The sequence below is a fragment of the Panthera tigris genome, chromosome A1, assembly GCF_018350195.1.
Source record: "Panthera tigris isolate Pti1 chromosome A1, P.tigris_Pti1_mat1.1, whole genome shotgun sequence".
In the NCBI taxonomy this organism is placed as follows: domain Eukaryota; kingdom Metazoa; phylum Chordata; class Mammalia; order Carnivora; family Felidae; genus Panthera; species Panthera tigris.
Window position 1 is genome coordinate 130,800,252 of NC_056660.1, and position 288,358 is coordinate 131,088,609.

At 36.6% G+C, this 288,358-nt stretch overlaps 1 protein-coding gene across 3 annotated transcripts; it reads left to right on the plus strand.

Annotated features, from left to right (window-relative positions):
• Positions 1-12,681: 12,681 nt before the first annotated feature.
• Positions 12,682-221,858, plus strand: RNF180 (ring finger protein 180). Of its 3 annotated transcripts, none has more exons than XM_042987623.1 (7): positions 12,682-12,732; positions 39,702-39,836; positions 61,283-61,378; positions 63,005-63,964; positions 151,755-151,980; positions 161,366-161,491; positions 220,679-221,858. In XM_042987623.1, the coding sequence occupies exons 2-7, from the start codon at positions 39,702-39,704 to the stop codon at positions 220,876-220,878; spliced, it is 1,743 nt and encodes a 580-aa protein (XP_042843557.1). In that variant the 5' UTR covers positions 12,682-12,732; the 3' UTR covers positions 220,879-221,858. The 3 variants fall into 3 exon arrangements, with proteins under 3 accessions (XP_042843557.1, XP_042843565.1, XP_042843563.1); XM_042987631.1 differs by having other exon boundaries at positions 63,617-63,964; XM_042987629.1 differs by lacking the exon at positions 12,682-12,732 and adding an exon at positions 12,799-13,011.
• The last annotated feature ends 66,500 nt before the right edge of the window (positions 221,859-288,358 follow it).

The following is a 288,358-nucleotide window of genomic DNA, read 5'->3' on the forward strand; positions in this document are numbered from 1 at the left end:
GCCACATACCTGCTGAATTCTGTGGTTCAGGTTGTGCACATTGTTTTGTTAATCCTCCAATCAGTTTTCTAGGTGTGTAGGATGGTTTAGTGTTGGTCTGGCTGTATTTCATGGACGCAAGACACACAAAAAGCTTCCATGCTGTTCTGCCATCTTGGCTCCTCCCTAATTTCCCAGCTTTCTTATTTTCCCCTGCAGGCTGATCTTTAAGTGTTTTAGTGAAGAGCCTCTATATTAAACCCAGTCTTATGTTCCTCCCCATACTATTCTCTCCCCTGCAGTGGCACTGAGACACTGAGAAAAGAGCCTGATTTTCCTTCTTTGTGGGAGAAATAAGAAAATGTTGTAAATAGCTCATGTAAAAGTATTCATTATAATTTACAATATCCCAATGTCCTAGGAGAATGTGCCCTAGTACTTGGAGGGTCCTTTGTTGTCGAGTTCTGTAAGATGTGAAAGGTTAGAGCTAGAACTAAATTGCTCTGTAGAAGAAAAATCGAGAAGCAGAGACAAATTCCTGAGGAAGACAGGGCTAGCAGGGGCACCTGGGTGGCTCAGTTGGTTAACTCTCTGACTTCCACTCAGGTCATGATCTCACACTTCATGAGTTCGAGCCCCACAGCTCTGTGCTGACAGCTCAGAGCCAGGAGCCTGCTTGGATTCTGTGTCTCCCTCTCTCTGCCCCTCCCCTGTTCACACTTTGTCTCTCTCAATTAAAAATTAAAAAAAATAAGGGGGGGGCTAGAAGCACAGAAGCCAGGGTTTCTAACCTAAGCCCAGTGAGATGTGAGGGCAGTAAGAGGAGTCCAGTGACAGTGTGGCCAGAAGCAGAGAATTAGGAATGTACAGCAAAGTGAGATTTTGAAAGAGATGTGGGGGTTGGGGGGGCCGTGTGATCCTGTTGGGATCCACAAAACTACAAGGATTGCAATGTGCTTGGTGAGGTTGGATTTCTTGTGGAAAAAGAGAAAAGAGCTGACTAAGAAGAAGATGGACAGCTGACCCCTGGGTTATGTAAAGATGCATAAGATGCCTTAGAATTCAGCTCTTTGTCTGAAGGATTGGGATTTGTAACATCATGTAGGACTATGGAAAAGATAGAGCCATGTTTGCATATACCAGGGATAATGCAATCCCTGATACCTTCATACTAAGTACAGGAGCAGACACACAATGAATCAATAACAGGAGGAGTCTAGATTTACCAAAAAGCAGTAAACACACATGGTTGCTACATAACATTCTTCCCTTAGTCATTTTTTCAAGTAAACATTTAAAAGCATTTGGTACCTTAAAAATGTATTCCGTTTTTTGTAGTTTTCTTTTGCTCCCCAATTCTGTCTTTTCAGTCTATCATACCAAAAGTACACAGCAGAAATAGGGAAGAAACATACCAAGAACAAAGAAAATAAGAAGACACGAGGGCGGCCAAAAATGTCAAATACATGCTAATAGCCAGGAGAACAGTCACAGCTTGGAGAGTGTTGTTTCAAATCACAGTCAGTACCCACTTATGATTCAAGATTTCCAAACTGAGCTCTTGATTAGTATTTAGCACTACCTGATTTAATAGTCACCAAATTGGAGGGATACATGGAAAGCACATTACCAAATTTCACAGGGCTCAGAAATAAAAACATATAATAGAATCAAGATTTTTGAGATTTTGGTGCAGGTGCATCACAAAACAAAAGCAGTATGATGATCACAAGCTCCGGTGATGTGGAGTCCTGTCTTGTGAGCTTGAGAACCACATTTCCATCTGCCTGCTTGCCCGTACTTCTTGGACATCTTTAGGGGCAATCTTAGGTTTCATATATCCAAAGTGATCCTCTTTCTTTGTAAAACATGTTTCTCTTACAGTATTCTACATTTATTTTGAATACAACTACCATCTAGCCAGTTATGCCAATAAGAACTATAGTGCAGTCATCATAGGCACCAACTTGGCTTTTTGTGACAATTTCACCTCAAGATCGCTCAGATAGGAAAGTTACTCTATTTCTTCCATAATGCCAACACTTCTTCCCAAGGTTAGCACAATAGCCCCTATTGGTCTTATTGAATCTGTTCCTAACTCCCTCCAATTCATTCTCTACACTGTTGACAGAATGATACTTTCAAAACATGGGTCTGACACATTCATGCAGCTGCTTGAACACTTTAACGGATTCTCACTGCTTTGGAAGTAAAGAACAAAATATTTACCGTAGCCAGTGAGGCTCTGCAAGATCTAGCCATTTTTTATCTTGTTAGCTGCATTTTATATTACACTTTTACTCTGGCTCTGTGTCAGCCCCCAAGGGCTTCTTTCCAGTTTCTTGAACTGACAATTCATGGTTCATCTACAGAGCCTTTATATACTCTTTCCTTCCTCCAGAATGCTTTTAATTTCCCATTTCACCAAATTGCCCACTATTATTTTTTTCACATTTACTTTAATCATCATTTTCTCAAAGGAGCCTCCCTGAGCTCCCAGAGTTGGTCAAATCCTTCAGGTATATTCTCTCCTACTACCTTATCCATGCCTCATGTAGCATTTATCTTTTTAATTTCCTTTTACTCGTGTGATTGTTTCCTAAACTAGGCCGAAACTTTCAGAAGAGTAGAAACCATTCTTGTCACATTGACCGTTGGAGTCCCGTAGTATTTGACATTGTAGATGCCTATTAAATACCTATTTAATGAAAAGATAAAAGTTGATAGTGGTAAATGTGCAATTGTACATTCTGTTCCAAAATCTTAATGCATCAAAAGAATTGGATTTGAGTTTACGACAAACCTCTTATTAACAAAGAAGATGGCCATAACCTTTGACTACCCTGAAGAGCATTCACTGTACTCCCACACTATGTCTGCAGCAACATGCCTTTGTACTGGCTGCTCCCGGAGTGCTCGTGTCCTCAGGTAGACACATGGCTTACCTTTTTCTCTTTCATACCTGCTCAGATAGCACTGCCTCAGTCAGAGTCCCAACAGGAAGCTGGGAAGTACTTCCTTGGAAGTACATACATGGAAACAGGGTACTTCAAGGGAAGTTTATGAATTGTAACCTCACCACCACCCTCAGAAACGTTTTGTTTCTTTCACTGCTTTACTTTTCTCCCTAGCACGTTTGGCTTTGTAACATACTGTGGACTTTATTTATTTGTTGTCTTGCCTTAGGCGAATGTAAGCTCCACAGGAGAAGGACTTCGTTTTGTTCACTGCTTTATCTTCCCAATATAAATGGACACATGAAAGATTATCAGAAAAAATCTCCTGAATGAATGAATGCACTAAGTCCTGGGTTCTATATTTTTAAGAAGGGCATCAAATATTAGAGGAGAGCCCCAGGATGGTGAAGTATCTGGCCTGCGTGTACCATAAATAGCTGAAGAGCTTGATCATGCTTAACCTAAAAGTGAAATGGTAATGTATTGCCTTCAGATCTGTAAAGGGCTAACCTTTAAAGGTTAAAACAGACATTCTATTAATATGTTCCATCAGAGGACAGAATTAAGGGCAGTGGACAAAATGTTTTTAAGCAAGAAGCTTTCAGGATAATATAATAAAGAATATTTGATTAGTTAGATCTGCCCACTAATAAGACAAGGAAAATTTTGCTTTGTTCAAAAGTAAATTGCTCATCATTGGAAAAGTCCTAACAGAACGAAATGGCTATCTTCCAGAATATTATGGAAGAAATTGCTGAATTGAATGGAAAGTTTAACTAAATTTCCCATTGCAATGCACCAAATACACATTTTGGTTGAACGACAAAAGTTTATGTCAATATTTGGCCAAAGTCAAGGCCAAAACTGAAAATTACCATCATAGATTGAGTTCTTGAGGGCCTGAATAAAGCTGAAATTTTATTTCAAAATATTACTGTGGGGAGCCTGGATGGCTCAGTCAGTTGAGTGTCCAACTTTGGCTCAGGTCATGGTCGCATGGTACTTGGGTCCAAGCCCTGCATCGAGCTCTGAGCCTCACGCCTGCTTTGGGATCTGTGTCTCCTTCCCTCTCTGCCCCTCCCCTGTTGGTGCTCTGTCTCTGTCTCTCAAAAATAAATAAACATTAAAAAAAAATAAAATTGAACTGCAATGTTGGAATTAAATTTTATCATTTAAAAAGCCTCATATTATAGTCATGAATCATCACTTAGCACCACAGCTGCTAGGTGCTCATTACCCTTGTGATTCTGAATGCTCACCTTCACATGAGCTTGGTGGCAATGCAAGATAGATCTCAGCTAGCTCTGTCAGTGCAAGATGCTGACTTTTGTTATTAATCTTTCCTTCCTCTCTGACAGGAACCAACCAAGGTTATCCATTCTTAAGTCTCTTATGCCTTGTTAATACTCTGGACCCAGAGATTCTTGGATGCACTTTCACCGACAACCCCAACAATGAAGTCTCATTCCCTGACTGAATAAAATGTTTCCTGAGGGCAATTGTGTTAACCTTTTGTTTGCTTTCTTGCATGTATTTGTTGCTTTACAGGATCACTTAGGAGAATTTTTTTTTATTTCATTGAACTTTGGATATAGTAACATATCAAAATAGAAGGTAATTGGTTTTCAAAATAAAGAAGATGTCTTTGTCACCAGAAATGACCCTCGAGTCAGCGTTTGGCTTTGTGGCCGTCCAAAGACCAAGGCTGAAGCTAAGGCCAGGGAGGAGTTTGTGCCATAGCTAACCACTCTCTATAGGTGGATAGACACCTTAGAAGTAGAATCTGCCTTATGACTCTGATAGGATAAGGCAGGGCTAAACGAGCATCGGTATTCAGGGGGTCTTCTGGTCCTAAAATTCTACAATTTTGTTATTTTATAGATCAGGAAACTGAGGTTCATGCAGATTAAGTGGTTTGGCCTGAAGCAACACAGATAGTGAATGAACCAGGCTTGGGTCTTGCATCACAGTGGCATTCATTCTGTTCCATGGTGCATATTCCAAAGGATAAAACTGTTAAATATCTAATTAAATTGCCCAATTTCATGTAGGCACTGTGTGTAGAATGCTGCTCTCTAGGTAATACTCTAAGAGTAAGTCTCTAACCATAACCTTTTAAAAAAATATATTTTTTAACGTGTATTTGTCTTTGAGAGAGAGACAGAGCATGAGCAGGGGAGTGGCAGAGAGAGAAGGAGACACAGAGTCTGAAGCAGGCTCCAGGGTCCGAGCTGTCAGTTCAGAGCTCACCATGGGGCTCAAATCCACAAACTGTGAGATCATGACCTGAGCCGACAGTTGGACACTTAACTCAGAGGAGCTGGATACTTAACCAACTGAGCCACCCAGGCACCCCACCTCCTTTTTTTTTTTTTTTTTTAAGAATTACTGACTTGGGCATCTTTCCTTCAAATGAAACTTGTGAAAAGAGTACAGACTTGTCCGTCCTTCATTAAAAGATAGAAGTGACAGCCACTCTGAATACTAACAGTTTATGAGACCGATAGGTATATGACACGATATGCACCAGTGTAAATGATGCTCTTTTGTAAATTTGTGAATTTCATGTCCTCACTGTCTAAGACCATAAACTTAAATATCAGGATCGACTCAGGGTTGGGCCTTTTTCAGGGAAAGCAATAGTAGACTGTCTGGTCCATTCAGACCCACTGCTGCCAGATTGAGCTAGAATAAAGACTGTCATAATGTTTAAATGGTTATATTTACTTAAGTTACTTTGGCAAGGCAGCACGTATGAATCACAATTCTTTTTTTTTCTTTTTCTCTCCTCTCCCTTTTTCTTACTCTCTGATAAATAACCATTGTTTTTGCAAACCAGTTTCATTTAAATTCTGAAACCAAATGACTAACATTTGAAATGGGTCCCCTAACAACATTTGAAGATGGAAGGGATGTGTAACCTTTTTGAAACTAGTAATATTCTCAATTTTGATCAATGAATTGGTTTCAATAAATGTACTGATGGAAAGACTACTTTGAGATATTCCCTTAGAAAAGACAATGCAGGTGAGGGGCAGACTGATTAGGAAGTTATCTCAATAACCTGGAAGGAGCCACCTAAGAGTTAGTGTTTAAAACATGTACCCTGGACAGGTAGGCTAGCAATTACTGCTCAGTCCACCTAATGATTATTGTAGTAGCCCACTAAAGAATAAATTGTTCCTACTGAAAAATTACCTATTCAAATGCTTTTGTTGTTTACAAGACCCTGTCACATTTGATAATGACAACTGGACTAAGATATAGCATTTAAGAGAAATCAGTTGAATAGTTAAGTAATCTTGGAAATAAAGTTATGTGATTTGCACAAGATCATGTAGCTCATAAATCAAGAACCCAAGTTTTTTTTTGGTATTTTCACAACATCATATTTTCCTTTGAGAGAAAGTTTTTCCCATTAGGTGTTTAAAAAATTCGGGACTGAACATAATTTATTCATTCTATATTGTAAATATATATCGCATATTTTAATTGGTATATACAACTATGTTATATACAATTATAACTTATTATAATAATGTTAATAAGCTCCTGATTTAGTGTCATTGGAGTGTTTTCAATAGAATCACATTTCATTCCAATAGTAATAAAATCCATTTTTTAAAAGTATCTACTCTTGAGAGAGAGAGAGAGAATGCAGGTGGTATAGGGGTAGAGAGAGAGGGGGTCAGAGGATCCGAAGCAAGATCCAGGCACCGTGCTGACAGCAGGGAGCCCCCAATGCTGGGCTTAGACTCCCAAACTGTGAGTTCATGACCTGAACTGAAGTCGGACACTCAACCAACTGAGCCACCCACGCACTCCATAGTAAAATACAAATTAGTGTGTATTTAGTAATGGCAAATAAAAATCAGATTTATTCAGCTTTTTCAGATTTCATTTGGCCTCAGTTCCATTTTCAATGGGTCCATTTAGTCTTACATGTCCTGAAGAGAGAGAGTTAAAAGTAAAAATGCATAACCACTTTTCCTGAGGGTTTTTCCTTCTCCATGTGTGTTATCTACAAATCTCTAGGAGCTTTGCCCTCTTTAATAATTTTGGTCTTAGTTGCTTAACTTTTCTTCTGCAGGTACAATGCAGATACTTAGGGATTACTTTGCCATTGTCTTTCTGGCCTCGTTGTATCCTTGTCCAATCTGGGACCCATGTATTCACCAGCAGTTCTTTTATGAAACATTAATTCCTTTGACCTTTGTCTTTGGGCCCTGCTCACTTTCCAAGTCTAGGCCTCCTATGAATCATATCATTGTACTGTCTTTGTTTTTCTTCCTGAGATGCTGAACATTTTGAAGGGAGTCTAAAAACCTGCATATAGACTTTTACCAACATTCCAGCTTCAGCCTGTGTCTTTTTCTGATGTCCAGTAATCTTTTATTCTGTGCTCCATTAATGACACAGTCACCACTTAAAACAGACACTTTTTTTTTTTTGAGAATTTGCCCACCTAAATATCTGTTTCTATATTCTGATAACAGTACCCAATATTCCTTTGGCGGATTATGCCTCTTCCACTTTCAACTTTTGTGATCTGAGTAAGGAGGCTAATTCCTCTCAAAACTCCTATCCCAACACATCCACACATGAGTTTTATGGGTGAGAAAATAACATCCAATTGGTAAAGTTGTTGGTTACGTCCTTCTAGTCACAGTGATTGATGGGAATGGGCATGCTGTCCAAGTCTGTATACTGAGTATCAGTTCTAGAAGTTTGCTGCAACTATTGAGAAAGAGACATTCTTCCACTGCACTTGCTAAACTGCTTGAATTTCAGCCTGGAACTACTGGTGGCCAATTGTGCCACCACATAGACTGATCCTGCCTAAAATAAAGTCAACACAGAGAAAAATAAGGTCGAAAGATTGAGATATCCTGCTGATGGCATCATTTGAGCACTTAGATCCAAATATGCATAAAACTATCGTAGACTTATTCCTATGAAGTAATGACTGTTCTCCTTGAGTCACCTTGAATTTGCTTTCATGTCATTTCACTGAAATGAGTTCTAACTAGAGTATTGTTCCACAGAAACTGTTTTCTTGAAAATTGTCAATAATAATAACAGCTGGTATTTGTTGAATCCTTACTATGTTAGGTGTCATTTTAAGCTCTTGACATAGACAAAATCATTAACACTTCATAATAACTCCGAATTATTTCCTACTTACAGACTAAGAAATTAAGGCAAAGAGAGATGAAGAAACTTGCCCTAAGGTTTTATAAATGTAAGTGGGATTCAAACCCAGGCATTATGGTCTTACAGTCCAACACCTAAACTCTATTGCCTTGTGAGTCATCAAACCCAGTTACGTTTTCTTATCCTCCTTAACCTCTTTGCTGTATTCAGCACTATCCACTTGTTCTTCATACTCTCATGGAAAGCCTTTGCTTTCCACAACATGGTTTTCTTATGGCTTTTTCCAGTCCTTCTAACAGGAACTTCTTTAATTCTTTTTCTGCCATGCCTCCTAAATGTAGAATTTTCCTAAGGCCTCTCTATTCTTCCCTTGGTGGTCTTACGACTTCTAGTATCATTTCCATGAAAATGATGCCATTAACTCAAGCTTTTATTTCTAACTGCCTACTGTCTCCACATCACCTAAATGTCTGCTCAGATCTCAAGTGTCATGAGTTGCAGCATGCATTATTGGGTTTCTAGGAATAATTTATAATAATTTAATCTTGGTTGGAAATTATAACTGAAGCCAGATGTTAGAAAGCTCAACTCTCAGATAATGCAAAGCCTATTGACACAGATACTTTGAGATGGCTTCCTACTCAGCTAGCCATTCTATCTGGTTGGATGACAGGAACTGTTAGTAAATTTTGAGATACCAATTATCTAATAGTTAAAATAAATTAGCACTTATCTGGGTCTTACATCATGACATTGTTATCTGTCATTTTACAAAAAAAAATGAAAGATCTTCTATGAAGTATTGACAATCATACTCTTCGTTTGTAACTTGGAGATGATGAATACTTGTTAAGATGTTTATTGTAGAAAGTTTCACCTCAGGTTGTAAACTGGTAGAGAGGTTGTTTTTAGTTCACCAAATTGGTACACATTAACTCCTCTCTAGGGTTCTGGTTTTCAACCTTGGTCATACATTGGAGTCACTGGAGGTCTCTTCCCAGGAAATTCTGATTGAATTGTACCAGGGTGACAACTGACATGGGTAGTTTGACCAGTTCTTCAAGAGATTCCAAGGTGCTGTCACGGTTGAGAACCATTGTTTTGAGGGTTCACTTTTTAGGTTGCTATGGATCACCAGTCGAATTTTAACTTCTAACATAATAGGTTTTAGTGTTAAAATTTTAACTGGGCATCCTGGTTTTATTTGCCAAATTTGTCAACCCTGTCATTTCTCTGACTATATTCTGTGGCTTCATCGGAAATAAGAGGCTAAATTACATGCTTTATTCAGTGTTAAGACTTTGTGTCTTGTCTTTCTTTTTTCAGTACTGTTGGCAATAAACTTAATCCTTCTAAAAAATTTATTTCTATAAAAAAAAAAAAAAGAACACTGGCTCTGCTTCCATGAGCTGCCTACATTTTTCTTTGTGGTTTCCATATTGTTTTCTCTAGCCCCACAAGACTCTGACTACAGCTGGAGAAGGTTTTCTGCTTCAAAAGGATCATGTGATTAGCTTGGGCCTACCTGGAAAATCTAGGATAATCTCTTTATTGGAATTTGTAACTCTAATTACATCTGCAAAGTCCATTTTGCTATGCAATGTAGCATATTCAGAGGTTCCAGGGATTAGGATGTGGACATCTTTTGGGGGCCACTGTGCCTACCACGGTTGTCTTGGGTGTAATTTTCACTTTTCTAGCACACCCCCTCCTCACTCCTTTTTTTGTAATAGAGCACACCCTCCAGCTGTTTTCTGAGAAAGAATGAAAAGAATATTTAAAATTTCGCATAACTGAAATCTCTTTTTCATCCTGTTATTGATCTCTAGGTTAGAAATAATTTTCCCTCAGAATTTATCATTTATGTTTCTGTCAAAAAGTCCAATGTCATTTAATTTCTGAATCATAATAAATGATCGATTTTTTTTTCCTCCCTGGAACCCATTAAATTCTTCTCTCTGACACATGTGCTTTGAAATTTCACAAGAACACACCTTTATATAGATTATTTTTATCCACTGAGCTGAAAGCTTGTGTCCTATTGCCCTTCAGTTATGAGGACTGTTGTCTTGGATTTCCTCAACAATTCTTTTTCTTCTATTTATTGTATTCACTCTTAGGTATTTGACCTTGCCTAGTCTAATGGCCCTGGATAAAATGTGCAGTACAAAGTTGAAAAGAAGTAGCAAGAGAGGACCTATTTGTCTTATTCCTGATCTTAGGTATAAGTATCAAGTCTCTCACCATTAAGTATGATCTTAACTTTGGTTTTTTTATAGATGTCTTTTATCAGGTTGAAGAACTTCAGTTAGTTGAATGTTTTTATCATGAAAAAGCATTAGATTTTATCATGTGCTTTTTCTTCATCTATTGAGATGATCCTGTGGTCTTGACCTTCTATTCTATCTAAGAGTACAACTTCAGGAAACCAACTTTGCATTCCTTAGATAAATCCTTGTTGGTCACGTCATAAAATGTTTTTTCTTTCTTTTTTTTTTTTGTATGAAAAAAAAGTTTATGGTCCCAATGAATAAATTATTTTGACTATATAAAACAGACAAATCAACATACCGAAAATGCCTTCTGAGGTACCTTTTGAAATTTGTACCTTTGTGTACAATACCTATTCAAAATATAAATTAAGAAAACTCTAAATCTAATGTAAGTTTTCTGTTTTTAATTATTTAATTTATTTTTTTGAATTTACATCCAAGTTAGCATATAGTGCAATGATTTCAGGAGTAGATTCCTTAATGCCCCTTAGCCATTTAGCCCATCCCCCCCCACACTCCCTCCAGTAACCCTGTTTGTTCTCCATATTTAAGAGTCTCTTATGTTTTTGTCCCCCTCCTTGTTTTTATATTCTTCTTGCTTCCCTTCCCTCATGTTCATCTGTTTTGTATCTTAAAGTCCTCATAAGAGTGAAATCATATGATACTTGTCTTTCTCTAATTTTGCTTAGCATAATACCCTCTAGTTCCATCCATGTAGTTGCAAATGGCAAGATTTCATTCTTTTTGATTGCCGAGTAATACTCCATTTTGTGTGTGTGTGTGTGTGTGTGTGTGTGTGTGTGTGTGTGTGTGTGTATCACTTCTTCTTTATTTATGAATCCATTGATGGACATTTGGGCTCTTACCATACTTTGGCTATTGTTGATAGTGCTGCTATAAACATTGGTGCATGTGTCCCTTTGAAACAACACACCTGTATCCCTGGGATATCTCTGTATCTCCTGCCACTTTGCTGAATTCATGGATCAGTTCTAGCAGTTTTTTGGTGGAATCTTTTGGGTTTTCCGTATAGAGTATCATGTCATTTGTGAAGAGTGAATGTTTGACCTCCTCCTGGATGATTTGGATGCCTTTTATTTCTTTGTGTTGTCTGATTGCAGAGGCTAAGACTTCCAATTCTATGTTGGAATAGACAGAGTGGTGAGAGTGGACATCCCTGTCTTGTTCCTGACCTTAAGGGGAAAGCTCTTAGTTTTTGCCCAGTGAGGATGATATTAGCGTTTGGTCTTTCACATATGACTTTTATGATCTGGAGATTTTTATCAAGAAAGGATGCTGTATTTTGTCCAATGCTTTCTCTGCATCTATTGAGAGGATCATGTGGTTCTTGTCCTTTCTTTCACTGATGTGATGTAAAATGTTTCTTCTGTATTGCATTTGGTTTGCCCGTTTTTGGTTGTGGATTTTCTATTAATATTCATAAGGTATATTGGTCTGTAGTTTTCTATACTCCTTGATGTCTTTGGTTTTTGTTAATGGTTTCTTTGGATTCTCAGGTGGGAAATCATTACAATGTAACCGTAGTCTTGGACAAGAATCCATCTCAGCCGCTTCAAGCAAATGGAAATTTCTGCATCTAGCAGAGAAAGCTATATAGTTTTTAGACGTTCCGCTCCTTAAAGCTTCCTTTCCCTTCCTCAAACCAACTAATAAAACTTGGCCTTTTATGTTCCGAAACTTAGGTATCATCTTCTGATGATCTGTTCTCATTGTTCTGATGTACTGCTGAAAAGTCAACATTTACTGCAAGAGACCCCCCCTCTCTGAATAAGCACTTTTGATATACCTCTGGTTATCCACTCACTTATACCAACTGTGATTGGTCAAGAGCGAAGTCAAGAACACTTCAGTGATTAATCTCAATTGAACAAAAGTGGAACCGAAGGCACAAGAAGTAATAGGCCCTGCAGGTGGGATCAGAACTCAGACCTCCAGGAGGGACAGGGTGAGGCCAAGATTGAACAAGGCACGGGAAACTTCAGTTGCTCTGGTAGGGGATGGCGAGAGAGAGTAAGTTCGCCCCGGTGTCCCCTAGCGGGGCATTGCTGGCACGGCTCCGGTCTGCACGTGGTCAGGTCAGGGTGGGGCTCAGCCCACACTCGGCCTGCGGGGGCGGGACCCACGGAGGTAAGGGAGCGGGGCGATCCGCGGTGCGGAGCGCCTGGGCGCCGAGACCGAGGCGAGCTCGAGCGTTTTCCGCGGGGTTTGGCTCCTGTCGCTTCCCGTCTCCCAGACCCGGCTTCGCGGCCGCCGGAGCCGCCGGGCGGCGAGTGCTCAGAGCCGGGCTGCGAGTGGCCGGGCGCGCCGGGAGGGGGCGCGGAGCGGGCGGCTCCCGGAAGCGGACGCAGGTAAGGGCCGGCGGCTCCGGGCCCCGCAGGGCACGCCTCGCCGAGAGGGTCTGGCCTTCACCGGCCCTGAGCGGCCGCGGCTGCTCGGGCGGCTGCTCTTCCCCGAGCTAGGACTGCTGGAGGGCTGGCCTGGCCTGGCCGCGCCGCCCCCCACCCCGGGCCTCAGGTGATGTGGCCACGGTGGTTTAACTTTCGCACTTGAGGCTCTCCGTGGAGTCCTCGGGGCGCGACCGGAGGCGGGGTGGAATTACACCGGGTCTGGAAACGTCAGCCAGGGCGGTGAGCATCGGGGCCGGGGTAGTTGGGGGGGGGGGGGGGGAGCAGGGATCCGGCGGAGGGCAGGGAGTGGGGGGTGGGCGACTGGGTGGACTGTTGGCTGCTCTCCAGGTCGGAGTTGAGGAACTGAGTCCAACTGGGGAGAGTCGGCACACACCCCCTTCCGTGGCCCGTTGCCTCTGCACAGAGCCACTTTCTTTTGTCTGGTCCTTTTTGGTATTGGCCTTTCAGCTGCTTTTGTTGCAGTCTTGGATCCAGAGTGTACAGAATTTGCTCGGCAGAGGTTAGAAGGAAGCTTTGTGCAGCAGCGGGGCGAGGTGGGCAGAGGGTTGTTGGGGGGATGTTGTTATTAGTGCCTTAATTAGCGTGCATTAACACGTATTTATCACCGTGACCTTTTCCAGATAGTACTCAATACTTCTGTAGCATCTAATAGTTTGGCTGGACCCAAGACAATATTCATTAGCTAACTTCAAAGGAACATTGTGTGGACAGGTTACTATTAAATTGCCCCATTTTATAGGCCAGGCACCTCAGGCACCCACGCCCAAACCTGATGATAAAACTAAGCAGTCAGCCCTTGAGGAAGAACTTGTCTGAGAGTTATCCTCGGTCCAGTCAGTCACTCAACCTCGCACAAAATGTAGGGCCCACAGTGCCCATCTGACACATTGTATTTTTGTTAAGTCATTAATTACTGAAACCTTTTGTTAAAAATAGAACTGAGCCCTTTTCTGACTCTGGGAATAGCACCCATAAAAAATCGTTTTAGTACATCAGAATCATTTTGTTACCAGAGCCCAAGTTCAGGGCCACCTGGGTGCCTTCGGACTTCAGCTCAGGTCGTGATCTCCTGTCTGTGAGTTCAAGCCCCCGCATCAGGCTCTGTGCTGACATCTTGCACTCTGTCTCTCTAAATAAATAAACATTAAAAAAATAAAATAAAAACCCACCCAAGTTCAGCTTCCTGTTGCTGGGAAGGCTTAAGAGATGAGTTTTCAGTGGAAAAGAATATGAGCTTTGTTCATGAGGCTGGCCACCTGGGGAGAAGGCGGACTCTTGCCCAAAGGCCAACTATGAGATTTGTCTTGCCCTGATATTTTTAAAGTATGTTGATCAGTTAAGGGAATACAGTCGTCTGTGATGTTTCTTGATTAGGTGCAGACTCCACGATGCCAGATACAGAGTTAGCTTTGTACTCAGAGGTTGTGCAGAGAAGTTCCTTGGTGCCCTGGGTTGATTGTGCAAAAAGAGTTGATTCCTTGGTACCCAGGGGTGGTTGTACAGGAATACTCTGTTGTTTCTGCAAAGGAGGGCAAGGTCTATAGATGCACAAAGGGAGGTCAGTAAAGTCATTCGTGTGACCTTAAAAAGAAAAAAAAAAAAACATTTCGCTAAAAGAGGGCTGGTCTAATCAGCAAGCTGAGGGGCCTTCAGGTGGACTTCCTGGCCTCTGTGGCCTGGGAAAGTTCTGGTCCCATATTCCCCAGGGCCAATGGTCTGCAAATCTTGAAGAAAGCCAGTTCTGTTACAGATCAAGGGCCTTAAGTCAGCAGGCAAGGAGTGTGTTAACTTGAAGCAAGTTAACCCTTAAGACCAGCTGGAGTGCTGTTACATGTTCAGTTGGATCGGGAGAGTAGTAGTAAGGACTAAGGTTTTTTTGTTTTGTTTTGTTTTTGTTTTTGTTTTTTTTGGTCTTTGGTCTGTCAAATTTTTAATCTCCTATATAAATACTGTGCCACTGGGAGCCCTAAATATTTATTTAATGAATAAGTGGAATAGAAGAAGTGAGCTCCTAGGTATCCTAGAACAATGTGCAGAAAGCTTTCCCAAACAGAAGAATTAAGCATTTAGGAGAATAGCCATTTTAATAATTTCAATGACATTTAACTTGTAATCGGGCACATTTATGTTGTTGTACTTTTTTAACTCTCAGAACCATCGACAGTTCACGAGTTTTCCTAGGGTTTTCTTTTATGTGAATTTGCCAATAGATCTTTTACTGTCCATTTTTCTTCCTCCCTTTCATTTATGTATTTGGTTTTTCACAGTGAAGGTATTTTTTCTTCTAAAATCAAGTATTTAAAAAACAAGCATTCTTTCTTGGTAAAATAGACTCAAGTAGGACTTTTATGAGTGTATTTTAGGTTAGACACTAGCCTCTCTAATAAGTAGCTGTCAAACATCAAGCAAGAATTCTTTCAGACAAGTATGCAGTGAATCTTTAATCATTTTAATGGAGCTCTGTAATATTTTATGACACATCTATTTCATATAATGCCTTTTTATCAAGCAGCATAAAGCTAAACATTTCATTAAAATTTTGCCAACGACGAGATCCTTAGACTTAATTATTGACTCATGAAATAAACACAATTCTTTGCCTTACACCACCTTCATTCATCCACTTGGGAAAAAAAAAAAAAAGAATGATAATCTGGCCTTTCTGTCATTAGTGATATTTGGAGAGTTAATGAAGTAAATATTTTTAACCACATGGAAGAAAGATGCTCTGTGACTTCAAAGTGTGACTATAGAGTCATGAAACCCTGCCCTTATCCAAACATGCTGTTATTTATTTTTTAAGGGAGAGTGTTCATTCCAAGTGGTCACTTTAGGACACTACATGCTTCCAAAAGTTGCTATTCACAATTATTTTGAATCTTTTGAAATGTCTAGTCAATTTACAAGTAACAGAAACATGCTTTCAGGATCGCTTTTATACGTACTTGTTTTTGTTTGTATTTTTTAATCAAAAAACTATTAACTCCATTAGAACACCATTTTCATTTGCTAAATTTGAAAAATGATTTCTGCATGACTGTGAAACTCTTTTCTACCTTCCAGATTTTGCCACTATTAAGGATATTAAAAGATTATTTGAAAGGCTATGAAAACAATTTCAAACCAGTGGTTTAAAAATAGTTTTAAACAATGGCAACGTTGTTACAATAACTTTGCATCCTTCCCAGAGTGACTACTCTAAAGGGGACAATACTTACTTGAAGGCTAAAGTTCTATGTCTATATGTGTATAGGCATAGATATACTTATTTTTATATGTACATTTGCATGTTTGTTAAATAATTTGAATTGTAACCTAACAATTTATAGTAGTCCACAATAAAATGGGGACATAAAAATGCCCACATTAAAATATCTTGTTTTGGCTCTAGTATTCGATAAAGTGCATAAAAAAGGAATCATATTGATGAAAACTAAGTATTCTTGTTTCTTTAAACATCATCCACTTAATTAACAAGGTGTTTTTTTGCTTTCTTAGATTTTGAAAATATTGGAGGAAATGACTTGAATGGCAAATCTCTTAGAAAAGCTAGCTAAGGAAATTAAATCTGTTGCATTTTTTTATCTTTATAATTTTCTCTGTAGCAAGCAGAAATATTATAAATGGTTATATTAATAATAGAACTGACCTCATTCTATAATCTCTTTACTTGCTTATTTCACTGGTTTGATGGCTGGAAAAATTTAGAAACAATCAGTAGATCATTAGCACACATATTTAAAGCAGTTTCAAAACATCCTTCATAAAATTGCTGAGATAAGTATGAGAGTTATTCTGAATTAGATTTGCCTGACCTATTTAGAAGCCTGTTGAAAAAATTTATCCAAGGCACCAGAATTGAAGTGTGAACACCAATTCAGGCTGCTTTTAACAAATAGTATAGGCAGGTTGGCCAATGATGTGACGAGTAATTTGAGGACTATTTACTTAATTAATTAATGGAGCTAGAAATTAAAACTGAAGTGTATTTTTCTGGCCATATTCTCAAAATTTTGGGTTTAAGGTAGAGACTGTTCTTTCTCAGACAACTTGTCTCCTGGAGAATATATAAATTGTGTAATAAATATTTATATGGCTGCACTTGGCTGATTTAAAACCAACTAAGGCTTTATGGTCCTAAATAAAACCTTCTCTCTTCTAGTCAGGCATTATTCTTTTTGCTCACCAACCATATTCTTTCCCAGCTTAGTGTTTTGCCTTATATTATTTTCCTTGCTCAAGATACCTATTTCTCTGCACTCTCCTTAACTAATGCTGTCTACATCCTTTCTATCCTTAAGACCCAGCTGTAATACCACTGTTTTCCATAAAGCTTTCCCTGACCCTAGTTCTTGTTTTCAGTTTACCAGGCAGTTGTAGTTGTTGGTTACTATCTATGTTTTTTAATATTTAATTAACCGCATCCTTGAACTTGTTCTCCACCTAGATTTTTTTTCCTTGAAGGCACAAGTCATACCTTAAATATATATATTTTTTTCTGAATGCTATACAGCAGCTAGAACACTGGATAATAGCAGGACATATCAGCTTATAAGGTTAGATCTATAAGATGAATTTATTAATCAGGTACCGAGGTAAAATTTCTTAATGCTTCATAATTGTATCAGTCATTGTTCTAGTAGAAAACAGATTGCAGGCTCAGATGGGGTAATGGAGAAGAGTTTAACTTAAAAGGTGTGCCTGGATTAAAATACACCACCAGTGGATGGTGAAGTATCTCACGACTATCTGTAGTGGGAGCCATTATCATCCCTAGGCCTGAAGGGTAAGAGAAGAGAACCATTACTGAAACCCAAAGACAGTAGCTATGTGGAGGGAAAGGCTATGTGACTATAGCTCTGGTCTTTCTGTGATCAAGCAGGGGAGCAAGCAGCTGCAGGAATAAATACCCCAGCTTCACTTTCGTCCAGTCCTCTGATGTCCTGTTTCATTCTCGTTTAATTCAGTTACTAACATGCAAGAACACTTTATTTATGAATGATGTATTTCATTTGAACCACCATCCTTTTTCCCCCCTTGTGATGTTAGTTGGTATGGTATTGGTATACATGCCATCTCCGTGATTTGTTTCATCATATGTTGTCTTTTGCTTATACAGTGCACAGGTGGAGACCTAGAACTATGTGCATGGTCATTGGTAAATCTCCCTTCACCATTCCAACCATTTGATTTGGCTGAATCAATCAAGGGTGCTCATTTTTGTCTTTGTGCCATTTTCATAGATCATTGATTTTCAGTCTTGGTGTATGTGGTTCTGAGTGTCGTCATTCTGATTCAGGCAGGTTTAGGATAAGGCTTGAGCATCTGTTCTTTTACAAAACATTCACATATTTCAGATACACAATACATGAGAACCACTAGCAAAAATAGTCACTTTGACCCAAAGGTTATGGCTGTTGCCCCCTTTCTCCTCATTGTATACGTAGCGTCATCAAGGCTCAAATGCAAATTTGATTGTTCTTTATGTACTCTTGAAAGCAAAATAACTGTCTTAGATTTTTCATTTTGTGAAATGCTTATGTTATAGGATGCAAAACATGTGGCTTCCATGTTAACAAATTTCAAGTTTAGAAAAATCAAAACATTTCAAATAAACAATATAGAAAATAATATAATGAACACTCATGTTCTCATCCCTTAGTCTTCTAAAAAATAACATATTACTATTATTAATGATTTTTTTAAAAGCCCCTTTAAATCCCTTCTTAGAAGTTACTATTATCTTAAGCTTGGTGTCTGTTACTCCCTTTAGTATTTTTAAACTCATGCTACAGAAACATCAGTAAACAAAACATAACATTGTTGCACATGCCTTAAATTTTTTTTGTGACTGTTACTAAGCTCTGTGTGTCGTTCTTTAATGAGCATATTTCTGCAGCATTTTTTCCTTGTTTGACATAATGTAGAGTTTTTTCTAGATACATGTAGCTTTAGTTTACTTTTATTATACAGTATTACATTGTATCCACGATCAGAAATTTGTCACATCTATTGATGACCATTTGGTATGTTTCTAGTGTTTTGCTACTGCAAAGTGTTGCTAAAATGAACATTCCTATATGATATATTTTTTAGTTTTTTTTGTGTACATAAACACTTAGATGTATAACTGTAAATCAGTAGATGCACGTTCTCTCTTACCAGAGTTTGCCAAATTCCTTTCCAATATGTTTGTGCCTCGTTGTGCTTTATGAGTCTCTTGATGCTGCTTCCTACCATTTTAATGTGATATTATCAGACATTTATATTTTCCCCAATGTAATGGTTATGAAATGGTGTCTTATTTTAATTTTAACTTTCCCAATTTCTGGTAGAATTGAGCACTTTTCATATGACTGCTAGCCATTTGGTTTTCCTCTTCTAAAAAGGTGTTTCTCAAAGTTTTGCAGCTTTTTACCTTACTGACCTAAATTGTTCCAAGATAAGATGAGTTATAAATAATATGAAGAAATGTGGCATCCAGTTTGTCATTGGAATGTCTATAAAATTATTAATCTTTTAACCAATTGTGTAAAAGAATTTCCCAGTTCAAAAGTGATACCTGAATAGCAGCATCCAGTGTAGTTTTTTCGCATTTTTCTTTAAGTTCCTCTGAAGATGCAGAGTAACATGAAAACTCAACATAAAACCAGAAAAAAAAAAAAAAAAAAGAAAACACACACACACACACACACACACACACACACACACCACGTAAAACACAAAAACCAGAGAAGTGACCTCAAGAAGCAGATTGTCCTCTGGTGAGAACTTCCCCACATCAGCACCTTCCTTCCCTATGCTACTCTTGCCTGTTGATGCAGACTGCCTGGTGAATATAAACTCGGAGGCTTCTTTCTGCTCCCTCAGTCACTTCCCTCAAGTATGCAGGTCTTCTGCCAACTAGCAAACTGGGAAGACATCCCTCCCACCCTCTGAGATACTGCTCAGTGAGGCAGGGACTCGTGGATATTCCTTTACTTTCTGTGTTCCATGCAAATTGCAGGACGTGCATAGGCGGAATGTAGGGGGTTTGTGGTGGGTGCCACAGAGCATTCGGAGACCTGCAGCCCAAAGAACCCTGTTGACAGTGTATGGAAGCAGTTGTACTCGGACCTGTCTTCGTGGGTCCTGTCAGTTCTCTCCCAGGGAAATGGATAGGCCATAAAAGCTGGTGCATGACATCCCCTCTGAAGAACACAATAGAGAACAGAGAAACAGGTGGCTGACACCCTGCTAGAGATAGCGAAACCATGTGGAGCACTTTGTGTTTATTAGCAAGCTCTGCCACCATAGACCCGAGCAGGTGGCCAGAAGAGTGACCGTGGTAATTTTTTCACCTTGTCTGTATAACACCAAGCCTAGGCAGATCTCCCTGGGATTAAAGGGTATAGGGAGAAAAAGAAATAAAACAAACCTGAAATACTGTGGAACAAAGGAAGGGGTTATTAAAGGGGTTGTGATGTAACAATAATTTCAAGGTCTTGATAGGGAGTAGCACCATGTTTTTCCATATTTTTATATTTTATGCCCATATATTTTGTAGCCTTAGCCCTTGATTTGTGCCTCAAGGATTCTACAAATAGTGAAGTATCTAGCCCCTTCATTTATTTTGTCAAGTTGAAATTTTGGAAATCCTTATAAGATTTCGTAGGAGGGGAAAAGGGCAACTGCTGGTATTCTCAAAATACTGAACTTAAAAGCAATTTCGCAAGTTGAATCAATTTCATTAGGCTGTCTTACTAATCACCATTAAAATTGTTGTGTGTGAAATTATTGATGTTGGATTTAATCATGAGTAACTGTTCAGAATGTAGGATAAGTTAGTACATCACATGTGCAGAAACATTTGAAGAAGGCAAGGGGAACCATACATCCAGTAGCCTCTGGGGGCCTCACTGAAGGGGAAGACGGAAGAAACAACCAGTACACCATGGCTGTTTCAGGATTATTCTTAAGTCACACCTTCTTAGTACACCATATAAGAGCATCACTGAGTTTCAGAGAGATCCATGCTGAAGGCCTGTCTATGCAGAACACCTGTCTGTAGAAGCATCTGTTGCCACATAGTGAGAAACTGGAGAATGATAACCCATTACCTGTGTCCTGATGTGGATTCCATAATTCTAAAGAAGGGCAGGGGATGGGGGGTGGGGGGTGGGGAGGAGTACACAAAGGCAGCGCAAACTTTAAAAGTGAAAAAGTACCACTCCCCATATGGTAAGTGGTACTTACCATAAGTGGTAAGTGGTAAAAATACCACTCCCCATACCACACACAGGAGTGTGTGTAGTTTTTGTGGACTCTGTTAACTCATTGGAGCCTGTTTTATTTTTAGAAGAGTTAAAGGGGAGTACTTCTGGAGTACTTCTGATGTCACCCAAAAGCTGCTCAGGACTGAAAGGAGATCTCGAAGCTTGGAACTAGTTACTACTTCCCTGTCTTACCTCTGCTTTTCTTACTGTAGTCCTCCTGGATGCCAGCAAAAGGGGTGTGTGTGTGGGGGGGGTGATGTTTTTGCCTCCTTTGTTCCAATAAATGGCTTAAGAGAGAGCACTTTCCCCAACTTTGAACTGTCTGTAAGGACTTCAATCTGCTTCACTCCTCATATCCTTACAAATCTTAAGACTCTAGAAAATAAGAACCTTTTCCTCACAAAGTGGTGAGAACAGTTTAGGAAGCTACTTGACTTCTCTAGGCCTCAGTTTCTTTATCCATAAAATGATCTTAACAATCCTTACCTCATGGGAATGTTCTGATGATTAAAGGAGCTAATGCCACTTTATAAGTACTGTGCTCAAAATAGTATCTAGTATTTAAAATCATACTAACCTTTGACTTCATGTTGTATGATTAGAGATTTTAGTTTAAAAATAACAAAGTATATCTCTTTATGGCCCTTTGCTAAACAGAAAGATGGGGCGCCTGGGTGGCTCAGATGGTTGGACATCCGACTTTGACTCAGGTCATGATCTCATGGTTTGTGAGTTTGAGCCCCGCATTGGGTTCTGCACTGGTGATGTGGAGCCTGCTTGGTATTCTCTGTCTCTTCCTCTCTCTCTGTCCCTTCCTCACTTGTGCTCTTTCTCTCAAAATAAATAAAGAAAACTTAAAAAAAAATTAAAAGAAAAAGAGCAAGGTTTTCTGATAGATTCCTTCATAGATGTTTATAAATAATTTGAATACATCCAGTAATCTATAGTTGTCAAACTACATCTGATGTCCTGAATCTCAGACTGTGTTCTAAGATGGAGTCTCTAAAAAGTGTATCTTTGTAAGCTTTATGAGGTGGGGACCAGCTTCCTTCGGTGGTGTTTGCTAAACTACCCTGGTGATGCCAGTAAATTGTGCCTTGACTTTAAGCAGAGTGAGGAAGTAATTTATTTATTTTTTTGTCTTACCTCTGCTTACTTGCTTATTCACTCAACTGATTGGTGCCCAACACTGTGTCAGCACCACAATAAATTACACTGTCAAGGAGCTTGCAACTCAGCAGCGAAGACAGACATGGAACAAGTAATGAAAAGTGTGATGAATGTTCTGAAGGAGAACTAGAAAGGTATTTAGTGGAAAATAATCGTTTAAGGATGATCCCCACCTGCACCCCCTTCGGAAAGGGGTATTTATGCTGACTTGAGGGATATGGAGGTACTCTCTAGAGGGCGGAGGTAAACTTTCTAGTGATCCAGCAGTAGGAGGCAGAGGAGGGAGCCAGTGGAGTGGAGGATATGAAAAAAGGCTGGACTGCTGGACTATAGAGCCTTGTGGGGCGGAGTGTAGACAGCAGTCTGGTCAGCAGAGCACAAGGAAGCCTCTCAAAGAAGCAGCAGAATAATGATTTGTTTTGCATTAACATCTTCAGTATGGAGAATAAAATGTTTCAGGTTTTCATGGAGTAAAATTTTGGTGACTAGAACCATCATTTCTGGCCTGGAGTTTTTGAAGGCATACATTCGCTTATTGTTTAGAGAGTACATGGGATGAAATATCTTTCTTTCCCCACATTTCTTCCTTGGTCTATTAGACAGATTCTGTTCGACTCTCCCTTTTCGAAGGAACTGGCGAGGAAGCTTCTTCAGTCCACCTTAATCGTCTTCCCTCCCATTGCCACTCCCTTTTGGACTGCGAAGTTCTCCAAACATATTCTAAGAATCATGACTTGAACTCTCAGTGACCTTACCAAATGACAGGAATAAGTTTTTCTTGCAGTAGTTAACAGAATGGGAAGCTTTCAGTTATAACCTGAAAACCTCTGCTACAAATAGCTTGAACTTGTCTAGAAACGTTTGATTATGTATCATGTACATTCATGAATGACATTGTAACAAAGTAAACGAAAGCTTTGGAGCCAGAAAGAACAAAGGTGGGCAGAGCTTGGAAAGTAGACACACAGAAACTATCCTTGCTGTTAGAGTGAGGTCACCTAGGTTCACTAAAGGAGGGGCTTCTTGTTTTGTTTTGGTTTTGGTTTTGGTTTTTTCCCCCAGGGGCTTGGGTTTTAATACTCAGACTCATGCAGGAGGCCAGAATCCTCAGGTATACATGAGGGCAGGCAGTTGGCAACTGAAACTTCCCACAAAGCCAGGATTTTGAAAGGCCACCACTCTCAGTGTAACAAGAGATTAGAAACAAAAAAATAAAACAAAAAAATAAAACAAACAAACAAACAAAAAACAACGTCCACAGACACGGAGAGATTATACAGAAGTCTGTATCCGTCTAGTCTGAGCAGATGATGGAGAAAAGTCTCATCTGAAAATTTGTTTTATGAAATTTTTTAAATCTGAAAAATTTGAAACATACTCAGAAATAGAATTGTATAATGAATCCTCATGTATCCATCAGCTTCAATAGTTATTATTCTTTCATTCTTTTTTCTACATTATGAAATTTGTTTCTATATTATATAGTTGGACCTGTGAATGATCAAAGCTACAATATTGATCTCTAGCTCAGGACCTTTAAAAAAGATAACAGCATTATATAACACATCCACATTGAACTTAGTTCATGTATAATTTTACTCATTTGTCTCAGAAATCTGTATTTTTAAAGTTGATTTCTTGGATTTAAGATTTAGTGACTGTCTACACATTGCTTTTCATTGATATCTGATATCTCTTAAGTTTTTCCTTCCTCTTAAAAATTCATTTATTTGTTGAAAAAACCCAAGTCATTTGTTCTGTAGAATTTTTCATATTTTGTATTTGGCCAGTCATATCCTTATGGTGTTATTTAACATGTTCCTTTATTCTTCATTTAGTAATTAAAATGGCTCTTAGATTTAGATGCTTGCTTGATTCAATTTAGGTTGTTTTTTTTATTTTTTTTATTTTTTTTTTATTTTTTATTTTTTTATTTAAAAAATTTTTTTTTTTTTTAACGTTTATTTATTTTTGAGACAGAGAGAGACAGAGCATGAACGGGGAGGGTCAGAGAGAGGGAGACACAGAATCTGAAACAGGCTCTAGGTTCTGAGCTGTCAGCAGAGAGCCCGACGCGGGGCTTGAACTCACGGACCGCAAGATCATGACCTGAGCCGAAGTCGGCTGCTTAACCGACTGAGCCACCCAGGCGCCCCATAGGTTGTTTTTTTTAAAGAATACTTTATAGATGGTGCTGACTACTTTTATTTAAAAAAATTTTTTCTTTAACATTTTTATTTATTTTTGAGAGATAGAGCTTGAGGAGAGGAGGGACAGAGAGAGAGGGAGACACAGAATCCAAAGCAGGCTCCAGGCTCTGAGCTGTCAGCACAGATCCCAACATGGGGCTCGAACCCACAAACTGAGATCATGACCTGGGTGGAAGTTGGATGCTCAACTGACTGAGCCACCCAGGCACCCTGGTGCTGACTATTTTTAATTGCACTGCATCAGGAGGCACTTGATGTTTGGTTGTTGTTATGGGCTGAATTGTGTCCTTGCAAATTCATTTTTTTTTAACACTTATTTATTTAATTCAAGAGGGGAGGGAGGGGCACAGAGAGAGAGGAAGAGAGAGAATCCCGAGTAGGCTCTGTGCTGTCCGTCCTACTATGGGGCTCATTTCCACAAACGGTGAGATCATGACCTGAGCTGAAATCAGGATTTGGACCCTCAACCAATTGAGCTACACAGGTGCCCCACAAATTTGTATATTGAAGGGTTAATTCTCAGTACCTCAGGATGTGACTATTTTTGGAGATAAAGCCTTTACAGTTACAATGAGGCTGTTTGGGTGAGCCCTAATCCAATCTGACTGGTGTCCTTATAAGCAGAGAAATTTTGGATTCACACAGAGACATCAGGATGGGTGCCTACAGAGGAAAGACCATGTGAGGATACATGAGAAGGCAGCCATTTAAAACCCAAGCAGAGAGACATCAGAAGAAACAGTCGTGATGGTCCCTTGATCTTAGACTTCTACCTTCCAGAACTATGAGAAAAAACTTCTTTTGTTAAAGCCCCCCAGTGCCACAGGGCACTTTGTTATGGTAGCCCTAGCAAGCTAATACAGTTGTTCTCTATTTAGTTATGATTGCTTAGTTAAGATATTAGGCTTGATCTTTGAGTTCATGTGGTACAGACTTGTACCTACATTATAAAATGCTCCATCCTTTTTTTTTTTCCCTAGTGTTTTTAGTATCTACTGATGGTGTTTTTTTCCTAAATCTATCATTTTATTAAGGGGTGAAAAATGGTTATTATATTGATTATCCTACATTTATGTAGGATCATTTGAGCATGATGTCTCAAAATAGCATGATGTCTCATGAGTTTTTCCCTATCAACTATTTAGTTACTGTAAAAATAGTATGTATAGCAAAGGTAGACTTGATTCTTTTTATAATTTATCTGTTTTCAGATTAAGACATCCTTTAAATCACATGAGAATCCTTAACTTCAGATTTTAGGGCTTGAATTTATACTACCAGGGTGACCCAAGGATCCCCAAACTGAGAAACTTAACTACAAAGCATTCTTTCGTTGGTGATACCTCTTTAGCACCTGGCAGATAGAAGGTGAAACTTTTTCCTGGAGGAACAGGTCCTCTAACAAGGCCCCACACTTGTCTCATGGTAAAGATGAGTTTATATTCTCAGATTATGAAACCAGAGAGGAAGTGAGTGAGAATTAATAGACATAACTGAAAAAAATTTAGATCCCCAGAAAATTTAAGTGGGCCCAGGGCTTATTATTTTGTTCTTTTCTGTTTCCATACTCACAGCCTTGTAGATCTCCTCTGTTTTGTGGCTTTAGAGAACCATCCTCATTTAAATCTCCTCCTCAGATACTGTAATTTACAAGTCCAGATTCTGGAATCCAGCTGTGTCCTTAATAGTGATACTTGAAAGTCAGATAGACACCTCAGATTTCATACATCCAAAACTGAGCTCCTGACCTGCCCCTCCTTTGTGTCTGCATCCTTGCCCATATCAGTTGATAGCAATTCCATCTTTAAAGTCGCTCATTCTAAAAAATTTCGAGCTATCTTTGATTCTTCTCTTAGACCGCACATGCAGTCTCTCTGGAGACCTTGTTTCCTCTATTTACACTGTATGTCCAGAAGTTGACCATTACTTATCATCACCACTGCTACCACCGTGATCTGAGTCCTGTCTTTTGGGTGGATTATTGCAGCAGTGTTTTCCCATTCAAACAGAGTTTATCTGGTAATTGATAGTTTTAGTAACTGTATTTCTACTTTATACTTAGAATTTTTATTTACAACTAAATCTTGGGGCACCTGGATGGCTCAGTCTTTTGAGCATCTGACTCTTGATTTTGGCTCAGGTCATGATCTCAGGGTCATGGGATTGAGCAACACCCCCCCACCCCCACCCCGCCGCCATCAGGTGCCTGCTTGGGATTCTCTCTCCATCTACCCCTCTCCCCTCCTTGCTCGCACGCTCTCTCTCTCTCTCTCTCTCTCTCTCTCAAAAAAACAACAAGGAAACACACACAAAATATAAAATAAAACAAAATCTTATGCCCTGTCTCTGGGAGCTTACAATTTATAGGAAGAAACAGATGTACCCATTAGTATAATACCTGGTGGTACAGTGACATGAGTACTGATCAGAGGCTTATGTAACATGTGAACTACTCAAAGGTAAAGGCTGCTCAGGAAAGATAAAGCAAACAGTAATAGCACCAGGAGCTTTAAACCCTTTTGGAGGGAAAATGATAGGATAATTAACTAAATAAACAGGCTCAGGGATTTTGACTCTTCTAGGTCAGTGCTTTCTCCACTGGCACATACCCTTTTCTTTTTCTTTCTTTCTTTCTTTCTTTCTTTTTTTTTTTTTTTTTTTGTCTCTGCTATCAGTCTTTTGCAGTAAGCTAGTATGGCTGCCTCCATAGTCAACAAAAAGCCATTCTGTGTAACTGTTCTTTTGGCCCGAAAGAAAAATGGATTTTGAAGCCAAATCAGTGTGCTTTTCTGTGGTGCCACTTTCTCCTCTGAATCCTTTCTTGATAGTTGATACTTGACCCATCAAAAAGAATATAGCTGTCCAGTAAAAGCATGGCAAATTAGCTACTTATTATCACCTTTCAGTTAAGACCATGTGTCGTATCATGTTAATGTATTTCACATAAAGTAAAGATGTTTCAGCCCATTTTTACCTTTCTGAGAAATCAGCATGCGAAGCATCTGGGGAAGTAAGACTCTGTTTAATCTCAGGACCAATTGGTTATTGGGATGTTTCCCTCCACAAATCATGTGAATTTTGTGTCTTCTCTCTCACCCAATTGGTTTAGAATCCCTGTCACCCTCCCATACGTTTTCACAGTCCATGTATTTGTTATTCATTGTGTTCTCTCACAAAATAGTAGTAGAGCCTTGGCAAATACTTACTGAATGAACATCTGTAGCTTCAAAGCACAATTTAAAATGCATTTTAAAGTATCACCTGATTTTATTTTCTTCTTGCTACTGTCTCTTCTTGGTCCAATCAGGAATATTGGTGGTACTTTTATTTAAAATATGGTAGGCCTACTTTAGATTGCTCAAAAATCTCCAAAATGACTAAACCTATTCCTTGGAACAAAAAATTGCAGACATCATCTGGTGGTTTCTGGTCTTTACATATGAATACAAATATACACCCAGCATTTTTGTAAAGTGTATTTTGCTTTCCTCACAATTCTGTTAATTCTGTATGAAATTTCTACCCTTTCTTAAATTTTCCCCCTAAGAAAGTAGTGTCTGAGGAATAAGTATATGTATGGGTACTCCACACTCTTACTTTGATTCATCTTTAGAATTTATTCCTTCTTTTACCAAAGAATGGTAGCCGTTAAAATGGGTGACATTAATCAAATACAGAAGTTAGAAAATGTGCCTCTTCAGTATCTTTTTTTTTTTTTTTTACAATTCTTAAAAGTGTCACTTGTATTGAAAAACTGCAGTGAGCGTTTAAGACTGAACATCTGACGTAGGTTTGGGAGAGAAAGAAAAGGAAAAAGGAAAAATTTAAAAGAATAAAGAGGTGGTGTTGCTTTATAGTATGTAGCTTAAGAAGTTCCTGGAGAAGGTAGGAAATAACTGGTAGATACTACAACATCAAATGCATATTATCTTTTCTCCTTAAAGTTGAATATGCACTGCATCCTGCCTGAGAGTTCAGCAGTTCCAGGGCAAATAGGGGAGAAGGGAGAAGAGGGGTGAAAGGTAACTAGATGGGGATTATGTAGTTGGAATTATTCAGTACTTAGTTATCATCAGAAGTTGGGTGCTTTTCAAGAAAATGGTTTCTGGATATGAATACCAAAGTGTATGCAGAACCATTTAAGCAGTTCAAGTTGTTGAAGTTGACTTCATCATGTTTGAATCCTGAAGTGTATAACATAAGCAGTTATTGAAGAAGATTGAGCTCTCTCTCTGTAATTTATGACAGTTTTAGAAATAATAATTTGCTGACTTTAACTACCATTTTAAACACCCTAGCCACCAAGTCTAGATTGGGAGAATTGACAGTTTAGAAATCACCCGATTCAGTCTCTTACTTGTTTTCATAAAGCATCTCATACATACCCTTGAGAAATTCTGAAAACTAATGGAAAAGGAATCTTTTTTTTAAAATTTTTTAACATTTATTTATTTTTGAGACAGAGACAGAGCATGAACAGGGGAGGGTCAGAGAGAGGGAGACACAGAATCTGAAACAGGCTCCAGGCTCTGAGCTGTCAGCACAGAGCCCGACGCGGGGCTTGAACTCACGGACTGCGAAATCATGACCTGAGCCAAAGTCGGCTGCCTAACCGAGCCACCCAGGCGCCCCTGGAAAAGGAATCTTGAATTGTAAGCCAGCTTTCACTAAATTATATGTGTTCTAGAGATATCTATTGAACCACAGAAGGCATGCACATTCCACTGGAATCTGGTCATATCTGGAAGACCCCTTTTTAATTTCTGCTTAAGTTAAGATTACTTTTTGGGTCCTGTCGTGTTCTTACGTAGGTCACAAACAATTGTAATGACTATTAGTTTAAAAACTCATTTATATTTTTGCAACTTTTCATTGACAATTGATTGCAGTATTTATTAGTACTTCTTTTCTTTGGCCTACTTGGGTTTGGCACATTTTATTCTTCTGTGTTCACAACACATCAAGAGTCACTATCAGCAAGGGGAAGTGGCATGGCCTCAGTTTACGAAATAACATCTGTGCCGCTAACTCTCCTTAGAGTTATCACATATAATGTTGTACTCGTGTGAACAGTCATGGTTCCAAAGCCCACTTTGGAACATTGGTGGATTACTTCCAGGGTAACTGTGTCCTATGTAAAAATGAGAATTCTCTTTCATTAAGAACATTCTGGTTTTTTTTTTTAATATTATAAAATACATATATTCTCATTTCATGAAATATATATCACAATATACTATATATATGTATATACACACGCATATATATACATATACATTATATAGTTATATAAAACTATATAAAATGTTCTCATTTCATGGAGACAGAATTCCAGTATACAATTCCTGTATACAACTTTTAGATGATGAGTTACGCCTTAGTCTACTGTCTCAAAATAGACCATGATGCTTTTAAGCCAGAAAATCATATACACATTTGTAATTTAAGCCCCCATAGGGTATGGCGAGTGTATTTCTCAATCAGTAATGGAATATTTTCTTTCTGATTTTTGTAGTCATTATCTAAAAAACTAATATCCTGTCTCATCAGCATCAAATATGCTCCCATGGGCGTATTTATCTGTAGACCTGCTTCTGAGCCAATATTCAGCAGATACAGGAGGTATAGATGCTTCCTCATTTAGGTAACATGATAGCAACATGATACTGAGTTAACATGGTATTGAGTATTGAGGTTAATATCACCTCTTACTCTAGTGTGGTTTGATTAGATTTTTCTTAATGTTTTTAACTTTTTTAATTTGCTCTGAGATGGTCTAAATTGGCTAAAACAGTTTAGTGTTTTATTTTCTAATTTGGTATGCATTACTCATTCCACATTTTTATCAATTTCACCTCCTTTGGTTCTAATTTTTAAGAAATTCATAGATAATTGATAAGGGACCTCTAAATTCTTTGTCCATTTTACTCTTTGGTATTTCTTCCTTATTCACTAACAGATGACTTTTAGACCAAGGAAAGTATTATTGAGTCTTAATATCTAATGAAATTTGACTTGCTAGGTTTGGACTTGCTTGGGACCTCTCTCTCCTTTTCTGTAAGATTTCTCTTTATATTGATTTTTTTTTAAGTTTAACACATCAGACAATAAAAGACATTTTGTATTTCATGCATAGAACCATGTCTGTCCTCAGCCTTTCCCACCATTTTATTTTAGAAACACATAATTTCTCCGATTTCACAGGTTCACAGCTATAGAGAAATTTTGCCTCAGGAATAATTAAAGGGTCACCCATACTTGACTTAGATGCTAGTTGGGAATTAGAGCTGATTCGTGAATGGGTTAAGATTTGGGAGCTATTAGGATAGGGTGGATGTATTTTGCATCTGAAAGGACATGTAATTTGGGGGACCAGAGGAAGAAATGTTAAGGACTGAACTCTGTCTCCCATCCGCCCCCACCAATTCCATGTGTTGAAGTCCTAACCCCAGTATGATGGTATTTGGAGATATGGCCTTTAAAGATGTCATTATGCTTAAATGAGGTCATAAGGGTAAGTCCCTAATCCAATAGGACTGTTATCCTTATAAGAATGGGAAGAGGCACCAGAAAAGTACACGCACGGAAGAAAGGTCATGTGAGGATAGAGCAGCTGTCTGGAAGCTAGAAAGAGACACCCCAATTCCTGGCGCCCTGATACTGGATTTCTGGTCTCCAGAACTGTGAGAAAAGAAATTTGTATTGTTTAAGCCACCCAGTCTATGGTCTTCTGTTATGGCATCCCAAGTAACAGGGAACATATTGACAAGGTAGACATTTTTCCTATATTTAGAAAACCAATGTTGATATCAAGTTTCAGAGGAAAAGCTATTTTGAATTGCATAACTACCAGGGAAGTAAATGAACCCTACTTTGTTAATGAATAATAACTCTGAGTTAATAGAGCTATGTTACATCAAAATAATTATATACTTTTTTTTAAGAGAGTGAGCACTAGCAGGAGAGAGGGGCAGGGAGGGTGGGGGACGGGTGAGAGAGAGAATATCTCAAGTAGGCTGCACACTGTGCTTGATCCCATGACCTTGGGATCATGACCTGAGCTGAAATCAAGTTAGATGCTCAACTGACTGAGCCACCCAAGTGCCCCTTGATATATTATTTTTAGCTAAAGTCTGTTGTTTACATTGGGGTTCACTCTTTGTGTTGTATATATTTCTATAGGTTTTAGACAAAAATAGTACCTTGTATCCTCTGTTATAGCATCCTACACCATGGTTTCACTGCCCTCAAATCCTCCTGTGTACCACCTACTTATCCCTCCCTCTCTCTGCCCAAATATTAGATGATAATATAAAAAGATGATGAAATTGCTTGAAATCACTAATTTACAATTGTCTTTCTTTACTGTTCTGATAGAAAAGTTAGAATTCTTTTCTAATGAAATACAAAAATGCTTTTATTGATGTTGTTGTCTGACTGATGTGTTGAACTTGAAAGTTGTCCCTGTGTGAGAGTTCTTTGCATTAGTTTTTTCTGTCTTGACCCATTCCCAATTGTTCGGGATTTGGATTACAAAAGGCTCCTTTAGCATTTAAACTATTCTTTGGTGATGAAAGGGATCAGGACTCTTTATCTGCTCCCTTATAAACTGATTTTTGACACATCAGTATTCTAATGAGCAAGCCCCAGGGGCACATTGCTACATATTCCCCTGTTTTCTCCCATTTTTCCTTGGTGATAGGTAAGTAACCGCTCTCTAGGCAGAGGTAGGAATATACATCTCTGACTCCTTGTCCCATTGGAATTCCCTGACTTCCACCTGTCATAAAAACTGGCCTTGTATCCAGGACTAGATGATAAAAGTTGCCACTGTAGACATGGCACCATATTGAGCATTATTTATCTACTGTTTTCAATCAGAGGCAAGCATGGGGTCATATGGTGGTAGGAACAGAAGCAAGGACTGACTTTGAAGTCACTGCAAGTTTTTAAAGTAGTTCCTATATTGAAATATGATACAGTATGAATATGAAAAGTAAATGGATCACAAGTGTATAGCAATGAATCTCCACACTGAGAAACTAATATTCCATTAGAATTACTATATTACTAGTTCTGCATCACCTTAGTTTTTAATTTCGCATTGTGTCCCAGCAGATTTCTTTGAGCAGCACACTCTTTGAATAAGGAAAACAGTGTGGGAAAATATTTTCCAGGATCTTATTCTCACCATGTAAACTGGTGAGAAATGTTCTTATGGGATGGGGGAGGTGTCTTTCCGCTCATTAGTAATACTGGAAGTATTGAATATAAATCTAAAAGTTGAATTTAAACATTTAGACTGCATATATATATGAATACATGAAAAATTTAAATATAGTACCAAGTAAATGAAAGTGGTGCAGTTGAGATGAAAATCAAGAGAATGAACGTTGTGGTAATGGAACAAAGAAACGTGCATGTGTGTGCACGACAGAAGTATTGTTTATACGTGTTTTCTCCTCAGTTATCAAGGAACAAACCTGCTAACCAGTGTGATTTATATAGTTCTAAGAAGGTGGAAACATCTTCAGCCCCAAAGAAGAAAAATGATGCCATGTGTTATAACAGGAATTTAGTTTCCTTTTAACTTATTCCTTTCAATCCTCGAACCTTTAATTTACTTTCCTTTTGTGTTTGCTAGTAGTTCTGCTACAAAGTTGAATAGTGTGGCGAATATGAGTATCGTCTTTTTTCCCTGATTTTCAGGGAGTGCTTTTAAAGTTTCATGATCAAGTATTAAACTGCTAAAGATTTCAGTAAACTCTTCGTTTTGCCAGGTTGAGGAAATTTTCTTCTATGATGCAGAGGATTTTCATGTTTTAATTATGACTAAGTATTGAATTTCACCAGAAGTTTTTATTTTGCATCTTTTAAAATGGTCATGTGTTTTTTTTTCTTAAAATCCTTTAGTTTGTTGAATATATTGGATAGATTTTTTTTTCCCCATTTTGTACCTTCTTTGAATTTCTGAAAATAATCCTGTATGGTCAAAATGTTTTTTTTTTTTTCTTTTAATTGATGGATTCTGTTGGCTAATATTTTATTTAGGATTTTAGCATTTATGTTCATAAATAAATTGGTATATATTTTTCTATACTCTCCTTGTCTGGTTTATGTATCCTTACAGATGTAAGGATATCCTTATGTATCCTTGGTATGTCAAGGTTATATTATTTTTTTGAAGCTAGTCTTCCTTTTATATGTTACATAGTTATAAAGTTATGTAAGTTACAAAGATTACCCATTTCTGAAAGTTTTGGATAATTTTCCAACTAGATCATTTTTGTCTGGACCTCCCTCCCTTTTTTATATCGGTTTTTGAGTTATATTTTAATTTTTAAAGTTGTGGTTTATTCATGTTTTCTAATTTAGGTTAATTTTCAAAATTGATACATGTCCAGTTTAAATTCATGAGTAACAAAGAAGGTGAGCAAACCTTAGAGACCCAGGAGTGTGGAATTAGTCCTGTGCAAAATGCTGATATTTTACCATGAAAAAGTTGCAAAGGTAGACGAAGGAATGAAACTTCTTTATGGAGGTTATAATTCAGTTGTTAGCTTTAGAGAAAATTTCAACTTAATTAATTATAAATATGTTTCTGCATAGGGACTCATAAATCCTTCTTAAATATTTTAAAGGATATGGTGAGAAATAAGACTTTCATAGGCAACGTTTTGGGGATCACTGTTTTGCATAAAGTAGCAATTCTCAGAACGTGGTCCACAGTCCCTTATGTCTCTAAGACCTTTGAGAAAATCACATCAAACTGTTTTCTTGGTAATATTAAGATATCATTTGACTTTTTATTTTACAATTTTTTAGAGTGTGCGAGTCGGGGAGAGGGCCAGAGGGAGAGAGAGAATTTTAAGCAGGCTCCATGCTGCTCAGCACAGAGCCCAACGCAAGGTTGGATCCCACAACCCTAGCCGAAATCAAGAGTCAGATGCTCAACTGACTGAGCCACCCACGTGCCCCTTATTTGCCTTTTTTAAATGTGTTAACATGTTCATTAATAATGCGAAAGCAGTAGTGAGTATAACTGCTGATCCCTTAGTAGAATCAAGGCATTGGCGACAAACTGTGCTAGTACTCATGTTATTCTTCACTGCCCTCACATGCGGTTAATGTTGATTGAAGCAGTACATATTATTGATTTTATTAAATCTTTCCTCTGAAATCCATACTCTTTAAATATTCTGCATGAATAAAAAAAGAAAGACTGCATAAAGCATTTCTGCAGTACACTGAAAGCTGATGGCAGTCCAGAGGAAAAGCCCTTTCACATGTTTTAGTTGAGAGCTGCTCGGTATACCTTTCCCTACTACACTGTGTTTCCTTGAATGATTGACAGAATGTAGTTGTTCCCACTTGGGTATCTTGTATTTGTTGCAAGTGATCGAATTTTAACTTTAAACAAAAATTAGTGCTTTGGAAAAGTTCTATCCAACACTGTGAGCTTCACTACGGTGCCATAATTAAATAACTTTTTTGCTGATGTTTATGGTGATATTAACACGCATGGCCTTTTTGAAATTCTGTAATGAAATGTGTTGATATTTGAGAGATATGCATAACTTAGGAAACCTTTATTTCCCAAATCCCCAGTGCATTGAGGAAATGTCACAAAGTGTCAAGAGTATCGGGATGGATAATGAAGTACGGCAAAGGGAAACCTATGAACAGGCAATGTGGAGATTAAGTAGATATTACGAGCTAGCTTGGTCCAAGAGACAAGTGTGGGACAGGAGACAAGGTCAACATGACCAAGACTGTGACAGGTAGGAAGAACTAGGGTCCAAGGAGAGCACTCCATGTTAGAAAAATGTATATATCTGATCTGATCAGAACTGGAATAAGAGATGAGGAATAGGATTTGTGAGAAAAGCAGCCAAAGACTACTCTAACTGAATTCCTTAGGCCCTACCCACTTGTAAGTTGCATGGCAATTCTATGAACAGTTAATATCAGGATTCTACACATTGTTATCCGCATCTGTTGACTCAGAACCCAGCCCCTCTGCACAGTCACTGCATGTATTTCTGAGCATTATGAGATGGCCCCTATGTACTCAGGAATGAGTTCATTTTTGTGTTGGACCATTTCCCAAGATCACCTGTCTCTGTTGCTTTTCTCTTTGTTTCGATAGTACTCTCTATTCGTTACCTCCAAGTCCTCACAGTGTTAAAGCCATGTGGCGTTAGGTGTGTGCTGCCCCAAATTTAGACTCGAGTGTATCACAGAGTTCAGAAAACAGTTTCCAGTAGTTTACTTCTACATTCCCCTCTTCCTGTTACCATTACTAGTATCCAGGGTGCTGAGGTGAGGATGAATTTGAGTTAGCAGCCAACAACTATGCTGTGTTCAGATTTATTCAGAGATCACCATTTTGGTAGTAAGTTCATTTACCGTATTTGGCTGTTTCCTTGAGCATAGATTCTTTGACCGAAGCCACCTCAGCTCTCTTAGAAATACATCACTGTTGGGTAGCTTCCACTTCTCCTTTTAAGCTTAGGTACGTGTAAACATAGCTTTATTTCTTGGGCTCCTCACATCACTGGCAAAAGGATTTCTGTCCACTCTGCCCCACTAATAGTTGTCTAGACATATTTAACACTTGGTATTGGAAAAAGACAATTTGTAAGCTGAGCTGTCTCCCAGATCTTGTTCATCTGATTTCAGCAAATGTTTGTTGGGTGTCTTTTTTGGTACCAGGTACCATGTTTGATTGTAAGACTATGGAGTTGAAAAGAATACTGTGCTCTTTAGGAGTAAGTTGATAGGACACACGTACACAGAGATAAGTGTAATGCAGCGTGACTAGTGCTGCTGTAGAGGTTTGTGCAAAGTACATTGGGAACATGGAAGAGGGAATGGTTGTATTTTCCTGGGGGCGCTTCTGTAAAAGAACGCTTTGAGCTCAGCCTTAAAGGGTGAAAAGCATTTCTTAATGTAAAGTCAGCGGTAAGAGAAATGACATTACAGAAGAGAGAACAGCAAATTTCAAAGTATGAAAGCAGAAAAAGTAATTTTGGGGAACTGCACAAAGATAAGCATTAGTGTTGATGTGGAGTATTCATGGAGGGGATACCAAGCTTGACAAACATCTTTGAGTCCAATTTTAAAGGGTGTAAAAAGGCTTTGTTTTTTGTTTTGAAGAGGAAAAACTAAATGATATTCCTATTCTCCTTGAAGAAAATAGTCTTAGTCATATGAAGAGGCAATCAAAAAGTATGCAAAAATATAGAGAAAAGGCATTATAGAGGATTATACAAATATGTTAGGACATTGAATTGGTGAAAATACTATGAAGTTTTAAAATTTGGACTTTTTACTGTATGTGGTAAACATTGTTTAACTTTTTACTCCGTGATAGTTGTAGATTCAAGTGTGAATTGTTAATTATAGATTCACGGAGAGATCCTGAATATCCTTCACACCATTTACTTAATTGACATCTCACCAGTTACATGCATTCTGTTGTGTGTATTTAGTTCTGTGCACTTTTATTGCGTGTATAGATTCATGTGAGCACCATTGCAGTCAGATTGAGAGCACTTCCCCCACAGAGATCCCTTGTGCTACCTAAAGGGCCTTTTTTGACACAATAGGGAGCTTTGACTGCATTCTGTAGGTTGGTGTCTCTCAAACTGTGGCCTTTGGGTCACTCTAACAATAACCTAGTGTTCTTTTTAAATATACCAATTCCTACCATAGAAACAGTTTTCTACCCACATTGTCTGGGAATGTGGCCCTGTGACCTACATTTAAATAACACCCCCAGGTGCTCCTTGTGATGAGAACATGATGCAAACACCTGCAAGGAGGAGGTCTGGACCAGTGTCATCTAACTGGAGCATGACACAAGGCATACATGCAATTTAAAAATTCTGGTAGCCAAATCAAAGTAAAAAGAAACAAGTGAAATGAATTGTTACAAACATGAAATTAATCTAAAACGATTGGTATTTAATGATTGGTATTAGCTTTTTTTTTCCTTCGAAGTATTCCAAATCCAGTGTGTACTTTGTATTTCACATCTCAGTTGAAATTAGCCGTATTTGAAGTGCTCAGTAATACACCTGATTAGTGGCTACCGTATAGGGTAGCGCAGACCTAGACAACAAACAGTCACTACAAAGGCCGTGAGAGAGATTCATACAGAGATGTGCAGTTGACATCTGGAAATTGAAGTTACTGCTCTAGAGCTTTGGAATAAGATAAAAATTAGATATATAGATTTATAAATCATTGATGGAAGAGTTGTCACACTGTAATTTTCAGTAATTCTCAACAAAGACTTATTAGACTCACCTACAGGGTTTTTTCTAACTGCATACTTGCACCCCAAGAAAGCATGGAAAATCTTGACACTTGGAGAAAAGGATGGAAAAATAGGGAGGCATGTGCATCTCAAGGAGAGGAGGAACATAGACAGATAGGGAGTTTCTCCATCGTTGATTTTGATAGGACCCCTCCCTGCTGTCTCCACTCCTGGCTGAGAACCACTGGTGTTTAAAAAGGGAGATGAGGATTTAAGACACTTAGAAGGACTTAGAAGGATCTAGAGCGAAGAAAGGAGTGCCAAAGAAGTAAAGGAGAGGGTTTCAACAACGAAAAAGGCAGGAGGAGATGAGACATTTGCAAATACCGTATTATTAAGATTGTTGAGGACCTAGAGTAGTCAACTGGACTAAGATGGTCTGTGCGGTTGTTGGTGGAGACAGAACTGGATCTAGCTACCTGAAGGTTGGAGGAGCAAGATTGGCTGTAAGAGGGTCGTGCTGTGCCCTCCCAGGCAGTTCCTTAAATCCTTTAAGTTTGGTGAAAGTGTATCAGAATTCTCCCTTTTATAGTTCTTAAGTCTTGCAGTTTAGTTGATTGTTTGTATAATACGTGTCTGTCTTCACCCTGACCATAGGATCTGACCATAGGACCACCCTGACTGTAGGATCCCTTGAGGAACTTTACCCACTCCTAACTCCCTCCCCATGTCCTAATAAGTCAAAATTTCTATGACTGGGCCCTAGGCATCATTTTTTAAAGTTTCCCAAGTGATTATAATGAGCTATAGTAGAAAACTGTTCATTACTTTGATCAGTTTTCTACCCAGTGAGTACATTTGTGACAGAAAATAAGTTTTACTCAACTTCTTGTCCCCAGAGTTTGTGTGGCATTTGGTTAGCTGTCAGGAAATGTTGAAGAATGAATGAAAAATGAAAGAGCTAACAAATGAGGAAATGTGGCCAGGGAACTAGTCAGTCCCTTGTGGATACCTTAATAAATAACATTTCCTTTCTTTCTAATGAATAGTTACGAGGCCCATTATTAAATATACTGCACATATTTTGGAATTATTAGTGTGAAATTGTTCTGCCAAATTGCTCTAATTTACAGTATTTACATAAAATCTCAGGTATAAAAATAAGACTACAAAGTTGGTAGGATGATTCTCCAAGTTTTTTTGTTTGACTACATATACCACAAGATGCAGTATAATAACTGTTCCACTGAGTACAATATTTAAGAGAAATTACTGCATTTAGGATAAAGAATTTTTGCCATCAATTTAAAGAAAGTACTTACTATTATCATATAATTAACTACAACTCAAATTCTATTATGTTTAAAATTTGGGGCGCCTGGGTGTCTCAGTCGGTTAAGCGGCCGACTTCGGCTCAGGTCATGATCTTGCGGTCCGTGAGTTCAAGCCCCGCGTCGGGCTCTGTGCTGACAGCTCAGAGCCTGGAGCCTGTTTCAGATTCTGTGTCTCCCTCTCTCTGACCCTCCCCCATTCATGCTCTGTCTCCCTCTGTCTCAAAAATAAATAAACGTTAAAAAAAAAAAATTAAAAAAAAATAAAAAGAAATAAAATTTAATGCTGTGTTTATTTAAACTTCCTATTTAGAAGAATATTTGTAGTTCTTTGTTATAGCTCTTCTAAGGCCACTGCAGTAACTTATTTAATTGACCCTTTAGCAGTTGCTTTTGATGACTTTTAGTGAGAGAAAGATGGAAAAAGACATAAAATGTTCTGCAAAAATAAAATAAGCTGGTAGTCACTAACAAAATTCATCATCATCATAATTGAATTTTCTATCCAGAACATAGTTTATAGAGTGTCCCTAGCCCAAGACCTGGTAGTAGGTACCTCAGTAAATAAGAATTATTTTTCTTCTGCTCCACATGTAGCTGATGTGGTGGTAAGGGTTTAGAAACTCAAGTTTATTCTGACACAGTTCAGCATTGAAAAGATGCATTCATTTTCCCACAGATGAAAAGAAATGAAGAATTGATAACTAAAAATCACAATCAAGAAGACATAAGTATTCTTCGTTGTTGGAAATGTAGAAAATGTATAGCAAGTTCTGGTTGTTTAATGAGATATCTTGAGAATCAAGTGATTACGGTGAGTACTCCAAACTTCAAACTATTTCCTAGTATACAAATGCCGCGAGCACGCCCACAGGTGCACACCTATCCCTTAACACCTGGCTTAACTTCTTTTATATTCTTTTACCTCACCACTGAAAACATTTTCAAAGTGCTATTCAGAAGGCTTCCCATCTTCCACAGTTAAAATTAATTTTATTTTTAGCTGCTGACATTAACATGCCCTTAAAATTTTAAGTGCAGTATCATAGATGAAGATAATAGTCAGTGTTTTTCTTATTCCCACTATGAATGAACCTTACTCATCATCACAAAATTAAATTCAAGATCCTAGTGAGAAATGGAAAACTTATTTTATTGTGTGTGTATATATATAGTGTGTATATAAAATAAAATAAGTTTTATATATATATATATAACTGTGTATATAGTGTATATATATGTACACACATACACACACGCATACACACACACGTGTGTGTGTGTGTGTGTGTGTATGTGTGTATGCGTGTGTGTATGTGTTTAATATTCAGTATGGGCCTAGGAAGTTCATGTATAATTCAGAGTCAGTAGGAAAACCTGAATAATATTTAAAAGCATTTAACTGGTCATCCTGGCAAAAATAAAGGCTTTTTAAGCAACAAAACTAAAAGCCCTAAACTTCTCTAAGAGCATTATGAAAGAGGCAGTATGAAAGAGGTGCAAACTAGATCATAATCCATAGACTTTATAGGAAGTTCTCCTTTCAACAAAGAGAGTGGCTGTAATCACCTGTCATTATTCACTTCTCCTTCTTCAAGAGATACTCAGGTTTTGGTTTTTGTTAGTTTGTTTTCTTTTTTCTTTCTTTCTTTCTTTCTTTTTTTTTTTTTTTTTGCCTCAGCCATGTGTAATTATGATTATTTCCTCATAAGTCTAACAAATTAGCCAACTGGAACTGATAATAGTAGATCATTTTGGTTTACATACTTAACTACATAACAGATACTTTTTAAAAACTGACAAAGCATTTTAATTGGGAAAGAAAAACTGGTCATGCTGAGTATTTTGTTGGGTATAATTTACCTAGAGTAAAAAAAGTTAAGTATGCAACTTCATAAATTTTTTCACTCCTGCCATGAATCAGATCAAGGTCTACATTTCCATCATTCCAGAAAGTTCTCTTGCCCTTTTCTAGCCAATTCTCTCCTCTCCTTCTCACAGTACAATTACTATTTTGATGTTTATCACCATAGATAGTTTTGCTTGTTCTTAACCTTGATTCATTCACATAGAATCAGACAATATGTATTCTTTTGTACCTGACTTATTTTGTTCGGCATAATGTTTTAGACATTCATTCGTGTTTTGTGTTTGTAGTTTGTTGTTATTGTTTTTTACTGAGTATATGCTATTGATGAATATACCACAATTTATTATTTTTTTCTGTGAATGGGCATTTGAATTTTTAGTTTTGGGTTATGAATAAAACTGTCAGTATTTTTGTAAAAAACTTTCTGTGCTTGTGTTTGATATGTAGGAATGAATTCTGGGGGGCACAGATGAGGTATTTTTTTTTTAAATCTATTTAACAAACACTAGTATAACATGCTATGTCAGGTATTGTTTCCAAATGCTTTACAAATATTAATTCACTTTACAGGCTTACAGATCTCAACTGTAATCCTAAAAGGCAGTAACTAGGCCTTCTCATTCCTGCTTTTTTTCATCATTCAGAATCTAAATTAGGGAGTTTTCCAGGGTTCTGCTGGAAAGTTAGTTACAGCTCCCTTCACTCATGTTCCAGGCTGCATCTTCCCTAACTTCATTGGTCAGTATTCCTTCCTGAATCATTAGAGTGGGTATGTTTTAATATTTTTTTTTTAGAAACTGCTACTAGTTTTCTAGGGTGAATATTAATTTCCAACAACAATGATGACAATTCCAGTTCTACATCTTTGACAACACTTGGTATTTTCAGATTGTAATTTTAGCCATTCTGCTAGATGTATATTGGTATATCATTATAATTTTAATTTGCATTTTTGCATTTCCTTACTGATTACTGATGTCAAGTACCTTTTTTGTGTTTATTGGTCAGGCATTGTTATAAATGTTTTGTATTATTTATTATTTATAGTTTATAAGAATAGATTGTCTTGAAGATAATTTCCATTTCATAGATAAGGAAACTGAGGCACAGACAATTAAATAATTTGCTCCAGTTTGTACTTTTTCTAAGCAGTGCAGCTACACTTGGACCTGACATTGAGGGTCCAAAGGGAGTACTCTAAACTCCACACTCACTTTGCTGCTTTGGCTCCTCCCTCAGGGTATCATGCAGTCTTACACTTTGTCAATAGAGTGGCTGCTACTTCCATTTACCTGCAGAACTCCCAGTCATTAATTCCTTTAACAGTTATTTAATGAGCGAGAAAATTCTAGATGCTACTTTAGGATGTATTGGGATGGGTTGTGGAAGAAACTGGTACGGAATACAAAAAATATTCTTGTCCTCTAGGAGCTTTGTTTCATTTTATTATTATTTTTTAGGAGCTTTAAACTCTAGTTCAAAACAGGTCAAGTGGTGTAGACTGATTTGATAAGTACAGTAACAGAGAGATGTGAACAAACTGCTGCCTGGGCTAGTCATGGAAGGCTTCCCAGAAGGAGAAAAAAACTACACCCACACATGCTTGTAAACCATAAAGTTCACCCATTGTAAGAATATGATTAAATGATTTTCAGTAAATATTTGTGTTGGGCAACCACCAACTACAGTACAGTTTTAAAACCTTGCCATTACCCTGGAAAGTTTCCTCAGGCCTATTTGCCTGCACCCATGCCCAGCCCCAGGCAACTACTGATCTGTTGTTCGTCTCTGTAGCTTTATATTTAAAATAAAATGTATATGTATACATATATATGTACACACACACACATATATGTATATATAAATACATATACACACACATAAAACTATTGAAACTGTCATATATTTATATAAAATAATTTATATTCAATACATATTTATAAAAATATATATTCATTGTTTATGTAAAATAAAATATATTAAAATATCTAATATGCATGTAAAATAACACCTACATATGTAACATCTATTAAAAGCTGGGCTGGGGCGCCTGGGTGGCGCAGTCGGTTAAGCGTCCGACTTCAGCCAGGTCACGATCTCGCGGTCCATGAGTTCGAGCCCCGCGTCAGGCTCTGGGCTGATGGCTCGGAGCCTGGAGCCTGTTTCCGATTCTGTGTCTCCCTCTCTCTCTGCCCCTCCCCCGTTCATGCTCTGTCTCTCTCTGTCCCAAAAATAAATGAATACATAAATAAATAAATAAATAAATAAATAAATAAATAAAAAATAAAAGCTAGGCTTAGGAATAAGTCAGTATCATTGTTAAGTCTGGAGAAAGGAGGAGTATGTAATCATTAAGTCCTGATGGGGCTTCTAAGGTGGTAATCATGTTTGTCTTTACTAAACTGGGTAGTGGGTATATTGGTATTAACTTCTTTTTCAGTCTTTCTTTAAATTATAGAAACACTTTACATTTTTAAATGGAAACATTTCATAAAAATATTGAAGGTGAATAAAAGATCTGTTTTAATTAAAGTAAATTATAAAATAAAATACTGGAATCTGAACATAATTTTCTCAGATGCTATGCTGAAAGAATGCTAAATTTGTTACCTATTATCTTTATTGCCTATTACACTACAATTAAAAACATGGGTATAAAATAAATTGTGTTTATTTCTGGAAGTATTGTGTTGTTTTAATTTCTGTAAATGAAATCACACTGTAAGTAGGTATTCTTCCAGAAATTGTTGCTTTTACTTAAATTATCATGTTCTGTATAACTACCACTTATTTTCACTTTTGTGTAATGCAGTATTCTGGTGTAATTCATTCCACCTTTGATAATTTGAGTTTTATCTTGTTTTGTTTTTAAAAACAGTGCTGTTATGAGCTTTCTTCTACATGCTTGACACAGATATTTTCTGTTGTAAATATCTTTTGCCAATTTGCAGGAGTGTATTTCTAAGAATAAAGTCACAGCATCCTAGGGTACGTGCATATTCCAACCTCACTGGGAGGCGCTAAACTTTTTTCAGATGACAGTGCCATGAGCAATGGTTTAGCATTGCTGTCACTCCACATCCTTGCCAGCATTTAACATGTCATCTCTGAGGCCATTTGTCTTTTCTGTAAAATGTCTTCTTTTCTGCCTGTTTTTAGGTGGTTTTGCTTTGGTTTTTGGAAGTTCTATGTGTATTCTAAATACGAATACTCTGTTTTTTTATTCTAAATATCTTTTGCCAGTTTGTAGAAGTTGTATTTCACTCCTTGTGGTATCTTTTCATGAACAGAAATTCATAATATACTGTAGTTGAACTCACTAATCATGTCCTTTATGTTTTGTACTTTTTGTTTAAGAAATACTTCTGTGCCCTCAGGGGAAGATTTTTTTTTCCCTTTCCTTTCACGTTGACATTAGCAAGTTTTCTTCTGTGTTCCTCTGAGCACCAGATTTATTGCTTGTTCACTCTTAAACTGAGGTTATAGCCCAACTTTATGTAGGCGTTCCCCTTTAGAATCTCCTCACCCTGAGCAAACCTCAGATTCTGTCTCCTGTCTTCATCACCCCACACAGATGTGAAATGGCCTTCAGAACAACCTAGAAGATTAAGAACCTAGGGAGACAGAACCTAAAGTCCATAGCTTTTGGCTTGAGAACCACACTTCTTTAGCCCTGTCCAATGCCAGGAAATGGAGGTTACGCTCTGCCTCTCAGCCCCCACAAACTAAAAACTGGATACTGGGATCACAGTAACTTGTGCTGCAGAATAGTCAAATACCTTCAAAACAAAGCACAAATGCAGTCATCATGTAGCTTTCCTAATAGTGAGTGGGTATGTCAGCTTGGTGGAAGCTAGCTGTATATGTGGAACTTGAGCTGTAAGGGAATCTGGGACATTTGAACTTCAGTTTCCAGCCACCAGCACGTAGGAAGGCATGCACCAGGGAATTTAGAGTGGAATTTCGAGGCAGTCTGCAATGCCCACATGGGGAAAAGGGGCTCCTGCCCTACCCTTTAGGGCTGCAGCACATGAAATATAAGTAAGAACCAAAAGCAAAATAACAAAAACCCTAAAAACATAAAAATAAAATGACAGAAATGCCCTCCATTTGTGAAGTCTTTGCCAGTGGCTAGGGATGGTGTCCTCAGTTTTAGTTTTTTAGTCAGCTTTGATGATACAGTTTGGACATGTTGAGTTTATATGGTCTATAGAACATTCCAATAGAGATGTCTAAGAGGCTACTGATTCTGAGGATGTGGGATTGAGAACATCTGCATAAAAATGTGGATTTGGGAGTCATTAGCATACAAGTGGAGAGTGCAGCTATGACAGTAGGTGAGCTCACCATGCTGAGTGTGAATGGAGTAAGAAAGAAGAGGGTCTAAGGGTATTTAAAGGATGGATGGAAAAAATGAAGCTCACAGAGTAGAAAAAAAGAGTAGCAAGAAAGGTAGGACTGAAAATCAGGATATAGTGTTAACAGAATTCAAAGGATGGATGTTTTCTAGGAAGAGAGATTGGCTAATAGCACTGGGTATTGTGGGGAGATATTGAAGAACAGACACTGGCTTCAAAGTACAGGTTGTACACTGCACAATTCCAGAGGGTGCTGGTCTGTAAAAGGTGCCCCCAAGGTTTGTGTAGAGGTGGCAGACAAACTGGTCATATGTAGAGACCCTGCATGACAATTAACAGTGTACATTGGCTTTAGCAAAGAGGAGATCATTGGTCAGTGTTCATTATAGTTGAGAGAGTTGTAGCGACAAGTACCAGCTTCTAGTGAGTTGAGGAAAATGGGGACTGAGGAATAATCCAACACTTAAAAGCATTATAACTGAAAAAGTCTGACTCTTTTTGAGTTACATTCTGTGAAGTGTTTCAGCTTTAAAACACCATTGCCAGCACCAAGGTGGCAATAATGTAATCACTGAGTGTTGAATTGATTATTGGATTACACAACTCTTCCACCTTTTTTTGGCTACATATTTTGCTCATTTTCCCTCTGACTTTATTAATCTTAGGATATCTTTCCTTCAATGGCTATCATACTGAAATAAATCATATTTATATTGTTTATTACATTTTAAATATTTTTATGTTCCCTTAGTGGCAGCAGATATTTCATACTCAGTTTCCCCATGCTACAGACTTCATGGAGTCCTCTGTACAAGTTCATTTTGAAGTCTTATTACCCAGTGTGACTATCTGGAGATACGTCTTCAGGAGATAATTAGGATTTAAATGAGATCTTAAGGATGGGGCCCTGGCCTGAAAAGACTGTGGCCTTATAAGAAGAGGAGACAGATGTCTCTTTATGTCCACCATGTGAGGCCACAGTTAGAAGGCAGTCATCTACAAGCTGAGAAGAGAGTTCTTACTCCTATATGAGCATGCTGCCTGCCAGTTTGATCTCAGATTTCTAGCCGCCAGAAGTGTGAGGAATAAATGTCTTCTGTCTCATGTCTTCATACATGAGCTGTATGGTATTTTGTTGTGGCAACTCAAACCGAGTAAGACACAACAAATAGTTCATGTAATAGACACTGGAAATTCAAACAAGAAGAGAGAGAGGCCTTGTCCTTGTGAAGCTTTCAGGATAGTGGTCAATCATAAATATCTATTGGCCATGTAAGTGGCAAGAAGAAAAAGTATTGGGAACCATAAGAACAGTATGTAGACAGAATTGAAACTGCTTGTAACAGGAAGGTAGAACATTCTAAACTTTGAGACCAGCATGTTCAAAGACCTATGTTGGAGAGAATGTGGCGTATCCATGAAACTAGAAGATTTCCATGATTGGAGTTGAGAGAGCAAGAGGAAGTTTTGGCAAGATTTGAGGCAAGAAAAAAAAGTTACCAGTTAGATCATTTATGGTCTTGTAAGCCAAATTAAGGACTTTGATTTTTATTGTAAGAGCTGGAAAGTTACTGAAAAGAAGTGATATGACCACTGAATTTTAAAAAGATCATTTTGGCTATTGTGTGAAGAGTGAATTTTTAGAAAGTTAGGCAACAACAGATGTGGGGAGACTGCCCTTAAGTGAGTCTTTTAATATTTTTTTTTCATTCATTCCGACCTTTTGAGTTAAAAAAAAATGTTTTTTTCACCCTGAAGTATCTTCTCAGAGTCCAAATAAGAAACAAAGGGCAGTGTGATAGAATTTGGTTCTTTTACTTTTGTGACACTTTAAATATTCAGTTAATAATGTTAATGTAAGTGACATGTTTGTTACTCTGTCTTTTCCTTGTGTTTATAGCAGTAATAGTTAAGTGTATAGTTGGCTCACTTTTGGTAAATTAGCTGAGGGAATATTACTGCTAACATTGGAAATGCCAAATGTTGAACATTTTTCAAAACATCTTGGAATATTAAATTGTCTGTGTCAACTTTTTACATTTAACCTGTTCTGCTTGATTAGCATCGTAAAGATCATTAAATGATAAAAAGATAACACATAAAATTTATAATTTTAAAATTAAATGAAGTTCTCTGTATATACAGCAACAAGAAACATTCCCTACCCTTAAAGCACAAATTAACAATGCCTTAGCTCCCCCTGCTGCTTGAAACTAATTATTTCATTTATGAAATACTTTGTCAACATTTTTCTGACAGCATTAAGTGAAATTAGCTGTTAACTTTTCATTCTTCCCTCACGTATAAATTTGAGACATGAGAAAACTGTCTAGTAAGGTTTTATTAAGTCCTAGTAATACAGTTTTTCTAATATTCAGTTTGATTTTTTTCTAGGAGATAACATCTCATGCCATTACTTGAAAGGCATTAAATTCCTGAAATTGGAATCCTTCCATTTTGTCATTTGTCTTAAAATACATTCATTAGAACTTGTCTTATCATATAAACGTGTATGATTTTTAAAAAATTAGATGATTGTAGATTTATAAACTAAACATAATATTTTATGAAATGTCCTACTTTACCTATAAGTCTATATTGGAAGTAAATATCATGAATAATATATATATTTTCTAGGACTGTGTGTATAAGTACAGGTGAAGTAGTTGGCAGTCTCATTATTTATAATTGAGGCTTCTTTGTTTACACTGGCTTTCTTGGTCCTTTCTAAGTTTTCTGAAGAGGAAACAGAACACTATATAGTCTTTATCCGGCCTTTACATTCCTCTCACCTGTATCAGTTGCTGTAACCAATTTTCCTTTTGTTTGTCTTGGCATAAAACTGTGGTTTAACTCAACTATTTAGAGAAAAATGTGTGCTTGGTTTATACTAATAGTTCTCAAATAAAGGTCAGGTTGGGGGGGGTCCCATATCAGAAGAAACTGTAGAATTTTTTTCTAAATCTACCTTTCCTCTTATATAAGTTAGTGTAATGGTTTTGGTTAACTTAAAAATAAATTATGCCTCAGGTTTTTTGTTTTTGTTTTGCTTTTTTTCTAAGGCTCAGAAAAAGTAGTATCACCTTAGAACATACTTATGCTAAAGATAACGGAGAGTTGATTGCCCTGAAAACAGTAGTATTTATTACATGCAGGAAGTAACAATGGAAACTTAGTGACTCAGGACAGGAGTATTGAAGCCTGACTGCCTGATGGAAATCCTTGCTTTACTACTTAATATGTGACCTTGGACAAGTTACATAAAAGTCACTTAATTTCTCTTGTCTCAATTTCCTTATCTGTAAAGTAGTAAAAATCCTTAAAACAATGCCTGGGCATAGTAAACACAGTATAAATGTTAGTGAGCCAGTAAACATAAGTACCTTTTAAAATATCTTTTACCTACCTAGAATTATGACTCCCAATTTATTCTCACAAAAATATTCATAAAGCATCTCTATAGTTTGTAGTTGATGGTGGTTTCTTAGTTATCGTGGTCAATCTTAGGGGATTAAATATCATAATCACTTTATGATTAAATTAATGGAATACTCACAATGAAATAAACAAGACAATAAATTTAAAGTACCTAGCATAGTCCCTGGCATGCATTCATATATATAAAAATATTTATATATGTATATATATGCATTTATATATTACATATAAATTTTTACTCCCTTTTTATGGTCAACACTGGGTCTAGTAATCATGAAATAAATATTCATAGGTTGATTGCCATTTCTTACTTTGACATTAATATCCTACTGTTTATTGTACCAATGTAGAATTATTTACTTAGTTCATATATAGACAGAAGCTTGAAAAGTCAGAAGTAGTTCTGGATGTAATAACAAAGTAAAGATGACTTTGTCTATTCGAATTTGTATTCTTGATAACAGCTTTTTAAAGAATTCATTGCATTTAGACTACTCTGAAAAACTCTCAGCTCCTAATGTAAGGGGCTAATGTGTTTGAGTATGGATGTTTGTGAGATTAATTATATTCTACAAAAATGTCATCCTTAATTTCATTTTGTTTCTAAGGCAAAATATTTAGGTAAAGCTAGACTGCTTATTTTTATGGAGTCACTTCCAAATAGTTTCCCAAAGTTCTTTGATAAACAGATTTGTATAGTCCACTTAAATTTGTTATGATGAGCCTTGGCTCATATATGATCAAATTGTTAAGAATTCAGGTTCTTAAATGTATTTAAGAATACAGAAAGGGAAAACGGGCACACTATCTTTGCACATTTGTGTCAGTCTTCAGTAGTTTGAAGGAACTACTTTAATTTTTTTTTTTAACGTTTATTTATTTTTGAGACAGAGAGAGACAGAGCATGAACGGGGGAGGGGCAGAGAGAGAGGGAGACACAGAATCTGAAACAGGCTCCAGGCTCTGAGCCATCAGCCCAGAGCCCGACGCGGGGCTTGAACTCACGGACCGCGAGATCGTGACCTGAGCCGAAATCAGACGCTTAACCGACTGAGCCACCCAGGCGCCCCTTGAAGGAACTACTTTAAAAACTATAGGGCTCAGAAAGGTAAAGGTAATAACAGCAGTGAAAATTCTAAAAAATTGAGCACAGAATAGGCTTTCTTTCATTCATCAAGCATTTAGTAAGTGCCTGTTGTATTTCAGGGGCTGTCTTTTTATCTGAAGATACAGAGAGGACTAGGGTAGTATATGTCCTATGAAGCTTACCAACAAAATTGTATGATTCACAAGTGTTTCTTAATAACTTTTCTTAAGGATACTTTCATATTTTTTAAAATCAGTTTTATTTGGGTGTAACTTACTTGTAATGAAATGCACACTTGAATGAGTTTTGACAAATGTATACGTATTCATGTACCTGCAGCCAATGTGTACAGTATTCAGTCTTTTCCAGAGTTTCTATATATAGAAACTATATATGTAGAGAGAAACTATATATATAATATACATATATATTATATATATATATATATTATACACACACACACACACAGAAGCTATATGTGTAGAAAATACACATATATACACATACACAAATACATATGTATATATATTTAGAGAGAGAATATAAGTGTATTCTTTCATATATAGTTTTTTTATGCTCAGGATAAGTTTTTGAGGTTGATTTATGTTACCACATCTATCAGTAGTTGATTTCTTTTTATTACTGAATATTCTCTGTTATATGGATCCTATAGTTGTTTATTGTAGGGATGCCATAGTTGTTTTGGGACGTTTAGGAGGTTTGCAGTTTTGAGCTATAATAAAGTTGCTATGAACATCTGTATGCAAATCTTTACGTAGACATATATTTTCATATCTCTTGATTATTGCTAGGAATTGCTAGGTCTTGTGGTAAGTGTAGGCATAGCTTTTTAAGAAACTGACAAATGGTTTTCTAAAATAACTTTGCCATTTGCCATTCCCACTGGCAATGTATAAGATTTTCATTTGCTCTTTGTCAGTACTGATATTGCTGGTTCCTTTTTTCCTTCTCCTCTTCTTCATCCTCCTCCTCTTTTTCTTCTTTTTTAGCTTTTTTAATAAATGTGCAGTGGTATCATTGTGCTTTGAATTTGCATTTCTCCAGGGGCTAATGATGTTCTGCCTTTTTCATGTGGTTTTGAGCACTAGTATATCTCCCTCTGTGAAGTGTCTGTTAAAATCTGCACTCATTTATTTTTTAATTATGTTTTCTTCTTACTTGGTTGTAAGAGGTTTTTTTTTACATATATATTCTGGCTAAAAAGTTCTTGTCAGGTATAGGTTTGTGTTTTCATTTTCTTAGTGACACCTTCAAACAGTAGATTGTTTTCATTTTGATGAAATCCAGTTTATCATATCCTCTTCTCTATGGTTTGTGTTTTTGTGTTCTCAGAATCCTTTTCCTATCACAGGGTTTCAAAGGTTTTCTTCTCTGTTTTCTTCTAGACACTTTACAGTTACAGCTTTTACTTTTTAGAACTCTGATCCATTTTGAGTTATTTTTGTGTGTGGTGTATCGTAAGCATCAAGGCTTTTTGTTTTGGTTTTTTGGTTTTCTTTTAACCTCAGTTGTTCCATCACCAATTATTGAAAAATAGATCTTTTCTCATTACATTGAAATATTTACCAAAAATTAAGTGACTCTATATACAGGTCTATTTTTGGACTCTATTCCATTGATCTAATAACTGGTGAGATTAGATAGTGTATGGCCTTTACCTTTCTTCTTCTGTTGCAGAATTTGTTGGGGTGTTTTAGGTCAATTTTCATTTTCACATAAATTTTGTAATCCATCAATTTTAATAAATAGATCTTCTGGGATTTTGAGTATGATTGTGGTGAATCTGTGGATTAATCTGGGAAGAATTGAGATCTTGAAAACATTGAGCCTTCATGGTACATTCCTTAGTTTAATTAGGTCTTCTTTAATTTCTTTGTATAGTATTTTGTAGTTTTCAGTGGACAGGTCTTAATTATGTTGTATCAAATTTATACTTACGTAGTTCATGTTTTTTTATGCTATTGTAAGTGATACTTTAAACATTTTCACTTTTTATTTGTTGTCAATATACAGAAATGTGATATACAGAAATTTGTATGTTGATGTTGTATACTGAAATTATGCAAATTTTTAGGCAGCTTTTTTGGTGAATTCCTTAGTATTTTTCATAGTATACTGACTGTGAATAAAAAAGTTACTATGTTCTTTTTTAGAAATTGTACTAAAATATACATAACATAAAATTTACCACTAGGGATATTTAGTACATTTGCAGTGTTGTGCATCCATCATCACTGTCTAATTCTAGAACATTTTCATCCTCCCAAGAGGAAAGCCCATACTCATTAAGCTGTCACTCTCCATTTCCCCTTCCCCCAAAGCCCAGGCAACTACTAATCTGATTTATGTCTGTAGATATGAATATTACATGCAAATGGAATCAGACACTATGTAGCTTTTTGTGTCTGGCTTCTTTTACCAGCATTATGTTATCAAGATTTATCCACGTAATAGCATGTATAACTATTTTATTTCTGTTGAAGCTGAACAATATTTCATTTTATGGATATACCTCATTTTGCTTATACATTAATCAGTTGATGGATACATGGGTTGCGTCCACCTTTTGATTATTGTTATTCTGGTAAGAACATGTGTACAAGTTTTTGTTTAAACATCTATTTTCAGTTATTGTGGGTATACACCCAGGAGTAGACTCGATAAGTAAATTGGTAATTCTGTTTAACCTACTGAGAAACAACAAGGTTTGTTTACACAGTGGCTGCACCATTTTACATTCCCACTGCAAATGTTTGAGGGTTCCATTTTTCCATGTCCTCACCTATGCTTATGTACTTTTTATTTTAATATTTTTTATTAGCCATCCTAGTGGGTGTGAAGTTGTATTTTGTTATTTTGTTAATTTTTATCTGTGTGTCTCTTTTCTTTTTCCTGCCATATTCTACTAACTTGGAACATCAATACAATGTGGCATAGAAAAGAGTGAATTGTATATGTACACCACATCTTTATCCAGTCATCTATCATTCAACACTTAGATGGCTTCCATATCTTGGCTATTGTAAATAAGGCTGCAATAAACATAAATGTGCATCTGTCTGCTCAGATTAGTGTTTTCATTGTTTTTGGAGGGGGGGAAGGGGAAAATATTCGTTAGTGGAATTATTGGATATATGGTATTTCTATTTTTAATTTTTTGAAGAACCTCCATACTGTTTTTCACAGTGGCTGTTCTAATTTACATTCCCACCAGCAGTGCACCAGAGTTCTTTTTTCTGCAACATCTTTGTCAACACCTGTTATTTCTTGAGTTTCTGATTTTAGCCATTCTGACAGGTGTAAGGTGATATCTCATTGTGGTTTTGATTTGCATTATTGATAGATGTCAAGCATCTTTTCATGTGTCTGTTGGCCATCTGGGTGTCTTCTTTGGAAAAATGTCCATTTGTCCTCTGCCCATTTTTTAATTGGATCATTTTGGAGGTTTTTGGTGTTGAGTTATATAAGTTTTTTATATATTTTGGATACTAGCTCCTCATTGGATATATCATTTGAAAATCTCTTCTCCCATTCAGTAGGTTGCCTTTGGGTTTCATTGATGGTTTCCTTCACTGTGCAAAATATTTTTATTTTGATGCAGTCTCAATAGTTTTTTGTTTGTTTGTTTGTTAATGTTTGTTTTTTGCTTTTGTTTCCCTTACCTTGGTAGACACGTCTAGAAAAAAGTTGCTGTGGCCAATGTCAAATTATTACCTGTGTTCTTTTCTAGGATTTTTAGGGTTTTAGGTGTCATATTTAGGTCTTCCATCCATTTTGGGCTTATTTTTGTGTATGGTGTTACAATGTGGTCAAGTTTCATTCTTTTGCATGTAGTGTCCAGTTTTCCCAGCACCATTTATTGAAGTGACTGATGAGATCTTGCCATTTGCCATAGCATGAATGGACCTAAAGGGTATTATGCTAAGTAAAATCAGTCAGACTGATAAAGGCTAATACCATATGATTTCTCTCATATGTGCAATTAAAAAAAATGAATAAAAGGCAGAATCAGACCCATAAATACACAGAACAAACTAATGGTTGCCAGAGGGAAGGGTTAGTGGGACAGCAAAATGGGTGAAGGGGAGTGGAAGATACAGGCTTCCAATTATGAAATGAATAAGTCACAGGGATAAAAAGGTACAACATAAGGAATATAATCAATGATATTGTAATAGTGTACCAGTGACACATGGTAGCTACACTTTTGGTAGCATAGCATAATGCATTTTGAATCTCTGTGTTGTACGCCTGAAATTAGTATAGCATTATGTGTTGTCTATACTGAAATGAAAACATAAAAAATGCTAGGCCCAGAACTGTAACTAGAAGGAACAGGAGCACTGAGATAGCTAAACCCCTAAGACACCGGGACATAGTGTGTGCTAAGACTGACAGAGCTAGGAAAGGAAGATAAATGTGAAGTAGGGTATAGCAAGGAAAAGCTGGCAACCTAGAAGATCAATAGAAACCTAAGCCGCTTTCATTATCTCTGTTCTTGATATTGTGAATATGTGTCAGAAACTATACCCCTTCATCAAAGAGTTAGATACACGTCTGTCTGGTCGAAGAGGTGGAGAAGCTGAACTGGGATTCAGGGGAAGATGGGGAAGTTTTAGGTTTGTTGAACTGACTATCCCACTTGAACAGGGTGAGCCAGCATGATAAAATCATGGGAATGGAGAACAGATTGGGAAGTGGGGAGGAAAGTATTGACTATGAAGGGCCAGCATGAAAGAATTTGAGGAAGATAGTGGAACTGTTTTTGTATCTTGATCATAGTTATGTATAATCTACCCTATGCATTTCACAAAATCCAGGGGACTGTATACTACAGAGTAATTTTACAGTACATAAAATGTTTCAAATGAAGGTGAAATGAAAACTTTTTCATAGAAACATGTCCTCAAAGTACTCATCACCAGTAAATTTGAACTATCAGAGGAAGTTCTTCAGGTATTAGGAAAATGTCATCAAATGGGATTTATATCAATACAACTGAATAGGGTGATCTTGAAATGGTAAATGTGTTGGTAAATGTACATTTCCTTTTAATTTTCCTTAAAGGACAATTGTTAAAGCAGAATGTTAACAGTTTATCGTGTAATTGATAAATGCAAAAATAAAATGTGTGAAAACAATAATACAAAGAATAGGAAGCAAAAAATCAAAGTATACTGCATAAGTTTCCAATCTGCACATACTGTCATATATTATAATTTAAAGGAAGACTATGATAAATTAAAGATGCATATTGTAAACAAAAGAACAACCACTGAGGAGGAGAGGAGAAATAATTAGCTCTAAAGAGCCAGCAGTAAAAGACAGTAAAAGAAGAAAAACAGAAGAGGGATCATGAGACAAATAGGAAATAAGATACTGAATTTAAACTTGAACATATTGGTATTAACATTAAATGTAAGTGATATACATGCTTCAATTACAAATTTCAAACTGTATGTTTTTATAAGAAATTCACTGAAATATAAAATGAAATAATAACACATTTTTATCATCCCAACATAAATCAAAGGAGAACTGGAATTGCTATATTAATATCAGGCAAAGTAGATTTCAAAACTACAAATACTATTAAAAATAAAGAGATAATTTTCATAATTATGAAGTAATACGCCAGAAATGCATAACAATTTGAAGTATGTATGTAACTAATAGCAGAACTTGAAGCAAAAGCTGACAGAATTTAAAGAGCAAATGTATAAACCCATAATTATAACTGGAAATTTCAGGGTTTGTTTCATAAACAAATATTCTTCATATTCTGTAGAGTAAGAATATTCTACATATTCTGTAGAATAAGAAGACAGAAATTCAGTAAGAAAACATTACATTTAGACAACACAACTGACATTTATGAAACATATCCAACAACAGCAGAACAGGTATTTGTTTAAAGTGCAAATGTAGTATTCTTCAAGATATACCATTTGTTGGACCATTATTTAGATTTTAAAGAAAGAAAGTAATACCACATATGTTCTCTGAGGTACAATGAAATTAAATCAGAAAACAATAGCAGAAAGTTATCTGAAACATCCTCAAATATTTGCGCATTAAAAAACGTACTTTAAAACTTAAAGTCAAAGAAGAAATCACAAGAAAAATTAGGAAATACTTGAAATTGAGTGGAAAGGAAAATGCATAAGCCATATATTGTAGGATGCAGATAAGGCAGTGGTCACAGGAAACTTTAGAGTGTAAGTACTTCTATTTGAAGAAAGGTCTAAAATCAATAATGTAAGCTTCCAGCTTGGTAAGAAAGCAAGAAGAGCATATTAAATCTTAAGTAAGCAACAGGAGGGGTGTCTGGGTGGCTCAGTCAGTTAAGTGTCTGACTTCAGCTCAGGTTGTGATCTGGTGGTTCATGAGTTCAAGTCCTGCTTCGGGCTGCGTGCTCACAGCTCGGAGCCTGGAGCCTGCTTTGGATTCTGTGTCTCCCTCTCTCTTTGCTCCTCCCCTGCTTGCACTCTGTCTCTCTCTCAAAAATAAATAAACATTAAAAGAAAAAAACCCGAAAAAAATTTTTTAAAAAAGTAAGCAACAGGAAGAAACTAACACCTGTCAGAAGTTAATAAAAAGGAAAATAGAATGAAATCAAAAGATATATTTTTAGACAATGAAATTAATATGTCACTAACTAGAGTGAACAAGAAAATACAGATAAAACACAAATGACTAATATTAGGGAAGAAGAGAGACATCATTATAGAGGCACTGACCTTAAAAGAATAATAACAATGTAGTGAAAAATTTTATGAAAAATTTGATAACCTAGATGGAATAAAACTTGAAAGAGATACAAATTATTTAAATGAATCAAGAGAAAATAGACTTTACGCACAGACCTACATCAATTAAAGGAGATGAATATGAGATGAAAACCTGTACCCTCCAAAAACAAACAAGTATTCTTTTTTTTCCCCATTCTTATTTATTTTTGAGAGAGAGAGAAGCAGGGAAGGGGCAGAGAGAGAGGGGGACAGAGGGAAAAAATAGATACTATTAGAAAAGATACCCACACATCAACACCTCTTATGAAGATAGTGTCAAAAATATTTGATAAAACATTAGTACAATTTAGTAATATATTATCATATATATAGTAAATGCTAAGGAATTTACAAAAAACCAGCAAGGAGTGAGTTTAGTACGTTTGTAGACTATAAGGTCAGTATGGTAATTCAACTATTTAAACTAGCCACAGAAGACTGCAGTAAGCAACTGGTAAAACACCAGTTATGGCAGCATCAAAAAACATGAACAATTTAGGAATAAATTTACACATTATGTAATAAAAATTAGTTTAGCATTCATAAATCAATCAATATTATTCAGTGTATCAATAGAATAGAGAAGAAAAAAATGAACATTTTGATACATGTGGCAAAATTATTTGATAAAACTCAATACCCATTCATGATAGAAACTCTCAGAAAATGAAGAAGGAAAATTTCTCAACTTGATAAAAGGCATCTGTGAAAAACCTACAGCTAAACTCAGTCATTGGTCAAAGAGACTTACTTTACTCTCTGATTGCGAACTACAGGGCTTCATTCTCACTGGTTTTTTTTTTTTTATTTTAAAAATTATTAAAATTTTTAAATTTACTTTTTCAGTTTTTATTTGAGTATAGTTGACACACAGTGTTACATTTTTAATTTAGATAGAATTTTTATCTCTAGACATACCATTTGTTTGTTGTTACTTTAAGACTTTTCTGTTTTTGTTTTATTCATGTTTTACTTTTAATGCTTGAACATATTTATAATAGCTGGTTTAATGTCTTTATCTGCTTATGCAGTCATTTCCACCTTTTTCTGGGTTTATTTCTGTTGCCCGATTTTTTCTGTTGGCTATGGGTCATTTTTGCTTTGCACGTATCTGGTAATTTTTTTTTGTAAGTTGGACATTTAGTTTTAATATTATTGAGTGTCTGAATATTATTATCTTCCTTTAAAGAGGTTTTTAGCAGGCATATAAATTACTAGTGATTGACTTTGATTCTTTGCAGGCCTAGTTTTAAATTTTTGTAGGTTGATTTCTAATAGGCTTTATTCTAGGGCTAATTTAGCTCTGCTCTTATGGCAGGACTCTTTAGAATCTACTAAATACCCAAGCTGTTCATTGAGATCTTGCTACTCTGGCTAATTGGAGCATGAATATCTTCCCAGCTTGCTGTGATCCGTGTGTGAATAGTTAAATTTACAGTTTACTAGCAGATGTCTTTTCCGTGGTAAATTTTCTTTATCTGGTTCTCTGGTATTTCACCCAACATGTGTTCATATTGGCATTCAACCAAAGATTTAAAGGAATCTCTGCAGTTCTCTGGAATTTTTTTCTATTTGTAGGCTTCTCCTTGCCAGTACCTTGTCTATAAACTCTAGCTATTTAGCCTCTGTACACTTAGATCTTCACTTTATCAGCAAGGCTTCTTCTATGTTGTTGGCTTCCTCCTCCACATAAAGATTCTAGAATTTCCCCAGGGCAGAAATCAAGGGTGATTTTTAGTCTCCCCTCATTTATGTTTCTCTTCTCAGTGTTCACAGTCCTGCCATTTATTTTGTCCAAGGTCTTATACAATTTTTTTTAAAAATATATTTCCCTAGTATTATCTATTATAATGCTGAGAGCATATCTAATTCCACTTACTTTAGGATTGCCAGAATCAGAAATAATCAATTTATTTCCTTTTCACTTGAGCCAATTTTTAAATAAAATTGTAATCATGTAAGTGTAATTTAATATATTCTCCCATTAAAACAATTATGAGAAAGTTAAAGTCTCCTTTTAGTAACTCCTACCCTTGGTCTTTCTTCCTTAAAATCTAACCAATGTTGGGGCACCTGGGTGGCTCAGTCAGTTAAGCGGCCGACTTCAGCTCAGGTCATGATCTCGCAGTCTGTGAGTTCGAGCCCCGCGTCGGGCTCTGTGCTGACAGCTCAGAGCCTGGAGCCTGTTTCTCCCTCTCTCTGACCCTCCCCTGTTCATGCTCTGTCTCTGTCTGTCTCAAAAATAAATAAATGTTTAAAAAAAATTAAAAAAAAAAATCTAACCAATGTTAGCAACTTACTACATGGCCTTTTAGGGACTTTTTCTATCCATTTTTGTTTGTTTCCATAGAAAAGCCATAATACTGCTCATCTAATTTTAGGTTATATATGCTTTTAATATCATAGTTCAGAGTGCATTTATTTCTTTCACCTGACTTTTTTTAAAAGAACAAAGAGTATGTAGCAGCGATGCATGTTATTAGTACAAACAAATCTAGTTCACATTCTTTATATGCTGTAGTACTATTTTTAGCAAGAATAGACATTGGTCCTCAGTAGCTCATCTTCTACACTTGCTACAAATGCTTTCCATCTTTTTTAGGCATCTCTAGCTACCCTGGAATGTTGCCCCATTTTTCTCTTGTCCAAGTACTCCTCTTGCCTGGAGACAGACAGACTTACTCACCGCCTGTGATAGTTACCCAGGACCTTTTCTGTTTCTGGTTTTCACCTGTTTGACATGGACCATTCTTTGTGTTGTTCTCATCTATTATGTACTTGGAACTTAGATACATTGTGCTTTTATTTCTTCGCTAATCTTTCACAGGTTCCTCATAATTTCTGATTCATTGAAATCTCCCCATCTGTATTTCCTAATTCAGCGGTTGGGTTCTTTTTGTAAATGTCTTGTATTGGTTTTTTGTTTTGAGAGAGAGGATCAACTGGAATATGTACTCACTTTACCACCTTGAAACCAGTAATTTCTTCGCTCTGCCTGAATTTTTCCATCTTCTGTTTTATGAGAATCTAGAATAAAATAAACCTTTGTGTGTCGTAGTATCTCCTCCTCTCTTCCTCACTTTGTTTCCATTCAGTAATATGTTCTTCATTTTGGCCTGGGCCTGCCTGGCTATTTCTCATTATTCTCACTGTTGACATGGTAAGTTGCATTTTGTTAGCCAGAATTAAAGTTCAGGCATCATTAATAGAACTGTAAAGTAACTCTTTGGCCCACTATAAATCCTTTTCAACAGACTTTGTATTGGTCAGTGAAGTATTTTCTACTTGTGTTGTAGATTTTTAAAATATTAGAATTAGAAAATTTTGAAACCTTTTAACAAGAGTATTTTTTCTCCATTATAAATAAATAAATATATATAAAATACAATTGTGTACAGTGTACAAAATAGTGAAATGTGGTCTAACATACAACAATATCTCCTGTCCTTTCCTCTTTTAATTTACTTCATGATTTTTTAAGAGCCTGACAGAAATTAGATTAAGATGGCTTCTTTATAGATCTTTCTGATATATAAATACATCATCCTGAAACTTTTCTTGTATATGGGGCCACCATTTAGTATCTTAATATGTATGAATGGAAGAGAAAAGTGATATAGGGCCCAGAGGAACCAGCTTGGGAGATTAAACCTAGAAATTCAGGGTGATCTTGGTTCCAAGTCACAATGTAAATTATTCATTGAAAGGTTCTTAAAGACATTCAGTCTTCTTTCATTCGTGTCACTATGAATACAAACTTAGAAAGGATGTTTAGTAATTTCCTTGTTTATTTTGTTAATCCAATTATGGTATCTAGTTGTGTAACTGCTTGGGAAATTTAAAAAGAATTGTGCAACTTGGAAACACTATATCTATGTAAAATCTCACCTTGGACATGGGTCCGTGGGCAGAAGCCTTATTTTTCCCTGTTATTCTCAAGCAACTCTTTTTTGCCATCATAGAATGTCATTCTGTATACTCAGAAGGGACCTTAGCAACTATCTAGAAGTATTTTACAGGTGAAGACACTGAAACCCAGAGGGGTAAAATAATTGGCCTAAGGTTCACTAAGGTCATAAACAGTCATACATCTCCATGCTGCTCTGTCCTGCATTTTTTTGATACGTGTATCGCTTCACCTATATATCATAGTTATTTTTACATATCTATTTCAGAAAGCCAAAAGTATCTCTCTTTGAAATATTTTTTGTTCTAACACAGCTGAAATATAGTTGGGGCTCTTCCAGCTGCCTACACAATTCTTCTTCTCCCTCATCCTCTTGTACTTTTCTTGAGCATCTTGATAGATTATATAGCAACTCCTTTATTCTGTCATTAGTAGAGTACAGATGGAATAAGAGATGAAAGGCCCAGGAAAGTTGTCATGAATGGCGCTGTTTTTTCTTACACCCAGGAAAAAAGAAGAGGGTGCCAGATTTTTCTATTGAGTGTCTTATTGCTAAATTTTAAATTTAATTTGATGCTTTTTTTTTTTTAATTCCCAAGTGGTTATTCCCTGAAAAAAAATTTTTTTTGTCTTTGTGGGTTTAAGGAGGGAGTGAGGAGAGGAGAGCAGTGTATATTTTCTTCCTGGCTAAAACTAGATGTGTATTTTTGTGTTTTACTCAAACATGAAATTCGTTAAATAAATCCAGAACCTGGTAATGATTAATATCATGCATTTTTATACAACAGGATAGACATGATTCAGCTGATGATCAAAATATTTGTCATGTGTGGCACATGGATATAGAAGCTCTTCCAGAATGGATAAACTGCCTAATACAAAAAGTAAGTTCCTTAGTTTCTGAGTACAATTAAGAATGTAATCCTTTCAAGTTTTTTTATCCTCATTCTAGAGCTATTTTTTATTGAATACATGGTTTCAAGAGATAAGAAAGGGTGTATAACACTTGATTGCATTTACTGGCTTCATTATTACTGGAGTGTTATAGGTACTTTTCACCCTCAGACTTTGAACTTGGTATTTCCCCTTCCTTGATTGCTCTTGCCACAATTAATCCCCTCTTCCTTCATTTCCATATGTCTTAATCACAATGAGGCATTGCCTGTGCAAACTATCAATTGCCCTTCCCCACTATTACCACTCTTCACACTTCCTTTCTCCCTTTTCTGTTTTATATACCTATTTATATTTTACATATGCACACACACACAATAAGTAATATATAGTACTGGTAAATATGCATACGTGTATATGACATGTATAAATATAAACATTACTGCACGCGTGCACACACACACACACACACACACACACACATACACTTTCCCACATACATATATGGCTTACTGATCCTGTTAATTGCCTAGCTCCCCTATTAGAATATAAGTTCCATGAAGTCAGAAGTTTTTCTCTGTGGTTTATTAGTGTATCTTTTAGATACACCTAGAATAGTGCCCAATGACTGAATGAAATATCCTGCATCATTCGTGTATCTACACACATATAAAATAAACTAGATAAGTAATGACCGTCAGTGGTACAATCAAAATCAAATTACCACATTTTTAAGTCTCCTTGATGAAATATTATAAGAGCAGGAACTCATTTTGTTGACATTATAGTATCATTATTTCTCGCAATTCAAAACACCTATGTATTAGAAAACTATAAGTAATATGATTTTGGAAAAGTATAGCTGCCATTCTCCAATGACTTTCTTTGTTGTTGTTAAAAAATAACATCTGATAGGTATCCCTTGCATTCATTCTCACATTGTAATGATTTCCTGGGAACATGCCAATACGCTGGTTTTAAGTGTCCTGAACTTTACAAAATGTATCAGGATGCTACAGATGTTCCACTACCTCTGCTGAAAAAATAATTTTTAGCTAGTTTATTATTAATTTCCCATTTGAATATAGAAACTGTACTCTGATGTACGCAACCAATATCTTTTGGTTGTATGTAAAAAGGCAGGAAGAGCTTTATTCTGTTGGTTGGGTAAAGTTCCCTCCCACAGTGTTTGGTATGCAAGAAGTGTATCAAAACAGACACTTTTCTGTGAGATTTTACTTGCAAATTAAGCTCTGTAGACTGATTTGCTTCCTGGTTCCATAGTGTATTTTTCTTTTCATTAATTCACACTGCATCCATATTCAACCTATTGTTTGAGAGAGTCTTTTAGAATTCTTAGGAGTATTGTTGAGATGGGCATAATGTATAATATGTTATTCTAGAACTTTGGAGTTGCTTATCTCTGTTTATTAAAAGGCTTATTTCCATTTATTGGTCTGTCTACTAATCAGAAAACAGGAAGCTAGCCTTTTCTGTGGCATAGAAAACTTTCATGTGGTTGGCTTAAAAAAAAACAAAACAAAACAAAACAACTCACATTCTCTTTGGTTACTTTACAATGAAAGCATTGTCTTATTTTCCTTTATTACCTGTAGGCCCAGTGGACAGTTGGAAAACTGAATTGCCCTTTCTGTGGGGCCCGTTTAGGGGGCTTTAATTTTGTCAGCACTCCAAAATGTTCCTGTGGCCAGCTTGCAGCTGTACATCTCTCTAAGAGCCGGACTGATTATCAGCCAACACAGGCAGGCCGACTAATGAGACCATCGCTGAAATACTTGTCACATCCTAGAGTTCAGTCAGGTTGTGACAAGGAAACTCTGCTCACAGGTGGCACCTCCAAAAACAGAAATCACAGGCTTTTAAATATGGCCCAAAATAATAATGGCCCTGGAAGATTAACAGAAGCACTCTGCCTGGAGGTACGGTCAACATATTTTCAGATGAAGAATGAAAAACTGCTCTTCAAAGCATCAGATCCAAAATACCAGCTTTTTGTTCCTCAGCTTGTGACGGGCAGATGCACTACAAGAGCTTTTCATAGGAAATCACATAGTTTGGATCTGAACATCAGTGAGAAACTGACATTATTACCCACTTTATATAAAATACATAGTAAGACTGCTGCCTGTCCCAGGCTAAATGAAACACAGCCTATTCACCTTTCAGGCTTGCCTTTAGAATCTAGTAAAAATAACTGTTCCTTTCAGATTTCATCCAATTTTGATCCTAATATGCTGCTGCAAAGATTTTCAGTGACTCCCCGTGAGACCCAGACACAAAGAGGAGGAGAATTTCAGTGTGGTCTAGAAGCTTCCGCAGTGTACACTGACCATGCTAGTTCTAACAACCTGACTTTCCTGATGGACCTGCCCTCAGCTGGTCGGAACATGATAGAGGCCTCGGACCAGGAAGAACACCTCTCTCCACTGGACTTCCTGCGCTCGGGCACTTTCTCATTGGGTGCCATTAATCAGAGGCTCAATAAAAGAGAAAGGAGCAAGTTGAAAAATCGGAGAAGGAAACAACGAAGGCATGAAAGATGGCTACAGAAGCAGGTAATTTTTTTGAGAGTTTACTAGAAATTCTGTATTACTAATACTGTGCTCTGGAGAAAGGAGCTAACTTTGGATACCTATATTATAAAAACATGGTTTTAATGAGTATTGGAAGGACATTTCTGTCTAGGTAAACTTAATAATCATGTACCTCTCTTATGATTGACAGATATAAGCCTGTCTCTGTGCTCACCTATGTTTAGAAAATGTCCTTTTGTGAGATTTTCCCAATTCTAATATTTTACGCAAATATTAATCATGATATTGAGATGAGATTGTCATATTATTTTAAATTTATTCATGTTAGGATTGTTTACGGCAATTTTATTTCAGGTTAAGTTGAAACAAAACAGTTTTTCTAATTAAATCCAATCTAGTGCCAAATTCATTGACTTTCATCACTTTTAGCTTAAATGGATATTTTCAAGGAGCCTTATGTAATTATATGCTCACATGATCCAGATATAGTTTACTGTGCTAAGTTATGAAATTCGTCTTGGTAATAATTGACCCTTACTCTAATTTTATAGGAAAGTGTGCTTCTCTATGGTTTAAACTTCTGTCCCTATAATGATTTGTTCAAAAGCCATTATGTGAAGGCACTGAATAATAAATTGCAGGTGCTGAGGAGACCAGTGGAAGCCAATGGATGAGGTGCTCATGAAAATTTGAAAGTTTGAGGACCGGTATTTTCTATGTAAACTTTTTTCAAAAATTGCCTTTGTTATTTACTTGTTCATAATAAATAGCAATCCTTATTAATCAGTATGTTGAATATCAACAATGTCCTTAGAGCTTAAATATAGAAAGCTGCAACTGTGCATAATAATTCATTATTTTAAACAAGCGAACTTATTTGTGATTCTAGTCATAGATTGAATACAATAAAATTACTGTGAGTGCTTCAATCAGGTTAATTATTTTTCATTGTCAGGTTGGATAGTATAATTATAGGTCATTACTACATTTTTGAGTGGATGCTGACAAGAGGATTGCAGTTTGATTTATTTGCAAGTGATGGCGTAATGTGGCATCAAGGCATATATTGTAGATTGTAAAAAAATGAATATATTTTAGCATCATTATAATATACTTCACAGCTTAATTTATCGAAGCTGTAAAATACAATATTTTTAATTGAAAATTTGACTTAAACCCATAGATACATTGGAGATGATCATATATTATGTTAATATTCAGAAATAATACCTGAAAAATAAGGTAGAGAGCTCTAAAATAATTTAACAAATAGAAATTTAAAAGAAATATACTTGCTCTGTTCTGTAAATATATGCGGACAACATCCTTGCAATTTAAAAAATGTGTTTAGTTTTTAGGCTGGGTACTTCTGAAAAGTTCATCTATATTACCAATTCCTTTCAGCATAGGAACACTGTACTTCATACAGTTTAGAGCAAAGCAAGACCAACATCAGTGGGTTTTTGTTTGTTCGTTTGTTTGTTTTTATGAAGTTACTTTTATTCATTCACATACGTGTATTTTAGCCAGCCTGCCTGGCTAATGGATCAGAATGAATGAATTCTAGTCAGATCTGTGACACTTCAGGATAGGGGGTAATATGGCAGGACCCTAAGAGGTTTGGTTGGTTGCACAGGAGATATAGGCAAACAAATGCCGATAGATCGTCCGCTTAGCTGTAGCAGCGTGGAAAGGACAGTTAGTGATGCGAGCACACACCATGGTTAGAGCCAGAAAGAAGAAAAATTTTCAACTGTTTTGCTAAGTGAAACAAAAGGATAAATCCTAGAAAGATTTAGTATTTGAGATAAATTAATGGTTTAGCTATTCAGTTCATTCCGTGTTTAGTAAAGAGTAGTTAATTCTGTAAACATTTATCAAATATGTGTTTCATATACCATGCCTTTGAGTAATGACTTCATCATAGATCCTGCCCTTTTTTAAATAAGGAAGATAAGCATACAAGATATAAAGGCAAAGTTATCCATTAATGATAAATTTTTTTAAGTTTAAAATAATTTCGTTGGGAAATCTAGATTTCTGACTTTCATTTGATATTTTTAATGATTTTTTTCACAAGCTAGACATCTTTATGTGGCATTTACCTAGTGTTATTGACACTAGAAAAAGTTATTTAAATTTTTGAAGCTTTGGGGTATAAATGAGACTAACATTGAAACAGAAACTATAGCCAACTTTCAGTGTTTTATTCAACAGATGTTAATTAAACATCTACTTTGGGGGAAGATAGTGCTGAGCGAACTTGGTTTTTTTATTCATCATAGTCTTTTTGAGTGTTTTGTTTTAGTTTTTGTAATTATTATGCAATAAAATTGATTTATTCTTGGCATATAGCTCTATGATCTAAATACACAGGTTCATATAACAGCCACCATGATGGGGATACAGGATAGTTTCATCAACCTCAGAATCTCCCTTCTGCCTCTGTAATTGTGCCTTGATTATGTCTTTATAATCATATCTTTGCCCTACCTCTAATCTCTGAAAAACACTGATTTGTTCTCTATTACTTTAGCTTGTCTCTTTGATGATGTTATAAATAATAATGTAATGTTATAAAATTAGAATCATATATAACTTCTAGAGACTGGCTTCTTTTACTCAGTACAGTTGCCTGTGAGAACTGTCTAAGTTATTTCATATATCTACTGTTTGTTCTTTTTTATTGTTCAGTAATATTCCATCATATTAATAAACCAGTTTGTTCACCTGTGATGGCAGGTGAGTAGTTCCAGTTGTTTTGGCAATTATGAGTAGAGCTGTTAGAAGCATTTCTGTTCTTTTTGTGTGTGTGTGTGAACCTAAGTTTTTTCATTTCTCTAGGGTAAATAGTAAGATTACTGGATCATATGGTAAGCATATATTTAACTTTATTGGAAACTGTCAAATTGTTTTCCAGTTTGGAAATGGCTATACTCTTTTGTATTCCAAGACAGGATGTATGGGAATTTGCTTTGCTGTCACTCCTCACTAACACCTGGTAGTCTCAGTATTTTTTATATTGTCATAAGTAGATAGGTAGTTGTATCACATTGTGGTTTCAGCTTGCAATTTCCTAATGGCATTTTCCTTATGATGTTGAACATTTTTCATGTGCTTATTTGTCCATTTGTATATATTGTTTAGTGAAGTGTCTGTTTAAATCTTTTAGTTATCTTTAATTGGGTTGTGTTCTTTGTGTTGAGTTGTAAAAGTTCTTTGTATAGTTTGGATGTGAGTTTTTCATTGCTTGTGTGATGTGTAAAGATTTTCTCTGAGTTTGTAGCTTGTCTTTTCATTCTCTTAACATTTTTTTCCTATAAAAACATATTTAATTTTGATGAAATCTGATTTCTCATTTTTTAAAATCAGTTATGCTGTTGGTGTCATATCTAAGATCTCTTTTGCTTAACTCTAGGTTACAAAGATTTTCTCCTGTGGTTTTGTCTAAAAGTTCTATAATTTTAAGTTCCCCATTAAGAACTAGGATTCATTTTGAGTGTATTTTCTCAATACGGTGTAAGGTTAGGTCAAGATTTCTTGTTTTGCATAGAGATGCTCGATTGCTCCAGCACCATTTGTTGAAGACACTGTCCTTTGTCCATTGAAATGTTTCTGCAGCTTTATCGAAGATCATTCAGCTGTGTGTGCGTGGGTCTATTTCTGGATTCTCTTACCTTCAGTTCATTTTGGGGTCTCTCTCATTGCCAGTAGTTCTTTGTCTTAGTTATCATAGCTTTATAATACGGCATAAAATAGGATTCTAGAATTCCTCTAACTTGTTATTTTTCAAACTTGTTTTACTTATTATATAGTTCCTTTGACTTCACATATAAAATTTAGAATTGGCCTGTTTATGTTTACAAAAAAACCTTGTTGGTATTTTAATTGTATTATATGAAATCTACAGATCAACTTCGGAAAACTGAAATCATTACTATGTTGATTTTCTTAATCCTTGAACGTGGTATGTCTCTCCTTTTATTTAGGTCTTTGATTTCTCTCATCCACATTTTTGCACTTTTTATCATTCAGAACTTGTGCATGTTTTGTCAGATTTATACCTACTTACTTTTTGGTGTTATTCATTTTAAAAAATTGTTGAAAATTGTGTATTACTAGTGTACACAAACACAATTGTTTTGACTTTGTGTCTTCTTATGTTGAAGGTACAGATCTCTGACATCTTTTATCAGATTTATCTCTCAGTATTCATATTTTTTATACTGTTGTTAAATGATATTGTTTTCTTAAATTTCAATTTCCAGTTGTTCATTGATAATATGTAGAAATAAAATTGAGTTTATATGTTGATCTTGTGTCTTAGAACTTTTCTAATCTTACCTATCTGGATCCCATTGTGTTTTCTACTTAAATGATCATATCTGTAAAGAAAGACAACATTACTTCTTCCTTTCCAATCTGGAATTTGTTTCTGTTTTTTGTGTTACTAAAGTAGCTAGAACATCCAGCACAATACTGAGTAAAGATGAGGAGAACAGACATCCTTGTCTTTTTCCTGGTATTAGGATGAAAGCATTCAGTCTCTCGTCATTAAGTAACATGTCAGTTTTAGGTGTTGTGTAGATGCGCTTTATAAGGTGGAGGAAGTTTCCTTATATTCCAAGTTTGCTAAAAGTTGTAAATGGATGTTGAATTTTGTCAGGTGTTTTTTCTGCATCGATTGATACGATTATGCATTTTCAGTATTAGTACCGATTAATCAATCAGTCCCACAGTAAGCACCACTTTATTATGTTGTATTCTATTCCTGTATATAGCTGGATACTACTTGCAATATTTATTTGTGAGATTTTTTTTTTTTTTAACCTCTGTACAGGAAGGATATTGACCTGAAGTTTTCTCTCTTTTTGTACTGTCTTTGTGTGTTTTGGTATCATGACAGTACTAGCCATGTAAAAAGAGTTAGGAGATAATCTTTCCTCTTCTATTTCCTAGAAAATATTATGAAGAATTGATGTCATTTTTTCTTAAATATTTGGCAAGGAAACTTTCTGGGCCTGAAGATTTCTTTTTTGGAAGATTTTTGACTAGTAATTCAATTTCTTCAGTAGTTGTAGGACAATTTATGTTACCTGTTTCATTTTGAGTACATTTCAGTAGTTTTCAATTAATTATCTAAGTTTGTATTGTTGAAATTATGTGTTTAGTATTGTTCATAATATTCCTTTATAATTATTTTAATGTCTCTTGGGTCTGTAATGACATCTTCTTTTTAATCCTTACCATGCCAGTTTGTTTCTTTTTCTTTTTCCTTTTTTTAAATTTTATTTTAGTTTTGCTAGAGGTTTATCGATTTTATTGATCTTTTCAAAGAACCAGCCTTGGGTTTCAATTATTTTTTCTATTGTTTGCTATTTTTAAGTTCTTAATTTCTACTCTTACCTTTAATATTGTCTTCATTTTCCTTGCTTTGACTTCATTTTCTTTTCTCTTAGAAAAAAATACTTTGTGATAGAAACTTATCAAGTGGAAAATTTTTTTTCTCATCTAAGCATTTAATTCTATAAACTTCCCTTTAGTTACTGAATTACCTACATCCTGTGACTTTTATGTTGTATTTTTATTATAATTCAGTTCAAACCATTTTCTAATTTCCTTTGAGACTTCTTTTTTGGCCCACCTTGTTGGTCTAAGTGGTTAGTGTGATCATGAAAAGACTGAAATACTAGCATTTTGAGGAAATTAATAAAAAATTTCTTCCTGGGGAAAATAGTTCTTCCTTTCGGTTAAGGGAAGGTAAAGCTGTCTCTAGTATTGTTGCATAATATTTTTTAATTTAAGTCTATGTAATATGAATAAAAGAAAATATCTCTTAAAGAGATATCTTTAAGACCCCAGGAAGCTATTGTGAAAAGAGAATTTACCTTACCTTTCTGTGGAGTGTTGTGCATGAGAATATAAAATAATTGACCAAATATCATGGTTTGTAATAAATCATTGCACTTCTACAATGACTATGATATATTGTAGTCATAAAACATAATTATTTTAAATGAGTTCAGACTCATTTAATAGAATTAAATTAATTAAATGAGCTAAGACTACTTGTATTATTACAAAGGTATGATTTAGACACTTGGGAGAATAGAAGCCAAGAAATTATATTAAGGACCCGCTTATAGTTTATCTAGAAAAGATATTTTCCACAAGGCACTAAATTTCATTTTCATGGATTTGTCACAGTGATCATTTTGAACTTTGCATAAATTTCAAAGGAGTTCATTTAATCATTTACACTTGATTTGTCATCTTCAAATTATGCACAAATCATATTCCAAATACATATTTGGTTGTCTCTTTAAAAGAGGAATTTTTGCATATCTGAATTATAATAGTAATCCACCTATTGAACAATTATTCCCAATTTTTTCTCTTTTCCCAGCAGAAAATTAATGGTTTATTGACAGAAAAAGCCTTAGTAATGAAAATCTGACATTTAGAATTACATGCCACAGATCTTACTGGTTTCATTAAACATAGAAACATAGTCACGAAATGGTCTTTTAGGAAAGAACATCATGACTTTTAGTTATAGGGAGACAAAGTATTATTTATTTCTCTGTCTACTTTGTGTAAATTTATTTTTTCAGTTTAAGTTTGTCACTCTTCTTTTTCTTTTTTTATTGAGTTATAGTTAACATACAGTGTTATTTTAATTTCAGGTGTACAATATATGATGCAACAATTCTATACATTACTCAGTGCTCATCAAGATTAGTCTACTCTTAATCCCATTCACCTATTTCACCCATTCCCCACCTACCTCCCCTCTGGCAAACATCAGTTTGTTGTTTGCATTTAAGAGTTAGTTTTTGTTTGTCTCTTTTTTCCTTTGTTTATTCATTTGTTTTGTGTCTTAAATTTCACATATGAGTGAAATCATACAGCATTTGTCTTTCTCTGTCTGATTCATTTCACTTAGTATAATACCTTGTCCATCCATGTTGTTGCGAATGGCAAGATCTCATTCTTTTTTATGGCTGAGTAATATTCCACCGTGTCTGTCTGTGTGTCTGGATACATATACATACACACCACATTTTACTTATTTATCCACTTATGGATGGATGTATACTTGGGTTGTATCTCTGTCTTGGTTCTCATAAATAGTGCTGTAGTAAACATAAGGGTACGTATATCTTTTTAAATTAATGTTTTCATTTTCCTTGGGTAAATATCCAGTAGTGGAATTACTGAATCATATGCTAATTCTATTTTTGATTTGCTGGGGAGCATCCATAATGTTCTCCATAGTGGCGGCACCAATTTGCATTCCCAGCAACAGTACATGAGGGTGCATTTTCCTACATATTTTCGTCAGCACTTGTTATTTCTTGTCTTTTTTACTTTAGCTGTTCTGACAGATATGAAGTGATAACTCATTGCAAATTTTATTTGCATTTCCTTAATGATTAATAATATTAGACATCTTTTTTTCTTTTTTTTTTTTTTTTTACATTTATTTTTATTTTTGAGAAACAGAGTGAGACGAAGCGTGAGTGGGGGAGGGGCAGAGAGAGAAGGAGACACAGAATCTGAAGCAGGCTCCAGGCTCTGAGCAAGCGGTCAGCACGAATCCATGAACCATAAGATAATAACCTGAGCCAAAGTTGGACGCTTAACCAACTGAGCCACCCAGGCGCCCCATATTAAACATCTTTTTATGTTGCCTGTTGACCAACTCTCTTCATTTTATTAGTGTAACAACATTTAGGGCTTGCTCAATAAGTTGATACTTCTACATTTGTTCTACCTTCCAGGAAGTCACCCTCAACTGAGAAAATAAGATACAAATAAGTTGTCAAAAAGGCATAAGCAAATACCTTAACTTTGTTTTCCTGCCATTTCAATTGATTTCAAAATACAGGTAAATGAATAACTGTATATAGAGCAAAAGTATGTAGAATTGATAATTCCCTTATCTTAAGATCTAAATTTTCTAATGCTTAGCACAATACTCTATGCATAGTAGGTAATCAGGGATTTTTTTAATAAAAGCTTTTTTTTATTTTAGCATAGTTTTTGGATTTTTTATAAAAGTTGTGAAACTAGTACAGAGAGTTCCCCTATGCCAACACCTAGTTAACCCTATTATTAGTAACTTACATTGGTATGGTACATTTACAATTAATCAGTATTGATATATTATTATTAACTAAATTTTATATTTTATTCACAATTCTGTAGTTTTTATCTAAAGTTCTTTTTTTCTGTTCTAGGATCCTATCCAGGGTACCACATTTTATTACATTTAGATACTGTGTCTCATTAGGCTCCTCTTGCCTTTGCCAATTTCTCAGACTTTCCCTGTTTTTGATGACCTTGACAGTTTTGAGGAATGCTGATTAGCTATTTTGTAGAATGTCCCTCAAATAAGATTGCCTCATGGTTGTTTCATGATTAGACTGGAATTATTTTTAAACAATTTTTTTACGTTTATTTATTTATTTTGAGAGAGGCAGAGCATGAGCAGGGGAGGGGCAGGGAGAAAGGGAGAGAGGGAGAATTCCAAACAGGCTCCATGTGGTCAATGTGCAGAGCTCAACATGGAACTGGGACTCATGAAACCATGAGATCATGACCTGAGCTGAAATGAAGAGTCGGATGGTCAACCAACTGAACCACCCAGGTGCTCCTAGACTAGGATTATAGATTTTGTCATGGGTCCCCAACACTACCTCCACATTCAATGATTCACTAAAAGGACTCACAACACTCACCCTATAGTCACACCCACATCTGTGTATTATTATAGTATAAGGATACAAACCAACATCAGCAAAGGGAAAGGTGCATGGGGCAAATTCTGGAACAAACCAGATAGAGCTTCCAAGAGTCCACTGAGTTCTGTAAAATGAACTTAGTTCTTCCATCAACAAGTTGTGACAACATGTTCAATGTTGTATGCCAGGAAATCTTATTACAGAGTCAATGCCCAGGGTTTTTATTGGAGGCTGGCCATGTGGACACCTTCTGCCTGGAACATACCAAAATTCTGGACTCCAGAAAGAAAGCAGGTAATCAGCATAAACCATATGTTTTTGTTTAGACATGAAGCACAGTGAGCCAGTCTTATCAGTTAGGTTGATGAGCCCTCCAGAAATTGAAATACTCAGATGTCAATCAAGGGCCAACCTTTTAAGTGTAGATAGATATGCTACATTAGCACTTTTCTGGACATGGGTTTTGGGGAAGAAGACCACAGAGATAAAATGCTGTTTTCATGACATAAGACATCATGTCAAGGATATATACTACTGACATGACATCAGTACTGATGCTAGCCCAGGAATGGGGGAGGGGGAATAATAATAATTATCACACTTACATATCCCTTATGTATTGCTGCTGTAACAAATAACCAAAAACATAGTAGCTGTAAACAATATAGTTTTATCATCTTATAGTTCTGGAGGCCACATTCTGAAAATGGATGTTATGGGGCTAAAATCAGTATGTTGAAAGGGTTGCCTTCCCCCTAGAGGCCCTGGGGTGGAATCTGTTACTTGGCCTGTCTCTGTTTCTTGGTTTGTGTCTTCCTTCCAGCAGCAGCATCATTCCAACCTCTGTTTCTTCTGTCACTTCTTCTCTTTGACCTATTTAGGGGCCCTCGTAATTATACTGGCCCACCTGGAATATGCAAAGTAATCTCCCCATTTTAAGGCATAAGTTGATCACAACTGCAAAAGTCCCTTTTGCCATGTAAGATAACATATTCAGAAGTTCAGGGATTAGGACATGGACATCTTTCGGGAGCCATTATTTTGCCTACCTCATGAAGCTTACTATAGGCTGGGTATTTTTCCGAGCTCTTGATTTCATCTAATTTTACACCATTTTATGAGATAAGTTCTATTGTCAACATTTTATGGATGGAGTAACTAAGTATTGGAGAGGTTAAATAACTTCCCTAGGCCCACAAACCTAGTATGTGGCAGATGTAGATCCCAAACTCCATGCTGAAAAGTGACCTCTCAAGAACGATTTCCCACATGTTTTATCATTCTTAGATGATTAAGAAAACATTTTATCATATACCTTAATTTTTCTTTCATCCTTTTGTTCATTTAACTGGTATCTGTTGGGTAGATGACTCTTGGACAGAAGCTATACTAAATATTGAGGTTACAACAATGAATGAAATATGATTCTTTGACTCAGGGACCTTTGAGTGAAGGGGGAAGGCACATATGAGTATCAGTGATCTTTTTCTTAACGCATTTGCAGAAATGTCGTATCATCATGATGTTTGGACAACAGCTTTTTAAATCCAGGATTGTTTTGGATTTAACAAATGTTGGATTTAACAAACAGACCTTGAGATACACTGAGAATCCCAGAGCAGTCCCAAAGAAAGTAAGCTTGGTTGGGGAAGATTATGCAGAAGTGAGAAGATTGATGGCAAAGAAGAAAAGAGAAACGATTAACTGAGGAACAGTTATGAGGGAGTGGTAAGAAACATATGTTTGATTCTGAAGATGCCATGTGGTTGCTGAGTAATTTTAGGCTAGGTCCACAGTAAGAGCTCAGTAAGTAATTGCTGAGTACATGAATTGAACAAATAAATAATGTAGCCAACACTTTACGCGTAGAAAATAATTTAAGGGTCCTGGCTAACATTGGTTCCTTAACGCTGATTGCAAGTTGGAATCCTCTGAGGAGCTTTGAAAAACTGCCAGTGCCTGGTCTCTATCAGGTTATACTTCAGTTGGTCTAGACTGGACATCACTATGTGTGTTTTTGTATGCTAAAATGTATATACATACAGTATATTTTAATTTTCAAGTGATCGTAATGTATAGCCAGAGTTGAGAACTATTGGAAAGAAGGGAGATCAATAAAGAATTTATTAACAAGAGCAACGAGAATTTATTCTGATTGATATTGCAGAGGAGAGGCAGCTGGCTAGAACCAGACTGAGGAGGAATTAGATGAAGAAGCCTATTGGAAAGGACAAGATACTTTGATCTTATACCTTCTAACACCTAATATAGCTCCTTGCATATAGTAAAAGACAGTACATACTTATGTCCAAGTGACATTTAATATCTTCACATAGCTTTTCTTAGCCTAGTATTATGAGAATGAGAGTTCTGACTAAGAGCAACCTGAAGGGAGGGAGTGGAATGAAGAGTTTCTGGCTGTGAGAGTGATGGTAGCAGCAGTTAGAAGTTACTGAGCCTAAGTGTATGCTAGGTACATTACAAGGTGTTTTACTTGTATCCCCTCTTTCCCATGAGCTGGTAGCTTGCCGGAGCAGGAGGAAGCTCTGAGGAAGGCAGGCTTTGGACACTAGAGAGGAGCATGAAGGCACTGACTTCCCCAGGCACTGAAGGGAAAAGGCAGTGGGGTGTAAGAGAATGGCAAGGAGGCATGCTATCCTTTCCCAAATTTTGTGTAAGACCATTTGGAAAAAGGAGAAAACAGAATCATCAGTAACCTAGTCCTAAAGTGACACTTAAGGAAAATTGGAGCTTATCATGTAGGACTGAGCTTAGTCTAGGTGTGTCGGGTGAATAGATCTAGACTGTGTCTTCAGTTCTTCTGGTCTCTTGTGCTCTGGGAAGATTGTGCCTGGTTTTCATTCTAAAGCTCCACATTTGGCTTCATTTACCACATTAACCAAGGTGGTTTATACACAGTCCACCTGTTGTCCCTTATTCCATTTCTGTACTAACCTATTTTTTTTTTTTGAGATGACAATTTAAGAATTTAAGTACCAGTGTATTCATGGATATATACTGATTTTTCTTTTAATATGCCAGGACCTGGATGAGACACATGAAATGGGTGTGGGTGTGCGCACGCGCGTGCGGTCTAGGCCTTGGGTGTAAAGACTAGAACTTTTCAACTCATTATAAGGATAACTGATGGTCATTTCACAATAGAGCTCTCCATGGAGTTTGCTGGGGCTGTCGTCAGGCATTCTACCTCAAGTTTGACTTCTACCAAATCTTGCTTTCTTTCCCTCCACAAGGATATTCCCTAATAAATATCCTGCAAATTCCATCTCAGGATCTGATTCTCAGAAAACTCACTCTAGAGCAACTGGTCACACAGGTCTAGGAAGCTTACTTCTCTAAGGAAGGGGGGAAACAGGTCTTACAGTACCTTTGATTTTACACAAAGAGGAACTTGGGCTGAGACATGAGAGGAGGCTCCCCTCCATTAACAAAGCCTCAAGTAGTCAATCCATGTACTAACCTATTTTTTAAAACCATAGGGCCTTCTTGTCCTGCTCAAACTTCCTTGAAACTGCACAGTGCTGAGACATGTGTCACCCAATCTTCTCATATTTAAGAACGTCACAATGTCAGCTTCTCTTTGTCCCCAAACTGGGGATGTAGCTGGAATCCTCTCCCTGGCTCTGCATGGCCAGTTTGAACTGCTGTCACCTGGGCTTTCTTTTACAAAGTAATATTTTAAAGGTAATTTTCAGTTTCAGAAGCAGCATAACATTGTTAGAGAAAATGCAGAAAAGTAAAAATTACATTTACATATCAATCGTTTAAATATCAAATTGAATAGAGTGGTTGCCTAAGAAGGGAAGGGAGAGTATGATCCAGGGTGCTGTATAGGGGGCTCCAGCTCTATTAATTATGTTCCTAAGATGGATAGTATTTTTCACAGGTGTTATCATTTGTTTTATTTTTTTTAATGTCTCTAACATTGTGTAATACAATTGAAGCATCAATTATAAATCATAGCATTCTAATAATGTCATGCCCTTTTTATTCTTTTTTTTTTTTTTTTTTTGCCTCAAAATCTTAAACCATTCACCTTTGTTCTTGTTTTAAGGCTAGAGGCTACAACAGATAATATAGGCAAGTATCTTACCTAATAGGCTTAATTTTTTATAGTGCTTGTCTAATATTCTATCAATAAACATTGATTAATAAACCAAAAGCAAAACTGTCTGCAAAAAAATAACTCTATATCTGTATTGAATTAAAATAAGCTTTTCCACTCTAATAATTGTGCTTTTATGACCCTCTCTGGAATGCTAGTTTGTAAAGGCTATATGGATCATCTAGTTTTCCAACACCAGAGGGCACCAAATTTCCTCTTGGAGCGAAACAATCAGCCATTTCTTTCCATCAGAGAATTTCATCTACTGGGGTAGAGTATGGAATGGCATAAATTTTAGTTTCTTGTCAAATCAAAACAGTAGAGAATGTGTGCTTTGTGAGAAGGAGTTTACAAAATAATAAGAATGCTTTCTCTTTTTGCCATCAGCTAAGAACCTGTCACTGTTTGTAGTAAGCTGCTTTTCAGTGGTATTTATTATGTTTATTAGAGGGAGTAACACAGGCACTCTGCAATAATATTTAGGATAAAATATTTTGAAGGAGCTATGGATACTCCATATATTTTGGTTTAAGTTTCAGGTGGCATGTCTAGTTTTCTGGAAATGTACATGGCCCTAAATGCAGGATAAAATCAGTGGCTAATGTTGTGCTTCAGTGTGGAAGGGGATGCTGGCTGAGGGAAGTGAAATGATACAAGCTAGTAGATGACAGTGAACTGTTTACACATTAATGTTTGGCAGGGTTTTTTAAACTTGAATCTGATAAATCATCTTTCCCCTATTCTTGAATAAAAGAAAATTCAGAACAGGGCCATACTAGCCAGTGAGTTCTTTTGACTAAATTTTTTGGCCAGTTGAACATTTAAATCTATTTTGCAGTGTAAGTTAAATTACTTAAAATTACTGGATCTTTCTTTTTCCCTTGTATCTTCAGGCGCAGCAACTAATCATCTATGTTGTCTAATCACTAACAATTACAAATGAGGCAATTTCCGCCATCAAGCAGCAGCACAATTCAGTAGGAAAAATACCAAGCATGTATTTTAAGGAAATCAGGGTTTGAGCTCCTTCTGTGTACTTTGATGGTATATTAGTTTCCTAATGTTACTGTAACAAATTTCCACACATTTAGTAACTTCCAACAACACTAATTTATTGTAGCTCTGGAGATTAAAAGTCTGAAATGGATCTCACTGGGCTAGAATCAAGGTGTTGGTGGGTTTTATTACCTTCTGGAGGCTCTAGAGGAGAAACTATTTTGTTTGTTTGCCTTTTCTAGCTTCTAGAGTCCACATTTCTTTGTTCATGCCTACTTTTATCTTCAAAGCCAACAGTGGCTGGTTAAGTCTCTCTCTCTTTTTTTTTTTAAACGTTTATTTATTTTTGGGACAGAGAGAGACAGAGCATGAATGGGGGAGGGGCAGAGAGAGAGGGAGACACAGAATCGGAAGCAGGCTCCAGGCTCTGAGCCATCAGCCCAGAGCCTGACGCGGGGCTCGAACTCACGGACCGCTAGATCGTGACCTGAGCTGAAGTCGGATGCTTAACCGACTGAGCCACCCAGGCACCCCAGGTTAAGTCTCTCTTAAGATGCCATCTCTTTCCTTTTGACTCTTCTGTTGCCCTTTTCCCATTTAATGACTCTTTTAATTTACATTGGGCCCACCCAGTTAATTCAGGCTAAACTCCTTATTTTAAGGCCATCTGATGAGGAACTTTAATTCCATCTGAAGTCTGCCTTTCGCCAATTAACATAACCACAGGATCCAGGGATTAGGCTATTGGCATCTTTGGTTGGAGGAGGAGATTATTCTGCCTACCACAGATGGTTTTAGTAGAGTTTATGAGTTAAGCCAATCTTGAGAGAAAAGTGGTAGCTGCTTATAGGTCTTGAAAGCTTGGGGGGAAAATTAGTGTTTTCTCTGACCTTCCCTGGAGTTTTCCACATTACTCACTTCTGTAGTTTTCTTGTGTTTCTGAAGATTAATGTGTTTTAGTGGCATAATTAATTAGTACAGTATTAGACATTACCACCATAATTTGGCTAAAGTGATTATTAGTCCTTCAGGTCTTCCCTAAGTTGGGTGAAGGGTCATCAAGTTTAGATGGAGAAGCTGGATCAGAAAAAGTAAGAGGCGCAAGGCATTTTTAAAAAAGGTTGAGTGGCCCTGAACATGGAAAGCAGCTTGAGAGCAAGGGCTAGTTAGGTAAAAGGTATGGTACTGAAGACAGCATTGATCTACCTTACAGCATTGCCTGGAGCCAGGAACATCCAACAATAAACCAGATCTTCTTGGCACATAAATAACACCCAAGTAGTAAGAGACTATAGCAATGTCTCAGGCTACTAGAGTCCATTTCAGTCCATAGAAACATACCACAGGTGTATTGATGATAGAGACAACAGCTTTCCTGTAGGATGTCCATTTTAGTTTCTTGTACTTAGTAGCCTCCTAAGTACCCTAAAAGACCAGTTTTCCTAATGTTTTTTATACTACTTTGAAACAACTAAGTGCCATGTGAAAAGAAAGACAGTCATAATTTCTTCTCAGATAGTGTAAATCAGAAGGAGATTCCACAAACGTGCTTAGTTTGATAAGGAAGAGTGAGTTCTCTTTCAGTTAATTCATTAGTTATCTAGGTCTCTAATCATTATGCTAAATATAGAAGCTAGAACTTTGAGTTAGCCTTTAAACTAATTAGTAATAGTTTGGGGGAATAGTGCATGTTGTGATATGATCAAGAGTTTCGGCTTACTCAGAAGTGAACTGCTGAATTCTCCTCTTCTAGGAGGTTCTGAAGCATTCTCTGCAGTCCCTAACTTTCATGCAGTGCCATCATCTAACCTAGAGTAAATGAATGTGTTTACTATTGGGGTTAAACTGAAAGAGGAAAGAAAGAAAACAATGTGCCAGCTCATCCAAGAGAGCAAAAAGCCTTTGTAGCCACTATAGGTATGTGTGAGCCAAAGAGTAGTGCTAAGTGACTACTTTCAGTTTTAGAATATTTTTTCTATTTCTCAATGCTTAGATTTTATCAAAGTTCAGGGCTGCATACTTTAGAAGGAAAAAGTCTTCGTACACATTTTGTACGGCACCTGGTAGGGGATTGTTGTCATACTGAATGCCAAAACTTTCCTTTCCACTAAGGAATAATAAATATGGAGAATGTAATGGTTTCCTTTTCACAAGGATCCCAAAGCATGAATGTTTATACTTTTAGCTTTAATGTTTTTATTTTTGAGAGACAGTGAGAGAGAGAGAGAGAGAGAGAGAGAGAGAGAGAGAGAGAGAGAGAGAGAGAGAGAATGAGCAGGGAAGGGGCAGAGAGAGGGAGACACAGAATCCAAAGCAGGCTCCAGGCTCTGAGCTGTCGGCACAGAGTCTGACGCAGGGCTCGAGCTCACAAACGGCCAGATTGTGACCTGAGCTGAAGTCGGACGTTTAAATGACTGAGCCACCCAGGTGCCTTTACATTTTTAGCTTTTGATACAACTTGATCTCAGTACCATGTTTAGGGAAGAGAGAGAGATTTTAATCTCTCTAAATAGGTTTTCTTTATGCCTGAAAGAATTACAGTATTGTGGTTGTCAGATGCTCTGGACCAGCTGCATCAAAATCACTAGGGGAGCTTTTTATAATTCCCTCGACACTCTAGTGTCCTAAGTCTGGGACAGGTCCTAGACAGTTTTCTAAAAGCACCCTAGTTAATTCCAGTACACCGACTTGCTAACTCTTAGACACTTATTCTAAAGTTGACAGAAGTTGAAGTTCACACATCTCCCCTGATGTCAGTAGACTACATCTATAAAAAGTCATAAAATCGATATTGGTGGAAAAAAAGCTAACAAACTTTCTTAAATGGTATGTCACATTTAAAGGATTGATTTCAAAGGTAATATTTTTACTTTGGAGTCAAACAATGGTAATGATAATGATAAAGCAGCAACAGTGAACGCTTACATAGCACTGTCTCTGTGCCAGGCACTGCTTCATTCGCTTTAATTATATTATTCACTTAATCTTCATGGCAGCCCTCTGAGGTACTTACTTCATTATTGCTATTTCACCAGGAAAGGTTAGATATCTTGTGCAATGTCAGCCAGCTAGTAAGTGGTAGAACTGGGATTCACACCCAGGCCTTGAGGCTTAGGAATCTGTGCTCTTAATCACTGTGTTCCATCCCCTGCTCTCCATTTTATCTCATGATTCCTTTAGGCCTTGGAGCGCCTTGTGCGCAAGGCAAAGTAGTGTAGTAGGGTGGTTTAAAACCATGGGCCTGTGGGCACCCTCTACAGCACTGGCTAGGTAATCACTTAGGTGAATGCCTTACCCTTTCTGAGCCTGGATTTTCTCATGCAAAAAATAAGCTTTAAAATACGTTCTTTGTAATATATTGGTGAGACTAAATTTGGAAATATTTACCAAATATTGAACACGTGCATTTTACTTAAGGAACACCCAATAATTGGTAGCGGTCATTATCATTATTGTATTTAGTTTTGAGGTATCAAAAAGTCAAGAAGCCTAAAAAGTAAAATATTTTGGCTAATGTGACTGGAATTTATTGACCGGTTAGATTTTAGCAGTTTTAGAGCTCTATGGATAATCTAGGAAAGAGACCCAAAAAGTCTATAGTTTGTTGTGCAGAGATAATCTAGATTGACCAATATAAAGCATCACTATTTTTAAAGACTTGTGTTTTCTATATTCAGCAAAGATGGTGTGTTGTAAAAGCTAAAAACAGAGATGTAAGCACCAGGACATAGGTGATTTATCCTTAGGCACTGTCTACTTCAGGGGATCACCAAAAAACCCTGGGGGGATTCAGTGGGCGTTCCACGATTATGTCTCCTGAGAAGATTTTAGTAACCAATGCTAAGGACTCCCAAGGAGCAGAGGATGTAACTGAGAAATATAGCCTTTGGGCATTTCTTGGTATCCTTGGTGATAAGCTGCATGATTTCCTTTATGTGAAGTCATCTTGCTCCGGAGCAGTAGGGAGGGAAAAAAAGAACTGCCAGGACTTAACATCTTACTTAAAAGTTATTTTTCTGAATGCTGGTGCATCTGAGGAGTTAATACAGCATTGTCACACCACTACCTGTAGAAAGACCTAATGTCCTTAGGATTTCCCTTTGCTTTTATCCACCTTCTATACCTTTTATACCTTCTATGTCTACTTTCTCTTGTAACTCCCAGGACTACTGTTTATTACAGCAATACGTAAGTTTCTTCTTATTTGTACTATCTCACTGGCCTCCCAGCTATTCTCTCTTCTTTTTCAATTTATATTAATTTGTTTGTAGCTCCATATTTGTTGCTTTTACTGTCATATTCCCAAACCTCTTTGACTCAGACTGCCTACAGCATAAATGAATATCGGGGGTGCCATTCCCTGCCTTTGCAGATCTACCGTCAGTTGTATCTGACTTTCTGTCCATGTACCCTGTGTTCTAGCCAAGCTAGACTGCTTACTGTACTCTGAAATTTTCTTACCTCTTAGCTTTATTTTGTCGTTTTGCCTATTTAGACTGTCCTCCTGGAACCAGAGCATCCCTTTGAAATGCTAACCATCTCTTAAGGCACAATTAAAAGAACACTTTTTTTCCCCTCCTCAGTCTTTCTTAGTTATTTAGGCAGAGATGATTTTTCCTTTAGCTGGAACTCCCCAAATTTGTCTCATTCCCTCTCTTATGTCCCAGGTTCCTGAAAGTCAGTGAAAAAAATGACTAAACTAAACTTCTTTGGGTCTTCCTTGTATAACATCTAAGACTGTGCTTTGCATACAGACACTCAATAAATAATTATTGAATGAATGGATTAATCTAAGAGCCATTTAGCGAATTCTTGTGAAAAGGAAATATACCAAAAACTTGACATCATTTTGAGTAATTTCATCATTGCACCCAAATACTGTATATTTTGTGTTAGGTGACCTTCAAAAAGTTTTGAGACTTAAGAGCTTACTTATATCCACACACTTTTTAATCCTGAATGTACATGAAATGATATAAAATTATTGTTACAGTAGTTTGTTGTATGTTATAAAAAGCCTTTTCTTATATTTTGGTCTTGTATTTCAAGCTCCAACCTAAATATATGTTACTGAATTATTAACAGAGAAAACAGAAAGACTGTGTTTGCTAAATTCTGGGTTTTTTCCTTGTCTTTTTAAAACACATGAGCAAGTATTTAGAGCACATAAATACTACTTTTGGAGAAGTAGGAAATAATGTATTGCTTTGTCTTTAACATTTATTATGTTCATTAAGACTACTTTACTAGTTCTCTCTTGCTATAATGCTGCCTCAAAACTCACTGACTTAAAATCACATGTTTTTATTTGTCCCCAACTCTGTTGGCTCGCAGTTTAGGCTAGGATCAGCTGGTCTCTACTGACACCAGTTTTGCCCATAGCATTTGGCACTTAACTTGGCCTAAAAGGACCAAGATGGCCTAATATGTATCAGGAGGTTGAAGGTTTTTGAGGTTTTCCTCTTTGTCCATGTCATCTTTTATCCTTAAGGATTTTGATATGGCAGCATCACCTTCCACGATGGCTAAAGTGAAAGCTGTAGACCACTTGAAATCTAGGCTTGGAAGTCACAGAATATCACTTGTATATACTATCGGTCAAAGCAGATCATGAGGGTAGATCAGATTCATAGGTGGACAGATTCTTCCTCTTGATAAGAGGAGCAAAAAAGTAATATTGAGAAGGAACATAGGGCCATGAAAGCAGTTATTAGGGCCACCTTTGTGGACAATCTGTATTAGATGTATTGTGCACTTCAGAATGTTGAAAGTTAATCCACAATTGTCTTTTGTTTCCTTCAGAAGACTCCACTGAAAACTGGTTGCATCCTAAGTATGTACCCTCTGATGACTTTTGCCTTTTGGCTTACATGGATTTTTCTAGGGAGATTTTGAAATAGTACTTATATTCAACTCCCCTTCCCCAGAGTCCTATTAAATTCATCAGGAGTTGTCCTAATCTTTAGAATTTTTAAAGAGCTTTCTATGTCTATGTTATTTTAAAAATGTGCAGCCAGGATTTTGAGCCACTATCTTAGTGTTCACTGTATACTACTCATTATCTCATTTTTCTTTTAAAGTGGGCAGTGTCTGTGCTGGTAGGTCAGAAATTAGGTGAAACAATTGACAGAGAGCAGTTTGTTGACTTACTGATTTTCAAATTATGCTTCTAGTTTAAAGCGATGTGAAGTACTAAAATAGGAAATAAGATAGCCAACACAGATAATCTGTTTAAAGAAACTGGAAATGAAAGACATTTAAAAAATTGAGGAGCATTATAGTTGTAAATAGCACAGTGGGCCACGTTTCACTTATGGGCTCTTGTACACACTGTCCATGAACTGATAGACGAATTGCACGCAAGCCTCTGAGAGGAGACTTTAGATCTTCTCTCTCACCCAATATACATTGGGTGAAAGCACCAAAATCTCTGAAAGAAAACTAATAGCATTGGGAACTGAAAGAAAAAATGGTTCAGGAGCTCTAGTGAAGAGTGCAGAGTCACAGATGTTATCGCTGAAAAGGCCCACTGGAATTATGTAGTCTACCACTCCACCTGCCTGGTTCTTCTTCGCCACCACTAGAATTAAGACTGACTGTCCTAAATAATCTCCTTACATTCTAAATGAATATCCTAGGCCCTTTCAGAAACCTTGTCATTCATTGTGGTTTGTATTGAGGGGAGGCAGCATAGCATACTGGAAAGAGAACCAAAAGTCCTAACAGACTGAGATTTGAATCCTGGCTCCACTGACAATTTAGCAGTGTGGTCGTACAAGTTCAAACACTTGTACACGTGACCCTGGGTTTCTTTTACGTGTTTAGAGTCTCATCCACAAAAAGTAAAAAATTAGATGGGTAGATGCTACTAACATGTCTCTGTCTCCCCATTTGTTAATCAGCTAGTAAGGAGGTTTTTTTCCCATTTAATTAGAGATTAATAGCATGGTCATTGGCAGTACTATGATCTTAAGCTTTCTAACTTTATGGTCTTATATGCCTTTCTAAATAGCAGTAACCCTTTGTCATTTTACTATAACTCTACGAGTATTTTTGTTTAAGTTATTCCTTTCAAATGTTATGTCATAATGATAAATGGGGAAAAAGCAGGGTATAAAAGTATGTTTGTAGATAATTTGATCATAATTATGAAAATTGTTGGAAGAAAACATACCAAAATGTCACCAAGTCTTTACAAAGATGTTTCTCTTTTTTTTCTTCCAAATATTTAAAATAAACATAGATTCAGGGCGCCTGGGTGGCTCAGTTGGTTAAGCATCCAACTTCGACTCAGGTCATGATCTCATGGTTTGTGGGTTCAAGCCCCACATCGGGCTCTGTGCTGATGGCTCAGAGCCTGGAGCCTGCTTTGGATTCTGTGTCTCCCTCTCTCTCTGCCCCTCCCCGATTCGTGCTCCCTTGCTCTCTCTCTCTCTCAAAAATAAATAAACTTTTAAAAAAATTTAAAAAAATAAAATTAATAAAATAAACATGGATTGCTTCTTTAACAAGAAATAAACAGTACACACACACACCCTCCTTAATGTTCATATATATTTTGCCAAAAGTAGCCACACTTTGAAACAGGTTTATGTGCTTATTTTGTGAAAGAGCTATTTAAAAAAAAAAAAAAAATTTTTAACGTTTATTTATTTTTGAGACAGAGAGAGACAGAGCATGAACAGGGAAGGGGCAAAGAGAGAAGGAGACACAGAATTGGAAGCAGGCTCCAGGCTCTGAGCTGTCAGCCCAGAGCCCAACGCGGGGCTCGAACTCACAGACCCTGAGATCGTGACCTGAGCTGAAGTCGGACGCTTAACCGACTGAGCCACCCAGGCGCCCCTGAAAGAGCTATTTTTTAAAAAATTTTTTAACATTTATTTATTATTGAGAGACAGAGAGACACAGAGTGTGAGCAGGGGAGGGGGCAGAGAGAGGGGAGACACAGAATCCAAAGCAGGCTCCAGGCTCTGAGCTGTCAACGCAGAGCCTGACACAGGGCTCGAACTCACAAACTGTGAGATCATGACCTGAGTGCAAGTTGGTTGCCTAACCAAGTGAGCCACCCAGGCGCCCTGAGAAAGAGCTATTTTTATAGTGACTGAAGCCACGTACAGTTCGGAAGTTTTCTAAGATAGACAACCCCAGAGTGGAAGTTCTTACCACTTTTCATGGATTTTCTGTCTAAATTTATAGCTTCATTTAACCATTTAACTAGAAACATGGGAATTTTTCATGATTCCATTTCCTTCATTACACATGTATTATTGATTATCACACTCATAATTGGTTATTTAAGTTGATTCCTTTTTCCTTTAAACTTTTTCTTCTACTCCCACTGTGTGAGGCCCTTTTTCAAGTCCTTATTACCTTCTTCATGAATGATAGCTAAAACACACCTGGTCACAACATTCTCTTACCTAAAAATCTGTGAATCCTTGTTTATGAAGATAATGTCCAAACTCACTCACAGTTTGCTCCCACTCTACAGTTCTTTTTTCATCCTACTCATGCTTCAAAACTCCTTTCAAATATGAACCTTTCATCAGTTTGCCCCAGCAAACTTAGCTGCTTCCCTACCTCCTAGGCTTTTTAAAAGCACCTCACTTATAACATGTAGCATGCTGTAAGATTTGCATACATGCTCAGACTAGACTGTGAGCCTTTAATGGGCAAGGCCTTTGTGCCTTTCATCTTGATGCTTATTAGTAGGTTCAACCATTGGATAGTCAGATACTAATTGTTTGGTGAATGTGATATAAAGTGGATATAAAAGTGGATATAAAATTTCCTCCTTCTCCTCTTCTTTCATGACTGAATCAGAATAGTTGGTTAAAGATCAGTCACAAATCTTAAATGTTCAAATAATGAAAAATAACAACTGAGAACAAGGGTAGTTGAGAGTATGCATATTGAAGTGGAGGGGAGAGTTTTCTTAAATGGAATATATTCTCTTAGTTCTATCACATAAAAAATTCCACCTTGTAAAGTTCTGTATTTCAAAACCACTATTAAGACTTAGAACAGTACTGTACTTGTACTAATGGTAATAATTTTGCTTTTGACTACATTCAAATCCCTAAATTCTGAAATCAGTTATTATAAGCTATGTGATTAAAAAGAGAAGAGTGTGAGGCAAGTCATGTAACAAGTATTTGGTAGTGCTGAGATACAAAAGAACTGTTAATATTTTAAAATAATCACAAAAAAGTAATGTTTAATTTAACAGTATGATGCAGTTGAATAATGCTTTAACTATGACATATTAAAACTATTATTATTGACATAATCTACAAATGAGCAGTCAACATTTTTCCCAAACACTGGTCTATAAAAGTGGATTCTTATCTATAAATTCATTATCAATTTTTTTAATCCAGCCACCATTCCCCCCCCACCCCCCACCCCCTGCCCCTCCACACATGCACACAGATTGACCCTTACCAATGCACTTAGTGCCAGTAGGCTGACACTTAGCAGGGCTCCATCTTTCATCTACTAACTGCTAGTGTGTGTCCTCCTTTGCGTTGCTTATATTTGGACTCAAAGAAGATGCTTATATATTACATGTTTTTAAAGATACTTTCTTGTATCTGCATTTCTTTATTTATGGATCAGCAATGTATATGTAAGAGTTTCTGACCGTTCCCATTTTCCTGATGTTCTGATTTGATAAAGTATTTTCTTTTTAGGTCACTGTGTTTCATGTAAATAATAACTTACTTTGTTCACATCTCATCACATACATTTATTTTTACTGCTAAAGAAGCAAAAAACACACTGAAGAACAAGTAGTCTTCCAAATTCTACTTTCACGTAATTCTTTTTTCATAGTTCCATAATTTATTAAGATAAGTGCCATTATTAGGCTTGTTTACATATTTTGTCATTTCCTCGGGAACAAGGGAACGAGTTTGTTCTTTCTTAAAAGCAGCTCAGACTGTGTTGAAAGTAGCAAGGTGACTTTGATTGTGAAAGGTAACATTTGGATGACTGAATAATGTGAGCTTTTTGTTACTGCTGTTAAAATGGCAATCAGTGCTTCTACTCTTTAAAATAAAAATATTCAGTGATGTATAAAATTAAGACTGTCCCAGGAAGGTGAAGTTTGCATAAAAATTAATTGTTCAGAAAGGAAAGCTTGAAAGCACTATTAAAGGGCAGCTAAAGGTTACAAAATTAAAGGCATACAAATATATATGTGTATTGTATGCATGTCTATGTAAACATACTTTTTATGCAAGTAGCAAATAGGGGCATTTTCTATGAAGTGTTTACCAGGTACTGTCTGTACAGCATAAAATTCAAACTACTATCAACTACTCACTTTTATAAAGAAAATCAGGTTCATCATAGGTTTTAGAGTATAGCTTTATTCTATTTTGCAACTAAATTAATTGTAATATTTGGAACAGTTGCAGATCTTTTGTTAGTTCCTAGAGGACCAAAATTAATAAATACTCATCCTTTATACTGGTGGAATTTAATAGAAAAAGGTTGGGAAGTACTTGAAGAAAAGTGCATCAATGAGTAGACTGGCATAGCTGGGCTTATACCCCGTGGTCCAAACCAGGGCATGGCAGAATCCATGTGAAGTGCCTGGCTGTCTAGACAGTCTCTTCAACAGGTGAGACTGGGTTGAAGGCCAGAAGTAACCCAACCTGGCATGTGATCCACTAATGAAAAAGGTCCAGAAAAATAGTTACAAGGGGGTAGGGATGGAACTTGGGGGAAAAAGCTGGGTTGCAGAGGAGTGAGTGAGGTTAAGGTCAGGGAAGGCACCAGAGTCCAACAGGAAGGACTCAGGTTTTAGTCCTAGGACTCCCTTTCCCAAGAAGATTGTGAAGAACAAGGCAACATCTAACATGTCCAACGAGTTCAGTAAGGATGCTGGCAGATAGCAGTGGGAGGAAAATGGATCATGGCCCCACTTACAACTGGAGTACATGTAAGAGCCCAGCCTGTTGATTTAAGTGATTTTTTTTATTGTAGTCATAAATTAGTATGGCTGTTAGCTCAGGGCTTGAAGGTATTCTTATATCCTGCATGCATAAAAATGTCTAAAATAAAAAGAACAGGTTTTTTTTAATGCCTTGAGGATACATGATCACTGTCAGCATTGTTTTTCAGAACACTCCAAACTGTTTTGACCCACTAAATTGAGTTCTTGACTCCCTAATGAGTCAAAACCCACAGTTTGAAAAACACTGCTTTTGAAGTTGATGGATAGTAACTTTGCCTCTTCATCTTGGAGCCTGTACCCCCTGTTCAAAATGAGACAGTTTGTGAGTGTTGAGAGCCTCTGATTTGTCTACTGCTGCTGCTGCTTTTCCTCAGCCTTGCACAGCAACCATTCTCAGTAGAATCGTCACAAAGAACAAAGAAGAGAAAAATAAACATAGTTGAAGCGAGGGATTCAGTTCAACACAGGTTTGTTGAGCGATCTCCTGCCATTTGTCAGGCGCTATACTAGGCAGAGAGGATATGGGAACAAGTTACACATGACCTTTTTCTTGGAGAACCTAGGTTAATGAAGGGAGAAGAATAGAAATAAAATAATGATGGGCGTTTTATCAGCTGTATTGTGCATACAGAGGAGAAAGTAATCTGTTCTACCTGAAAAAATCTGAAAATATTTCACAGGAGATACGGCGCTTGAGCTGTCTAGTAAGATGAGTAGATATTAAGTTATCTTGGAAGATGAAAGGTTTTTGCTGGTTATTAAAGGTGGTAAAGAACAGTCTGGGCAGTCAGAGTAATTTAAAGAAAAGTACAGAGAAATGAATTAGCCTAGCTCTTTCTCTGAACCTCCATAGTTCAGTGTGACTAGAAAAAGACTGATAAGGTTGATGGTGGGAGGTTGGGGGGTGGGGGGTTGGGGATTCAATGACAGACTTCCAGGTGATGCTGAGGAGACCTTTCTGCAATAGGAGGCAGTGACAACAGTTTACATTTTAGTGAGATTACTCTTCAGGGTACATTGTGGAGACTGACACAAGTTGTCTGGAAACCAGGAGCTCAGAAAGAGGAATAGTCAAATAATCTGGTGAGGGCTTTAAATAAGACAGTATCGGTAGGGATGAGGAGAAATGTAAAAGAAATGGCAGAGAAAAAAAAAACCAAGGTAGAATTTAAGAAATGTCCTACTGAGGACACATATTTCAAACTTGAATTATCCAAATGCATACTAATTGAGTATACTAAGGAACTGAAAATTGATCATCCTTAGCAATCCATTCAAGCACCATATTACCAGGGTAATTGTCTCAGCCACACATTATTATAATTTTCTCTGAGTTTGATATTACTAATATGTTTGTATCTTCTGATTTGTTCCTAGAAAGATTTAAAGCATACAAAAAATATTTTTAAGTAAGGAAAGATAGAGAACGACAAGCACAAATAACTAAAATAACATGAAGCTGTGGGTGAAGTTAGTACATAAAATTGACCCAGCTAGTACAAAGAGGGAAATGACTAGGTACACAATACATAGTGCCCACGAAGTGAAAACTGCTTGGAAAACTAATATTTTTGGCACTGGTGCAAAATCATCTCCCTTAAGCTCCTCACAAAGAGAATATTTGAAGTGGTGAACCGTGTTCTCAGTAGCTCTCCTTGTAGTAAGTAGAAAAATAAATTTGGGAGAGATGTTTTATAATGAGCCTTAATGAAAGTCCATAGCCTCATGCCAGATCAACAAGGAACCAAAGTGCTATCAACATGTATAGCTCCCATCCACTCATTCACATAGTGTTTGAGTCCCTGCATTACGTCCAGTTATGTAGTAAACACTGGGAATACAACAGAGCACAGATCAGACATGTTCCCTGCCCTTGATGGAGCTCGCAGTCGATTAGTAAATGTAGTAAACAGGCACGTATTATATGGCATGAAGAATGCTATAATGAGGGAGGGTGGGGTGCCTGTTTACATATAGCAATGGAGTTCAGGGGTCCCAGCAGATCCCTGAGGAAGCGTTGTTGTCCTGAAGGATGCGGTGTTAACCAGTAGAGAAGAAAAAATGTTGTGAGCAGAAAGTGGCAGGGAGTTCAAGATTACACACTCTTGCTGATATTCTAGTTACCAATTAAACAAAAGTCTATGGGCTTTAATGTTTAATAGTCAGCCAAGCTGGAGGTAGGACCCCAGTACGATAATTAATTTTGATTAGTTTAAAATGTGATAAATAGTAATGGCGATGTGTGATCAAGTAATCTCATCTTTTAAGGTACCTTTCAATGTTTTCATCTATTCTCAGAATACATTCTCTACCAGTCCTTATTTTATAGAAGGGAAATTTAAGGCTCTCCTAGTATCAGAACAGTGTGCCTTGTTTCCATTTGTTCTAAAGACCATAACTATTTAAAGGGCAGATCTAGCGAGGCAGGCATATCTAAATGGCAGTTAACCAGGAACAGGCAACATGAAGCAGCACAGATGGTACTAGTTATATGGTGTTTACCTCATCATACTTTTCTGCCTTGGTTTACTGTTAACTGCTTTTCTCCTCCTTCCTTCTCCCATTCTTTTCTTAACACCAGTTTGCGTTTAAACTTCCTACGTGGGTGCCTTTCGAGTATATGCATACCTTTTCTCTCTTAGGCTCTTTCTCTCTAATATCTATATAATAGCTATCAATTCATTTATATATTTCTCTGTAACTAGCTTTATGTAGATAAGCTTAACTATTTGGTTTTTATTACAATACAGCAAAAACGTGGGCTTATTGTTAAAAAGATAGCAAAAAAAAAAATAGAAATCAACTGTGTTCGCACTTGTAATAGCTGCTATTAACATATTTTAAGTTTTTGTTTTAATTCCAATTAGTTAATATACACTGTACCATTAGATCCTGATGTGCAATGTAGTGATTTAATATTTCCATACAACAGCCAGTACTCACCACAGCAAGTGCACTCCTTAATCCTCATCACCTTTTCAACACCCCCCCCCCCCACCCCGCTCCACCTCCTGGTGACCATCAGTTTGTTCTCTATAGGTAAGAGTCTGTTGCTTGGTTTGCCTCTCTGTTTCTTTTTTTCTTTCCATTTGCTTGTTTTTTTTGTTTTGTTTTGTTTTTAAATTCCACACAGGAGTGAAATCAAATGGTATTTGTCTTTCTCTGACTGGCTTATTTCGCTTAGAATCACACTCTCTAGCTCCATCCATGTCTTTACAAATGGCAAGATTTTGATCTATATTTTTTATGGCTGAATAATATTCATATATATACTGAAATATTATGTATGTATAGCAAATCTTTTTTCCATCAGATCTAGGATTAGGATTTGGTTTAGGGCTAGGATAAGGGTTAATTTTAGGATTAGGGCCAGGCTGAGGCTATATGCCTATTGTCCTGAAGTTCAGAGATCCCTCCAGAGGGTAAGTTTAGGGTTAGGCTTACAGTTAGGGTTAGAGAGTAGTCGTTAACAGGAGTTTGGGTAGGATTAGGTTTAAAGCTAGCGTTAGAGTTATGGTGAGGATATATGCCTCATATCCTGCAGTTCAGAGACGTCTCCAGAAGTTAGGTTTCAGTTTAGAGTTAGAATTAGGGGTAGAGCTTAATTGAGGGTTTCTGGTTAGGGCTAGTGTTAGGTTTAGGCTCAGAGTTAAGATTAGGGTTAGGGTTAAGTGTTTATGCTTGGCATACTGTACTTCAGAGACCTGCCCAGCGAATAAAACCTCAGACTTCTGTCGGGGTGAGAATAAACATAGTAAGTAGACAGTATCCTGTAGTAAAGAGGGGTTTTGGTGTCTAAATGCTCTTTAAATGGATACTCCATCAGTCTGTTTTGATCTCTGTTTTCACATCCATTTTCAGAAATACAACAAATACTTTTTTTTTGTTAAGTATTTGTTTTAATTCCAGTTTGTTAATATACATTGTAATATTGGATTCTGATGTACAGCATAGTGATATAACACTTCCATACAACACCTGGTGCACATCACAGCAAGTGCATTCCTTAATCCCCATCACGTATTTACTATTTAACTCATTCTTTCCCCGCCCCCCCATCCTGGTGACCATCAGTTTGTTTTCTATAGTTAAGTCTATTTCTTGGTTTGCCTCTCTCTTTTTTTTTTTCTTTCCATTTGCTCATTTCTTTTGTTTTTTAAATTCCACATAGGAGTGAAATCTTATGGTATTTATCTTTTTCTGACTTACTTTACTTTGAATGATACACTCTAGCTCCATCCATGTAGTTGCAAATGGCAAGATTTCAATCTGTTTTTTGTGGCTGAGTAACATTCTGCTGTATGTGTGTATATATATATATATATTATATATATATATATATATATACACATACACACACACACACATACACACACACACACACACACACACACACACTAGGATTAGGGTTTGGTTATGGCTGGAAGAAGGTTTAGGGTTAGGACCAGGGTAAGAGTATGTGCCTATTATCCTTCAATCAGAGACCTCTCCAGAGGGATAAGCTGAGGATTATGGTTAGGTAAGGAGTTTGTGGTTAGTGGTTAGGGTTAGGGTTTGTGTTAGGATTAGGGTTAGAGCCAGGGTTATGGTGAGTGTATATCCCTCATATCCTACTGCTGTTAACATCTTTATACATTTCTTATCACTTCACATTTTTGTACATTTTCTGTCACACCTTTGTACAAAATGAAGTTAAATTGCATGTTATTTTTAAAACTGTTTTTCTTTTGGTAATTATAACATATCTTTTCATGTTGGTACATATACTCTATAACGTTTTTTAAATAACTGAATAGTATTAAAATGTGAAAGCATATCAAAATATATTTAATTGTTGGCCAATATTTGAGCGTATTTAAATGACATACTTCTACCTCAAGTTACTCTGTGTGTCAAGGATTGTTTCCTTAGATTACATTGTAGAAGTAAAATGATGCCTCAGAAATCTGCAGAATTTTGTGGTGCCTGGGTGGCTCAGTCAGTTAAGCATCTGACTCTTGATTTCAACTCAGGTCATTATCTCACAGTTTGTGAGGTCAAGCCCCACTTGGGATTCTCTCTATAGATAATCTCCCTCTTCCTCTCCTCCTCTACCTCTCCCCACTCCCCTGTTCGTGAGCATATTTTCTGTCTCTCAAAATTGTAAGGCTGTTGATACTTATCACTGAATTGCCTTGTGGAAAGATTGTCATATGCTGTCTAACTACATGAAGTATCTTATAGACTATGAAGTATTAGAACATTTTAAGTCTTCCCATTTGGTGAAGCAATGCCATTTTAAGATAATACTAGAAAGTAAAGCTAACTAGGGTTCAGTGGTCAAAAATCATTAAAATGACATTCACAGAAATCAGAATTCTTGGAAGTATAAAAACTGTGTGGCATATGCTTATTTATACAATGCCTATCCTATAAATGGTATTTCTAATTTTGTAGTATTCTGCATTTATTCCTCATTTACATATGAAACAACTGGAATACAAAGAGATTTAAAATGTGCTCAATGTCCTACTATTGCTACATGGTAAAGCTATGATTCCAAACCAAATCTGTCCAATTTCAGGGTCTGTGTCTCTTCAATAGATAAGTGCAGAGTAACTGCCTCACAGCATTGTTCAAGTGATTAAATGATACATGCCCTGTCCAGTCAAGGCCTTCAGTAGTTACTGTTGAAAAAGCGAAAATAACAAATTTTTAGTAAGCCCCAGACAGTTGAGAGGGGTATAGAATACTAGGGATTGAGTTTGAAAGGCAAGTGTTGGGGCTCCTGGCTGGCTCATTTGGTTTAGCGTCTAACTCTGGATTTCAGCTCACATTGTGACCTCACAGGTTCATGAGTTTGAGCCCAATGTAGGGCTCTGTTCTTGGGATTCTCTCTCTCTCACTCTTTCTGCCCCTCCCCTGCTCGTACTCTCTCTCTTTCTCTCTCTCAAAATAAACTTTTTTTTAAAACATCTTTAAAAAATTTAAAAGAAAGGCAAGTGTTACCAGTTTTCTTTGGTTTTGCCCCCCCCCCTTTTTTTTTCCATCTCCCAAGTAACACCAAACAGTGTAAATTGCTGTTACAACCTTTGCATCCAGACATATTGATTTGAAGACTTTGGAAACACACTAAATCTAATTCACTAGACCCAAAAAACGGGAAAATTCATGGATCTCTTTTATTTGGTTTGCGCAAAAATACCACTAAGAGTATAGATAGAATCCCTAGAGAAGCAAAAGTGGTCCTTGTGCAATTGGTGTTAAATGCTTTATGTATACCATAACATTAGTAGTATATTTAAATGGCAATAATGATGATGATAATTGTTAGATCTCCTGTGCCCTTCTGTGCTGGGTCCTGCTCTGATTTTTTATAGGTACTGTCATTTCATTGGATCTGCCTTTGGGTCAGGCTAGTTGGTGTAGTATTGGTAATACACATTGTGGGAACTACAGTGGGTGGGAGCTGCTTGTTCAGTAAAGGTCAGTATTTGGCCCCAGGAAAAGGAATTGATGGCTCTCTTTAGTTCATTCTCAATAGATTGAGGCCGTACTTTGTTCAGTACATCCTAGTTTTCCTAACAGTTCGTTTTTGAACAAACATCTATTTACCTAAATATTTTAAGCTTACATTTTTGGCTCCTGATGGTTCCATATGCTTGTTATACTTTAAGTATGTTAATTTATTCATACTTCAATTTATGTCTTTCAAATTTTAAAGAATGACCTCTAGTTCTGGTTTTTGGAGGTCAGAGTAAGGTAATGGTGATAAGCATGGGATCTGGACCTGACTTTGGCTTTTAATCTTACCTTATCATCTATTGTTTAACCAGCTTCTCTGTGTGACTCCCTTTCTTTGCTAAAATGGGGTTATTAATACTACCCCTCTTATACAGTGGCTGTGAGGATTTCATGAGCTAATAAATGTGAAGCAGTTGGATCAAACACTTAAAGAAAAAAAGAAACAACAATAGGGGCATCTTGGTGACTCAGTTGGTTAAGCATCTGACTTCAGCTCAGGTCATGATTTCACAGTTGGTGAGTTCAAGCCCTGGGTCGGGCTCCACACTGAGAATGTGGAGCTTGCTTGGGATTCTCTCTTTCCGTCTTTCTCTCTCTCTCTCTCTCTCTCTCTCTCTCTCTCTGCTCCTCCCCCACTGTGTACATGCTTTCTCCCTCTCTCAAAATAAATAAAGGGGCGCCTGGGTGGCGCAGTCGGTTAAGCGTCCGACTTCAGCCAGGTCACGATCTCGCGCTCCGTGAGTTCGAGCCCCGCGTCGGGCTCTGGGCTGATGGCTCAGAGCCTGGAGCCTGTTTCCGGTTCTGTGTCTCCCTCTCTCTCTGACCCTCCCCCGTTCATGCTCTGTCTCTCTCTGTCCCAAAAATAAATAAAAAACGTTGAAAAAAAAAAAAAAAAAAAAAACACATAAAGTTAGCTATAATAGCAATAGGTAACCAATATAATATAATCAATATAATATAATAATGGAGAACCAATAATAATCCTTAATGATAAGTAGCTCCCAATATTCTTGCTTTAAGACTTTTTACTTTTTAAGTAAATGTTTGTTTTGATTGTCTGAGAGAAAGCATTTATAGGGAATTTGCCCTTAACCACTATCTTGAGCAATGTGATAATACTTCAGAAGGAGTCTAACCAAGAGAGGGACTCTTGAGGGAGGAAATGCCTAAATATACTCCTTCTCCCTAATATGAAAAAAACAAGTGAAGTGATTAGAGTAATTAATTTGAGATCATGAAGTCTACTATTTACATTTAAATTATTTAATATATATGTGCTCTAAATTATGTTTTGAAATTTACATGTAGATGGTAAACTTAAGGGGCGCCTGGTGGCTCAGTCAGTTAAGTGTCTAACTCTTGATTTTGGCTCAGATCATGACCTCACAGTTAGTGGGGTCGAACTCCATGTCAAGCTTCTGCAATGACTGTATGTGGAGCCTGCTTGGGATTCTGTCTCTCCTTCTCTCTGCCCCTCTCCTGGTCATGCTCTCTCGCTCGTGCTCTCTCAAAATATAAAAAAAAAAAAAAAAAAAAAAAAAAAAAAAAAAAAAAAAAAACCAGAAAGTAAACTTAATTTGTATCATTGTAGAGTGTACATAACAAAAATTTGGTTTCATTTTATAAAAACAAAGAGAAGAATTACTTGGCGTCTTCTCCATTTCCTGTATATAAATGCCTGGTCTGAGCCACCATGGAGTGGCATCATTTATTATGATATGCACGACAGCTCCTTGCAGCCAGTGACTATTTTTTCATTCATGTTTTTACCTGGCCTCTATTAGGACCTAAATAAATATTAATCACATCTGGTAAAGGAGAAGAATACTTGAAAGGCAGTGGAATGTCACTTTTGAGAAAAGTAAAATGCATTATTGCTTTTCAAGTATAGGAAATAGTACAGCATGTGTCACTGTAAGGAAATCTAACAGCTTGATTTTTAGATGTTTTCTTACAGTTGCTGTATATATATACTGAATGAGCCTGAGTAAAGACCCAGATAAATACAGCTTCGTTTATACCTTTATTTGAGGGTATAAACTGTTTCCTAGATACTCAGATACAGGGAATATAACTGACAGGGAATTTTCTTTTTAAATATTAAATCTTTATTTTTCTTTAAAATATCAAGTTCCTCCAGACTGGTCTATGCATATTATATTCAAAACCTTTAAAATAACATTGAGTTTCTAGTCTGTCTTGAGTTCTTATTCAGATACATTAAATGTTTTTTCAGCCATATCCCATTGTTGAAAACTTAGATTGTTTACACATTTTCTTGGGGCGCCTGGGTGGCTGAGTTGGTTAAGCATCCAACTTCAGCTGAGGTCATGGTCTTACGGTTTGTGAGTTCGAGACCTGCGTTGGGCTCTGTGCTGACAGCTCAGAGGCTTGAGCCTGCTTCGGATTCTGTGTCTCCCTCTTTCTCTGCCTCTCCCCAGCTTACACTAATGTCTGTCTGTCTGTCTGTCTGTCTCTCTCTCTCTCTCAAAAATAAACAAATGTTTTTTAAAAATTTTTAAAAAGGAATTTACTATTGCCTCTCCTGACAGTTAAATGTAACAGTATGTTTTAAAAAATTTTTTTTTAGTGTATTTCTTTTGAGAGAGAGTGAGCGAACATGAGTGGTGGAGGGGCAGAGAAAGAGGGAGAGGCAGAATCCTAAGCAGGCTTCATGCTGTCAGTGCAGAGCCCCAATGCGTGGCTCGATCTCACGAACTGTGACATGATGACCTGCGCTGAAACCCAGAGTCGGACACTCAACCGGCTGAGCCATCCAGGTGCCCCAACAGTATGTTTTAAAGAAAATATTTGAGTACTCTTCTGACCCTTGTAGTATAGTTCTCATAACAGCATTGTAGGGGTAGGGAATTTATAAAACGATGTGTGTTAGGGTTTGCCATAGAAGTGGGATCTACGAACAAGTAGCATCAGCCTCACCTGAGAACTTGCTAAAAGTATACTATCCTAGACCCCACTCTTCCTACTCAGTCAGAATCTGCATTTTAATTAGTTCCCCCAGGTGATTCTTGTGTTCAAGCCACATAGGTTTGAGATTCTTTGTTTTAGGCTGTTTTGTACCCAGGTCTCACTTGTCACTTATAGAAACTCACTTTGCTCCTCATACTAATTGCTTTTGCTGTATGTTGCATTTTCCTGTCTGCTAGAAAATACTGCCCTTTCTTTTTTATGTGTCTGGCTCAAAACAAGAATAGAATCTATTTTATAAGGCAATTGTCTTTTAAAGTATTGTTCCTCACTTGAGTTAGAAGCTATTGTATTGATTGTGGCATTTTAGAGCAAACTGAATTATTAATTTGGCTTCATTTGGCTAACAGAAACATTTTAAAATCTGAGATCTTATGAAACATGGTGCCCTCTGTCATAGAACTGTTATCTTTCTCTTAAAGATATGCTAGTGCTAATGAATATTTTATAATGTATCTGCCTGGATATAAATAAATAACAGTCATCTTAAAAACAAGCATTATATTTATCTGGGCTTACTTTGCAAATTCATTGTTTCAAGGACAACAAATGTACATTTAAAATAAGAAACATGATAAAAGTTTTACTTGAGATTACAATTTTCTGCTGAGTATAATAAAATGTTTTTAGATGTTATCTTTTCAAACCTTAGATGAAACTCCTAAAGTACTATTCATCCATCAGAACATACAGGTATTCCTCACTGTTTAACCTCAGGAAACAAATAGCTTTGAACACATTTTTTGGAGATCTATATTTTCTTTGTGTATTTTCTTTCATTCCTCACTATCTGAACTCAGGAGCCACATAGGTTTGAATAGCAAGTGATTCTTGTATCCTTCTTACACATTAAATGCACATAGGATTATAATATTTAGAAGTCTTTGACAGTTAGCTTTCCACAAAATGTTAACCTCTGTTTCTATAGTATATTAAATATAGAAATACTCTAAATTGTGCCCTCTTTTTGGACGCTCAAAATATAGATCGGTCTGGATGGATCCTCTATGAAATAAGTGTGTGTTAAATCTTGCTTAAGCCAATATTGCTAACATGCTAAATGACGAGGACCAACAGGCCATATGCCAAAATGATGAGGCCATATTGTGTTTAGATTAGAGACTGTGAGAGCCTTAACCAGTAGGAGCCTCAGATCCCTCATTTGTAAACTCAGTTTTGAGTTAAAAATACTGACGTGTATTGGAGTGCCTGATATACTGTCACTGGTTTTATATTTCCAGTGGAAACTTGGTGACAGGGCTACCTCGCCAGTGATTATTCACTAAAAGTGAGATCTACTCTAACACCCCACCCTGATACTCTGCCTTCTCTCCGATGGCATCACTGATCACTTGTGCCCTCGTTCACTCAGCTATAGCCACACTGTTCGCTTTATTGTCTCTTGCGCACACCAAGTGCTTGTTCCTTCTGCCTGGAAGAGTCTGCCCTCAGGTAACCACATGAGTCTCTGATCTCTTTCATAACTCTACTCAAATGTCACTTCCTGAGAGAGACCTATTTGATTACCCTAAGTGACCTGCCTACACCACATATACATAACTCTATTTTCTTAAAGTTTATTTTTCTTTGTGGTACTTACCGTCACCCGATATATATTTATTTTATTGTTTCAGTTACCCCGCTAGATTATAAGCTCCACAAGAAAAAGGTCTTTTTAGGTTGCATTTATTGTTGTACACATAGGAATTCAATAAGAATGAACAAATGCATGGTATTTTACCAAGTATGTAGAAATAGATTTCTATTTGGGCCTCTCCCAGTTTATTTTTAACATCAGACATATAATTTTGGAACTATATCAAATGCAATGGTGGCAGACATTGTTAGTTCGCTAATTTAGCACCTCTTTCCAGCCACCTTCTTCCTTGCCTGCCTTTCCTATGGAGGACCCCCAAAATAAAACAAACCCTAGAAACAAACTCTGCCATTCTCCCCTGTAACTAGGACTGTGTGGCATAATTCAGATCAATGGAAAATAAGCAGATTCTTCCAAGACCTCTAGGAAAAGCGCTTTTTTGTGTCCACAAGGGGCCAATGTGTCTGCTCTAGACACTTCTTCCTGTCTTCAGAACACAGTGCCTAGAGCTGTGGAAACCATCTTGCAACCCACACTTTCAGACTTCTTAGTGTTCGTTAAACAGTTATTCTGTTTATTACATATGATAAGGTTGCTTAACTCATACAAAATCTGCATGAAGAAGGTAAGGAAGTTCATTGCCTGACACACATACACGATTCTGAAGCAACTTTTATTACATTAATTTATGCCTTTGAATATTAAGGCTGAGGAACAGTCACACTCAAAATATTTTTAACCACCTAATGAATTTGATATTCTTATTTTCAGTGTTATACTACATTGTAAATTAAGGTTGTAAAAAAAATTAGTTTTTCTTTCCTAGAGCTGTAGTTATCAGTTACATAATTTAAGAAGTACAAAAGTCTCACTGCAACAGGTAATCTTATGAACTGTTTACTGAGCCTCTCCTCCTCTGTGCCCCTCCTTATTTTTCCAACACTGTTCAGCTGGCTGCTTTCTGTCGATGCATTGTCCACAACTAGAGGGCAAACAATTCAGAAAAAAAAAATCATTGAAGTAGATTTTCTGGGTTTTTTGCTTGTTTATTTGTTTTATTGTTTATAGTGATACATTGCTTTTAATTCTTTGAAAAAACCATAGTTTTGAAAGCAAATGTTCTTGAATTGTAAAAACTAGGCTTCTTGACAGAAAAAGAGTTTTCAGAGAATCCAAAGAATAGTCTTAAAGGAGTTAAACATCAACTTTATGCCATAAACAATTGATTGAAAAGGAAACTGATATAGAAGCTTTTCTTAGCAGATAAAAATCTTCCTTATATTAGGGGAAGGAGACCTGCCCTCCCCACCCAGAGCCAGTATTGGCTCCCTTCCCACTAAGATTCCCTGATTCACGTGAGCTCTGAGACTCCCTAAGTCCTCTGAGGGATCAAGACTGAAAGAAGAGAAAGACATGATATAAGGACAGAATCCTGACTCTTGGCCACAAGAAACTGAGCCTTAAACTGGAGATGAATGATTTGCCCTGATCATTGGCCTAGTCTACACAGAGGAAATGAGAGCTAAATAGGTTAGATTCACTTGCTTCGAAAGCATTGTGTTTTTTGTCCATATGAATTCGGTGACCTTGAAATTTATACTTGCTAGACTATAAACATGAAGCTCTACACTTCTATTCTAGAAGTTTTTCTTTCTTAATGCCAAGAATTTAAGGTATGTCAGTGGATTTTAAGTGTCCTGTAGAATTTTTTATGATAAATTTGCATTTGAACTTTCACTTCGTATAAATTTTTCACATCATTTATATCCGCCTTGTCATTTAGCTATCATAACTGAAGTAATATTCTCTGTTAAATTACTGGAATACTAATATTTCTTTTTCTTCAAGAAAAAAGTTAAAAACTTGACATTTTCACAGGTAACTCTTGTACTTTTGAGGAAATAAGGTAAAATTTGATCCCCTAGGGTTTAACATTTTTGTTACTAAGATATTACTCAGGGTACAGTTTTTCAATCTGTAAAAATACTCTCTGACTGAGGACTGTAATGTGTTTTATTTCTTCCATGAACCTGGCAAATGCAGTTGAGTCCTAGAAGTTATATAGACAGGGTAAAATGAAAATCTGTAAGATCATAGAGTAAAAGTTGTAGTTAGTACTGGTGGATCTTTCACTTTTCTCTCCTCTCTGTATCTTCAAAGTGCTTTTATTAAGAGAAGCTTTCCTCATAACCCCTGTGTGCACTTATAAAAGGAGGTAAAAACCCCGAGTTAACAATAATACAGACATATTTGACTTTTAAACAAATTTGATATGTCAGAATCTGAATTTATATTATGGCTGAAATAAGGGCAATTTTTTTTTCTTTTGCTTAAGTATTCCTATAGGTTTCCTTGAAATAGCAAACTTCTGTAACCTAACAAAAATAAGACATTTTCTGTCAACCAAGTATAGTTGTCTTCATCTTACCAAGTATAGTTGTCTTTATATGTCCTGAATCCGTTCTTTTTCATCTTCCAGCAGTAATGAAACATCATTGTCACTTGCCTCGTCCACCGCGCCAACTCACTTTATCTTCCTGCTACTGTTCTTGCTGCCCTTCCCTGCTATCCACTCCCTGCCCAACATCATAGTAGCCAGATGACTCAGGTCATGTTTCTCCCCTGTATCAAAATGTCCTATGGCTTCCCATTGCCATATAATGGCAATGCCATAGAAGAAAATAAGAATTCCTCATCACAGTGTGAGGACTCTAGTGATTTGCCCCTACTCTAGCTTGTGTTCTTGACTCCCCCAAAGCTTGCTCACTTCATTTTGACTACCCTAGCCTTCTCGATGTTTCCTAGTTATGTTCAAACATAGCCCCACCTTCAGACTTTTCCTCTGCCCTTTATCATTCTCTACCTGGCTGGTTCTGCTTGTTTTTGTCAACTGCTGCATTCTCAGGCCTTTTCTAACCACTCATAGCTCTCAACTCTCGGTTTTCTTTTCTTGGTAGTACCTATCTTTACTTGCAAGTATCTTACTTTTTCATTTGTTTACTTGTATATTACCTCTCCTTTCCATTAGAAGGTAAGCTTTATGGCAGAGAATTATTATGTTTTTTGCTCCTGTAACCCTAGTGCATAGAATTTTGCCTGACTCATTATAGTGCCCGGCCTAATAAATATTAATTGAATGAGTAAGTTCTGGGTATGTAGCTGAAAAGAGAAAAAATATGTAAAGTACTGATTATAAATCAAACCATTGAAAAAGCATTAAGCATAAAGTCTATTGGTTATTTAATGGGGTCCCTGGGTGGCTCAGTCGGTTAAGCATCCGACTTCAGCTAAGTTCAAGATCTCACTGTTTGTAGGTTCAGGCCCTGCATCAGAGCCTGGAGACTGCTTCAGATTCTGTGTCTCCCTTTCTGCCTGCCCCCTCCCACTCATGCTCTGTCTCTCTCTCTCAAAAATAAACAAACATTAAAAAAATTTAGTGCTATTTACTTTATAAATATCTTTTTCTTTTTTTCACATTGAGTAATACATTAGTGAGCATAGCATGCTACCTGGGAAACCTCTTGGCCTGCCAGTCTCCATGCTGCCAGGCTCCATGCTGCAGCCAGGGTGATCTTTACAAAACAGAGAAACCTACTCCCTTAGAAACCTTCCATAGATTTATTTCTCTTAGGATGAATATCTAACATGGCTAGAGAAGCACAGCCTGGTAAACATCCATGTGCCTCTCTAGCATCACCCTGTTGCACTCTCCACTAGATCCCTGTTCCTTCCCCTGGGCCTTTTTAACCTCTGCCTGGACCCCTTACCACCTCCTTCCCCATTTTGCCTTTTGAATCCTGCTCATCCTTCATAAGTCAGCTAAAGGATCCCTTCCTTGGAAATCTTTCTGCATCCACCAAATTAGATCAGGTTCCTTTGTAATTTGCCTCAGGGATCATATTTCTTTCAGAGCATTTATCTCAATATTCATCACTATGTATAGTTAAAACTTACTTTTTTGTGATGAGAACTTTCAAGATACATTCTCTCAGCAACTTTCAAACAATCAATGTTATTAACTATAGCCAATGCTGTACATTATGTCCCCAGCACTTATTTATTTTGTAACTGGAAGTTTGTGCCATTTTACTACCTTCACCCATTTTTTTTTAAATTATGTATCACATGGTTAGGAATCTAAGAGGTTAATCAGCTTAGCATAGTGCCAGCCCAGAACCTGGGCTCTGGAATCAACAGTTTTGCTAAGTCCTGGTTCTTCCTGTTAATAGCTGTCAAGTAACTCAACAGTCTCTGGGCTTCAGTGCCCTTGTCTATAAATTAGAGATAATAGTACCCACCTCCTCAGGTTATTGTGGGGATTAAATGAGATAATACATTTGAATGTACTATATGTAAATGTGTTTTGCATATAGTAAGCATTTGATAAATGTCAGGTATTATTATTTAAAGTTAAAGTTATTTTTTATAGTAAATTTGCCCTTACCATTAGGGGTGGATCTTCTCTTCTTGGACTTTATCATATTCTTAATACTTACACCAATGTTATTCTAAAAAGTCAAATTAACATTTGGTCATTCTGAGCTTGAAAACAGCCCAAATTTTATCACCTCGCTTTGATAAATGGAAACATTTAAAAATTCTGTTCAGTTAAATGAAATATATAAACATAGACAGATTATGTATATTTATAGATCTCTTTATAGATCTATAGATATGTTTTATATATATATATCGATTTTCTATAAAAATCAAGATTATGAAGGTAGTCACTTCTAAGCTTAAGGAGAGGTAATACCTTAAGCAGGAGAACCAAACCCTTTTGAAGTCCATCTTTAGCTATTTTCTAGGAAGTTGCTATTTAAGAGGCAGGATCAGAATGGCGATAAATAGGGCCTGATGACGAGATGAAGATGAAAATTGTAGAGACGGTGTTTCATCTAATGATTCCTTTTCCTCAGGGACTGACAGACCCCTATTGCTGTCTTGTTTCTGGTAATGTACAGCTCTTCGAACTGGAATTGTTTACTTTATTTCTTCTTTTTTTTAAAAAGCAATAAGGAATTTTATACCTTGGGGACATCAGAAAATCTCTGGCATTTTGCATTGTGCTTTTATAACGTGTCATGTTACAGAAAGCATTTAGGAGAGTTTGAGCTGGAGGAAAATGAATTTATAAATAAACGTATTAAATAAAACTGGGTTTTGGAATGATGCAGTCATGAAGAAAGCCATAAGTAAAAATATAGGACAGTCTCTTGTGATCATCCATCCTTCTTATATAATCTCTTTGTTTGGATATTGAACACCGTAATGGACTTAGCTAACTATAGAATATGGCAAGCTTCAAGCATATTGCATACAACAAAATGCCTAAGAAAACGTAGAGAACATTAGTGAAGAAAATCTAATTCTTATGTTTTCCCCAGACATTAATTCATTTTCTACCCTGGATTCACATAAGGAACCTTAGAAAGTCATTCGGTAAGTATATCTGAACCATCTGAAATGATATCTGATATCTTGATATTTAAGGAAAAAGAACCCACACTATCAGAAGTCAGCTGCTACTGTTCTTTACTACATTTTTCCCATAAATAAATCATGCTTTCCATATTTCTAAAGAAAGATCACAGTTGTTTGAACTAAATTAAAAACAGAAAAAAAAACATTTCTCAAAAAAATTAAGCAGCCACTAGATGAGTTATGGATCTTTATTGAAAAAAAAAAATCTTAAACCATTCATCTAAAAAGTAAAACAGGTTGACAAGTCCCAAATTTTTTGATACATTTATTTACTAATACTGAACCCTTTCTGTGTGCAGAATACTCTCTTAGGGCTAGGAAAATAGTTAAGGAAAAGACATAGTGCTTGCCCTCTAGGAACTCACAGTCTAATAGCTGAGATGGATATAAGGCAGTGATGACATTATAACGTTGTCAAGTGCCGTAAAAGAAATATAAACAGAATGTTGGAAAAACACGCAACTCTGCACAGGAAAGATAAAGAGTCAGAAGATAGTTTCATCTAGAGGGGCGTCTGGGTGGCTCAGTTACTTAAGTGTCTGACTCTTGATCTTAGGGTCATGAGTTCAAGCCCCGAGTTGGGCTCCATGCTGGGCATGGAACCTTCTTAAAAAGAAAAAAAAAAAAGAAAAAAAAAAAGACATTTTCACCTGGGAATCCTTACATGAAGTTTTGTAGGACAGTCGTTTAGGAGTTGAGTAGGAGGTGAAGCAGAGAAGAGCGAAAGGAGAGCGCATGGCCTATTCAGAAACTAAGACAAGAAAACGGCAATGTTGGAAGAAGGGTGTATATGGGAACATTTCTGAATAGGGTCCAACATGGAAAAGTGTGTAGAGGCCAGCATAAAAAGACAGTTTTATGCCTTGGTAGGAACTTTAAAACAAGATTAAAAATGACCTCATAAGGTTATGTTTTAGACATCAGTATAACAGAAGTGTAGAGAGCGATTGGGGGACTAAAGGTAGATAAGATTTAGAAAGGGTAATAATCAGAGAAAATAGTTAGGAGGTTATTACAGAAATCCTGGTAAGGGAGTTTAAATGACATTGGATATCAACAAATTTTAGAGAGACTGAGTGCCAATAGGACTTGAGAACTAACTTGAGAACTTGGTGAAAAAGGAAGAATAAAGGTTTGGTGGTGGATGAATTGAAGATGCAATTTCCTTGAACCATAAATGAAGGTTAAGGGGCAAGTTTAGAAAGGGGAGTGAGGTAGAATAGGTAGACATGTGGAGACTGACATGTGTGTGGAATATATATAGGCAGATGAATTCAGTAGTTGATTTTATATATATATGGTGATACATGTTTGAGTTTAAAAAATATCTTTGGGCTGAGATAGTTTCAAAAACATCATTTTAGGTAATTGATTATATCTGGGAGACTAGTTTCACTAAAAGTGGGTAAAATATCAGGGAAAAGCATACGTGCAACTAGAAAAACATCTTCATTAAGGGATGTGGTGCTTGTCAGAATGGGCTTTTTGAATGTGAAAGTACAGAGGTAGGTATTCGTAAGTGAGGGAGCAAAGAGGACAGCAGTGAGTAGAAGAAGCTTCTGTAGCCACATGTGAGTGTTATTAGCAGGAGTTTTGTTTGCTTGTTTGTTTTTCACAGAAGTAGAAGAGCAATAATCTAAAAGAGGACTTCTTCTTCCTGGGAGGAATGTGCTATAGGAAGAGCAGGCTATCATGAGAAAGCTGTAGAAGTGATGTGCTGGGGAAGAAAAGTTCAGGCAAGGAAGGAGGTATCTGTAAATTTGTGAAGAGGCTGAGAAGGCCTTAGTCCCTGTGTGATGGGGAGGACATATTAGGAGCATTCTATGGGAGAACCACAGTAAAGGAATGTACTGGAGACAGAGCACACAGGATGAGGGTGTTTGCAAGAGATCGATATCTAGAGGAGCAGAATACTTTTCTTGAAGCCTACTTTGATTTAGAGAGATTTTCTTAGTCCTAAGAAAACTTAAACTAGTCCACTCAGGTATCCATCTTGTGATGTTTAACATCGCAGATACTCACCTTGGCTCATACACTCACCAAAACTTCTTAGAGATCTAGTCCTATTGTTTGACTTTTGAACATAGCTATAACTTGTTTCTTTGAAGTTAAATGTCTGTGGCTCCTGGGTAGGTAAGTCGGTTGAGCGTCCAACTTCTGCTCAGGTCATGATCTCGTGGTTTGTAAGTTCAAGCCTCGCATCAGGCTCGCTGCTGTTAGCAAGGAGCCCACTTCAGATCCTCTGTCCCCCTCTCTCTCTGCCCCTCACCCTATCATTCCCTGTCTCTCCCTCTCTCTTCTTCTGTCTCTTTAAAAAAAAATTAAAAAGATTAAATAAATTTTTAATTAAATTTCTATTTTGCTTCATTTATGATTATAAGGGTTCTCTGTGCTCATTGTAAAAATTCAGGCACTGGGAAAAGAATAAAAATCTCTTACAATCCTATCTCTACAACCAAAAAACAATTACTCATAACATTTTAAGATTATCCTTACCTCTTATAGAGTTTACATATGTACAGTTTAATAAACAGAATAAATAAATATATGAATATAGTATTGTGTCTGTATGCACATATTATGAAATATGTATATTTACACGTGTAGACTTTATGTATATAGACATTTTGCCAAAAAGACTAACTCTGCATAGAGTCTTTTAAACTGCTTTTTCCCTCATTTAACTTCATGACAGTTTTTCTGGGTCTGGGACCTACATTCTCATTTTTAGTGGCTACAAAATATTCCATTGAACAGTCATGCCATAATTTCTTTAGTCATTCCCCTGTCCATGAAGTTTTATTGCTTTCTGGTGTTTTATTGTAACTGATTTCAGAGGTGTTTTTTTTTGGGGGGGGGGTGGTATAGTTGACATACAATATTACATTAATTTTATGTATACAACATAGTGATTCAACTTGTCTGTATTATGCTGTGCTCACCACAAGTGTAACTACCACCTGTCACCACACAACACTATTATTATGATTGACTATAGTGCCTATGCTGTCCCTTTTATTCCTATGACTTATTTTTTCTGTAACTGGAAGCCTGTATCTCCCATACCCCTTCACCACTTTGGGCCGTTCCCCCCCTCCCCCCGCCCCAACACCCTTTTCTCTGGCAACCGTCAGCTTATTCTCTGATCCTGCTTTTTGTTTGCTCATTTGTTTTATTAGATTCTATATATGAGTGAAATCATATGGTATTTATCGTTCTCAGTATGACTTAATTGATATTGAAGAGTTATTTATGAAAGAATAGTCTTTCTTTTGAAGTGAATTACTTTGTATTTAAGTAAGAAAAAAATTAATTTCTGCAATGCTTGGTTAAGAGCCTTGGGTTCTACTACTAACGTTATCTGAGTAGGTCATAACACTTCTCTGGCTTCACTTATCTCATTTGTAAAATTATCTATTAATTTAATTATCTATTAATTTAATTCTTCAGTGTCTTCCTTTGGAATCATATCATATTAAGATTGAGCCCTGGTTCCACAAGCGAGTAGCTGTAGGACTAAGTCACGTTTGTTTATCATCTCATCTCTGAGCCTTAGTTTCCTCATACATTAAAAAAAAAAAAAAATATATATATATATGTGTGTGTGTGTGTGTGTGTGTGTGTGTATATATACACACACACATATATATATATATATCTCATTGTTTCATAATGGTTTTTTTTTTTTTTTAATTTTTTTTTAATGTTTTTATTTATTTTTGAGACAGAGAGAGACAGAGCATGAACGGGGGAGGGTCAGAGAGAGAGGGAGACACAGAATCTGAAACAGGCTCCAGGCTCTGAGCTGTCAGCCCAGAGCCCGATGCGGGGCTCGAACTCACGGACCGCGAGATCATGACCTGAGCCGAAGTCGGACGCTCAACCGACTGAGCCACCCAGGCGCCCCCATAATGGTTTTATTTAGGTACATGCAGAAATAGCAGATTTAACAGTTTTGGCTTTCTAGTGGTTCTGTTGTAAGCCCAGAAATCATTTCATCACTTAGCATACCATGCTTCTGCCCACAAGAGCAACTTTGGATAGAAGGGACTTTATTTTTTAATTGTGTTCTTATACATACTTCTGATACCAATATTCTTTATTCATTGGTTCTCAAAATACAGTACTTACATGAGATTATAGGGTTTTTCCCTTTTTTCTGAAAACAAAACAAAACAAAACAAAACACCTTTCTACGCACAGTAACCTCATTGATTGTCCTTCCCTGCCCCCCTCTCCTGTTTGGTTTCTTTCTTAAAGTGCCATTATCTGATTATATATTATAAACTTATGCTTTAAATAGCAATTTCTTTTGGGTTTCTTGTTAATGAATACCACATGGAAATAACCAAAGATTATCTAAATGTGAATAGGTAAGAGCTATTTATTCTAAACTTGCTACAGTCCAGGGGTTGGCCATGATTACTTGTATTTGGCAGACTCAAAGGCAGACAGGTGAATGGGAAATCTTTATAGTGGAAAAAATGGAAGACTTCAGCTGTATCCTGATTAGAATTTGTTGGCATGGAGAAGCTGTAGGTGGGCTGACTAAAAGCAGTGTATCTCAAATCTATTGGTTAGAAGTGAATATTTGGCTTTCTTCAGTTTGTCCTAAATTAGAAGTGGAGGCAAAAATTAGGGAAGCTGTTATTAATCAAGCTCTGGCCGTTTGGGGCCAATTGTTTCAAGGGTTCTTGCTTGGCTTTCTGGACTGGTTCATATAGATAATTGTCTGATTTCAAGGACTGATACTGTAGATGATGGGTTGCTACTTCATACTGTAAGTAGTACTTTTAGATATATTTTGATATCACTTAATATAGTGAAAATATAAATTAGCAAGATATGTATTCCATTATTATCAATGTTAAATATTAAAATAACTTCTTCATATTTTTCAGAGAGATTTGTAGCTGGGTACATATAGTGAACAATAAAAAGTAAAGGACATTGTGATTTAAGCACATAATGATTAACATTCATATTCTTACCAAGTTTAAGGCATTATCCATAAATATGAATATTGCAATATCATGAAGTAAAAATAACAGCACATGCAGCCTTTTCTGACTTCTGGGCAGTCATCTAAACACCATATGAATATTAGCTAATTTAACCTCGAAACCTTCCTATATGGGAGGTCCTTTTATGTTTCTTCTTTTGCAGGTACAAAACATAGGCATAAAGAAGTTAAGTCATTGTTCAGAGTTACTCATTTGGTAGTGGTGGAACCAAAACTTGAACTCTGGAAGCTTGGCTCTTTTTTGCTTGATGTATTTATACTGCTTGACAATAGGATTACACTACTTAATTGATGCAATTTGAGAGTCTTACTGCAAAACCATATTGTTATTGACCTCACAGCCAGTTTTATTGGTATTCTCAAGAACATCTTTTGAATTGTCATTTTATTATTATTCTTAAAAATGTACTGCACTTAGGTTACATTAGCAGCTATTATATCCCCCTGCAATCTTCCTTTACTTGCAGTAGTGTCACCAAGGTGACACGAACTATTTGAATCTAATAAATAGAAAGATAAAGGGAAAACTGATACATTTATTTCAAAGCTAAATATAAGGTTGTTGAATAATGTATTCTTTAAGATTACCTTTTCCCCTTTGTTTTATACATAAATAAGTAAAATCAGTCTGGGGGGAATGAAAACAGGACCATCATTTACTGAGTGCCACCTGTGTGCTGGGCGCTGTGCTGTATGCCCAAATAAACCAACTTACTTATATATTGCTCTTTTCAGGTTTCAAAATTGAATGGCCGAACTAGCACCCCCACTCTGAGGTAGTAGTAGAAATTGATGACCCATTCCTATTACCATGCCAGAAAGCCCAAATAAGCAATGAATGTGAATTTTAATTTTTTTAATGTTTATTTTTTATTTTTTGAGAGAGAGACACACACATTGCAAGCGGAGCAGAGAGAGAGGGAGGTACAGAATCTGAAGCAGGCTCCAGGCTCTGCACTGTCAGCACAGACCCCGATATGGGGTTCACACCCAGGAACCGTGAGATTATGTCCTGAGTTGAAGTCAGACGCTTAAACGACTGAGCCATGCAGGCACCCCCAATGAGTGTGAATTTTAAATACATAGTTTACCAGTAACAAAGTCTCAGTTAATTGCGTCATATTTCTTAAATAGGGAAATACTTAAATAGCATTGATTTTTAGAAACACAACGGCATTGAGAAACATGAACTCTTTTCAGAGGCCTTTTCATGAGTAGCAAAGGATTTTTGTTTATTTCTTACCTGTCATATAGAAAGTTCATTTTAGCCTTGAGTGATTTATTTTTAGCATCAAAGCCCTTAAAAATGGTCCTGTAACATTTTTGTGAACAACGGTTATTTTTTTAACCTCTAACCTTTTTTAGGTTCTCCAAAGGAGTATTTGTGATCCACTTACAATGATGTCTCTGCCCAACCAAAACTCTCACTGCAAAATAAGTGCTTCTGTATCAGCTGCTGCTTCAAATATCCTATGCTGTGGGAGTCCTAACAAGATGTAAAACTGGGAAATAGATATGAAGGCAATGACAACGACATTGTATAAGAGCACTATAGTTAAGTCCTGGCTTTGAAACTTCCTCTCTCTGTGACTTTGGATAAGTTACCTGCTTGAGAATCAATTTTCTGGGAGGAGGCATGAGAGGTATTTCAGGGTGTTAGTAATGTTCTTTTTCTTCACCTCGACAGTGGTTTATACGGGTGTTTTCAGTTTGTTAGAATTCATGGTGCTTTTATGAATTTTCTCTATGCGAGTTAAGTTAAAGTAAAACTTTAATACTGTGCTGTTAAATACTTTTCTGGGCCGTGAGTGGGGGATGGAGGAACCCTGACTTGTAGCATTTGTCAATTTCCATGGTATAAATACTCTTACCATGGCTGATTTCAAGCAACCTATGTGAAATCAGTGAATGAAGAATTGGAAAGAGATATGAACATTTGGCCCTTTGAGCTGATTCTAGTACATCATGTATTTGGACTAGGTAAAGAACCTTTTAACCACTGACCTTTCCTAATTTATCCTGTATATTTTTATTTTTGTCATATTTTTAACAGCTTTGAAGTGAAAAATCAATTGATAGAGTAGCTTCATGAAGACCTGTTAACTTTTTTTTGATGTAAAACATTTCTTCTCAGTTGCTCAAAATTGGATTTTTTTTTATAGAATATGACAAACCATCATCGATTTATGCACAACATTTAGTTGCTTTATTTTACTTATTTGGGGTTTTTCTAGGTATTAATGATTTGATGAATTTTCATGAACCCACTGCCCAACCCACATCTAGAATGTCCTCTGTTACATATAAAACATAGGTTTGTTTTAGTTTTATCACACACACGTGCACGCACGTGTATACACACAGATGTGCAATCAGTATCTTATTTAGTTTTATTTATTTTTGAGTTTTATATAAAGATCTTAATGTTCTGAAATTAATGTTTTGATTTAACCTTGCATTACTAAGATTCACCTTTATTTTTTTCTAATATAGTTTATTCATTTTTATGGTATAAATCTACATACCTTTTACTCAGTTTACCATACATAGTTAACATCATTATTAGTATAGTAGTTTAATTTCTCAGCAGAGCAAGCACATCATGCTTTGTTTATTTTACATGCCTCTTTTCACAAATTGATGAGTTGTAAAATGTCTTCTCTTTTCTATTCTCACTTCTTCTTTCCAATATCTGTATTCTTTCGTAAGTGAGTGTGTTTTCCCCAAAATGGGTCACACATCACTAGAGCAACTTAATGTGTTAGTGCCACACAGAAGAAAAATGTTCTGAAGATTCTATCATGGTTCCAAAAAAAGTTCTATTAATAGCTATACTTAGAGTTCAGATTTCAACCTCAAGTTGGTTAAGAATTATTATAACTAGAATAGTTATAATAGACTAGCTCCTCCTCCCTTATAAAGTTATGATTATGATTATAATGTATATGTATGATATGTAACTGAATGAATACTTTGTTGCCGAGGGAACGTGCCCAGAATATTAGAGGTGACCAGCAGCCAGAAACACCACAGTCCTCACTAAAGAGGGTGTTGCTCTCTCAGAGCAATTATCTGTTGTCAAAATTTCACCACCTGATTTCTCTGAATTGTAGAGAAAGATCTAAAATGGTTTTCTACTACAAGTTTAAATGTTATAACCAAACCTCTAAGACAACACTAACAATCAAAACTTAAGAGTAAAAGAAAAAAGTTATTAATTCAAAATCACGGAGTGGAGGAATAGATGTACATATGGAGAAAGACAGAGCAGATAAATATTTATCCATACAAAAATAGGACCGCAATTCCTGATCACAATTCCAGATTCAAAAAACTCTGAAAACCAAAGTTTTTTATTTTGTTTTCATAATTCATTTGGTCACAAAACCTGTCCTGATTAGAAAGCATTTGACAGTAGAACCTGGCTTGAAGTAGTGGAGAACCATTTATTACTTTTATTTGTTCCACTTGGTGTAAATTTTCATCTGTTTTGCTGGCGAAATATTAGTATTTTGATTCCAAGATGACCTGGACCGTGCTGGCACATTACATGCGGTTTCTCCACCTTTTTTGGAGTCTGAGTTCTTAATCATATCTTTCCCAAAGGATTCTATTAATGGATTGTGAGCTGTGGTAAAATGAATTGCTTTACTTTATATTTAGACCATGGGTAAATCTTAACTTTTCTTGTGCCATGGACCTGTTTGGTAAACTGGTAAAGCCTGTAGACACTTTCTCTAAAAGAATGTTCCAGATTCATAAAGCACATGGACAACAAAGTAGATATATTGAAAAAGTTATCAAAATGATACAAATTTGTAATATAGTAATATATATGCTTCTTTATTAAGGCATTAAATAACAGAATCTAACAGTGTGCCTAAATGTTGATGTAAAGTCATCACAGTAATAAGTATAAATGATATTTGGGGATATTTGTAATAACTGTAATGTCATGTCAAAATATCTTTGATTTCTCTTGGTGACAATGACACAGGTACTACTAATACTGCTGATATTTGTCTTCTACGTTCATTGAAGGACATGATAAATTTAAAATACAGGTTAGAGAAAATAGGTATTTAATTCATGCCCCATCCTACTTCAGGTTGTCAACCCCCATCATTCTATCCATGGATCACAGTTTGAGAAACCTGGATTACAAGTACCATTCACCATTAATTTTACTGTCTTCCTTATTTGTTTTCCATGTCAATTCATTTAGGTTCACGAGATGATGAAGCTGGAATTTACATCATGATTTTACCTTCAGCTGGCATTATTTATTTTTTTACTGTCTATAATGTGTTTATTTTTTATAATTTACATCCAAGTTAGCACATGGTGCAACAATGATTTCAGGAGTAGATTCCCTAAGCCCCTTACCCATTTAACCCATCCTCCCTACCACAACTCCTCCAGCAACCCTGTTTGTTCGCTATATTTAAGAGTCTCTTATGTTTTGCCCCCCACCCCCCATCGTTTTTGTATTATTTTTGCTTCTTCTCCCTTAGGTTCATCTGTTTTGTATCTTAAATTTCTCATATGAGTGAAGTCATATGATATTTGTGTCTCTCTGGCTGACTAATTTCACTTAGCATAATACCCTCTAGTTCCATCCATGTAGTTGCAAATGGCAAGATTTCATTCTTTTTGATTGCCAAGTAATACTCCATTGTATATATATATATATATCACTTCTTCTTTATCTATGAACGCATCGATGGACATTTGGGCTCTTTCCATACTTTGGCTATTGTTGATATTGCTGCTATAAACATGGGGGTGCATGTGTCCCTTCGAAACAGCACACCTGTATCCCTGGGATGAATTCCTAGTAGTGTCATTGCTGGGTCATAGGATAGCTCTATTTTTAATTTTTTGAGGAACCTCTATACTGTTTTCCAGAGTGGCTACACCAGTTTGCATTCCCACCAGCTGTGCCAAAGAGATCCTCTCTCTCCTCATCCTCAGCTGGCATTATTTTTTAAAGTTCATACTTTATTTTGAGGAGGTTTTTTTTTTACACAAAAGACAAAACATCTGAGTGTTTGTTATTTAGAGGTTTAATTCTAACTACAGTACTAGTTCTTAGAGTTTTTCCTCCTCCGGGCACGTTGTAAATTAGGAAGCAATGCAATATTTGTATTAAAGACTGTCGTTTTTTCTTAGTGTACAGGACATTGCGCTATCTTTCCTTTTCTGTTATAAACTTCCAAATGTCTTAGATGGAGAGAATCTTCATGGGTGGGAAAAAAACAATCTGTATATCCTGTGCTGACATTTCAACTTTGACATTTCTAGTACTACCATCTAAGTGACTTTTTAGCCTTTAAAATCAAAGAGCATCTTATACATGACGGAGAAGAGCATACCAAAGTAAGATTTTGTAATTTTCAACTTCAGAGAAGCATCTGATTAATTCCAAAAGAACTAATGTATTCTGATTTACTGGCTAAGAAAAATTTATCATCTGCTGTTGCCCATTTGTCTATAATGCTACAGCCAAAAACTTGGTCCAGCCTGTTGTCATCTTATATTTGGACTGCAGCAACAGCCTTGGGGAAAGTGCCCTGCCTTTAGTCCCTCTTAGCTTCTGTCACTTACATGCAGAGCTGCTCCCTCTTCCTTAAGCACTCCTCTCTGTCACAAGAACCATTCCTCCAAACCTGTCCTGATTCACAGCACAGCCTCAAAATCCTCTATCAGGAAACCGCCAACCCACAGCCATCTCGTGTTGCTTCCTCTAATATCTTTACCTGTTGTTGCATACCTGCATCCAGATTACTCATTCCCAGGCCCATAGTCTGCTCATGGCCATTCTTTATCTCTCATGTGCCCTTTCTCACGCTTTCTTCAGTAGGTGATACCTTTCAGATCCTTTGAGGGATGATTTCAAACAACCCATCCAGTGAAACACTGTTAAACTAACTCCATCCTACTCTAGTCATTTTCTGGACATGCTTTATTTACTCTTTTCATGCTGTCTTTATTTGTATATCACTACTTCTTATTGAAAATATCATACCCCTCTGTCACAATTTTTAAGAGGAAATGTATGGTGGTTTTGTTTTTCCAAAAATTTTCCCTGTGATAGTCTGTCATAGCTGGCAGCAGCCCACACTTAACAAATCGGAGTTACTTTTTCTGTGTTTTTTGTGCCTCAGAGCACGCTACAGTCTGTCTTTAGTATTCTTATGTGCCCAGGTAAGGGCCTGAAAATTTTTGTGTGTTCCTTTCTAAGTAAAATTGAAAATGATTTTGAAAAATTCTTACTAAAGGCCCTGATGTGTTTGTCTGAGATAAATTGCTCTTCTAATAAGCTATTGTCCAGCTAAGCCGTGGGGTATCAGAGTAAATCACATGTGCCTTTGGAAATTGGGATTAGTGTCACAGTTGTTCACCTCTGACTTATTTTCTAACTTCTAAATCTATTTTTGAAATTAAGCTGATTTTCCAATGGAGCATGAATGGTTTTTGTCATATATGTGAAGTAATGACCTACTTTTAAAACTTGACTTTGGAACTTAGAGGCACCTATCACTCTTCCCTTCTTACATGCATTCACATGGGCCATAAGCCCTGCCCGCCACAGTGACGTGCTGACGTGAGTTTCTTCCTCTCTCCTCTCCCGTTTAGAATACAGGCACAAAAACAAAAGACTTCTCTAGTGTTGTTTTTTGTGTTTTGTTTTAAGGAAGCAATATATTTCACAGAGTTTTAAAAAGATGTCTGAAATAAATGGGTAAACTACTACATTTGTCTTACCTGTATTTATCACATTTTAGAGGGGAGTGTTAGTATTGGTAACCAGCCCTGCCCAACTGAGGAGAAAATAAACCAGTGTTACAGTACCAAATCAGCATATGCTTCTCTCTTCAACTCGACAGTAAATAGCTGGGCAAGGAAAAGGGAACTTGACCAAGTAAATGCACTCTTCATTTCCGTGTACACCCATCTATCTAGTAAGCAAATTATAGCAAAATTTTCTTTTCTTTCTTGCCTAAGAATTTGAGGTCAGATTCTGACTTATATTTGCTGAGTGTGCCAATGGCTGTAAAGGGGTCATTTATTTAATGTGCTCATGTATTAGGGTCTTTATTGGGTACTTTATGTGTAAAAGCTCACTTAATGTTTACAACAAATCTGTGAGGTAAGTGTCATTATTTTCACTGTGCAAATGAGTAAACTGAGCCTCGGAGAACTTAAGTAATTTATCTGTGATCACAAAATACATCAAGTGGCAAAATTGGGAATTAAACTTATGCTTTTCTGAAGCATAGCTTTTTCAATTTAAAAAATGCTATATATTAGCTGTAATCAGTTTCCTTTTCAGCTCTTTGTCTTTTTTGCTTCCCCAAATTCAATTTTGAGCTACTGGGGAAAGGATATAATTTAGAAGTCTTGTTCGTGCAAAAAGATCATGTGAAGGTAAATTCAGATGATTTTGATTAATATAAGGAAGAGCTTAAGATGTGACCACAAAATAACTGATGTATTTTTTGGTTGATCTTGTCCCATTGAGATCTCAACTAATAGTCTTGTGGATACTTTCAATTGACTTCTTTAAATTTAATTTCTGATCTTTGGTCCCTACTGGAGTTGAAAGAGACAGAGCAAAATTAGGCAATAAAATGCTTAATTTGAAGAACTATGATATTTCATGTGCTTGGCTTTCTACACTTATGTAATAATCTGAAATAAAAGGCAAATAATTTTAAAAAGCGGGGGGGAGTGTTGCCTGGGTGACTCAGTTGAACACCCAACTCTTGATTTTAACTCAGGTCATGATCTCAAGATCATGGGATTGAGTCCTATGTTGGGCTCTGTCCTGAGCATGGAGCCTGCTTAGGATATTTTCTGTCTCTCTCTCTCTCTCTCTCTCTCTCTCTCTTTCTCTCTCTCTCCCCCTCCCTCTCTCTCTCCCTCCCTCCCTCCCTCCCTCCTCCTTCCCTCTCTGTCCTTTTCCCCCACTCACATGCTCTCTCTCTCTTAAAAAAAAAAAGAGGGGCGCCTGGGTGGCTCGGTCAGTTAAGCATCCGACTTCGGCTTAGGTCATGATCTCTCAGTCCATGAGTTCAAGCCTCGCATCAGGCTCTGTGCTGACAGCTCGGAGCGTGGAGCCTGCTTCGGATTCTGTGTCTCCCTCTCTCTCTAGCCCTTCCCCTCTCAACCTCTGTCTCTCTCTCTCTCTCTCTCTCTCAAAAATAAACATTAAAAAATATTTAAAAATTTAAAAAAAAGAGTAAATAGTTTGATTAGTGAAAGGAGAAATTAAACTATTACTGGGTATGAACTAGATTATTGTGTGATGTCTTTCATAAAAAAAAATCACAAAGTATAAGGTGTATGAATACATGCTATTGGTGTTTTCTGCCATTTTAACTATGTATAACCCTGCTTTTAATATTGAACATCTGATATAATGAATGTGTATGCTGCTTTTGAATATTAATTGCAATTGATACACATGACTTTCATTTTAGTTATATTTATAGTTTTTTGTAAGCGAGTATAAAAAGTAATTACTTTATTGCACTGGTAACTACTGCTATTCATTCATTAAATCAACATTTAAGTTTACTATGTGCAAGGCCTTGTACTAGGTAATATAACATAATGATAAGACAGACAGGGTCCTTGACTTTGTGGAAGTTATAATTTAGTGGAGGAGATACATAAATTGATGTAAAATTACTTTGTAATAAATTCTAAGAAGAAGAGATTCAGAGTGCTGTGAGAACTGTAATTGCTGAGCTAAGAATTTATATTTCTGTGACTGAATGTTTAAGCATTGTGTGAAAGATTTTTCTTTGCTTTTCAAAAGCTACCCAATGGGAATACATCACAAAGAACTTTAGGAATATTAAAAGAGACCTTATGTATCCCACAGACAAAATACAATGGAGATTTGGTAATATTTCTTCAGAAATTAATGACAATGTAATGTAAGATTTGATTTCACTTTCCATTGATGGCAGCATTTAAAATGCACTGTGCACTAAAACAGGGTTTTCAACCTTGTCGCTTGACATTGTGGGCTGGATGATTTTGTTAAGGTGGCTGCCTGTACATTCTTGGATATTTAGCAGCGTTCCTACACTCTCCACACCAGATTCACAGGCACTAGTAGCACTCACATGTCCCCAGTCATCCAGTTATGACAATAAAAACTATTTGCAGATATAGTCCCAAAAAATCATGTCAGTGTCCCAAAAAATCATGCCAGTTAATAACTACTGCCCTGGAGTGTTTTGCATCCATTATGAAGGTTAGAAAAGAATCCAAGTTTGCAAAGTGTCCACCATGGGAAAATATGTATATCATGATCTTATTTTTGTGAAAAACCATACACACCCACAACAAAGCCAAAATTCAAATAACAAAATATTACCCATATTTATCCTGGTTATCAAGAAAAAAGTGTTATTTGAGGTTGTATTTCCTTTGTGTTTTTCTTTCATTTATTACCTTATTTTTTGTTCGTTTGTTTTTGTTCTGTTTTTGTTTTTGTTGTTTTGAGGGAGAGAGAGAATACACACAAGGTGGAGAGAGAGAATCTTTGACAGGCTCCACACTGGGTCCGCCAAAGTGGGACTCGATCTCACAAGTGTGAGATCATGACCTGAGCCGAAATCAAGAGTCAGACACTTAACCAACTGAGCCACCCAGGCACCCCTCATTTATCGCCCTTTTAATTAGAACAATAATTTACTTTATATAATATTCAGCCTTTACACGGATGATACGATGTCTTAGTCTGCTCACACTGCTACAACAAAAACAGCGTAGACAGATGGATGAGACAGGCATTTATTTCTCACAGTTCTGGAGGCTGGGAGGTCCAAGACCAAGGCACAAGCAGATGCTGTGTCTGTTGAGAGCCCACTTCCTGTTGATAGAAGGCCATCTTCTCATTGTGTTCTCATGTGTGGGAAAGGGCAAGGGAGCTCTCTGGGTTTTCTTATAGAGACAGTAATCCCGTTCATGAGGGCTCCACCCTCATGGGTTAAGCACCTCCCACAGGTCTCCCCTCCAAATACCATCACGTTGATTAGGATTAGGATTCAACATATGAATTTGAGGAGTACACAAACATTCTATAATATATAGTAGTTTCCATAGATAGGCCAACATTTGAAAATTTGAGTTAGAATATTATACGCAGCATCATGCTTGAAGAGCTGAAGTAAATATTGTATGTGACCTGGATTTTTATTGATGTCCGTGCAACTGGAATAACGCAAGTGACTGATAATTTCTTCTTTTGTGTAACCGTCGGGATAAGGAACAAAATATCCTGTAAACTTGAAGCACTGTTTTGGAGAACTGGATTGTTCTACTTTCTGCCTCTTATAGTTACTTATCAGAAAAACTTGCTTATTCCCAGAGGGGAGGTTAAAAGTAGGGCACCACACAGTGGACACAACAGAGTAAATAAAATGTGACTTTCCTTAGTCACAGGTTGCTGACTAGCCTAGAGGCATGCCCTAAGATGTCTTAAGATTATTTCTATTCTTTTTAGACCTTTAAGTTTTATTTTGAAAAGCAAACAGTTTATTAAATGGGAGTCTAGAACAGCAGTTCTAAGGTGTGTGTGTGTGTGTGTGTGTGTGTGTGTGTGTACGCGCGCGCACACACGCACGCATGCGTGTTCCCCCTTACTGGGACACAAATGAAGGAGAACTTCACACGTATTCTAAAGAACATTTCCAGGTTTATACATAGCTCTCAACTCCCCAGCTATAATCATTCCTCTTTTTCCCCAGTCAAGAAAGAAAACCAGAATGCACATAGATTTAGAGTGCAGGGATAATGAAATGCAATAGATGAGAAATAAGGAATTTAAAAACTAAACTATTTAAAAACACTGATAATTTATTACAGATGTAATATTCAACAGATATTGATTGATTGGTTACTACATAACAGGCAATATATTAGGCACAGAGGTGAAAGTCTAGTGGCAGTGCCACACCTTAATCAAACTCTCATACACAAATACGTGTGATATGAGAGTATGTAACTGGAGAATCTGTTGTAGATTAAGGAGCCAGAAGAGGCTTTCCTGAAAAAAAAGTATCTTTTTAGCCAAGATCTAATAAGTGAATAGGAATTAACTAAGTAAAAAGATAAGAGGGCACAACATTCCAAATAAACAAACCAACTTGTGCCAAGATCTGTTTCTTGAAGGAGGATGGTCCATTTAAGGAAGTAAAAGGACAGACTAGATAGAGCTCAGAGAGCAATAACCTGAAATGGTGAGGGATGAAGTTGATGAGGTGGGATGGAGTAGGAGGGCCCATGGTATAGATGTTGGTTCTTTAGCCTTTACTTTCAGGCTAAAGGAAAGCATTGGAAGTTTTCAAACCACAGTGTGGTGTGATAAGAATGGCAATCTGAAAAATCATTTGGGCAAAGTATGCAAAACTTGTTAAGATGCAAAAAAAAGGATGTAAGGACCAGTTAGTAGTTTATTGAAGTAGTCCAGCTGAAGAGTTGTAAAGAATTTTATCTTTATCTTTCTGAAATAGAAATGGATTCAAGAGAAATTCAAGGACTAGAATCAATAGGATTTACTGATAAATTAGGAAGAAATATCAAGGATAACAGCTATAGTACTAGTGAAGCTGGATGGATTCAGTAGGTTAAAGAAAATTAGAATTGGCTTGATTACAGAGAAAAGTGTGTGAATTTGAGGTATATTGAATCGAGGTGCTTTAAGACATCACAACAGAAATACCAGATGGACACTAGATATATAGATTAGAACTCAAAAGAGAGGCTAGGACAGAGCTATGAATCTGAAAATCATCTATATACAGATATTAGCAGAGACTTTAGGTCCATTGCCTAGGGAAATTATATAGATTGAAAAGAAAAACAGAAGGCAGTTTAGGACTAAACATTAAGGAACTCCCAACTTTGTGGGAGTAAAGAGGAAGATGCTCTTGAAAAACAAACAGATAAGAAAAAGAATGTTGTATATTTTTTATTTTTTTGTTTTTATTTTACTTCATTCCAGTTAACGTACAGTGTTCTATTAGTTTCAGGTGTAAGAATGTTGTTTTATAAAAATCAAGAGAAGTGATAGATATTTCAAGGCATTTAAAAATGTTTAAGAACAGGGGTGCCTGGGTGGCTTAGTTGGTTAAGCCTCCAACTCATGATTTCAGCTCAGGTCATGATCTCATGTCTCTTTGTGGGATCAAACCCTGCATCAGGCTCCGCACTGTCATCACAGAGCCTGCCTGGAATTCTTTCTCTCCCTCTCTCTGCCACTCTCCTGCTCTTGCGTGCATGCTCTCTCTCTGTCTCTCAAAATAAATGAACAAACTCTGTTTTAAAAAACGCTTAAGAAGAGAATAATCAATACTGTCAAATGTAGCTGAGAGATCAAGAAAGATGAAAAGTGAAAAATATTTATTGGATCTAGTAACAGTAACCCAACAGAAATGGGTTGAAGAGTATTGCAGAAAATTTAGAAAACAAACAGGCAGCTTTTTAAGGTTGTGCTGTGACCAGAAGAAGAGGGGGAGGGTGGTAGCTAGAAAAAAATGGAGGACTAAGGGAAATCTGTAGTGTGTGTGTGTGTCAGTGTATGTGTGTGTTTAACGTGAGAAGCCATTAGAGAAAGAGAAATGGTAGATCCAGGAAGAGTTGAAAGGAATGGTGAAGGTTTTAGAAGAGTCACATGAGAGAGCCTATCTGTGACTTAGTCTAAGTTAGCTAGGAAAAAATAATACATATATTAGAACTGTTCCCACAGATTTGACAGTGGCATTGGACACTGCCAAACTGAAGAGTATAATGCAATTTAATTACTTGAAAAATATATGGAGGATAATTTAAAAGAAATTTCTAGAAGAGCCTTGTTTTCTAGTATTGAATTAGGTTATTTTCTAAAATTCCTTATAGCCCTCTCTTCTGCTTGGAGGAGTTCAAGGAAGTCTCTGTCTTCTCCAAAATAAGCTGGGAGTCTTTTTTTTTTTTTTTAACGTTTTATTTATTTTTGAGACAGAGAGAGACAGAGCAGAACGGGGGAGGGGCAGAGAGAGAGGAAGACACAGAATCGGAAGCAGGCTCCAGGCTCTGAGCCATCAGCCCAGAGCCCGACGCGGGGCTCGAACTCACAGACCGCGAGATCGTGACCTGAGTTGAAGTCGGACGCCTAACCGACTGAGCCACCCAGGCACCCCATAAGCTGGGAGTCTTAAATATTAATTGTTCTGTAGGTTTCTTTTAGCAATGTTTTATCACTTTACTAATTTTATCTTTTTTTAAATGTTTATTTATTTTGAGAGTGAGAGAGAGAGAGCATATGGGTGGGAGAGGGGCGTGGGGGGGGGGGGAGGGGGAGAGAGAATCCTAAGCAGGCTCCACGCTCAATATGGAGCCTGATACAGGGCTCAGTCTCACGACTCTGAGATCATGACCTGAGCCAGAATCAAGAGTGGGACACTCAACTAACTGAGCCACTGAGGTGTCCCCTAATTTTATCTTTTTTAACCTTACCTTTTCATATATACTATCTCCATTTAAGTTCAATTTCAGATTTGCTTTTCCTGTTCTTGGCCTTTTTGATTATATTCTACTTTTGAAATCTCTTTTGAATGCACTTATTTTCTTATATATTTCTCGGTGATATGTAGTTTATCCAATTAATTCTTCCATTCATACATCTACTTATACTTTTAGTTAGCAGTTTGTTTTATGGCATACTTAGTAATTTTTGACTGTAAACGGCCCTCAGTAGGGGTGGGTTCTTTGTGAATCTCAGGTGCTCTGAATTGTGGAAGAAACCCCTTGAGGCTAGTTTTGTGTTTGGCTTTGTTGTGATCTTACAGTTTTCACTGGTATAGGACTTAATATTATTTAATCTATTCAGGGTTTCCAAGCTTCTTGGGAAGTGCTGATTGAGACCTCAGAACAACCAATAATGCAGGCTTGAATATCTTCTGGTCTCCTTCTGCTGACTCTTTGTCCAGAGTAGCTGGCTCTATACCACATTCCACAGACCAGACAGCCATTCTAGCTTGCTTGCTATATATAGAGCCTAGGGTTTTGACTCCTAACCCATATCCTCAACATATAGATTAGGTTTTTGAACATTTTATCTAGCTTTTTAAATTTAATTAGCACTAGAGGGAGGCTTACTGCCTTGGCTTCGTTCCCCATGTTGACCAAAAATCTTTTTTGGCAATATAAAAATCTTTTCCAGTTGTTTCTTAAAATATATTTTTGATGACTGATATGGAAGCTAGCATATGTTAGAAATTCAAAACTGTCAAATTTGGAATATGTATTTATGCAAATTTGAAGTCATATTTTGAGACTAGACATACAGATTCCTATGACACAACAGTGACATTTATAAAAGTTTGTATTTCCTTAAGAATCAGAAAAGGGGTCTGTAATATATGTGTCTGTATATTTAAAGTAACTTCCATGTTTCATTTCTTAATCACTATTTTCTGGATAACCTTAATAACTAAAATTTTTCAGTAACGTAGCATGGACTTTGTGTCAGGCATAAGAAAAATGCAAGAGAATAAGATTTAGAGAAAGTTAGGCATACTTCAATTTTATGAGAAGAGATTAAATGATATAATGAAAAGAAGAGAGAGGGAAGAATTTATTCTAGGATTGTATCATAATCTACAAAGTCAAATATTCAGGAAATTTAATTTTCCTTATTTTTAAATAAAAGTTATTCGTATATGATAAGTACAGTGGGTATTTATTGAATAAATGAATGTATGAATGAATTTAATGTCTATTTTGAGCCTTTTTCTCTTGGAAGCTACACACCCTTTTTTTAAAATTTTTATTTAATTTAGTTTTTTCATTTACATCCAACTTAGCATATAGTGCAACAATGATTTCAGGAGTAGATTCCTTAATGCCCCCTACCCATTTAGCCCATCCCCCCTCCCACAACCCCTCCAGTAACCCTCAGTTTGTTTTCCATATTTATGAGTCTCTTTTTTTCTATCCCCCTCCCTGTTTTTGTATTAGTTTTGCTTCTCTTCCCTGATGTTAATCTGTTCTGTGTTTTAAAATCCTTATATGAGTGAAGTCATATGATATTTGTCTTTCTCTGACTAATTTCGCTTAGCATAATACACTCTAGTTCTGTCCACGTAGTTGCGAATGGCAAGATTTCATTCTTTTTGATTGCCGAGTAACTGAATCCTAATCAATACAGGATTGTCTCCCCTCCTATCCCCCTAGGTCTGCATCCTAAATTTCTAGTCTTCCAAGTATCAGCATGCTGGCAGATGGGATGGATATTTGGCCTGGTTGGTACCTATTGAGCTGTCTACCTGCTCACTTCGTATTGACTGAAAAATCTTCACTACCCACTCTGCCAAATAAATGCCAACCATTTCTGTTCCCTTACCATGCTAACCAGGAAAGAATTCTGAGACCTTACTTCCTCCTCAGACTCTTGTCTGGAGATTGGGGATTGTAGGCTTCCCTGTTATCAAAACCCTAAACCTGGTGGGATTTTCTTTCCTGTCCATCATCCTCCCACCAGTTTTAAGCCTGGGTGACTATATTGCAAAGTACCTTCTCAGAGACCCACCACATTCTTGGCCAAGTCTCTTAGAATCTTTGTCTAGTATATCTTGAGCATAAGGGAAAAGGGATAGGAGGAGCAGAAAAAAAAAAAATCTTCCAAATCTATCATTTACACTTAGGATACTAGTCTTTTATAGATCAAATGCCAAAAATTTAATAATTAAATTTATTTGTTGTGTACATCCTGCTGTGTCATCCATTCCTTGAAGCAGGGAAGAAACAGTTTCTGCCTGAATGGAGAAGAAGGGTCATGGATAAAGAGAACTGAGAAAAAAAGATATGGTTAATACATAAATTTTTTTTCTGCTACAAAGAAACACAATAAGGGAGAACAAAATAAGACAAAAAAAGAAGCCCAAGTGGCTTAGTAAAGAGAAGACTGAAAGACCTCTTTACTCTCTAAAGTAAAATGTGAGATGCTGTGATTTAGGAGTAGCTGGATTCAGTGGATCTGGACCTGACTGGCAGGTGTAAGGATTGTTGCTGGAGGCTGAAAAATGGCTTTTGTTACAGAGCTGTGTTCTCTCTCAGTGGTAGCTCAATGGGACTTCTCACATGCCTGAAAGCCAGAAAATAATATCCTGGACCTCTTTTTAAAAATGTTCAAAAGAAATAGGGAATGCAAATCAAAATAAGAATGTGAACTCAAAAGATAGGATTATTTTAAGGTTTTCAAGGAAAAAAAATCAGACTTGTTCATTATCAAACCAATGTATTTTCCTCCACTCAAATGAAAATTAGGTCTTAGTGATTTTGGTTTCAAAATGTCTTAAATTTCTGGTGCACCCACTCTAGTTCAGGTCCTTGATACCTCATTCCTTAACTATTCCCTCTTTCTGCCACTTAGCACTCATGTTCTTGAAAATACCTCCTCTTGACACTTCTTTTTTAAAGAATTACTTTCTAGGTCTTGCTTGGTAATTTCACAGCAGCATCTCTAGTGCCTTGTGTACCCTTACTCTAGGCTAAATCTTGCCCCCCCCCATCCATATGTTGAAACCCTAACCCCCAATGTGACTATATTTGGAGATTGGTTTTTTGGATGTATGTAAGGCTAAATGGTCATAAAGGTGGAGTTCTGATCCAATAGGATTGGTGGCCTTATATAAAGGAAGAGAGAGATTTTGTTCCACACACACATAAAGGAAAGGTCTTATGAGCACAAGGCAAGAAGGCAACCATCTGCAAGGCAGGAAGAGAGCCATCACCCAAACCTAACTATGCTGGTACCCTGACCTTGGATTCCCAGCCTCCAGAACTGTGATAAATAAATAGCTGTATTTAAGCTGTCCAGTTAATGCTATTTTATCATAGCCCAAGCTGACTAAGAAAATCTCCAGAGCTCAGCTGACTCAACAAATATTTGTTGGTTGTTGTGGAAATTAGTATATTACATTCAGAAACGTGATGAGACTTCTTAGCCTGGCAGGTAATGGCCTGCACTGTAGACTTTGCTGAGCAAACAGTCTCTGTCACAACTACTTAGCAGCCCTACACAGTACCTAGACAAATGACCATGGTTGTGTTCCAGAGAAATTTTATTTATAAAAACAGGCAGCACAGGCCATATTTGGCCCGTAGGTTGTAGTTGGCCCATTCCTGTCCAGTAGCAGTGGTCCATGTCAACAAGGGTCTTAGAAATGTTATAGAGGGAGCCATGTAGACAATCAATATAGGTATTATGGAAGGTATACAAAGAATAGTAAGGACACAAAGGAATGGGAACATTTTACAATGACAATGATCAGGCCTCACAGAGGAAATGATGAGGTACAAGATGGAATGCTGCAGGAAATGAGATGGGCATACGGGACAGAGGATCAAGACTACAGAGGGCAGGGAGTGGGAAGGCAAGCAAAAAAGGAACAGAGCAAGTCTGAAATATAAAAAGCAGTCAGGGGATCATAGTATTTATGTAAAATATGTATGTATTTAGGTTAAAAAATAAGAAGAAAATAAAAATCATGATGTACTAACATGATATGTTGGTAAGTGAAAAAAAGTGCCAGCAGAGTATTTATATGTACGTGTGCTTTTATATTTTCTGTGAGCCAACAGAAGTCCTGAAAGGATTCACCAGTGTTTCCTTGGGGGTGGTTGCATCTGGAAGACAGGGAGTGGGCAGGCAGAATAGAGATGGTTATTGAGATTATGTCTGTAAATAAGATAAACTTGACAGCAGCTTGACAGGTCACTGTTTGTTTGTTTTCTCATATAAAAAGTCTAAAGATAGTTTCTGCAATCAAGGATATAGATTGTAATTTTGCTCCACTTCTGTTTCCATGCATGTTGCTTCATGTTGTAAGAGAGCTGACAAAATCCAAATCCTAGGATCATCATGTTCAAGGAAAGAAAACAGATAGTATCAGCTATTTCTGCCCTTTTCATCCAGAAATGCAAAGCTTTACTGGGAATTTTCAGCATACTTTCCTTATGTCTCATTGGCCAAAGCTGGGCCAACTCGAGTTATAAGAAAGCCTAGATAAACAACTATTTAAGCTTTCTGGCTCCTATAATGGAGAACAGCACTTAAAAAGGAGAAGAGGTTTGAGAAAAGTATTGGGTTATCCAACCAGTAGTATCTTCCCTAATTTGCTTTGCCTGCATGAGTTATTATATTGTCTTGTTTCATTTGTTAACCATAAGCATGTATTCCTTTTACAATTAGAAAATAAAGCTCCAAATTCATACTTGCCACCAGCCACCAAGCTGGCCTCTCAACCTAAAAGTGTCATATTTCTGAGCATTGTAGTATCCTCTGAAAATGGAAAAGATGGTGGCAGGGCTTGTATTGTTAACATAGTAACCTTATCCACCAGTTCTGATCATGGTTTGATCAGTTATCTCTAAAGTGATTTACCTGATTTGTGTATTCTTTACCTGAAGCTAGATGTAGGTTCCTCTGGACTGAAAAGGATGGTGAAAATTTCTCTTCCCTGTAAGGAACACAGATAGCAATGTATTCTAGATTCCATTTAGAAAGATCTGTCTGGCAGCAGTATAGCACATGGAACTGTAGCGGTCATGAAAGAGGGGTAGACTCTAAGTCCAGGCAAAAGATTATGAGACCTGAACTGAGACATTAACAATGGGAAAAGAACAGGGGAATAAAATATAAAGTTTTGAAGCAACCTATATAAATTGATTGATATTATTTGATTGAAAGATGTAGAAAATGAAGATAAAGGAAGAATCTAAAATGCTAAATTTCTTTTTTGGATAAATAACAATTGGATTATGGTAACAGTCACTAAGATTTTGAGTGAGGTACAGGTTTAAGGAAAGAGTTAAACTGCCTTTGAACACAACATGTTTTCCTATGCCTAGGTGGCAAATCCACAGAGAGATGGATGTCTGATAGACTAGTGGATATCCATAGACTAAAAGATTTGGCATCCAGGAGAGTGATCTAGGCTAAAGCTAGAGATGATTGAGTCAATATACCAGTAGCTAAAACTGTAAAAATGAAAGATGAGATTGCTTAAGAGGAAAAGGTACTGTTAGAAAAGAAAATATCCAAGCCTGGAAACTACTGAATACCAATATTTAGTGGGTGGGCCAATGGAAGAAAAGCCAGAAAAGGAACTAGGGTGAGAAATTTGAACCTCCATTCAAGTGGCATTCTTGAAAATGACAATTTTTAAGGGAAGGAATTGGCTGAGAATGTGAAATGCTGTGGAATTATCGTGGATAATGAGAACTAAAAATAATCTATTGGATGTCATAATTGGGTCTTAGATGACCTTTGGTTACAGCAGTTCTAGTCTAATAGTGGGTTAGTGAGGGAGAATAGACAGAACCGATATTCTTTTCTTTCCAGGAACTTGACTCTGAAGGGAAAGAGAGAAGTGATTGCAGCCAGATGGAAATGTAGCATCAAAGAAGAGGTTTTTCCGTTGTTTTTAATGGAAGAGATTTCTGTATGTGTATCTCCTTTAGGAAAGAACATGTGGAGAGAGGATAATCTTACTTTTTTAAATAAAATTTATTTATTTTGTGAGAAAGAAAATGGGGGGACAGGGAGGGAGAGAGGGTGAGAGGGAGAATTCCAACGAGGCTCCACACCATCAGTGCAGAGCCCAATGCGGGGTTTGAACTCATGAACTCTGAGATCATTACCTGAGCTGAAATTGAGTCAGATGCTTAAATGACTGAGTCACCGAAGTGCCCTAATCTTATTTTTTTTAGAAAAATTTAAACGTATGTTTATACCTAGGAAAAAATACTAGTTATATCTATAGTATTAGTGATTATTATGGCTAATAGTTGGTTTTCATTTTTACTATGTGTTTTTCTTTATTTTCCACAACATTTTTCTTAATTTTCCACAATAAATATTGAGACTTCAAACATATTTGAGAACATTTAGAATTATCTAAACTCCTAAACTGTCACTTCTACATTCTGTTGGTAAATTAATGAGGAGTTGACTGAGTCTATTGTTTAGTATCTCATCTAATATATAGTCTGTCCCCTAGTGATGAGTAATCTTTCACAGTTCATTCATTAAACCAATATTTATTGTGTCCTGCTACATGTGAAGCACCGTTTTGGGTACGTGGGGTTATATTAGTGAGTAAAACAGACAAAGGTTCTTGCTCTCTCAGATCTTACATTCTAGCATAGAGGTCAAACAATAAACATAGTAGATAAAATTGTGTGTATATTTGAAGTTGATAAATGTCGTGGAAAAAGTAGAGCAAAATAGGGATGTCAGAAGATGGGGGTCATGCTGTGGTATTAAAAAGTGTTAGTTAAGGTAGATCATGTTGAGAACACGAGAATTGATCAGAGACTTGAAGGAGGTGAGAAAACTATCTGAAAAAAGCATTCTGGACATAACAGTAAATGTAGCAATCACAACGCAAGAGTGTTCTAAGAGTGATCCAAGATAATAATAGGACCAACAAGCAGGTCACTGTGGCTGGAGCGTGGTGAGAGGAAGATACTGGTAGAAGATGAGATCAGAGAAGTAAGGGTTATTGGGAAGGTTCATGCAGGACCTATAGGCCTTTGTAAAGACTGTAGTTTTTATTCCAAGTGGTTTTATAACGTTGTCGATTTGAGCAGTCTTGTAACATGGTGTGACATTTTAAAATGACCCCCTAGTTACTGTGTTAAGAGTAAACTTATAGGAAATAAAGAGGGAGGAAAGAGAAAATGTGTGTACCAAGCAGAAGGAGGGAGAGCTAGTAGGAGGCTGTTACAGCAATCCAGGCAAAAGATGATTGTGCCTCAGACCAGGATGAAGAACGTGTATTGTATGAAAAATATAGGAAAAACTTACAGAGAAAAAAAATTGTGATTCAAAGCACAGTATTCAACTTCGTGCATTGCAATATAAAGAAGTGGTTCGGAGTTGGAGTTTGTAGGTTAAACAGAGCTGTGGCTGACATAAGTCTTCTTAACCTTAGCCTTGGTCAGTCACTCTGAGCCTCAGTTTCCTAATCTGCAGTGGGGATTATCTCAGTCTGCCTGGGCTGCGGTAACAAAATACCATACATAGACTTGGTAGTTTGAACAGCAGACATTGCTTTCTCACAGGTGGCTAGGAAGTCCTAGATCAAAGTGCCAGCAGATTTGATTCCTGGTGAATTCCCCCTTCCTTGGTTGTAGACAGTCACCTTCTTGCTGTGTGTTGACATGGTGTTTCATCGGTGCTTCTGCATAGAGAGATAAATTCTGTCTCAGTCTTCCTCTTCTTATAGGGATACTAAGCCCATCATGAGAAGTTCCCACCCTCATGATGTCACCTAAACTTCTCAAAGGCCCCATCTCCAAATGTTATCATATTGAGGGTTAAAGCTTCAACATATGAATACTGGGGGGACACTACCGTTCAGACCATAACATGGAAGATAATCATTGTTTTGAGCATTAAGTACAGTATTATATGTATATAAAAGCACTAAGCACTATGCCTAGCACATAGTAAATACAAAATGAATGTTATTATTCCATAACAGCTGATTAGTTAATTATTATTATTATTACTATTATTATTATTATTTTACTTAGAGGTAAATTTGACTTTTTTCTTGAATTTTTAAGGCACCATGGATTGACAGTCAGTTTAATTAATAAACCTTTGGAGAGAGGTGGGAAGATTTTCAAATTAAAGACCTGTGTGTATCTGGATAAAATTACATACGAATTTCAGAAATGTTAAAATGCCAAGAGAAACCAAATCACAATAAAAGATATACATAGTCACACATAGATCCTGTAAATCATTGCCTGCCCCAGCTTTGCCAAACTCATTCATGTCATCTGAACCAATCTTACCTACTTGTTAATTTAGGAGGTACCACAGGATAGGTCAGAAATTGTCCTGCTATCAAGTATGGCCTGTGGCCTTCCTTGTTTCTAGTCATGTTTCAGCTTGGACTGGAGCTCTGATTCACTTAGCTGGTGCTGAAATAACTTCGTAGCTATCTTTTCTCCCTTCCTTCTGGCTGTCAGATGCTTTCACCTTGTCCCTACCTTGTCTAGAGGCTTACCTCAAATATGTGAAATCTCTGAGATGCCACAACTGCCTTTTTTTCTTTTTTATCAGAAATGCCTTTTATTTAGAAAGTAGAAATTTGAAAAGTTGAGATATAAGGGACTTATTATAATCCTGAATGGTGGAAAATTTCATAAGATAATAATCTATTAATATATTTTCTAGTTCCCAGAAAGCAGGATACATGTCCTCTATTTTTTTAAATTTTTTTTAATGTTACTTATTTTTGAGAGAGACAGAGTGCGAGCAGAGGAGGCGCAGAGAGAGAAGACAACACAGAATCCAAAGCAGGCTCTGAGCTGATAGGTCAGAGCCTGATGTGGGCTTGAACTCGCAAACCACGAGATCATGACCTTAGCCGAAGTCGGATGCTTAACTGACTGAGCCACCCAGGCGCCACCTGTCTACTATTTTTTGAAGGGTCCATCTGATTTAAAAATAATTATAACATTTTATTTACATTTCACTGATTCATGTAATGTCTTTCTAATGCTACTTTCTATTAAAACGAGATAACTTCTTTTCACCTGGATAGTAAAGATGTAAATAATGAGAATAGTAAGTGCATTATTCATTCTGTACACAGTCAACAATTACAGAAATGTTTCATATCCATATAAAATAGAATGATAGGTATTTCCAGATGAGAAGTCTGATTGCAAACATCACAAAACAAGTGCACAAGCAGAAACCAAGATGGAAACACCCAAAAAAAGAAACAGCTCATGTTCATAAAAATGTTTAAATATTAAAATATATTTGAAAATCATCTTGGCTAACCATGGCTTTAAAATGTTGAACTTGCTTCAGAAACATAATTTTATATGAAATAAGATTCGGAGACACTAATAGATGATTAAATCTTAAAATACCAGAATGCAAATACTGCTTAAATGTTACTTAGTTCTTATCCCACATTTTGCAAATAAAGACATTTGTGAAGTAGGTATAAATTTTATAGTACTTTCTAGAAACTATAGGAAAATTTAATTTTGAATGTATTTAAATTATAGTTATTGCTCCATGATATTTACACTAAAAAGCTAAATTACCAGCCAAACTATTGAGTACATGAATATGATTTTTAAATCATAATACAAAAAGTTCTTTGTTGGTGGAGATTGTTTTTTGAAGTAGACATACAGTGTTTCATTGGTTTTAGGTGTACGACACAGTAATTCCACAGCTCTGTACATTATGCTGTGTTTACCACAGATGTAACAGGGTAACTTCTGTCCCCCTACAATGCTATTACAGTACCATTGACTGCATTTCCTGTGCTGTACTTTTCATCCGTGAGACTTACTCATTCCATAACTGGAAGCCTATACCTCCCACTTGACTTCACCCGTTTTACCCACCCCCAAATCCACTTCCCATCTGGCAACTCTCAGTTTGTATTCTGTAGATATGGGTCTGTTTCTACCTTTTTTGTGTGTTTGCTTATTTTTTAGATTCCACATGTTAAGTGAAATTATTTGGAATTTATCTTTTAAGTCTGACTTATTTCACTTAGCATAATATCCTCTACATCCATCCCTATTGTCTCAAATGGCAAGATCCCTTTCTCGTTTCTTGCTGAGTTATACTGTGTTGTATACAATGTATATATTATATGCTACGTCTTCTTTATCCGTCCATCTATCGATGGACATTTAGATTGCTTCCATATCTTGGCTCTTGTAAATAATGCAGCAGTAAACATAGGTTGCATATATCTTTTTATTTTCTTGGGTAAATAACTAATAGTGGAATTACTATCATGCATTAGTTCTATTTTTAATTTTTTAAGGAACATCCATCCTTTTCCACAGTGGCTGTGTCAGTTTACGTTCCTGCCAAAGTGCACAGGGTTCCCTTTTCTCCACATCCTCACCGACACTTACTTCCTTTTGCTTCTAGATTCTAGTCATTCCAAGTGCTGTGAGTATGTCATTGTGGTTGTGATTTGCATTTCCTTGATGATTACTGATGTTGAGCTTCTTTTCATATGTCTGTTGGCAATGTGTATATCCTCTTTGGAAGAATGTCTGTTCAGGTCCTCTTGTCGATTTGTAATCTGATTATTTTGTTTTTTATTGTTGAATTATGTAAGTTCTTTATATATTTTAGCTACTGACCCCTTATCAGATACATCATTTATAAATAACTTCTCCCATTTAGTAGGTTGCCTTTTCATTATGTGGGTGGTTTCCTTCACTGCACAAATGCTTTTTTTTTAATATTGTTATAGTCCCAATAGTTTATTTTTTATTTATTTCCCTTGCCTCAGGAGGCATATGTAGAAAACTGTTGATAAAGCCAATGTATAAGAGATTACTACATATGTTTTCTTCTAAGGGCTTTACATTACATATCTTACATTTAGGTATTTAATGAATTTTGAGGACTTTTTAAAGTTTATTTATTTTGAGAGAGAGAGAGAGAGAGAGAGAGAGAGAGAGAGAGAGGGAAAGAGAAGATCACAAGCAGGGGAGGGGCAGAGAGAGAGAATCCAAAGTAGGCTCTGTGTTGTCATCTCAGAGCCTGATGCAGGGTTTCAACTCAGGAACCAGGAGACCATGACCTGAGCTGAAATCAAGAGTCAGATGCTTAGCTGACTGAGCCACCCAGGCACACCAGATTTTGAGTTTATTTTTGTGTATGGTGTAAGAAACTGGCCCAGTTTCATTCTTTTGTGTCTAGCTGTCCAGTTTTCCCATTACCACTTATTGAAGAGATTATCTTTTCCCACTCTTGCCTCCTTTGCCATAAATTAATTGACCATATAAGCATGAGCTTATTTCTGGGCTCTCTGTTTTGTTCCAGTGATCTACCTGTCTGTTTTTTGTGCCAGTACCATTCTGATTTGACTGTTATAGCTTTGTAGTACATCTTGAAATCTGAGATTGTGATACCTCCAGCTTTGTTCTTGTTCAAGATTAGTTTAGCTATTTGGGGTCTTTTGTGGTTTCATACTAACATTAGGATTATTCTATCTGTGAAAAATGCTGTTGATCTTTTTTTTTTTTTTTTCATTTTCAAATTTTTATTTAAATTCTAGTTAGTTAACATACAGTGCAATATTGCTTCCATGAGTAGAAATCAGTGATTCATGTTGATATTCTTCTCATCTATGATCATGGTAGGTCTTTCCATCATCTTCAGTTTCTTTTGTTACTGTTTTACAGATGTCAGAATACTAGTCTTTCACCTCCTTGGTTACATTTATTGCTAAGTATTTTCTTCTCTTTGGCACAATTTTAACTGATACTGTTGAGGGTGCCTGGGTGGCTCAGTCAGTTAGGCATCCAACTTCAGCTCAGGTCATGATCTCATGGTTCGTGATTTGAGTCCCACGTTGGGCTCTGTGCTGACAGCTCAGAGCGTGGAGCTGCTTCAGATTCTGTGTTTCCCTCTCTCTCTGCCCCTTCCCTGCTCGCACTTTGTCTCTCTCTCAAAAATAAATAAACTTTTAAAGTATTAAATGAAAAAGTAAGTTAAATTGGTTTTTTTAGTTTCTTTTTCTGTTGCTTTTTTGTTAGTGTTAGAACTGCAGCCAATTTCTATATATTGATTTTGTATCCTACAACTTTATTCAATTCAGTAGTACTTCTCTAGCTTTTTGGTGGGAATCTTGAGGACTTTATACATAGTCTCATGACCTGCAAATACTGAGAGTGTTACTTCTTTATCACCAATTTATAGGCCTTCTATTTATTTTTCTTATCTGCTTCTTATGGCTAGGTCTTCCAATACCATGTTGAATAAAAGTGGTGAATGTAGACAATTTTGTTTTGCTCTGGATCTCAGAGGAAAAGTTCTGTTTTTATCAATGAATATGTTAGCTGTGGTTTTGTCATCTATGGACTTTATTATGTTGAGGTATGTTCCTCTAAACCCACTTTGTTGATACTTATTTTTTTCACGAAGGGAATGTTGAATTTTGTTGAATGCTTTTTATGCATCTACTGAAATGATCATATGATTTTTACTTCTTGTTTTTTTTGATGTGGTGTATCATGCTGATTGATTTGCACGTATTGAGCCATCCTTGTATCCCTGGAATAAATCCAACTTGATTATGGTGAATGATCCTTTCAGTGTGTTGTTGAATGTAGTTTGTTAATATTTTTTGAAGATATATGCATCTGTATTTATTATGGATATTGGCCTGTAGGTTTTTGTTTGTTTGTTTTTGTTTTTTCTTGTAGTGTCTTTGTCTGGTTTTGGTACAAGAGTAATGCTAGTATTGTAGAATGCATTTGGAAGCTTCCCTTCCTCATCTAGTTTTTGGAAGACATTGAGAAGAATAGGTATTCTTCTTTAAGTGTTCGGTAGAATTCACCATTGTGGGTCTGGACTTGGTTTGTTGGAAGTGTTCTGATTACTGACTCAGGATTGTTATTAGTAATTGGTCTATTCAGATTTTCTTTGTCTTCCTAATTCAGTTTCAAAAGATTGTATGTCTCTAGGAAATTATCGATTTCTTCTAGGTTGTCCAGTTTGTCAGTATATAATTGTTCCTAGTTGTCTCATAATCCTTTGTATTTCTGTAAGTGTTAGTTGCTACTTCTCTTTCACTTCTGTTTTACCTATTTGGGTCCTCTCTTTTTCCTGATGACTCAGGCTCAAGGTTTATCAATTTTCTTTATCTTTTCGAAGAACCAGGTCCTGGTTTTCTTGGTCTGTTCTATTGTTTTTTATCTCTAATTTATTTATTTCTGCTCTAATCTGTATTATTTTCTTCCTTCTACTAGCTTTGGGCTTTGTTCTTGTTTTTCTAGCTCCTTTAGGTATAAGTTTAAGTTGTTTATTTGATATTTTTCTTGTTGCTTGGGATAAGCCTGTATTGCTATAATCTTCCTTCTTAATACAGCTTTTGCTGCATCCCAGAGATTTTGGGCTGTTGTGTTCTCATTTTCATTTGCCTCCATGTTTTTGTTTTTGTTTTTTAATTTCCTCTTTGATTCCTTGGTTGACCTGTTTGTTATTTGGTAGCATGTTTTTAGCCTCCATGTATTGATGTTCTATCCTGTTTTGTTTTTTTTTTTCCTATAATTGATGTCTAGTTTTATACCGTCATGGTCAGAAAAGATGCATGATATGATTTTAGTCTTTCTGAATTTATTGATACTTGTTTTGTGATCTAACACGGGGTCTATTCTAGAGAAAGTTCCATGTGCAGTTGAAAAGAATGTATATTCTACTTTTTTGGATGGAATGCTCTAAATATATATTTTAAGCTTATCTGTTGCCTTAAAGCCACTGTGACTGATTTTCTGTCTGGATGATCTATCCATTGATGTAAGTGGGGTGTTAAAGTTTCCTACCATTATTAACTACCTTTGTTAATAGTTACTTTATGTATTTAGGTGCACTTATGTTGGGTGCATAGATGTGTACAATTATTATATCATTGTGTTGCATCCATCCCTTTATCATTATGTAATGCCCTTTTTTTACTCTTCTTACAGTCTTTGTTGTAATCTATTTTGTCTAATAGAATTATTGCTCTCCCAGCTATTGGTTTTGGATTTTTGGTTTTTTGTTGTTTATTGTTTGTTTGCTTGTGTTTGGCTTTGGCTTTGGTTTGCATGATGAACGTTTTTCCATCCCTTCACTTTCAGTCTATTTGCAACTTTAAGTCTGAAGTGAGTCTGTTGTGGGCAGCATATAATTTTTTTTTTATTCATTTCATCTATTGGTACAACTTTCCATGGAGATAAAGGCTGAACCAAGCTGTTGACCTCATATCTTTTAATGATGAATCTCAGACAGTTCTGATTGCCAGGAGCAGGAATTTACTTAGAAGCTAAAGTATAAAGAACAAACAAAGCTGGGTTAGAGATGTTTTTGTCCTCAACCCTGCTGGACAGAAACAGTGTGTGTGTGTGTGTGTGTGTGTGTGTGTGTGTGTGTGTGTGTGTGTGTTACCTTCCATAAAAACATTATAATAACATACTATACTAATACAAATATTTTTAGATCACCAAACCTTTTTAGGTATTATATATAATGTTATAATAGCTATGAGCACATTGAGAAGCAGATTAGGGAAAAAAAACTATTACTTATTTATACAAACAGAAGATGAAACTTAAGTGGTTAGCCTATTATTTTCTAAAGTCATTGATAAAGTGTTACATTTGGTGTGTGCATTGGGAGATGCTTTCATTTAGATAGCATCTTCTGGGAAGGACTCTGGGAAGTAATATGTGAGCTGAGACATAAAGAAATAAGAGAACACCAGCCATTCACAGAGACAAGAGAAGAGAGCACTTGAGGAAGAGCAAATAGCAAGCATGAGATTACGTGAAACAGTTAAAAAGAGAAAGGCAACTGCTCTAAATAGCTAATAACTGGAGCTTATGTAAACAAAACATATAGTTGCATTACTTACAGCCTTTTAATATATTGTTTATTGTGAGATTTAGTATTGTGGGAATTTTTAATCTATCATAGCACATGAGAATGTACAATCATAATTTTAATACCATATAATTAGAAATATTATTTTAAATTAAAAGAAAAATATAAAAGAAAGCATATATAATATCAGAATTTTATTTGAGAAGTGGAGTCATAGGTGATTTATTGCTGATCTATTTGCCATTATTTTACACATTTTCTGCATGTTATTTCCCAACTTCATTTCAAAGAAAGTTCTCAAACATCTTTCATCAAAAACAGCATTATCCTGAATATTGAAATTCAGTTAAATATTGGTGTGTCATGAATATAATTTCTGAAAAGTGAATATATTAGAAAGGTTAAGTATTATATTGCTAGCAAAGAATCATCCCTTGCATATTTTGTAAAAACTTCTAATATTAAACATACTCATACTGGTTTTATAAATACATTTAAGGGGCACCCGGATGGCTCAGTTGGTTAAGCATCCAACTCTTGATTTCGGCTGAGGTCATGATCTCACAGGTTCATGAGATCAAACCCCACTTGGGATTCTCTCTCTCCATCTCTTCCTGCTCCACTCATGCTCTCTGTCCCTCTGTCTCTCAAAAATAAAGAAATAAACATTTAAAAAATAAATACATTTAAGAAAGTAAGATGGTAGCTATATGTGCATCATGCATGCGTCTCCATACTTCACACCACCTGGAGGTGTTAAGTGGAGAGAGTTCCAAAATTTGTAGACCTCTCAGAACCACCTGCCAACAGTTTCAAAATTGTTTTGTTTGTTTATTCCTAACCAGTGACATTTTTTAAAATTTTGTGTTTCAGACAAAAAAGTAAAAATAGTTTGGGACATACATTGCCACATTGAATTTGGATCTTTTTACGATTTAATCTCATTTTTATATTTTCTATAGGAAGCATATATTGCTTTTATGTTTATGTTTTTGAATGATTAATGTAAATACTGCCTTAGTTCATTTTTTAACTGAAAAAAATTAAAACATTTTATAAAAACCATAAAAAGCTAAAGACCTTTTAGCCAGTACTCCCAGTCTAAATCATTTTCCATTGCCCACAGAAGGGATCATCCTTAGGAGTTTCTTTTATAAACTTGACCTTGGCCTTTTAAATAAAAAATATATATACTTATGTGTGTGTGTATACATAAATATGTATACATATTTATATGTATATACATATACATACTTATGTATATGTATATATATATATATAAATATATATATATGATGTGTATGCACATCATACTTATACATGTGTGTATGTACATATATAGAGTAATACATATATAGACATATATATCTAGAAAGATAAATGTCTAGAAATATATATAGAAAGATACATATCTAGAAATATATGTCCATATAAAATATGTGGCATTGTTCTGCCTGTGTTATTTCTGTAAAAGTGGTGTTATGCTGTATTAAATTGTGCCACATTAGTTTGTTCCTGTTGAATCATATTCCGTTTCCACATTTTTGTTTGTAATTTTTCTTCTGATATGAATTTTATATACAGTAAAATATACAAATCTTAGATGTTCATTTACTATTTTAACAGATGCACACACCTGTGTTTACAATCTGCACTAAGATGTAGGATATTACATCATTCTGAATCGCTTCCTTGTTCCCCTTCCCCACTAATTTCTGTCTTATGTGCCAGAGGCAAGTAGTATTCTGATTTTTTTCAGTCATAGTGTAATTACACTTATTCTGGAATTGTACAAAAATAGAATTATGTGCTGTGCACTCTTTCATGTAAGGCTTTTTTTATTAGACAGTATTCTAATAAACATGAACTGTTTTATTCATGATGTTTTATATATAGGTAATTTATTTCTTTTTATTGCTGAATGGTATTCCATTTTAGTATAGGAATATACTAACGTACATTTACTTGTGCCACCAACGACTCCAGCAAGAAGATTAATAGCATTTTCTCATGGGCCTTTTCTATTGTCACTGAAGCATCAGATGCAGTGAAGCCCACTTGGTTCTCATGTGTGAACCTGGAAGTGAGAGGGTGTTAATGCCCAGGGGGGCACATTTTGGATCAATAGGAGATGGGCACCAGCAGATGGATTTTTCTCCCTTCATCCTTCAGCAGACTATAGATCACACTGTATGTAGTTGGGACAGAGCCCTCTCCTAAGACCATACTCAATACTAGTTCAAGGCCTACTCAGAAATCTGTCCTCTGACATTTTTTCTTCCTCTTTATCTTATTTGCTCTCTTTTTCTCTCACAACTGCAGTCTCTAATAAAGTAATAGAAAATAAACTTCTGCCATAGTTTGGATTCTGGATAATCCCAGTTAATGCATCCTGTATGTAGAGGTTGATGTTATTTTTACTCTTTTTCCTTGTGTTCACCTGAAGTGTTTCTGTGGTGTCTTTCTAGTATGGCAAGTACATTTTCTCTTTTACCAATCTTCCTATTCTCTCACTTAAGTCATATTTACTGACCATCTTCTACATGCCGAGCCTTCTTCTAAGTAATGGAATACAGTGGTTAAACATAATGTTCTTGATTCCTTTTTGATGGCCAGAAGTTACATAGAAATGGTTTGAAGGCTATTGATTAGCCATTTCTAGTCACCTCTGTTACCTTGCTTCCATTGTTTTGCTCTGACAATAGCAGAAATAATAGTATTTTTAGAAACATGAATATTGGTATATTTGTAATAATTTTAGATTCAAAGACCTTTATACCTAATATGACCACAGGCTATTTTAGATTCCTACGACAAGGACTTGGAAGTGGATAATAGATGTTCTGTGGAAAGAATCTGGAGGACACTTTGGTTCACAGGAAGTGCAATCTCTCAAGTTGGCTGACTGACATATCAGGATTAGCCCCCTGGTACTCATCCCATACTGTTTCCCTTGAATCACTTAAACCCCATTGGAATACATAGTTATGTCTACAAGTGGATGATGGGTGAATTTCCCAATTAAAAATCAGTAAGTTGTTGGCAGAAGATAGGAGTGGATGCTGGAAAGGTTTCCCCAAAAGTGTCCACTAAACCAGACCATATCAGATCTGAATGGTGTGTAGGTATTAGGGGAAGAATAGAGGTAAAGGGATATTTTAGGCAGAAGGAACAGGTTATGCAAAAGTTCCAAAAGCGGTGAGGAATTTCGTATAATTGAGAAAGAGAAAGGATAGGTTTTAGAGGTGTCGTTTAGGGTACTGAGTCAGTTCTTCCCTCAAGCTAGATGTTCTTCTAGATTTTTCAACTACTGATACCAGCAGATTTCATTTTAATTTTTGAGACACTTTGAATTGGGTTTTCTTTCACTTGTAACAAAAAGATTTCTTACAAGATCTTGACTTAAATGCCACTGCCTCAAAGAAGCCTTTCTGTACCCCAGACTAATTTGAGTTCCTCTGTTTTATGCTTTCTTAGCAACCTTTTATTCTCTTCCACAAGACCAAAAGCTCCATACTATATCCTCAGAGCCTGGGAAAGCGACCGGTACATAGTAGGTGCTCAATAAATATTTGTTGATTGAACACAGAGGTAAAAACCTGAATGAGGAAGTAGCAACAAAAATAAAAGGAATCATGGCTAAGGAAGTACAGGGGAACATTGGAACAGTTGAAGAGCTAAACTTGGCAAGGAATAGGTGTGGGAGGTGAGGAGAAGGAATCAGATCTGGGGGAGAAGTGAATTCAAGTTAGAATATATTAAGATTGGAGTCCTAGTATGGTGATTTACAAAAGGCAGTTATAAATTTGTATTTGGAGATTAGAAGAAGGATAATAGATTAAACCAAGATTTTGGTGGCATCAGCATGAAGGGAATAGATACCGAGGACAGTAAGAAAGGGTAAGTACACCTAGGGAAGTAGAAAGTGCAGAAGACAATCTTTGTAAACACCATTACTGAAAGGACATTAGACAGAGAAATGCATATATAAGAAGTAAGTAGCAATAAACAAAATGTGATATATCCATACAATCAACTGTTACTCAGTTATAAAAAGGAATGAAGTGCTGATACATACTATAACAGAGATAATCTTTGAAAACAGTAAGAGAAAGAAGCCAGATACAACAGGACATGTATGATTTTGTTTATATGAAATGTTCAGAACAGGCAAATCTGTAGAGACAGAAAGTAGATTTGTTGTTGCCAAGGGTGGGGTGTGGAAGGAGGGAAGAGGGAAATGGGAAGTGACTGACAATGGGAATGAAATTTCTTTTTGGAGTGATGGAAATTTTTTAATATTAGATGGTGGTAATAGCTGTACCACCTTATGAATATCCCAAACCCACTGAATTGTATGCTTTAAAATGGTGAATTTTAGGGTATGTGAATTATATGTCAAAAAAAGTCAGCAATAGGCAGAAAATATACACAAGACATACTTAGAGAAAAAGGTAGATAAATCAGATGGACAGTTACAGTGAAGCCAGAAAAGACAAAGGGAAGTTCATCCTCCCCCCCACCTTTCTGTCTTTCCAACAAAGCAAAATGTCTTCCATAGAATAATTGCATTTTGTAGTCTTTAAGAACATGGTGACCAGTGCCTTTTAACAATGTGGTCGTGTATAAGCAACATAAGCATAAATAAAGATATTATGTCTTAATATTTTCCTCTTGGAGCTAACCATTGAATTGGAATTCCCATTTTTCTTCCCTTAAGTAACCATGGCAGAAGCTTTTACAAATAAAGTGAAAATTTCCCAGAATTACTAATGTGTTAGAAGTATTACAAAGCAAGACAGTCTTCCTTTCAGACAGAATAGTAATATTTTTAGTGTATGTGATTATTAAATTTAAATGTTTATACAAAAATATGCTGCATCATTTATCATTTTATAAAGATCTAATAACTTGTGTAGAACATGTAAAATTTTTAAAATAAGTGCTAGCACATCCTTGGTTTTCAAACCAAAACCAGAAGATATTCTCAAAAAATGACCATCACTACAAAATATTGCAAACATTTTATTTCAAATGCCAAAAATGGGGGTGGTGAGCAATACAACTTATGTAAAGCAAAAGTCATAAGATTTTCTATAAAAAACGGTAAATTTTAGAGCTCATATGTACTCTAAAGATAGCCAGAAATGGCAGAAATATACTCTTTAAATTTTGCTGAGGAAAGGTTTTCATTCTAATTAATTGCTTTTAGCCAAAACCAAACTTATTTGCAAAAATTTATAAATTCTAGCCTGAGCATTTGGAATTATCCGCTGTGAATGTGGATCACTTTCAGTTCTTTCAGGGTAAGGACTGTTTCCTTAATTTTTTACTTTATTTAACTTGATTTTTGTATTTTAGAAGTAAACTGATTATCATTTTGGTTTAATATTCGTATTGATTAGGAAAGCAAATAAGTTCTAGAAAGTTGCATTCCCCAGAGCTTTTAATGGGATAAATAGAATTCTTCCAATGGTCAGTATAGAGAAAATGATATTATGTACTTTTTGAGAATTTTTCATTTCATACATTCATCAATAAATACAGTGGAGCCCTGAAGGGATTTTATTTATCAAGCAACATAGTGAATCAATGGTTTCTGAATAACTGTATCTGATGGCCTGGGCAATACTGAGTATTATATTAACCTGCAAACCTACAGAGAAGGATGATGATGAGTGGAAAAAAATATTCTCAGCAGTTTTGGTTACCTCCTAGAGGCATGTAAAATCTTCCTTTAGTCTCTTCCTTTCTCTGAGTATGTTAGTAAATTATAGGAATAAATATTGGGAAGTTTCCACTCAAATTTTTGAATTTCACGACCCCAGTCTTCGTCTGAGACCCCATGAATTATGTTTTTTTCTTTACCATGGGTTGTAGGGATTTAGTGTGTTTCTTCTTTTATTTTTTTTTTTTAATGTCTTGTAATCTTTATTTTTGAGAGAGAGAGACAGACAGAGTGCGAGTGGGGGAGGGGCAGAGAGAGAGGGAGACAGAGAATACAAAACAGGCTACAGGCTCTGAGCTGTCAGCACAGGGCTCGAAATCAGACTGTGAGATCTTGACCTTAAGCTGAAGTCACATGCTTAACCGACTGAGCCACCCAGGTGCCCTGTAGTGTGTTTCTCCTTTGATAGCTACTAACTACCAACACATGTACTCAAGACCTTGGGGTGTTATTTTAGATTTTTTTTTAAGTAAAACAAACACTCAGGCCAGGACAGCTAGATCATTTTGGCATAGATCCTAGAGCTAACTCTAATCTAAAGCTGTATTTCTGTCTTGAAAAGTGATTGATGTAAAAAACAATTCAGATATAGTAATTATCAGTCTATCTAGAATAGCTTATTAATGAGATGTTTTAATTAGTTGAATATTTGTATTAAAGAACCCCATATGAATCACCAACTATCAAATAATTTTAATGTAGAAAATACACCTATAGCTCTATTGAAGATCTTTAATCTTTAATCTTTAATCTTTCCTTGATGCTTTAGAGGTCACCTCAGAGTATTATAGTAGCTCTTGCTTTCATTTTTAAAAAAATTTTTTAATGTTTATTTATTTTTTTGGAGAGAAAGAGCACGAGTAGGGGAGGGGCAAAGAGAGAGGGGGAGACAGAATCCGAAGCAGTTTCCAGGCTCTGAGCTGTCAGTGGGGCTCGAACTCATGAGCCATGAGATCATGACCTGAGCCAAAGTCAGACACTCAACCAGCTGAGTCACACAGGCGCCCCTCTTGCTTTTCATTTTAAATAAAGTTAGTTATTATCTAATAGAACTTTAAATATTAAGCTGATTGATTTTTATATTGATACTATGATGTATCTAGATGTGGCTTTTTGAAGGAAATGTTAATCTCCCTCTCTCCTTCTTTACAGTGTGCCTTTTTTTTTTTTTTTTTTTTTTTTTTTTTAGTAGTCCTTAGAGCTTTTATTTCTTTGGATCCCAAATAGATGAGAACTTGCCATAATTTAGACCCTCCTCATTATTTTTTCCCCTAAATTGTCTTGCTTAGTATAATCACTGATGAGATTATTGTCAATATTGCCAATTTACTAAATACTTGCATACTTCAATATAGTATCTACTATAGGCCTACGGCCCAAATCACCTTTGCTTTCTATCTCCTACTATATTAATTCTCATACTTCTGGTCTCAAAATCCCTGTAAAATATTAAAAGTTATTGAGAACCCTAAAGAGCTTTTGTGTATGTGGATTATAAATATTTACCATATTATAAATTAAACAGAAAAAATTTAAATATTAATTCATACAAAGATAATAATAAACCATTATATGTAATCATGACATATATTATGAAAATAATTTAATCAAAACAAAAATTGAGATGAATGGCATTTGTTTCATTCTTTCAAATATCTTTAATATTTGGCCTAATAATCAAAAGATGTATTCTCACGTCTGCTTCTGCATACAATCTGTTGCCATATGCTGTTTTGACTGAAGTATGTGAAGAAAATCCAGCCAGACACATAGTCAGAAAAGGGAATAGTATTATAATAGCTTTTCAAGATGATTTTGGATAGTTGTCTTTGATACTATACCAAAACTTGACAAGTGCTAGATTATTAAAGTCTATTACAATATGAAATCTGACACTTGATGTGAATGTTAAATACTCTGTTACATTAAAATCCGTTAGTCTGTTTTTACACTTTGAGTGGTTCATTTTCTCATGCATAATTTTGTAATATCATGTATGCATCATTTTATAATATCCTGCATTAGACATTTGGAAACTCCTGGTTCACTGAATTACCTAGCTCTCCTAACTGTTGTCATATTTCATTAAGCACTAGCAAAAAAACTGCTAATACCATCTTTTCAGAAAAGTCTGTAAATACTGGGAAGCTATAAGTATATAGAAGTTTTAAAAAATTTTGATTTTGTTGCTTGAAAGCTAAAATTTTATCATTTTATTTGGTGACAGACACTATTTGTTTGCCTTGAAGTGACAGATTTGCTTTGTTCATTTTTGTGAAAATGTCTGCCAAATAACCAATTCTGAATACTCAGTTTTCCTGGCCATTGTTCATTACATAAAGATGATATTTTTCCATGGAAAAACCAGCTAGTTCATCTCACAACTAAAACATTAACAAAGGTTCTTTTTCTTAAAATAACCATTATGCTTTGGAATGCAACAGAAATGCATTCTGTGTACTTCCTGTTTCTCTCACATGGAGTATTATAAGATAAATATTCAATTAGTCAAAGTTAATCTTTTTCCTTCTTCATCAAGAGCATTCTGGTTTTTTTTAATTTTTAATTTTTTTTTATTTTTGAGAGAGAGAAAGCATAAGCAGGGGAGGGGCAGAGAGGAAAACAGAATCAGAAGCAGGCTCCAGGCTCTAAGCTGTCAGCATAGGGCCCAATACGGGGCTCGAACCCATGGACTGCCAGACCATGACCTGAGCCGAAGTCAAATGCTTAACCGAGTGAGCCACCCAGGCACCCCAAGGGCATTCTTAGCAGAAATTGACTTTTTTTTTTTCTGTCTCTGCATGTGGTGGAATACACACACACACACACACACACACACACACACACACACACACACTAAAATTAGGTATATATTTTAACTTACTGAAATTGTATTCATTGCTTCCTTTGGAGACAATTTTAAGTAAAATAAAATTATAATATTAACGTCAACTTATACTTTTAAATAAAGTAGAATTATAAAAAAATATATCTTTAAAAAGAATAAATATGTAACACTGCTGGAAAATAAGACTGCATAACTTGAATGGGCCACAACATTTCAGGAATATCTAAGGGTAGAAGGCAATTTGAATTTATTTAGAAATGAAGCAAATTAATTGTTTTTTTAAAGGCCAGGGAATAAACTGATATAGAATTAAGAGCAGTTCTCATTAGAGACCTGGAGTAACTTCAAGATCAATTAGAAGGAACCTCGAATGCATATCAGTAGGTGAAAGAAGCTAGTCTGAAAAGACTACATACTGTGTAACTCCTATTATATGACTTTCTGGAAAAGGAGACCTATATACAGACAGATCAGTAGTTGACAGGGGTTGGGGAAGAGGTAAAATGGATGAATAAGTGGAGCACAGGGGATTTCATTTAATAGTGCAATGAAACTATTCTATATGATACTGCAATTGTGGATACCTGACATTATCTATTTGTTAAAATCCATAGAATGTACAAAACCAAGAATAAACCCTAATGCAAACTATGGGACTCAGTTAATAGTAATGTATCAATATTGGTTATTAACTTTAAAAATGTACCATAATAATGGTAACAAAAGGTTAAACTGTGTGTGTGTGTGTGTGTGTGTGTGTGTGTGTGTGTGTGTAAGGAGGTATGGGTGGATTGTCTTTTTTCTGTACAATTTTTCTGTAAACATAAAACCACTCTCAAAAAAGCCAATATTTAATAATAAATATGATTGAATACAATGACAGCAGCAAACATTTACATTCCAGGTATTGTTCGGAATGTTTTATATACATATTAACTCTTTCTTCAACAACTGTGAGCTCGGTACTGTTAGTATCTCCACCTTAGAAATGAGAAAAGTGATACTCCAAGGAGTTAAGTAATTTGCATAAGGTCACACAGGCAATAGTGTCAGAGCCCAAACAGGCTCTGGAGTCTTGCTCCTATTCACTGCCCTACTAGCACCTATTAAAAAATAGTAAGTTAGAGGAATAAGGCCAAATATAGCAGTAATCACAATATTGTAAAGGAGCTAAATGGCACTGCTGCTTTGTTATTACTAATAAAAACTCTTGGTCTGTTAATTTTTATGCTAGTTTTTTCATGAATTTTTTTGAAGCTTGTTGCTTTATATTACTTAGCAGTTTATTTTCTCCTCTTCTGAGACTGGAAGCCCCTGGAAAGGAATGTGAGAGACTGTGTTTGTTCTTTGTAGGACAGTTTCCGTGGGGTCAAAAGTAGTTGTACATTGGGCACCTATTATATTCATCTGCTAATTTTGATAACAATGCCTTGAAATTTTACTTCCCTGTAGATCCTAACTAAATTTGTCTTTTTCTTTAAACCTACGTCATAATTGTCACCAGCTAACATTTATTATTTGCTAGTATGTTTTGAAGTACACTGACTCACGTAAGAGTGTGGTAGTGAAGAGCACTGCCCTAGGTCCATATACTGGCTTTTTTCAAATGCCAGCTTCACCCCTAGAGTTAGTGAGCTCTCAATTTCTCAGTTTCCTTTATTCTAAAAGATGATGATAGTAATAGTACCTGCTTCATAGGGGTTTTGTGTTAAGGAAATTAGTTAATGTATACAAGTTTAATTCTCTTATTTCTAAGCCTCAAAGAATTTCATGGGGAGCATAAGATAAATGGTGAGCTCCATGACAGGTGTACTGTGTAAGAGTGGCCATTTTATGCTGTGCTCATGTCGTTTGGGTTTATAAATAGGTATTTCTCTTACAATCTATCGCCTCTTCACATCCATTTGCTTTTAGATCTAATCATAAAAACTCCACAGAGGAAAATCAGGATCTCTGTCATACCAATGCTTGTTTGTTTATCTCATCTCCTGTCACTATTTTTCTGAATGAATATCATGTTTTAACCGTACTTTCTAGGAGGTGGTTTCAGAACCCATGCTGCTCTGGCCTTCAGTGTTTCTGTGGATGACTCTCATTTGTCTGTGTTCCTTAGAGTAGCTACAAACGAGTTGTGATCGTTGTACAATGAGAGACGTATAAACCCACACTACACTGCACTTCAGGTTTGATTGGCTTTTTAAGTAACTACATCATACACTGAGCTTAGTTAAGTCAGTTAAAATCCAGATAAAATCCCTAGCTCTTCTTCACATAAATTGCCTTAGCTAAATTTTATTCATCGTATAGGTGTGCAGTTTCTTTTAGAGTCTTCAATTAGGAATTTATATGTATCTGTTAAATTCAATCTTGATTTCAGCCCAGCTACCTATTGAGACTTTTTAAAAATCTTGACTCTGCCAACTGGTTTAGCCTAGTGTACATTTTTATATTATTTGCTAATGGCATACCTTATTCCAGAAAGGATTTTGGTCCTTAATTAGCCAGCTATCTTTCCTGTCCCCTTCCTTACATTTCTGATAAGCATTTCTGGGGTCTTCTTCTATGACCATTGAAATATTGAGGAGACGAATATGAGTTCTTAGACATACCTATTAAAAACCTCTTTCTCTGTTGGCAGTGATCCATTAATGAGTATTAATTTCTAAAATATAATTTTTCAACTAACTGGAATTTAAATAAAAACTTAAAAAATGTAACTCTCCATCCAACAGCAAATTTACTATTATACAACCCTCCATCGCTGCAGTTTGGAGAAATACCCACTGGTATTCTATCCTTGAGATAATTTGTTTGTCTTTTTGTATAACGGTATTTATTACCAGACAGGTGCAGTTTTCTGGATTAATGAAAACTTTAAACCTTTTTAACTCCCTAAAACGTAGTGAATTTTATATACGTTATTTCTGTTTTGAGGATTGATTCACTTAGATCAAATAATAGATGAATAGTTCCAACCTCATTTTCTATTTTCAAACTCACATCAAGTTTATTTGCAAAATATTGTGTTTTTAAAGAGCAACGCTTTTATTTCCTTGCGTGTTTTAATGTGGTCTAGTTACTTTTGTTGGATATGTAAAGTAGTTTATAGAAATAAAATTCTGCACAAATATTTGGGTCACAATTTGAAATGCTTCAAGAGGTTCCACAAATGATGGGTTTTTTTTATGCCATGGGTTTCTTTAAGGTTAATTAGTTCAAATCTCAAGGCACAGTCCTGAGAGTATAATGCAAGCAGAATAAGCTGGCATTATGAAATAAAATTTAGGTAAGTCAGCATCTAGGTCCATAGATGTTTTTATCTGGGGTGCCCAGTTCACTACTAATCATTTACTTACACCTTTCATTTTGCAAATATCTTTTCAGTTTAGGAAAGAATATTCATGTATCAAAAATGAACAAAAAATTATGGATTCTGTTGCCTTTCCTAGAGGTTTTTCTTTATTATTGTGCATGTCCTAGCTGCAAGCTTTCTTTTGGAAAGAGACTTTTACTTCATGTCCTGTTTTAAACTTTGTTTATGTTATATGGGATTTCACAGAATGCTTGATATCTAGTGGATTACCTCATTTAATCCTCACATTATCCTCACAGATGGGGAAATCGTGAGCCTAAGTAACAGGCATTCTGTTACCAGGCCTCACGCTGCTAACCTCTGAGCTGCCTCTTTCCTAACTACATCTTTCTTAACTATTCTTTTTTGGGAGGAGGGAAGGGACTCATCCCATTTCTCAGCTACAAGGCTGATCCCCAAATTGCTACAAGTCTCTTTGCCTTGTCTGTTTCCTGACATATGTTAGTCTTTGGCCGTTTCTTGGCCTTGGGGTCCACGAAGGGACAAAGTGTGGAGTAAATAGTGCATGCCTGGTCTGGGGATGAAGCATATATGGTATCCTCTTGCCCTTTTTATCATATGCAGATGCCCATATAAGGCTCTATAACCTTGTGACAATCACTTTATTTGCTGTGGTGGGAGTGGGATCAATGGGGAATCTGTAGTCCTGGGACTAGTATACCTGACACATACTTAACTAGTACTGGTTAAATAGAGATAGGGTTTACTCCAGTATGTTTGGGCAGATTTTAGCATTTAGTATTATATAAAAATATGAAAAATACTTTTTAAAAGAATAATTAAGACTTCTGGATTTTTCGTGTGTGTTTTGAGTTTCTTGTCACTTTGCAAGATAGCCTTTCTATCACTTGAAATATGTCACAGAAAGAGATATTATGTGCTTCTCATAAATATTTTTATTCATTTTAACAAAATGTAAAGGCAGTCTCTCTTTCTCAAGGAAACCAATCTCATACTGAACTGAGAGAAATTATTTTTGCTTATGTTTTACAGACTTTGAATAATGAGATGAGTACAGATGATGACAATGAATATGCAGAAGAAAAGGAAAGTTACATCTGTGCAGTATGTCTGGATGTTTATTTCAACCCATACATGTGTTACCCTTGCCACCATATCTTCTGTGAGCCCTGCTTACGGACTCTTGCCAAAGACAATCCTGCAAGCACTCCCTGCCCGTTGTGCCGGACAATTATTTCCAGAGTCTTTTTCCAGACAGGTAACTGTTCTCTTTCACTAACATGATTGCCTGATTGTTCTGACTACAGCTTTGTTCTCATTCTTAAGGTACTTTATAAATGATTATAGAACATTATTGAAAATCATATACAGGATGATTTCTTATTCTCTACTTTATAAAACAGTGCTTGCCCAACTCATAGAACTGTGTGAAAATCATAGAATCCTAGATGAAAAGAAGTTCTCATGTCTAATCTCCTACTTTATGCTGAGATCTTTTCTAAGATATTCTAACCAGTTGTTCAGTCTTGGCTTGGACATTTCTTTTTTTTTTTTTTTAATTTTTTTTTTAATGTTTATTTATTTCTGAGACAGAGAGAGAGCATGAGTGGGGGACGGGCAGAGAGAGAGGGAGACACAGAATCAGAAGCAGGCTCCAGGCTCTGAGCTGTCAGCACAGAGCCTGACGCGGGGCTCGAACTCACAAACCGTGAGATCATGACCTGAGCCGAAGTCGGTCGCCCAAACCGACTAAGCCACCCTGGCGCCCCTTGGCTTGGACATTGCTAATGGCAAGGGCATTTCATTAAAACTTGAAGCAGCCCTGTTGATTATTTATTCCTCGTATCTGCCTTTTACTGCTACTCATTCTTTGGCCCTTGTTATTTCCTCTGGAGTCTTTGAGAATAATTCTGTAAATATCTGAGGAAAACTCATGCCTTTCCCCCTACCCTCCATGTCTTTTCAACATCCTTATTCTTAAGGTTTTTCTTCTTGAATGAGAAGAAGTAAAATTGGAGCAAGGATTTGTTTAACTAATTATCAGTAAAGATGAAATATAATTTTTAAAACATACTAATGGAGGGGCGCCTGAGCGGCTCAGTCAGGTAAGTGTCCAACTTCGATTCAGGGCATGATCTCTCATTTCATGAGTGTGAGCCCCGCATCAGGCTCTGTGCTAACAGCTCAGAGCCTGGAGCCTGCTTCAGATTCTGTCTCCCTCTTTCTCTGCCCCATTCCCTGCTCGCACTCTGTGTCTCTCTTGCTCTTTGTCTCTCAAAAATAAACACATTACAAAAACATACTAATGGAGACAGGAAAAACTAATGAATGTGGAACGTAGAGAATTGCTAAGGAAAAAGGGAAGAAGGACAGAAGTAAGTAGAGCTAACATTTATGGAGGGCACTACTCTGTGCCACCCATCACAGGAAAAAATGCTATCTCCATGTTCTGCAGGTGAGGGTGGATGAACAGATACACAAGCCAGATGATGCTACATAGTAACTATAATTAGGTGAAGTATTTGGTTTTAAATATTCTGCCACCTGAGTTAAAATAAAAGTAAGGACACAATTAAATGATTCTCATGATTCATTAAAAGAAGTATCCCACTTCCCAAGAGTAAGCAAAGGTTTTTCTGGCTCTTGAAAGGGAATTTTTTATGTGATTTCTCTTCCAGGGCATACTAAGAAGTGGAGTAGGCAGTGTCCTCAAAAACATCTTCAGAGCAAGTGGCATATCAGGTTTCCTGACATCTTCTGGTATACTTTGATAAAAGCTCAGGAAATACCAGAGTATAAATTAGGGAAAGTGACATTGCTGGTAGCCAAAACGTTATGGTCTAATTTTCTTATAGAAATAACTTTTTAAATTATAGAAGTAATACAATTTCATTATGGGAAAAATCAGAACATCCAGTTAAAGTTCTAAGCTCAAAATCCTCTATAGTCCTAACATTTAAAGACCACAGTGAGTGAGTATACTTCCAGAATATTTTACATACATGTACTTTATTATTTTTCTTACAGAAAAAAAATGTGACTATATTGTACGTAAGGCTTTTAACCTGCTTGGATTTTACTTAAAACTCTTGTGATTATATCATGATCTACTTAAACTACCAATATTATGGGACATTTAGTTATTTGTCATTTACTTAATTGCTGATATATGGAGATAAATATTTGCACACATCTCTGAGCATTTCTTTGCAAGGGATTTCAAGAAGTAGAACTGGTAGTTAAAGCTGTTGTGTGTTTTAAAGCTTTGTGTATGTTGCCAAACTGTGCTCAAAAACTGTTATAAGCAGTATTATACAAGAGCTTATTTTCTCCACATTCAGGGCATTTGTTTTTCTTGGCCATGACCTTTGCTGATTTTTCTTATGGTTTGTTCATCTTTTTCTTGCTTATTAACAAGATTTTTTTTTTAATTAGTGTCAGCTTTTGTCCTATGGGGTAAATCATTTTCCTGTTTTGTCATTTGTATTTTAGTTATGTTTGTATTTTATGGATGTGCAGAACTTTTATGTGGTCTCATGTAGTAACATAGGTCTTTAATATTTCTAATTTTAAAGTTAGGAATTAAAAGGCCTTACCTATTAACTACAGAATTATATAAAAATTCTCTTTATCCACATTTATTTTAGGTTTCCATTTTGTCCTCCTATCCCATATTTAACTCCATTTAGCATCTTGTATGATGCATGGTTTGAGTAAGAATGGAGTACTTTTGGGGTGCCTGGGTAACTCATTTGGTTAAACATCTGACTTTTTTTTTGGCTCAGGTCATGATCTCATGGGATCTCAAGCCCTGCATTGGGCTCCAAGCCAACAGGAGGTGCCTGCTTGGGATTCTCTTTCTCTCCCTCCCTCTCTGCCTCTCTCCTGCTCATGCAAGCTCTCTCAAACAAACAAACAAACAAACATTAAAAAAAAAAAAAAAAGAACGGAGTCCATTTTCTTCCATATCCTTAGACATTTATCCTAGTATCATTTGCTGAACAATCCTTTTTTCCTATTGTAGTTAAATTGTCATTCTTTAAAAAGTAATAATAATTACTACAATGTAAGTGTGTTTCTTGACACCTTTTTCTTTTCCATTCATATTTCTATCTTGCCCTATACCTCTTAAAATTATTCTAGACTGTGTTTTAATAACTCACAAGTGAATTAAAATTATAAGTTATTTGGAGATAATTCATAGTTTTTAATTGACATTTATATAATATTGGGTGATTGTTATTGGATATCATCTTAATAAATTTCTGCAATTTCCTTCCTAAAGGCTTTGCACAATTCTTATTAGTTTTCTGCCTGTATATTTTTTGTTGTTGCTATTGTAAATGAATTTTTTTTCCTCTTCTGGTTTCAAAAGCTTTTGGTGATACTTTGGAGAAGTTAGTTTACAGTCTTAGAGTATTCTCTTAACCTTACTGAACCCTGACAGTTACTTATTAAGTGAATGAATACTCTCAGTTACTTAATGTCAGCATTCCAGTTGCGAACAAAACGGGATAATTACTGTCAAAGGTCAGAGTGGGAAAGCTGTCATTTCCTAAAGGAACTCAAGATATTTGGCCAATGTTTCAGGGGTTGGTTCTAACATAATTCTGTTATAGTAACTCAGTGGATAGAGATAATAATGAAATTCCCCCCAGATTTATTCCATAGACTGTACCTCAGCAAAATGATTTTAAACTTGTACTGTAACATTCACTGGTTAGGCAATTGTGCTTAAATTAACAGTATTGGATGTGATCTTGATAAAGTAGTTAACACATGAGAAGTTGGGAAGAGGAAGTGGGAAAGGATAAGTAGAAGAAAGGGTAGAAGGAGTTGATACCTATTTTTTTAAGGTAAGTCAAGATATACTGTTGAAAGTTGATCGAAAAAAAGTTGTAGCAGACACTCTTGGTTGCTAATTAGTACCCATTACATCCTTCTTTTCTAATATAACTCTGAGTTTTATTCTCAAGTATTCAACTCTCCTAGACCAGGTGGCTCCTGGGTAGCAGACCCCATCCTTGGCTTCCTTTGCCAGTGATTGGTTTACAAATCTGCATGTGGTCCAGTTTTGACCAGTGACATGAGAAGAAAGTTTGTATTTACTCTTAAGACATGAGATAGAAAAGCCATTCTCTCTCCCATTGTACATAAACAAGAAAGTGTGTAACAGAGATAGTTTTTGGCAGCCATCTTATGAATAAGTGGGGAACCCGCTTGGTACAAAGCCTTTATTTTTGAGAGCACAACGAAGGAAAGAAAAGAACATGAGGTCTTGGGGTGCCTGGGTGGCTCAGTCGGTTAGGCGTCCGACTTCAGCTCAGGTCACGATCTCGCCGTCTGTGAGTTCGAGCCCGACGTTGGGCTCTGTCTGTGCTGACAGCTCAGGGCCTGGAGCCTGCTTTGGATTCTGTATCTCTCTCTCTCTCTCTTTCCCCTCCCCTGCTCATGCTCTGTCTCTCTCTGTCTCAAAAATAAATAAAAACATTAAAAAAAAGATTTTTTTTTAAAAAGACAAGAACATGAGTTCTTGATAACATCATTTAACCACTGAGTCAGCCAGCTTTGAAGCCCACACTACCTTTGGATTTCCTGTTCCATTAAATATTAAATTTACTAATTAGCTAATACAGTTTGAGTAAATTTTCTGTTAGTTTCAACCAAGAGCATCCTAACCAATAAAAGCATACTAATAAAAGGTAGTCAATAAGGAAACTAAAAATGATATAATTCACAAAATTTTGACAGGTTAAAAGATAGTTTAAAAAGACTTAAATCCTCTTGGAAGGACATCAATAATATTTAAAGATAATAAATAGTAAAGAGGTTTCTGGAATGGTTGCATGAGAGGCTCAATCTTTACTCCAATAAAACAGCTATTTAACTGATACCACTATACCACTATTCTTGTAAAAGGTTGTACCATCAAGACCTTGTAGCATTTGGATATCCACATGCAAAAGAAGGGTGACTTTGGAGCCACACCTTACACTGTTTACACATACACAAACATACACAAACACACACACACATGCACGCACACGCACACATGCTAATTAAAATGGAACAAAGACCTAAATGTAAGAGATAAGAATATAAACCTCTTAGAGAAAACATAGGTGTAAAACTTTTTGAAATTGGATTAGGCAATGGGTTCTTAAATGTTGCACCTAAAACACAACCAAAGAAAAAAACAGATAAATTAGACTTTATCAAAGTTGAAAGCTTGTGTGCCTCAAAGGGTATGATAATCAAAAAGATAGTAATAAATGTTGACAAGGATATGGAGAAATTGAGACTCATATATATGTTTGTTAAAATATAAAATGGTGAAGTCATTTTGGGAAACAGTAGGATAAGTCCGGACATGGCAGATTCTAAGTTTGCTTAGGAGATTGGGAAAGTTCTGGTGTGTCCCAAATTAATTAGAGTCCTTTTGTCTTGAAGGTGAGAACGACACCAGTGTAAGCAGGTTTAATCCTTTCAGACCAAGAGCTCCCACATCAGCACCCCAACTCTAGGTCTCTACAGGGAGGTGCTACATGCCACATAAGAGGATCTACAGGCCACCTAAAATCAGCAGGCCAAAGACAGGAAAAGGCCATGGTATATAAGCATTATGTGGGGTAGGAGTCATCCAGGTGAGAGAGGAGAAATCCCTCAGCCAAGGATATCATGGGAAGGTGTCCTATTTTCTTGAATTGACTATCTGACTGAAGCCTTCAAACCAAGCGTGTCACTTCCCCTATTGTGGACTGACACTGAATGATCTTCCTGTAGGCAGTCCTACTACAGACCCAGTATCCATTGATCCAGGATCCCAACCCATGGTTATATAGTAGATGGGAGTGTCCCAGGTATTGCAAAGCGTGCCACAGAGTGAGTGTATCCTACTTCCCAACTGTGAAATGACTCACTGCTGTCCCCCCTCCCCATTCAGATGCACTCAAACCTCAACAAGAATGATTTCCACTCTTGTTCCACCATTTTCCTCCATTCAAACTCCATCTCCATTTTAACCACACACAACCCCATACCCACTACTCTTGTGCCTTTACCGGGCAGAACTAGGTGCTGATGAGCAGATATCCCAGTGAACTCCACTGGAAATAGGAAAAGGAAATACGTAAGTCTTTACCTTATGTATAGAAGTCCCTAACTAAATAAGGAAATGACATTTAAGCTAATCTAGAATTTTAAGCATGGAAGAGGCCTATGATGTTTTCACCAGGGATATTTTGGCTGACCCAATAAATGGGGGATGTTACTGGCATCTAGTCACTAGGGACAGGGATGACAGATATCCTAGAGTGTTTGGGCCAGTCCTGCACAGTGAAGAATTATTCTGTGTTCTGTCTGATTTCCTCATGTCCTGCTGGGATTTGTCCAGGACAGATAACTCATCCCAAAAAATATTGCACTTCCTCTTTTTATCTACTGTGACAGTCTATAATTAATTGGTCATGGTCTATTGTCCCTTTTAAGAGCATTTCACCCTTTCTCTTATTCTCTACCACTAAGTCTGGTCTGTTAATTCTTATGCTAATAATGGTTTTGTTCTTGTGTCCATCCATGCCTCTTTTGTTTTTCTGTTCATTTTGTACAGAATAGTCACTAAGCCTGAAATCCAAACTCATTCTTTCTATCAGTAAGAGTACCTAATTTTGTCTTCCAGTGCAGTCATTCTCAAGCTTTAATTTGTGGATTATTTTTATTATAAAAAAAGAAATATCAAAGTAAGCATAATATTTAGAGCAGTGTTTCTCAAACTGTGTCAGTGAAAACCCACAAACTGTCTTAAAATCTTCAGGGATTAAAAGGCAATGCTTACTTTGCACCTGTGTAAGAGGGGCAAGAAAGTGCCATTTGCCAGGGGCCTTAACTTTCCTGGTGAAACTCATTTTGTACCCCTGTGGTACCACCTTTACAATTTTTACTGTATCTATGTACCACCTGAATTATGTTTTTAAGAAGTTTCCTCATATCAACACACCTTTTTTCTTAAATACTTATATTAGCTTCATCCTTAGCAATGTATTTGTGAATGTATGTGTTTGATGCTCTACTTAATATACTTTTTTTTTCTAATGTACATTAAATAGGTAACTTTTAAATGTTTAAACATTTTCATTCAGTATCACCCAAAATCATTTCACATGTTGCTAGTGTTTTGCAAACCAACTCTTGAACACCAATGACTTATTCTTACAGAGGTTAATCTCCAGAAAACAAAAACAAAAACAGGAACGCTTAAATAGTCCCTGGGGATTGGGAGGGGAGGTAGAAATAAGAAGGAGTAGAACAGATCATTGTCATTTGGTTTTTTGTTTCGTTTTGCCCTTCTATGCTGTTGGATTTTTTAAACCAGAGCTATATGTGACTTTGACAGTTTTAAAAGTAATAAACCAAACTGCATCATTGGCTATGATGTAGTGCACAGGGAAGATGGAATTTCTGTCTTTCTTTCTTCCTTTTTTTTCTTTCTTCCTTCCTTCCTCTTTCTTTCTTTCTTTCTTTCTTTCTTTCTTTCTTTCTTTCTTTCTTTCTTTCTTTTTCTTTTAAATATAATTTATTGTCAGACTGTTTTCCATACAACACCCAGTGCTCATCCCAACAAGTGCCTCTACAATGCCCATCACCCACTTTCCCGTCTCCCCACCCCCCCCCCCGTCAGCCCTCAGTTTGTTCTCAGTATTTAAGTCTTTTTTCACACAGAAGACAGAATTACAGATTCTTCGAAGGCAAGGATGGATGCTGTGATAACCTTTTGAGGATCTAGTAATATATCCCTATCCCTAGGATTTCAAAAGCCTTTTTCTAAATCTTGAAATGTAACTTTACATACAAAATAATAACAGGATGCATCATCACAGTATAAAGTACTTAACATTTTGTCTTTATCTTAGCAAGAGCTCGGTAAATATTGTGGGTAAACTGGGCTTACTTTAATAGATCACCTCTTAGTCTTATAATTCCTCTAGCAGAGGGTAAACTAGCTATTCTTGGGTGATGAAACAGTTACTGAAATGATTCTTGAGTGCTCCAAAGTCATTAAAGGACATCAGTAAGTATAAAGTGATCACAACTGCTTGAGGTGAAAGCTTGGATAAATGCTCTCCCCTGAGAAAGTCGTAATAGTAGCAGATTTCTCCTAGGCGTGAAGGGTTAAAAATGATGATAATTACTTTTTCATTATTCTGGTATAAAATTATGAGAACAAAATATTGTAGCAAATACTAAATGGACTCACTAAATTAAAATGGATAAGTCATTAATTATGGCTTACCTAGATATTAAAATAGGAACTCCTAAATATTAACCTCAGTTCAGCATAAATTGTATAATTATAATGATTCACATATTGTAAAATCTGTAACTCCATTTCAACAGTATCATATTTAGAATTTTGGGTTTGGTTTTGTCCCTGTTCTATATGCCTCTGTCATCATGCTGCATATTTAGCTGGAAAATGGGACTTCCTAAGCAAGATTTTTAGCTTTGAACAGCTTATGAGTAAAGAATATGAAAATGAGGTTTTAATTTATTTTCCGAGGACAAACAGATAAATACTCATCAGTGCTGGATGAGGTATTCCTGGTTGGCCTCCCTTCCCAGCATGCAGAGCTTTTCTGGACCCCAAATTCTATAGGGGATGCACTTACTAGTAGACCTTACAGCCACCCAGGGTGAGAACCTGCGAGTCCTGAAGAGATTTATATTACTGTATTTCTTTGATTCAAACTAGTCCTATTCTACTGAATGCAGGCTATGATAGCAGCTTATCTTTTCCCCTAACTTGTATTGTTCCCTTTAGAGGTGAGCAATTTTTTCTCTATGTGCTTAGGCTTTCCATGGCTCATATAAGAGAGAGTTCAAGTACTTTCTAGAATTTAAAGTGAATATCATCACATCTGTTCTCTGATTGGTCTGTGTTTACTTCCAATGAATATTTTCTTTTTCACTCATAAGGAAGTCTCTGAAAGGTTGAGAATTTGATTCTGCATTTTTTTAAACTTTCTCCAATCATCAGCATTAGATTCAGTAAATTCTTGACCATCACATATAGAATGAACTAAAGAGATGATGAAGTAGGAAAAATTGTAAAAGATTTTTCCCTTTTATCCTCTCTCCTGAGCCAGGATTGTACTCTGGTTATTCTCTTGCTACACCTGTAACACATTTTTCCCTTTTTTGTCTACCTGTTTATTTCTACCTTTTTTTTAAGTTTATTTATTTATTTTGAGAGACACAGAGACAGTGCGAGACAGCATCTCATGACCTGAGACGAAACCAAGAGTCAGTTGCTTAACTGAGCCACCCAGGTGTCCCTGTTTCTATCTTTTAATCTTGAGTCTTATTGAGGGCAAGGACTGGGTTTTTCTCTTTGCTGTCTATGGCATAATAACTGACATAAGAGATTCCCAGTAGATGTATACTGTATGTGTAGACACATCAAAGTTGCATCAAATGTGAATTTGAGGGAATTATGTTCACTTGAATTCAAATTAAAAAGTTTACTCTTGTTTTCTTTCTTAAAGAGATCTAAATTTGTTGTCAAAATACTGTAACAATTTTTCATGCTCTTGCCATTTTAGTCAAATTAACGTCTAAAACTACTGTTTTCTTTTGCTTTACTCTAGAACTGAACAATGCCACAAAAACATTCTTTACTAAAGAGTATTTGAAAATAAAACAAAGCTTTCAGAAATCCAGCTCTGCAAAATGGCCGCTCCCAAGCTGCAGGAAAGCATTCCATCTTTTTGGAGGTAAGGAAACTAATGCAAAAATGTTTGGTAACTTTGTCTAAGGTCTCTTTTTAAAGTGATTTTTTCCTAACTAAAATGTTAGGGGAAACATTTCTGCATTGGTCAGGTTTAAGTAAGGATTTTGCCAAGTATCTTCTTGCTGAAAGCATTAAATATAATAATAATAATAATAATAATAATATATGAAGAAAATAGAAACTGTGTAAGAGCAAAATTTGAGAAAAACACATGATTAAAGTACTTTGCCTTGCTGTCAATAACATTTAATATGATGTTTAATAGATGAATGAAATTCACCTCAAAAGTAACAGATTTGACAAAAGCTGTATTTGACAAAAGCACTAGTATTCTTTATAAAGATCCTGAATAATTCATTATCATAGGTAAGTTGATTTAGTTTTATTATTTTACAGTTGTCCCACAAGTTTATGACAAGTAGCAAATAGCAGAGACTTGGTGTACAGAGCATCTCACAGGTACACAATGGAATAGGAACACCAGTTTCTGGGTTCAGGTTTAACTAGCTGAGTGACCTCAGAAGTGTCATAATAACCTCTTCTTTTGTTTTGATTTTCTCGTATGTAAAATGGGAGTATATAAATGTGTGCAACTGAATTAGTATAGTTGTAAGGATCAAAAGAGCAAATGGGAAAGCACATTCTAAATTATAACTAACTATACTACAGGTAGAAGGAATTAGCAAAATAAGGGCAAGGAAATTTCTGAAACCTTTTTTACCTTTGAGAATTTGTTACCGTGGAATGATAATCATACAATATGGACATAAAATATAATTTCTCCTTTAATAAAACAATGACCAGAGCATAAAATACTGTGTGGTTTTAGTATTTACCACTTGTGATATTATGGGATCTGTTTGGAAAGCTCCAGATAGGATCGTCAGGGAATGGAGCCGGGGAGCTTCTACAATAAGACCTAAAAAATCAGTACCCCACAACATAAACCAAAAGGAGATAGAAATGGAGCCTGTATGGTTGAGGCAAAAAATAAATTGATTTATGAAATCCCTGAGGTACGAAGAAAGTAGTTTAAGGACAAATATAATTTTATAGAGCAGTCTGAATGAAGAAAATAGTTGAAGGACATTTTACAAACATATGCTATTTTATAAAGTAGTAACTGTAGAAACTCATCCACAAATTTGGTATAGACACATTTAGACATATGAAAGCAAATATAAGAAAATGAATTTTCTTGAAAGATCTCATCCCAAAGAAGAGAAAATTTAAAGGATAACTTGTATGCTTTAAAAGATTCCTTTGGATCCTACATACTGCTGTGCACACAAATTTTGAAAAGAATGAAGCACCTTTCTGATAACCCCACAATTTCCTTCACCTTTGTGTATCCTGAGATACTGAAGCTGTAATTTAAACACTACCTTCTTTGTGATTTCATCATATTTGTCCTCCCCGTAAGAGTTCCACAGAACTTAAGTTGTTAAAAGTTTTTACGGAGGAGGTTCAAAGTAGCTTTGTTATATAACCCAACTTAAGAAATATATTACTATCAGAAAAAAAAAAAGAAAGAAAGAAATTACTGTCAAGGGTCTGTGGAGCTAAACAAGAGTTGAGCTGTCAGGCTCAGCCAAAATTGAAAGAGTTAAGCCTTTGATCACTTGGTGCAGTGGTATAAACAAGAGTCTAAAACTGGAGGAAATGCTGATTCTCCTTACCTCAATTCCATTTTGGAACAGTGCACTGATCCAGATTCAGGCAGATCAGCACACATGTTGAGATCATCTGACTAATGAGGGGTCCCTAAACAAAAGGCAGTGGCAGTTTTAGCCCTGAAGGTGTTCGTAGGGGGAGGGGGGAGGGGTGGCAGTCAGCTAAAAGCAAAAAAGCACTGGGTGCTACTTAAGGGGGCGGGGTGGGGGGGGGTGAAGTGTGTCTTCAAGTTTCCCTGTTCTACCCCTTTTAAAGGGGTCCCATTAGAGGCACCTGAACAAGCCTTCTGCCCACGGCCTCATAGAAAGAACCTAGGAATGCCGGTGTTGGGCCTAGGGATGTAAATATGTAAAAGAGCATCACTGGCCAGGGAGACATAAGGGCAGTTTGTCCTGTAAAGTCTGTCAGGTAAAGCTTCTGTGTTTGCTTATGGTCAGGCCTGAAAAACCATTCATAGGATTTTAATCATAAACCAGACTCCTTATTTGTCTGTATTCCTGAATCACCTTCTGTCCTTTTTGTTTACTTCGTGTTCCTCTGAATTTTGCATTATTTCTTTATACAAGTACACACATGTATATTTAATCAATGCTATTTACTTTTGCTTGTTTTTTTTTAACTTTGTAGTGGTAACAGTATATATAAATTCCTCTACATTTGCATTGTCACTTAGCATTATATTTCTTGGATCCATCCATTTCAGTCCATTATATGAATGTGGCACAATCTATCCATTTTCCTGTTGATCAACAATAGAGTTAGCCAGTTCTTTATTATAAACAGCTGCTATAAACTTTCTTTTCTTGTCTACTGGAGCATGAGAGTTCCTCTAGAATAAATGTGGGTAGAATACTTCTGGGTCATAAAAAAAGCACATTTTTACCTTGATTACCTAAACCAAATCATTTTCCTAAATGCCAGTACTGATTTATCATCACCTTTGTCTGCCACATTCGGTGTTTTCAGTCCTTGAGATTTTACCAGTCTGATAGGTATAAAATGGTATCTCATTGGGGTTCTAATTTCAATTTCCTGATTACTAATGGGGAATAAACATAGCTTTATATGCATATTGGCAATTGAGTTTTTTTCATCTGTGGAATCCTATATAAATTTTGTCCATTTTCCTATTGATGGTATTTTTCCTGTTAGTTTTTGAGAGTTTTAAACTATTTTCAGAGCATACTCCTTTTTCTCTTAATAATATGAATAGCAGCTATCATTTCCCAGTTGTGGTTTGTATGTTCTCATTATGATCTCTTTAATAAATTGTGGCTTCGCATTTGCTTCATCATCTTTCCAGTCTGTATTATCTGCCTTATGAAATTCTTCTCTATCCCCAGTGTCATACAGGTATCTTCCTGTATATTTTTCAAATAGTCTAAAGGTATTTGGAATTGACTTGTATTGTTGTTTTCTAAGTTTTGTGAGGGTTTTTGTTTGTTTGTTTTGCTATATTGTAGATAGGGATTCAATAACTTTGGCCTTTTTTCCTATTTACTTTAGCTACCATTTGTTGAAAATAATTCATCATTTCCCCACTGATGCACATTGCTAGTCTGTCATATATTAAGTTTCCATGTATGTGGGTCTATTTCTGAGGTCTTTATATGGTTCTCTTGGTCTTTTTGTCTAATTCTTGGCCAAAACCATACTTTTTATTAAGTATAATTGAAATACAATGTTATGTTACTTTCAGGTGTATAACATAATGATTTGACAATTCTGCTCTTGGTTGTCTTTTTCCTTTGCCACTTTAAATACATCATGCTATTCTCTTTTGGCTTGTAAAGTTTTTGCTAAAAAATCAGATGATAGCCTTATGGGGTTTCCCTTGTATATAACTGTTTTCTTTTCTCTTATTGCTTTTAAAATTCTCTCTTAATCATCACTTTTTGCCATTTTTATTAATGTGTCTTGGTGTAGACCTTGTGGTTCATCTTGTTAGGGGCTCTGTGCTTTCTGGACTGGGATATCGGTTGAGAAGTTCTCAGGTATTTTTTTCTTATTCCTCTTTCTCTTTCTCTTCTCCTTCTGGGATCTCTGTAGTGCAAATGTTATTATTCTTGATAAGGTCACAGTTTCTTTAATCTGTTCTCCCTCTTTCTGCCAGTCAGCTTCATTGCTTTCCAGTACCCAGTCTTCCAGATTGGTGATCCGTTCTTCTGCATTAACTAATCTGCTGTTGATGCCCTCTAGTATGTATTTTATTGAATTCATTATTGAACTCATCAGCTCTGACTGGTGTTTTTAATATTGTCTGTCTCTGTATAATTTCTCAATGATTTCATCCACTTGTGTCTTAAGTCCAATGAGTATCTTTAAGACCATTAATTTTTTTATTAAATATTTTATTTTAATTCCAGTGTAGTTAACATACAGTGTTATATGAGGTGCATGTGTACAATATAGTGATTCAACAATTCCCTATGTCACCCAAGTGCTCATCTCAACAAGTACCCCCCTTAATACCCATCCCTCATTTCACCCATCCCCCACCCACATTCCGTCTAGTAACCATCAGTTCTCTACAGTTAAGAGTTTGTTTCTTGTTTGTCTCTATCTTCTGTTTTTTTGCTTTTGCTCATTTGCTTCCTAAATTCTACATATGTGTGAAATCATATGGTATTTGTCTTTGTCTGACTTATTTCACTTAGCATTATACTCTCTAACTGCATCCATGTTGTCGCAAATGGCAAGCTTTAATTCTTTTTTTATGGCTGAATAATATTCCATTGTATATGTATACCAACCACATCTTCTTCATTCATCTGTCGATGGACTTTTGGGCTGCTTCCCTAATTTGGCCATTGTAAATAATACTGCCATAAACATAGGGGTGCATGTATTCCTTTGAATTAGTGTTTCTGTATTTTGGGGGTTGATACCCAGTAGTGTAATTACTGGATCATCGGGGAGTTCTGTTTTTAACTTTCTGAGGAACCTCCATACTGTTTTGCACAGTAGCAGCACCAGTTGGCATTCCCACCAACAGTACAAAAGGTTCCTTTCTCTCCATATCCTTACCATTATTTTTTTCTTAAGTTTTTGGTTTTTGCCTTTCTTACAGGTGTGAGGTGATATCTCATTGTAGTTTTATTTTACCTTTCCTTGATGATGAGCTATATTGAGGATCTTTTCAGGTTTCTTTTGGCCATCTTTGTGTCTTCTTTGCAGAAATGTCTATTAATGTGTGACCATTACTTTTAATTCTTAGTCAGAAGTACTGCTTATCTCTGATTAATTTAGCTCTTTTACTGTGATTTTATTTATTGTTCTTTCATTTGGGATATATTCTTCTGTCTCCTTTTGTCTCACTCTCTATGTTTGTTTCTGTGTATTAGGTAGTTCACCTGTCTCATGATATGGAAAGTAGTGTCCTTGTATGGAAGAGGTTCCATGATTCCCTATAATGCAATTCCCCCTGGTCACCACAGCCAGGCACTCCAGGAGTGTCTCTTGTGTGGGCTGCATGTGCCTTCCTATTATGTCTGAGCCATGATTATCTTCAGCCAGCTGCAATGACCAGCTTTGCTTGCTGTAGGCACACTGGGCAGGGTTTGCTCCTTGAGTGGTTGAGAGGCCCATGTGCCGAACAGGGAGCTTATTGGGAGGTCGGTTAGCACACAGCCTAGCCATCTACGGTTAGCCTCTCTGCCATAGCTGCAGGCCTACTGGAGGGCAGGGTTTGTTCCCTGTAGAGCCAGCTAAGAGGCCCAGTGGCAGACAGTGCAGGCATAGTGGTGTATGGGGTTATCTCCCTCCCTTTCCAGGGCAGGATGCCTTTCGCAGTGGCACCATTTTGGCAGGGGCCGCCTGCAGGATGTGTTAGGGCTAGAGCTGCTTTGGACGAATGCCTGCCAAGGCAGATGAGTTGGGTTGGACAGGTTGGCAGGGGAACGCTATGGCAGGGCACACAGTGCCATCAAGGTAGATCAAGAGTGTAACCACTGGTTCCACCTATCTAGGCTGGTGGAGAGGAAGAGAAATGGTGACCACCAGTACTTCCGTTCCCTGACAAATCCACAGATCCCTGCCCCTCTGGCACACATTCTAAGATTAGTCAATAAAACTTCTTCATGTATACCCCAAGCACTTTTCAAATTGCTGCTTCTGTGCTGTGTCTCAGGGTAAATGATTTAGTTTGCTGGCCTTTTAAGGGTGGGGACTCAGTTTTCTATCACCCTCTGGCTCTCTGGGGGAGTTAAGCCCACACTGATTTTTAAAGCTGCCGTATGTAAGCCCTGCTAGTTTTTAAAACTAAATATTATAGGGAGTCATCTTCTCAGTGCAGGACCCCAGTGCCTAGGTTGCCTGGCATGGGGTCTGATCCTCTTATTTTCTATGCTTGTGATGTCCCTTCCATGTGTTGCTGGTCATGCAGGGACTTTAGTTCCCAACAATGTCCACCCCTCCTATCCTTTTCAGTGTGACCATCTTTCTAGTTTTAGCTCTGGAAGGTCTATTCTGCTAGTCCTCAGGTTGTTTTCAGGGTTAGCTGCACAGATGCAGTTGTTATCTCATCATGTCCATGGAACAAGGTGAGCTCAGGATTCTTTTTTTTTCTTTTTTTTTTTTTGAAAGAGAGAGAGCACTAGTTGGGGGAGGGGCAAAGAGAGAGAGGGAGACCCTGAATCTGAAGCAGGCTCCAGCCTCTGAGGTGTCAGCACAGAGCCTGATGCAGGGCTTGAACCCATAAACCGTGAGATCATGACCTGAGCCGAAGCTGGACGCTTAACCAACTGAGCCACCCAGGTGCCCCTGAGCTCAGGATTCTTTCTCCACCCTTTTTCCAAAACCTCAGTACTGTACTGTGTTAGTTACTAAAGCTTTATAGTAAGTCCTGATGTCCCCTTTCAAACTTGTTATGCTGTAAGAGTGTCTTGTTTTTTGTGTGGGCTTTTTGTGGGGTTTTGTTTTGTCTTGTTTTTTGGGGTTTTTTTTGTTTTTGTTTTTTGTTTTTTTTTTTGTTTTTTGGTTTTTTTTTGGCTCTTTGAATTTTAGAATTATCTTGCCAAGTTCTATGTAAAATTACATTGGATTGAAGGAGAGATGTCTTATTCAATGTATGGGTCAATTTGTAAAGAATTGACATCTTATAGCAATAAACAGCTCTCCCTGTCTACTAACTAGTTTGTAATCTTCTTTTATTTAGATCTTCTAAATCTTTAATACCATATGATAAAACTTTATAATTTTCTTTACAAATGTCTTAGACATCTTTTGGTTAGATTTATTTCTATGTACTTGCTGTGTTGTTGTCTTCTCCTTTTCTGAACCTTGAGTGCAGAGTTGGACCAGTTGTACTTCTTAATTAACAGCATACTGTCATCACTAGACCACATTCATTGGTTTCCTTTTATCCCCATATTCTACTTCCCATTAAGTTTGGTTTACCTTTTTGTTTGTATTCTTATATAATGTTATGTTATTTTTTATATATTTCATATATATATGAAATATATAAAGGGCGCCATTCATATATTTTAATTAATGGAGATGGTATTATATATTGCATTCTATTTCTTTTTTTATACCAAGCTTTTAGATCTGTCCCCGTGGCTATGTGTACCTCTAATCCATGGGTTCTAATTCATGCTCTCCTAAGGTGTGTGTCTACCACATTTTATCTATGCACTGACTGGAATACAGAATACTTTCTACTCCCTGCCACTGCATATAACTTTAATGAATATCCTAATGTGAACCATGTGAATATTTATTTAGTATGTAGAATTAGGAGCAGAATATCTGCATCATAGAATATAAATACACCTAACTAGAGTAAATAGTGCCAACAGTTCTCCCAAGTGACCAACATAGATATCTGTTAACAGTGTGTGAGGGTCGGGAAAAATTAGAACTCTGGAAAATGACAAATGTTAGCAGAGTAAAACTTAGGAACCCTCATTATTTTAATTTTTGTTTATCTGATCTCTGATAAGTTGAAATGACTTCAAATGCTTGTTAGTCTTTGGGATGCTTGTTTTTAAAATGCTTTGCTCATTTTTCTAAGGGGGTTTTTGCCTTTATCATTTTTCCCAAATTTCTTGCATATTCTAGGTATTAATTGCTGATCAACTTTAGACATTACAGATTTTTATCCCATTTTATTATCTGTGTATTATTTATGTTGTCCTTTATTGAAAGAAATACGTTGATGCAATTAAAACCACCCTACTTTTGTCTTACTGTGTTTTGAAGTTCCCACATCACAAATGTCTCTTAAGGTTTTTTTTTTTATATATATATTAACTTTATAGTTTTACCTCCTCACTTAGGTCTTTATATAGAATCCACCCCTTACATTGTATTACAGAGTATTCTATCTTTCTTTAAATAATATCTCACTTTTCTGAATATTACACAGTGGTGCTGGGTTTTTAAAAATTATTCCATAATTATTGTTGTATAAAAATGCAATTGTGTGGGATATTGACTTCATATTTAACAACCTTCCTAAATTATGTTCACTCTCATTACAGGGTTTGGAGAGCTTTCAGTGAAGACAATCATATCTGTCTTATCTGTAAATAAAGACAACTTTGTATCTTTCAGTCTAATACACTTTTTTCTCTTTTATCTTTCCATACTTTCTGAGCTAGGACCTCTGTTTGATTTTTAATAGGAAAAGTGATAGCAGCATTTCTGATGTTAAAATATGCACTTTTAATATTTACCAGTAAATAGAATGTTGCTCTTTGTTTTTGGTGGATACTCTATATTAGGTTTTAAGAAATTTACCATCTGTTCCGAATTTGCTAATAATTTTGTCTTGAATAGATTTTTAATTTTGTGATTTTTTTCAGCATTTCTTGAAATGATTATAATGGCTTCACTTCATCAATCTGTTAATGCATTGGATTCCATTAATAGATTTTAATAGGTTTTCTAATGTGAAGCTGCTGGTGTATTCCTGGGGTAATGCAATATGATCATTTTTGTGCACTGCTAGACTTGGTTTGCTAAGATTTTGGCCTGAGATTTTTACATCTATATTTATGAGTAAGATTACCTCTGTTTCCATTTTCAAAATATGTTTGTCAGGGCGCCTGGTTGGCTCAGTCGGTTAAGCGTCCGACTTCAGCTCAGGTCATGATCTCACGGTTTGTGAGTTGGAGTCTCACATCTGGCTCTGTGCAGACAGGGTGCAGCCTGCTTGGGATTCTGTCTCTCTTCCTTTCTCTCTCTCTGCCCCTCCCCCACTTGTACTCTGTCTCTCTCTCTCTCTCTCAAAAATAAATATTGAAAAAAGTTTGTCAATTTCTTCTTGAGTCATTTTATATAATTTATCTTTTTGACAGAAATTTGTCCATTTTTTGTTTTAACATTTGTTAACAAAAAGTTATTTATATCTTTTCATCTCTCCTGTATCTAAAGTTGTTTTCTTTATATTATTATTATTTGCTCATGCCCTGGGTTTCTTTTTTTTTTTTTTTCCCCAATCTTGCTAGATAATTTTCAAATTTTATTATTCTTTTTAAACAACAAATTTTTAAAATTGACTCTATTGTATCTTTACTTTCCCCTTCATTAATCTTTGCTCTTTATTACATCCTTATTGCTGCTCTCTTTGGATTTATTCTATCCTTTTTATGACATATTAAGGTGGCTTTTTAGGTCATTAATTTGTATCCTTTTTACTTTAAAAATTTTTTAATGTTTATTTTTGAAAGAGAGAGAGAGAGAGAGAGTGAGAGAACAAGCAGGAGGGGCAGAGAGGGGAGGGAGACACATAACCCGAAGCAGGTTCCAGGCTCTGAGCTGTCAGCACAGAGCCTGATGCAGGGCTTGAACCCACGAACCATGAGATCATGACTTGGGCTGAGTCAGATACTTCAATCCACTGAGCCACCCACCTATCCTTTTTACTTTTTAAGAATTATTGTTTCAGGCCATAAATTTCCTTCTCAGTGATCCTATACATTAGGATCATATTTGAAAATTGGAGTCTGTGATTCCCATAGTTATAGCACCCTCCTCAATGTGCCATGCCATCCTGCCATGTTAATGGTTTCCCTAAGACTCTTGAGCCTAGTTTTCTGAGATCAGTAAGAGGAAGTAAGGTGGGAGAGGGATCTTATGTGAAAGAATACACATTCCCAAAGATGCCTTCGGATCCACAAAATCCGTGCTGTTTCCACAAAAATAAAACATTTTAACATAATTTTAGATTTACTAATCAATAAGGTTCATATAAACTCTTACTGAATTCATTCAGCCATGTCGCTAACTCACACTTAATAGAGTAGACCCGTTCCTTTTTTCCCTATCAAGTAGTGTCTTGGAAATATTGATGAGTTAAGCTAACATGTTTTAAATGTTTTTTTTCTTACATGTCATATTTTATGCATGTATACATAAAATGGGTAACGTGGAAAGGAATGGAAGTATTCTAGATAATATAAAGCTGGCACTTTATATCTGCTGTCAGGTGCTGGTTGTAGTGATGACTGTCAGTCATTGTTCGCTTAGCTGAAGTGTCTACCATTTGCATGTATTGCATCCTCAGTTTATCTTATCCGGTTGGCATGATTTCCAGCCATGCCATGTTGCTTGGTTCCCTAAGAAACCACTTTTGCATAAATATACATGTAATGCTAACCAGCTAAGAGATTTTACCAAGATCTTTTGCAAAAAACAAAATTTCCATGCTCATTTTTTTTCTTGGTATACTCAAGTCAAAGAAATGGAAAAAAAAAGTCATGACATAAAACTCTATGTCTTAATCTTTCTGGCAGTAATAAAAACATGGAGCTGAAATTCAGGTGTCTGAGATCTCTTTATGACAAATTCATCCATTTCTTGTAAAAGCCTGGGGATCTATTTATGACAAATTCATCCATTTCTTGTAAAAGCCTGGGGAATTGTTTTATTTGGTCATAATTTTATCCGATGGTGTTAGAATAATTCTGCAAGTCTACACATGCTCAATATAAATGAAGGAATATCCACATGGAAAAGAATGCTTATCTCTAATAGAAAACAAAACAATACATGCTCCAGCAGCAGGAGTTTGAATATAACCCAGAAATGTTCTTTCTCAGAAAGTTGGAGTTAAGTCAGAGAAATTTTAAAATAGGCTACAGACTTGGTGCTGCCTTTTAGCAGAAAGTGCACTAACCTTTACATTTCCTCTGAAACTGGAATAATTTTATTCACAAGGTAATTTTTTGAAAGATCTTACATCCAAAGTATCTTTTCCTTTCTGCTTATTTTCCAGTGGCAGAATCAGACCCTGTTTTTGCTGTAGATTTACTTATGAGTTTAAAATTTATTTCAGAAGCCAGCGAAGTGTCAAAGCCTGACAGTATCGTAAACTACTTTAAAAATAACTAGCTATATACATTCCCATTAAAATGTAAATTATAGATTATAAGGAGTTAGAGAGGATCCATAATGTAACTGCTCCAGCCAGTACAAAATGACCTCAACAGTCACACTCAGAGATGACTTCTGTACTTTGCTTCTCACAGGCAGTGATAGGGAGCTCACTACCTGTAAAAGGAAGTTTGTACATTTCACCAACTCTATCAGACAAATCCCTTTGTTGAATAAAATCTGCCTTCTCACAGTTTTCTTTTATTGGTTCAGGTCTGTCTTAATCTCTCTTCATGGAACTGTTCTTAAACTATACAAAGACACATTTGATGTTGTTTGCTAGTCTTCATTCCACACATGAAATATTCACATTCCTTCAACTTCCTCATGGAACCTGGTTTCTAGGTCCTAGTTGCTTGTTTCAGAGATAGTAACAGAACTGGAAACTATGCCCTTTGGAAACTAGATACTAATAAAATAAACTGAGGATGAAGTATCTAGAGGTAGTAGTTTTTTCAGGGGAAGGAACTAAGATCGACAGAATCATAAGTAAAACTACTACTTGATAAGAGATGTAAAGTGCTAACTCATGATTATTTAGAATACTTCCATCCTTTTCACGTGACCCAGTATTATTCAGCTGTTGGGTCAATGAATCCATGGTCTCTATGTAAGGGAAAATAGTTCACTTTGGCATTGAAATCAAAATTAGAACATCTTTTACTTCTATATTAAATTAAGAATCCAAATTAATTAAAATACAAATTGTACATTTTGTTCAAACATCACCATTTCATAGTTCTTATTTTGAAAACTACCAGCACTTTCATTCTCTCACTCTGTCTCACCTCTCTCACATGCACACACACAAATTTCATCCTGTTTATCATTTTGCATATACATAACTTGCTTTAATTCCCTATGAAGTTGGATGTTGGCAGACAATACTACCTTCATTTACAAACACTTGGATATATAACATTAATGTATACATATTCACATTTAAAAACATTTAAAACCTACCCCCAAAGACCACGGGACATCTGAAATTAGCACTAGAGACAAATTCTCATGGTGGTTGCTGCACCTAACCTTGGCCCTGATCTGACAATTTGAAATGCTTTTCCTAATACCAATGCATTCCATAACTACCATGCAGAATATATGACAAGAAGTTAAACTGCTGAAACATGAAGTAAGATGATTCTGGTACTGGATGGACACTAGATTTTTTGAACCTCTGATTAAGCTAGAGAGGAAGTAAAGGAGCTTAGCACAGCCAAATTCAAACTGGATTGTCAATGTCTAATAAATGGTGTTATTTAATTATAAAAAAAGATTTCAGCAATGTTGAAGTGTTGCAATGTTTGACCACTGGATGACTGCTTTGTTGGCGCAATGGGCAATATATGTATTGACTGTGAATCATCCTGGGAATCTGTGGTCAATTTTGGAATAAAAAATGAAGATTAAGGAGGTGGACCTTAAGAGTGGTAATGGAAAACTTAATCCATCACTGAGATACCTAATGATCACTTTAACCTATTCTATGATCACGGTGTGTGGCATAGTCTTATGAGTGACGACAGAGGTAGGCAGAGAACTTAAAGGTACTCTGAGGATGATTCTGGGTCAGTGCAATGGCTGCAAGTTATTGTTTGTGTTTTATTACACCTTTTATCCCAAATGATCAGAAAATGTGAAAAATCTTAGTAAACCTCTACTGTTTTATAGACCTGTCACATATTTGAGATACAGTGGCAAAAGGGGATGCAGGGCTATTCTCTCTTGGTTCAGCACTGGAAGAATAGCAATCTCATTTGATCATAAGCAAAAAAATGGATGTGACAGATGAGAAGACCAGATTCAGACCACAACAATGAGAAAACAGCCGTAGAACCCTGAAAAATAGCAGGAATAGATACAAGTCAAGTTTATTATTTCTGGTAATGACAGCAGTGGAGATTTCTTCTTCTAGGATATAGAAGATATAAGAAGGTATAGTAAAAAATAATAAATGATGGGAAGAATCAGCCTCACCGGACAGCATCTTGGGGGGGAGGGATGATAAATTACAAAAATCATATTAATAAATCAGAGAGCTATGGAATTTAAGAAAGCAAACAGAATTAAAATTCCAGTGTGGACAAAGTCCCCCAAGAAAGCTAATATTGCCAGCTATTTGCATGACTGGGAATATTTCCTAAGTCTGGGAATTACCTCAGGATCAGTCTTGCCATAGGCAGAGGAGGACTCTACTAGGAGTAAGAGAAATGAGCAGAGGTTTTGATAACCATATGGACTGACATGTCAGAATGGAAGAAGAGTCCAAACATTTGGCCAGTTTTCCCCATGATCCATTTGCTAAGAGCTGTGGCAGTACTAGAGACAAAGTCGTTGGCACCAAAAAGCAATTTCCTGCAGTTTTAGAGTTTAACAATCGAGTCATAATATAGAAAGGGATCGGCAACAAATCCATAATAAGAATTCTCTTTAAGACATTTCCCTTATTTTATTTTATTGATTTTATTTTAGTTGTAATTCCAGCCTAGTTAACATAAGTGTTATATTAGTTTCAGGTGCACAGTATAGTAATTCTTCGGTACCGTACAGTGCTCATCACGATACATGCCCTACTCTTGATCCCCTTTACCTATTTCATCCACCCCTTTCTACCTCCCCTCTGGTAACCGTCAGTTCCTCATAGTTTGGAGTCTGGGTTTTTTCGCTTGTCTTTTTTTTCTTTGTTCATTCTTCTTTCTTAAATTCCACATGAGTGAAATCATACGGTATTTGTCTTTCTCCGACTGACTTACTTCACTGAGCATTATACTCTCTAGCTCTTTGCACATTTTTGTAAATGGCAAGATTTCATTCCCTTTAATGGCTGAGTAATATTCCATTGTATATGTATACTGCATCTTTATCCATTCATCTTTCCATAGACACTTGAGTTGCTTCCATAATTAAGATATTGTAAATAATTCTGCAGTAAGTATACAGATGCATATATATTTTTATTATATGCATAATATATATATAATATAAAAAATGAGTGTTTTTATATTCTTTGGGTAAATACCTGGTAGTGGAATTACTGGATCAAATCGTAATCCTAGTTTTAAATTTTTGAAGAACCTCCATACTGTGTTCCACAGTGTCTGCACCAATTTGCATTTCCACCAACAGTGCACACGGGTTCCTTTTTCTCCACATTCTTGCCAACACTTGTTTCTTTGTTTTTTATTTTAGCCATTCTGAGAAGTGTGAGGTGGTATCTCCTTGTGGTTTGGATTTGCATTTCCCTAATGATGAGTGATGTTAAGCATCTCTTCATGTATCTTTTAGCCATCTGTATTTGTCTTCTATGAAGAAATGTCTCTTCATGATTTCTGCCCATCTTTTAATTAGATTGTTTGGTCTGGGGATGTTGAGTTGTATCAGTTTTTTTATATATTTTGGATACTAATCCTTTATCAGATATGTCATTTGCATAGAGGTTATCCCATTCAGCAGGTTTTCTTTTAGTTTTGTTGACACTTTGCTTTCTGTGCAGAAGCTTTTTATTTTGATGTAATCCCAATAGTGTATTTTGCTTTTGTTTCCCTTGCCTCAGGAGACATATTCAGAAAAATGTTGCTATGGCCAATGACAGAGAAATTACTGCCTGTGCTCTTTTATAGCATTTTTATGGATTGAGGTCTCACATTTAGGTCTTCAATCCATTTGGAATTTATTTTTGGGTATGACATAAGAAAGTGGTCCAGTTTCATTCTTTTGGATATAGTTGTCCATTTTCCCCAATACCATTTGTTGAAGAGATGGTCTTTTTCCCATTCCAAGTACTATGATGAATAAAAGTGTTTGGAGTGGAAATCTTTGTCTTGCTCCTGATTGTAAGAGAAAAGTTCTCAGTTTTTACCATTGAGTATGATGTTAGCTGTGGGTTTTTCATATATGGCCTTTATTAGGATGAGGTATGTTCCCTCAAAACCTACTTTGTTAAGGGTTTTTATCATGAATGGATGTTGTAATTTGTCAGATCCTTTTTCTGCATCTGTTAAGCTGATCATATGGTTTGTATCCTCTGTACTATTTTCGAGGTAGACCTGTATTGCTATAAACATCTCTCTTAGGACACCATTTGCTGAAACCCAAAGACTTTGGACCACTGTGTTTTCATTTTGATTTGTCTCCATATATATGTCTGTTACTCTCTTCTCTCATGGTCTGTGGGCTTTCCTTAGTGAAATACCTGATTCCTTTTTATTTTTTGCATATCTGTTACTGGTTTTTCTTTTATGGTTACCATTAGGTTTGTATATAATATACATATAGCAGTCAGTATTAAGTTGATGGTCACTTAAGTTTGAACCCATTCTGATTTTTCTCCCACGTTCTAGGTATATAGTGTCATACTTTACATCTTTTTATTTTGTGAATTCCTTGACTGATTTTTGTAAGTACCCCTAATTTTACGGTTTTTCTTCCTCCTACCCTTCTTATTCCTTCTTATGGTCTTTCCTCTCTACTCAAAGAATCCCCTTTAATAGTTCTTGTAGGGCTGATTTAGTGGTGGTGAATTGTCTTAACTTTTGTTTGGGAAATTCTTTCTCTCACCTCCTATTCTGAATTATAGTCTTGGTAGATAGAATATTCTTGGTTTCAGGGTTTTTTCTTGCAGCATTCTGAATATATCATGTCATTCCCTTCTGACCTGCAGAGTTCTTGCTGAAAAAGTCACTATTTGTCTCTTGTTCTTTTTAAAAATCTCTTTATCACTACTTTTTGCCATTTCAATTACTATATGTCTTGGTGTGGAACTCTTTGGGTTGATTTTGTTGAGAGCGATCTGTGCCTGTGGGATCTGGATTTATGTTCTTTCTCCAGATTTGACATGTTTTTACCTATTATTTCTTCAAATAAGTTTTCTGACCCCTTTCCTCTCTCTTCTCCTCAAGAAATCTCTATAGAATGTGAATGTTATTATGCTTGATAGTTTCACTGAGTTCTTTAACTTACTATTTTTTTTTTCTCTCACCTGTCAGCTTGATTGCTTTCCTTTACTGTCTTCTCCAGGTCACTTAGCCATTCTTTGGTTCCTCTAATCTATTTATTCCATCCAGTGTGTATTTTAAATTTCAGTTTTGAGTTCTCATCTCTAGTTCTTTTTTATGTCTTCTATGTCTTTATTATGTCTTCTATCTCATTGATATCCTCCACATTTTTCTCAAGTCCAACAAGTATCTTAATGACAACTATTTTAAATTCTCAATTGAGTATATTACTTATCACTGTTTTATTTAGCTCTGTTGCTATGGTTTTATCCTGTTCTCTCATCTGAGATACATTCCTCTGTCTTCTTATTTGTCTTATTCTCTGTACACTCTGTTCTGTGTGTTAGGAAAGTCCGCTACATCTCTTGCTGTTGAAAGTACTGAGCTTATGAAGAAGAGGTCCTGGAGTGCCCTGCCGTGCAGTGTGCCCTGTTCACCAGAACCTGATGCTTCAAGGGTGTCTCCTGTCTGTGCTCTGTGTGTCCTAGTATTGTGGCTTCTGTCTGCAATGGCTCTCTATGCCTGTTGTGGGCAGCGTCTGGTCCCTGTGTTGTTAGTGGGCCTGTCTTGGGCCACACTGGGCTTGAGTTGCGTCAGCCCAGGCATTTGCCAGAGAGCTGGTAGCACCTAACTACAGAGTGCTTTCCCTGTGTTGGTGGGGCCTGCAGTCTGACCAGATGTCCCCAGCCCTCTGCTGGGGCCGCAGTTAAACTGGTGCATGTGCCTGTCTCCCCCACTCCCCGAGGCAGGAGTCACTTTGGAGCGGTGCTGGCTTCTGTCAGAGCTACTGGCACACTGCCAGGTTTGTAGCACTGCTTTGGGTGGGCTCTGGCCAAGGAAGTATTGAAGGGGTCAGGTCCACAGGAGAACATAAGGATAGGGCCTGTGGTGTTAGCAAGGTTTGTGTGGGTCTGCTGTGGGAGGGGACTTGGAGTAGCTTTAGTAGACTCCTAAAGTGGCAAGGCAGGAGGGGGTGAGTGTGCAGGAGAGTGTGGGGGCAGGGCACACAATGCCAACAGGGTCCACTAGGAGAGGGCACGTGCAGCTGCACAGATCTCCTGCTGAGGCCACCTGGGTTGGAGGGGTAGATCTGCAGACATGCACAGGGGCAGTCCACTCTGGTCGTTAGTAAGCTGCGTGGACAATGTTTGCACTGTGCCAGTTCCCGCAGGTGTCAGTGTATCGAGGCTGCAGGGAGGTAAAGAGCATCCGCCAGGTCTTTTGTTGTTGGAGAAGTCTCCCAAAGATCCCTGCCCCTTCCACACATGCTCTGAGGTTAGTAAACACACCTCCCTCCCATATAGCCCATGGGTTTTCAAAACTGCTGCTTCTGTGCTGTATCTCAGTGGGGCTGTTTGTTTTGCTGTCTCTTTAGGAGTGAGGACTCCTTTTCCTCTACCCCTCCCAGCTCTCCAAGAGCTGAGCCCACTGATTTTTAAAGTCCCAGGGCTTAAGCCCCAATGATTGTAAGAACTCATGAAATTATGCCCCTCTGGCTTTCAGGTGCAAATGTTGGGGAGATTTGCCTTCCTCATGCAAGTTCCCTGTATCTGGGGTGTCTGGTGTGAAGGTCCGTTTCTCTCCCCACTCTGGACCTGCAGCATCCCACCCTCCCACAGATAGTCCCACAAGTCTGTTTAGCTTTCCCCCATACCTCCACCTTTCCTACCCTCTTTGATGTGGCCTCGTTTCTATGTTTAACTGTGGAGAGTCTCTTCTGCCATTTTCTGGATTGTTTACCCTGAGGTGTTATTTTTAGTTGTATTTGTGCGATGAGGTGAGCTTAGGCTCCTCCTACTCCACCATCTTCCCCAGAAGTCTGACACTTCCCTTATTTTAAACATTTTAGGAAAAAAGTCTAAAGAGTTCCATTTACAACCTCTGAAAAGCAGACCTTTCAGGCTAGCAGAGATGGAGACCTACTGAACTCTTAACTAAAATACCAGAGGACCATGCTTAAGGAGGAGTGACCTGAAAAAAAAAGTACAAATCTCCTGTAATCGTGGGGCTTAGGAGATAAAGTCCCATTAAAGGACTCAGCATGCAAAAAAAAAAAAAAAAAAAAAAAAAAGTAGGATAGGCCTTGCCCTTAAGCCATTTGAAATCAGAGGGAGACTATATGTGAAAGCTGCAACCTAACTTCACCTCCACTCCAGCTTATTAACTATTGGGTTCCGGTGATCAGCCCCTCACCCTATCTGCTTGACAAGAGTCAACCCTCTTGGGATGGAAACTCTATCTACTTCAGTCTCCATGAATCATTTATACAAAAAGAATTATGAAAAAAAAAAAAAAAGAATTATGAGACATGCAAAGGTTAGGAAACTGTGACCAATGATCAAGAGAGGAAGCAGGAAAAAAGGAGTAGATCCCCAATGATCTAATGTTGGAATTAGCAGACTAGGACTTTTAAACCAATGGGCCTGGGTGGCTCAGTCAGTTAAGTGTGCCACTCTTGTTTTTAGCTCAGGTCATGATCTCACAGTCATGGGATTGAGCACCATGTCAGGCTCTGAGCTGAGTGTGGAGCCTGCTTGGGATTCTCTCCCTGCCTCTCCTTTTGCTCCTCCCCCACTCACACATGCATGCTCGCTCTCTCAAAAAAAAAAAAAAAAAAGTAGACATTTTCAGTAGAAAATGGAATCTTTTTTTTTTTTTTTTTTTGAGACAGAGAGAGACAGAGCATGAATGGGGGAGGGGCAGAGAGAGAGGGAGACACAGAATCGGAAGCAGGCTCCAGGCTCTGAGCCATCAGCCCAGAGCCCGACGCGGGGCTCGAACTCACAGACCGTGAGATCGTGACCTGAGCTGAAGTCGGACACTTAACCGACTGTGCCACCCAGGCGCCCCTGAAAATGGAATCTTTAAAAAACAATCAAAAAGACACTGTGGGAGGAGCCTGGGTGGCTCAGGTCATGGTCTCGCGGCTTGTGGGTTAGAGCCCCTCGTCGGGGTCTGTACTGACAGCTCAGAGCCTGGAGCCTGCTTTGGATTCTGTGTCTCCCTCTCTGCCCCTACCCCTCCTTCCCTTTCCCTCCCCCCCCCCCCCCCCGCCCTGTCTCTCTCTCCCTCCCTCTCTCTCTATCTCTCAAAAAAAATAAATGTTAAAAAAAAAAAAAAAAAAACACTGGGAATGGACTATCACTAAGCCATATGTTATTAGTGGCCCAGGTCTCAGAGTCATTGCCTTGGATTGGCATATTCTATTTTCCTTCCACTTCTGCTTCCTGCACTCAAATATAATGGGTGCCCTTGCATTCTATCTCAGAACCCAAGGAGGACCTTTTTAACCAATCCACTATACTCGTTCTTTCTAACTTTTATAGGTTTTATGATACAAACCTGGTATACTTCTTTGACTTCTACTTCATCCATGGATCTGGGCTGATTAAGTGGCCTAAGAGATCAGTCTGTAGCCTTAGTTCTGCATCTTAGTCTGTGTACAGATCCCAGATCCCAAGTTGAAGACAAGAGGAAGAAACAAGAAGCCCATTTTTCTTTAATCCAGTTTACTATAGCCCCGGATTTGTGAAATTGCCTGGCGATTGTATTAATGAAGCCATGTTGTATTTCTCATTTGGCTAGTGATCCATTCACCAGAATGTAGATAATATAATTTACAAAGCATAGCTTACTCATCTTCATCTTCACATACCTCCCCATAGAGGATCATCTACCTGAGTTTACCTCCTCCACACTTCTAAGTTAGGAAAGCAGTCAGAGCTTCGAAGTCAGGAATGCCACATTGCAGAACCCCAAGAAGCACCTTTTATGTGGTTGTGTTTTGGAAGGGTGCTCCCTGGAGTTCTGCAGTGCACAGCATAAGTGGACATGTGTAGCCACTTCCTGTCTTGTGTCTTTTCATGATAAACAGGGCTTATACTTACACTTATGGCTGCTTGACCCTTAGGACAGTCTCTCCAATGAGAAAGATAACTATCCACAAGAGTATTTCATGCCTGTGTATACTTAAGCCTCCAAGCATAACTTTATTAAAGGGACGATAATAACCTAGAGAAAAATAAAGTAACAAGAAAGTACTCATTAAATACAATTAATTTAAAATGTATTAATTGTAGATGGATTGAAGAGATAGAATCTATAGTCTCAACAATTTCTTAATGAATTTATGCTCACTGCTCAGCTATAAATGATTTGAAAAGTAGAATTTCTCTGTAAAATTGGGGCACATCCAACCAAGAACATTCATACCACCTGTCATGACAGATGCAAAATAGAACAAATTATAAACAGTTTGCTTTTCCTCATATACGATTGTGTAACTATCTACCATTTACTCATGTTTACTGACCAAAAGCCTTCCATGGTTCATAAGTTATTTTAAGTGTATATAAATCTTATAAACTTTATTTCAGACTAACAAAAATTCTGAAGTTATGGAAGGAATTTTTGTGTTTTTTTCTTTTTGCAGAGTATTATATTTGCATAGATAAATTTTTTTTTCAAAATGACATAAAATAACTTATAGGGGATTTTGTTTGTATCATGTATTGCATGGAGAAAGTAAACTGCAAACTAGTAATACTCATTTCAGTCTGTCAAGTGAGCATTTAGCTTGATTATACTAATAAAAAAGAACTTGCAAAAGAGCTAACCATCAGCATTCGCAATCTTAACACAGAATTTCAGGAATTGGGCTATTTAAAATAGATCAACTACAAAATAAGACCATTATTATGAAACAGAACTTCTCATCTAGGAAAATCCCCAGGTCGTCAACGGACTTGGACAGATGAAAAATACTTTTTTTGTGTGTGAAGGAAGAGAAGAGCTAAGGTTTTGCTTTGTTTTGGGAAGCAAAACAGTCTCTGGTATTAGTTTCTATTATATCACACTATGACCTTGAACAAATCCTGCTGCCCTAGCCATTTCCCAGACTAATTAAATCAGAATCTCTGGAGATGGATCTTAAATATTGATATTTAAGGCTCCCCAGGAGAATCCAATGTGCAGCCAAAGCACCAAAGTTGAGGTCCATTGCTCTAGAAGTTGCTAGGACCTGTAGCTATATAGCAGTACCGACTTATGGACTCAGAATGGAAAGATATCTAAAAAGGTCCTTTTATTTATTTTCTGGCTTCCAAGCAGTAACATATTCATAACATTATGAAGAGTAGATTAATTAGATGGCATACAGTGCTATAAATAAAGGAGATGAATGGTGTTTGTCTTACCCTGAAATGACATTAACTCTGGCATATTGTAGTGATAGTTTAATAGCCCATGGCAGCTGTCCATTTGTTTTTGATAGCAAATACAAACAACTGAAACTACAGTGCATATTAAAGAAATCTGCAAGTAATTGCACAAATTAGAGTTTAGCCAATATGTTGAGAGCACTTCTTTGAGGAAAATGCCATGGCATTTGGGGAGACCATAAAGTAGTTTAATGCTTCCATATTGTATCCAAGGCACTAAGTCTATTTGTTTGTTCATCTGTAAAAATACATATATATTTGTATGTATGTATGTATGTATATATATATATATATGTACATATATATGTATATGTACATATATATATATATGTTTAAAAAATATACTTGTTAAAAGATGAAATTGGGTTGAATTGGCTATCAAGGTAGTCTCAAATGAGAAAACAAATTCCAAAACGAGAAAAAAAAAAATTTCTAGGGACGTTCTAATTTGTTCATTTGGGGACATGACGAGTATGCTAATAATCTGAAGATAAGCTTGAAAGTTCCAGATCGCTTTTGCCAGCTGGTGAAACAACTGCCATGATATACTATACCATAGGAGCTGTAGCTGCGTCTTTTATTTTGGCAGTGCACATGAAGTAGAAGGACTTACTTATTATGGCCTAAAATAGGTTAATATTAAATGAGAGATATACCTACAAATTTTAACAGCTATTAGAGTATTAGCTCATTAAAATTAATAGGATAATATGAAAACATTGTAATGTTTCCGGATTTATAATTGGATATTGAAAACTTTCAAATGCCTGAACAGATTAAAACTTCAAATTTTTCCTTTACCACAATCAGGCTCATGTTACAATTAACCAAAGCAGCCTGAGATATTTGAAACTGAAAAACTTCACAACTGTAATGGTAGTGAAATAGTTTTTATTAGGCAAGTCCTCCTCTACATACATGCTTTAACTTTTCTAGGATTGCACTGAAATGATTCAAGGTTGGATGGAGATATTTTAGGTACTGTTTTGTGAATATTTCTCTTATCTTGGTAATACCATAGAGGTGCTTGCTGTATGATGTTATCACTTAAAATATATGCTCTCCTGCATTTCTGATGGGCTGAAATACTTGATAGGTAGAGTAAATACAATGCAAGGTTGTCTATAAATTATAGATTTTATAGTAGGATCTGATAATCTAAAAAGATTTGGTTTCTGTCCTGTCATTTTTTTCATTATTACATTTAAATATCCTTTTCCCTGAAATAGAAAAGAGAGGAAATAATAATATGGCACAGGGACTGCTTTTTCTTTTGTTGCTTTTTCTGGTCTGTGAAAATGAAAGACTCTAAGGATAATTTCTCAAAATATGCCAAAATAAATTTAAAGAGACTAATTAAATAACCAGAAACTGAGTTCACTCAGAAATAGGTATTACGCTTTCAGGTTTTTATTCTGCATTGCTTATGTGGTATGTCCTAAGAGTTCTCACAGAACAAAAAATAATAAGGTTACTAGTTCATTTTTAAGAGAGCTTATACAAACATGTAGTGGCCAAATATGAAGCTTTTCAAGCTAATTTGGTATGACTTCCTGTCACATGGGTACTGATTTGCCAGGAATACTAGCAGAGCCATGAAAAGGTAAGATGAATCAGAAGCAATAGTGCTTTTTCTAATTTTCTAAAGCAATAGTGCTTTAGTTCTGAATTTAATCACCCATGGGTCATTTTCCCAACTCCCTATTTTGTTTCAAAAAGTTAGATTGCCAAATGAGTGACCCCTCTAGTGTTTCTTACAAGGACTCCCATTGGTCATTTGGTCAGGACAGTTCCTCACTGTATAAGACTAAGTCAACACCACTGAACAGGACACCTGACCAGAAGTTGATCCTCACATTTATTATAACAGAAATGCCCTCAAATATTTCCAAATGTCCCCCAACATCACCCCATGGAGGCTACATATAGATTCAAACAAGAAAGGTTGCTCTGTTTTCTTCAGCATTATTGACATTATTGACAAAAAACTATAAAATATTTAGGGTAAAATGTGATAATTTGATAAATATATACATTGTGAAAGGATTCACAACCCACCAACAATTTATGCAGCCATCACCTCACTGATTTTTTTCTTCGATGAGAACATTTAAGTTCTACTCTCTTAGTAAATTTCAATTACACAATACAGTGTTAGCAACTATAATTACCATGTTATATATTAAATCTACAGACTTAATTCATTTTATAACAGAAAGTTTGTACCCTTTTACCAGTCTCTCTCTGTTTCCCACACCCCTCAGCCCAGTGCAACCACTTTTATACTCTCTGTTTCTGTTTTATTTTGGTGGGGTTTTTGGTTTTGATTTTTTTTAACTGAAGTATAGTTGACAAACAATGTAACATTTGTTTTTGTATGCAGCATAGTGACTTCACAAGTTTCTATGTTATGCTGTGTTTATCACAAGTGTAACTATCGTCTGTCACTGTACAGCACTATTAGAGTACCACTGACTATATTCTCTATGTTGAACCTTTTATCCCTAAGAGTTATTCATCCGTAACTGGAAGCCTGTATCTCCCATACCCTTTCACTGATTTTGCCCATCCTCCCACCCACTTCCCCTCTGGCAACCATCATTTTGTTCGCTTTATGTTCTATTTATTCTCTCTACCTTTTATTTGATTTGTTAGATTCCACATATAAGTGCAATCATACGTTTTTTTTTTGTCTTTCTCTGTCTTACTTCACTTAGAATACTACCCTCTAGGTTTGTTCATGTTGTCACAAATCACAAGATCTCATTTTTTATGAATATTACCATATTCCATACACAGACACACACACACACACACACACACACACACACATGCATACATACATACATATCTTCTTTATTCATTCATCTATATGTAGACACTTGGGTTGCTTCTGTATCTTGGCTGTTGTAAACACAGGGATTCATGAATCTTCTTGAATCAGTGTTTTCCTTTTCTTTGGCTAAATACCCAGTAGTTGAATTATTGGATCATATGGTATTCCTAGTTTTTAATTTTTTCAGGAAACTATACTGCTTTCAACAGTGGCTCTGACAGTTGACATTCATACCAATAGTACATGAAGTTCCTTTTTCTACACATTCTTGTCAACCCTTGCTACTTCTTGTCTTTAGCTATTCTGACACAGATGTAAGGTGATAAGTCATTGTGGCTTTGATTTGCATTTCCCTAATGATTAGTGATGCTGAGCATCTTTTGTCTGTTTGCCACCTGTATATCTTAATTGAAAAAAATATCTGTTAATGTCCTCCACCCTTTTTAAAGTGAATTTTTGGATTTTTGGTGTTGAGTTGTATACAGTTTTTTATACATGTTGATATTAACCCCTCTCTGGATATATCACTTGCATGTATCCTTTCCCATTCATTAGCTTTCCTTTTTATTTTGTTGATGGATTCCTTTGCTCTGCAAAAGCTTATTATTTTCATATATCCCAATAGTTGATTTTTGCTATAATATACTTTACTTTTCCTATAATATAATTATACTATTTTGTCTCCCCCTTGCCTGAAGAGACATCTAGAAAAATGTTGCTAAGGCTGATGTCAAAGAGATGCTTGTGTTTTCTTCTAAGAGTTCTATGGTTTTAGGTCATTAATCCATTTTGAGTTTATTTTTGTGTATAGTGTAAGAAAGTGGTCCAGTTTCATTCTTTTGCGTGTAGCTGTCCAGTTTTCCCAGTTCCATTTGTTGAAGAGATTGTCTTCCCTGTTGTATACTCTTGGTTCCTTTCTTGTAGATCAGTTGAGCATATAAGCATGGGTTTATTTTTTGGCTTTCCATTCTGTTTCCTTGGTTTATGTGTCTGTGTTTGTGCCAGTATCATACTGTTTTGATTACCACAGCTCTATAGTGTATTTTGAAATTGGGATTGTAATACTTTCAGCTTTGTTCCTCTTCCTCACCATTGCTTTGGCTATTCAGCATCTTTTCTGGTTCCCTTCACATTTTAACAATATTTGTTCTACTTCTATGAAAAATGCTATTGGTATTTTGATAGAGATTGAATTTTAAATTGGATTTTTTGTTTTTGGGTGTTGTACCAGTTCTTTATACATTTGGGATATTAACCCTTTACCAGATGTATCATTTGCAGATATCTCCTGTTCATTAGGTTACGTTTTAGTTTTGTTGATTGTTTCCTTCCCTGTGCAGAAACTTATTTTTATATAGTCCCAATAATTTATTTTTGCTTTTATTTCCCTTACTTTAAGAGACCTATCTACAAAAATATTGCTATGGCTAATGTCAGAGATATTACTGCCTGTGCTCTCTTCAAGGATTTTTATGGTTTCAAGTTTCATGTTTAGGTCTTTAATCCTTTTTTTAAATACATTTTTTAAAGCTTACTTATTTATTTTGAAAGAGAGAGCATGCATGCAAGCGGGGGGTCGGGGGGAGAGTGTCAACACAGAGCCCATTGCAGGGTCCAAACCCACAAACCATGAGATCATGACCTGAGCCAAAGTTAAGAGTTGGACGCTTAACCAACTGAGCCACCCAGGCACCCCTAATCCATTTTTGTGTATGGTGAAAGAAAGTGGTCCAATTTCATTCTTTTTATGTGGCTCTCCAGTTTTCCCAACACCATTTGATGAAGAGATTGTCTTTACTCATTGTATATTCATTATTCCTTTGTCAAAGATTATTGACCACGTAACTATGGGCTTATTTCTGGGTTTTCTGTTCTATTCATTGATCTATGTGTCTGTTTTTATGTTAGTACCATAATGTTTTAATTACTAGCACTTTGTAATGTAACTTGATATCTAAAATTGTGATACCTCCAGTTTTGCTTTTTCTCTTCCAAGATTGCTTCGGCTATTCAAGGTCTTTTTGGGTTCCATACAAATGTGAGGTTTGTTCTAGTTCTGTGAAAAATGCTGTTGTTATTTTGATAAAGATTGCATTAAACATATAGATTGCTTTGGGTAGTATACATTTTAACAATGTTTGTTCTTCCAACCTATATGCATGAAATATCTTTCCTTTTTTTTTTTTTTTTGCATACTCTTGAATTTCTTTCATCAATGTTTTATAGCTTTCAGAGTATAAGTCTTTCACCTCCTTCATTAGGTCTTATGTTTTCTGTTGTTTTTGATGAAATTATAAATGGAATTGTTTTCTTATTTTCCTTTCTGCTACTTAATTAGTAGTGTATAGAAAAGCAACCAAGTTCTCAGTATTAATTTTGGATCCTCCAACCTTACTGAATTTAAAATTCCTACAATTTTTGGTTGTCATAGGGTTTTCTATGTATAATATCATGTCATCTGAAAATAGTGACAGCTTATCTTCTTTCTTAGTTATTTGTATACCTTTTATTTTCTTGTCCGATTGTTACAGCTAGAACCCACAGTATTGTGTTGAATACAAGTGGTGAAAGTGGACCTCCTTGTTTTTTCTATCTTAGAGAAAAAGTTCTCACCATTTTCACCATAACTTTTTCACCATTGAGTATAATGTTAACTGTGGGTTTGTCATATATGGCCTTTATTATGTTGAAGTACAACTTGAAAGTTTTTATCATGAACACATGTTAAATTTTTTAAATGGTTTTTTGCATCTATTGTAATAATCATATATTTATCCTTCATTTTGTTAATGTGATATATTAATTGATTTGTGAATATTGAACCATCTTTGCATTCCTCAAACAAATCCCACTTCACTCTGATGAGAGATCCTTTTAATGTATTGTTTAATGTAGTTTGCTATTATTTTCTTGAGGATTTTTGCCATAATTTTGTTCATTGGGGATATTGGCCTGTAGTTTTCTTTTTTTGTAGAAAGTATTTTGAAGTTTTCTTTACTCTTCTATTTTTTGGAATAGTTTTGGGAGAATAGGTTTTAGGTGAATAGGTATTAATTAATCTTCTTTAAAATGTGTAGTAGAATCACCTGTGAATCCATCTGGTCTTGGACTTTTGTTTCTGGGAGTTTTTTGATTACCAATTCAATTCTTTCACTTTTAATTGGTCTACTCAAATTCTCTACTTCTTGCTGACACAGGTTGTTCAATTTCCTAGCATATATTTTTATGTAGTACTCTTTTAAAATCCAGTGTAATTCTGTGGTATCAGTTGTTACTTCTCTTTCATTTTTTATTTTATTGGTGTCTTCTCCTCCTTGATGAGTCTGGCTAAGGTTTGCCAATTTTGTTTGCTTCAAACAAATTAATTCTTGGTTTTATTGATCTTTTCTGTTGTTTTCTTTAGTCCCTATTTTATTTCTGCTCTGATATTTATTATTTCATTCCTTCTACTATCCTTGTCCTTTGATAGTTTGAGATTTTTCTTATTTCTTGACATAAGCCTGTATTGCTATATATTTCCCTCTAAGAACTGCTTTCATTGCATTCCAAAGATTTTAGATCATGTGGTTTCATTTTCATTTGTCCCCATTTTTTATTTCCTCTTTGATATATTCATTGACCTGTTGGCTGCTTAGTAGCATGTTGTTTCACCTCCATATATTTGTGGTTATTCCAGTTTTTTTCTTGTGATTGATTTCTAGTTTCATACTGTTATTGTCAGAAGAGGTACATCATAAGATTTCAATACTATTGAATTTATTAAGACTTGTTTTGTGGTGTAGCATAATCTGTCCTAGAGAATGCTCCACATGCACTTGAAAAGAACACCCTGTTTTTGAATGGAATGTTTTATTTTTTTAATTTTTTATATTTTTTTAAGTTTATTTATTTTGAGAGAGACAGAGACAGAACAAGTGGGAGAGAAGCAAAGAGAGATAGATGGAGAGAATCTCAAGCAGGCTCCATGCTGTCAGCACAGAACCTGATGCAGGACTTGAACTCACAAGTTGTGAGCTCGTGACCTGAACTGAAACCAAGAATTGACACTTAACTGACTGAGCCACCCAGGTGCCCCTTGAATGGAATGTCATATATATATATATATATATATATATATATATATATTAGACCAGATGAACATAATGTGTCATTCAAAAACTGTTTTCTTAATGATTTTCTGCCTGGATGGTATCCACTGATGTAAATGGCATGTAAAAGTCCCTTACTACTAACATATTACTGTCAAATTCTCCCTTTAGTCTGTTTATATTCGCTTCCTTTATTTTTGGTGCTCCAATCTTGGATACATATATATTTAAAATTGTTACGTTCCCCCAATTGATTATTTTATCATTATGTAATGCCTTTGTCTCTTGTTGCAGTATTTGTTTCAAAGTCTTTTTTTGTCTGATAAAAGTTTCCTTCCCTTTACTATATGTGGCTGTATGTGCCTTTAGGTCTGAAGTGAGTCTCTTGTAGGCAGCTTATAGTTGGGTGTTTTGTTTTGTTTTGTTATTTGCATTTGGTCACCTATGACTTGATTGGAGCATTTAAGCTATTTACTCTCAAAATAATGATAGGTGTATCATTTTTTTAGTAGTTTTCTGGTTGTTTTTGTAGTCCTTCTCTTCCTCCTTTTGCTCCCTTACCTTGTTGTTGATACTTTCTGGAATTTTATGCTTGGCTTTCTTTCTATTATTTTTTTTTTTTGGATATCTATTACCAGTTTGAGTTTGTGGTTACCATAAGGTTCATATTTAACATCCTATGTGTATAAAAATAACATTCTATGCATATAGCAGTCCATATTAAGTTGATAGTCACTTAGGTTTGAACACATTCTAAAAGAACTTTTTTACTCCCCTTTCCAAGTTTTATACATATGTTGTAATATTTTACATGTTTATATTTATAATTTTCATGTTCCTAATTAGGGCCTTTTCTACTTAAAGAAGTCCCTTTAGCATTTCTTGTAAGTCCAATTTAGTGACGAGTTTGCTCCTTTAACTTTTGTTTGGAAAACTCTTGACCTCTCCTTCACTTCTGAATGATGACCTTGCCAGGTACAGTATTCTTGGGTGTAGGTTTTTCCATCTAGCACTTTGAGTATATCATGTTTCTTCCTTCTGACTTGCAAGGTAGCTTCTGAAAAATCTGCTTATAGTCATAAGGGGCTAGTTTTTCTCTTGCTGCTTTTAAGATTCTCTTTTTTTTTTTTTTCATGAGACAGTTTTTTAAATTTTAGTTGATATACCATGCTATATTGGTTTTAGGAGTAGAATTCAGTGATTCATCACTTATTTACAACACCTGGCATTCATCACAACAAATGCCCTCCTTAATAGCCATCACCCACTTAGTCAACCCTCAGTTTGTTCCCTATCATTAAGAGTCTCTTGTGGTTTGTTTCCCTCTCTTCTCTTCCCCCTCCTTTCCATGTGTTCACCTGTTTTATTTCTTAAATTCCACATATGAGTGAAATTATATAGTATTTGTCTTTCTCCAGTTGGCTTATTTCGCTTAGCATAATACATTCTAGCTCTATCCACATCATTGTAAATCCCACGACTTCATTCTTTTTGGTGGCTGAGTAATACTCCATTGTGTGTGTGTCCATCAATTGATGGACACTTGGGCTCTCTCCATAGTTTGGCTATTGTTGATAATGCTGCTATAAACATTGCAGTACATGTACTCCTTTGAATCTGTATTTTTGTAACCTTTGGGTAAACACCTGATAGTGCAATTGCTAGGTTGCAGGGTAGCTCTATTATTAGTTTTTTGAGGAACCTCCATACTGTTCTCCAGAGTGGCTGCACCAGTTTGCATTCCCACCAGCAGTGCAAGAGTGTTCCTCTTTCTCCACATCCTCACCATGGCCTATTTCTGGGTTCAGCTTTCAACTTTATCCAGCAAAGCCAAGGGCAGCAGAAAGGATTACTCAAGACTCTATGCAAATCAAGAGAGGTGAGAGGAAGGCTAAGGGAAGTCTCCCCAAGCTTCTGTCAAGCTCCCGTATTTATTAAGCATACATTTAAGGAAACATTGTGCAATACATCAGTGGGCTATATGCCAGTAAGAACGTATTGAAAGCATGCAGAAAAACAAGTTAAGGCATTCCCCAAACTACAAAAGAGCAGATGTAGAAAACAAGATGGAAAACAAGATAAAATAATCTGCATGGTAACATGGTCTAAGGAATTTATGAGCATAGGCAGAAGCCAACCCCTAGATCTACATTAACTAGATAAGCAACACAAGGTGTGCCCCCTTAGATAGACATTAGCTAGGTAAGCAAAACATGGCCCACTGTTTTCAGCAAGGCCAGAAAGCAGTGTTCTGCTTTGCAATGTGTGCCCTATAATTTCCTAACCCAGGACATCACTATTTGATTTCTCACACCTGTTGTTTCTTGTGTTGTTAATTTAACCATTCTGACAGATATGAGGTGGTATCATTGTGGTTTTCATTTGTATTTCCCTGATGATGAGTGGTGTTGAGCATAATATCCTCTTCTTATCTTTATCCTTTAACATTTTAAGTATTATGTATTGTGGTATGGACTGCCTGGGGTTCCTCTTGTTTGGAACCCTATCTCTTCTTTTTCTGAGACTCTATAATGTGAATTTTTGTTTGCTTGATGTTGTCCAAGAGACGCCTTAACTGATCCCACTCCCTTTTTTTTTGAGTGTGTACCGTTTAAGTTTGGGTGCTTCCTATGATCCATTCGTTGGCATCCTATAATCTTAATTCCTTGTAGTGTATTTTTCATTTTAGTTATTGTGTGTTTCAAATACGATTTTTTAAGTATTTTTTTCTCCTTGCTGAAGTTCTGAGTCCTTGCACTCTTTATCTCCAGTCCGTTGAGCATCTTCATGATCATAACTTTAAATTCTTTACCAAGCATATTGTTTATTATCCATTTCAGTTACTACTTTTTCTGAGGGGAAGGACTGAGAGGTGCCTCATTTTTTGTGTTCCCTCTGCCTCAAGCTTTGAAGGGATAGCCATGGCAGTGCTAACATGCCTATTAAAAATTGCTTCTTTACTTCGCTATAGTTTGGTAGATGTCACTGATAAAAGTTCTTTGGGGTTTCTGAATTAGGTGCTTGCTTTCTACACAGAGTAAACTCACCAGCAAGTGGCATCAAGGAGCTGGATGAATTAAAAAAAAAAAAAAAGACCCAACATGACCTCAGATGACTCACTTCAGCTCCTCATATACATATAAATAAAAAGTGAAAAAAAAGGATGATATTCCAAGCAAGCAAAAAGCAAATGGATGTAGCCATACTTATATCAGAAAAAAAAAAAAAAATTAACAGTAACAAGTAAAAAAGGTCATTATGTAATTATAAAAGGGTCAAAATACATCAAGAAGATATAACAATCATAAATACATATACTCTCAACACTAGAGCACCAAAATATATTAAGTAAATATTAACAGGTCTAAAAGGGATAAAAAGACCGCAACACAATAAAAATAGGGTACTGCAGCAGCTATCAGCAATGGATAGGTCATCTAGACAAAAAATCAACAAGGAAACATTGGTATTCAACTACACTTTTGCATTTTAAATATAAATAGAATAACCTATCCAGCAGCAGCAGAATATACATTTTCCAAGTGCACATGGAACATTATTCAGATAAATCTTAACAAATTTTGATTGAAATTAAACTAATTATCTATGAAACTAGAAATCAACAAGAAGAAAGTGAGAATACCTACAAATATCTGGAAACTAAACAATAAATTTCTGAACAATGAATGATCCAAGGAAGAAATCAGAAGAGAATTATAAAAATCAGGCTGTATTTGCATTTTTTCAACATATCAAATCATATGAGGTACAGCAAATGCAGTTCTGAGAGAAAAGTTTATAGTAATAAACACATAGAAAATTATATCCCAGACAACTTAGCTTTATACTTCAAGAAACTAGAAAAAAAGACCAAATTAAGTGCAAACTTAGCAGAGGTAAGGAAATAAGATCAGAGTGAAATAAATGAAATAGAGACCAGAGAATCAAAACAAAGGATCACTGAAACTAAGAACTGGTTGTTCAAAATTATAAAATTGACAAACCTTTAGCTAGACTTACCAAGAGAAAAAAACCTCAAAATTAAAACTAAAACAGGAGGGGAAACTGGGTGGCTCAGTCGGTTGTGTGTCCAACTCTTGATTTCAGCTCAGGTTATGATCTCACACTTTGTGAGTTCCAGTCCTGCATCGGGCTCTGTGCTGACAGTGTGGAATCTGCTTGTGATTCTCTTTCTCCCTCTGTCTGCCGCTTCCCCGGTTGTGTTCTCTCTCTTTCTCTCCCAAAATAAATAAAACAGGAGACGAGTGCCTAGATGGCTCAGTCAGTTAAGCATCCAACTCTTGATTTCAGCTCAAGTCATTATCTGATGGTTGCATTCACAGCACAGAGTCTGCTTGGGATATTTCTCTCTCTCTCTCTCTCTCTCTCTCTCTCTCTCTCTCTCTCTCTCTCTCTCTCTCTCTCAGAATAAATACATAAAACAGGAGACATTACAACTGATACTACCAAAATACATAGGTTAAGAGATTACTGTGAACAATTATATCAAAAATTATGAAACCTAAAAGAAATGGATAGATTTCTAGAAACACACAACCTCCCTAAACTGAATCAACAAAAACCTCTTAACACAGAAAACCCCATGACTAGTCGGCTCCATTGGTGACTCCTACCAAACATCAGAAGAAGAATACCAATCCTCCTCAATCTCTTCCAGATTCATACTACAAGCTTGGCATTACCCTGATAATAAAACCAGGTAAGTATACCACAAGAAAACTATAGACCTATAATATCCTTGATGAATATAAATTTAAAAAAATTCTCAACCAAATATTAGCCAACTGAATTCAAAAACATAGCAAAAGAGTTATACACCATGACCAAATGTGATTTACCCCTGAGATGCAAGGATGATTCAACATATGCAAATCAGTAGGTGTAATACAACATATCAGTAAGATGAAACATAAAATTCACATTACACTCAATGGATAAAAATTGAAAATTTTTCCTCTATTGTCAGGAATAAGTGACCACTCCTACTCCATATAGTCCTGGAAGTCCTAGCTAGAGCAATTAGGCCAAAGAAGTAAAAATCATCCAAGTCAGAAAGGAAGAAGTAAAACTGTTGCTATTTACGGATGGTATGATCTTAGGTACAGAAAATCCCAAAGGATCAACCAAAAAAACTGTTGGAACTAGTCAATAATTTCAGTTTTAGATTTAGATTCTCTAAATCAACATAGAGAAATCAGTTGTATTCCTTTTCACTAAAAGGGGAAACACCTGAAAAAAAAAAAACTATCCCTTTTACAATAGCATCAAAAATAATAAAATACTTAGGAATAAATTTAACTAACATGAAATGTACAATGAAAACTACAAAACTTTGCTAAAATGGAAGAAGACTCAAACAAATGGAAAGCCATTCCATGTTCATGGATCAGAAGAATTAATATTGTTAAAAAGTCCCTGGGGCACCTGGGTGGCTCGGTTGGTTGAGCGACTGACTTCGGCTCAGGTCATTATTTCACGGTTTGTGGGTTCGAGCCCCACGTCGGGCTCTGTGCTGACAGCTCAAAGCCTGGAGCCTGCCTCAGATTCTGTGTCTGGCTCTCTGCCCCTCCCCCACTTGTGTGAGCTCACTCTCTCAAAAATAAATAAACATTAAGAAAAAAAAATTTTAAGTCCATACTACCTAAAGCCATCTACAGATTCAATGCAATACCCATCAAAATACCAAAGGCTTTCTTTTTTTAATGTTTATTTATTTTTGAGAGAGAAAGGGTAGGGAGGGGTAGAGAGAGAGGGAGACAGAATCCCACGCAGGCTCCACACTATCAGCACAGAGTCTGATGTGAGGCTCAACCCCACGAACTATGAAATTCTGACCCAAGCTGAAGTCGGACACTCAACTGACTGAGGCACCCAAACACCCCAATACCAAAGACGTTCTTAACATATAATAGAAGTAATCATAAACTTTGTGTGGCACCACAGAAGACCCCAAGTAGCTAAAACATTTCTGAGAGAAAAAAAAGAACAAACCTGGAGATACCATACTTCCTGATTTCAAACTATAATATAAAACTAGGGTAATAAAATCAGTGTTGGGTAAAACTAGGGTAATAAAATCAGTGCTGATCATATAGACAAATGGGACAAAATAGAAAGGCCAGAATAAAATCCCAGCATACAGAGTCAACTAATATTCATCAAGAGAGCCAGGAATACCCAATGGGGAAAGGACAGTCTCTTCAATAAATAGTGCTGAGAAGTCTAGAGAAACAAATGCAGAACAATGAAATTAGGCCCCTGTCTCACACCACTCATAAAAATTAAATGGATTAAAGACTTAAATTTAAAACCTGAAATCATAAAGCTCCTTGAAGAAAATGTAGAGAAGTACCTTCTCATCATTGGCCTAGGCAGTGATTTTTTGATAAGACATCAGAAACACAGACAACAAAAACAAAAATCAACAAAAGAGACTACATCAAACTAAAAAGCTTTCGCACACCAAATGAAAGGAGAACCTACAGAATGGGAGAAAATTTTTCAAACCATGTATTGGATAAGGGGCTAATGTCCAAAATATATAAGGAATTCATACAGCAATGGGCAGAAGAACTAAATAATTTTCCAAAAAGACCATCAAAATGGCCAACAGACCTAAGGACAGATGCTCAACATTACTAATTATCCCAGAATAGTAAATCAAAACCACCATGAGATAGCCATTCTAACAAGTGTGAGGTAATGTCATCAAGACAAGAGACTACAAGGATGTGGTGAAAAAGAAATCCTTACATACCGTTCAAGAGAATGTAAACTGGTCTAATAACTATGGAAAACAATGTGGAGATTCCTCAAAAAAGTAAAAATAAGCAATTTTTACATACAATCCAGCAGTTCTTCTAGGTATATATCCAAAGGGAATGAAAACGGGAATTTGAAGAAATAATAGGCACACCCATGTTTACTGCAGCATTATTCACAACAGCCAAGATATGAAAACAACCTAAATGCTCACCAGTGGGTGAATGAATAAAATGAATAAAAAAGATATATGTGTGTGTGCGTGTGTGTGTGTGTGTATATTATTATATGTTATGTACATTATATATATTATTTAGCAATGAGCAAGAAGGATATTATTCCAAGTAAGATAAGTCAGACAGAAAAAGTATTGTATGATATCACTTACATATATAGAAACTGAAAAAGTCAAATGTACCAAGAACAGTAAAAGGATGGTAACCAGGGGATGGGGGATGGATAAGGCTGAAGTTGCTTAAGAGTACAAACTTGCAATGAATAGTAAATAAGCCATACAAATCCAATACACAGCATAAGGAAAATAATCATCATCATCATCAAACTCAGTTAAGCATCTAAAAATTATCACAACCATTAAAAAAGATAATTATATAATATTATAGAGGTGCTAAATACTACTGCAATTATATTACAATATATAAACATATCAAATTAACACATTATACATCTTAAATTTACACGTTTTATATACATGTGTGTATATCAAATATATTCAATTTAAAAAAACTAAAAAAAAAAGAAAAAATCTCAAGTTGAATGAAGATAAAAAAAAAGCAGTACTCAAAGGGAAATTTATAGCTATACAACTACATTTTTAAAAAAAATGAAAGATCTCAAATCAGTAATACAATTTGGCATCTTGAAGAACTAGAAAACTAAGAGCAATATAAACCCAAAGCTAGCAGAAGGAAGCAAACAGTAAATATTACAATGGAGGTAAATGAAATGCAGAATAGTAAAGCAATAGAGAATCAATAAAAAACAAAGTGTGGTTCTAAATCAGAAATGAAAATAGAGATATTACTACCAACCTTAGAGAAATAAAAAGGATTATGAGCATTTATAAGCAAGTGTATGCTAGGAAATTAGATAACTTGCTTGAAATGGACAAATTCATAGAAACAAATTATCCAAACTCCCTCAAAGATTAATAGAAGAATCTCAACGGAATTATAACAAGTAAAGAAATTGAAGCAATAATCAAAACCATCTCAACAAAGAAAAGTCTAGGACCAAATGACATTACTGTTATATCTACCAAAATTTATAGAAGTAATATCAATCCTTCTGAAGCTGTTCTGGAAAAATGAAGAGAAGTGAACACTTTTCCATCTCATTCTGAGGCCAGCATTACCCAAATATGAAAACCAGGTAAAGACATCACAAGAAGAGTAGACCAGTATCTCATACAAATATAGATGCAAAACTCCTCCAAAAAGTACTGGAAAACTAGTTACAGACTGTGACAAAATGGTATTTATCCTAGGAATGTGGTTCAGTGATTCAAAGAAAATTAATGTAACATACCATATTAACAAAATGAAGGGGGGAAATATTAACTTGATTGATGGATAAAAAGTATTGGACATTCTACTCTATTCAAGAGTAGAACCCAGGGATTCATCACTTACATATAACAACTAGTGCTCATCCCAACAAGTGCCCTCCTTAATGCCTCCTTATATGCCATCATCCATATAGCCCATCCCCTATCCAGTACCCCTCCAGCAACCCTGAGTTCTCAATTTAAGGGTCTCTTATGTTTGCCTCCTTCTCTGTTTTTATCTTATTTTTCCTTCCCTTCTCGTATGTTCATCTGTTTTGTTTCTTAAATTCCACATATGAGTGAAATCGTATGGTATTTTTCTTTCTCTGGCTTACTTCACTTAGCATAATCACTCTCCTTCCATCCACATTGTTGCAAATGGCAAGATTTCATTCTTTTTGATTGCCAAGTAATATTCCATTGTGTGTATACATGTATATATATAAACATGTGTACACATATATATGTGTACACATATATTTACATGTGTGTACCTGTGTATATGTATATGTGTGTATACTATATACATATATACCACATCATCTTTATCCATTCATCAGTGGATGGACATTTGGGCTCTTTGCATAATTTGGCTATTCTTGATAGCGCTGCTATAAACAGTGGAGTGTATTTTCCCCTTCAAATCAGCATTTTGAATCCTTCAGATAAATACCTAGTAGTACAGCTGCTGGGTTGTAGAGTAGTTCTATTTTTAATTTTTTGACGAACCACCATCTGTTTTCCATAGTGGCTTCACCAGCTTGCATTCCCACCAACAGTGCAAAAGGGCTCCCCTTTCTCCATATCCTTGCCAACATCTGTTGTCTCCTGAGTTAATTTTAGCCATTCTGACAGGTATAAAGTGGTATCTCATGTCATAATCTCCAAGTCGGGGGCATAAATATTTACAATTGTTAGATCTTATTGATGGATATACCCCTTGATTATGATATAATGCCCTTCATCATCTCTTGTTACAGGCTTTGTTTTAAAATCTGGTTTGTCTGATATAAGCATGGCTACTCTGGCTTTCTTTTGACATCCATTAGCATGATAGATGGTTCACCATCTCCTAACTTTCAATCTACAAGTGTCTTTAGGTCTAAAATGAGTCTCTTATAGGCAGCATATAGATGGATCTTATTTTTTTTATCCATTCTGATGCCCTCTGTCTTTTGATAGGAGCATTTAGTCCATTTACATTCAGAGCGATTATTGAAGATAAGAATTTAGTGCCATTGTGTTACCTGTAGAGTTGGTCTTGCTGGTGAACGTCTCTGGTCCTTTGTAGTCTTTGTTGCTTTGGACATTTTATTTCACTGCTCAAACTGTCCCCCTTAAAATTTCTTTCAGGGCTGGGGCTCCTGGGTGGCTCAGTCAAACATCCGACTCGTGATTTTGGCTCAGGTCACGATCTCAGAGTTCATGGGTTCAACCTCTGCGTCAGACTCTGCGCTGACAGTGTGGAGCCTCCTTGGGATTCTGTCTCCTCTCTCTCTGCCTCTCCGTCACTCACATACTCTCTCTCCGAAGTAAAAAACTTAAAAAAAAATTCTTGCAGGGCTAGTTTAGTGGTCACGAATTCCTTTAGTTTTTGTTTGTCTGGGCAACACTATCTTGCCTTCTATTCTGAATGACAGCCTTGATGGGTAAAGAATTCTTGGCTGCATATTTTTTCCCATTCAGCACCTTGAATATTTCCTGCCACTCCCTTCTGGCCTGCCAAGTTTCAGTGGACAGGTCTGCTACTAACCTTATGTGTGTCTACCCCTAGGTTAAGAATTTTTTTTGTCCCTGGCTGCTTTCAGAATCCTCTATCTTTGTATTTTGAAAGTTTTACTATGATATGTCAGGGTGTTGACCTGTTTTTGTTGATTTTTATGGGATTTCTCTGTGCTTCGTGGATTTGGATGTCTGTTTCTTTCCCCAGATTAGGGAAGTTCTCAGCTATAATCTGCTCAAATAAACCTTCTGCCTCTTTTTCCCCCGCTCTTCTTTTGGGACTTCTCGGATATGGATATTGTCTCATTTTATGGAATCACTAAATTCTCTAAGTCTCCCCTCATGATCTAATAGTTTCCTTTCCCTCTTCTTTTCAACTTTATTATTTTCTATAATTTTATCTTCTGTATCACCTCTTCTCTCCTCTCCAATCCTCATTGTGACTGTATCTAGTCGGTTTTGCATCTCAGTTACAGCATTTTTTAATCCAGCCTGACTAGTTTCCAGGTCTTTAATCTCTATAGCAAGGCTTTCTCTGGTGTCTTCTATGCTTTTTTCAAGCCCAGCTAGTAGTCTTATGACTGTTACTCTAAATTCTTGTTCAGATATATTACTTACATCTATTTTGAGCAAGTCCCTGGCTCTGATTTCTTCTTGACCTTTCTTTTGGGGAGATTTCCTCTATCTTGTCATTTGGGCTGTGTTTCTGTCTTTTGTGTGCTTTAAAAGCTTGCTGTGTTTCCTGTACCTGAGAGGAATGCTGTATTAAAAAGGAGTCACAAACTGTCCAGGGTCCGGCACTTCAGGAAGTGTTTCTGGTGTATGCTGTGTGCACTCTTTTATTGTATTTTGGCTGCTCTTTCCCACTGGTCTATCCTCTGCAGAGTTCTTCCTTGTTTGCAATGGGGAGTGTTCAGATGTTTTACTAGGTGTGCTTTGATTTGTTTGTTAAGCCTGGAAAAGGGGAAAAACTCTGATCCCAAAAAAAGAGAAAAGGAATGGTAACAAAAAACAGAGAATCAAAAAACTTGAAGGCTAATTCCAAAGAAACAGAATAAAGAAGACTGATCCCCTCCAAAAAGAGAAAAGGAAATGAGAAAGACAACCAACTATGAACCTGATTTCAGACTAAAAAAGAAAAAAAAGTCAACCCAGTCCTATTTCCACCAGAAATGCAGGTGTCGTTTTGAAGCACTTGATTCTCAGTATACTTGGTGCGTGCAGGGTTCTGGCTGTGCTGGTCTTCTAGAAGAGAGGCCTGCTGTGTTGGCTCAGAGTCAGCCTTGCCCCAGTAAATAAGCAGTTGCCAGGCATGGGGAGGGCGGGGAGGGTTTGGTGTAAGCGAGTCGGGCTTCTGCATTGCTCTCTGAAGTCCCCCCATGTTGGTGTTGGGAGGAAATAGCACCACCGCAATCTCCCATTCCTAGACCTCACCCTGCCCTGCTGTTCGGCAGCCCTCACAGACTAACAAGGGCAGGCAGCTCACCCTGTGCCACAAGTCTGCGTACTTTCTGTGGCATGCAGCTGGGTTTCAAAACTTGAAGTCTTAAAGGATGCACCCCCTTCTCTGACGCAGAGCCTTTTCACACTGTGTCTGAAGTCCTATGTCCCTGAGCAACAGTCCCACACCTGCACAGTGTGCATGGTCTATGGGGTAGCAGCACTAAAAGCTGCAAAGTTTATATTTCCTCTGTGTGTGCCTATCCTCTGCTGATGAAAGGCTTTTTGCTGGCGTCTACAGGGTCTTTTGTCCTTGGGGAGGAAATAGACCCTCTTACAAAAGTACTCCAAGAAGGGGAGTGTTCTCTCCAAGTGCACCCCGGAGATCTCTACACCCCGCCAATGCAATCCAGGGCCGCCAGTCCCTCCTCCCCAGGAGCACATGCCACAGCTCCACTCCAGAGAAAGTCAAAGTCACATACTTCCAAAACATCAGAGTTTGAGCTCCAAATGCTGGTTGCAAAAACCCCTGCAACACTCAGTACTCCTTGCTCCCCAGTCCATGACCCAGAGAGGTTTTCCACTTGTGCAAACCCAATGCTGCACTCTTGCAGCCTGTCTCCCCTTCTCTCCCTTTTGTCTCTGCGTGAAAGTGTTCCCTCCCCTCCACAGCACTGCTGATTTTCTCTCCCCCAGTTCACTTCCATGCACCTTGCACCTTCCATGTTCTCTCCCTCCAACCATGGCGCTCCTTCTCCCAGTCCACAGATCAATCTCCTGGATCTTCCAAGTGATCTTACCTCCATACAGCTGTGTTTGAGGAACTAGAAAAGCCCAGGGGCCCCCTGCTTCTCTGCCATGTTAATGAACTCCTCCTCCTCAAACATCTTTTTTTTAAAGGAACTCAGAAAACTAGGAATAGAAGGTAACTTTCTAAACATAACAAAGGGCATACATGAAATACTCATAACTAACATCAAACTGAAGGCAAAAGACTGAAAGCCTTCTCACTAAGATCAAGAACAAGACAAGGATGCCCGCTTTCACTGCTATTCAATATTGTGCTAGAAATTCTAGCCAGAGCAATTAGGTAAGAAAAAGAAATAAATGACTTCCAAATTGGAGAGGACAAATTATATTTATATCTACTCAGCAATGAAATAATCCTATAGATAGAAAATCCCAAAGAATCTAAAAGAAAGTTACTAGAGCTAATAAAAAATTCAGCAAAATTGCAAGTTACAAGATCAACACACAAATATCAGTTGTGTTCATCAACAGTGAACAATCTGAAAGGATATTAAGAAAGTAATTTCACACTATTGTAAGCATCCTTTTAAGACTAAATATGTAAAATTTTAACCAAAGCTGTGAAAATGTGTACACTAAAAACTACAAAACACTAGTGAAATTAAAAAAAATGGCATAAATAGATGGAAAGTTATCTCATGCTCATGGATTAGAGAACTTAATATTAAGATATCACTACTACCCACAGCTATCTATTGATTCAGTGCAATCCCTACCAAGATTATAATAGCCCTTTTTTTTTTTTTTGGTGGTTTCCGTTTTATTTATTTTTTTAATGTTTATTTTTTTAATATATGAAATTTACTGTCAAATTGGTTTCCATACAACACCCAGTGCTCATCCCAAAAGGTGCCCTCCTCAATACCCATCACCCACCCTACCCTCCCTCCCACCCCCCATCAATTCTCAGTTTGTTCTCAGTTTTTAACAGTCTCTTATGCTTTGGCTCTCTCCCACTCTAACCTCTTTTTTTTTTTTTTTTTTTTTTTTTTTTTCCTTCCCCTCTCCCATGGGTTTCTGTTAGGTTTCTCAGGATCCACATAAGAGTGAAACCATATGGTATCTGTCTTTCTCTGTATGGCTTATTTCACTTAGCATCACACTCTCCAGTTCCGTCCACGTTGCTACAAAAGGCCATATTTCATTTTTTCTCATTGCCACGTAGTATTCCATTGTGTATATAAACCACAATTTCTTTATCCATTCATCAGTTGATGGACATTTAGGCTCTTTCCATAATTTGGCTATTGTTGAGAGTGCTGCTATAAACATTGCGGTACAAGTGCCCCTATGCATCAGTACTCCTGTATCCCTTGGATAAATTCCTAGCAGTGCTATTGCTGGGTCATAGGGTAGGTCTATTTTTAATTTTCTGAGGAACCTCCACACTGCTTTCCAGAGCGGCTGCACCAGTTTGCATTCCCACCAACAGTGCAAGAGGGTTCCCGTTTCTCCACATCCTCTCCAGCATCTATAGTCTCCTGATTTGTTCATTTTGGCCACTCTGACTGGCGTGAGGTGATACCTGAGTGTGGTTTTGATTTGTATTTCCCTGATAAGGAGCGACGTTGAACATCTTTTCATGTGCCTGTTGGCCATCCGGATGTCTTCTTTAGAGAAGTGTCTATTCATGTTTTCTGCCCATTTCTTCACTGGGTTATTTGTTTTTCGGGTGTGGAGTTTGGTGAGCTCTTTATAGATTTTGGATACTAGCCATTTGTCCAATATGTCATTTGCAAATATCTTTTCCCATTCCGTTGGTTGCCTTTTAGTTTTGTTGGTTGTTTCCTTTGCTGTGCAGAAGCTTTTTATCTTCATAAGGTCCCAGTAATTCACTTTTGCTTTTAATTCCCTTGCCTTTGGGGATGTGCCGAGTAAGAGATTGCTACGGCTGAGGTCAGAGAGGTCTTTTCCTGCTTTCTCCTCTAAGGTTTTGATGGTTTCCTGTCTCACATTCAGGTCCTTTATCCATTTTGAGTTTATTTTTGTGAATGGTGTGAGAAAGTGGTCTAGTTTCAACCTTCTGCATGTTGCTGTCCAGTTCTCCCAGCACCATTTGTTAAAGAGACTGTCTTTTTTCCATTGGATGTTCTTTCCTGGTTTGTCAAAGATGAGTTGGCCATACGTCTGTGGGTCTAGTTCTGGGGTTTCTATTCTATTCCATTGGTCTATGTGTCTGTTGTTATGCCAATACCATGCTGTCTTGATGATGACAGCTTTGTAGTAGAGGCTAAAGTCTGGGATTGTGATGCCTCCTGCTTTGGTCTTCTTCTTCAAAATTACTTTGGCTATTCGGGGCCTTTTGTGGTTCCATATGAATTTTAGGATTGCTTGTTCTAGTTTCAAGAAGAATGCTGGTGCAATTTTGATTGGGATTGCATTGAATGTATAGATAGCTTTGGGTAGTATTGACATTATGACAATATTTATTCTTCCAATCCATGAGCAGGGAATGTCTTTCCATTTCTTTATATCTTCTTCAATTACCTGCATAAGCTTTCTATAGTTTTCAGCATACAGATCTTTTACATCTTTGGTTAGATTTATTCCTAGGTATTTTATGCTTCTTGGTGCAATTGTGAATGGGATCAGTTTCTTTTGTCTTTCTGTTGCTTCATTGTTAGTGTATAAGAATGCAACTGATTTCTGTACATTGATTTTGTATCCTGCAACTTTGCTGAATTCATGTATCAGTTCTAGCAGACTTTTGGTGGAGTCTATGGATTTTCCATGTATAATATCATGTCATCTGCAAAAAGCGAAAGCTTGACTTCATCTTTGCCAATTTGGATGCCTTTGATTTCCTTTTGTTGTCTGATTGCTGATGCTAGGACTTCCAGCACTATGTTAAACAACAGCGGTGAGAGTGGGCATCCCTGTCGTGTTCCTGATCTCAGGGAAAAAGCTCTCAGTTTTTCCCCGTTGAGGATGATGTTAGCTGTGGGCTTTTCATAAATGGCTTTTATGATCTTTAAGTATGTTCCTTCTATCCCGACTTTCTCAAGGGTTTTTATTAAGAAAGGGTGCTGAATTTTGTCAAAGGCCTTTTCTGCATCGATTGACAGGATCATATGGTTCTTCTCTTTTTTTTTTGTTAATGTGATGTATCACGTTGATCGATTTGCGAATGTTGAACCAGCCCTGCATCCCAGGAATGAATCCCACTTGATCATGGTGAATAATTCTTTTTATATGCCGTTGAATTCGATTTGCTAGTATCTTATTAAGAATTTTTGCATCCATATTCATCAGGGATATTGGCCTGTAGTTCTCTTTTTTTACTGGGTCTCTGTCTGGTTTAGGAATCAAAGTAATACTGGCTTCATAGAATGAGTCTGGAAGTTTTCCTTCCCTTTCTATTTCTTGGAATAGCTTGAGAAGGATAGGTATTATCTCTGCTTTAAACGTCTGGTAGAACTCCCCTGGGAAGCCATCTCGTCCTGGACTCTTATTTGTTGGGAGATTTTTGATAACCAATTCAATTTCTTTGCTGGTTATGGGTCTGTTCAAGCTTTCTATTTCCTCCTGATTGAGTTTTGGAAGAGTGTGGGTGTTTAGGAATTTGTCCATTTCTTCCAGGTTGTCCGATTTGTTGGCATATAATTTTTCATAGTATTCCCTGATAAGTGTTTGTATCTCTGAGGGATTGGTTGTAATAATTCCATTTTCATTCATGATTTTATCTATTTGGGTCATCTCCCTTTTCTTTTTGAGAAGCCTGGCTAGAGGTTTGTCAATTTTGTTTATTTTTTCAAAAAACCAACTCTTGGTTTCGTTGATCTGCTCTACAGTTTTTTTAGATTCTATATTGTTTATTTCTGCTCTGATCTTTATTATTTCTCTTCTTCTGCTGGGTTTAGGCTGCCTTTGCTGTTCTGCTTCTATTTCCTTTAGGTGTGCTGTTAGATTTTGTATTTGGGATTTTTCTTGTTTCTTGAGATAGGCCTGGATTGCAATGTATTTTCCTCTCAGGACTGCCTTCGCTGCGTCCCAAAGCGTTTGGATTGTTGTATTTTCATTTTCGTTTGTTTCCATATATTTTTTAATTTCTTCTCTAATTGCCTGGTTGACCCACTCATTCGTTAGTAGGGTGTTCTTTAACCTCCATGCTTTTGGAGGTTTTCCAGACTTTTTCCTGTGGTTGATTTCAAGCTTCATAGCATTGTGGTCTGAAAGTATGCATGGTATAATTTCACTTCTTGTAAACTTATGAAGGGCTGTTTTGTGACCCAGTATATGATCTATCTTGGAGAATGTTCCATGTGCACTCGAGAAGAAAGTATATTCTGTTGCTTTGGGATGCAGAGTTCTAAATATATCTGTCAAGTCCATCTGATCCAATGTATCATTCAGGGCCCTTGTTTCTTTATTGACTGTGTGTCTAGATGATCTATCCATTTCTGTAAGTGGGGTGTTAAAGTCCCCTGCAATGACCACATTCTTATCAATAAGGTTGCTTATGTTTATGAGTAATTGTTTTATATATCTGGGGGCTCCGGTATTCGGCGCATAGACATTTATAATTGTTAGCTCTTCCTGATGGATAGACCCTGTAATTATTATATAATGCCCTTCTTCATCTCTTGTTACAGCCTTTAATTTAAAGTCTAGTTTGTCTGATATAAGTATGGCTACTCCAGCTTACTTTTGGTTTCCAGTAGCATGATAAATAGTTCTCCATCCCCTCGCTCTCAATCTAAAGGTGTCCTCAGATCTAAAATGAGTCTCTTGTAGACAGCAAATAGATGGGTCTTGTTTTTTTATCCATTCTGATACCCTATGTCTTTTGGTTGGCGCATTTAATCCATTTACATTCAGTGTTATTATAGAAAGATACGGGTTTAGAGTCATTGTGATGTCTGTATGTTTTATGCTTGTAGTGATGTCTCTGGTACTTTGTCTCACAGGGTCCCTCTTAGGATCTCTTGTAGGGCTGGTTTAGTGGTGACAAATTCCTTCAGTTTTTGTTTGTTTGGGAAGACCTTTATCTCTCCTTCTATTCTAAATGACAGACTTGCTGGATAAAGGATTCTCGGCTGCATATTTTTTCTGTTTAGCACACTGAAGATATCGTGCCAATCCTTTCTGGCCTGCCAAGTTTCAAAAGAGAGATCAGTCACGAGTCTTATGGGTCTCCCTTTATATGTGAGGGCACGTTTATCCCTTGCTGCTTTCAGAATTTTCTCTTTATCCTTGTATTTTGCCAGTTTCACTATGATATGTCGTGCAGAAGATCGATTCAAGTTACGTCTGAAGGGAGTTCTCTGTGCCTCTTGGATTTCAATGCCTTTTTCCTTCCCCAGTTCAGGGAAGTTCTCAGCTATAATTTCTTCAAGTACCCCTTCAGCACCTTTCCCTCTCTCTTCCTCCTCTGGGATACCAATTATGCGTATATTATTTCTTTTTAGTGTATCACTTAGTTCTCTAATTTTTCCCTCATACTCCTGGATTTTTTTTATCTCTCTTTCTCTCAGCTTGCTCTTTTTCCATAACTTTATCTTCTAGTTCACCTATTCTCTCCTCTGCCTCTTCAATCCTAGCCATTGTCGTTTCCATTTTGTTTAAAGCACTTTTCAGCTCCTCGTGACTGTTCCTTAGTCCCTTGATCTCTGTGGCAAGAGATTCTCTGCTGTCCTCTATACTGTTTTCAAGCCCAGCGATTAATTTTATTACTATTATTCTAAATTCACTTTCTGTTATATTATTTAAATCCTTTTTGATCAGTTCATTAGCTGTTGTTATTTCCTAGAGATTCTTCTGAGGGGAATTCTTCCGTTTGGTCATTTTGGATAGTCCCTGGAGTGGTGAGGACCCACAGGGCACTTCCCCTGTGCTGTGGTGTATAACTGGAGTTGGTGGGCGGGGCCGCAGTCCGACCTGATGTCTGCCCCCAGCCCACCGCTGGGGCCACAGTCAGACTGGTGTGTGCCTTCTCTTCCCCTCTCCTAGGGGCGGGATTCACTGTGGGGTGGCGTGGCCCGTCTGGGCTACTTGCACACTGCCAGGCTTGTGGTGCTGGGGATCTAGTTCTGTATCTAGATTGACTGTGGGTAGCTGGGGTGGGTAGGCAAGGTGCACGGGGGCAGGAGGGGCAGGCTTAGCTCGCTTCTCCTTAGGTGATCCACTTCAGGAGGGGCCCTGTGGCAGCGGGAGGGAGTCAGATCCGCTGCTGGAGGTTTGGCTCCGCCGAAGCACAGAGTTGGGTGTTTACGCGAAGCGAGCAAGTTCCCTGGCAGGAACTGGTTCCCTTTGGGATTCTGGCTGGGGGATGGGCGGGGGAGATGGCGCTGGCGAGCGCCTTTGTTCCCCGCCAAGCTGAGCTCTGTCGTCAGGGGGCTCAGCAGCTCTCCCTCCCTTTGTCCCCTAGCCTTCCTGCTTTCTGAGCAGAGCTGTTAACTTACGACCTCCCAGACGCTAAGTCGCGCTTGCTGTCGGAACACAGTCTGTCCGGCCCCTCCGCTTTTGCCAGCCCGACTCGGGGGCTCTGCTTGGCCGGCGAGCCGCCCCTCCGCCCTGGCTCCCTCCCGCCACTCCGTGGAGCGCGCACCGCCTCGCAGCCCTTCCTACCCTCTTCCGTGGGCCTCTTGTCTGCGCTTGGCTCCGGAGACTCCGTTCTGCTAATCCTCTGGCGGTTTTCTGGGTTATTTAGGCAGGTGTAGGTGGAATCTAAGTGATCAGCAGGACGCGCGGTGAGCCCAGCGTCCTCCTACGCCGCCATCTTCCCTCTCCTCCTTGATAATAGCCCTTTTTAGAGCTATTGTAGTAGGTGTGATCCTAGTGTGGTTTTCATTTGCATTCAAGGGGGCCTCAATAACAAAAACAAAAAATAAAATCCTAAAAGACAAGTACAATTTGGTAGGATTCTCACTTCCCAATTCCAAAACTTATTGCAAGGTTAGAGTAATCAACACACTGTGATACTGACATAAGGACATAGAGATCAATGGAACATAAAATCTAGAAATAAACCCTTTTGTCTATGACCAGTTGACTCTTGACAAGGGTGCTTAACTAAGTCCATTAAATGGGGAAAGAGTAGCTTCTGCAGTGAATAGTGCTAAGACAACTAGATTTCCCTATGCAAAAGAATAAAACTGGACCTCTGCCTCATATAATATACAAAAAAATAACTCAAAAGGGATCAAGAGCCTAAATATAAGAGCTAAAACCTTAGAGCTCTTAAATATAGGGGTAAATCTTCATGACTATTGCATTCTTACATATGATACCAAAAGCATGAACACTGTAATAAAATTAATTGAACTTCATTAAAATTAAAAATATTGTGCATCAAAGGATTATCAAGAAGGTACACAGGCAGCCTAAATAGAAAATATTTGCACATCTTTTACCTCATAAGGTCTTAATACCCAGAATATATATAGAACTCAAGAAGACAACCGAGTTTTAAAAAGGGCAGCAGACTTGAATGGACATTTGTCCAAAGATGTACAAATAATCTGTAACTACATTAAAAGATGCTCAACATCATTAGTCACTAAGAGAATGAATGCAAATGAAAACCACAATGAGATCACACATACTAGACTAGCTATAATAAATTTTTAACACAAAATTATAAGTGTTGAGAAGGATATAGAGAGATAAGAATCCTCATAGATTGCGAGTAGGGATGTAAAATGAAGCATCCCACTGTGAAAACACTTTGGAGTTTCCTCAAAAAGCTAAATACAGAATTACCATGACTTCAGTTCCTGGATATATACCCAAAAGAAATGAAAGAAGGGATTTGAACAGATATTTGTATCTCAGTGCTTACTATTTATGATAGCCAAAACATGGAAGTAACCCAGTATCTATAAACAAATTAATGGATAAACAAAATGTGGTATATACATAAAAGGGAATATTATTTAGCCATGAAAAGAAATGAAGTTATGATACATGCTACAATATCAGTGAACCTTGAAAACATGCTGGATGAAAGAACCAGATACAGAACATGAATATTCTATGATCTGATTCATATGAGATATTTAGAGTTGGCAAATTCATAGAGACAAAAAGCAGAATAGAGGTCAGTAGGGACTGAGAAGAATAGGAAAGTGGGAGATTATTCCTCAGTGACTACAAAGTTTCCCTTTGTGATAATGGTTGAACAATTTTGTGAATGTAATTAATGCTATTGAGTTGTATAGTAAAAGATGGTTAAAATGGAAAATTTTATGTTCTATATATTTTTTACCACAATAAAAAATATTTTTAAAAAGGAATCATGGTATTCATTTTTACCTGGTTAACAGAAACAAAAACTTAAATATTTTTATGATTTGGTTTGATAATGTTATAAACTGTAGTTGACCCTTGAACATTTGAAAATGCAGTTGAAAATCTGTGTTTACTTTTGACTCCTCCAGACTACTAATAACCTGTTGACTAGAAGCCTTGATGATGACATGAACAATCTATTAACACATATTTTGTATATGTATTCTATCTTGTATTCATACTGTAAAGTAAGCAAGAGAAAATCATAAGGAAAAGAAAATACATTTACATTATGCTACACAAAGTAAGTTTGTCAGAGAAAGATATCATATGATTTCACTCATATGTGGAATTTGAGAAACTTAACAGATGAACATAAGGGAAGGAAAAATAAGATAAAAACAGAAAGGGAGGCAAACCGTAAGTGGCTCTTAAATACAGAGAACAAAATGAGGGTTGATCGGGGTGGCGGGGTGGGTTAAATGGGTGACAGGCATTAAGGAGGGCACTCTTCAGATGAGCACTGCGTGTCATATGTAAGAGATGAATCACTGGTTCTACTCAAGAAGCCAAGACAACACTGTATGTTAACTAACTTGAGAATTAAAAAAATATTTTAAAAATTGGAAAAAAATCCACTTGGAAGTGGCCCTACACAGCTCACATCCATGTATATGATCAACTATATACAGGATCAACTGTATACTGAAAATCAAACCAGTGTTACAGAATTATAAGTAATCCACAGTGTACTTTAACTTATTCAATAGAAAATAATTGATTGTACAGGATTTATACATTTGACTCTGGTATCCTAAAAAAATATAGGAGATAAAGATGACATTTAAAACCCACTGTGTATTAGCTTTTCAAGTATATTAACAGAGTAACTCTATACCTACTTTGACTATAAAAATATCACTCCACCTCTGCTAAGGCCTATTTATATCAATCAACTTGACATTACAAACGTCTTATGTAATAGGAAAATACAGAGCAGTAAAATACCATGCTTCAACCTTTTGTCTGTCCCATCACACATGAAGGATAGCACACATATCTTTTTTTTTTAAAGCATCTAACTACATGTAAGCTGTAGGATGGGTAAGATGTAAGATGGGTGAAGCTGGAAGCTATCATATTGTCCTCATTCTTCAACTCCAGAAACTCAGTAAGAAAGGTGAAGTAACTTGCTCAGGATTACATAGTTGTTAACTAGCAGAACTGGGACTCAAGCTGTCCCCAAATGAGAGGGAAAGAACTAGGTTCAAATCTTAATATAAATTACTTTACCTCCATAAACCTTAATTTCCTTATTTGTAAAGTGTTGATGAATTCAGTGCTTACTGCAGTGAAGTAAGAACCAATAAGTCAGCATGAACTCTGAACACTGAACTCTGAGCATGCAGTGTGTCCATCTTGCTTACTGATTTATCTGATAAATGCTTGGCATATGACAGATGATTTTTTTTCCTTTTTAAATACTGCTCTGAGTAATAGTAATTCACGATGGCCGCACTTTTGGTTTCATGGAGGAAAGCTTTATTAATTACAAGGGAAAGGAAATAAAAGGAATTAAACAATTATAGTAAACCTAAGAGGGAGAGAAGAACAAAGAAGGCTTTGTCTAATATATCAAATCAGGCACTCACAGCATCCAACTTCTGGCTGCGGAAGCCCCATGGTGAACAGCCAGGTTGAAGTCCCCACTGAGGGTGCTTGGCAGACTGGCCTCCCCTCAGGTGAGACTTCCAACCAACTATTCCTCCAGGGCATTATATATATACTACCTATGTATGATTTGTGATTAGTCATTAAGTTTGCCTAACTGCAGTCCTGAGGGAGCTGGATTTTTTTTTAAATTTCTCTCTGTTTCTCTTACGTATCTCACAGTCTTAGGAGCCTGGGCATGTGCACATTTCTCTTCCCTCCCTGATGCATCCCACGGGGCCAGCCTGGTCTGGCTCAAGGAGGTGATGACAAGTTAATCCCTCTTGATATCAGGAACAGAAGGGCCAGTTCTGATCCCGAGGCCAGATACAGAGTACAAACCAACCAAGTGCCCCCTGATTGTCTATGTGCAGCTCTGAGCAGAAATACATGACAAGTCACACAAACAACTTCTGTGCAGAACACATACTAATTTCAAAGCTCTCTGAAGTAACCTCTAAAGAATATTTTTTCTTAAGAACTACAAAATGTATCTCAAATACATTCCTAATAATACTCCATTCCTGCTAAAAATATATTTGGGAGTCTTGATTTGAGCCATTCTCAAAAAAATAGGCTAATTATTCATTCTATTTTCTGATGTGTTTCCTTATATACAGGCACTCACTCAACCATCCATTCAACAAACATATTTAGTGCCCAGTATAAGCACTGTGAAAGTTGCTGAAAATTGAAAAAGATGTATGAGATAATTGTTCACAGTCTTTATGTCTCTGAAAGAGTCTTCAAAATAATGGAACCTACTTTATGGTCTTTGGTGAATGTAAATTTGAACCTTATTTGGGGGGAGGCAGGAAGTGATAGCCTTTATCTTCTAGGACATGGAAGAAATCCTTCTGGGGTAAAACTGTTTTTATAAAGTAGTATTTATAAAGTGGCACAAGTACCTGTTTGAGATTCGGAAATCCTGGTTCTTCTTTATACACTTGCTCAACCTGATTGTGACTTGCAGATTTTCTTCACAGTCCTTTCTCACTCTTTATTTTAAACAGTTTGACATTTCTCCAAGGGGACTTTTCCATGTGTAGGAAAAAAAAAAGAAAAGAAGTCAGATTCAACTCTTGTGATTATTACCCTTTTTCTCTTTTTGATAGCTTTAAGGGTTACTCTGTGATTTTCAATTAGAATTCATAGTGATGTTGAAATATTTTCCCCTTGAGTACTCTGCTGGACATAATCTTAAGCTTTAGGACCTAGGACAGCTGAGCAGCCTCTGTCTGGTATACTGGTGGCTGCTGTGGAGGAGGAAAATAGACTGATGCAGCCTCTCAAACTGATAAATGCTTTACCCCGAAGTGATGCACAGTATTTTGTTTGAGCAATCATTTTCATTGGTAATGTTTCATGGCCATGCCCAACTTCTAAGGGGCAGGGAAGTGCACAATAAACCACATACTCAGAAGGAGACCAGATTATTTGTGAAGAGCCCTAAATGCACCACAGTTGTGCAAATTTTAGTCCAAAATATTCGAAAACTGGGATAAAATGGAAAATGTCACATAAAAGTTCCAAAACCAACTCAAGAAAAACTTAGAAAACATGAACAGACCAGCAACTAATAAATTGATCCAACTAATAAAGAATTGGTATTTAAAAATTTACCCCTACACCTAAAAAGACAGTGGACCCAAATCATTTTACAGGCTATATTTACCAAACCATCAAGATTTTAATTTTATGCACATTGTTTCAGATAGTAAAAAGGGCACAAAATTGTCAATGTTGAGAACTCTTAAGGGTCTAAGATTTACCCTATTTGCAAGCTAACAGGTTAGTCTGCCAGTTTCATGGATGCCTGCAAAAAGCATAAGATTTCTGGGTCAGAAACAAAGGATGGTCTATTACTCAGAGACGTAGCCAAAAAGGCAGAATTTGTGGTGGGCACCTGAGCCCTCTTTCTCATAGAGCATATAGGTAGGCCCAGACGATAACTACACACAAAGTGGAGTGTGTTACATGGAGCTCCGAGCTTATAAAATTCAATTCTTTTATAACAGCATTAAATATGCTATATTCTAAGGCTACAAATCACACCTTCCCAGAGGGAGACATCCTATCTGCCAAAAATGTTTGCTATAGGAATATCTTTCAAAAAATGATACAGAACAAAGGCAGTTATTACTTCTGTTTGCAAGATATGCAGATACACAGAGACCCATGTAAAATTGTCACCTATTTGCCAACACATTTTATGAAGCCAATAAAATCATGATAAACCAGCAAACATAACATAAAACATAAAATTATACACCAATCATTCTTACAAACATGAGCATGAAAACTCTATATAAAATACATAAAGCTGAATTCATCAGTGTACAGAAACAAATATCATGAAAATAAGGAATTTATCCTAGGTATGAAAGGAAGGATGAAACATTAGAAAATCTATCACTTTATCACTTTAGTAGATTTTTAAAAATTATTCAACATTTTAAAAAAATCTATGTGAATTCATCACATTAACAGATTAAAGAAGAAAACCATATGAATATCTTGAAAGATACAGGAAAGCTATTTTGACTTGACTAAACGAATATGTTTAATATTGGCACAAGAATCCAAATTTTCTGATTTCTTGATAAGAATGACTTTCCCTGCACTGTGCTTTTTTTTCCCCACTATAATATCGGGGTGGGGGGGGAAGAGTTGAAGTTTATGTCTTTATTGTGTTCTTTTACTTTAAAATAGCATAGTTAGAAGGTAGTAATATTATTAGATACTCTTTAAACCATGTCTAATACCAAACTAATCATTATTGGTTTATCACCAGTGGTAGGTTGTGGTTAAGTTCATGTAAAAGTGAATTCCTGGTGCAGAAGCCTCTCAGGCTATTAATTCCAATCCAAACTTTCTTGGAATAAAGTAGTTGTCTATATTACAACATTTACATTGAATATTGTCAAAATGGTTTTAGGCGTACTGTCTTCTAGGCTATGCATGTTAAATGAGGGCAAAAATTGGTTTGGGGGGCACCAAAAAATCCTAGATAATACATTAGTTTGTGGCCCTCAAAATCTCAACTCCACCTGACAAAATGTATTCATTCCTATTTAATTTCTCTCATTAGGGAGAAATCAGATTTAAGTTAATTTAATTTATTGATTAGAATTCTTAAATTTAACTTATTTTTCCCCTTATGGAGGTGATAATTTAAAAACGAAGCTTGAGAAACATTTTTAAAAAGACTCATTGTTTTTTAAAACAGGAATTATGTCTTAAAATATCTTTAAACCCTCAGCCACTAACAGGTAGTAAATACACACTCTATAAATATTGACTACATCTCAGAGTTTCAGTATCTGATATTCTGACATTCTATTTAAAGTTAGCCACTGCCTTAAGAAAATCAACTCATACTTGAAGGAAATAGAAACCATTTTGTTCGAACCATCAGTGATTGATTCAGAAAAGATAGATGTAATATGAAGAACAAGCTTGAGCAACAAAAGGTAGCTTCTTTCTCCTAAGAATAGTAGTAGCCAGAGTAATACTAACAACCTAACAAGAAGAAAAAAATCTAACAGTCATTGAACCAGGCCTTCATAGTGGACCAGGCCTGTGCTTTATGTATGTTAATTCACCTAATCCTCAAAATAGCCCAATGAATTAGGTCCTCTCATTATGATCATTTTACAGTGAATCAGTAATTAATCACTGGTTAGTATAATGGCAATTTTTCTAATGTCATAATGTACCTAATACTTACCAAGTAACGATATCTATAATGTGATCTTCTTTTCGTCAGATTTTGATTGAGAAAATTGCAATCATCTCATCTGATTTATAGCTTTGGAAATTCCAAAATTGTTTTAAAGACCTACTCACTAACTCTCCACTTAAAAAAGTTTAAGAAATTAATATTAAACAAGAAATGATCATTATCCACCATACCTAAAGAACTTACTACCCTGAGCCATCTTGGGTCACCATCACCTTCTGGTATTCAAAGCTGGAAATTAGCACAAATGAGGCTACCTGAAGAATGAAAGGCGAACTATTAGTAGTTATATCCTGACAACAAGGGTAAACAGAGACTGTCCTGGGGAATAGCATAGATGATCTCTCTACTCATCTTTCGTGCCATGTCTACTCTTAGCTCTACTTTTTTCTGTAGCTATTCCATTAATACCATTATTCCTTTGACCCAAACAAGTGAAACTTGAATCTGAAACATCTAAGGTTTATAAATAATCCTTTAGGTCAGAAAAATCACTTATTTTTTACATATAATAATAATTTCCATTAACAATGTTACCTGTTCTCCAGCCTCTATTTGTGAAGAAGTTTTTGAAAACGTGTATAAACTACTTTAGGAATATTTGGGTTATGTGTTAGGATGATTTTTGAATGTGAGAAAAACTCTTCCCACTTCCCCTCTATCCTATACCAACATGTTATGATGGTATGTAATGTTAACTGAGGAAAACTGGAAGTCTGGTAACACAGAAAGATTGATTTCATTAGTTTGTTTTCTATGTGTTACAATATGTTGAAAATTGCATATGCCCAGTTAAATGGATTTACAGTATATTATATAGTTTCAGATAAACTACTAGCACAAAGTAGACAAGAGCCTTAATTAAAAAGAATTCTATTAAGGGGTACCTAGGTGGCTCAATTGATTGGATGTCCAACTTCGGCTCAGGTCATGATCTCGCAGTTCGTGGGTTCGAGCACTGTGTCAAGTTTTGTGCTGACCGCTTAGAGCCTGGAGCCTGCTTTGGATTCTGTCTCTCTCTCTCTGCTCCTCCCCTGCTCATATGCTCGCTCTCTCTCTCTCTCTCTCTCTCTCTCTCAAAAATAAATATTAAAAAAAGAATTCTATTAAGAAATCAGATTAGAGATAATACTAATAAGGCAAACAAAAAAAGTAGAGGGGATGACACATCATCCTAGTGTAAACATTCTGTCGGCTATAAAAATTAATTATAATATAAAATATTATAGGAAGTTAGCCAAAAAACATAAATTATTAAAAATATATTTGAACTATGGCCCTCTAATTTATTCTAAAATACCATTTCACCTTTATCTCATCCTTTAAAATTTTATGTTTGTGATCCACATAATACAAGTAAATATAATTTATAAATCAACACTGAAAATATTAAAAGTGACTGGAAAAGACACAACTAAGTAGAAGGCTATTCCATGTTCATTGATTAGAAAACTTAATATTAAGAAGTCCATGCTACTCAAAGCAATATAAAGATTCAACACAATCCCTATCAAAATACCAAGGGCATTTTCACAGAAATAGAAAAAAACAATCCCAAAATTCTTATCGAACCATTAAAGAATCCCAAATAGTCAAAGCAGTCTTGAGAAAGAAAATTCCTGATTTCAAATTTTATCGCAAAGCTATAGTAATCAAAACAGTGTGGTACTGGCATAAAAATAGACACATATACCACCAGCTAACTTTCAGTAAGGGTGCCGGGGATACACAATGAGGAAACAATAGTCTCTTTAATAAATGTTGCTGGGAAAACTGGATTGCCACATGCAAAAGAATGAAATTGGACCCCTATCTTGTACCATACACAAAAATCTACTCAAAAAAGTTAAATAGATCTGGAACCGTAAAAGTCTGCAAGAAAACATTGAGGCTAAGTTCCCTGACATGAGCTGTGGCAGTGATTTTTGGTTATAACCACAAAACTCAGGGAAAAAAATGAAAAACAAGTGGGACTACCTCAAACTAAAAAGTTTTTCCATAGCAAAAGAAACAACAAAATGAAAAGGCAACCACTATACTGGGAGAAAATATTTGCAGATCATACATCTGAGAAGAGACACTGGAAATTCGCCAGTAGAGTAGGCTTTTACGTGCCTTTATATGGAATATGTCTTACAACTTAAATATGTACAATTTTTATTTTAAAATGTAAAATAAAACCTATAAACAGTAATCTAGAATTGTCCATCATCCAAGAAATTTGACTTTAACTGTACTAATACCCAAGTGAGTGTAACCTTGCCATCAGAATAAGCAGCCTGATCTAGAGCCTAATTTTTAACATTTCTTCCATTGTTAAGAATGGTGAACCACAATCTGCTTCAAGCTTGAGACTAAGAAAACTTTTATCACCAGAGTTACTAGCAACTACCAAAATACTCAAGCTCTAAATAATTAGCATGCACATATTAAAAAGAAAAAGGACAACATTTCACAAGGAGATACAATAATTCTAAGATATATATTTCATTTAGTCATAAAAGAACTATCACTTTTTTAAGGTGGGTACTGGCAGTTTATTTCCTTGGTTTTTCATTCCGCCTCAAAATATTAATGTTGTACCCTGGGAGATTAGAAGTTTTGGATTTCCTTATTTGAGGCCCTCCCTTGAGGTCTATTGCATGTATCTCTCTGTAGATATAGATCTAGTCCTAAAATCCTTCCACATCTCCCCTGCCCTACCCTGTCCTTCTTTCAGATCTCTATAGGTACAGATCTACCCAAAGCTTCTGTAGACAGAGTGCAAGTGTCTATTACACTGCCTGAACATAGTGGGCTATAATGTCTGAAACATGCCTGGCCAGGGTGGCCTCAGAACAAATGGGACTTTAGCTTTGTCTAGGGAGCCATGTGGAAGAATGGCTCCCTTAATAAAGTAGGAGGAAGGCTGTGTCAGAGTGTTTGGAAGGTCTCTGTACCCTTGGGGACGGCACTTCTGTGTGTATTACACAGAGCTAGAAATGGGGCTGCAGCCACACTGGAGTCCACCACCAGCCACCCCAGAGGAATCTCAAGTCAGTCCAGGAGCCTGTACTGTGAATGGGTGGCCTGTGCCATACATATCTGTGAGCTTTCGGGGTCCCTGGCTTGGTTCCCTGGTGGAACTTTGCTGGATAGTGGGTTGTTGGTAGTTGCATTTGAGGCTGAGGCCCCAGGGGCTTTGATCTACAAGGATATCCTCACCCAACTGTACAAACACCAGGCTGCCACAAAATGATCCTGTCACCCTCTCATCACCTTGACCTGAGAATTAGGAACCAGGATCCACCTGTCTACAAGACATTCTCCTGGCGCTCGTAGGGTGTTGCAGTCTTAGTGATGTTCAACCTCAGGCACTGCCTGGCAACTGCCTTCAATGGAGGGACCAAAAAAAATCCACAAAATAAACACATAACAATGCAAATGACCATTTGGTCTGATCAGCTAAAATTGGGACTCAGCATTTGGACCATCTTGGGCGGTTTATGCTTTCCCAAAATGCTCTGCATTTAGGACCCCACCCCCGAAAGAAGGTCTAATGCACTCTGTGTCAAGTCCCCCTGCACACATGTTTCCTTATGCTGTAAGGTAGCTCTCAAACAATGCCAGCTGAAAACTGAAATCGAAGAGCCACCAACTGCCTGGGAAAGATCCCATGGTGTTTCCATTAGATGGTCCCTTTATTTATACAGATGATGTTTTCTTTAGCTAAAGCCAGTGGTTTTTCTGGAACCGAAACACATAAGCACTGACAAACACAAAGTCACATACAAACACGCTCACACCTACCATTATTAAATGCTAATTGACTGTATTTAATTCCTGGTATAATTAGTCCCTTTACCAAACACTTTTGTTTAGATCCAGTTGTCTTCTTATAGTGCAAATAGTTCACTTTCAGAGCCCTGGGAGGCAAAAGGATATAGTAGGGGATTTTTGGTCTGTTTGTACTTTTTTGTATGTTTGATGGTTGGTTAGTTTTATAATTTGCTAGCACTTGGAGTTGACTAAAATAACTGGTTGCATTTTTCATCCAGTCTTCCTTTCAACCACTGATGTGACTTTAACCGTATAAGGAGGTTATATTTTTAAAATACCTTTTAATGAGATGTAAAATGGTACTTCCTGTTTCCGTTGTTTTCATTTATATGATTTTCTTTATGCATTCCCATGTTATCGGAATTGTCTTTTCCTTCTCCCATGTTCTTCAGCAGTGCTTTCATTTTAGAGCTCACGTCTCTCTTGACGTACCCTGCAAAGAGCAGTCAAGAGCATGAAAACCCAGCTAGAGCCAATCAATACACAAAGTAATGGAATCTAACAAAGAACCAACTATTTTCTATAAGTGAAAAGTAGGGAGGCCTCACTCACTCTCAGACTGGGAATAGAATCACGTCCACTGCACAAGTACCTGGTAGCATCTCGATTTAGCCCAGACGTTCCACATTCACGTCCCATGTATGAGACATTTTTCTCATAGAATTTTGCTCAAATAACAATGAACTTCTTACGGTAAAAGATCAAAGGTTAAGTTAGTGACCAGAAGTTACAGAGAGCACTTGTGAAAATAAAACCTGAACAAGTTTAAACTTAGAAAATGCTCTCATGTGAAAAAAAATTAAAAATCTGTGAGGATCAAAGGTAATCAAGTTATTAGATGGTGTAGATGAGACATTGGGAGACCCGAAGTGATCAAATAACTTGCCCAAGAAAGTGACCAAACAAGGCTTGTCTCCTGACTCCAAATCCCATACTCTGCTAATTTTACTGTTCCTGCCCTAAAAACCCTCAACTAGAAGAGACTTCTCATAGTTCTTATCATTGGCGGGGGCCGGGCAGCAGGGGGGGCGGGAATGTCAGGAATACAACCTACCACTCATTGGAATCAAGATACCCTCTGTTCATGGTAGCTTCCTTTCTGAGCATGTGTCTGAATTCAGTGAGCGTTAAGATGTGTTCATACATCTTCTAGGTTTCCACAGACGTGCAGCCCCAGTTACAAGGAGGCAGTTCCCACATGGTGCACATAGAATGGATTATCTGCACTTTGAGGATGACAGCCGCGGATGGTGGTTTGACATGGATATGGTGATCATCTATATTTATTCAGTGAACTGGGTCATTGGATTCATTGTTTTTTGCTTTCTTTGCTATTTTTTCTTTCCATTTTAGGAATTTTCATACTTTACTACAGTTGAACAATCACAAATGATGTAGATAACAATTAAACATTTTTGAAATGAGATTTTATAATGTTGCATTGTATAAATTGTTGGTGTTTATAGAAAGTCTGAGAACAATGGACTTATTTATTAATGTTTTTCATGTAACAAACTAAGGTTTATTCAGGAACTAGTCTGTCTAGCACTTAGCAGTGATGCACTGTTGATTTCCTAGTTCCTCTTGGTTTAGGATTTATGGGCTCTAATTTTACAATACCAGTTTTATGCTTAATTGTAAAGACTGAGGTTTCCCCTCCTTGTAAAAATACAAAACAAAATTATAATCTGGGTAGATAGTATCTTTATTGACAAAATATTTAGCCAATCGCCACTTAGGCAAATTATGTGCATTAAAGATAAGTTATATTTCCTGGGAACTAATCTAGCAGGGTATACTCAGTTTTGGTTTCCAATTATCTCTGCTTATTTCCTGTTCTGTTATCAGGAAAGCTGGCTGTTTTTTTACATAGACCTAATAATAGCTAGCATTAGTACAACATGTTTTATTATTATAAGAACAGAATAGTAAATGCAAAAAATCTGAGACTGATCCCCACCAATAGAAAGAGAAATATATTAACTTTCCGAATTGCAGGATTACTCATTTGAGGATATAAAAAATTTACCAATTTTCAGTAGTCTAAAAGAGCAGTGCATGTCCAAAATGTATCTAATTTAGTAATTTAACGCAGAGATTGTCAAATATACTGTAAATGTGCAATAAAAAGTGGCTTTTAAATTTTTTTTCATTGTTTAAGGTGATTTAATATCTGGAATAAGGAACTGCTGTTAATAGGCTTATGACATATACGAAGAAAACCTGGCATTTCTTTTTATTGTTACGGTATTCTACCATAAGCCTTGGAATTAGTTTTTCCCTTAATTAAAAAAAAAAAAAAAAAAAAGGAAATCTGAACTATCCCAGTATAGGAAACAATTAGGGCAAGCATCTCAGTTTCAAAAATGAGAAAACTAAAGCACAAAGAAATAAGCTTCCTTATTTCAGTCACTCACGTGGTCTTTGTGTAGCCTATGAGAACACAGGAACCACTCATCCAGCATTCCTACACTATGTCATCACATTTCTGATCATGCAATACGCATATTTTACACAAGGTAAGTGAACCTGTCATGGCACTTAAAAAATAATATAACCATCCAAACTGTGGCTGACAAGGCTTCCAGAGTTCAGTCTAGGGAAAGTCCAAATTCGGCCTAATTATACTGACTGTATTTGAGTAAAAACAGCTATCTGATGGTATGTGATGTTCTGGGAAATAGGATAGAATGATACAGTGAAAGAAAACAACAATGTACATAAGACATTATCAAATTTAGAAAGCAGTAAACTACATACAGTTTAGAACCATCAATTTTTTGCTCATGTATTAAAATATGTAAGTAAGTTATGCTGTAGCCTAGTGACATATAACTACTATCTTGGTAAAAGATGTCGTTGACAAAGCTCAGTATTACCTTACAGAAATAAAAATCGGTATTTATAATCACTAATGTATTGCTCAAAGTGAAGGCAAATTAACAAAACACCTATGAGGGGGGCAGTATTTTAGTAAGTTTAAAATAAATTCCAGCCATTTCCCAAGCAACTCCTGGCCTACCATCCCTAGCAAATAAGCCTTCATTTCTCCTAAACTTAAAAGTTGATTCTAATTATATGTGAAGCAAAGTAGGTAGTGTAAAAGATACAGATTTATCAGAGGAACAGATTTGATTCCCAATATGTATTTATTCATTTAGTGATAATAAGTCTATAGATCTGTATCTACAAACCAAATACAAATAAAAATAACACTCTTAAAAATAATAAATACCCTTAAAGAAAAAAGAAACCGTAGTCTAGAGGAACACACTAAATGGACTGATTATATATGACTCTTATTAACTTGATCTGAGAATTACATCATTTGCCATATTAAAATTAAAAGTAAATTTAGAAAATTATAAATTGCTAATTTTACTTCAAGATATTTAAATTGTATGCAAATGGAGCTAAAAGCTGCCAAGTATTAAGAAGTGCAGTGCTCCCTACAGCTACAGTTTATTCGAAGCCAGATAAAAGCTGAGATGAAAAGAAACCATTTTCTGCCAGTACCTATCACACAGTAGCCACCAATAGATGATTAATAAATTTATAAATAAATACATGTATGAGCTTTAGAGTGACAACAAATTTTATGTTCTTCTTGTTTGGTGTCTTTCACAGTATCAATCACACAGAAACTCATATTCCAATAAGGAACAAAGGGAAAGAAGAAAAATCCTGCAACTAATCAAGTACAACATTTGCCCTAATTAATATTATTTAATAGGTTTAATTTTCTGAGTTATGTCTCTCAACAATTTCTATTTCTACTGAGCTCAATTACTGTGAAGGTTAATTTTCAATACTCTCACACATGCGTTTAAAAAAATGACCAAACCTAAGTTACATTTTTTAATTCAGCAGGTAATTTATTGCTTGATTAAAAAAGAAAAATTCACACGCCAAGATCAGTTCATTTTATACTCATTAGAAGAGAGGGGAATCTAAATTAGACAAAATGTAAAAGGAACAGAATTTGTTATACAAAGACCCTATCACTTTGAATCACCAAATTCAAGAATAGGAAAAAAAAAAAAAAACCCTAGTATTTCTCAGTCTGCTATACTACTAATACCCACTCTAGTATTAAAAGCTAAATATAGCAACAAAGCCAGTATCACTTTCGTTTCTGCCTTAGAATCTTGCTTCCAAGATACCTGGAATGGCATGACCAAAAAAAAAAGCCAATTAATGAAATTATCACTTGAATGTCCTCTGTATGTTTAAATGAAAACAGAGGTTTTTTAAAACTTAATTTTTATCTGGATCATTTGTTAAGGAATGCCTTAGAAAAGAGAATACTTTGATTACATGCAATGACAATTAGTCTTTGACTCTTCATAGAATTCTGCAGTTGAAGGCAGAGGACATTGTCATACAGCACAGTATTCCTTAGATTCTGAATATTTTATGCTCAACTTTCACTTTCTTGAAAAGTTTCTGATTTTCAGTAATTCTCAGTGTATGCACTCAGTAAGTTCTATCAGTGTATGCTTTTCTCCAGGATGCATTTATTTTCCTTTTTTTGTTGAAGACAACACCTATAGTAAGAATTGCTTTTATACATTTCAGTTTTTACATAGATCTTATGATGAACATCATTAAGAGGTACCTTTAGGCCATGGTATTAACATCCTATGAGAACAATATGTATCTATTTCAATGTGCATTTATCTTATAATCCTGCTTCTTTTACAGGGTCAGAAAAACAAATTCTTCCACATTCCCACTTTTGTTTAGGATCTCTCATATCATGCAATAGATATACTTTGAGAATTGTTGGTCTTATTTCAACACTTCTAAAATTAGTTTTTGGACCATTGTCACCAAGTTTATGGTTACTTCTCCTTATATACATAACTGTAAATAAATTAAGTGCTGTTAAGACAGAGTCCTCTTAGTTTTTTTCTTCCTCTTTCACATTTTTATAAGTCTAAACCTCATCCAAAGAATATCTAGTAAGTACACAGACTGCTCAATAAAATGCATTTTTGTTATTGACAGCATAGGAAGAGATGATACTGCTCTTGAAAGAACCTGGAAAATATTTTAATTGCTTTACCTGCATCACCTTGTCCACCAACAAAACCATAAAGAGGAAAAGGCAAGTGAGAAAAGATAACATATATTTATGAAACCACTCTTAGATTCTTGGCTGGTCACATTACCCTGTCTCCTCAATACTCTTTGAAAAGGATGATGTTAACCTTATATTATAGATGAGGATGAGAAGTAATGTGACCAAAGTCACACAAACTTAGAAGTGATTAATACTGCAAAAGGAGCACTGGGAATAAGAGATTATCTAAATCAAGAATGCCAGAATGAACTACTTGCTCCTTGTCTATAACAATTTTCATTGCTTACACTAACGAAAAACTTGGTATCTGCAGGACACTATTCAATACGCAGTACGGTATTTGATAAGAGCTTTCATCCTGTGTGCCAACTTAGATTGATTTATGGTGCTTACCTTTACTTAGAAGGATTCTGAGGTTACATCTTGGCACCGTGAGGAAAAGAGTGCTCTGAGCCACTGGCATTGTCCCTCGAATAGGGGGGAGGAAAGTGATGGGGAAGAATCGATCCAGGTCAGGTATTTGGATAAGGAGGTAGAAAGGCATTTAGGTTTTAGAAGCAGGCCTTACCATTTGTTGAGGGAAAAAGAAAAATGAAATTAAGTAACTATAATTAATAACATTATGATATATACTGTTATAGGAAATATAATAGTAAACTACAGTCCTTTACTTTTCATTTTGCCTTAAAACAGAATAGGTACCTAGCTGTGAATTACATAGATTTTTAAAACATAATGGTGTAGTCACAATGTAATTTAATTTTCTCATACAGAGAAATTTTAACCCATCATTAAAAAAAATAGTATATGGAGGTGCCTGGGTGGCTCAGTCAGTTAAGCATCCATCTTTGGCTCAGGTCATGATCTCACAGTTTGTGAGTTCGAGCCCTACATCAGGCTCTGTGCTGACAGCTCAGATCATGGAGCCCGCTTCAGATTCTGTGTCAAACCTCTCTCTCCCCCTCCCCCACTTGCATTCTCATTCTCTCTCTCTCTCTCTCTCAAAAATAAATGCTGAAATATCAAAATATGTATTTTTTAAAGTATACAGTCCTGACTCACAAGTTCTGAAGAACTAAATAGATGCTGCTGGTAATGTCTATTCTGAGCCCAATATCTAAAGGTAAGAAGTAGAGTGTAACAATCAACCTAGGCCAAAAGTCAACCTCAACATTACTTCTTAAACCTTCATATACCTACATTAAATCTTGATAAAGTGCGTATTTTTCAGGTGTGGATTAGGCTTGAGTTTCTGCATTGCTGATAAGCTGCCAGGAAGTACAGATCCGCCATGAGCCACACTTAGAAAAACAAGGAACTTAAAAAAATGCAAATGAAAAAGTAATGAATCTTGCGTTTCTGTCATCTAAAAAGTGTTCCCAAAAGATAAATTTCTCATTGTTTTGGCATTTGAGAATTATACTATACCAGTTATCTGATAATATGGGAATTATAAGGAATTGTGCTGTAAATAATTTTATATAAATACTGAATAAGCTTCTGAAATTACTTGGTGGGTTTTTAAGTCGAGGCAGCAATATGTCAGTAGTTTATTTAAAATCCACAAATCAAACTTTTCTTTTTTTAGAAAAAAATCTTTCTCCTCTTTTCCCTATTTTCTCCCATTACCCCCTCTTTGACCTTCATATCTTTATCTAGAATCCACTTGAATAGAACAAATGTGAGATTATCCTTATAACTAATAATAGCATATCTGGAGATATAAAATATACTGTTACATTTCTTCTTACCTCAAATTCTTACTATTCATTATAATTGCAAGAATCAAGAGAACTCATTATCATCCTGGGTTCCACGACTAAAATTTACTTAACCTTTCTTTCCTCATTTTCATCACCTGTAAAACTATGCTGAATAAAACAGACCTTCACAGGATTCCTCTGGGATAAAATTCAGTTCACGAGAAAATTAGGAAACAGATCTAAAAGTTCTTTGAGAAACAGTTTATGCAAAGACCAATTATTTAGAAATAGGCAAGTTATTTAACCAATCTAATTTTGTTTCTTCATTTATAAAAAATAAAAAGAAAAAACATTATGGATTAAGAGATAATGCTAGTGAAAGCAAGTGCTCAGTAAATGTGTCTTTCCCTTATTTAAAAACTTTCCCTTTCCCTTATTTAAAAACTTAACTTTGAAAAAGGCCATAGGCAAGTTTTTCTTTCTTACAGGATATTAGTAAGGTACAAATGCCTTATTGCTGTTCATGCACAATCTTTTTTTCAAAGATTTTTTTTTTAATTTTTAAGTGATCTCTACACCCAATGTGGAGCTCGAACTCACAACCCCGAGATCAAGAGTTGCGTGCTCTACTGACTGAGCCAGCCAGGTGCCCCACAACTATAGTCCTTAATTGCCACGAACTGAAGCTAACATTCCCTTAAGCTGACAGCCACAGAACATAGTATAGAAAAAAATGAGTCATTAAGTGGGCCCTTAGGCAAAACTGAATTCTAAATCAAGTTTTCTAGCCACTGGAATGTAGGGCTGTTTCTCCTCCTTCATGGGCCCTACTTTGTTTGAACCAAAGACTTAGTAGCATCATGGCACATGGCCACACCAAGAAAAGTATTTTACTGAGAACCTAAAGCAATTAGGCTAAATATTTATCGTTTTGGCATTTGTTTCTTAACACCAAAAATGATACCACTGATATCTACCTATAAAATTTGAATCACTGTGCCACTTCTTGTAGCATTTTATAAAAGTACTTTATTACCATAAACTCAATCCTCAAATAGTGCTCTTGTTCATTTTTTGCACCTTTTAGATACAGCAAGCCATTCCATACCAATTCAGAGGAAAGGGGGTCTCATTTTACTTACAGTTTTGTGTAACAGTACTATAAACTTAATAATCCAGCTAGTAAATTGTAACATTTACTCAGAGTACATCACTGAGCTGTATCTCTGGTCATAAACCTGAGAATACCATGCCAAAGTATCCTTAATATCAAACAACCCTTACTACATTTATTTCAAAAATATTTTCATTATTTTATTTAAAAAAATTTTTAATGTTTATTTATTTTTGGGAGAGAGACAGGGTGTGAGCAGGGGAGGAGCAGAGAGAGGGAGACACAGAATCTGAGGTAGGCTCCAGGCTCTGAGCTGTCAGCACAGAGCCTGACATGGGTCTTGAACTCATGGACCACGAGATCATGACCTGAGCTGAAGTCGGATGCCCAACCAACCGACCAAGCCACCCAGGCGCTCCTTTAATTATTTTACTTTAGAGAGGGCAAGCAGGAGATAGGGGCAGAGGGAAAGGGAGAGAGAGAATCTTACGTAGGCTCCAAGCTCTGTGCAAAGCCCCACATGGGCTCAGTCTCAAAACCCTGAGATCATGACCTGAGCCAAAATCCTTAGACTCTCAACTGACTGAGCCACACAGGCACCTCTCAAAAAGATTTTATACATACATGGGAAAGACAATAAAGGATTTATAGACTAATATATCATTTTTTATTATAATTAAACTATTTCTACGCATAAGGCTATTCTTGATGTAATAATAAGGTCAATTTTTTAATATTTTGTATTCAGTTCAAAGCTTATGTTTTATAGGCACTAAATATTTTACAACATATTCTACAGTGTTTTCGTTTCCTAACATAGTACCAATCTTGAACTAAGAACAAGTTGTTTTCACAAAATCTTCGAAGTTTATTTTTCTTGGAAATTGGAATAGGAAAAAAAAGAATTGTAGTACTATTTCAATTCCCATGTTAGTCCACAAAATCTCATATAAACCTATATGAGGTACGAGAGGTACAGCACTCATACGGCTTGTCAACTCCAGCTAACCACCACCACAGCATGCGTCTTCCTCAGTGTGGCTCTAGACGCCTGGAAAGTATTTATACAACATCAACGCCTGCCCAAGATGTGATAAGGTGGTGGATAAAGAAAGGAAAACCCTCCTTGTAGCCACCAGCACATAAAAAGTTTATCTATATAATATGTAAAAATAAGGAGAAGAGACTGAGATTAGTGCTGTCAAAGAGATGTATAATGCGAGCCCTCTGTAATTGTAAATATTCTAACAGCCACACATAAAAGTGAAAAGAAACATTAATTCGAATGCGCTTAATCTAATTACATTCAACATGGTATCATTTTAACATATAATAGATAAAAAATAATGAGAGACTTACAGTGTTTTTGGTATTAAGTCTTCAAATCCATTGTTCCAAATAGCACATCTCAATTCAGACTAGCCTCATTTCAAGTGCTCAGCAGGCACATGTGACTAAGAGGTGGCCGCTGTATTGGACAGCAGAGGCTTTTATCAGTGCAGCAATCAAGGTCCAGTCAGGGAAGAAAAATCAAGATCTGAGTTGCATTATGGAATAAGGAACTTATCTAGGAATTAGACCTTACACAATTGTGGGAAGAGCCAGGGAAGTAGAGGTCTAAAAAGGAGAAATGAAAATCTGCGAAAAATCTTCCTAAAACATTAGAAAAAAGAAGTATCTGGGAATTGAGGTAGCTAAGCCAATCCAGCCTTTAAAGTGGGCCCACAAATTCCTGTGCAGGGATTTCTTTGAAGAAAAGGTGCTGAGCCTGGAGCGCCTTCGTGGTCCAAGGACCATCAGTCATGAAGAGCTGAAGGCAGATCAGGGGACGACAGGACCAACCGGAACCTGCTGGCCCGTCTACATCAGCTTCCTGGTGCCTCAGACCAGAAAGGTCTTCAGAGTGTAATGGCAAGCATTTTGCTTCTCCTTTTCAAATCTCGTGAACATTTCTTTTTTTGAGGCGCCTGGGTGGCTCAGTCAGTTAAGCATGCGACTTTGGCTCACGTCATGATCTCACAGGTCCTGAGTTCAAGCCCTGAGTGGGGCTCCGTGCTGACAGCTCAGAGTCTGGAGCCTGCCTTGGATTCTGTGTCTCCCTCTTTCTTTCTTTCTTTCTCTCTCTCTCTCCCCCCCCCCCATCCCTCTCTCTCAAAAATAAATAAACATTAAAGAAAAATTTCTCTTGGCCAACTATACCTGGAACCATATAGGAAAGGAAATTCTGGGAAAGATATTTTGAACTTGGCTAAACAGGAGTAGTACAAAACAGCTAGAGCAGAAACATACAGAAAAGGGCCTTTGGGCAACATAGTTGCAGCTTAGCCAAGTTGACACAGTAAAAAGCACCACAGTGATCTAGGTCCAACTGATGACAGAGTCAGCTCTAAACTGAAAATCACAGGTTTGTGTAGGTGATTCTACATAGCAGGAGAAACTAATGTCTGTTCGATGATAAATACATGCCAGCTACTACCAAGCTGTTTCACAACAACCCTAGAAGACTTCTACTACAACATCCGTTGTACAGAAAAGACAACTAGAGCTAAAAGAGGTTCGGCAACTTTTCTAAAGTCACACAGCTACCAAGTGTAATGGCCAAAAGCCGAACCTAGACAGGACTATTTCTTGAGGCTGTCTTCTTTTCCCTACAGGTAAGAAGTCCAGTTCCTAATGTAGGGACTTTAACAGTAACAAAATTAAACAATTCACAGGCATTCCTCCTCAGTGAAATTTTGAGAGGTCCAGCATTTTGTAGCATGTCAAGATACCCCTTCTAGTGTTGAGCGGTACTAGAACACGGGAAGGTTCTTCAACAAGTCCATGCTGCCATGCAAACTGCTCTGTCATTTGAGCTGTTTGATCCAGCACATCCAAAGGTGTTTGGTCACTAGCAGATGGGATGCAGTCAAACTTCTGGCAAATGTAAATAGATAAATCCCAGAACAGACCCTTAGGAGTTTGCATGAAAGCGACACCATCCCTGTGGGTAACTATTCTCCTTTTGAGAAACAGCTTTCGGGCCTTGTGCGTGACCGAGCGTTTGACCACGGTCCACCAAGTTGCCATGATCCCCGAGCTACCCATTACGAACTGGGTGTTGTCTGGTCCATCAAGCCATAAGGTTAGGTGTACACAGCCAGCAGCATTTCATTATCAAATGGAAGTGATAGACACAAAGCTGGGCTTGAGGAAGCCCTGAAGGCCCACACGACTTCCATGAGGAAGGAGACCAAATATCCGTCGTCATTATTCCTGCTCTATTATCCCCACCCTCTCAGCCCATAACTATGTCTTCCTGTCTAAGAGCAGACAACTGAGAAAGGAAAGACTCGGAGCTGATTTACAAAGGGTTCTGAGTGATTTGCAGGTACCAAAGGTGGACAGCTAAAACTACAGCCTTACTTTGGTCATCCCTGAAAGGCAATGGGAAAGGGAAATTCTCCCAGTGTGCTCAACTTCAAGCAGTGCACTAGGCTGTTTATTTTTCCTGTAAGAAGGTACAAGTCAATCCTGATTAATTGGCTCTAATATGAGATTGTTTGTATAAATATTACCAAATATTGTTGTTTTATCTCGGCCTTACCCTGTCATCATCTAACGTAAGATGTGTTCATAATAGCTAACTTTGTATCACAAGATGCACTGATGATAATTAATCTCCATATTTAAATTACAAAGGAGTAGAGGAACGTCCCCCAATGATTTTCTATCCTGTTCTGGAAAGACCTGGCATATTTGCGGTGGTATATGAAATAGCTGACCACGTTAAGCAGTATGGTTTAATGAGATGATTTACCAAAGCGACAAGGGCAAACTGTGATGGCTTTGTGGGATATCATCATGGCTAGGCCAAATTACAACCCCCCAAATTCTCTTTCTCCAGTGCACAGTTAGCCTGGTAAAGGATTATACGTCCCTTTAGGGGAAGACTGGGAGAAAGGTTAACAGTATATATTTTTGGCATTGTAGCAGGGTATGGGGGTCTGGGTCTGTAATCAGCTCAAATCTGGAATTTATAGAAGGCAGTGACTCTGTGTTTTGGTGATCTAAGTCAGACTTCTGTTCAGTAGTCCTAGGACACCTCTATTTATACATCTCAATTAAGAATTTAATACATGGGCATTGAGGAGGGCACCTGTTGGGATGAGCACTGGGTGTTGTATGGAAACCAATTCGCCAATACATTTCATATTAAAAAAAAAAGAATTTAGTAGACTGGCCATCGATTTCTGTTCTGGAGACATCATAATAAATAATAATAGAGAGACAAACCCGTAAGTCTCTCTAAGTTAGACTATTCTGATTGCCGTTCTGATTCCTGTTCATTATGCTAACCCCTGATATCCCAGTGTCCCATTACCGCCACTGTGTAGTGATCCTAATTCAATGGCAGTGGTTTCCTCTGCTATTTCTCACTTACCAAGAAGAGAGACCACAGAATTTTTTAAAGAGGCTGAGGTCCCTCCATGATTTTTTTTTCATAGCTACTGTACAAGGTGTGTCCTTCCATGGCTGGAGAGCAGGTCTTACAGAATAAATATACTGCAATATTACAATCTCCTTAAGCCTTTGGATACCTTCCTCTACAACATAATAAAGCATTTTGACTTCATTTAATGTGGGTCACACTTTGGGTCCAGCCAACTGACCAACCAATCAACAATTTAGAACCCTTCCAAACTCTTTCAGCTGAAACACTGAGTCCAGAATCCCTGATTAGGGAGCCTATGTCAATAAAGTGAGCATGATCTAACTTTACATCCCTTCCACCTTGATGGCACTATCCATCCTTACATACACCCTCTACATTACACCTCTTCCTGAGTCACAAATAGCACCTCATCTTTTGAGAGTTGCTGTGATTTGAATCTAGCTATAGATCTAGAAATAAAAAGGGGTATTAAGTCGTAGGTCCTGAGGAGGGTCAGGAGTGCCTTGTAGCCAACTACCTCAGGTGAAGCCATTCCAGGCTCTTCAAGTAAGCGGGGGAAATCTTCCTGTGTTTGAGTTCTCCTGAGAAACATACCAATAGGATAACTGTAAGGATTATTATAAGGAATTGGCTCATGTGATTATGGGGGCTGGCAAGGTCTAAATTTGTACAGCCCTTGTCCCAGTGTGAGCCCCAAGTCCAGAGGCTGCTGTAGCACCAGGAAGAGCCAATGTCCAGTTCAAGTCTGAAGGCCAGCAGGCTGCTGAAGAAACATGAAGAGGTGATATCCAAGTTTGCAGGCTGTCAGGTGGGAGAATTCTCTAACCCAGAGGAGGGTCAGCCTTTTGATCTATTCAGGCCTTCACTGGACTGGACAAGGCCCACCCACATTATAAAGGACAATCTGCTTTACTCATTATACTGAGTATAATATATATAATATACTGAAATCTATATTAAATCTATATATCTATATATAATATACTGAAATACATATAATATACTGAAATATATATATATATATTGTAATATATATAATATACTGAAATCTTCATCTCACCCAAAAACACCCTTACAGAAACACCTAGAATACTGTTTGATCAAATATCCAAGAAGCCCGTGGCCCAGTCAAATTGACACACAGAATGAACCATCACACTTCCCTCGGGCAGAGGCAGGAGAGCTGCTACTGTTGGCAAAGATGATTCTGTTTTATCTGGGAGGTTTAGATCCTTAGCTTTACCAGAATCGACCTATACGTTCTCACTCCAGTTTGGAGGAACCCGTTCCTTCACAATCAGAAACCAACATTTCAAATAGATGGCTGGGAATTCAATCACCAGGTGGACACTCTGGCTTTAGTTTTCAGAGAACCCCTACAGCTATGGCTGTACAGTTACAGACTAGGACTTCTTTGAGGGTAGTTACAGACGTTTTCAGGTCATTCATTCAGAGTTTGAGCTAGGAATTTAAAGCCCCAAGCTCATCTTTTTCATTGTACCGTTTCTTCTGGGCAGGTAGGAGTGGTTACCCAACTCCATTACACACCTCATTTTGACAAAAATGTTCTAGGGGAGGTCACACATAGGCATCCTGAGCCTCACCTTCTGCAGATACTCAGAGGTATCCAAACGTGATGATTTCGACAACTCTTAAAAAAAATTTTTTTTAATGTTTATTCATTTTTGAAAGAGAGAGACAGAGCACAAGCAGGGGTGGGGCAGAGCAGGGGCGGGTGGAAGACACAGAATCTGAAGCAGGCTCCAGGCTCTAAGCTGTCAGCACAGAGCCCAATACGGGGCTCGAACCCACAAACCGTGAGCTCATGACCTGAGCCGAAGTCAGATGCTTAACCTACTTAGCCCCCCAGGCACCCCTCAGCAGCTCTTTAGCCACATCATACCATGGACAATCAATGCCCTTTTCACCACTGAAAAGGCTCAACAGTGCTTTTAAATTTTATCAGATTAAAGAAACAATCCCAAAAAATCCGAACCTATTCAGAGAACTCATCCTTAAGCCTTAAGCTCTGTTCTCCTGGAACCACTACTGGTATCAAAATATGTGACACCAGAAGACTGCTAGAACTGATAGATGAATTTAGCAAAGTCGCAGGATACAAAAATCAATGTACAGAAATCAGTTGCATTCTTATACACTACTAATGAAGCAACAGAAAGACAAATAAAGAAACTGATCCCATTCACAATTGCACCAAGAAGCATAAAATACCTAGGAATAAACCTAACCAAAGATGTAAAAGATCTGTATGCTGAAAACTATAGAAAGCTTATGAAGGAAATTGAAGAAGATATAAAGAAATGGAAAAACATTCTGTGCTCATGGATTGGAAGAATAAATATTGTCAAAATGTCAATACTACTCAAAGCTATCTACACATTCAATGCAATCCCAATCAAAATTGCACCAGCATTCTTCTCAAAACTAGAACAAGCAATCCTAAAATTCATATGGAACCACAAAGGGCCCCGTTTAGCCAAAGTAATTTTGAAGAGGAAGACCAAAGCAGGAGGCATCACAATCCCAGACTTTAGCCTCTATTACAAAGCTGTAATCATCAAGACAGCATGGTATTGGCACAAAAACAGACACATAGACCAATGGAATAGAATACAGACCCCAGAACTGGACCCACAAATTTATGGCCAAATAATCTTTGACAAAGCAGGAAAGAACATCCAATGGAAAAAAAGTCTCTTTAACAAATGGTGCTGGCAGAACTGGACAGCAACATGCAGAAGATTGAAACTAGACCACTTTCTCACACCATTCACAAAAATAAACTCAAAATGGATAAAGGACCTGAATGTGAGACAGGAAACCATCAAAACCCTAGAGGAGAAAGCAGGAAAAGACCTCTCTGACCTCAGCCGTAGCAATTTCTTACTTGACACATCCCCAAAGGCAAGGGAATGAAAAGCAGAAATGAATTACGGGGCCTTATGAAGATAAAAAGCTTCTGCACAGCAAAGGAAACAACCAACAAAACTAAAAGGCAACCAACGGAATGGGAAAAGTTATTTGCAAATGACATATCGGACAAAGGACTAGTATCCAAAATCGATAAAGAGCTCGCCAAACTCCACACCCAAAAAACAAATAACCCAGTGAAGAAATGGGCAGAAAACATGAATAAAGACTTCTCTAAAGAAGACATCCAGATGGCCAACAGGCACATGAAAAGATGCTCAACGTCGCTCCTCATCAGGGAAATACAAATCAAAACCACACTCAGATATCACCTCACGCCAGTCAGAGTGGCCAAAATGAACAAATCAGGAGACTATAGATGCTGGAGAGGATGCAGAGAAACGGGAACCCTCTTGCACTGTTGGTGGGAATGCAAATTGGTGCAGCCGCTCTGGAAAACAGTGTGGAGGTTCCTCAAAAAATTAAAAATAGACCTACCCTATGACCCAGCAATAGCCCTGCTAGGAATTTACCCAAGGGATACAGGAGTACTGATGCATAGGGGCACTTGTACCCCAATGTTTATAGCAGCACTCTCAACAATAGCCAAATTATGAAAAGAGCCTAAATGTCCATCAACTGATGAATGGATAAAGAAATTGTGGTTTATATACACAATGGAGTACTATGTGACAATGAGAAAGAATGAAATATGGCCCTTTGTAGCAGCATGGATGGAACTGGAGAGTGTTAATGCTAAGTGAAATAAGCCATACAGAGAAAGACAGATACCATATGGTTTCACTCTTATGTGGATCCTGAGAAGCTTAACAGAAACCCATTGGGGAGGGGAAGGAAAAAAAAAAAAAGAGAGATTAGAGTGGGAGAGAGCCAAAGCATAAGAGACTCTTAAAAACTGAGAACAAACTGAGGGTTGATGGGGGTGGGAGGGAGGGGAGGGTAGGTGATGGGTATCGAGGAGGGCACCTTTTGGGATGAGCACTGGATGTTGTATGGAAACCAATTTGACAATAAACTTCATATATTGAAAAAAAAAAAAAAAAGAAACGGAAAAAAAAAAATATGTGTCAACATTCAACCAGACAAGCAAAACGAGTAGGAGATATCTAGCCATTCCTACATATGTATCTACGTATCTGTATGTATCCTATATATGTATATATACATAGAATACATATGTGTGTGTGTATATATACACGTGCACATAACAAGGAATTGTACAGTTTTAGGAACTGGTCAAGCAAACCCAGAGTCCGTTAGGGCAGGCAGTCAGAAATGCAAGATCACACAAGAAGACTGGCAATGCAAAGACACTGGTCAAAGCTCTTGACTACAGGTAGCTTCTATTTCTTTCTCCAGGAAAGGTCTATGCCAGAACTTTCAACTGATTAAGTCAGGCCCACCCAGGTAATATTCCTAATGACTGATTACAGACTTTATGTTTGTTAAATCTCTTTACAGCATTATTTAAAGTTTTATTGACTCATTAAGAGAAGGTGTGTATATGCTAGGAATAGGTGATATTTCCCTTCCAACCTCCAACTCTTAGAAAGCAATACCTCTTATTCTTTACCCAGAAACCTACTGGAAAAAAAAAATTCTGGGAAATGTAGTTTAGTATAGCCAAACTGACATACCACAAAGCCATCACAAATAATATGCTGAACTAACTGCCCTTCCACTAAATTTTATCTCTGGGCCATTTATATTAAATGACCAATGGTAAAATGAGGATAAACTCAAGATTACAGCATAACTGGTAATATAATGCGTCTCCAGTGCCATAAAAGTATTTAAATGCTGTACATAGGTGGTCTGTTTATCTACTGCTGGGCAACAAACTATCCCAAATTTTAATAAATAAACAAACAAATAATAAATAAATATTTTTGTTTGTTTTGAGAGAGACAGAGACAGAGTGTGAGTGGGGGAAGAGCAGAGAGAGAGGGAGGCACAGAATCCGAAGCAGGCTCCATGCTCTGAGCCATCAGCACACAACCCGACACAGGACTCAAACTCACAGACCATGAGATCATGACCTGAGCCGAAGTCAGACACTTAACCGACTGAGCCACCCAGGCGCGCCCCCCGCCCCAAATTTAATGTTTAAGAAAACAATCGTTTTATTATGTCTCACAATTTTGTGGATCAGGGGTTCAGGCAGGGCTCAGATGGAGGATACTTCTGTCCCCGTGGGGTCAACAGAAGTCAGCCGGTGATACCTGGCTGGCGGGAGACTTCCGGAGGGCCCAAGACAGCTCCACTCACTGGAGTCAGGAGGGACAGCTGCAAGGCGGGCGCAAATGAATTCGTCAGTGGCTCTCTAGCCTAGCGGTCTCAGGGTGGTCAGACATCCTACACGGGAGCTCCCAGCTCCCAGAGGGAGTATTTATGAACCCAAGGCAGAAACTGCTAAGTGGCTCATCACCAGCTTGTCACCAGAAGTCCCAGAATGACATTTCTGCTGCTTCCTGTTGATCAAGAAGGTCACTACGACTGTCCAGATTCAAAGCAAGAGGAATTAGATTCTTGGTGGAACAAGTATTATTCTATCACTGTAGGAAATCATGGTGTAGGGATTTAAAAACGTGAAAATAATCCTTGGTAAAGGATTATAAAATCAAAAATGTGTCAACTGTGTCATCAATCTTGACTGCCTATGTCAGTAAAGAAAAGTATCAAGGGGCTTAAGACTTAATATCATCAACACGATGTGTATCAGTGCTTTTCACACTTTTCACACATGGACTTGACTGTCCATGTGAATCACCGATGGATTAGGTGTTAAAATGTTAGAATGCAGGTCTGAGGGCCTGAAATTCTGTATTTCTAACAAGTTCTCATATGATCCAATGCTACTTGTCTATGAAAACATGATGACAGTTCTTATCACGGGCCAATAAGCCCTTTTTTTTCTGTAGAGAGTAATATGGTATATATTCTAGGCTTTTGGGCTACATGTACAATCTGTCACATATTAAAAAACAAAATGAATCCAAGAATCCTTTCCAACCCTGTCACTGGTTTTCAAATTTGCCTGCAGAGTAAAATCACTTGGAGAGTATCTTTCAAAATACTCATACCTAGGGGTGCCCGGGTGGCTCAGTCGGTTAAGCATCTGACTTTGGCTGAGGTCATGATCTCACAGCTCATGAGTTCAAGCCCTGTGTTGGGCTCTGTGCTGACAGCTCAGAGCCTGGAACTTTCTTTGGGTTCTGTGTCTCCATCTCTCTCTGCTCTTCCCCCACTCACACTTGGTCTCTCTCTCTCTCTCTCTCAAAAATGAATAAACATTAAAAAAATTTTTTAATTAAAAAAATACTTATACCTAGGTCTACCCCTGAATATTCTGATTTAATTGGTACAGGAATAGGAATTCTCAAAAGTTCCCTAGGTCAAATCGAAAATGTGGCGAAACTTGAGAACTAATCATCTTGTGTCACTTTCTATTCTGTACCCCCTTGTACCTTTTGGTCTTTAAATCTTTTTCAAGACACCTGAATGGCTTACTTAATACAGATCTTATTCACTTCAGCACAAAACCTGATTATCCAATTAAAGAAAAACAACTAAAAATAAGTGTTTCTGTCAGCACACCCCTGGTCCCAATAGGGAGCCTGCCCCCTATGGATGTTACTTGTCAGTAAAGTAAAACTAAGTTGGATGCTGAATTGAGGGCTGACAAAAAATGATGAATAAGTAGGTTGCTAGGGGAGAAAAAAGTGAAATACAGAAAACTTGAGGTAAGTAAAGTGGCATATTCCAAGGCTATAAAAATTATCAACTACCATGAACCTCATCATGTCAAGATAATTAGGGAAAACCCAAAGTGGCTCAGCTAGTTGAGTTTCTGTTTTAAAGACTAAAGATCTATAATAAGCATGTCAATATATAAATGGCTTGAGAAGCTGGCTTAAAATATTCTTGCTTTTTAAACTCTCATATTTGTGTACTATATATTTTCATGGTTTATAAATGGTTTCCAAATAAAGTTATATGTCCTTAATCAACTTTGTATAAATTAATATGCATTTAAATTAATAGATACTTTTTAAAGCATCGTACCTGCTACCTTTCTAAGCAAAAAAACTTTAACTGTAAAAACCCTATTTTATTAACACAATCTGAAAAGCCATTTTACATTTGCCACGTTTCCCAGCTAAAATTATGTAATATATAAGGTTCAGAGTTAATATCAATAAATTATTAAAGAAAATACTAAGCTAGAGTGTAGCCAGGTAAGACTCCATTTTTCACTACATGCTACCTTTTGTGTTTATCCTTTCTGATACTCTTCTAGTTTTTTCTGTGCATTAGCTCTCTTTGGTTTTAAGCTCCTGGAATGCATTTCCCTCTACTCCTAAAACTTTCATATAAAATAGTACATATTCCCCAAGGGATACAGGAGTACTGATGCATAGGGGCACTTGTACCCCAATGTTTATAGCAGCACTCTCAACAATAGCCAAATTATGGAAAGAGCCTAAATGTCCATCAACCGATGAATGGATAAAGAAATTGTGGTTTATATACACAATGGAATACTACGTGGCAATGAGAAAGAATGAAATATGGCCTTTTGTAGCAACGTGGACGGAACTGGAGAGTGTGATGCTAAGTGAAATAAGCCATACAGAGAAAGACAGATACCATATGGTTTCACTCTTATGTGGATCCTGAGAAACTTAACAGAAACCCATGGGGGAGGGGAAGGAAAAAAAAAAAAAAAAAAGAGGTTAGAGTGGGAGAGAGCCAAAGCATAAGAGACTCTTAAAAACTGAGAACAAACTGAGGGTTGATGGGGGGTGGGAAGGAGGGGAGAGTGGGTGATGGGTAGTGAGGAGGGCACCTTTTGGGATGAGCACTGGGTGTTGTATGGAAACCAATTTGACAATAAATTTCATATATTGAAAAAAAATAAAATAAAAGGTAATGTAAAAAAAAACTGAGAACAAACTGAGGGTTGATGGGGGGTAGGAGGGTGGGGAGGGGAGGTGATAGGTATTGAAGAGGGCATCTTTTGGGATGAACCCTGGGTGTTGTATGGAAACCAATTTGACAACAAATTTCATATACTAAAAAATAAAAAAATTAAAAAAAAAACAAAATAAATGAACATTTAAAAAAATAAAATAAAAGTACATATTCACACAGTAAAACTGAATAATAACACCTAGTTACATATAAGGTCTCCTTATTCACTCATGCATTCAACAAACAAAAACAATACATGCTGAGTCAGTACTTATTGAATAAATGCCCACTTGTTCTGTAAAAGATGTTCAATTCAAATTTGACCAGATCTAAATTCCACTTAAAATGCCAATCACATATCCTGAGGATTTCAGATTTTTATTACCTAGGGGTCTATATACTCCGCCTAATTTAAAAAAAGAGTTTGGGGTGTCTAGGTGACTCAGTCGGTTAAGCTTCCCACTCAAATTTCAGCTCAGGTCATGATCTCAGTTTGTGGGATTGAGCCCCGCGTTGGGCTCTGTGCTGAACATGGAGCTTGCTTGGAATTCTCTCTCTCCCCCTCTGCCACCACCACCCCCCCACCACAATTTCTCTCATGCGCAAGCACACTCTGTCTCTAAAATAAATTAATTAAACTTTTATAAACAAATAAATAAATAAATAAATAAATAAAATAGAGTTCAGAAATCTACCTGGTATCTGATTATTCACATGAAAGCTAAAAATTAGTGCTGCAAAGTTTTATCCCCCTGTCTGTTTTCTGTCACCATGCATTCATCACAGATAATCAGTATATGCATAGCAGCGCATGCATTTCAGCTTCCAAGGACTAAAAGCAGAGGGAGATTAAGTGAAAGGTGCACCACCTCTACCAGATAAAGCACCACTTAGGTTAACAATGCTACTATACATAGCTCATAGTCATTGCTATTCAATACTCCTAATCCAGACATTAATCAGGTGTGTCTTTTTCCTTCTACAAACTAGGAAAACAAACACATGACCTCCCTGGAGAAAAAAATGTCTCTTTCCTGTAACTATATATATGTGTATATATATGTACGCATATGTATATATATGTACTACGTATATATGTATATATATGTGCATATATATGCACGTGTATATGTACATACGTATATGTGTATATGTGTATGTATATATGTATGTGCATATGTGTGTATATGTATGCACATATATGCGTACATATATGTACATGCATATATGTGTGCGTGCATATATGTATGTATATGCATTACAGCATATATATATACACAACATATATATACAGCATGTATATATATATACATGCACATACAGCTAACGGGTGAGAAAAAGCAGGAGGTACATTTTACTTTCATGAATTATAAATTTAAATCAGAGAAGAAGTATATTTAGGAAGTGGTTATTTTATCAATTGAATTATAAACCATATGTAAATGTGGCACAATCTCATTTTATTTATTTTTTATTTTTTTAGTGTTTGTTTATTTTTGAGAGAGAGATACAGAGTATGATTGGGGAGGAGCAGAGAGAGAGAGAGGGAGACACAGAATCTAAAGCAGGCTCCATGCTCCAGGTTCTGAGCAGTCAGCCCAAAGCCCTGTACAGGGCTCGAACTCATGAACCACGATCTCATGACCTGAGGTGAAGTTGAATGCTTAACTGACTGAGCCACACAGGCACCCCCAATCTCATTTTAAATTACTGCAAGGTGAATTTTTTGTCATGGTTTATTGATAAATTCTGCAATATTCCTTCCTTTCCTCTGGGAAGAAGAAAAACTGTTTTAAATGAAAAGATAATAACAGGTAAACAAACTGCAATAAAAAAAATATATTGTCCATTTCATTCAGATGAAAAACTCAGATCTTCTAAAACCATAGTATTTAATATCCCATTGCTATACCTTATAGATTCATCATCAAATTTACTAGAAAAAGACTTACTATTGTAAGGATCAGAGTTATATATATTCATCTATTTTTTTTCCTATTCTGAATGAAGTCAGATTGATAAATGAGGGTGAAAATAAAGCAGCAATGGGAGGAAAAGAACATACATATCACATCCAGACAGAAAAAGTAAGCAAAGAAAGACAAAGAGGAAAAAGGGTATCAGTAAGTACTGTGAAAAGGTGAGCATGGAACCATAATCTGCAAACATTATGTAATGCATATACTTAAATCACAAACAACATGTTTATGAATGTAGATGTATTGTTTTCTGCATAACACACTGAAGAGTTACATGACTTGATAAGAATCAAATGAAAGAAGAACTTTTAGAACAACATCCCCAGAATTAAAATTAATTCTAGAATACAAAATAACCAAAATTATATAATATACTTAACAATGCTAAAATTTTGTCAGATTTATTGGGGCAATGACAACAAAACACATGATCTATATAGTATTGAAATCAGAATCAGTACTTTTACATCCATTATCACTAATAATGAGAAAAATTCTGACGCATTGTTTTCTTGCAGTTCTAAGTTGGTGCAAATGTTGTTTTATGTCCTGAGAAATATGGCAAGTTTGTCCTTCTTTGCGGGATACTTGTAATTACTGCTGCTGGTCTATCTGATTTTTCCCCAAAAGCTGTAATTCCAGTAAAACTGGGTAAAATACATGATGTCTCCAAAGTAAATTCTCCAAAGTAAAATTAAACCTCAAATTTATTATGATCAATGATTGAAATTCAGATCAATCATACAATTTAAACAGAATTTCTCTGAGTAGTCATTCTCCACAATCAGGTATAAAATCATGAATAAAAAAATTATCAATAGACATTTACTAAGTTCAAATATAATCAAAAGTATATTAATTCTTGGGGTGCCTGGGTGGCTCAGTCGGTTAAGCGTCTGACTTCAGCTCAGGTCATGATCTCACAGTTTGTGGGTTTGAGCCCCACATCGGGTCTGTGCTGACAGCTCAGAGCCTGGAGCCTGCTCCAGATTCTATGCCTCTCTCTCTCTCTCTGCTCCTCCCCTACTTGAACTCTGTCTCTCCCTCTCTCAAAAATAAATAAACATTTAAAAAAAATATTTTTAAGTATATTAATTCTTGGTTTAAAAGATGGTGCAGGGGCACCTGGGTGGCTCAGTCGGTTGAGCGTCCGACTTCAGCTCAGGTCACGATCTCACGGTTCGTGAGTTCGAGCCCCGCGTCAGGCTCTGGGCTGATGGCTCAGAGCCTGGAGTCTGCTTCCAATTCTGTGTCTCCCTCTCTCTCTGCCCCTCCCCCATTCATGCTCTGTCTCTGTCTCAAAAATAAATAAACATTAAAAAAAAATTTTTTTTTAATAAAAAAATATAAGATGGTGCATTTCACTTTCAAAATTATAAGTTTACAACTTTCACAAACTGAGTGTATCATAGGATCGCAATTATTTTATCAAACCACCAGTGATAAAACCCGTATGAATTTAGTCCAATGTTGTTAAATCATTGCTAAGTAACTTTTTTAAATAAATAAAACTTTAAACCAAACAAAATGAGATCTGTATGCCAAAGTACAGTGTTTATTAGGTAAGAAAAGGCAAGATGTTTTATAGGACACTTACTAAGCTAATTAGAATGGCTTCTACACAATAGAAATGACATGGAAAAAATCTCAAAAGGTAGTTAAGATAAAATGGTGAAGTAGATGATTTTGAAAAATAGGTATTCTAAAATTTGTATGGAACCACAAAAGACCCCAAATAGTCAAAGTAATCTTGAAAAGGAAAACCAAAACTGGAGACATCACAATTCCGGACTTCAAGCTGTATTACAAAGCTGTTATCAAGACATTATGGTACTTGCACAAAAACAAGATCAATGGAACAGAAAGGAGAACCCAGGAATGGACCCACAAACGTATGGCCAACCAATCTTTGACAAAGCAGGAAAGAATATCCAATTGAAAAAAAAAATCTCTTTAGCAAATGGTGTTGGGAAAACTGGACAGCGACATGCAGAAGAATGAACCTGGACCACTTTCTTACACCATACACAAAAATAAACTCAAAATGGATCAAAGGCCTAAATGTAAGACAGGAAACCATCAAAATCCTAGAGGAGAAAACAAGAAACAACCTCTTTGAGCTCAGCCTCAGCAACTTCTTACTTGACATGTCTTCGGATACAAGGGAAACAAAAGCAAAAATGAACTATTGGAACCTCATCAAGATAAAAAGCTTCTGCACAGCAAAGGAAACAATCAACAAAACTAAAAGGCAACTGAAATAATGGGAGAAGATATTTTCAAATGACCTATCGAATAAAGGTTGAGTATCCAAAACCTATAAAGAATTTATCAAACTCAATACCCCAAAAAACAAATAATCCAGTAGAGAAATGGGCAAAAGACATGAATACTTTTCCAAGGAAGACATACAGATGACTAACAGACACATGAAAGCATGTTCAACATCGCTCACCAACAGGGAAATACAAATCAAAACCACAATGAGATACCACCTCTCACCTGTCACAAGCGCTAAAATGAACAACACAAGAAACAACAGATGTTGGCAAGGATGTGGATACAAGCAAACACTCTTATACTGTTTGTGGAAATGCAAACTGGTAAACAGTATGGAGGTTCCTCAAAAAATTAAAAATAGAGCTACCCTATGACCCAGCAACTACACTACTAGGTATTTATCCAAAGGATACAAAAATCCTAATTCACAGGCCACATGCACCCCAATGTTTATAATAGCACTATAAACAATAGCCAAAGTATGGAAAGAGCCCAAATGTCCATAGACAGATGAATGGATAAAGATGTGGCATCTGTACAATGGAATATTACTCAGTGATGGAAATGAATCAAATCTTGCCATTTGCAACAACATGGATGGAACTAGAGTGTATTACACTTACTGAAATAAGTCAGACAGTGGTCATATGATTTCACTCACGTGGAATTTATGTTACAAAATAGATGGACATAGGGAAAGGAAGGAAAAATTAGATCAAAACAGAGAGGGAGACAAACCCTCAGAGACTCTTAAATACAAAGAACAAACTGAGGGTTGATGGCAGGGTGATGGGTGGGGGGATGGGCTAAATGGGCGAGGGGCATTAAGGAGGACATTGGGTGGGATGAGCAATGGGGGTTCTATATAAGTGATGAATCACTAAATTCTATTTCTGAAGTCATTATTACACCACATGTTAACTGACGTGGATTTAAATTAAAAAAATTTAAATTTCCGTTGTTCTTGGTTCTACTGCCTACCAGCTGTAGGAACAGGCTCCCACCAGTCCATAAACATGGCTACAGAAGTACAATTGTTGGGAGGTCTGTTTAGACTAAACCCCATCTTAAACCTACTATATGGCTCTCACTGGAGGGACCCCACAGCCTGTACTTTTAACAAGCCTCCTACCACTACCCTAACACGGCTCTAGACTTGCATATTCCAGAACCCACTGAGCTAAACTTAATAGTCCTCACAGATTTTAGTGACCCAAGTTTTATTGTACATAACTAAAAAGGACATTAATAATGAAGACATATTAAAAATATGAACATTAAATGTGTTCTTTTGACTTACCACTAAACGTAAAGGTCTGGCTATGTTTACCAATCATTTAGAGAACCGTATTAATAAGCATAAATTTTGGCTGTTCTACATTTTAAAATCTGATAATATGAAAAAGAGCAGCAATGAAATCATGCCTGCATATAACAGATAAAATAAACCTAATTCATGAATTATCAATAAATGCCACCAAGGGTCTGAAATACTGAGAAGAAAAGCGTATGTGAATGTGGGCACGTACCTGAATGTATGTGCCTGCTTCACATTAAAACATAATTATAGTATCTATTGAAAAACAAGAACTCCATCAAAGAATGTTTTCACTATCCATTAGTTGACTACTCTAACTTAGCTACCATTCATTCCCTGTTAATTAAAAGGTGATCACATGGTTTTTGGCTCACTTTCCATGTGCAACAGTATATATGAAACGGGGAGACCTTATACTAAGTGAAATAAGCTAGACAAAGACAAATACTATACAGTATCAATTATATGCACTAAAAAATAACAGCAAGTCACTGAATTCAGGAAAAGAGAGTGGGATGGTGGTTGCCAGGGGCTGGGGTGTGGAGAAAATAGGAAGCTGTTGATCAAAGAGAGACAATACTTGCAAACCACATTGTCTGATAGGACTCAGATTTAGAATATATGAAGAACTTCCAAAACTCAACAGTAAAAAAATGCACAACACAATTAGAAGATCCAACCCCCCCCAAAAAAACACATGAAAACACAGCTTACCAAAGAGGATATATAGGTGGGTATATCAATACTTGAAAAGATTTTCAACATGACTATCCATTACAGAAATTAAATTAAAACTCCAATATCACTACATACCTACTAGAAGAGATAAAATGAAAAATGGTAACACGAAATGTTGGTGAGCATGCAAAGAAACTGGGATGTTATATGCTTTTGGTGGGAATTGTACGGCCACTTAGAAAATAGTTTGGCAGTTTCTTAAGAAAGTAAATATGCATTTACCATATGTTCTATCAACTGCATTCCCCGCATTTACCTCAGAGAACTGAAAATCTACAGTCACACAAACACGTATACACAAATTCTCATATCAGGTTCATTTGTGTTAGCCCCAAGCTGGAAATGACGACGATGTCTTTCACTGGTGAGCAGTTACACAACTTGTGGTTCATCTATACCATGGAATGCTACTTTAGTAACGAAAAGAAATGAACCACTAATCTATGTAATAACTTGGGTAGATCTCAAGGGCAGTATGCTAAGTAAAAAAGCCAATCTCAAAAAGTCACATTATTTAGGTTACCATTTTTGTAGTATCGGAATGAAAAAGCTATAGAGATGGGGAGAAGAGTAATGGTTGCTGGGGATTAAGGATGGGAAGGGGGAGAGGAATGGGTTTGACTATGAGGAGGAGGTGACATGAGGGAGATCTTTGTGGTGGTAGGTATGTCATGAATGTGGTGGGGGTTACTCGAATTTACATGTGAAACAATGTGAAGCAGAATCATATGCACAGACTGTACCAATATCAATTTTCTGGCTTTGATCATGTACTATATTATGTAAGATTTAACTTTGGGGAAAACTGAAGAAAAGGTATAAGGGACCCCTCTGTGCTCTTTTTGCAACTTCCTGTTAATCTATTGTATGTAAAATATTTTTTAAAAGCAAGTCTGAAAAAAAATGACCGTTTCTATTTGAGATGTTACATATAGAGAGACTCTTATTTTCTCCTTTAATATTTTTTCTGTATTTTAAAAACATTTTCAGAGACATAGCTAAGAAAAAAACTACCACATATATTGTGGTATTAATTGATTAATTAATTAATTTGAATTAGTTAAATTCAAATTAATCGATTATTGTTCTTTAAAAATGGTTCTCAGCAAGGAGATGTGAGAATGCCTGTATTCATGTACTAGGGATGCCATAACGAAATACCATAAACTGACTAGCTTAAGCAACAGTAATTTATTTTTTCACAGTTCTCGAGGCCAGAAGTCCAAGGTTAATGTGTCCTCAGTATTGGGTCCTTGGGAGTGCAGTGATGGAGAATACGTCCCTGAGTTCCATGCCTCTTCACACGATGTTCTCCCCATGTGTATTTATGTGTTCAGATTTCCCTTTTTTATAAGGATACAGTCATACTGGATGAATGGCCCATGCTACTCTAACATAATGTCAGCAACAACATTATTTTTAAATAAAATCCCATTCAGAAGTTCTGGGCATTAAGACTTTAACATGAATTTTGGCAGGGGAATACAATTCAACCTGCCACAGTGCCTACCTCTGATTCCAAGACAATTTAAAAAATCAAAAGAAAAAAAAATACATATAAGCAAATGTAATTTGTTTGGGCCATGTGTTACATTCTAGGTTTTGGGTTTTGACATTTTAAAATGACAGAGACCATTAACAGAAGAGACCCTCATAACTGATGAAAATTATATCAGTAAATTTAATAGCGTTACCGAAGAATTTACACCTTTTCTCTCCTTCCTTCCTTCCTTACACAAATATTTAAGAATATCTAATGTGTACACCAAGTGTTATTCTAGGAGCTGGGAATATAAAAGATAAAAATCTTTGCCCTCAGAGTTTCCACAATAGTGGAAGAGACAGACAATAAAATAAATACATTAAATATACTGCATGTTGGACAGTGATAAATTCTTAGGGAGGAAGAAAGGGGTACGAAATGTCAGAGTTGCATTTTGTAAAGGGTGACTCAATGAAAAGGTAACTTTTGAGTAAACCTTTGAATAAAGTGAGAGAATAAGCCATCTGGGTATGTAGCACAGTATTCTAAGCAGAAATACAACAAGTGCAAATGCTCTGAAGCAAACAGAATTTCTTTTTCCAGTAATCATACTGGCAAAGAGGCCTGGGTCACTGAAACAAAATAATCAGGAGGAGAGCGGTGAAAGATGGGTCAGAAAGGTAACAGAGAACAAAGCATGAAAAGATTTTGACTTTTTCTCTGAATGAGATGGGAAAACACTGGAGACTTTGAGGCAGAAAAATGATACAATCTAACTCAGGTTGTAAGAGGATTCAACACAAACTACACCTTCAAAGGCTTTACAGTCCTGATGAAATATATCTATTTTCTTGATGGTTTACAACTTTCAGTCTGGCAAGTACCACTAAATCAAGTCCCTACAAGTTTAAAACAGGTTGACGACTCTTCCTTGGGCTAGTGCTCTGCAGTCCTATAAAATAAAATCCTTAAAGTTAGAACATTTCACCATACACAATTCAAGAGTTCTACGCAATTGTCCACTGTTTATTCTTTTTTTGCTCACCCTGTTTCATGTTTCTCGTCTCAGTTACAGGCAATAGGAATTACTCAAAGACGTTTGACTTTACCTCAACCATCTCTCTTGCGATTGGCATAGCACAGACTTGCCTCGTGTGTGCAGATTCACTCTTCAGATGGTAATTTTTTGTCTACTTATACATTATACATTAAATTGGAGATGGGAAAGTTATTTTTCAAGAAAATCAGTAGACTCACAAAGAAACAGCATCGTATCAAATCTAGGAAAGGCAATGAATGTGAATACACTGAAGTGTAAATTAAGTGCAAGACTAATAAATTCTGCAGAACAACTGAATCCGTAACTAAGTGACTGATTTAAATGGCCCCCAAATAATTGTATTTCTTGTCTCAAAGCAATTTAAGGATATCTGACAAGACCTCTGCATCCAAATCTAAACAAATTTCTGACGACATCTCTATATACAAGCAAAATCCAATTTTAACTGGTGCTGATTATAGCTGAGAAATATGTCCTGGATACATCTTCTCCAGCCCCTCTGAACATATTCTCTACTGTCACTGCCATGAGTTATTCTTCTAAAATATGTATCAGATCATGTCACTCCACTGCTTGAAATTATATGACAGTTCCCCTTAACCCACAGTGAAAGGTCTCAAATATTTAGGACACATTTTCCCAAAGTTGGCCCTATCTTGCCTTTCAAAACTCATCCCATTTTCTCACATTCAGTGTCTACTCCTGCTACTCCATTTACTAAAAACCACTTCATTAACTCCCAACGTAGCAGAACTATATAGAGCCTGCTACACTATAAGCTTCTCCTGGCTATAAACCATGCCCTATCTATTTTTTAATCCCAAGAATAGTGCCTACAACACAGGAGGCACTCAATAAATATGTAATAAATAAAATAACTTAATAATTGGTATTGTTATCACTGATTTTCTTATTTTTTTAGAACTACTAAGTGATCTTTTCAAATCGTAGGTTCACCACAGGATATCAAAGCTATTTTTTTAGAACACAAGTCTAGAATTCACTACAAAGTAGTATTAGTGACTAGGAATGGTTTTACTATTTTCCTGGTCCCCCATGCTACCACATGAAGTCAATCTATGGAAAATGGCATTATTCAGAATATGAAGATACTTGATGAGAGAAGCGATCCATCATGCAAGTACAATGCAGAACTTTCAATCTTATAGTTAGATAATCTTCTCAAATGGTGCTAACAAATAACAACAAAAAAAAAAAAACAGTAAAAAAAAAAAAAAAAAAAAAGGAAAATCTGGAGAAGACATCAGTTATGAAAAGCTTCAGCCTTTGATTTGTTAATTAATTTTACCGAAAAGCAGACATGCTATAGAACCTAAAATGTCTTACAATTGTTTGTGTCTCATGCTACCATGGTGAGAAAAAAGGCAAACATTAACAACAAAAATGTATCTTCTCCCAAGGGAAATATATGCTCAAGAGACATACATAAGCCCAAGAAAAATTAAAACATAAGTGCACGCAGAAACTTGTACATGGATGTTTATTATACATCACTTAAAATAGGTGAAAAGCAGAAATAAATATTCATCAACCGGTGGATAAATAAAATATATTACACACGCACAATGGATTATTATCAGTAAAGAGAAATGAAATTCTGATGCCTGCCACCAGATGAATGTATCTTGAAAATATTTGCTGTGTGAAATAAGGCCACATAGTACATGATTCCACTTATACAAAACAGAAGTAGACGGGTGTTGCCTAGGACTGGGCATTGTGAGGGAAAACCAGGAGTGAATGATAATGGGCACAGAGTTTCTTCTTGGGATGATAAAAAAGGTTCTAAAATGGATGATCATGACGATCACCCAGCTCTGAAGCACTAAAAATCATTCAATTGTGTACTTTAAATGGGTGAATTGTATGTTATATGAATTACATCTCAATAAAGCTAGTAATTTTTTAATTCATGTATGGAAATTTTTCAAAACAAAAGCCACCTCAATCTAAGTGGGTACCCTTTCTCAACACAAGCGAATTCTTTCTGTGATGGCTTACATCACTGATATTTGTGTTTGCACCTAATATCTTCGGCACATTACTCAAGGTTAATAATGATGACCTTGAGTCATTAAGAAGGGTCAAATTTAGTAATACATTTAAATTTTTTTAATGTTTTATTTATTTTTGAGAGAGAGAAAGAGAGAGGGAGATAATGAGCACAGGAGGAGCAGAGAGAGAGGAGGGGGCACAGAATCCAAAGCAGGTCCAGGCTCTGAGCTGTCATCACAGAGCCCAAAGCAGGGCTGGAACTCATGAACCACGTGATCGTGACCTGAACCAAGTCAGATGCTTAATGGACTGAGCCACACAGGTGCCCCGAGTATTACACTTGAAGGCAGAAAAGTACACAGTACGTTTTAGTACATTTTACTAAGTTTTCATCCAAAATGGTAAAATTTAAGTTCCAGTAGGAACTCTTGGCAGGAAAAAATCTGGCTTTTCCTAGTGACAGACCTGGGATCTGAATAACTGAGGATGTTCCTAAAACATAATATTTTACACTGAAGAATACCAGAATTTACATACACAGAAATTTATTAATTACCTAAGACAGGGCACATGCAAATGTTTGTCCAATAGCTATTCAGTGAGAAAAGCCAACAAAGTACTGCCATATGCCTGAAGCTGAGTTGATTTTGGCATTTGACTCAATCTCCTTACTTGCCAACCCAATTAATGCTGACAGCCAGGATGCCTTTTTAAGTGAGCTGACCTCCAGGCAAACAAGAGCGCCTGGCAACTCTTTCAGATTAGTTTCACTGCTACAACATCCATTAGATGCCAAATAAAGAAATGGAAAGCATCGCTAGGTGTAATTACCCCCCCTTTTTTTACTGCTGCATCCTTCCTAATATCATTTTAACCTTACCAAATCAACATATTAGTATTTGACTAAAACCCAGTCAACCAAAGTCTAAAATAGCATAATATAATTTTTAAAACATTTTTATTTATTTATTTTATTTTTTTGAGAGACAGAGAAGGAGTGAGAGAGGGGCAGAAAGAGAGGGAGACACAGAATCCGAAACAAGCTCCAGGCTCTGAGCTGTTAGCACAGAGCCTGATGCGGGGCTCAAACTCATGAACCGTGAGATATGACCTGAGCCGAAGTCGAACGCTTAACCGACTAAGCCACCTGAGTGCCCCTAAACCATTTTTAGTTGTGACTTCAAAAATTTACCCTGCTTCTGCGATGCCCTCCCTTCACCAGGTCTTTATTCCAGGAAAATAAGTCAGGATATTATTAATTCCTACCTAATCCTAATTTCTTACTATCTTATAAAATTAATGAAGAATTTATAAAATGTCCTACTGCGTGCAAGATACTGTTTTTGGTATATGAACATTCAAAAAGAGAAATGATACAGAATGACTTTATACCAGGGGAATTATAAAATTTTTAAAAATTGCCTTAAAGATCAGAATATACATGAGAGCCTCATAAATTCTATACCCACCCATCTGTAAAACTTTCCTGGAGCAAATGACCAACATGAAAGGAGAACATGGGATAGGAAGCTACAAGGTCAAGTAATAAAACTATAGGTTAAAGAAAAACCAACAACATATATAAAGTAAGTCTAAAATCTAGGCTCAATGAAAATCATGTTGGAAATCGCTTTGTGGATTTACATAACAACACTTAATATCAAGAAATAAACTACTTATTAAAAAGACAACACAACTGGCTTAGCTTCATCTTCTTAACTACACTAATTGTGGGAAATAAGCATTTCCACCTTTGGGGGGGAAAAAGGCCCTTATAACACTTCCTAAGCCCTTCACTTTAAACTGTACACACAGAGAGCCAGTTATATTGTTTCTCGACTTTATTCTCTGCATTAGCATCAGATTGGTTTGATGTTAAAACATAATTGACTCCACATACAAAAAAAAATGTGTTTCTATACACTATCAATAAAGAATACAAAAAAGGAAATGAAAAGAATTCCATTCATAAGCACATCCAAAAGAATGAAATACTGAGGAATAAATGTAACAAAAGAAGTATGATATTTATAACCTGAAGTGACAAAACATCTTTTGAAGAACTAAGTACATAGTCAGACATCCTGTGTGGATGGACCGAAAGAATTAACATTAAAATGGCAATATTCCCCCAAATTTCTCTACAGATTCAATGCAATCCATATAAAAATCTCAGCCCTCTTTTTTGCAAAACTTGACAAGCCAATTCTAAAGTTTGTATGCAAATACAAGAGATCCAGAGTAGTCAAAAGAAACTTCAAAGACAAGAACAAAGACTCTCACTACCCAATTTCAGAACTTCCTACCAAGCTCCAGGAATCAAGACAGTGTGGTTTTGTGAATAAGGTTAGACGTATAGATCAATGAAACACAAATGAGATTCAGGAAATAAACCATTACATGTACAGTAAATGATTCTAGACAAGGCTGTCAAGACATTTTAATGAGGAAAAATAATCTTCTCAACAAACGTTTCTGGAATAAATGACATCCACACACAACAGAACAAAGGTGGACCTGTTCATTACACCATACAAAAAAATTAACTCAACATGGATCAAAGAACCAAAGGTAAGAGCTAAACCCGTTTAAAAAAACAAAAACCGTCTTGTAAAAAGTACAGGCATAAGTCTCTGAGGTCTTACATTAGGGCATCGGTTTTGTAGACATGACAACAAAAGCACAAGCAACAAGAATATTTAAGAATGTTGGCTTCTTAAAAATTAAAAACTTTTGTGCTTCAAAGAACACAATCAAGGGAGTAAAAAGACAAACCACAAAATGCGAGAAAATGTTCACAAATCATATATGTGATAGGAGACTTCTATCTGAGTGATACAAGAAACTCCTACAACTCAGTAATAGAAAGACAACCCGGGGCTCCTGGGTGGCTCAGTCAGTTAAGCATCTGACTCTTGATTTTAGCTCAGGTCATGATTTCACAGATCTGACAGTGCAGAGCCAGCTTGGGATCCTCTCTCTGCCCCTCCCCTGTGCATGATCTATCTCACTCACAAAAAAATAAACTTAAAAAAAAAAAAAAAGAGGGTCTTGCTTAAAAAAAAAAAAAAAGACAACCAATGTTTAAAAGGGCGAAGGATGTAAGTAGACTTCTCCTAAGGAGATAAACAAAAGGACAGTAAACACATGAACAGTTGCTCAACATGAAGGGCCATCAAGGAAATGCAAATCCCAACCACAATGAGATCCCACTTCATATCCACTAGAAAGGTGATTATCAAAAAGACAAGTGTCACAAGAAAGTGGAGAAACCGAAACCTTTATACACTTAGGTGGGAATGTAAAATGGTACCACCACTCTGGAAAACAGTCCAGCAGTTTCTCCAATGGTTAAATTACAAGTACCATATGACCCAGCAATTCTATTCCTAAGGATATACCTAGGAGAAATGAAAACATATATCCACACAAACACTTGTACATAAATTCCCCCTTCCAAAAAAAATAGCCCCAAAGTGGAAACAACTCAAATATCCATCACCTGATGAGCCAATAAGAAAATGTGTTATCATCCATACAATGGAGTATTATTCAGCTATAAAAAACATATGACGTAGTGACACGTGCGACAACATGGATGAGACATGAAAACATACTAAGTGAAAGAAGCCAGTATAAAGGTCACAGGTTGTATGATTCCATTTACATGACATGTACAGAAAAGGAAAATCTATAGAGACAGAAATTAGATTAGTAGCTGCCTAGAGCTGGGACTAGGCTCAGGAGGAAATGCAGAATGACTGCTAATGGCTACCAGGTTTCTTTAGAGAGTGATGAAAATGTTCTAAAACTGATGGCGGGGATAGGTGCACAACTCTGAGAACACCCTAAAAACACACTGAACTGTATAATTTAAGTGGATGAATTGTATGGTATGTGAATGATATCTCAATAAAGCTTTTTAAACAAAACTTCATTGGTAAAACATTTTATAAAACCAAAAAGAGTTTTCTATAAGCTTTCTTTCCAGATGGTGTCACTCTATTTTTAGCCTCTTGTTAACTTCGGTTGCTAGGTACACTAGAATATGTACAGTAAATAAATGGTATAGTTCATAATATCACATTTCTGCCATGTCATATAATTTGGTTACGGGGTAGAGGAAGGGAGAGGAAGACCTCAGTCCCTGAAGCCTACTGTTCCATCCTCTTTACCTAAGAATTCTATACTGGGACTTAGTATAAAGCCAGCCAAAAAAGTAGCATTTCTCAATTAAGAAAGAAAAAAATTAATTTTAGATAGATACTGAAATTAAGGACCCACTCACATATGCCAATATTCAGCTAAAAATAGTCTGAATTTTTAATAGAAACTATAATTTTTACTGACCAATACTTTGGCAATCTCAGGCTACTTATTAGAAAAATAATTTGAGATATTCTAAATTTCCTTATGCACAAACAATTAAAATTTTATAAATTTAAACTTTAAAATGTTAAAGGCTACGTATGGGGAGCCAGGGTGACTCAGTCAGTTGAGCGTCAGACTTCGGCTCAGGTCATGATCCCATGGTTCGTGGGTTCAAGCCGCGTGTCGGGCTCTGTGCTGACAGCTCGGAGCCTGGAGCATGCTTTGGATTCTGTGTCTCCCTCTCTCTCTGCCCCTCCCCTGCTTGCGCTCTCAAAAAAAAAAAGAAAGAAAATTTAAAAAATAAAGCAAAATAAAATGCTAAAGTCTATCTAAATTCAGAGATTTCTTTCAGTTCTGTTAAAGGGAAAAAAAAGAGTGAATTCATTAATTAGCAGAAACTTATACACATACCTCCCCATCTACAAGTGGGTATTTGTAAACCCCATTTTCAGGTGCTTCAGGCAGCTGTGCACCTGTTATTCTCACAACTAAAACAGGGTCCACTACGGAAAGGATAGCCACAAGACCATACAAGGTGAAACTCCCTCCTGGATGCTTTGAAGCGTTAAATACATACATTCATTGATTTTTTTCCCCACAAAGTATCATCTTTATCATACAATATTATGTTCAAAACTTCAGAATTTGTCATCATATTGACAAAAATTTTCTCCATGTTTTTTTTCCATTCCTTCCTTACCCTATGTTTCAATCCCCTTCTTCATCTTTACTTTTATCTTAATTATGTAGCTATAGCTAGAATATTCTTTTCTGGAAGATTTACTTTCATGTTAGCCACCATTTTCTCCTTAATTACAGATGGCTCTCCCCATGCTTTCCGACAAGATCATACCTAAGGCATCTCAAAGCAAGGATCTTTCATTTCGAAGATGTCCACAGGGGCCCCTCCAAAGACTTGCTAAGGAAAGTATTCCAGAGTTTAATAAACCTCTCCCTTAGGAAATATTTCCACAAACTAGCCTAAATTATTCATGCAGAAGATTAAGATAACTTATATTTCCAGCAAAAAAGTCATTATAAGAGGTATGTGGTTGAGATGTTACAAGATAACACATTCTAAACTTTTGAAAAAATAGGCACCTCGTCACTGTGACTAGACACGGTGACAGTGTCTAAAGTTCTGGATTATGGCATATGAATCAAGGTGGGTTTCAAAAACGGGTTGATCTTCTATTGGCTGTAAAGATTTAATATCATATAACCCATAACAAAAATGGTTAGGTTAGGGAGCAGTCCCCACTCACCATAAAAGATTTCTTTTACCATGTTCCCTTATTGCACAGGTAAGAAGGGAAAATTGGTTAAAGGGCAAGAACGTGAGTCAAAGATTTCAATCCACTGTTTCTCATATAATCAAGGATTGAATGAACATTAAGTTTAAAGTACATAAAAGACTGCTACCATATCTTGGCTATTATAAATAATGCTGCAATAAACATAGGGTGTATATATCTTCTCACATTAGTTTTTTTTTTCTTTGAATTCCCAATAGTGGAATTTCTGGATTATATGTTATTTCTATTTTTAATTTTTTTAAGAAAGCAATGAAAATATTCACCAATAGATAAATGAGTAAGAAGATGTGGCAAAGATATGCAATACAGTATTACTCAGCCATAAAAAAAAGAATGAGATGTTGCCATTTGCAACAACATGGATGGACCTAGAAGATATAATGGCCAGAGAACCTCTTCTAACGTATACTCAAAAGAAGAAAAAAGTAAGCTACCTAAAACCAATATTTCTCCTTTTTAAATTAATTTTTCCCTCTTGACTATTTCTCCATTACCTCCAACTCAACTTCAGGTAATTTAGTGAACCCTTCCTCTCCAAATATCAAAGTACCAAAGAGATACTAAATTACTATGTATTTCAATAATCATTAACTTTTCAGAGCCATCCAACATGTAAGTTATAAATTTAAAGAGCCTGCTTCTATACCTTTTAGAGCCAGAAAACTGTTATAAAAATATTTAATATCCATGATACCAAGCTGATGTGAACATAAAGTCATCCATTAATACTTAGAAAAAATCATGGGGCATCTGGGCAGCTCAGTTGGTTAAGCGTCCAAGTTCGGCTTAGGTCATGATCTCATGGTTCGTGGGTTTGAGCCCCACGTCAGGCTCTGTACTGATAGCTCAGAGCCTGGAGCCTGCTTCAGATCCTGTCTGTCTGTCTGTCTGTCTGTCTCTCTGCCCCTACCCTGCTCGCTCTCTCTCTCTCTCAAAAATAAATGAAGATTAAAATATTAAAAAAAAAATACTTAGACACAATCAGAACAGATACCTCCATTCCTATAGAAGCAATTTAAGCACCAGAGGTTATATGAGATAATGCATGCATAAATGTAACAGAATTTGGATCATACTTCCCATTAGCTCTTGCAAATGTAATACACACGCACACCCCTAGGGAATAATTTTGCAATGTGCAATGGGGATCTGGAACAAAAGACGATCCTCAAGGCCTCAAACACATATAAAAGTTTATGGGGCCTGATTATAAACCAGTCACAGTTTGAAGCCATTCTATAAGAAAAAAGGGAGGAGGGAGCTACTTTTCATTACAAGCTGATTTAAATTCATCTGTTTTTTTTTTTTTTTTTACTTAATTTAGTGATGCTTAAATCCTTTATTAAAGAAATAAATTCTTTCATAATTTGGAGTGGTGAAAAATATTGTCATAATGATGGTTAAAATAAGTCAAATATTAAATTGGGTATAATCTCTGTTGCTTATAAAACCAAAATAAATTTATAAACTGATTATAAATATTAAAATCCAATGAAGTAAATGCTATCATTTATTCATCGTGATGGAAAAATGACATTTGCTATATTGGTTATAACCTTGAGTTATCACCTTACATCTGTCAGAATGGCTAGAATCAAAAACAAATAACAAGTGTTGGTGAGGATGTGAAGAAAAGGAAACACTCTCGCATTGCTGGTCGGAATGCCAAATGGTACAGCAATGTAGAAAACAGTATAGAGGTACTTCGAAAAATTAAAATAGACATACTCAATGATCCATTAATTCCTCTGCTGGTATTTACTCAAAGAAAATGTTTTGAGTCGTCAATACTATGATCCTTCCCCTATGGTTTCTCTTTCTGTTACCCCAACTTTGTAAATAGCCATGTTATTAAACCGTATACTCTACATAGTCACTACTAAACCCAAAAGAAACTACAGCTGACTTTTGTCTTTCTACATATATCGGTGACCAGAATCATCACCCACTGAAACCTTCACAGGCTATGTTTAATTCTGAAAGACTTCACTACAAAAGCAATGGATTCTACTCATTCTAAACGTGTATTGGGTTTAAGAACTCATGTTTATGTTTTAACTCTGTGAGAGAAGTACAAAGCAAACAGTGTATCATGAGAAGCATAGCTCCAACCATTTGAGAACCTAAAGGAATGTGATCATGCTAGTACAGTCAGCATGAAGCCAGATATCATACTATGTTCATACTGCATTTAACATTCAATTCTTGTTTAGGTAAGTAAAAGAAAAGGTCTTCCATAACCTTGTAGATCTCCCATTTATCAAAACCCTACCAACAAATGCCTCAGATTACATGTGCTTTTAACGAGTAAAATTACATTTTTTAAATGCTCCCCCATTTCAAAATGCAATGTACTACTTAATTTCATCATTTTGGGAATATCGAGTTTCATTAAAATGAATTGTTATCAGTTAATCTCTCAGAATTAGAGCGATAAATGTAAACAAATTAAAGAAATTCCACCGAATACATCTAAGATGTGTGCCCCACTATCACTTTAAAGAGAGAAAAAAATTAACCCTACATAAAATGTTACTTTTAATGGAAATAAAATAGGCATTGTCAAAATTCTATCAATTTTCAAATTCTTGAGTACACTTTAAAAACTCTTATCCATACATTGCTTGATTGCTGTTCTAACCAAAAACTCAGTTTATCTTTTATTTATATTAAATGACAGCATATACCAAAGATAATTCCCATAATCCAATTACATTATTACTTTACCCAACACTTTCACAGTGCAATACAATACATGAAGTGGAATGTGCAGTCCTTGAAACTTATATTTGCAAAGCATTTTAATAAGTTATTACGCTTCATATCTTCAGTAGGCTTTTCCAGATTCACTCTCTTTTTCTATACTGTTTTGAGCCCAGGTAGGCAAACCTCCGTGGACTGCATCAACGGACGTCCTTACCTACTGGCTTCCTGTTGGATTTAACCTATGGTAGACATAGGCAGGAACTTGAGGCGAAAGGATCGGGAAAGAAAAAGGGGGCAAAGAATTTATTCCCCAGACTGTCTCCTTTCTGGGTCGATGTATACTGGTTACAATCCCTTATGGAAAGTCATGGTTTCTAGCAGCTGATCTTTGCATGGAATATTCCCTGACCTATTAAGGCTTAGAGTATACTCTACACTAGTACTAAGAGAAATACAATTCAAGTAACGCATATAATTTTAGTTTTCTAGTAGCCACATTTTTTAAAGAAAGATATAATTAGCTTCAATATATTTCATTTATTTACCACAAAGCATTCAAAATATTATTGTTCCAACAAGTGACCAATATAAAAAATTATTAACGAGGCATTTTACATTCTTCTGTTTTCACACTCATAGGAATTCAGTATATATATTAAACTTAGCATCCCTGAATTCAGACTAGACACATTTTAAGTCTCCAATACCATATTATCCTTTCCTTATAGTTTCCCTTTCTCTCTCCGTAACTTTGTATATAGCTCTTTTATTAAAGTCTTCTCAAATTACCCACATAGGTAGGGGTGCATGGGTGACTCAGTCAGTTCAACATCTGACTCTTAATTTGGGCACAGGTCATGATCTCCCAGTTTGTTAGATTGGGCCCCGCTGTGCTGACAGCAGAGAACCTGCTTGGGATTCTCTCTCCCTCTCTCTCTTTCTGGCCCTCTTCCGCTCACACACTGTGACTCTCAAAATAAATAAATAAATAAAGTTTTAAAAAACTTACCCACATGGGTGTATGTATCATCTGTTTTCTGACAGAATGACAATGATACACATAGGGAAATGTTTGATATAATGATTAAGAACAAGTAGTGTGTGAAATTACAGTTAAAGTACAATCTCAACTGCATGAAAAATGCACATAAAAGAAACTGCAAGGAAATACCACAAAATGTTTACCTACAGTAATGAAATTACCAGCATGTTCTGTTTCTTGGTACTTTTCTATACTCTCCAAATTATATGAAATTTATAAAAGAGAATTTTAAATGTCAAAACAGAAATCCAGTATAATACTTAGCCAAACTGATCAGCTGAACTCACAGAAATTGACTACTTGTGCTCACCTTCTTACAATAATAGAACCTACCCCAAAAAAAGGCCTATAAAAAGAAAATTGAAATCAATCGAATATAGATTTATGGTATAAATAGAATATCAAACGAACTGAAAATAACAGTACTTTTAGCAAATCTCTGCATTTCTGAAGAGAGAAAGGGGAGTCAAAGACCACTGAGCTCAGACCACACAGCTAGTATGTGGAGTTTTCTACATTCATAGTTCCTTTCTTTCACAACACAGTCAAGCAGAACAAAGTCAGCACACGTGGTCCAGTTTAATGTATACAAGACTAAAATTAGTAATCATATATAAACTGGATTTAAATGTGGACCATGTCTAAATTTTAACTTCTAAATCCACATGGTTATGGGTTCAAAAATATTCCTTAGTCTGTGTCAAGACAAAACAAAAGAACACAGCGAGTAACTAAAAGTGAAAAAAGGGGATCAAAATATCGGGACTGATTTCTGCCTCTTCTCCTTCAGTCATTATCTTCTCGGTCAGCCAAGGAAACACTCTATTCAGAGTTGGAAAAGATGGATGGAACGAATGATAGGATTCTATGTAATCATTTCCTTCTTGAAGTATTTGGCTTTGCCAGCCTAGCAGCCCTACAGTAGACATTCCCTAATATCTGTGTAAAATACTTCAACATCCTTTTGTCCCTCACATCTGCCTCTCCGAATGACTTTAAATGTCCTTGTTTAATCCCTACAAATACCCTGTGAAATAGGGAGCATTCTTTTCCTTATGTCTCATCTGATAAAACTAAGGTTTTGAGAGACTACTTACTTTTTTTCAAGATCACTTAACTAGAGGATGGTGGAACCAGATTTTAGGTCCAGCTAGCTCCAAAGCCTGTGAGCTTAACCGCTCTGATAATGTTCTCGCTTTTGTATAGGCACAAATAAATATGTGGCCTCATAATCTAGTAATAAAATCAAAACTACGTTTGATTGCAAATATTCAGATTCATTGAACAATCCTGTTGGTCAGCTCCCAAATGCTCTAACTCAGTGTGTAAAATTGATAAACAGGAGTATTCAACTCCTATCATGGTAGTTGTCAAATTAGAATGACCTCTCTAGGGATGAAAGACCTATACAGTACAAATTGTAAGAAATTGGTGAAATAAATTGAAGCCAAAAATAAATGCAAAGATATTATCTGCTCATGGACTGGAAGAATTAATACTGTTATAACATCCATATTACCCAAATAATCTACAGATTCAATGCAATCTCTGTCAAAATTCCAATGGTATTGATAGAGAGAGGTAGGTGGGAGGTGGGCTGGCTGATGGGTGATGGGTATTAAGGAGGGCACTTGTTGGGATGAGCACTGGGTGCTCTATGTAAGTGATGAGTCACTGAATTCTACTCCCGAAACCAATACTGCACTGTATATTAACTAAAATTTAAATTTAAAAAATTCCCGTGGTGTTTTTCACAGAAATAGATCAAACAATCTTCAAATTGTTATGGAACCATAAAAGACCCCCCCAAAAAAACAAAGCAATCTTAGCAGAAAACAATAAAGCTGGAAGCATCACATAGCTTGATCTCAACCTATATTAGAAAGCTATCATAACCAATACAGTATGGTGTTGCCATAAAAACAGTGACACAAATCAATGAAACAGAATACAGAGAGAGAAAATGAAAACACTAACTCAAAAAGATATATGCATCCCATGTTCACTGCAACATTATTTCAATATTATTTACAAGAATCAAGATATGGAAGCAATCTAACTGTCCACCAATGGATAAATGAAAAGGAAAATATGAGATATATGTATATACACACACATATAGATACATACACACATATATGTACACATACATAAATGCACATATACACACAACACATATATACATATATATGTATACACACACACACACACACATATATATACACACACACATGCACACACACAAAATGAACTATTATTCAGCCATAAAAAAGGAAGTTTTGAGGTGTCTGGGTGGCTCAGTTAGTTAAGAGTACGACTTCAGGTCAGATCATGATCTCATGGTTCATGAGTTCAAGCCCCACATGGGGCTCTGCGCTGACAGCTCAGATCCTGGAGGGTGCTTTGGATTCTGTGCCTCCCTCTCTCTCTGCCCCTCCCCTGTTCACACGGTTTCTGCCTCTCAAAAATAAACATTGAAAAAAATATTTTTAATAAAAAGAAAGAAAGAAAGAAAGAAAGAAAGAAAGAAAGAAAGAAAGAAAGAAAGGAGGGTGGGAGGGAAAGAAAAAGAAAATCTTGCCATTTGTAACAACATGGGTGAAACTTGGGGGCATTATGCTGAGTGAACATAAGTCAGAGAGACAAAGAGAAATACTGTATGATCTCATTTATGTGTGGAATATAAAAACAAAAACAAAACAAAACAAATAAAATAGGTTCATGGATACAGAGAACCCACACTGATTGCATGAAGCAGGGTTGGGGGATGGGCAGAATGGATAAAGGGTGTTAAAAAGTACAAACTCCCACTTACAAAATAAATAAGTCATGGAGAATTAATGTACAGCATGGGGACTATAGCTAATAATATTGTGTATTTGAAGTTAAGAGAAAACATCTAAAAAGTTTCATCATGAGAAAATTTATAACTATGTATGCTGATGGATGTTAACTAAACTTAGTGTAGTGATCATTTTGCAATATATATAAATATCAAACTATATTGTACAACTGAAACAAATATACTATCATATGTCAATTATTTCTAACTTAAAATTGTTTTAATTTTGTAAATATTTATTTTTGAGAGAGAGAGAGATGGAGTGTAAGTGGGGAAGGGGCAGAGAAAGGGGGAGACACAGAATCCGAAGCAGGCTCCAGCCTCTGAGCTGTCAGCACAGAGCCCAATGCTGGGCTCAAACTCACAAACCCATGAGATCATGACCTGATGCAAAATTAGACGCTTAACCAACTGAGCCACCAGGCGCCCCTAAATTAAAAAAATTTTTAAAGATGTCTCTCGGTATCTGATAGGACAAGCAAACAAAAAATAAATCAATAAAGATATAAAATGTTTAAAGAATATGATCAACCAACTTGACAACACTGATGTATCAAACACTATACCTGATGATAGAATACACTTATGTTTGAGGGGATATAAATCACTTAACAAAACAGACTATATGCTGGCTCATAAAACAAGTATCAAAAATTCCATAATAGTATAACATATAGAGTATGCTCTTTGACCATAATGAAATTAAATAAGGACCCATTAATAAAAAAGATAATTAGAGAAGCCCTAAATGTTTAGATATTAGGAAACACAAATCTAAATTACTTACAGGTCAAAGAAAAAAATCATAATGGAATTTTGACATGAAAGAAAATGAAGAAACAATACATTAGAAGTTGTTGAATGTAGCTAAACCAATGCTTAGATGATAATTTATAGCTGAAAATGGATAGAAAAATAGAAATATTGAAAAATATATAATCAAGCTTCCACCTCAAAAAGAACTAAAAAACAAAAGGCAAAATAAATTGAAAGAGAAAATATTAATGACAAGAGCAAAATAAATGAAATAAAAAGCAAATATTATAAGAAAATTATAAGAAAAATATTATAAACACATTTCTTTTTTTATATTAAATTTAATTTATTGTCAAATTGGTTTCCATACAACACCCAGTGCTCATCCCAACAGGTGCCCTCCTCAATGCTCATCACCCACTTTCCCCTCCCCCCCCCCCCATCAGCCCTCAGTTTGTTCTCAGTATTCAAGAGTCTCTTATGGTTTGCCTCCCTCCCTCTCTGTAACATTTTTTCCCCCATTCCCCTCCCCTATGGTCTTCTGTTAAGTTTCTCGGGATCCACTATAAACACATTTCTATAAACAAATTTAAAACTTAAAAAAAAAAAGACAAATTCCTTGAAAAATACTAACTTACCAAAATTGAAGGATATAAAAACCAGAATTTTCCTATACCTATTAAAGGAATTGAAAACATAATTTAAAACTGTTCAGCAACAACAACAACTCTAGTCCCAGAATTACCTGGGTAATTCTTACAAACATTTTTAAGATAAAATACTACTATCCTTACAGAAACTCTTTCAGGAAAGAGAAAAAGAGAAAAATACTTTCCAAGTCATTTTATAAGGTTGCCATTATCTAGATACCAAAACCTGAAAGACATCACAAGATAAGGAAGTTGCAGGTCAATATCCTTCATGAACACAGTCATAAAATCCTTTAACAAGATTTTAGCAAATTGAATCCAAAAATAAAAATAAATAAATAAGGGGCATCTGGGTGGCTCAGTGGGTTAAAAACCCAACTCTTGATTCCCACTCAGGTTACGATCTCATGGTCATGAGATCAAGCCCTACATTGGTGTCTGTGCTGAGCGTGGGGCCTGCTTGGGATTCTCTCTCTCTCCCTCTCTCTGCCCCTCCCCCACTCACTCTCCCCCTTCCCTGTCTCTCTCTCTCTCTCTCAAAATTAAAAAAAAAAAAAGTAAAAAGTATTTTAAAAATATAAATAAATAAATAAATAAGACATCATAACCAAGGAGGGCTTGCTCTAGGAGTTAAATAATGGCTTAACATTTGAAAATAAATTAATATAACTTTACCACATTAACAGAATAAAGGATGAAAATCATGATTTCCTATACCTATTTTAAAAGGTGCAGAGAAAATGTCATAAATTTTAATATTCATTCGTGATTTTTAAAAAATTACCTGCAAACTACAAATAAAAGAGTTTGGAGGTAGAAAACATTTTGGGTAGAAATTTTCCACATAAATGTCCATATAAAATTTATATGGAAATAGAGAAGTCCTACAACATCCAAGGAACTACTCAGGAACAAGAAAACCATAAGACACTCTAGCTATGAAGACTTATTATAAAGCTATGGTATTAAGACAGTATAGTATTAAATCAATGGAAGAGAATACAATCCAGTAATTGGCACTCACTTACACAGTCACTTGACTAATTACAAAAACACCACATCAATTCAGCGTGGAAAAGGACAGCTGGAGCAAGTAAAAAAATACATAAATATGAATATTATAAACACATATGAATGACAGGAGGAGAAAACGGTGGCATCCCCCACCTCAACCACTTACTGAAGTTAATTCAGGGTGGATCATACATCTAATATACAAACCTGAGCAAGAGATCTTCCAGAAGAGATCTTAGGAAAATCTCTTCCTAACCTTGGAACAAAGACCTTTTAAGTTGACCAGAATAAGCACTAATCATAAAGAAAATATTAAGAAATTGGACTTCATTTAAATTAAGAACTTGTATTGATCAAAGTACACCATTAAAAGAGTAAAAAGGTAAGCCACTGACTGGATAATGTAGGGGCAAAGCATATGTTAAATGATGGAATAATATCCAGAATATATTCAGAACTCTTATCAATCAAAAGACAGCCCTATTTTTAATAGGTTAAAAAAATTTTAAAGAACTAATGCAACCGGCCAATAACCATAATAAAAAAAGCTCAGTACAATTATTTAATGGGAAATGCAAATTAAACCAACAATGGTAAAATTAAATAGACAATACCAAATGGCGAGAATGTGAAACAATTAAAATTCTGAAACATTACTCATGAAAACATAGCTGGCAAAACTATTTTGGGTAAACGCTTGGCAGCATCTATTAAAGCTATACATACGCCTATATGTGACACACAAATCCCACTCCTGGGCATACACCAAACACAAATGAATGTTTCTGCCCACTAAAAAAATTGTACAAAAATGTTGATGATAATAATTTCCTAAGTGCAAATACTGGAAAAATCCATACATCCTTCAACAGATTAATAAATTATGATATATTCACACATTAGAATACAGTTCAGCAATACAAAAGAACAAATTAGTGACATAGGCAACAATATAGTTTAATCCCAAATGAACAGTGTTGAGCAAAAGAAGCCATATCCACAAAAGAGTACAAACTGTATGCTCTTTCCTGGTCAATGAAAGAATAGTGGTATGTGACTGGGAAGGGAATGAGGAAATTATTTAGGGTGTTCGAAACATTTTATATTTTTGGTTGAGTGATAACTACATTAGAAAAAATCACTGAGCTCCCCACTTAAGATTTGTGTAATCACGAATACATCACTTCTTTTTAGTGAAAAAAATAACAACTGAAAATAATACAGACACACTATGCAAGGCAGTAAAAAAAAAAAATGTGAATACGAAAAGTGAGTAATACAGGAGTTCAAAGGACTCTCAGGACACTTATATCAAAATGCAAAGTAAAACCATAAATATGAACTGACTTGGACAGAAATGCAATAAGCACACAGAGTAAGCATATGAGTAAACTGTAGAATGCGGAAACATAGGCTTATGCAGTTGACAACTATTCCAAGTAAAATGACACAGATCAGCAGTTTCTACATTATGTCCCCAGAGCAGCAACATCAACATCACCTAGCAACTTGCTGGAAATTCAAATTCTCAGGTCCCCTTCCAGACCGACAGAATGAGAAACTGTGGGATTGCTCAGAAATCTGTGTTTCAACAAACCCTCCAGATGATTCTGCAACATGAAAAATTCGAGAACCACCATTATGAAAAAACTGGGAAAAAAAATCTATGAAAGTAGGCTGTAACTACAGTTTTAATCCTTGGAAAAAAACCATGAAAATTATTTGGGATGAAATCAATATATTAAATGAGAAATCAAAAGTACAATTAAGAGTTATTCTGGGGAGAAGGTGATGAGTTTGACTTCAGACACAAAATGTACTATTCAAGGAGACATCAAAGTGTTTCTCAATACACAGATCAAAATAAAGGATTGAAAAAGAGGTCAGGTGAAACCATAAAATCCTAGAAAAGAACATAGGCAGTAATTTCGTTGACACTGGCTGCAGCAACTTCTTTCTAGGTATGTCTCCTGAGGCAAAGGAAACAAAAGCAAAAATAAACTTTTGGGATTCCATCAATATAAAAAGCTTCTGCACAGCAAAGGAAACTGTTAACAAAACTAAAAGGCAACCTACAGAATGGGAGAAGATATTTACAAATGACCTATCAGATAAATGGTTAGTATCCAAAATATACAAAGAATTTGTATTCCAATTAAAAACTGGGCAGAAGACATGAATAGACATCTTTCCAAAAAAGACATCCAGATAACCAACAGACACATGAAAAGATGCTCAACATCACTCATCATCACGGAAATACAAATTAAAACCACAATGAGCCATCACCTTACTTGTCAAAATGCCTAAAATCAACAACAGAAGAAAAAACAGGTGCTGGCAAGGATGTGGAGAAAGGGGAACTCTCTTACAATGTTGGTGGGAATGCAAACTGGTGCAGCCACTCTGGAAAACAGTATGGAGTTTCCTCAAAAAGTTAAAAATAGAATTGCCCTATATCCAGCAATTGCACCACTAGGTATTTACCCAAAGGATGCAAAAATACTTTCAAAGGGATACATGCACCCCAATGTGTATAGCAGCATTATTTACAATAGCCAAATTATAGAAACATTCCACGTCCATTGATTGATAAATGGATAAAGAAGATGTGGCGTGCACGTGCACACGCACACACACATACACATACACACACACACACACACACACACACACACACAATGGAGTATTATTCAGCCACTAAAAAGAATGAAATTTTGCCACTTGTAATGACATGGATGGAGCTAGAGAGTATTATGCTAAGCAAAATAAGCCAATCAGATAAAAACAAATACTACATGATTTCACTCATATATAGAATTTTTAGAAAAGCAAGTAAGCAAAGGGAAAAAAAGAGAGAGACAAAAGGAAATCAAGAAACAAGCTCTTGACTATAGAGAACAAACTGATAGCAATCAGAGGGGAGGGGAGTGGACAGATGGGTGAAATAGGTGATGGGGACTAAGGAACACACTTGTGATGAGCACTGGATGTTGTACAGAAGTGGTGAATCACTATATTGTACACCTCAACTAATATTACACTGTATGTTAACTAACTGGATTTTTTTTTAACATTTATTTATTTTTGAGACAGAGAGAGACAGAGCATGAAGGGGGGAGGGTCAGAGAGAGGGAGACACAGAATCCGAAACAGGCTCCAAGCTCCAAGCTGTCAGCACAGAGCCCGACGCGGGGCTCGAACTCACGGACCACGAGATTGTGACCTGAGCCGAAGTCGGCCGCTCAACCGACTGAGCCACCCAGGCGCCCCTAACTAACTGGATTTTAAATAAAAACTTTTAAAAGGTCAGGGCTAGATGACAGATATAGGAACAGAATATATAAAGTAATTAATTCCAAAAGAATTTATAAAGTGCTACACATTGCTACTTCCTAGGGATATAAAGATGAACAGAAATACGCCCTACCATTATTGCCAACAATATACAATCTACATCAGAGGTTCTCTACTTTCTATCTCAAGACTCCTTTCACTCTTAAAAAGTTAATGAGCACCCCAAAAAGCTTTCGTATGTGGGTTACAGCTGTCAATATTTACCACATTAAAAGGAAAATTGAGAAATTAGAATATGTAGGTATTAATTCATTTAAATACTGGTAATAAACCCTCTGCATGTATTTTTATGAAGAATTTCTTTTCTTTTTTTTTTTTAATTTTTGTTTATTTATTTTTGAGACAGAGAGAGACAGATCATGAATGGGGGAGGGTCAGAGAGAGAGGGAGACACAGAATCTGAAACAGGCTCCAGGCTCTGAGCTGTCAGCACAGAGCCCGATGTGGGGCTCAAACTCACAGACCCAGAGATCATGACCTGAGCGGAAGTCAGACGCTTAACCGACTGAGCCACCCGAGCGCCCCTGAAGAATTTATTTTCTAAAGCAAAAATGTATCAGTGACTAATGTAGATTTCTGCAAATCTCTTTAACGTCTAGCAAATCTCTTTAATGTCTAGCTTCATAGGAATAGCTGAAGTCTCCTATCTGTTGCTGCATTCAGTCTATTGAAATTGCTTTGGTTGAAGTATGTGAAGCAAATCTGGTCTTCCACAGACAGGTAACCAGAAAAGTATTCCAGTAAGTTTTCCAGATAATTGTGGTTATTTTTCTTTGATATACATCAAAACTCAACCAGAGACAGTTTCTGAACAATCAGTTGCAGTATGATATCTGAAACCATATCAACAAAGTTTTTTTTTAAATATATGAAATTTATTTATCTTTTTTTCTCCTTTATTTTTTTTTATTTTTTCAGTATATGAAGTTTATTGTCAAATTGGTTTCCATACAACACCCAGTGCTCATCCCAAAAGGTGCCCTCCTCAATACCCATCCCCCACCCTCCCCTCCCTCCCACCCCCCATCAACCCTCAGTTTGTTCTCAGTTTTTAACAGTCTCTTATGCTTTGGCTCTCTCCCACTCTAACCTCTTTTTTTTTTTCCTTCCACTCCTCCATGGGTTTCTGTTAAGTTTCTCAGGATCCACCTAAGAGTGAACACATATGGTATCTGTCTTTCTCTGTTTTCAAACTCCATACACATGAGAAAATTAGAGTGAACAAGGCAACTAGCATCTATTAAGACTGTTATTAAAATAGTTTAGGCTTTGGGGCACCTGGGTGGCTCAGTCAGTTAAGTATCTGACTTCAGCTCAGGACGTAATCCCAGGTTGTGAGTTCAAGCCCCGCATCAGACCCCGCACTGGCAGTGTAGAACCTGCTTGCAGTTGTCACTCTTTCCTTTCTCTCTGCCGCTCCCCTGCTCACACTTTCTCCCTCTCTCAAAATTAATAAGTAAATTAAAACTTTAAAACGATAGCACTGGCGTTGAGGACCTCCATAAGGATCTCATGGACACCTCCAACAATCCCCAAACTGTTCTTCAAGAATATTTGACAAAAGCCAAATAAGCTTTTGGTCTAGGCAGCTGTGTCTAATCTGATCCATCTGACCTCTCTGAGCTCATCTTCTATCAATCTTCCCTCTGCCTCCTCTGCTCCAGCCACCGTCACCTCCTGGTGTTTGTGGAACCCTCTAAGCACATCCCTACCTCAAAATCTTTGCTCTTGCCATTTTCTCAGCCTGACACACTTCCCTCATAGATTGCCACATGTCTCATACTACCTCACTTCACTCAGATCTATAAAGGTGACCTTATTTGGAGCCAGGGTCTGTGAACATGTAATCAGGTTAAGGTGTGGTCATTAGGGTAAGCCCTAATTCAGTGACTGGTATCCTTTAGAGACAAGGGAAATTTTGGCAGAGGGACACACAGAACGACAATGCCATGTGAAGACAGCGACAGAGATTGTAAAAATACATGTACAAACCAAAGAACACCAGGAATTGCCAGCCATCACCAGAAGCTAGGAGAGATGCATGGAATGGATGCATCACCAGAGCCCTTGGAAGGACCCAACCCTGCCAACACCTTGATTTCAGACTTCTAGCCTCCAGAATGGAAAGAGAATAAGTTTCTATTGTGTTCACCACCAAGTTTATGGTACTTTTGTTACAACAGTTCTAAGAAACTAATGGTGATATAAATGCTTGAATAAATAAAATAAGGAAGAAGACACTAATCTCTCATGCAGAAGTACTCCACATAATTTACGTAGCTACTTTCCCCTCAAGGAAATAGAAGATAACTCCCCACTCTTACCTAAGTGCAGGCTGCACACAGTGACTTCCTTCCCAAGACTACAGTGTGAAAGAGCAGTGTTGTAGGGACTAGCTTTAGAGTGGGGAAATCCAACAAAGGTCAATACCAAGAGTGGTAAGTCATGTGGATAATATGCAGCAATGATATGATGTGATGAAAATGGCACTTTACCTCTAGAGTCTTCCTTCCACAAACTCATAACGCTAGTCTCATCAGGAGAAAACCATACGACAGATTTCAAGGACGTTCTACAAAATGCCTGATCAGTACTCTAATAAACTTTCAAGATCATCAAAAACAAGGAGAGTCTGGAGAAATAAGACAAAGTTCATTAAAAATAAAGCAGTGGCCAAGAATCACTAGAATTTAGCTCACTGCTACTACCAACACAGATGAAATTATAAAGTCCTCCTTTAGAGCCATTCTATCTGGTTCCGGCTGTACCACACTTCCCATACTTATCCATTCAACAAGGTTTTGTTCAGTGCACCCCATGTACACTAGGAGACACTATTAAATAGGGTCCTAAGAATAAAATAATGGCTAAAACCAAATCCCTTCCCTGAGTAGTTTACACTCTGGTGTGAATGTACTGCAGTTCTTAAAAAGTCAAAGGTACATGCAGGTTCCTACGTGGTCTACAATATACAATTCCAAGTACACAACCCAGAGGATCCAGAACTACACAGCTGTCAGTAAAACACATTCAGGCAAACTAACCTCCTCCTACAATGGGGTACTTAGTGGTCACCAAAATGGCCAGTACCATAACAAATAGACTTTTCCTTACAGAAGCCACAGAATTTAAAGACTAAGACTTTCTTCTCATGATACAGGAGAGCTATACAAATGCAAAAGAGCTTGTAGAAGAAAATTAAAATACTGAAAAAAATTCAAATACTGGGAGATGTACTTTTCCCAATTATTTGCTATCTACTGCTACCTACAAAGTCAGAAAGTACCTCAAGTTCAACTCATCTTTTGACACCAATTCTCATCGTACCAGCAACTCTTCCAGAAATAGGTCAATGCTCTTGCTACCCAGTATGAAACAACAGAGCAACTGTACTCCCTCCCTTTTCTGTATCTGTACACACGTACTGATAAACCTATCATTAAATGAGCAACTATGTCTTGTTCATTGTATCTGTGGTGTCTCTCAGATCCACCCATTCTTCTCAGTCCTTACTGCCTTACCTATCACTTATAACTGTACTAGTACAAAGAGCCTTGTACTTTATTTCTCCTCTTAACCTATTTTCCCCATTCCCATATTTTACACACACACACACACACACACACACACACACACAAGCCTACCCTTAATATTTGTAAAACGCGTGTGGGGTCATGTCACAAAGACTATTTTGATCATTCTTAAAAACCTGGACTAGTTTTCCCAACTGCCAGCCCAGCATTCAAAGTTTTATACAACCCCAAGTTTTATAGCCCACTAACTCCTCTACGTGAACACCCACTGTATTTCCCCATTTCTTAGCATTTTCCATCTTTGAATCAGTGAGAGAAATGTCAGATGGAGTCCAACCTGGTAACTTTAAAAAAAGGGGTGAAGGGGGGTGAGGAGGAGGCCTGGGTGGCTCAGTCGGTTAAGCATCCAACTTCGGCTCAGGTCATGGCCTCACAGTTTGTGGGTTCGAGCCCCGCGTCAGGTTCCGTGCTGACAGCTCAGAGCCTGGAGCCCCCGTCAGATTCTGTCTCCCTCTCTCTCTGCCCCTCCTCTTGCTCATGCTCTGTCTCTCTCACACACAAATAAATAAATATTAAAAAAATTTTTAAATAAAAATTTTTTTAAAAAAAGGAAATAAAGCTCAGAAGGTTAAAGTAACTTGCCTGTGCCAACACATTTAGCAAAGCCAAACAAGCAGCAATGCAAACCTAGGGCCCACAAACACTAATCTTGTCATTCTGACAGGTTTCCCATCTCCATCTATCCATATCCTATCCATTCTTTACCTTTCATTCAAATGTCTTCCTTGACAATTTCAGGGTTAGTAGTTTGTAACAGTCTTGGCAAAGAGAAATAAAAGATATGCTAAAAAGTTTAGGTGCTTACTGCTAGTAGTTTTAGATGTCTCACTGAGCCCCGGCAATTTTAAAATACAAAAAAAAAAAAAAAAAACTTAGCTGGCAGTTATTAAGTGCTTACACAAACTAGTCACAGGGATCAATGCTTTGCATAAATTTCCTCACTTAATCTTGATGAGGGGACGACAATTCTTTTTACAAGTGATGAAAAAGGCCCAATAAGTATAAGCCTTTGTTTAAGGTTACACAAATGGAAAATCTGACCTTGAACCCAGGTTTGGGTTAAACATATTAAGGGCATTGCCCTTAGCTCACATTTAAATAAAAAGTTTTTATTCCCTTATGAACATGTGCAGACCCTACTTCCAGGGTCTTCCTCTTAGGAAGCCTACCTGTAACAACTGGCTTGGAAAACCATGGTGACTTACCACCAGCAGGGACCTTTCACAGTGCCAGCCGTGCCAGGGAGAAGCCCTCACAGCTGCCAAGCTTGCTTTACCAGGTTTCCAGAGTCCCCACCCCCACTTTCCCTCCAGGACTACGCAGGGTGGATGGTGGCCCACACCAGCAGTGTCTCCTATAAGCTCCTCTGGCATCGGGTCCACATTTTGAACATCACTGGACAGAAGGATGCTAGATCCGTAGGGACCGACGTCTCCTGCTCTGTCCTCCCCAGATGCACTGTAGGAACCTCCCTAGGGGCCTCCATTTCCAGGGAAAGGACCTGGCGGCACCCTTGGGAGCACACTCAGCCTTGGCAGCCCAGCTTGCCAAGTCAGCCACCGACCTCCAGACACCAACACCCCAGGATGGAGAGGTCTGGCCAGGGGCCATTGAGGACCAATGGGAAACCCCGATGCCCCTAACTCTTCTCTTCCTGGGACGTGTGAAATAGATCTCAAATTAGCAAGCTCTAGGTTCATAGAATGCAGACAAAGCTCATAGCTTTGAAATATTGCCGGGCAAACATTTTTGTCTAGGAAGCTCACACCTCTTCTCTATAAAAATTTTGCCCTCTTTACAGGAAAACAGGCCATTAGTCAAGTGGTCTTTAAATAAAAACTTTTCAGCATCCATTTCTATGGTTATGCCTCTATCTGAGGGGTCCTTTAATTTGTCAGTTCATTCAACACAACTAAATACCATTATTTCATGTCTGAGGATAAAACTAGCAGAATAGATACAACCTCGATCCTCACGAAGACTATGCTGGATGCCGTCACCTCCCCCTGATCCCATTCTTCCCAGTCTTTGCCACAATCCTGAAGGCTCCTTTTCTGCCTCTACCATAATTCTAACCAGCCTTTCCTTTTTTCACTTTTCCTTAAAATCCAAGCATGCCACAATTTGTTTTCTGATTTACCACATGATTCTTTAGGTGTAGTTTTCTATCACATCTAATATTATAACAGAAATACTATCTTCTATTATGGTGTGGGCTCTGACATTCTTTCTGAGGACAGGGTAAGGGAGAAACTAATGCTTGCAATGAATTCTATCTTACAGATGGAATCCCTGTTAGTCAGGAAGTGTTTCCAGAGTACTGCAACCCCTTAGAATATTGCCAGTTGGTCATTTGTTCAATTGAATCTGGATTAAATGGATACATCTAGAAGAATACCAAGTGTCAAATTTGATAAAATAAGAAAAATAAAGCTTGAACTAAGTGAACATTAAAGAAATTAAAGTGATGGCCGAAGATCTCTCCTTCCAAAAAGCGAAGAATGTCTAACAAGTGAGTTGTACAAACTGCACAGTTTATTGCATGAGTCCAGTGCAGTTATGATTCAAAAATCAAATAATAACAATAAAAGAAGAAAAATATATATACTCATTTTATTTATGAATGTGTATATAAAATTACTTTAAAAATAACTAAATACAATAGTACATTTCAAAATTACATTTTTCAGAGTTTATCCCAAGAATTTAGGTATGGTTTAGCATCAGAAAAATCTATCAATGTAATTTGCTACATGAATATGTTGAAATATAAAGTTGACATGACTATAGCAAATGATGGGGGAAAATATCTAAGTCAGTTAAGTCGTATCTATCATTAAAAATTCATAAAACGTTATGTTAGGGACTTTTTTCAACTTGGTGAACCAAGAGCAAGATTTTACATAGTAAACTAACTCTAAATGTGTTCCCTGTAAGATCAAAAATAAGACAAAGCTGCTCCATGACCAGATTATTGGAGGTCCTGTAGAATACCATTAAAAGAAATAAAAGGACAGGGGGATAAAAAGAAGAAAGAATGCAAGGGAGAAAATAATTAATTCAATATAGCAGATTATAAGAATAAATTATAAAACCTACATGATCCCCTCAATAGACACCAAAAAAACTTTTGACTGAATTCAGTTCCCATTTCTCATAAAATGAGGAATAGAAACTTCCTCAACTTGATAAAGAACATCTCTGTAAAATCTAAAGTTAATATTGCCCTTAATGTTAAGAGTCTGAATTTTCACCCGTCAGATTACAAACAATGAATGCATGGATGTGTACTGCTCCCATTTCAACTCAGCATTAAAATAGATGTTCTAGACGGTATTGTCAGGTGAGAGAAAGTGGGGGGGGGGGGAAGGCACCCAGATTGTAAAGAAAGAAGTAAAACTTTATTTGCATACAATGCAATCCTGTTTGTAAAAAATTCTAATGAAACCACATACAGAATGGGTATTTGAACTCATAAAGAAGGTCAGCAAAATCAAAGGATACAAGATCAATTTATAAGAATCAATCTTATTTCTACATACAACAAATAATCAAACTGACAAGGATATTAAGAAAACAACTGCATTCATCAGTGCATCAAAAATAAAATACTAACAGCAATATGGCAGTTGATGGAATAGGAAAATCCTACTCACCTTCTCCCAGTGATGCACAGAGGCAACAACTATATATAATCCAATTTACTCTGAAAACAACCTGAGACTGGCACAGCAGATCTTTTACAGCTAAAGGCATAAAGAGAAAGGCTTTATGAGAAGGGTAGGAAGGAAAGAGGCCCAGTAAAGAACCAAACCCCCAGTATAGTGGCAACTCATAAGCAGGGGGGCTATTACAGGTGTGGAGGCACAACCTGAGAAGCAAGGGGATCAAGCCCCAAGTGGGGTACCCTGGCTCTGAGCACCTACATGGGGAAGAGGAGCTTCTATAATATATGGCTTTGAGAATGAGTGTGGCTGAACTCTGGGAGAACGAGAGGGGTATAGGAAACTAAGTCTCTGCTCTTAAAGGGTCACCATGCTATATCACGTAGCCAGAGGCACAACACAGAAGCAGCAGTTTCAAAAGCACTTGGAGTATACACGAAGGAGATCTCGTGACTAGTTTTAGGGCATGTGCTAGAAGGGCAGGGATCTATAGGAGCATTCTCTGGGCAGAGAGGTGCCAGGGGGTGCCATTTTTCTTGGCCTCCTGCAGCCTAACTAGCTGGACGCTTGTGGAACCAATTCCGACATTCTCCAGCTACCCTGCTAACACTGCTTGCCCTAACACAAGTTCTCCTTTGGGCCCATGCTGCTGAACTGGCCACTCCGTCAAGCACCCTTCAAAAGTAGTTTTGAAACCCATCACAAACCCATCACATTCAGGGGGCAGCCCCAGGCAAAGGAAGCACCTTCAAGAGCAATTCCTGCCTTGGGATTTGGGGAGCTAGTCCCACCCACTGGTGCCTCCATAGTAACTATAACCAGGCTTCACACTCAGCTGTACCAAAAGCTAATCCTGTCCACCAAGGAGTACATAGCAGTTGCAGTGGACTTTACAGACAACAGACTGAGAGCCAGCCCTGCCAAGTAGGGCATCCTTAACAGTTGTGGCTGAGCCACAGTAGGAGGGTGCATATAGCTCACAAAGGGTACACCACTGGAGCATCTTGTTCTGGTGACCAGGGGGAGAATGTTACTGGGCATCAGAGGTCATAAGGCAACTACTTTCAAGGCCAGGATACATATCTGATCTATGTAATAGATACAAACAAACACAAATAGACAAAATAATAAGGCAGAGGGATATGACTCAAATAAAGTAATGAGACAAAAATCAGAGAAAAAGATAAAACACAGATAAGCAATCCATGTGATAAAGAACACAAAGTAATAGTCATAAAGATATACCCTGGACTTGGGAGAAGAATGGATGAACTCAGTGAGAACTACAAAGAGATAGAAAATGTAAAAAAGAACTAGTTAGAACTAAAGAAAACAATAATTTATATAAAAAATACAATAAAGGTAATCCATAGCAGATGACAGAATGAAAAAGAACAGATCTGAGAGCTGGGTGACAGGGTAGTAAAAAAGCAACCAAGCTGAAGATAAGGGACAAAAAGAATTTTAAAACATGAGAATAAAAACACCTCTATGACATCATCTAGTGTACTAACATTCATATTATAGGGATCCCAGGAAAAGAGAAAGAGGGCAAAAAAACTTATTTGAAGAATCATAGCTGAACATCTCCCTAACCCGGGTAAGGAAAAAGACATCTAGGATCAGGAAGGACAGAAAGCCCCAAACAAGATGAACACAAAGAAGTACACAACAACAATACACATAACAAAAATGTCAAAGACTAAAGATAAGGCAAGAATGTGGAAAACAGCAACAGAAAAGCAACTAGTTACACATGATGGAAACCTCCTAAGTCTCTTAGCTGATTTGTCAGCAGAAATTTGGTAGACCAAAAGTAAGTAGTGTGATATAATCAAAGTGCTAAAGAGAAAAACCTGCAACCAAGACTATTTAACTCAGCAAGAGTATCATTCAGAATTGAAGCAAACATAAAAAAAATTCTCACAAAAATCAAAGGAATTCATCACCACTACACTGGCCTTACCAGAAATGTTAAAGGGACTTCTTTAAACAGAAAAGAAAAGATCCTAACTACAACTCAGACAATTATAAGAGGGCAAAACTTCACCGGTAAAAGCAAACATACAGTAAAGATAGTAGATCACTTATAAAGCTGGTTTGAGGGTTAAATGATAAAAGTAATAAATTATACCTAAAAAAATTAGTCAAAGGATATACAAAATAAAAAGATGAAGAATATGACATCATATACATAAAATATGGAGAGGGAAATAAAAGTGTACTGCTTTTAGAATGCATTTGTACTTAAAAGACCATCAACTTAATATAGATTGCTATGTACACAGGATGTTGTATATCAATTTCATGGTAACCACAAACCAAAAACCTCTACGGATACACAAAAAATAAAGGGAAAGGAATCCAAACATAACACTAAACAAAGTCATGAAATCACAAGGGAAGTAAATATGAAAAGAACAGAAAACCACAAAAACAACCAGAATACAATTATCAAAATGGTATTAAGTATATACCTATCAATAATTACCTCAAATGTAAATGGACTACAGAAAACCACAAAAACAACCAGAATACAATTATCAAAATGGTATTAAGTATATACCTATCAATAATTACCTCAAATGTAAATGGACTACAGAAAACCACAAAAACAACCAGAATACAATTATCAAAATGGTATTAAGTATATACCTATCAATAATTACCTCAAATGTAAATGGACTAAACGCTCCCATCAAAAGACATAGAGTGACTGAAAGCATAAAAAAACAAAGTCCATTTATATGCTGCTTACAAAAGACTCATTTCAGACCTAAAGATGCAAGGAAACTGAAAGCGAAAAAATGGAAAAAGACATCCTAAGCAAATGAATGCAAAAAAAAAAAAAAAAGTTGGGCTAGCAATACTTACATCAGACAAACACACTTTTAAAAAAGGCCATAACAAGAGACAAAGAAGGTTGTGATATAATAATAAAGAAGTCAACCCAATAAGAAATTCTAACAATTGTAAATATCTAAGCACCCAACATAGAAACACCTAAATGTATAAGGCAAACATCAGACATAAAGAGAGAAAGTGACAATACTACAGTAATAGTGGAGACTTTAATACTTCACTTTCATCAAGGGATAGAAAATCCAGATAGAAAATCAACAAGGCAACATAGCTTTGAAGGGCATATTAGACCATATGGCCCTAACAGATATATACAGAATATTCCAATCAAAAAGAGCAAAAAATATTCTTTTCAAATGCACATAGAACATCCTCCAGGATAGACCACATGTTAAGCCATAAAATAAATCTGAATAAAGTTGAAAAGATTTAAATTTTATCAAGCATCTTCTGTGACCACAAAATTATGAAACTAGAAATCAGTTATAGGAATAAATCTGGAAGAAATACCCATATGTGAAGGCTAAGCAACATGCTACTAAATTAACAATGGGTCAGAGAAGAAATCAAATAGAAATTTTTAAAATATCTGATAACAGGTTCACAGCAGATTTGTCCACAAAATCTTGGCAGGCCAGATGGGACTGGCATAATATATTCAATGTGCTGAGCAGAAAACACATGCAATCAAGAGTACTTTATCCAGCAAGGTTGTAATTCAGAATGGAGGGGGAGATAGTTTCCAAGACAAACAAAAATTGAAGGAGTTTCTGACCACTAAATCAGCCCCTGAAAGAAACATTACCCCTGTAATGAAACATTACCCCTCTTTGGAAGGGGAAGGGGGGAGAGAGCAAAGCAACAAAGACTAGAAAGGAACAGAGAACATCACTAGAAACACCAACTTTACAAGTAACACCATTGCATTAAACTCATATTTCTCAAAAGTTTATTTCTGAACATAAATGGACTAAATGCCCCAATTAAAACACATAGAGATATAGAGAAAAAAAATGGATATACAGAAAAAAAAAAAACAGACTCATCTATATGCTGCCTACATGAGACACATTTTAGACCTAAAGACATCTGCAATTTCAAAGTGAGTGGATGGAGAATCATCTATCATGCTAATGGACATAAAAAAAATCCAGAGTTGCCATACTTATACCAAACTAGATTTTAGAGCAAAGACTGTAACAAGAGATGAAGAAGGGCATTAGATCATAATTAAGGGGTCTATCAATCAAGAAAATCTAAAAATTATAAATATCTATGCCATCAACTTGGGAGCACCCAAACATATAAATCAATTAATGACAAACATAAATAAACTCACTGATAATAATACAATAATAGTAGAAGACTTTAACACCTCACTTACAACAATGGACAGATCATGTAAACAGAAAATCAACAAGGAAACTATGGTTCTGAATGACACCCTGGACCATATGGACTTAAGAGCTATATTCAGAACATTTCATCCTAAAGCAGTGGAATACACATTCTTTTCTAGTGCAGGTAGAACATTCTCCAGAAGAGATAACAACTGGGTCACAAATCAACCCTCAACAAATACAAAAAGACTGAAATCACACCATGCATATTTTCAGACTACAATACTATGAAATTTGAAGTCAACCACAAGAAAAAACTTGGAAAGACCACAAACAGATGGATATTAAAGAATATTCTATTAAAGAATGAATGGGTTAACCAGGAAATTAAAGAAGATATTTTTTTTAAATACATGGAAGCAAATGAAAATGAAAACACAACAGTCCAAAATCTTTGGGATGTAGCAAAGTGGTCCTAAGAGGGAAGTATATTGCAGCACAGGTCTACCTCAAGAAGCAAGAAAAGTATCAAATCCACAACCTAACCTTACACTTTAAGGAGCTAGAAAAGGAAAAGCAAATAAAACCTAAAGCCAGCAGAAGGAAAATAATAAAGATTAGAGCAGAAACAAATGATATAGAAACAAAGAAACAAAAAACACAACAGATCAATGAAACTAAGAGCTGATTCTTTGAGAAAATTAACAAACCTGAAAAACCCCTAGCCAGACTTCTCAAAAGGAAAAGATAAAGGGCCCAAATAAATAAAATCAGGAATGAAAGAGGAGGGATCACAATCAACGCCACAGAAATACAAACAATTTTAAGAGAATATTATGAAAAATTATATGCTAACAAACTGGGAATCTGGAAGAAATGAACAAATTCCTAGAAGCATACAAACTACCAAAACTGAAAGAGGAAGAAATAGAAAATTTGAATAGACCCATAACCAGCAAAGAAATTAAATCAGTAGTCAAAAATCTTGAACAAACTAAAGTCCAGGGTCAAGTGGCTTCCCAAGGGAATTCTATCAGACATTTAAAAAAGAGTCAATACCTATTCTTCTCAAACTAGCCCAAAAAGTAGAAGTGGAAGGAAAACTTCCAAACCCATTCTATGAGGCCAACATTACCTGGATTGCAAAACCAGACAAAGACCCCACTAAAGAGGAGAATTACAGGCCAATATCCCTGATGAACATGGATGCAAAAACTCTGAACAAGATACCAGCAAATCTAATCCAACAGTACATTAAAAGAATTATTTACCATGATCAAGTGGGATTTATTCCTGGACTGCAGGGGTGGTTCACTATTCACAAGTCAATCAACGTGATATGCCACATTAATAAAAGAAAGAATAAGAACCAAAGATCTCAGTCAATGCAGAAAAAGCATTTGATAAAATATAGCATCTATTCTTGATAAAAACCCTCACCAAAGTAGGGATAGATGGAACATTTCTCAATAGCATAAAGGCCATTTGTGAAAGACCCACAACTAATATCATCCTTAATGGGTAAAAACTGAGAGCTTTTCCTCTACAGTCAGGAACAAGACAGGGATGTCCACTCTCACCATTACTATTTAACAAAATACTGGAAGTCTTAGTCTTAGCAATCAGACAATGAAAAGAAACAAAAGGCATCCAAATTGGCAATGGAGAAGTCAAATTTTCACTATTTGCAGATGACAGAATATTCTAGGTAGAAAACCCAAAGATTGTGCAAAAAAATTGCTAGAACTCATACATGAATTAAGCAAAGTTTCAGGATATAAAAATCAATGTACAGAAATCTATTGCATTTCTATACACCAATAACGAAGCAGCAAAAAAAGAAATCAAGGAGTTGATCCCATTTACAATTACACCAAAAATGATAAGGTAGCTAGGAATAAACCTAACCAAAGAGGTCAAAGATCTGTATGCTGAAAACCACAGAATGCTTATCAAAGAAATTGAGGAGGACACAAAGAAATGGAAAAACTCATGGCCCTTGATTGGAAGAACAGACATTGTTAGAATGTCTATACTACCAAAAGCGACCTACACATTTACTTCAATCCATACAAAATACCAATAGGATTTTTCACATAGCTAGAACAAACAATCCTAAAATTTGTATGTAATCATAAAAGACCACAAATAGCCAAAGCAATTCTAAGAAAAGCAAGTCTGGAGGCATCACAATTTCAAACTTCAAGCTATAGTACAGAAGGGTAGTCATCAAGACAGTGGGGTACTGACACAAAAGAAGACACATAGATCAATGGAAGAGAATAGAGAACCCAGAAATGGACCCACAGATATATGGTCAACTAATCTTCAACAAAGCGGGAAAGAATGTTCAATGGAAAAAAAAAGATGGTCTCTTCAACAAGTGGTGGTGGGAAAACTGGACAGCAACATGTAGAAGAATGAAACTGGACCACTTGCTTACATCAAACACAAAAACAAATTCAACATGGATGAAATACCTAAATGTGAGGCAGGAAACCATCAAAATCCTAGAAGAGAAGTCAGGCAGCAACCTCTACGACCTCAGCTGGAACAGTTACTCACTAGACATGTTGCTGGAGGCAAGGGAAACAAAAGAAAAAACAAACTATTCATCAAGATAAAAAGCAAAGGAAACAATCAAAAAGCTAAAAGGCAGCCTATGGAATAGGAGAAGATATTTACAAATGACATTTCTGTTCAAGGGTTAGTATCCAAAATCTATAAAGAACTTACCAAACTCAACACCCAAGAACCAAATAATCCAGTTAAGGAATGGGCAGAAGACCTGAAGAGACACTTTCCAAAGACATCTAGATGGCTAACAGACATATGAACAGATGTTCAACATCACGCATCACCAGGGAAATACAAATCAAAACCACCACGAGATACCATCTCATACCTGCCAGAATGGCTAAAATTAACAACACAACCACCAAGAGATGTTGGCAAGGATACATTTGAGAAAGGGAAACTATCTTACACTATTGGTGGGAATGCAAACTGATGCAGCCACTGTGGAAAACAGTATGGATTTTCCTCAAAAAGTAAAAAATAGGGGTGCCTCAGTGGCTCAGTTGGTTAGGCATCTGACTTTGGCTCAGGTCATATCTCACAGTTCATGAGTTTGAGCCGCGCGTCAGGCTCTGTGCTGACATCTTGGAGACTAGAACCTGCTTCAGATTCTGTGTCTCCCTCTCTCTCTGCTCCTCCCCTGCTCATGCTCCGTCTCTCTCAAAAATAAATAAAACACTGAAAAAAAATTGTTTGAAATAAGTGAATGGAAAAAGATGTGCCATATATATACAAAGGAATGCTACTCAGTCATTGAAAAAAAGAATGAAATCTTGCCATTTGTGACAATACTGGTAGACTTAGAGGGTATTAGTCTAGTGAAACAAGTCACACAGAGAAATACCACATGATTATAATTATATGTGGAATCTAAAAAACAAGTCAAATGAATAAATAAACAACAACAACAAAGCCAGACTCATATGTACAGAGAACAAATTTCTAGTTGCCAGAGATAAGGTGGTAGGGAGATGAAGAAGGTGGGTGAAGGACAGTAAGAGCTAAACTTGCCACTATAAAACAGTTAAGTCATGGAATGAAAAGTCAGCATAGGAAATACAATCAATAATATTGTAATAACTTTGTACACTAATGGAAAGTAACTAGACTAATTGTAGTGAGCATTTTATAATGTATGTAATTGCTGAATCTTTATGTTGTACACCTGAAACTAATATATGTCAACAACATTTCAATTAGAAATAAAGAAAATTAGGTGACTGGCTGGCCTAGTCAGTAAAGCATCTGACTCTTGGTCTCAGAGTTGTGAGTTCGAGCTCCCCACTGAGTGTAGAAACTACTTAAAAAATTAAATCCTCAAAATAAGCATCCATTTTGGGGCACCTGGCTGGCTCAGTGATTAGAACATGCAACTTTATATATATATATATATATATATATATATATATATATATATATATATATATATATATGGCTTACTTAAAAATAAATAAGTAAAAAATTAAAAATAACTCAAAAAAGACAATTTTTTTAAGAATTGGAAATTCAAATAAGAACAAAATATTCAGAAATAAATTTAACAAAAAGTGGAAAACTTGTACACCAAAAATTATAAAATGTTGAGAAAAACTAGAGAAGCCGAGAGGGACATTTCATGTTCATATATTTGAAGACTCAATATTATTAAAATGTCAATTCTCTCCAAATTGATCTATAGATTCAGTATAATCTCTATCAAAATCCCTGAAGTCTCTTTTGCAGAAACTGACAAGCTGATTTGAAAATTTATATGGAATAGAAAAAGATCTCAACTGCCAAAAATTTTTGACAAACAAGAACATTTATTTTTAGTTCATTGAACACATTTTCCTTTAAATCTACGAATATATTTATAATAGTTGAAGTCTTGGGCTGCTAAGTCAACATCTGGACACATTTGAAGTCATTTTCTATTGACTCACATTTTTCCTGGATATGAATCATACCTTCCTGTTTCTTTGCATGTCTAGTAATATATGGTTGGAAACTAGACATTATATAATAATGTTGTAGTGATTTAGAATTCTGTTGTGTTCATCTGCAGATTGTTGCTTTTTTGTTCTACTGGGTAATTCACTTGCCTGGAATGGAACTGGAAACTTAGTGTTTCCTAGGTTATGTAACTGCTGATACATTTGTTCTAATCTTATAGTTTGTAGTAATTGCTATGTTAGCCTGGGGCACATCCTGTGCCTATGTAATTTCAGTCATCCAAGAATTTGGACAGATACTACACTTATATTTGAGACATCACCCTAAAGTATCCTTGCTTCCAGGCAACCCACCCTCCAACCAATTTCAAGATAAGCTGTCATCCTCAGGCTCTGTCCTCAAGCTCTAAATATTCAGCTTTATCCTGTCCAAAATGCACACGATTGAAAAATGTACTTGCTTTACAAAAAAAAAAAAAAAAAGGCAATAAATTCACAGATGTCCTTTTAAGCTCTATGTTACAAATCTTTGTATTTTTTGATGTATCCCCCCACACATGGGTAATTTGGCTATCATGTAGGAATCTAGGCAGTGTTTATACTCATATTTTGGTCTCACTCCTTATTATTGTCCCACCCTGAATTTCTCCTTAAACTTCCAGCTAGTTTTTCAAAGCTGAACTGTGATCTGACACCTCGAGATGGTAAGGCAGTGGTTTACATCTGTGGTTTTCTAATTCTGTAGCCATGGGGATTAGGAATCAACTTTTGGCCAAGCCCTTCTCAGGCCAAATCACAACCTTGAAATTCTTAAGCCTTCCAGTTGCAGTTTCTTTTTCAAGAGAAAATTTCCTCTGGCTTCTATTTCAGATGCTTCACAGACCCTTCAATTTATTGAATTTTAAAATATTTTATCTAACTCTTTTAATTATTACCTGTAGTGTGATTCACATAATTTCATTACTCCACAACCATTTACCCCAAGTTTCCCCTCCTCCCTTTTACTTTAACTTTCTCAATGTTTTTGGAAGTTCTTTCAAATGCCATCAGCACTCATATTTAAAGGCATTATTTAACTTACCCAGATTTCTGTTAAAATTAAGACTACAAAATATATTTAATTTTCTCTATTTGAGACCATCGGCATAGGAGAGGGCGGTCAGTGGGAACAGTCCGAAAGGATTCAGGAAATTTAAATGGCTTAGAGAATTTGAAAACAAGAATAAAACCAGCTTAAAGTTGGTCTGCTTTTCATTATTGTCATGCACTAATGATTAAATACAACTCCCCTCTCTCTTGGTATGCAGTATGTCATTGTTGGTATAAGCACATTTTTAACCCTCTTTCTCCTCCCCTACTAGTTCTCCATTTTTCCTAACAAGGTCTGAGATTTGAGGTCTAGATTATTATTGTGTTATTATACTATACCATATAACTTCTTCAAAGTAAATTAGTGACAAGGTCTATCACAATTGGTTACAAGCAGCTTTGTTTGAGCTGGTGTCACTGCTCACCCCCATTTATTTTTACACGCATATTTTTCAGCTTTGGCTAACAAAGTGTGAGGCTTGAAGTTTGGATTATTACCATTGTGTTATATTTACACCACATAATGCCTCTTTTGAGATTATTTAACTAGATCAATGGCAACTCATACCTTTTCATACTTTCTCACTCCTGAGGTCTTAGTTCTGCTTTATCTATCAATAATTTTACCAAAAAAAAAAAATATGCTACTACATACAATAAAATGTCTTTATTTCTCTCTCCTATGTAAAAAACCATTGGGTACAAAATCTGGAAAACACAATCTTTCCTTGTTATCACTACAGACTCTCTTCATTGTCTTTTGATATATAATATTGTAACAGAATTTTCATGTCAGCCTGATTTTTGTTACTTTGTAATTAAGGTATTTTTTTAACCTCTGTGCTTATAGGATTTTTTAGCCTAATATTTGAAAGATTTCACAAGCACATATTTTGGAGTAAATCTCTTATTTATACTGTAATGCAGTGAATTTTTTTAATCTGTATACATAAATGAGAGATTTAAGATTAGGGAATGCTAAAGAAGCTACTAAAATTTCAGTGGCAGAGTAGAAACTGGAAAGGGGAATTTACTTAGAAGGGGAGTTTAAGTTTCCCCAAGGGAATCTGATAATAGGACAATTCATAGTTTTTCATTAAAATTTTTTTAATGTTTATTTATTATTTTTAAGAGAGAGACAGAGTGCAAGCAGGGGAGGGGCAGAGAGAGAGGGAGACACAGAATCTGAAGCAGGCTCCAGGCTCTGAGTGGTCAGCCCAAAGCCCAGTGTGGGGCTCAAGCTCATGAATTGTGAGATCATGACCTGAGCCAAAGTCATATGCTTAACTGACCGTAAGTTCAGACAGAAAATACAATTGGAGATGAATCCTTGGCCCAGTCTTTGATAAAGCTTCAAATTACTTAGCTAATTTATCAGTTTTGATCATTTTAGAAATTTCAGAGAAAAATCCTAATAGGAAGGAACAGTGGTAAAAACTGAGGAAGCAACCATATGAAGTTATAGAAAAGAATTCTCTTATATTCCTTTGATCTCTTTCTCTCAAAGGAAATAAAACCATACCCTTGATATACCAGTGGTCCAATTTTACGCCTATTAGTTGAGGAAAAAATTCAAACAAAAATTTTACAGCATAGGAATGTTGGCCTCTAGAGAGAAGAAACTGACTGCTCTTCTCCATTTCTTTACCCAAAGGACACACAGATGGACACATATACACATACACACACACATTTCATGCCACCCTCAGAAAAAAGGCTGTTACCATGTCACCATTGACCAGACGTAGGGACATGTAAGTGGCCACTTCCACTTGCTAGTGACCAGATCACTATACCTGGTTAAAAGGATAAACAGAGATGTGGACGATTTTATCATCCTTCACACTACCACATGACTGGAATATTTAAAAGGGCTGTGCTGACTCAGCCAGCCTTTACTTTTTCTCTCTCTCTCTGCCTTTTTTAGATTCTCTTCCTCCCAAGATTGTGGAGCATTCAGAACTGGCTGGTATTTAATTCTTTGCTGTCTCTCTTGTATTGTCATGGTCTTGAAAAGGTTAAATGGGAGAATCTAGAACAGTTTTCCTCTTCATATAATCACTGTTCTTCAGAGTGCCTACTCTTTGTACAAGGCTAGACATATGGGGGGCACTTTATGATGCTCTTTAAATAATAAATGAACACATAAACTTACCATCACCCACGTTTTGATTTGGGACTCCTGAACCACTTGTGGATTTTCCTTGCTCTAAAACTACTTTCTTGGGGCGCCTGGGTGGCGCAGTCGGTTAAGCGTCCGACTTCAGCCAGGTCACGATCTCGCAGTCTGTGAGTTCGAGCCCCGCGTCAGGCTCTGGGCTGATGGCTCGGAGCCTGGAGCCTGTTTCCGATTCTGTGTCTCCCTCTCTCTCTGCCCCTCCCCCGTTCATGCTCTGTCTCTCTCTGTCCCAAAAATAAATAAAAAACGTTGAAAAAAAAAATTTTTTTTTAAATAAAAAAATAAAAAATAAATAAATAAAGCTACTTTCTTTTCTTTATGTCCCGTATTTTTTTTATGTCTATGTATATTATTCTAATGTTTCTCAATTCTTCTGAAAGGAAATAATAATCTCAGGCACATATC

Excerpts from the sequence above, each read along its gene's own strand:
- RNF180 (XM_042987623.1), top strand. The coding sequence starts at position 39,702 with ATGAAAAGAAATGAAGAATTGATAACTAAAAATCACAATCAAGAAGAC. Across the intron at positions 151,981-161,365 it reads CAGAGTCTTTTTCCAGACAG|AACTGAACAATGCCACAAAA; the intron begins GTAACTGTTCTC and ends GCTTTACTCTAG. Across the intron at positions 161,492-220,678 it reads AGCATTCCATCTTTTTGGAG|GTTTCCACAGACGTGCAGCC; the intron begins GTAAGGAAACTA and ends TACATCTTCTAG.